This window comes from Patagioenas fasciata, chromosome 11 (genome assembly GCF_037038585.1).
Source record: "Patagioenas fasciata isolate bPatFas1 chromosome 11, bPatFas1.hap1, whole genome shotgun sequence".
NCBI classification, from domain to species: Eukaryota; Metazoa; Chordata; class Aves; order Columbiformes; family Columbidae; genus Patagioenas; species Patagioenas fasciata.
Window position 1 is genome coordinate 20462253 of NC_092530.1, and position 214800 is coordinate 20677052.

General features: G+C 45.2%; 5 protein-coding genes across 20 annotated transcripts in view; 2 read left to right on the forward strand and 3 right to left on the reverse strand.

The window, feature by feature from the left end:
• The window catches only part of IL13RA1 (interleukin 13 receptor subunit alpha 1), a 17534-nt gene extending 9085 nt beyond the window's left edge, over positions 1 to 8449 (forward strand). Inside the window, exons 5-10 of the mRNA XM_065846946.2 lie at positions 843 to 1027; positions 1378 to 1529; positions 2745 to 2877; positions 3390 to 3486; positions 4070 to 4154; positions 5719 to 8449. Of these exons, the coding sequence (XP_065703018.1) occupies positions 843 to 1027; positions 1378 to 1529; positions 2745 to 2877; positions 3390 to 3486; positions 4070 to 4154; positions 5719 to 5838 (772 nt within the window). The 3' untranslated portion in view covers positions 5839 to 8449. The remainder of the gene's footprint in view (positions 1 to 842; positions 1028 to 1377; positions 1530 to 2744; positions 2878 to 3389; positions 3487 to 4069; positions 4155 to 5718) is intronic.
• Positions 8450 to 29370: 20921 nt separating this feature from the next.
• Positions 29371 to 62359, forward strand: STK26 (serine/threonine kinase 26). 2 transcript variants are annotated; one of them, XM_065846237.2, is made up of 12 exons: positions 29371 to 29671; positions 29778 to 29896; positions 45667 to 45897; positions 52804 to 52860; positions 54496 to 54604; positions 54698 to 54855; positions 57330 to 57515; positions 58150 to 58298; positions 58972 to 59065; positions 59553 to 59615; positions 59706 to 59842; positions 60427 to 62359. In XM_065846237.2, the coding sequence occupies exons 2-12, from the start codon at positions 29855 to 29857 to the stop codon at positions 60449 to 60451; spliced, it is 1251 nt and encodes a 416-aa protein (XP_065702309.1). In that variant the 5' UTR covers positions 29371 to 29671; positions 29778 to 29854; the 3' UTR covers positions 60452 to 62359. The 2 variants fall into 2 exon arrangements, with proteins under 2 accessions (XP_065702309.1, XP_071669652.1); XM_071813551.1 differs by lacking the exon at positions 29371 to 29671 and having other exon boundaries at positions 29699 to 29896.
• A 3775-nt stretch (positions 62360 to 66134) lies between these two features.
• On the reverse strand, positions 66135 to 78056 carry FRMD7 (FERM domain containing 7). 2 transcript variants are annotated; one of them, XM_071813679.1, is made up of 12 exons: positions 77909 to 78056; positions 73204 to 73308; positions 72790 to 72832; positions 71387 to 71420; positions 70576 to 70673; positions 70346 to 70460; positions 69997 to 70144; positions 68391 to 68486; positions 67932 to 68095; positions 67615 to 67683; positions 67449 to 67524; positions 66135 to 67287 (listed from the first exon to the last, which is right to left on the reverse strand). In XM_071813679.1, exons 1-12 carry the CDS (start codon positions 77963 to 77965, stop codon positions 66253 to 66255), a joined length of 2040 nt encoding a protein of 679 aa, XP_071669780.1. In that variant the 5' UTR covers positions 77966 to 78056; the 3' UTR covers positions 66135 to 66252. The 2 variants fall into 2 exon arrangements, with proteins under 2 accessions (XP_071669780.1, XP_065702896.1); XM_065846824.2 differs by having other exon boundaries at positions 71387 to 71465.
• An 8694-nt stretch (positions 78057 to 86750) lies between these two features.
• RAP2C (RAP2C, member of RAS oncogene family) lies at positions 86751 to 96700 on the reverse strand. Its single transcript, XM_065846257.2, has 4 exons — positions 96554 to 96700; positions 96069 to 96481; positions 93998 to 94317; positions 86751 to 89288 (listed from the first exon to the last, which is right to left on the reverse strand). Exons 2-3 carry the CDS (start codon positions 96339 to 96341, stop codon positions 94039 to 94041), a joined length of 552 nt encoding a protein of 183 aa, XP_065702329.1. The 5' UTR covers positions 96342 to 96481; positions 96554 to 96700; the 3' UTR covers positions 86751 to 89288; positions 93998 to 94038.
• A 13179-nt stretch (positions 96701 to 109879) lies between these two features.
• On the reverse strand, positions 109880 to 202335 carry MBNL3 (muscleblind like splicing regulator 3). Of its 14 annotated transcripts, none has more exons than XM_071813554.1 (11): positions 202202 to 202335; positions 170018 to 171013; positions 143821 to 143985; positions 135413 to 135613; positions 133746 to 133982; positions 131372 to 131425; positions 125933 to 126083; positions 123606 to 123641; positions 121461 to 121555; positions 119960 to 120033; positions 109880 to 117366 (listed from the first exon to the last, which is right to left on the reverse strand). In XM_071813554.1, exons 2-10 carry the CDS (start codon positions 170189 to 170191, stop codon positions 119977 to 119979), a joined length of 1170 nt encoding a protein of 389 aa, XP_071669655.1. In that variant the 5' UTR covers positions 170192 to 171013; positions 202202 to 202335; the 3' UTR covers positions 109880 to 117366; positions 119960 to 119976. The 14 variants fall into 14 exon arrangements, 10 of the variants coding, with proteins under 10 accessions (XP_071669655.1, XP_071669653.1, XP_071669654.1 ...); XM_071813552.1 differs by having other exon boundaries at positions 109880 to 117369; XM_071813553.1 differs by lacking the exon at positions 202202 to 202335 and adding an exon at positions 201952 to 202084 and having other exon boundaries at positions 109880 to 117369.
• Between the last annotated feature and the right edge of the window lie 12465 nt (positions 202336 to 214800).

The following is a 214800-nucleotide window of genomic DNA, read 5'->3' on the forward strand; positions in this document are numbered from 1 at the left end:
GGCACGGTGCTGTCTGCTCCCAGCACCTCTGGCTCCATCAGCCCCAGGGTGGGGAGCTTGGAAGAGTGGATAAAAAAGGGTCTGTCCTGAAAACAGAACAGACAGCTGGGGCTTCCCCAGCCCCTATATATTGAGATATGAAGTAGGAGAATGTCAGTCCTATAGTGCTCCTAAGTAAAGCTCTGATTTACTCTCTATCACTCTTATGTAAATAAATAATCACTTTTCTTGGGAGGAAGAGCTACCAGCATATTTTCACTGGGACCTGGGGAACAAAGAGAAGAAAGGAAGAAGGTTGTCATAGCTTCTCTGTTGTTGGAAGTGAACATGGACATTTTGAAAAGCAAATACAGGCAATAGGTGAAACTCGACCATCTCAAGTAAGAGCTGCGATACCTGAGGCATTGCTGAAGGAGATCGGTCGGCTCATTCCATCACAGAAGTGAAATTCTGTTGACAGGAAGTGATCCAAATTAGTTTGCTTTCAAAACAGATCTTTTTTTTCCTTGAAATTGTTTTTCCATGTGGAAAATGTGAACTAAAGCTAAAAGCAGCTGTTATATTTGGTGCTTAGTTATAAAGCAAACCTGCTTCTCTTTCTGCTACTTGACACTCTTTAGAAAAATATTCTTTCTAAAGCTTGAGGTAAATGAGAAGCTTTTTACTTTGCATAGCTTTACTTTTATATAAGCTATAGCACAGCTTTACTTTTATATATGCTATAGCACAGCTTTAATGCAAGCTTAGTCTTTAGAATTTGTAAGAGGTTTAAAACCAAGCTTGCTCCTTGCTGTCCTGTTCTTTTAAAGTTTAAAAAAAAATATATATTTTTATTTCTATAGGTTTGATGGTTTGAAAAACCATAAGAAGTGCAGCAACTATTCTATGCACCAGGGAACGTTTGGATGCATTTTCAATTTTAGCTTCCCAAAACTCACCAATACTTACCCAGCCATAAGTATTTTGGTTAGAGATGATTCTGAAGAAATTAGGCCTGTGTGTGCAAGTAAAAATCCTACCACCCTTGGTAAGTTTAACATCACTTTATAAAAAATAATTTTTGAAAGAAATTGTGCTTGAGAATCTTGCATCTCATATGCAGTGGATGAGACAACATGATTAGATGTTCCCTTCTTCTATTGATCTTTGATTTGAGAATTATATAGAGAGGCATGGGGTTGAGGGGTGAGGGGGTGATTTTCCACTAATTTTTGCTCTCGTTCATTAGTTGTTTTTATTATTTCCTGGCTTTTTTGTGCTTTTTCCTTTTTCTTTTCCTAAACTGATATAAGTGTAATATGGCACAATGCAGGACTTGAACAATTTTTGTGAGCAGTGACATATACTTTCAACTGAATTTTTCATTTTGCATTTCAGTAAAACCTGCTACACCAAGATGGGTTAAGCTGTCAAAGATCGATGATGAAATATATTTAGAATGGAGTGAATCAGACACCTTTCCACAAAATTGTTTATTTTATGAAGTTGGATATCACAATGGTGATGTGGACAGCGCTCAGATAATTAAAGTAATTTTTCATTACTTACAGTTAACTTTTTTTTCCTATATATATCTTTTATAATTCATGTTGATATTCACAATAACTCAAGTGTTGGATGTTTAAAAATGAAGAGTCATGTAATCTGCATGTGAACAGGTCTGGTGCACTAGCTGGAAGTGTTGTGTGGACTTCAGATTTTTCTCCCATACAGTAGGTTTCTGATAGTAATATCTATACAGCACAATTCACATAAGTCTTGAATCCTCGCCCCATCATTTGTTATGGCAAAGCAGTAATGTGTCAGAACAGTCTAATATGTATACACTAAACTAAACAACACACATCAGGAAATGCACTGCAGTGCGTGTATCTGCTTCTCCGTGGATTTTGGTCTGTTGGTGTTGGTCTGTGCTTGGTCAGACGACTGCCTTGATCTTGAATGACCTGACTTGATTACCGTAAAGCAAAATTAATTGCTGGTGCACACAAGGACACGGAACGTTATACAGGAAAGCAAGGGGATAAAAAGGCTGAGGATGGGGTGAAGGAAAAAGTTGTGCGCACTTAGATAAAATGATTTTAATGTGCATGTGAAAAGCATTGACTTCAGTGTCTGGATGTGCTCATGCCTGTATCTGTATAGCCAAACTGACAACACTGTGTGATCAGAACGGTAAACAGTGTAATAAATTTAAAAGTGAGATGGCGGTTTTCTCCTGTGGAGCATATTTAGTTGTTTGTCCTACCCCAAATGTAGCAAACTTGAATAGTATCAACTTTCCTCAGGAAACCGGCGTTTTGGATCAAAAATAAAAGTTCAATCCCAGCCAGTGTGTGTGTGTGTGTGTGTGCCTCTCTGTAGAGGCATCACAGGAGACTTTGATATGGTCAAAGTTGGATCAGCCTTGCTGCCCTGACAGGGGAAGGCAGTGTAATTCATAAACATTTCTCAACAAAAGAAAAAGGGCATTGTTCCAGAGACTTAGTTTAATCGTTGGTGTCAAATGCTGTGTGATACATGTAGCAATGAATAAGATTAAATCTTAGCTTTGGAATCTCTATTTAGGCAGATTGTGCTGGTTAAATGCTACTGTGTCCTTTTTTATGAAGTTCAGTATTCACAAAGAGCTCTTCCATCAAAACATTCTGAATACATTAACTGCACAATGAAGATGGGCTTGTAAGTGACTGAGAATACATTGGTAGTTGAACAAACCAAATTACCTTTTCTTTTTACCTTAGGTCGAAACTAATTATACATCAATTCCTAGCGTTGATCCTAATAGCAAGTACATCTTCAAAGTGAGAGCAAAACCAAAGCCTGAGTGTTACAGCAGCAAACTCTACAGTGATTGGAGCGAAGAAAAGAGTATTGGTGAGAACAATTGTTACTGCAATTTATTGCATTCTATTATTCATCGTAAGGCATGTAATACCTTTTGTCTGCTAAGTGAACAGTAGTCAAAGATCATCTTCCCTATGTATCTATTTCATTTTAGGTGAAAAGAAGGCAAGAGAGTTCTAGTCCTTTAGCAGTGCCATCGATTACTGCCTGTACGGCTATATATGTTGAAGGGATTGCTGTGCAACACCTTTCAAGTGCTGCTAGTTCTTCAGCCCCAAGTCTTGCTGGTTTTCTTTTTTTAGATTTTATTTTATTTTTTTTTTTTTTTTTATTTTATTTATTTTCCTTTTTAAAGATAATTTTCATTGCCAAATGTATCTGTATTATAATATGCTTTGAAAAAGGAGTCCTCGCCTACAAAAGTGCTAGTGTATTTGAAGAATATTCTGCCTGTGAATTAGCTAGAGAATGAGTTAATTAATTGTAATTATTCCTAAAAAACCTTCCAAAACACCCCTAAGTTTCTAACTTTTGTTTTCCAGGTGAGAAGACAGATTCTACATTCTATTTTGTTTTAATAATCGCCATTCCAGCAATAGTAGCAGTGTCTACGATAATTCTACTAGTTTATCTAAAAAGGTAAATAACAATCATCTCCCTTTATTTATAACCCACTAATTCTGATTGGTCTTTGGCTTACGTTACAATTCATCGCTTTTCCAGGTAACTGTCCATGATGTGGCATGTTTCAATAGCATCCATTTTATCTGTAACATGCATTGCATAACAAAAATGGCACCACCATTGTGCCTCAGTCATTAGTATTAGATTTATCGTTCATCTACATGCTCTGTTTTCACCTGGGTAGCATCGGTTATGCATACTTACAGCTATTCCATCCCCTTTCTTTAAGCAATTAAGTCCGCATTTAAAATTAAGCTTATGTATAAAGTGTATTTTACCAGATTAAAAAAAAAAAAATCTGCTTTTGCTGCTGTCCTTGACAAAAGCAAAAGTTATTTAGAATCTGCTTGAATATTTCCATTTTCATTTGGGGAGTAAAAATGAGAACTGGGCTATAGTTACAGAGAATGAACGCTGGGCAGTGATGTTGAAACTGATGCCATAAATTTTCTTTGGCACACCCGAGTATCAAATTGAAATGGTGAGTCTTAAATTAATACATCTTTAATCTAAAGTTTTTCTTGTTCATCTTCTGAAGGCTGAAGATATTAATTCTACCACCAATTCCAGACCCGAGAGAAATTCTTAAGCGCATGTTTGGAGAGCAGAATGACGATTCCCAGGTTAGTAAGAAGCTGTTGGGTGAACTAATCTATTGAACTGGAATCTGTAAGCTTCTAGTTTTCTTTTTCCTAATACCTATGTTTATCTGAAAACCGACTCTATATAAATATACCATATGAAGACTAAGAATTCATAATAATAAGAGTTGTACAGAAGCAATTGCCCAAAGCTGAGAGGGATTTTATTTTTCCCTCAAATTGCATATACTTTTTTCTAGAAACATTAGTAGAATTGCATTATTCTGTTATTTCACAGACTGCTAGTCCCTTGAATGTGTTTTGGCTTGGTTTGGAGGTTGGGTTTTCTGGTTGTTGGGGTGGGTTTTTTTGTGGTATTCATGTTTGTTTGGTTTGTGGTTTTTTTGTTGTTTGGTTTGGGTTTGGTTTGGGTTTGGTCGTGGCTTTTTTTTCCCCTCAACTCCATAAAACGGCTTATACCGAACATTTAGGTCTTCCTCTGCTAATTGCTCATATTTATGATGTTGAATAAAGCTATTCATATTTGACTTCCAGCAACTTGTACTTTTAGCACTCTCACATTTATCACAACCTGTTAGCTATGAAGTAAATCAGGACATTTAGCTTCTCATTGGCATAAGAACAGAACTAACTACAGCTGCTTCAAGCTTTTGTTGATGAAAGACTTGCCATGAGCCCTGATTTCAGGAAAAATAAACATAGTACTGATTATGGAAACCCTTATTTCTAAACAAATCTAACTCAGTAGCTCTTTATAAAAATCCTAGGGGAAGTACACTGACAAGCTTTAAATCAAACCTGGACATGAAACAAAGTATGTCGTTCTCTGAACACAGTCCTTGTATGGAAGGGACCTTCTGACTCACTGTGGCATCTCAAAACTGATGTCACCTATGAAATGTTTGTAGAGGATAATAACTATCTGGCTGTCTGGTGCTGCACATGCATTGCATGTTCTCAGTTGAAAAGGAGTTGCAGGAATCTCTGAGTCTGAAAATAAATCTTTTGTGGCCTCCCAGTTGTAAATGGAGTCAGAGTCCAAAATCCAGTATTCCCATTTTCCACAGGGGTATTCTGAGTTCACCAAATAATAAACCAGAACTATCTGGAAAGCATGGATCTTGCTTCCTGGTTTATTACCTTTTAGATAAATATTTCAGCATAAGGACGATAAGCATGGTAGCTTTCGTCATGCTTCGAGAAGTGTTTTGTTACTGCCCCTAGTAATGCTACGTTCTTGCTTCTGAGTATTATCTTGATCTTCTCTATGTGCTCAGGGTCTCAGTGAAAACTCCACTAAGCATGTACATCCTCACTTCTCCATCCTCCTGCCCATTAGCTGTAGTCGGAAGCACTCTTAAAATGGGGACCAACCTTCAGTTCTTTCTCATCTCCAGAGAGGACAACTCTTCTGTCAACCACAGGCCTAAGCTATGTCCCTAAAAAGCACAATTTGTTGCCCAGCTACCGTGGCTTTTTCACCATAATACAGGCTGTATGTTGTGAAATGGATCTGTCCTGTCGGGTTGAAAAAACAATGCTCGCATGAAGAAGCGCTGTTAAAAATGTTGTTGTTCTCTTTCAGGGCTGTGCAAAGGATGATTCTGTGAATGCCCTTGACAGGTTTATTAAAGAAGAAGAGATTCATTCTTTAATTTTAACAGAAACTCCAGAGTGTACTAATTCTGAAAAAGAAAACCGATAAACTCTGCTTTACCAGTGAAAGATGAGCAAGCTTTCATTCCTGCTCAGGTGACAAAGTAGATGTGAAGAGGCCTGCAAGACATTCACCAACTTTCACCTTACTGAGTCCTTTCTAAGTGTTATTTCTCTGATATTCAGGAGATACATCACTAAGAGTGGCCATTCCTCCATCTCTGCTAGAAATACTCATCTTGGATCACTTGAGATGAGCTTGTACATAAATTTCATCTGACTACATTGCAGTATCTCTTGTTCTGGCTCCAGCCAGCTCTGCCTTGCTATTTGTCATTTGCTCTTGTGTTTGTGCCTCACATTAGACTGTAAAAGGGTTTTTTGGAGCAAGCACTGTGACTTCCCTGAAGTATTTGGCTCTGTTTTGCTGCAGATGAGATGAGGGTGTTTACAGTAGATGGCTCGTTAGTGCTACTACATGGAACTGCTGCCGGGTAGGATGCCAGAGCATGGACTATTAGTGGCATGGACCATTTGTGGATGGCCTTTCCAGAGGGCATTTACCGACTGACCATCTTATGCTTCTGGTTGATGTGCATCAACTGTGGCCTGCTCAAACCCCATGGAAGAGGGTTGTTTTTTCTTCAAAAGTGTTTATGAAAAAGCCTCTCTGCTTTCCAGCTGGTATTCATACTACTTACAAAAAAAGCTTGATTTTTTTTTAACCTTTCAAGTGCCTATCCTCAGACATCATGCCTTCATGGGCTTCTTGGGTTAATTTTGCTTTGTTTAAAATGATAAGTAGAATTTTTTACCTGTGCTGTGCAGTGGCACATAACTGTATTGAGTCTCAACCAGACTGTGATTCTACTTTGGCCATATTGGCCTGAAAACACCTGATTTTTGGAAGCTAAGTCATCCTGAATCTGTTCAGCAAAACTACCAGGATGGGTGCATGAGTCTAAGGAGCTTTAGTCAAATTGATTAGCAAGTGCTAAACCACTGAAACTGAATTAATTCAAAGACTTCAAGACCCATCCTTACTGCTGAGCTGATGGATTTGTGGAAAGAGGGGATGACAACCATCCCTTTCTAAGGGATAAGCTTTATTCTTTCTGTAGTGATAAGGCTGTGATTTGACCTTCCCCTCTAAGAGCTTAGCAATTTAACACAAGGTGCTGATTTGACTTTTTTTAAAAATAATTTCTTCTGTATTTTACTGCAGCAGCTTGATGACTTTTTTTTTGGTCATTGTTAATTCAAGAATTTTCTTGTTTGTTTTTTTATGGTTTTGTTTTGAGGTTGCTTTACCCAACAAAGCTCAACAGGTATTTTCTAGCACAACTGTGACATTGCTCTGAATTCGGAGCGTTAGTTTCTACCCTGTGCAGCAAGGGTGTTAACAGCAGTACCCTGATTGTGCTGGAGGCAGGGGAGAAAGGGCTCCGTGCAAGCTGTTTATGGTCAGTGTTCAGGAATTTCTTGCTCCCCCAAGATAAATGCAGACCCATTAGTCATTGATATAGTCAGTCTAAGCAGACTGAGAAGTTTGCTAGAACAAACTCTATAGTCATTAACCTTTTAAAGTTCAGCCATGTCCTCAAACCCTATTCAATCTAAAATCTGAAATGAAATGCTACATTTTTGGAACATATTGTTCTGTGAGAAGTAGAACTAACAGAGCTTTATTTTTAGTTACAGATTCACATCCTTCACCCTCTTACTTATTCCCTCTTCCTCAATAAACCAATCCCCCCTGAGCCATTCAAATACAAATTCCTCCACGTCTCTTATCTCCTTTCTACCACCAGTAACTTGAGGTAGAAATGTAGCAGAACTAACAGACCCAATATTAGCTTCAATCTTCTACTTACAATCAGGCTAACAACAACAACAGAAAATTGGTTAATGAGACAAAATGAGAATAAAGCCTCAGGTATTTCAGTGAGATAAAGCAAAACTCAGGTTATACAAAGTCAGCTAGCAGCACTATCTGATATTCCAGAGGTAAAGGAATAGTGTGGGTGAAAGGGTAACTGAATTCCTGTGCCAGCTGCGTTCCCTCTCCCCTGCAACACTTACATCATTACAGCAATATAAATATTTCTCAAATCTACCTCATCTAGAATGTTGCTCATCATAGACCACTAGACAAACAGAAATGTATGATTTCAAGATAAGTAAGCATAGCAGTGCAATATTGTGGCTTTCAGTATAGCCATCCAGGAAGATGATCTTCGGTACTTTACCATAAATTCTTTTGACTTTTGTTTTGGTGTTTATGGTAAAAAAAACAAAGCTTATTTGTTCAAATTCATGAACCCAAAGGAGTGGAAAAACCAGATGGTCTTATGCCAAAAGGAGGACTTAAATGCAGAGGATGGTTTAGATCATTATATAGAAATGTTTGGTGTAATTCTTTGTCTCCCAAATAATTGTAATTGACACACTTCCTAATGGATGGATTTCTTGAGCCTGTGTTCTGGCATGTAAAGTGTCTGAGTATATTTTTATCTTAAAAGTGTCTTGTTTATGGTTAGGGGTTTTTTTTAGCTTAAAATTTCCCATTTGCTATCATTTGTTTGTTCTTCATTGCAGTTACTTGATCTGTAAGTTTGTTTAAAGAATGAATAAATATGTCTGAATGTTTTTCAAAATAATTGGATGACACTTCGTCCTTGGGTTGAGAAGATAAACTGAGATGGAAAAGCGAAACTAAATTTGAGGCATGCAGAACCCAGAGAAGAAAAACCCAGTGTTGCTTTGCTCTCTTCCCTTTCAAGAGAGAACTTGGCCCATGCAATCAGTGGGGAATGCTACAGCTGCCTTGTTTTTGGTTAGAGTAACGAGATGGAGAGGGAACCATGCTCAAGACTTGTCCCCTCACCCTCTGTGTACCCAATGCCATGCTACTTTCTTACATTGGCATGTTTTTTCGTAACACTGTCGAGAGTTAATAAATTCTCATACTGGAATCTGGCTGAGGTTACTGTAGCCTTACCAAACGTAGCTCCAATATTTTATGTCTTTGTTAGCATCTGAAGTCATTAAAAATGCCAGGTTGCTAAACTGATGAAAGCCATTACCTAGTTGCTTAGACCTAAATGCCAAATAAACACATTAGCAATGGCTTCTTTGAAAGATTTGGGGAAAGCATACTTATCTCCCTTCAGGTCAGTGAACAGATCACTCAAAATTAACAAATAAACTGTGAAGTTATAAAATCCATTTGCATTTTTCTTTTCAAATTCTACAGTTTTTGTGGCAGTAATTATTTTAATCACTCCCCATAAGTGACCTTTTCCTATTTTGATACATTATGTTAAATAATTTAAGTTTCCTGTATTGGGCATGATGGGAAAAAATAAGTACTTAATCTGTTTTTTTGTGAACTTTAATTTATTTAAATTCAGGAATGCCATGATATAGGTGAATAGCTTTAAATGAGTCAATAGACGAACACAGTGAATTGTAAGCCATGGTGTTTCAATGCTCACTGGGCAGAACTATTCACAGATTAGGTATTTCCATTCACTGCAATACACTTAGTTCTGAATTGGCACTTCAAGTATTCAGAATTTCCCCTTGAAGGGAAACATTGATTTATTTTTCATTTAAAAAAAAATTACTTTCAGTTCTGCAGGGTTTTCCCCTCACCCAGGGCAGAGCAGGTGTAGGTGAATGGAAGCCCAGGCATGGTCAGGGCTCTGCAGGAACCTCCTTTCTTCTCACCCCAGCACCATGGCCGGGCAGCAGCTGAGCTCTTCGGGTCCAGGAACGGGTACAGTGGGGCTGGGAGGAGCAAATCTACCAGGGCTATAGAAGGTTCATCGAGGTGATTCTCAAATACTTCATGTTACACAATATTTGCAAAAAAACGTTTCATGGGAGCAACCCCCCCTCTGTAGTACTGCCAGCTGTAGAAATGTGGCTTCTAGATGATGCTTAAAATTCAAATGCAAAACTAGATTAAAATCTCTTGATTTGGATGAGGTAGCTGTGTTGAATCGTGGTGAAAGTAGGAGACTTGAGATCGCTTCGATGTAACTATATCCACGCAGTCACCACAGCAAAGAAATATGGGTTTGGGTGGGAGGAACTTTCTTTCAGGTCCGGAAACTCTGCCTCAGGTTTGTAGCATGTCAGAGCCTGAAAGGTTGTTGAGAACTTTGGGGTTTTTTTCTTTTTCTCTCTTTTCTCCAACTCTGTTGATTAGGTTGATGAAATATTTTCTCTTGTAGACCTTGCATTGTTTATCACTAAAGTAGCCCTTCTACAGTTTTACACTGATCATTGCCAAGTAAGTCTTGTGAAGGTAATAACTCAGCACAGAAAGGCGATCGCTGCTGTCACCACAAAGCTGGAAAACAACCAGTGTATTCTAGTAATACTCTCTGCTCCTTGTTTTGCTTTTGCTAAAGTACTGCAATTATTTTGATGACTCTTCTACAAAGCATCTACAAAAGATGCTTTCCAGTTAGCCCGTACTTCCAGTAATTGTGTGCTTATCTTATTACATTGAAGTTTTCCTCTATTTAATTTGGCTCAAGCTGCTAAAATGGACTTGGCTAAGAGCATGATGAGATTGAAAGCTTAGCAAGAAAGAGGTTTTGTTAAGCTTAGGCACTGTCACTATTTGGAACTTGGACAAAATTCACTAAGCTAGATCAAAAGTCAGGAGCAACTTGAACCAGGAGTTAAACTAATGTCTTGCTTTAGAATTAGAGCTGGCCCTGTATATTCTGTGCTAAAAAAACACCCTAATTGAATATGAGTTTTATGCTAGGAAAAAACTGGTGTGTGCAAGGGGCATCCTTTCTTGTTGATCTAATGAAAGATTGATTAGATCTCATGCTGTCAGCAATTGCAGTCTCAGAGCTCTCTGCATGTGTACGGTGTAATTCTGTGAAGTCTGAAATACCAGCAATGAGGCATTTTTAAGGCACTTAGCTCTGTCTTTGCTAGTTCTCTTGGAGTTGTTCAAATGTAGCAAGTTGAAACAAAACCCACTGGATTTTTGACAACGGCAGTGAGAGCATCAATATGACCTTATGTCTATCTGTTTTGCCTGTTGGAGTCTTTCTCCCTCCTGCACTTCAAAGCCTCTTAGCCTCACTAGTTTCCTTCCTTCATACAAAATGTCAGCATAGAAACTTCAAAAATACCGGCTAGGTACTCTCAAAAGTTGTGAAACTGCTCAGTACTTCAAATGTCAAATTTGACTACATGGAAATTTATTGAGTATGGCTATTTAATTTTAACTTCACATCCCATCATGTTCTGGGAGAATACTCAACTTTAGATACTCCTGATTAGATTGGCAGGTAATAAGCTGACATTTTTCCACAGTTGATTTTCATAGAGCTTTTATTGCCTTCAAGACTTGGTCTCTTGTTTTCCTACAGTGAATAAAAGGCAGGAAGCTGTTAACATAGCAGTTGGAAAGAAGGGCATCTGCCTTTCTGTATGTGGGACTTCAAGGGCTGTGTTTGCGATTGGCTTGGAGCAAAAATCCTGCAGCCTTTGAAACACTGGGACATTTTTATCAGGTGTGTAATGTTATTTTTGTTTATTTGTTTCTGGGGTGTGTGTAAAATGGTATTGATCATCCATTTATTAAAGCTTAGATAAGGCTGAAAGAGTTGACATGGTACCACCTGCCTTGTGCTCTTCTGCTGAGCAGTGCCAGGACAGAGAACTCTGGGTGAAGGTTTGTCCAACTTGTAAAAAAATCTCGTGAAAGAGTCTCCCAAATGTTCTGTCCCACTGTTTTATTCTCTTTAATTAGAAAACTCCCCCAGTAACTGACCTAAATTGATTTTGCTGCAAATTAAGTTGTCTTCTCTTTCATCGCATCACCAGGGACCATGGTTGTTTAGCATCTTGTTTGCCCTCTGATCACGTTGACATGAGTTCTGTCTCTGCTATTTTCTGCTTTGAAAAGAAAAAAACCACACAAACCCTGAATCTTTCAACTGTGTCTCCTAAGTTATGTTTTCTAAATAATTCATCGTTCCTGTTGTTCTTCTCCAGAGCTGAGCGTGTTGCTATCTAAGCCAGACTGCACCACCCCCAAGTCAGCACAGTTACCTTATTTGTCTCTCAGTCGTCTTTCCCCAAGTTCATCCAGAATTAGTAGCTTCTCCTTCTTTTTTGTGGCGACGGGTTGTTATAGCTGCTCCTCAGTTTCTGGCTTTCTACAATTTCTGAGCTTTTTTGCGGTGCTGCTGCCCTGTCAGTCACTCCTTACTGCAAAATTGACTACTTCTGCCTAAGAAGAATGCTTTTAACAATTTTTATAGGATTGCATTTTTATTGCCTGTGTTGCTGTGCCATTTGGAAAACTGCTGATTTTTTTTTCAACATATTATAATTGTGTCCCTGAACATCTTTCTAACCATTCCTCCTTTGATATAATCCTGGGAGTGCTTTCTTTACAGGATCAAATTGTTTAAAATGCTGAATAAAACTGCTAACCTGACATTCCTGTGAAATGGCAGCATTTGTTGTTCTTCTGGGTGGTCAAGTGCTCTTTAAGAGGTTTTTTTTTTAGCCAGTTGCATATCCATCTCAATAATTAACTGTTGTGTTTCCTCAAGCTAATTAGAAGGATGTTTCCTCATATGTTAGACCTATCAAAAAGGGAAGCTGGATTGGTTTGGCACAAACTGTTCTCAATGGCTGGTAAACAATGCAAAGAAGGAATTTAAAAAAATTGTTTATGTTATTCCAGAATTACCCTAGGGCTGAAAGTTGGACAAATGGATGGATAATTTCTTGGATGTTCCCTTTCTGAAGACAAACATGATGTTTGTCCTTCAGTTTTTAAAGACCTCTCCTGTTTGCTACAGGCCTCAAAGAGAACTGCCCGTGTTTGCAGCTTACATCAGTGTTTAGATCATTATGTGCTGTGGGATTAATGAGGCCCTGCCCACTTGAAGACATCCACTTATCTGAATGTTCTCCAGCCTGTTCATCTGGATGTAGGTTTGCTTGTTAAAGTTAATTTTCCCTGGCTATAGATAATCCTTTTCTGAAAGGCTAAAACAAAAGAAAAATCAACTGCACCAAGCTTCACTGCAGCTCGTTCTGATCTTTCCCATCGGGTCATGAGCCTGCACTTCATTTTCCTTTAGCTTGTAAGGTATCTAAAGGTTCTTTCCTTGTCTGTTTTGTCCCCTGTTAATCCAGGCTTGTTTTAGCCTGTTGCTTTTGTGCTCTCAGCCATGCTGGAAGCTGTGGTTCAGAGCCCCTTTCCCGGTGGGATGAGGGCTGGAGGGCAGAGGAAGGGCACGCTCAGGGCGAATGAGAGGCATCAGCGCTCACTGAGACAGTGACCACAAATAACAGCGTATATAAAACAGGCTTTATTATCTACTGCCTGCCAAGCCAGGCTTCTCCTTCTGGTCTTATGTCCTCATTACTCTACCAAATATGGTACAAGTGCCTGGTGGGAAGGGAGGGAGGCAGAGCCCTGCCGGTGTGCATGTCAGCCCCTTCTGACATGCAGCTTTCCCTTGCTCTGAGTGTCCTCAAAGATGGTTTGATGTTGCTCCTAAATAGCTTCCTGGCTTATTTTATTTACATGCCATGTATTCTTGCACATCGCCAATGGTAATTTAAAAAAAAAAAAAGTTTAAAAAATATTTGAAAGTGGATGCAATGCAAATTTTTGCTCTGTTGCTGTGCTGTTGAGGCAGAACAAAAGTGGGGAGAGTATTTTGAAAAACAGCAGCCAGAGTTTGGGGCTCTATTCTGCTTATATAAGATGCACTGTAAGTAGTAACAGATAATCAGCCTGCTAGGGCCCAACTTCATGATACTGCTCTTTAAATGGTCTTATTTACACCTTCAACCTTTCATTTTATATACAAGTGGGAAAGCTGTATAGTATCTTCTTAATGCATGTGAGGTTTTTGGTATTAATTTTATTTACTCAGACTTCCAGAGCTGCAAATTCACCATAACAACAGACTGTTGGATACATACGAGTCCATACACTGGGATTAGCTTGAATGTCTCCCTCCTGGGCGACAGAGGTGTAGTTTACACAACCCGGAGCTGATTTATCTATCGTACAGCTTTGCTTCTTGAAGAAGGTAGGGTAACACCCTACCTGGGATTGGGAAAGAGCAACTGGGAAGAGCAGCTGAGAGCTTTGTCCCTAGCGCAGAGCAGACCTTCGCTGAGCCGTTTTCCTTCCCACAGGCATGGGTGGGCAGACCAGAAGGAGGTGCAATGCCGGCTGGTTCCGAGCAGAAGTAGCGATAGCGTTCAGCCGAGGATCCAGCACGCATCCTGCTGCACTCAGCTGCGGCAGGTCCGGGAGCTGGAGGTGGATGGTCACCGCTTGCTGCAGCCCTGCAATTCCTCCCTGGGCGCCTCCTGGGGTGCTCTCCCCCGGGCACGGCTGCTCCCAGCCTTTCAGCTTTCACACCCGTCTGTGCTCACCCAGCTCTTGAACACCAGTGTGCAAGGGAGAAATTGTCCTCTGGTAGTGGGATTATAGTGTATATCCGGATGATCTGGAATATGATCGTGATTATTCATATTTAAATAACAGACATGACAACGCAAGGTTGTTTTCAGAATTATTTCATAAAAGTGCTTCTTCTTATATTGTCCTTCTATTACATTTATCTCCTGACTTGTCAGTTGTGTTTTCACTTCTATTCCTTGCTAGATCAGATAAGTGAAATAAGCTTGCAAAAGAAGTATTTCTTCAGCATGCACAGCTGGTGATACAACAGACTAGTTAGCAAATCCTTGTCCTGAGGCCCTGCCACTATTATAAATGAGTTGTGTGCGGCCTCTACAGGAATTGGTACAGAATTAATGCTTTTATTATACTGCTTAACTGTTATGAGATGCCTATGAATGAGTGATAGAGATAGTTAGGGGGACTTGCTGTTGTGTGTAAGATAAAACAATGCATTTTATTTTGTAGTTCTGTTTTGAATCCTGAGTAGCAGGAGTAAAACCTTCCACTTTGCCAGAAAAAGAAAAAGCTAAATCCAGATAAAATTGAATGCTTTAGCATGTTGTATCCCCACAAACACAGAATTCAAACTGACTGTTCAGGACTGATACAACGTAGATACAGATGGGTCACATCAGACCAACATGAGTTGTTTTTCCTGGCTTCTTTGCCTTTTTTAGTGCAATCAGGTCAGTTCCTGTCTCTCCCTTAATAATAAGGAAGGTTAAAGCTTTGCTTTATGGAAGAAGCTTTAGCCATTTGTCTCCAGGACATGGAGTTCTGGAAAAGTCAAACACTGTGAGATTCATGGGAAACCCTGATGTTACTTGCACCTCGTTTACAGTTACTCTGAGGCAATGCTATTGCCAGCTGCAACTTGGATGTCAGTCTGTAGTTATTCATGCTAGAGAATAACTAGCTCCTCAGGAGAGCCTGGGCTCCTGTTACGTTTTATTTTTGTAGCTCAGAGGATGGACAGGGAGAAAGGTGTCATACTTTCCATGCCAAAGAAAAAGGCTGTGAGCACTGAAGCAAATGAAGCCTTGATTCACGCAGGCTTGTACTGTGCACTCTCTGGCAACCCCTTGGCAGGTAGATGTGCTGTCATCCCTTGCCTGGACACAGTCTCAAGGTTCACCCCTCTCCCATCTTCACAAGTTGGTAGGAGCAGATCCATGAAGGAGCCCTTTCAGCTCTTTAATTGAGTCAGCTGAAGGTGGCCAGAAGGTCCAAAAGATCCTCTGGAGAGGAGGAGGAGCACTCAGCCCCCTGCTCCGCTTCTGAAAAGTCAGGTTTTGAGGGATTAACAGCACAGACTCTCAGCGCAGGTGAACCAAGAGACCCTTTATTTCCGCAAGGTGCTTACATTTATAGTTAGTAGCTGTTGTACACATGCTTAACTTTCTGTTTCAATTGGTTTATACCAGCTGTTCACGTGCTTAAAGTTATCTTGCGATTGGTTTACTTAATCTTGCATGCCCTCTGGCAGTTTGTCTAACACATTGTAAATATCTTTTCTCATACGAAAACATTCTGGTTTCTCATTCTATTCTGGTCAAGGCCGTTCCAGTAACTCAAGATGACTGTCTGTAAGATATTCCACAAGGTTTACACAAGAAGTGGAAATGTTGAATTTGAGTGCAGAGGTGACTAATGACCAGAGAGGGGCAGGACAGGCCTGGGATGAGGAGTGCCACTGGCACCAGCCATGAGACCAGAAGGCACGGCCAGCGTGGGGAGACAGAGCTAGTGCCATCTGCAGGGAGCTTGTCCTTGTCGTGCACACATTCAGGATGCTTCTACAGCTGTGGGTTTGGGCTTTTTGGAGATGTTGGGGGGGTTTATCTGTGTGTGTGTTTGGAGGTGGGTGTGCATTTTGGGGTTTGCATTTGTTTTGTTAAACCGATGTTTTTCTAAATGTTTTTAAGATGTTTGACTGCAAAACCAACGCGAAGCCAAGGCCAGGCCGGGAGGGCAGGGCTGGCGCTGTCCAGAGCCGACACCGGGGGGCAGGAGTCTCCCAAAAACCGCTCCTCCCGGGCTGCACTGTCCCTTCCCAGACCGGCACCTCTGGCACCAGCTGCCCCCTGTACGCCTCCCGCACACCCTGCACATGCCCAGGCACCCCTGTGCACACTCGGCCCCCCACCCCATGCGTGCCCAAGCACCCACCAGGGCTGGGTGTGCAGGTGTGCTCATGAACGTGCAAGAGTGTTCGGGGGGACGCAGCTGTTCTCCAAGGTGTACATACATACATACATACATACGTACGTACGTACTCCAAGGCATGGCCACAGTGGGACTAATGCAGGGCACCTGACTTGACAGGAGAGCAGAGGGACCGTGTTCTTCCAGCTAATTGAATAAACTGGGGGATGTCCAGCCATGAAGGATTAACAGCTCCAAGAACTTCTCGGAGCATGAGGACCTTCTGCCTGTGAACATCCCTGGTCTGCAGCCTGCCATCGACCTCCTGTTCTTGTGTGAGAGTCCTCCTGCTTCTCCACTCATGCACAGTCCTTGTCCCAGGCACTGAAGAGCACCCAGAGAGACTACAAGGGGCATTGGTCGAAGTGCAAAATACAGCCCAAGGGTGAGAGGGGAGCAGAGGGATGAATGGGGCCCTTGTGGTGTGCACCTGCTTGGAGCTGCCTACAGATCCACCTCCTGAAATTTATTTTGTTTTTAAGCACGAGGTGAGAGCTCTCATGGCTGCATTACCCAAGAGTTATCCCATGTTACCAGCAGGTCTCACATTCCCTTTTGCAGAGACACTACCCCTACTGCCTGGTAACAGCCAGCTTCTGATGTTTCAACAAAATCTGATATTCTTGCTTTAACTGAATCTGTGTTTTCTAACAAGCAGGACCAAGCAGCTGTGATCTGTGACCAGCCTCTTTCAGAGGTTTGACAATGTTCTACACCTTGCTTTAGGGCTCCCAGGACCAGAAGATGGGTGCTGCAGTCATGGTGCAGCACATGGTACCAATAAAGTGTGTACCTCTGCCACTACTCAGCACTCTGTGGTTGTCAGGTTACCTCCACACTGTGGGCTTCCCATGGGATCATGGGCATCCAGCACTGGTACCCAGAGGAGCATCCATCAACACAGCACAATGAAGATGTCTGCTCCTGCCAGATGAAGAGAAATTGGTGCAATGGGGCAAATAAATACGAAAGGATCCCGGTCTGCTCCACCAGGACAGCTCAAATCCATAAAGGTAAAGTATACTTGGAAAGTTCCTCAGGAGGGAGAGGGCAGAGTGTGTTGCCCAGACCCTGTTTTAAAGCTTGAGATCACAGGGAAGGGTGACATTTTATTAATAAGCCACTAATGACCACCTCTTTGGCATTTCCTGAAAACTTAGTGTGTTGGGGAGCACTCTGATGTCAGCAGTCAGAAATCCTGTTGAACCGGCCTGACTTGCAAATGAATGAAAGTCAGCTAATCTGCTGTCTTATCTCTCCTCCACCCCCAAGTCGCCATCCACTTCAGGCATCAGAGGGAAGCTAATTGACTATTGAGCTTCCTTTTCGTGCTCAGACACCTCCAGTGACTTGGTTATTTTTCTCATTTTTGTTTCCTAAACAAATTGGCTTCAAAGGCAGTGCTGGTGCAGGTGTCAGTGTTATGTGATAAGTATCTACTAAATAACTAGGGGAGAGGCTTTGCTTTACCAGGTGCTTGCTGCTGCTGTTGTAGTTGCTTGCATCTGTTGTAGATTTGGTGCCTCTCCCAGCTAACCATGGTGAGAGTTAGCACTGGACAAGGACATTGATTGCTGCTCCATTTCTCTCTTTTCCCTTAACCCCCAAAGGGGAAGAAAGTGGGGACTTTTGGGTGCCAAAGGCCAGCACAGAGTGGCTTTCCAAGGCATGTGACCTTTGCAGGGATACAGCACTGTTCCTCAGAGGGGATTTTCGAAGGAGAAGGGCAGATGTCTGTGGGAATGGTCCCCTAGTTGTGGGCTGGCCCAGAGCAGGAGGCTCCCATCTCCACCTTATCTGACCCAGAGTAAGGTCTGACCCTCATCCTCCTCCACCCTGCAGAGTGCTGGACCGGGCATGTGGCCAGGCTGTGTTTGCCTTTCCCAGGTTGGAGACAAAGTAGAAACTTGGAGAGAGGAGGGATATGCTGAGCTCTTGCCCTGGCATCAGCTGGGGCAAACCACTCATTCATCCATGCCATTTTGCCAGAGTGAGAAAATAGGAGAAGGTTACACGAGCTTTGGTGTAGTCATTTTCATGCCCGTGAAGTTGCAGGGAGCCCCGCTGGGAAGGAAGCTGTTGGCATGGGTGAGGATATGGGCCCAGCCAAGGACCAGCTAGCCGCTACCCACTGTCCCCAGCCGGAAAAGGCGTACCCAAATCTGCGCCAGCCAGCCATGGAGGCAGGTCTCAAAAGCCAGCCCATGAAAAAAGGTCACCTATGTTGGAATCCAGGGAACCACACAGGGTCTTTCTGTGCTGTGAGCAGCTCTTCACATCCCTCCCTGGGAAAAAAGCCTGGGCTGGGGTAATAACTGGGGCAAAACTGAAAGGCTGAGAAAGTTGTGCTGCCAGGGTGTTTATTGTGGTGATGGAAAGCAGGGGCTCCAGGCCATGCATGCATGTATTTGCATACATGTGCAGGAGTTTTGGTGTTTTGTTTTGATGGAGCACAGGCAATGATACCCCACTGGCATGAATTGCTCCAAAATTCAGGCACCCAAATGCCACAGGAGCACCAGTGTGGGCGTACCACAGGTGGAGGGAAACGAGGTGCTAGAGCTGATAGCAGAAGCATGTTCATCAAAGTGGGTTAAATGGGATCCACCTATATAGGAACCACCTGTACAAAGCACTTACAGAAACCACCGTGCAGAGCACTGGGGAAATCCAGGGGAAGCACTGCAGGTGAGGTTCGGAGTGGTCCCTGCCGCAGCATGGCAGCACTGGATGGTCAGGGCTCTGCAAAGCCGTGGTGGGGACAGGGAGGTGGGTGGGAAGCAGAATACACTGCAAGACCCTTACCTGCCCACCAAAACGTGCTGCACCAGATGGGTAAGTGCTGGGAGAGGCTTCCATCTACACCAGCTATAATTACCCAGGAGGTGAACACAACTGTATGGGCAAGGCAGCAGGAGCGCCGTGTCTGTCTACCCTGGATGTGACGAGTTCCTGGTGACACTGCCTGCGGCGGGAGCAGGTGGGGCAGGAGGACACTGGGACCGGACACAAGGAATTCTCAGCATCCTGGTGAGTGCAAACCCACAGCTCCTGCAAGACTGTGTCATGGTGTGATCCACTGCTGCTGCCATGTCCCTGCTCCCTCTACAGCTCTCCACCAGAGAAAAGGAGGTTTCCACCCTTTTTGCCCACTACATCAGGGAGAAGTGAAAGAAAGCACTACAGATCAAAACATAACCACAGTGGTTGCCAGTCTCTGCAGTAGTATGACCTTGCCAATAGCAGGCAGTTCAAAGTCTGCTCATTAGGCTGGGACAAGCCAAACAGGAGCCAACCGTGCATCCATGAGAGCAGCCATAAACCACCAAACTGCCGCATGGGACGGTGTGCCAGAGAAGATATCTAGAATGATAAACTGGCTAGATGGGACCTACCTAATCCATGGGAGCATCAGACTAAATATCTGATGTCTGGGCCTTTTTCTCAGGGCTTCATGCTCCTCCAAGCAGCTCATGGGCTGTGGAAAGGCTGTAAGAAGCAGCTGAAGAATAAACCTCCACAGAGTGGTACCATGTTGGGCCAGTCTGGGTATGTTACTTGTCCTTTCTGATCTTACACTTGCAGATTGGTGACCCATCTTCCTCCAGGAGCTGTCAGGGGATGGAAAGCACTTTGCAGGGCTTCCCCTCCTTGGCAGTGGGATGTAGGGCAGGGAGTACATTGGAGGGTGCCTGCTCACCCTGCCTGGCAGCACCCACAACAGTCCCGCATCCCCACGTCAGTCCCATGGGCACAGGCAGCGTGGGTGGACAGCAGTGACAGAGCTGAGATTCCACATGCACCTTGTTCTGCTCACTGGGCCCTGACACCCTGCCTAGTACCTCCTTCCACCATAAACATTTTTCTTGTTATTTAGCCTGCTTCTGAAAAATCACTTCATTTATTTGTTTGTTTTTGTTACATGTGCCTTTATGGGCCTAGGACAAATATTTCATCCTTTTGGCTTGTGCAAACCCTTCCAGGAGGCTGGCTTGTTCCTCTTATCTGTGAGTTGATGTTTAAGCAAGCCAAACGTTATTTTGTCATAATCTTTCTGCATTGGCACTGTTGCCCTTCCCTCTTCTCCTGATTCTTTCAGTCTGTCAGCATCTTCTTCAACTTGTCCTACCAAGAACACAGGCTTATCAAGGGGACGCTGTGCTTTGCATTCATCCTGTTTGGCTTGCACAAACTCCCAGAACACCTCTGGTCTTCTGTCCACATTGCGGTACGGGCAGAAAGTGGAAAGTTCTGCTAGAAAAGGCTCCCGCGCGATTCTATGCCTTTGCCACGTGATCCATAAGCTGCCACTGAAACTGTAGAACTGTATAGTCTTGCTTTCATGTGAGTGCAAAGAGGAGAGGACAGGTGCAGGAGAGGTGGAACAGAAAGTTAAGAGATGCCCTGTTGTGCTGCATGGGAGCAGTCAAATGGCACAGTGCAAAACTAAGGCATGTCAAATTTTCTTTAAATTGCAAAAAAAGAACATTTCTGCAAGAATGGTCAGCTCTGCTGGGTTCATTTCCTCCCTGGGCTTACAAAATCTGCTTCCAGGCCCCATGCAACAGTCTCAGCTGCAAAGGCAAAGCCTTGCTCTGATGGGCTGCTCTCATGGCAGGAGAGCTTTCAGGGAGTTTGCTATAACCTTATGAAGGAATGTGAACCCACCTTTTCACATCCTTACTGTGCATTTTGGTCCATAAAATCGGTTTGTGAAACAAGTTCAGTCACAGGACTTCCTGGCAAAGCAGCTCATAAACAAGCTTTCCTCACTTCCCTCTTATGAAAGTTCAGCTCTCCTCTGCTGCTCTGACTTCTTTGTTTCCCTCTTCTCCCACTTATCCCCTGACTCCCATTAGTATCTGAGTCAGCCTAGCAAACATTTACCCTGTGGCAGCCTCTCCAAACATAGCAGGAAGATCAGGCTCGGGAGTGTACTCTTGACACATCTCCCGGGGATCCTTTCCCACTGGCTGGTAGGTTATTTTGCTGTTGTTCCTCATTCACACGTTGAGAAAGAGGGAACCAATGGCCCATGTATTCAGCAGCTCGTTAGCAGTGAATGGTAATGGGGTCTCTGATGCTTCCTCTTCCCTTCTTCCCTTTCTCACTCACATCCTCCCCATACTTTGTACCTTTGTAGTGGCAGTTTCCTGGACTGAGTGTGATGTTCAACAGCTGCTGGTAGAAGGTGCTACTTAAACAAGTGTCACCATTATATATGCTTAACTGAAAAGTACACCCACTTTCCTGGATGCAAAGATGGTCAAGCACTAGCATACGTGAAGGAGGCACCAAACACTCTGTGTTTTATAGATGCAGCCTTCTAGTACACCGGTCGTGTTGTCACCATCATGGCATTTGCAGTCTCACTAGTAGCCTTGCTGGCCTTGATCCACATACTTATGTCTGACTTCCTTGTCAGCACAAGGGATAAGTGTATGTAGCAGTTGGACCAGATAGAGTAGAGCTCCCAAAGCAGCCACGAGAGATGTGAACTTATGAGTCATCTGTTCTTTGGTTGCTCCTAGTTGGCAGAAAAATGACTCTACACACTGGAAATTTCCTTTCCTTGCTGCAGCCTCTGTCGTTGAACACACTTAAACCCAGACAGCTCACCACACTGGTGTCTTGGCCTCACCCATTCACCCAGAGAGACCTTGGCCCTTGCATGGAGTTATATTTTACCTGCCATGTTCTGCCTGTAGTAATGTGATTGCAGAACTGGAGCTGAGAATTGTCAGCCCTGTCGTCATCCCATTTGCCCCCCGGCCAGTCACAGCCATGCCAGCAGCTGGGTTGGTTTGCAGTATTGCTTGAGGGTTCATTTACTGGAAACCAGAATCGTGAAGAGAGGACATTTTCCAGATGACCCTACTTATATATTCAAATGGAGGTGAAAACCTAAGAGGATATTCTGGTAGCGCTGTGTTTCATTTTCATTTCCGTTATGCTTTTACTCTGTCTTGCTGTAAAACCAGCAAAACTCTAAACTATCCTCACCACAGCCTCTCAGTGCCCTCCCTCTCCCTCTTACTGTCCTTTTTGAAGTCTCGAGCATCTTCTGATTTTCCCTACACAGAAGCCACCATCTGTGACATGTAGCAGCACACCCAAAGCCAGGCACTTGCTGTTCTTGTCAAGTGACAGCCCAACAGGGGCACAGATGTTGAGCCTCATTTCCCACAATCCAGTGGCTTCTGGACATTTTTCCAAGAGATTTGTTCCATTCTCTCCTCTTGCTCAAGTTCCTTTTTAACAACAAACTTGACTTAGTATGTCTTTCATGCAAACAGCCATTTCCTTTTGAAGCTCTCAGTGAAGGCTGTGTTTGTCACTTAGTGTTCTGGGAGGAATTTGGGTAAATTGAACCAGAGACAAGAATCTCTCTGTTCTCTCTCCCAGGAAGGTATCAGATTCCTGCATTTCATGTGCATTTCTACTCTGAGGAGAAGCTCAGTAACAGTGGTGTTATCAGGCTGTCCCTTCACACTGATTCCCAGCTCAACCACATCCAATTCACTCACTAAGACTTGTTGCCACCGTTACTAATTCCAGCTGAAGGCTCAGGTGGGTCTCCATGAGTCAAGTTGTGGTCCTCTCCTTACTAAGGCACCGTCATTAATAGCAAAGGGTAAACAAGACAAATAAGGCACTTGGGTCTGCCACTGGCTGTGACAGTAACACCATCCCAGTGGTCAGAGCCTTCTGCCCCAGTCACACTCAGCCCAACCTCGTGTCACAGTGCTGCTGCTGCAGAGATGCAGGAGTGCAAAGCTAGAAACAAAGAGCGGAGAGGTTTGCATTTAATGCCAGTTTGGCCTTGCAGAAGCTAGAGGCAAAGGCAATGGGTCTCTGCCTACCCTACCTGCTCCTCAGGGAATTGCATGTTAACTGAAAACCATCAAACACATCTCTCTCCTTGTATGGGCTTCAGGCACAAGTGCATTTCCACAGTTGCATCCCACTGCTTTATTCCTCTGCCTGAACTGGGGCAACTGGGAAGAAATTGTCCATGGGCTGGGGTGATGGCCACATGCCCCAGCTGCACAGAAGGACCCATGGTGCTGCTGTCTCTTCCTATCTGCCAGCATCACTGCAGGGGCCATGGATTTCTAAGCCATATTCCTCCAAGGGAACTATGAAGTTATTTCTAACTTTGACCCAAGTTTTCTGTTCCGAGCATCCCCGTCTGTGCTCCCTACCGTGCCGTGACCACTTTGCCAGCCTGTTTTCAGCAGGTATTGATAGCTGTGATGTGCCAGGAGCCCTTGGAGGGCTGCCTGTGCATTTTGTGAGCCCTGTTGCCACGATACTGAACGCAGAGCAGATGTTTATTTCAACAGAGATGGCTTTGATTCCTTTTCAACTTTTCTCTTGAGCTGCCATCGTGTGTGAATACTTCTTCCCGGGAGCCAAGCGCTGTCAGGGACCAACAGGCAGGCATTGCCACTGCAGCCAGCGTGCAGGGGAATGGGGTTGAGAGGCATGTGGCAGGATGGCACAAAGCAAGCTGATGGCTCTGGGGAGACTGGTTGAAAATGGGTGTGCATGTGTGTGCACATATGTGTTTTTGTGTGGCTCCGTTTTTGTGCTGAAAGCCTGGAGAGGTTGGGGAAAACCAGACTCCTGCTCGCAGCTTCCAGCACTTCAGTTTTTACTTTGTTTTCTCTCAGTTGCCTTAATTAAATTGTTGCTGCCTTGCTGCAGACCTGGACCAGCATAGCTTGGGGCTGAAGTGATGAGACCATCCTCTTCTTGAGAGCAAGAGAAGCCAGGCACCAAAAAAGACTGGAGATGTGGTAGAAAGAGATTATTTTCTTTCGAACAGTAATCCCAGGTGAGAACTACTGAGAAGAGATACCACTTCTTTCTGAATTTTTCTTTTTCCCTTTTCCTTTCCTCTTCCATTTCCTCCCTAGTTTTCATGTTTGAATCTTTTAAAAACTACCACTTACTTTTCTCGCTTTCCTCTAACCCATCTTGTCTCTCTTTCTTACCACCCTTTCCTTGGTGCTGGCAGAAGTGGGTGCTAAGAGCAGCATCCACCCTTCCTGGAGCCCTGCCCAGGGCTATCAGCCTGTGCCCCTTTGTAGTGGTGCTTAGTATAGGAATTCCACTAGAACTAACTTCTTGTTGCTGTTGCCTTACATAGACATGTTTTCAATTCTATAAATACTGTATGTATTTTATTAAAAAAAAAAAAAAAAAAAGCTTGTACAAGCTGTGCAAAGACACTGTGCTGCTGGGGCTGGCATTCTCTTTGCCCGCTGGCAGGGCCTCTCACTCACTTCCTTCACCCCTTCCACTGTTGTGGCCAAACTATTTTTGGTATTCCAAGAGCGTAAGCTTTGCTGAAATTTTGATTTCCTGCTAAGGGGGAAATTAGACCAGGGAAGAGTTATTGAAAAGAATAAAGTATATTTGCAAGCAGGGAGGAGAATATATGAGAACATTAATTTGAGAAGATCAGTGTCCTGTGATGTTAAACTACTGAATTGGATAGAATTACCTATAAATATAAACGTATGTGGTAGTTTATTTTACAGATAGAAGTGTAAGTAGAGTATATTTGTAATAAAGAGGTCAAAAAGACAGCACTAACCACTTCTCACTTATGTTGCAATCTTAGAAGCATAGGACTATCCTGTAGAGACTGTCTTCTTCAAGCCAATTACTATGTTGAAATAAAAAGTTCACCAGTACAAGGGTATTTTTGTCACAAAGGTGGAAAGTGCCCTTGAACTTGTGAACAGTTCATTCAGTTTATCGTAATCCTTAGTCAAGTAATGACTCACCATTCACCACAATGGTACAATACACATTCACTATTAGCTTAGTACCTGCATAAAGTCAATTTACAGATTTTTTTTTCCTGTTAAGGAAAACTAAAGATTCTGTCAAAGAAGATCTCCCAGGAAAGAAATGAAACTGTGCTACAGACTCATCTAGTGCCATGGGCACCATGTCTACTTGTTCTGTTAGCAAGTACCTCTGCCTACTATGGCAGGACAGTGCCTCCCATCTCAGCTGGGTACTGTCCGGCCAAATGTTAACCCTCCAGGTCGAAACTTCAACACAGGAACAGGCCAGTCGTGCCCGAGCAAAGCTCATCTACTATGGCAGCTCATCTCTGTCTGGTGCCAGTGGCAGGGACTTGGGGAGCTGCCTGAGAACGGAGCGAGCAGGGGCAACACTTGCCCTTGCCTGCGGGGATTTGCAGCTCATGTACTTCCTCCACCAGAGGTGCTAGTTATATAAACAGCATTTCCCAATGTTATTTTTTTTTTCCTTCCATTAAATTGTCCAGTCACTTTTGGCCCATAGCAAGGAGTTTGCCAGCTTAACTATATCCTGTGTGAAGAAGTGCCAACTTTTGTTTTGAACTTGGCACCTGCTTGTTTGATTTAATGATCCTTAGTTCTTGCATTGAAGGAGATGGTGAGCCAGCATTCCTCACACACCTTTTCCATCCTAGGTATTTACTTCAGCCTGATTATTTTTCTTAAAAGTGCAGGAAGTGTCAATTAAAAAATACTTCAACCATTTCTAAGAAGAAGATTGCAGGAAGATATATAATTCTGCCCTGCTAAGAAATATCATTTTGCCTTCTTGTCTTTGATGGAGGATGTGGAATGCAGTAAAGCCATCATCCTTGTGTCAAGGATGTGCCATTGTTGTCTCTTGGAGAAAATGCATGTTGACCATCTCACGTGAACATCTCCATTTGTGAACACTTAGCCCTTTTTTTTCCCAATCCTAGTAAACTTTTAACCTCCACAACATCTTTGACAGGATGTTTCAAATGTAAAAACAAGAAAGGCATTGAATTTCACCAGTTTGGGATTCTGTATTCTGCTTTTATGTGATGACCCATCAGCCGTGGTGCTGGGAGAAAGGTGTGAGGCAGATGCACTCCGTGGATGGTCACCACAGCCCAGGCGGGCACTGCACTGGCCAGCTGAACTTTGCAAAGGCACTAAAGGGTTTGCAATACCCAGATCCACCCTGACTTATAGAAACCGGGTATCACATTTACTAGACAGCTGTGTGAGTCTGATGGGGTCTTTCCTAATGGTGAATTTGCATCAGTTCTGCCAGAACCAGATCAGACACCAACTCCCGCCCTCACCCCAGCAAATCGCTGTGAGGAGTCCCTGGAGTTCACAGCTGTGAGATGCAGTATTTTTCTGTTTAGCAGTGTAAGTTATTTTGTTTTATTCATTTGCATTCGGAAGTTTGAGAGAAATTTCACCTATTTTTTGCGGTAGGTCTAAATCAGCTAACATGGTGCAGGCACTCTCAAAGAGCTCAGTGTTTTTACCAGCTCTCTGCAGTCTTCTGATGTAAAAACATTTTCACACCAGCAGCACAAAAATAGTAGTTAAACACACAAAACAGTAGAAGGTCTGACTTGGGTCACATCACTACTGTAAGGCCCTGTGAGTTGTCCTAAGAGAATTGTAGACCCATTTTAAGTCTTGGAAAACAGCAGCAACTTGTATTTACAGGGCGGGCTGGGAAGGGGCAGGGAACATCTTTCGTACAGCAATATCAGCAACTGACCACCTGACTTTCTTAATGCACAAATTAGAACTTGCTAATTACAGAGTGGCATACAATATTACAAGCCTTTTCTTAGATGTTATGGTGCCAGCCTACCTCACTTCACAGCCTGGCTGGATGACTCAGTTGTTACATGACTGGCTGATTACTTAAGATTCTCTGACAGATTTTCCTCCCTGGCTTCACTCACTGTATCATCCCAGGACTTTTGGAGTGAGCGTGGCATAAACAAGCGTTGCCTTTTTGCCAAACATTTTGCTTTGCGTTGTCACTGCAATTCTCTTGGTCATCCTGCCAGAGGCGGGAAATAACTATAGATATAATTACTGGGCAGAATACCTTATCACATCCATAGCAACTGTCCTGCCCTATTAAATACATTTGTTACAGTCCCTTTCATGTTATATTAACCTGCATGCAAGTCAGAAATGCATGAATGGCCAAAAATCTCACTATATGGCCCCAAAACAGGAAGGATTTGCAATTAGTACTCTCTCTGATATAAAGTAAACAGATGTCTTCTAGAGGAAATATCTGAAGAAAAGTATAAAATCCAGGCAAGGCTGAGATAATGAGTTAGTGGGATTCTGGGGAGAAAAATCAAGGTAATTAATGGATAGAAAAAGAAAAGCAAAGTTTTGGAGCCAGAAGAAGAACAGAGGGACAGTAATGTATTAGCAGCATGAAACAAAAATTCTCAGATTTCCCTTGTCAGGAGTTTTTTCAGGGGTCATGTTCTAAAGATCATTAAAAGGTAAGAGGAAAAGTAGTTTGTTTGAGCAGAATGAAGTAGGCAGGATTCACAAGTTCCATGAGCGAATGTTCATTCATTTATTTACTGAATTACTGTACATAATTAAGATGGCTTTTTCTCAGTAGAAAATCTTCTTTCTTCCCAAAGGTTTATTAATCAAAAACATTTTCAAATTTAAGTATCTGGTATAAACTTCCAGAAAATACTTACCTTGAATATTCCACCCTTTAAAATGAACTCCTTGTAGGCTCCTAGGTAGCTGCTGCATAGAAGCCTTTTAAAGCTATGTTATTTTCCTAAAGGTGCAGAAGAAAGTACATATTCTAATAACAGTAAAGGCTTAACAAACTGGCAAGTTGGAAACAAAAATATTCCAGCATGAGCCACCAGCCTGTCCTCAACTAACATCACTGTTTTCTTGGTTCGAACCACAGTGAGTTAAGGATGGAAAGACTGCCTAATGTTGAAATTCTTGGCATTAGCCTGCTTTAACACAACCTTACCTTGAACAGAGGTGTTTTGTGTTCCTTGCCACAGTGCAATATTTCTCTGAGTTGCAAGGGAGGGAGAACAGCTCCCTTCACATTCTTTCCAAAGGGACCCACCCTCTGAACAGGGTAGCTATGATATGGCCAACAGTCTAACACCTCCAGCTTATCTTATGTTTTCTTGGCTTTTAGACCTATGAACCTGTGAATTTGGGGGAAGTTCCCGCACACCCACGAGGATATTTTTGATGGGCCCATGTGATTTCTACGTTCTTGCTCAGAGGGGTGAGGGGAAGACGAGTGTCATAAAATATGTTTGGTTAGCTTTGCTTGAGTAACTGGCAAAAACTCTGGTGTACAAGAATGTGAATCACGAGCACGAATAGGTGAGTCACGTATGAACAGGAAAAATATCACCCCAAAACAGCTATTTTTTCCTCCCCAGGTCCCAGTAGAATGTGGGGGCAACCCACCTCACCAGGGAAGGAGAAGGCAGTTTGAGACAGAAGTGTGTGTTGGGAGGGGCTGGTGGAGACCCGGGGAATCCTCCTGGGGAGGCAAGAAAACCAGCTGCCCCAAATGGGGAGCTGAACCCCGCCAGTTTCATCAGACATGCCCATGGTACCTTCTCCAAGGCTGGCTGCAAGGAGAGAAGACACCACCTCTTTGTGTTGCGAAAAGCAAATAAAACCCATAAAACATTCACTTGGTGCAGGAGCCCAGGGTGCGGTGGTGGCAGTGTCTTTGGGGGTGCAAGGAGCAGAAGCCGTGCGTCTGGCGGTTCGGCCGCTGTGACAGTGTGTGTGGGAGTACAGAACCCTGTGACGGTGTGTCTGAGGGGGAAAGGACCCTGTGGCAGTGTGCCCGAGGGGTTCAGGTCGGTGTGACACCATATTCAGGAGCCCTGGCCAGTGCGACAGCGCTCGAGGGTTCCTGGGTGCCGCGCAACGCCGCGGGCGGCGCTGAAGGGACCCCCGCTGTGGGGACCCCCGCCGCCCCTCCCTCGCCCCCCGGTCCCTGCCCGCCCGAGGAGGCGGGGGCAGCTGACGCCGGGGCCCGTGCGGCGGCGGCGGTGGCGGCTCCGCCCCACGAGGCCGGGGCTGAGACGGAAGAAGCCGTCGCCGCCGCACAGCAGCCGCCGCTTCTTTGCCGGAGCCCGACATGGCGCTCTGAGCTCAGCCCCGGCAGTGCCAAGAGCCGCCACCCCGCGCGCCTCTCTGGGGGGCCCCGAGCAGCTGCCCCCGCGCTGGGACCGGGCAGCGGGGCATGGGCAGGGCGAGCGGCGCCAGCCGGCAGGGCCGCTGCTAGGAGCCCGGCGGGCATGGCAGAGCGGCGCTAGGACCCCCCTTGCCGTCGCGCAGCTCGGCCCCAGTCCCGCGGCCGTGAGGTGAGCCGGCGGCGGGCGGGGGCTGCCGGGCAGGGCGGGCCGCGGGGAGGGAAGGAGGGAGCGCGGCCCGCGCTGAAGCCGCCTCCCCGCCGCTTTGTCCTTCCAGGCCCCGCCGCCGCCGCCCAGGAGCAGGGAGGCCGAGAGAGGGGAGCAGCGGGCGGCGCCCGGCCGCCGCAGCCCGCCATGGCCCACTCGCCCGTGGCGGTGCAAGTGCCCGGCATGCAGGTGAGCTCCGCGCCGCGCCGGCCCCAAAATGGAGGCGACGGGCCCCGGGCTCGGCCCTGGCTCCGGAAGCGGCGCTTGTGGCCTCACCGGGCGGAGGCCGCTGCTGGGGCGACGGGTCTGGGGGACCGCGGGTGGGTGAAGCGGGGCGGGCGGCGCGGCCTGGCTGCCGAAAGGCCTCGCTTGGCCTAGGGAGAAACGCGGGCCGGAGCCCTCGACGGGCAAGGCGGGGAGGTGCCCGGAGGTGACGGGAGGCCCTGGAGGGGCCCCGCTCTCTCAGCGTGCCCCGGGGGTCGCGTACCTGCGCCAGCCCCTCGGAGGCGAAGGGTGTCCCCTCCCTCCCGCCCCTCTTTGTTCAGGGTTGGCCGCGACGCATCCAGAAGCGCGTCAGAGCTTCTAAAACTGATTAAAGGTGAAATGAAGTTAATCGCAGGGTGTGTGGGTGTGCTGTAAATGACATATCAAGCTCGCTGGCAGGCGTACCCTCCTGCAGGACTTCCCCACCAACAGGCACTTGGGCGCTGGGCCTGTAGCGGAGCTTCTCCCGGGACCTTCGGTTAATGGGAAGGTCCGTGCTAACCCGGCCACCTTGCTCCGGGAGCCGTCATCTGTCAGAAACCTGCACCTCTCTTCGGCCGGGAATGGGGAATGAGACCTGCTGTCGCTTCTCTGTGTTTGTGGTGTCCGCTTAGAAAATAAGCAAGCTTGTATGTTACTGATTTTAATAGGACAGGTGGAGTTTGTGACTCGTCACTGTTATTACACTGGACAGTGTAATACAAAATTATTCAGGGATCTTTATCAAACATAAAGGACCTGAGGACCAAACTGATTTTGGTGTTGATTTTTGATTTTCAGATGCCGGCAGCACAGTGAGTGTTTTGAGTTTTCTCTTATGAGATAGTCACAGCTGGATAATACTGGAGCTTTTTTCAGTTCAAATAACGTAGAAACTTTCTTTATACATATGTGAGACATGTACAATAAAGAGTTCAGGAGGTTTCAGAGCAGAAAGTTAAAATTTCTCTTGCTCAGGTATCTTCATTACTTTTAGAAAGTGTAGAATTGGTGTATGAAGAGTATTTATATATTGATTTGGGCCAGTTACAGTAGCAAGGTTTGGTTTACCTTTCTGATTTCAAATAATTTGCAGGCTTTTTGAAATCAGTTAAATTTTGGTCATCTACTGACTTTGTTGATACAAGAGGACATAAACCACATTTTCTCCACCTCCTTGTTCCATTAATATGTCAGGGTTACTGTTGTATTAGTACATCGTAAAGAAATTTTGTGATAAAAGATTTAGAAGCTTTAGCCAGAGCTGCTTTATTTATATACTTGGGGGGGGGGTGGGGGGTGGGGTGGTGGTGTTTGTTTTTTTAACGTTTGTATTTGGGAGACTTCTATTTCAAAATCCAAGTTTGTCAGTTTCTTATTTTTATATCTGCTTAATGTATTGCTCTCCTATTTTCCATAGCTGTCCTGTCACCACAAAAGGACCTTGAAATTATTTAAGGTCCTGTTTTCCATTGTTACACTAATAAACTTTATGTAATAGCATACTTAGTTCCACTAGTATTGTTGTTAGTTTAACCCAAATCCCTTAACATATATCTGTATGTTTAAAGCTTTTTTTTTTTTTAAACTGTTACATATGGTACAGCTACATAAAATTAAAATACTTATTTTCTTTTAAAATGAAGACTATTACACAAGTCCTGAAAGTCTTAGAATGCAAATAAATAGAATTCAGTGCAAAATTATACTGGTCACTCTTCTATTAGAAGGGTCTTGGTATTTTTTTAATTAAAAAAACCCCAAACCTGTTCTAGAAGAGTGTGGTAGTCTGAGGTGTAAGGGTTGCTTCATTTGTTAGTTTAACCTATCTTAACTATTGAGTCAGGATCATCCAAATGATGATAAAAGCATCTCTGCTCCTGCTCAGTGTTAAACTAAATGCATTGTGATCGATTGAAGAGGGAATAAACAGGTTCTTCTGTGATGGAAGAAGATCTGATGGTTGCATTAAAACTATCACTGTGGGAAAGTGCTTGTAATGTCAAACCTTTTGTTTTGTAGTCTGTGTTGAGGGAAGCATTTTATTGCATATAACAGTTGGAAACTGAATTTGCCAGAGAATGCATTACAGGTTTGAAGTTTTCAGTTTTATTGTAATCTTATACTTTCCCTCCTATTTCATTATACAAAAAAAAAAAATCAATAAAAATCTAGAAATAATGTGTAATTCTCATACTCCTAGAAGAAGACTTTGATAGTTTATCACTAGAGTATAACAGAAGCCTTCTTGGTTGTTTCAAGATCTTTCATCTTATGAAGATGCAGATTCCATTAAAAAAAAAAATATCCAAACATGGAAAATTACAGAAAGTCACACAGAGTTATTTTGGTGAACTGAGGGTCTGACTTCAGTACCCTGGCAACAATGTAAGACCCAGAGGTAGTATTATCTGTTGCCCTTATGAGTAGTTACAGAACCATTTGTTTATGTAGTGGTGCATTCTGTTTAACCTGTCCTGTCTCCCTAACAAAACCAAATTTTATACCTAACAATTCTTGCCTGCGCAGACAACTTCCTGAACACATTGATTTTCCTCACTGCTTTGGAAAGGCTTCACTTGATCCAATTGTATCATGTTAACTTACCTTGCTGCCAAACTTCTAAGCCCATTCAATAAAATCAAAGTACCCTGAGAATGTATGAAATGAGTACTCTAAAGCCAAGCATGATACCTCGAATTATGGCATTTTGCACAGAATCCAAGACAAGAGGGAAGAAACAAAGGTTGATTGAGCTATGTGAGTACAATTAAAGGTGTCCTGGTTACATGAAGCACAGTTTTCCCCAAGTTTGAATATCAGGTTGGAGTTTTTATTCAGTAATGTCCCTGTAAATTTGTTCCTTGGGATGAAAATATTCAAACTAGTTCTTAGTCTGGAATATTTTGAGATCTCACAGTGAGAAACTTCTCCACTGCTACTGTCTTCAAGGAGTCTAGTCAAACTGATACAAAGCGTTTCTAGATAGGCAAGAGAGATTTTAGAGCCTACCTGTGTCTTGACCAGATGATCCTTGTGGTCCCTTCCAACCTGGTATCCTATGATTTTATCAGTCCAGGGCCTGTACTGAAAACAGAGCTGGAGTGAAGGTCTTGGGCCCCTTACTCAGAGTCCTATGCTGCTGCTTTCTCTTGCCCAGCAAGTGGGATGTGTAGTTCAGAGGGTCATGTTTATTTCAAGTGATCTGAAAGTTTAAAGTATGTCAGTCCTTTCAGACTGATGCGTTTCTGATGCACTTGTATTTTTGGCAGCATTTCATAGAGTACTCTGAAACATCTTTACAAATGAAAGAGGCTGGAAACTGTTAACTTACAAGTGAGTAACAATTAACAAAGTGGAGAGTGAGGAAATTTTTCTGTCAGTCAGCATCCTGAATTTCCAAGCTAGTCTGAAAACCCGCAGTGGAGCATCACTCAATTAATAAATGCTTTTTTTAGCTGGTAGAGTTTTTATGTATACACTTTCCCTTTTCCTATTCTAATTTGCTGTGCAAATATTAATTCATTAACTGATGGAAATGTTGATTCTTCTCATTTGCGTTTCTTCTTGTCAATATGTGTGCCTTTGGAACCTGATTTGGGACTTTATTTCTCTTTATCTCTGCTATCCTAATAATCTGGACACTTTTTGTTTGCTTTGTCGTGGCTTTGTTGGTATCTCCTGATCCTGTATGGCAGTAGTCTTCAGTGCAGCCAGAAGGGTTGTTCAGACCTGATCTCCATCTGTTTTTACTGGCATTCAGACTGTAATGCAATAAAGAGCCTAACTTCCTCTAAAAGAGAAGGATGTGACCTGTCAGCCCGTGTACTCTGATTCACAATTGAAGGATTGCTTGATTAAACACAAACTTGGATGTAAAGGTGATCTTTGCTCTCTGTGCTGCTGGTTAACAGCCTGGCTGTAGGGTGCTGCTCACAGAACCACCTGAGCTGGCAGCTGCAGAGTCTCTCCCTGCAGAATGCTCAGAGGCACGTGAGTTAACATCTAGTTATTGGGTGGGGATAGAAAGATTAAAGGAGAGGTACTGTTTTATTTTGGAATTGGTCTTTTTCATAGAGCTAGAAAAAAATAGATTTTCTCTTAAAATTAGTGCACCTGTAAAAATGGGCTCTTCATGTGTGGTGCCTAAAGTTAGTCTGGAAGTGTGTCAGATTTCTAGTAAACCTTAGGCATTGTAATTACAAGAATATGACTTCTGTTAAGAGCAAGCAGTCTGTTACTGTCCAATACTTTAGAGGGTGGGCATTAAAAGAACTTAAACATTTGAAGAAAGATCCGTTCAAGGATCTGTTATTCCTCTCCTAGGAACTGAGCTGTATCCTGATGCTTCTACAGTAAATTTGAAAAGACTTTAAACTTGTATTATTTAGAGACATAACTTAAAGGGAACTGGAAAGCCTAGCATTTGTAGGACATCAGGAGACTTTGGCAGTGCCTATAAAACAGCGATTTCTTCTTATGGTTAAGCTAGGATGGACTCCAGTGTTTTGGTGATGAATACCTTGTCCAATTTCAGTTCCTTGATTTGTACTTTGAGCCGCAGTGCAGGCAGACTGCAGGAAGAGAGTATTTTAAGACCTGTGGAGAACATACCTCTTTGCTACTTGAAGCAGATATGTATCAAAATATTTGTGGAATTCAACACTGCGGTTGTTCCTTTCCTGGTCATGCTTGATGTACAAGCTGTATCATATCTAATAGCAGCCTGCTAACTCAGCTCGGGCTTTATTAGCTGAACTTGGTTCTTCCATCTCGTGCATTGTGATAAGTTACTCTGATGACAAAGAAAAGTAGGGCTCAGTCATACTTGTGCTGTCTTATGTTATCAAAGAAGGAAGATAGAGTGAGCTCTGGAACAGTTTGAATGCATGGTAGCTGTGTAGATATAATCACCTGGAATTCAGCAGATGCTTTTTCAGACTTAGAAGAAAAAATCCACAGCAGTCTTTATACTAATGGTTTTTGTGCAGATTTTACGGTTTTGTACACGCGGTAAGTGCACTGGCCTGGAATTCAGAGGCAAATCTGCTGAAGCTGCAGAGAGCACATAAAACAAACTCAACTCTTCTTACCTAAATCTCTCTGTTGTTCTGTACCATCAGATACTGTCAGTTTTGAGCGAAGTATAATTTCCCCCAAAAGATAAAAACTTTACGGCTGAAACTGGACTTTTAACTTAAAAAAAAAAAAAAAAAGTAATTGTTACTTTCTTCTATGGTATTTTTTCTTCTGTTTAATTCAACATTGAAAATTTTCATGCTGGCTGTTTTTGAACTCCAGTGTCTCAGCTGTACAAGTCCCGATGAAAGTTGTATTTTTCTTTTCTCCTTTTCTTCAAAAAGGAGACTATATAACAATAGTTCAGTAATATATTGCAATTTGCTGTTAAAAAGTGGAACAGAAGTTTTATTTAGATGCTTATTTTGAGCGGAAGATTTTTTCTTTATAGGTAGTAACTTTGTGGCACACCATGAAGAATGTGTGCGACTGAATGTGCCTCTGTAACAATATTCGTCCTGTGAGGCCTATGGAACATCTTAGTGAAGGCAGGCAAGCTTATTACCCTCAGTTTTCATTATTTTCAGTGTCCTGAAAATGCGGTTTTCAATCATCTCCAAAAGTGAAAGGATGAATTTTAAATCTGTTAGTTAAAGTATCACTTGTTTGCTCTTTGGTGATTACCTTCAGATTTAAGAAAGAGTCATGAACTCTGAAAAGTGATAAGCTCTTGTTTTGTCTTTCATTCATTCTTAGGGACTGAATTTAATAATTGACAGACAGGAGAGTTCAGTATTAGGCGGATGGGGTTGGAGATGAACACTACAGAGTTGGTTTTGAAATTCTTCTGTACAAATAACTTTCTGGTATGCTGTAATTAGTGGCTACCTGTATGTTATCTTTGAAGAAATTAAGAGTTGGTGAGGTATCTATCATGTCAGGAGTCACTGTTGCAAATCGTGCCTGTTTCTTTCTCACTTACAATAATTGAAAATCAAATTCCTTCCTATTACTGCCTCACCAGTTTTTTACTCTATTTAAAGAACTGTCATTTGTTCTTTAGATTTAAACTTCTAGCAGTTCTTCTAGAGCAAGTCTGTTCTGTTGATTAGATGAGGATCACTAAGCACACTCCTTAGCTCTGAAGGAGACACTTAAATCTCCTGGGAAGGGTGCCCATCGGCGATATTCACTGAAATCCATTCTGCCAGAGGAATTGCTGGCCAGATAAATCGGGCAAAATGAACTCAATCAGAGAAATGGTTGATAAAGGGTCTGACAAGGTAACAGTAGCTCACCAGTCTCATTCTTCCTCATATCTTGTGCATGTGGTTTTGCAGAGATAGCCTGTACTGATTAGGTCCATGACTTCAGTTTGCGTCTTTCTTTATGAAGGAAGCTTTGAAGAACTATGTAGAAGTGTGAAGTGTGAAGCCAAGTTTGTCTTGCCAAAATCTGTGTTTGAATGGTCTTGATTGAGGCACTGTATCTGGAAAAGCTTTGTGGCGTGATCTGTCTTGTTTCTGCGTGAATTCTGTATGCATAGATGAAGGAGAACAAGGAATGAGGAATGTTGGTTGTCTGCAGGTTTCACACTTGAGCTGTGGAAGGGGGTCTCAGAGCCCAGGGTGGCTTCACTGTTTTCATGAACCAGATGTGAAGAGCTGTGTGTTCGGTCCTGGAGGACGTTGTGTGTTTGTTTGTGTGGATTGGTGTGTTTGTTTGTTTTGGTGATGGTGTTGGTTTTCCTCCTTTTTTTTTTTTAAACATTCCTGTTCCCCCCCTGCTCCCCAAACTCTTGCAGACTTTCCTTTGAACTGGCTGCTGTTATATGTTCTGAATATTTTAATAATCTAGACTGGGGCGGAGGATCAGAGAGTGTCTGTGCCTTGCTAGACGTGAAGTTGTATTTCAATGCAGGCTTCTGTCTTGGGAGTGATTGCAGAATAATAAAAACACTCTAGAGCTTGAAATGACCGTAAGTGTTGTAAAGTGCCTAAAATGTAAAGCACTGAATTAAAAAGATTGATCTTCTACCGATGTAAATAAGTTAAAAACATATAGATAATTAGGAGAGGAGCAAGATGATTTTGCTGTTGATCCCTCACCTAGGAAGGTGTTATCTGGCAACCAGTCATAGCAAGAACATTTTTACATTCCTGCACAGCTTTATTCTAGCCTAGTTGGCAAGAATAATCTGATTTTTTTTTTTTCAGGGTGTTTCTCTTTCTACCCTCCCCGTCCCCCTCGCCTATTATGCAATGAAATGCTTTGCCATGCCATGAATGAGCTGCAAAGTAGTTGAAAAAGGAGTTTCCTGAAACGGGCAGGTTGATTCTGGCAGGGTAGGTTTCTTGCTTCCTTTGTAGCTCATTTTGGAGTTGTATTTCTGGTTTTTCATTATGTGCTTCTTGTAGCTTCAGGTCCAGTATGACTGATATGATCAAGGGCCAGTATTCAAGATAGTACGGCTTGCAAGCTTGTGGTCGTCTACTGTTGGGGAGAGGACAGAAATCTAGGATTCTAGTAGACTGGTGTGTTTGTCTTCCTTTCTTTAAACAGTCTCTACCAAAGCTAAAGGACTGGTGTGATGTACTCTAACCTGCTTGGGCTTTGTTGCAGATATCATTATGCCTGGAGATTTATCTGTGGTGAATACACTTGTGGCCTGCTCTTTAACCCACATTGTGTTTCAGAGCCATCCTTTTTCAACTAGTGTTTTTCTGCTTTGCTTTAATTTTAATTTTGTTTAGCCTGAAAATAGGTAATGACTACTTCAGTGGAGAGATATAACGAAGATACGTGTTAAACTTGAGGTCTAGTGGCTGCTTTCTCATGTATGCACTGACAAGTTAAAAAGCTGGATTTTGTTGTTATTTTTGCTCTAGCTGGATTATGGTATGAGTTTAAACTTGTTTGCAGGAGGAAAATCTGTGTATCAAGTTCTAACTTGCACAGAAAAGAATACTAAATGGCTTCTAAGATAGAGCAGTGAGGAGGCCTGCAAAATTTATGTAGCAGTTGCCATTTAGCTGTAGATACCAAACCTCTAGATACTGGGAAAATGATCCAGATGCTGTAATGATATGGTTTATAGCTGGCAGGGTTTTGATGTAGATGTTCCTTTAAATGGGTGTGGCAAAAATGAAAAAACTTGTGTACCGATAAGCAGGCTGCTTGCTGAAAGTTAAGGCGTACTGCTAAAAGCAGGCTGCAGTCCATAAATGGCTATTTTTTCATATTCCTATTAGATGTGGCTTTTGTAATCTCTCTGCAGATTACGTTTTTCAAAGCAGTTCATAAAATAGAGAGATTACAAATGTTCTTCAGCAATGAGAAATTGCAGTAGTCTTCTGGCTCCTGACATGCAGTTCAGGGGTGCAGGGAAGTAGTTCACTGAGATGGGTTAATTGCCCATTCACCACTCACTTGTCCTGCACTACTCAACAAGGGAGATGAAATGTGTTTTGAAAGATCAACTTGTTGAACTGTAATAAATGCAGAACAGAGTTTGAACACTTTGCAATACCAGGACCTGTTGATTTCTTGAGCTCACTTCTGTCTCCACCTAAGGATGTCCATCCTTCTAGTTATAGAGCATTCAGCTCTTATGTGTTTCTCAAATCATAGTAAAGACCTGGCCACATAATTTGTGTCCCCTTCCTCCTTAATTCCTCTGATTCTTTTGGCAGGCCACGCTCCTCAGAGGTGTGAGCAGACTGAAGGATATGTAGCTGTATGCAGCAGTTTGAGGATACTTTTTTTAAAGATACTAGATAGTTAGAAGGTACTGATAAATAGAATGGAAGCTAAGTGGGACTCCATTTGAAATGTAAGGACATTCAGTTACAGAGAAGCTCACTTGTAGGAGAAATTTCTCTTTGTGTTTCCTTGATGCAGAATACTCTTCATAAATAATTGGTGTCATTTTTTAAAATCACCTTTGTCAAAAAGCTCATCTTTGGAAGATGTGTTGTTATTCTTTCTTTTTACTTACTTATACTGTTTCCTAAGCTGCTTCATGTTGTGTTACCAAAGTGAAAGAATGGCTAAGAACAGAGGAAGTGAGTTCAGTGGTTTCCATTTTCGGCACAACATAAAATTGACAGCTTGCATCTGCCACAGGTCAGAGATACTTTGAAGATGAAAATTATTCTTTCCTTAAAAATCTGAGAATGGGTGGGTTTGAATGCTGATTTTAAAGTTCGATAGTCATTGAATTTTCAAGCAGCTCACCTTATGGCTGACTTCCTGAAAACCAAGCCACATGGGTTTTTGGTGCTTATTTTTGCTTGTGTTTTATATTGAAGTTCTCCACGTTCTCACTAAAAATGGCAGTGAGTCTTTTCAGATAAGGGAGATATTTCATAAAGGATGTAATAGAGGACAGATCTCATTTAAGGACAGCAAAGCTCAAATCTAGTTTTTGCTACCTACTGTGTGGATAAACTTGATAATGTAGAAGTTTGATACTGTATAAAATCAAAGTTGTTTTGTTGTTAAATGAATTTTTTTCTTCAACATGTATCATAAGGTTCCAGTAAATATAATGAAGTATCTATGATCCTGATGTTTGAGTCTTGAACAGGACTGCGGGGTAGCAATCTGAGATTAGTTACATGCAAAAGTCACTGAGAAGCAAGAGTGTGTGTACAAGACGGGAAAAAAAAGACATTTACAGGTACCACCCTTGTTTTGAATGTCTGCAGGTTCATTTTTTTTCCGATTCTTTATAAGTAATAATGGATCTGCACCTGTTCCTTCATTAACTTCAAACTATTTAAATTTTTATGTATATATATACACACACACCTATGGCACTGTTTGTGTTAATAATTTTAATTGTAATAGAATTTTAAAATAAAATTGGCAGGAGGAGGTGGAGAGGGGCTTCAGGAATTAAAATCTATCACTACCTGTGGTGGCTTTGTTGTAAAGAACTGAAATGTTCCTTATGCAGGTAAAATACGGAAATACATATAATGTATGTGCATATATATTGTTATATAATAGGTTATGCATGGTGTATGATTAATATATATATATATGCAATATCTGAGACAGAATGCAGATAGTGTATGGAAAGATATTCAACCAGATTTACCAGTCTTACTCCCTCTTAATTTCAATTTTTTGGGAATTCTGAAAAGAAGAAAAAACTTAGAAGTACTTCATTATCTGAGACCAGATAAATCCATGATTACAATGATTACTATGATTTCAATGTGTTGCACCCAGATGCAGTATTTTGTAAAAGTCAGAAAAATGCTGAGAATAGATGAAATGTCTTAACTTTTAGTCTTTCTTCTATTGACTTTCAAGTGTCTTTTAAACTCATTGTATTCCAGATATTCATTCTTAAGACAATAAAAGGTATCTTGGAGATTTTGCAGATAATAAACTAAGCCTCATAATTGCTCTTTAGTTTTATTATTAGCTGTAATTCAGCCAGTGGAACTTAAGAGAAATGGTGCGTTGCATGCTGGCTTCAGCAACAAAGTTGGCGTACAGTTCTATCTGGCATTTTAATACTGATGTAACTGTGAGGCTGCACAACAAATTAATTACTAGTGAGGTTTTTGGTTTAGTTTAGTTTTGGTTTAGATGTTTTGCCATAACATAACCTTATTCTTTTCCTCAACCTTTCTGCAATCTAGCTCTTCTTATTATAGTTTACCTCTGACTTCTCCCTGGCTATGAAGATCAGGTTTTACATGATCATTCTACTTTAGTGAGCAATTGCTTGAAATTACAGTCTTGTAAACACACAGATAATAGTGTTGGCTTCCGGAGATACCAGCATGTGTTCGGGTGCTATGGGAGTGTACAAGTAGACACTCTAGTCTTCTCTTACCAATCTTTTATAAAATCTTTGGAGCTAGTTATTGCATCTTCATCTAAGGGGTATTTGAGTGATGCCTCCCAGTGTAGGTGAGCTGTTCTGTAACACTGCTACAATTTTAAGGAAACTTCTGTCCCAAATAAAGCCTGGGAGATGCTTGAAAACCCAGATAGTATAAGAGCATCTCTGGATCAGATTTTAGAAATACTCTTAAGACAACAAGTTATGTGTTCTCACATTGACAGAAGAAATCTCACAAGACTATGTTAAATTTGGGAGACCTAGAGGATCCTAGTTTTGGTTTTGTTAGATACAAGACATTAGTTCAGTCTTTGGCCAAGATTCTTTGAAGCTTTGTTTTTTCATTCAGTTGTACTCAGTACCCTTTAATGAAATTCATTAACAAATCTTCTAAGCAGACCTGTTTCTGTGAAAGATCTGTCCTGTACTGACAGATCCTGAAGCGGTCTAACAGATTGTCTCGTCTGATTTGATGTATGTCATTAGATGTCTTCATAATCTTGGAAGTTAGATATTCAGTGTGCTTTAACTTCATTTCAAAGGAAGAACAATGTGGAGAACAGGTATGTGAAAGGGTTGGAGGTGGGTAGGTGAGTCAGCCAGTCAGTCTTGTAGCAGAATACAGCCAGGACACTGCTGTGTAGCTGTGTTTATTGGAATCAAAAGAAAATGCTTAAATAAGCCATAAGGGCAGAATACTTGATGCAGCTATTGCAAGTATGCTGGCAAAAATTATGCTGTAGTGTTTTTTATTTGGGGCTTCTCAGCAGATGGTTGGATGAGATGACCTCCTGAGGTCCCTTCCAAGCCGAATTATGCTATGATACTGTGACTCCATATGCGTACATATGTATGTGTACAAACACATACAGTAATGGCACATGGTTGGATAAGAGAGGAGAGATTTTACTGAACACTAGAGCAGGCTGTGCAGTGGTGCTGGACTGGTGACATGGGGACGTGCTACCAGGAGGGCTTGTGTTGTCTCGCTAGTGCTGGTGGTACTATTACTCACGCTGGCTGGATTGAAATTGCCATGTGAATGTGCCTGTGCTTGTTATACTTGTTGCTGCTCTTTTTCTTTTCCTCTGTAGAAACATGCTTAAGGAGGAGATGAGGAATAGATTCTTTTCCTGATTTGTCCACTTGTAGGTGTTATCTTCAGAGAGGTGATGACAGAGTCCATACACTGTCTATTGTGTTGTTACCATCTGCTGCCCAACAGACATGACTCCCCATAGAAACCAGTATTTATTTTTAAGAAAACAACGATTATTCATGCAGGCAACTTTCAAAACTTCTGAACAGTTTTCTCTTTCAATGAAAGATCTGTGAAAGAACAGGGAATAACAATTGGTTGTTTTGCTTAAGAGTGTTAATAGTGTTAGAAATTTTAATTTTTATCATATTAGAAGCTTATTTGGCAGCTGTGCTGCAAAAATTCATTGGTATATATTTGAGTATGTATACACACATTTATATAAAATATATATCCATCCTTTTCTATACCAGGAGAGGGAGAATAAGCATTACTGCATTATGTAAGTTTATGTTTGTTTAAAACCAGTCTTTTAAAGATTTTTGGTTTTTATTAGTTGTAGAAAAAACATTCCTGTAGAACAGGAGTCAGAAACACAAGGAAATTAAGAAACGTAAAGGCAAATTTGTTTCAAAATGCAGTCTTTGTTCTAAGGCCATATTTTAAGTTATGTAGCATTCTAAGTTTGAAACCTTTCCAAAGGACATTATCTCAGGATTAACCATAGTTGGTCAGAAATATTTGCTCTTATCCTGGAGTGTCCTACAGTCCCTTGTCAGCCTCGGTGGATAACAGAAGCTGTAAAGCTGGCTTTGCTCGCTGTGAGAGGGTTTTCTCAGGATAGAACGACGTGGCTCTTGCCTGTAGTAATGCCGCACAGTTTGTTCTCCTAGGATGCCCCCCTGTTCCCAGGGATGTACAGGGCGTTCTGCGGTGTCAGGAGGTCCAACCATGCCTGATCCAGCACTCCCATGGAATGGAGTTAGGAGCTGTTGGAACATTAAATAGCCTGTAAAGCTCTGATTCACCTGAGGTAGCTTGGGTGAGAGGGTTTGGAGGCCTGGCTTGTTTTGTTGGTGACCGTTAGGTGGGTGGATAGGATTGAACGATGTGCATTTCCACTGATGAGCCCAGAGGAATTTTCTGATTAAGGTTTCTCCCCAAGCAAAACCCAAGTGTTGCCCTTTGAGTTCATCAAACATTTGTGAAGGGTTGGATTAGCTGTGTCTGTGATTAAATTGCTTTTCTTTTGTCTCTCTGGAAGTGTTTAACAGGTTTCATCTCAAATCAACAATAGCTGTTAGTTAATATGAATGACTCCCAGAATCCCAGGCTCAAAGTGTGTCTCAAAATGAAGCTCTTATTTCTGAAGATGTTATTTTGAGTTAATGTAAAGTTTTGCTAATCCCCTCTCATAGTTGTTTCTTGGGAGGGTGGGGTGGTGGTGTTCTTTGTTTATTATCAATGGAGAATTATCAGTTAATTATACCTTATTGCAAGTAATGCTGTAGTTCAGGAACGTGTTACGTTGCTAGATAAATGACAGTTGTGCAGCTTAACTAGCAGCAGGGAAAGGCTGGGTGGCAGTTGCTGCTGCTTCTGTCATACCTGTCCCTAAAATTGATTATTTGAAATGCATCTGAAAATAGATTTTTAAATTCAGGTTTTAATTTTTTATTATTATTATTTTAGTCTTAGTGATTAAAAGATGGCAGGAACTGATGCAGTAGTGTATGGTAATATGGCTATCTTTGGACATTTTAAAGAGTTACGGTTTGTTTGGGTTTGGTGGTTTTTTTGTCTAACTAAAAGCTTTATGAATACCTGAAGCCTTCAGTAATTTTCTTTCCCAATTTTACATTAGCTGTCCCAGATTTAAGACCAAATAGTACTCATCTTTTCTCATTTGCTTTGATATAGGTTTGTTAATATTTTAGTTTTTCCACTCGCTCTATCAACAGAAGAAAATACAAAATTTTTTGCTTAATTATTTCTCTGAAGGTGTTGGGTGTGTTTGTTTTTAGTGGAGCAGAATAGCAGGGAGCCCATTCTAGACAAAGGGGAAATTCCTTTTTCTTATTGCTTTAATGTGCTGCTCAGGAACAGCAGTGTTTCTTGTATATTTGTGCAGTCTAAAAATGCAACTCCACAGATCAGCATGAATCTGCTGTACTACCTCATGTTCCCTCCTCATCTGATAGCACAAATGACAGCCTGGTATATGTGAGCAGTGAACTGATTTCACTGAAAATAAGCCTGACAAATCATATGGTTAACTCTTAGCTAAATCTGTTTCCTGATTCATCTCATCATATTGTGGAATAAATGGAATACAGTTGGACTCAATGATCCTGAGGGTCTCTTCCAGCCGAAAGGATTCTATGAAATTTTGGTTGTGGTAGAAGAAGCGACAATAAGGGCCCTGTAAGGAAATGAGACTGTCCATTTTGGACTAGGTTCAAGTAGTAATGTGGGGTTTTTTTCACAGTACAGATTTTTGCATCCATTTGCAAAAACACCAGTGTAAAGATGTTTTCTGGAGCTTCATGTTAATACCTGAGTATTTTGTTACATAGAGTAATCTGTGCCTTGGGTTGCATGTCTGCTTTTGTCACTTTTGCTGTTTCTGAGTTTTGGAGTGCGAGAAAGATCTAAAGCAGAGCATCTCTTTCATATTATAAGTTGCTATGGGGTCAGAGGGCTTTTTGGAGCAGATGTACAATGAGTTGCCCAGTTCTGGCAGCAGTAATGTGTTTAATTCTGTTGTTCTGCAAAGCATGGGCTGTTCCCTTAGCAAGTCTGTCTTACCTCTTAAAACCACTTTTCTGTAAACTTTCTTACTGTGGTCTGAAATTTTGTGTTCTTAAACTGTGGGGCAAGTCATCTGTATCCTTCAGAAGTCCTTGCTGTGGTTTTTGGATACACGAGGTTCTCTAAGCAGCCATGTAGCATGCTTTATCTTGAAGGGAAAATAAGAGTTTACTTCCTTTTTGTTTCTCGCATGGCTACTTGAGTGGAGCTGAGAAATTCAAAACATTTGTGTAATAATCAGTCTGCTGATTTTAAGAGTAGTTAATCAACAGAGATTCCAAGCCAGGTGTCCTCAGCAGTGCTCTGCTCCGCTTTTTAAGACATGCTTGCGTAACACCAGCCAGTTCTGATCAGTACCCCCATTTCAGGACCCTGCTCCAACCTTCTTACTTCTCCTTTGACCATCCCTCAGTCCTTTTTGCTCTACTTTCTGTCAACACTCTTAGTTGAAGACACTGATCTTATCAGATCTCAGCATCTGATGGCAAATACCGGGTAGTGTGGTCCTCTCACAACCAATTCCACACTTGGTAGGATGCTTCGTCTGCCAAGGCTGTTGGCCAGGTGGCAGGCGCAGCCTTTTCTTTCTGCCTGGGTGGTGATGTGAGTGCTTCTGTTCCGGTAGTTGCATTCCTCACCCTGCTGAATTACTGCACAGATAGCATTAATTTTAAGAACAGCTCTGTTATTTCATTTTAAAAAGGTTGTTATGTCGGGAAGTGAAGTGAGGTTTGTACCCGACTTCTTCCCTGGTGAGGCTCATTCACGTTTGACACAACTGCGTAATGCATGTTCTGTAACTAATAGCTGAATTAGAAGTTAGCGTGCAGGAAATAAATTTATCTGATGCGAGCCTTGTAGTGATGAGGAATCTGGATTGTGTGCTTCTTGGGAAGTAATGAGGGCTGACAACTTGGAGGTTATTAAGTAACTCGTATCTTTTTTTGGTTTTGTTTTTTTCTTCTTCTTTTCTTTTTTTTCTAGAACCACAGAGCAGACCCAGAAGAGCTATTCACAAAACTGGAACGCATTGGGAAAGGCTCCTTTGGTGAAGTCTTTAAAGGAATTGATAATCGGACACAGCAAGTGGTTGCTATAAAAATCATAGACCTTGAGGAAGCAGAAGATGAAATAGAAGATATACAGCAAGAGATAACTGTTTTAAGTCAGTGTGATAGTCCTTACGTAACAAAATACTACGGATCATATTTAAAGGTAATGTATAGTATTGCACCAACATTTGCTAGCGCTCAGTTATTTTGAATGCTACTAGGAAAAAATTCTAAAACCGAGGAAGATTTATCGTGCCAACTTGACCGTTTTCAGTAGGTTTTGGGTTGTTTTTTTTTGAGCAGAGCTTTTTACTTTGTTTTCCTCCTTTTGCTGCTTGCTCTTTGAGGCTGGAATTTTCACAAAATGGCTAGAGAATGAATGGAGTTGACAGAGGATTCCTTTTGATGTTGCTGTTGGGACCTGGTTTTCTCTCCTCCCTCCACAATCCCTAGCACAATCTTGTGTCCTTCGTGGGGAAGAAGAAAATACCTTCATAGCTATACAAACATAAACCTTTCCCTGGTATGGGAAGAAATGCTGCACCGTGTAGAGATGTGTTAGTAATTATGCAGCATATCAGGCCTGAGACAAAGTAAAATTGACACAAGCAGAGTTATGTAACCACCCTCTGAAATGTTATCTAAGGCATAATTTAAAAACAAACAAACAGAAACGAAAACCTACAGAAATCCAAAGTGTTGAGTAAGTCTTTTGAACTTGCAGAGCTGTCCAGGTATAGTCACCTTAAATATTGCTTAAATGATCTGCAGTGCGTACATGTTTTGGATGATTTTTAAAAAAACTAAAATCTGAATGAAAGCTGAAGTGTTAACCATGGTTAGAGCTATCTTAAATGTCTGAGGTTTTTTGTTTGCTTGTGGGGTTTTTTTGTTCGGTTGGTTTTGGTTTTTGTTCGTCGTTGTGTTGGGTTTTGGTTTGTTTGTTTCTGACTCCTTAAGACATAGTGGGGGTTTTGACATTATTCTAAAGACAGATCTCTGAGAAACATTCCTGTATCACACTTGTATCTTTCAGTGATACTACAGATTATTTGCAGAATTTATTTAGTACTGTTCTTTGTAGATTTCGCTTCTTTCATCTTTAAATTGCCAAAGTATTCAATTTTTTTATATTTTAATGCTAAGTGGGTTAGTTAATTTTTTGTACTCTAAATATGAATTCTCATTTTGGCCAAGACAAGACAGCTATGGTGGCTTTGCTATTTGCTTAGTTACTCGATACTCTGTGGGTTCTTCTTCTGAAGTGATCATACAAGTTGTCACTAGTGTCCCATCTTTCCTTCTCTTTACTGGGCTCCATCAGTGGGAGATTTTTGTTTGTTTCTTGTTGAGTGATAATGCTCAGAGGTGTAGTAGAATTTACTTTCCTGTACCATAGTATATTACAACAAGCTGGTTCTTCTCCAGATAACTTTGAATTCAGCTAGAAATGTTCCCCTGGAGCCGTGCACAAGTGGTACTGCAGATCCAGACACGATCAGTCTTTTTTATGGTCCTTTATTTGTGATGAGCTCAGTCCTAAGTATTATCCTCCTGGGTATCATCATTTTAACTTCGTGTTGTAAAAGCCCAATCGTTTGCCCTTAAGTACAAACAGGTCAATGTAAATCTTGGAAGGTGTTTTTGCCTGGAAGTGTTTTTGCTTGGAAAAGTGTTTTATTAAATTTGAAAACTAAACAGCAATTTCAGCAGCTTTTAATGGGGAAATGGAACTTTTGATTTGCTGGGGGGGTTGTTTTGTTTGTTTTTGTTTGAGTTTTTGTTTCTTTGTTGTTTTTTTGAGGGGTGGCTGGAAAAAGCTTTTATAGGTCATGGACTGAACAAGAAAATAGTATTTTCTTGATTTACAGCAACATAGGTACTGAAAGCAAAAAGGGTATTGTAAACCTGCACCACAGCAGTTTGTCTTTGGCCTTGTTGTGCAAGTCTTCACTTTTTACCCCTTTTCTTAGATTTGTAAATGTAGTTATTCTATCAGTGCTATAAAACTTTCAACTTCTGATTAGATTTTTTTTTTCTTTTAAAAAATTCCTGCCAAATCCAGGATCATATTAATGCTGCAGTGCTCTCCTCATCTCCTCACCACTGTTTTGAGTTCTTTCCATTTCTATTCTACATGGATAAATTTTGAAAGATTAATGCTGATCTCCTGTTTACTTTTCACACTTGTAATATTTTGGGGGAAGGAAAATTTCTGTGTGTAGAGCTTGGGAGGTGTTTGTGGAATTTTGGTTATTTTCCCATTCCTTTAAGAAATCCTTAAAACAACCAACCAACCAACCAAACAAAAAAACCCGACCTAAAATATGGTTCACAGGAATGTTTTCCATCCTAGACTAGCGTGATAGGTAGTTATGCTGATTGCTGTTCCCCAAGCAAATTAGTAAAAATGTTCACAAATAAAGGATAACTTTTAGTTCTGTAGTTAAAAATAAATAAAATTACTGTGTAAGTAGTATCTACATTATTTTTAGGCTAGATTTATTCTAGATACTGATACTAGATCTTTCAGCTTCAGATTCCTTAGGTGAAAGATTGTATTAGCCTTAGGAAATGTGCAAAAAATCTTTTATGCTGCCTTTTCATTTTACTAATAACAGGTATTTTGAGGGTTCTGTCTGCTCTTTTTTTTTTTTACTTAATTGTTATAGCTTTTAACTTTTTCTTAGCTGTTACTCTGAGAATGGCTGTCAGCCTAAGTATTTAGCTGTGCAGGATTTCATTCAGGATTTATTTTCTCTCTGTACTGTAGACGTCTCTTGGAAGTGGTGAAGTAGGTACGGTTGTATACCGCATGACTGTGTAATTAAAGGTTAAAGAACACTGAGGTAAATTGTGAAAATAAAGACATCTTATTTCTTACAAAGCCAAGTCCTAGGCTGCAGAGATAAATAGCAGTTTTCTATGAATATGACTGGTAGAAAAATCACATTAAAAGTGGTCCCATAGGTTTGTTGGTGCATACTTAATTTTATATATAACGGTCACTGAAAATATTCCTGGAAATACCTTTTAAGGTAGTAGCTAAAAAGAGCATAAACATATAGTAGATAGAAGGTATTTCATAGTTTAAGAGAGTTTTCTTTTTCCCTTGGCATCTTCATTTACAGGAAAACAAAACTTTTGAGTAAGTCTGCCATATTTCATATCATGCCTATGGAATAGAAATAATTTGCTAACATATATTAATCATACATGCAGTTTTCTCTGAAGCTCTAGGAATGGCATTAGAAATGTTTTTGAGTTTTGCACAGTTTTAATCAAAGAGACTTAATATTTTCCTGACGGTAACAAAGCAAACCCTCAGTGCAAAGTCATTCAGGTTGCCTGTAACGCTTTATTGATATTTTTTCAGTTGAGTAATCTAGATTTGGTTTGAATCTTTAAATGGTAGAAAATTTGATAGTTTTTCATTTGAATTTGATAGTTTTTACTTCAGAGAAACTGCAGCTGTGACCATGTGTTGGCTTCAGGTTTTTCGTGTGCACCTGAGTTCATCCAGTTGAACTGTAATGGAACATCTTCTGTTGTAACTTGGTTTTTTAACCAATTTTAAGTACACTTTGCATAAGCAGATTGTTCTTGTCATCAGTATGTAGTTTGGTTTTTACTCTGGTAAGATAACATATTTGATAATTAAAAGTTGTTTGTGACTAAAACACGAAATAAGATACATTAACTGTGGGGGCTTTCTAGTTGCAAGCATTTCTGATGAGAGATTTTATTTTAGTGCAGTCTGTTCCTGTTCCGCAGCTTTCCCGTTTCCTGGTGCTACGGGATGTGAATCCAGCCCCACGGCCCAGGCCGGGAGCAGCTCCGTGCAGGCTCCCCCTGAAGCTCCTGCTGCTGAAAAGGAGACGGGAACAGTGTCTTTATTTCAATTACTTGACTTACTGATTTGTAACTTAGCTCAGCTGATGCCATGTAAGATACTCTTCTGTTCCACAGCCTAGCTGTTCATTGGCTACAGCTTGTTCATCTGACTTGTAAATGTCCCTTAATATGTTTTACCTAGCAGCGCAGTGTTATTTGTCTGTTATCAGATAATTTATGCTTTAAAAACCTCATCATTGATACAAAATGTTGAGGTTCTTGAGATAGAGCTGATGCCAGCTTTTAGTTATTGTGACACACAAAAATGTAAAACCCCCATATCTTTGTAATTTAGAGTACCTGTATGTCTTGAATTTTGGAGTCTGAATTGGAGTTTCAAATTGAATTAATCTTAGAGTTTAGGTGTTAGTAGCTCTTTTTCTTAAATTTTAATTTGGTATCTGGCAAGATCAGTAGTGTTTTCTGAATGTATTGGTAGGTGATGTACAAGCATCTATATAGTCAAAGAATGCACCATCATAAACACGTCTGTGTACAGTAGTAAAATGTTTTACCTTTATATCGTGTCTTTCACAAATGCATGTCGAATTGTGTAGTACAGTCTTACAGCTGTATTAATGAAACTTCTGTAGCTGTTAGACAACTTAAATCCTGATGCACATGTCTGTAGATCTTTGTATTTGTGGTACGTCAGGATCTAAATTTGTCTCCCCATCCCGTATTGCACTTTGATTGCAATTAACATCACATCTCAATAAATAAAACATTGGTTGGGGAGAGTACCCTTGAAAGTGATAGTGCAGAGCAACACAGCAGCCTGAGTTGCATTAGAAAGCGAAAATGAGTGTTTTCCTCAAGCCTACTGGCTTGTCACAATGTATTACGACCTTATCAGTCCAGGTAAGAAAAAGATTAAAGGTATTAAAAATCACTATCATTCTGCCATGTTTCTGTTATGCAAATTTGTGAAGCTTGATGAAATAATTGAGCTGAACTTTCCGTCTGATCCCACAGAGATACACCTACTCTTGGTGACTGAAATTTTGTGATTGTTTTCCCTATTTGTGCCATCTAGCTGCAGAGGTTAAATATCTATCCTTGTAACTACTGCAGCCACCTGGGCTTGCTCTTTTCTTTTGCAAATCAAAGCAAACCTGAAGTTATTATCAGTTTTTCAGCTTTGAATGTGGAGAACTTCTACAGTAGCATCCAGGGACTTCCATCAAAATTGTACAGCACTTTGTGCAGCAAAGCTTTGAGGCTATCTACAGATACTGCTTGTTCTACGTTGTCTATTTATACTTGGTTGACCTAAAATAGCTAGGAAAAAGGTTGTTCATGCCTGGCAAGAAAATATCCACACCCGGTTACAGTGGATAGTAGCAATTTCTTTGAGACATTATTTCAGAAACACGGTACTTATTCATTTTCACCCTATGCTGTTTTCAAGTAATAGTCAAATCCTCCAGACGTGTCCGGTAACCACAATGTTTGCCTTAAACTGGAGTTCCTTGCAGGTCTTCTTAGCTGACAACGTTGGGCTTTATAAAAACCGCTAAAATTAGCCAGTCCTTCCCTGCTGATCTCATAATATTGGAATAGACTCTCATAAATGATGTGTTTTTTAAATTCAGTATAAATCTAATAGAGCACACTTTGTTAAGGTAATTGGATGTGGTGCCTTCAGAAACTGCACCTTTATTTGCTTGTTGAGTTTTCTTTAGATTTCTGTCAGTAGTCAGGCAAGAGGGTAGGCAAGCGTACAATGTGGAATGCAAGAGGCTGTGAAAAGTACTTCTGCCATAAGCTTATGCTCTCTATAAGGAACTAGCACTGGTAAATATTTGCTGGAGACTTAAATAGCTTACATGGTATTTCACCAGGTCTGGTTCACTTTAGTATTTTTAATGTCTGCTTTTTTGTTTTAAATAAAGAAATGTTTTTATTCGCAGAATTCCTTAGATTAGTAGCCCATAGGTTAATATTTGTGTTTATTCTGAAAAGTGAGGGGACTCTGACAAGTAAATAGCAGAAGATCCAAGTTTTGAAATGTGCAGTCTGTAGATCTGATATTAAATCTTTCCGATTTTGTTTATACGAACCAGCCACGTTTTGTAGCTACATACCAAGGGCAAAGTCAGCATCTAGAAGTCAGTGTTAGAAGCATTTGTCAGGTCTAGTATTCTGGTAGTTGAGACATCTCCATAAAGCAAGCACAGAAACTCATATATTCCCAGGGGTTGACTTCAAATAGCATATAGTGAAGGAATATTGTGAACTTCCAATTTTACTAGAAAGGATAAAACCTCACAACCTAAGATAGATGCTTTAAGACATACTTGAAATTGAACTATATTGCTCCTGTCTTTGACCTTTTAATGGCCAACTTCGAACCTCTGATCTGAAAACTTCAGAAGCCGGAACGTTTTTGTAGGATTCCAAGTGTGGCAGTGCCATTTCTCCAGGCTGGTGATTGTACCTCGAAACAGGAGCTGCCCCTGTGGCAGCAGGGACATGTTCTGGTAGGATGCGAATCCTTGGGTACAAGCATATTCAAGGGCTGTCAGTTCTCCCTTTTTGCTGGATCTGACAACTTAAGTTGGAGCTTGTGGACTTGTTAGATACACGCTTGGCACGGTTACCATGTAGGTGAAGAGACACCTGGCAGCTACCTCCATTAGGCTTTAAATTTCTATTGTCTTTGAAGTGTGTTCATGCTCACTCTCTCACTCAGAAGTAATTTAAGTTCTGAGTATTTTCCTCAGATGAAAAGCATGGTAGACATTACAAGAAAGTTTCCTGCTGAAATTGTAATGCTTATATATCACAAATGGCTGGAATTAATAATTCTAGTGCAAAGACAGTCTTGTAAGAACTACAACCTTACATTAAAACACTTAGTTTAAACTTAAACCGTCATCAAATCTCTTTTTTCTCCAAGTTCCATTCCTTTAGGTGGAATCATTTTAGTGGAAAATAATTAGTGGTGGGGGAGTTTTTTGTTGCTTTTTTAAATATGGAAGTCAAACTTCCATTGAAGTTTAGATATCTTGCACAGGGACTGTGTGATCATTCTGCAAGAAGTAATTACATGTAACTTGGTGGTTAATGGGACTCTGCATTTGCATTCTCCTAACAGTATGCTGGTAGTCTGTTGCAATACTTTTTTTTATGGCAGCCTTGGACTTCTAACGACTCATGCTTTCCTTTACAGGGCACAAAACTATGGATAATAATGGAATACTTGGGTGGAGGGTCAGCTTTGGATCTTGTAAGTATATGGTTGGGTTTTTTATAAGTACTGGGGAGCCTTATTTCACTGCACTTTCATATCTCTTTATAAAATACGGAGACAGCTGATGCTGCATCGCTGCTACATTGGAATGCTCAAAAAAATGCAAATTTGAATGGTAGTTCTGTTATATTCTGTTGATATTGGTTTGTTTGTTTCTTTTTACTGTTTATCTGTAAGCATCAGGAAGCATCCATTTATTCTCAGGCAAATGTAAGGCAATTTTTTGTAGTATGTGGAGAAGTATTGTTTTTACCATACATGGTGGGGTTTTTTGGGTTTTGGGTCATCTGTCTGTCCCCTCTCTCCCCAGTAAAATATTCATTAAACTTGAATTAAAAAAATGTTTCCTTTGGGATTGGGTCTTTGAATGATTGAAGTGTGTGCCCACAGAGAACAGTTAATTTTAACTGGTTAAAAGATGTTGGGTTTTCCATTTTCAGTTAAGCATGAAAGTGTGTTTTACTCAAGATGGGGTATGATTCATGAAGGCTGTAGGTTAGAGAGTACAAGAGCACTGTCCCCTGGATGTGGATGTGGTTTCCCCACACATTCAGTACAGCTCAGAGACCCACCCTTTCCTGTCAGATAACTCAGGCTTTGTTTGTGTCATTCTGAAGGAAAAACATCATGTCTTCAGTATTACAGAATGATGCTGGTTATATATTGGCTAACAGTGGTCCTGCCTGCAAGAGCTGAAGTATATTCACAAATCTATTTAAACTTCTGTATGAAATTACATCACATCAACGCAGCTACAGGAATGCCAAAGCATAGTAATTATGTGTAGCATATAGTAGTTTGTAGCTGTGGAACTCGGTCCTTTTGAGAAAGGAGCTGTGAGATACTTACTCTTTAACATTTTTGAGTAATTGATAGTCTTCTGTGGAGTGCCAGAAAGAGCGAAATAGCTTTTACTAGTGACAATTGAAACCACTGACCTTTAGAAGAAAAAAATTCAAGATTTGCCTCATTTTACCATACCAAAATTTTGGGATGTTCTCTGTTTCGGTGCTGTGTTCTTGTTTTTTTTGTTTTTGTTTTTAATAGCAGAATCACCTGTCTTAATTGCTTCTGTTTTATTTACATAGCTTTCTAATGTACAAAGTTTACAGTTATTGCATACTAGCAGCTTTATAGTAGCGTTTTATGTTCTTGATGCAAAAGCAAGCGTGAAATCAAAAATACTGTACCAAGAAAAAAATTACATCATTAAATTTTAAAAACAGAGTAATAGAGTAGATTAAGAAACTCAGTTTATTTCAAAATAAGTTAAAGTGCAAAATTCAGTCTGCTATGTTTGCTGTCTATAGGAAACTAAATTTGTGGAATGTTAGTTGTAGCTTTGCATTGTGTGCCGAGGGGAGTGCATACTGTATACATTAGAGTAGAAAGGTAACAGCATTTTCAGTCTTCTATCAGTAGAGAAGATGTGAAGATGATCATTCCAATGGCACCTATTTCTGATAAAATGTTGACACACTTTGTTGAATATTTCATTAATTTTATTAGTTCTTTAACAAAATGTTTCAAGTTTAAGATTTAATTAAATGAAAAACAAGGTAAAAATTAATTTGAAGACTGAAGTTATTTTAATGTGTCTTTTCTCTAAAGCTCCGTGCCGGCCCATTTGATGAGTTCCAGATTGCAACCATGCTAAAGGAAATCTTGAAAGGTCTTGACTACCTGCACTCAGAGAAGAAAATTCACAGGGATATAAAAGGTGCATAACATTTTAAATGCTACTTTGTTAAAGCCTTTAAAAATCATAAGAGCAGCATTCTAATTTAGGTGTTATGTTATTTCCCCTTGGCAGCTGCCAATGTCTTGTTGTCAGAACAAGGCGATGTTAAGCTTGCTGATTTTGGAGTTGCTGGGCAGCTGACAGACACACAAATTAAGAGGAATACCTTTGTTGGAACTCCATTTTGGATGGCCCCTGAAGTTATTCAGCAGTCAGCGTACGATTCAAAAGTAAGTATGAGAGCAGAATACCTTTTCTTTGTATCTGTAGATCCAATGGAAATGACTTTGATTTTTCTCCTTTTGTCTCATATCAGTATGGAGAAAAAAACAGTAAATTTCAAATTACAGGGCTTCAAATAATAAAATTAAAACTACGATGCAATTGTTGTACAGCAGTTACATGTCACTGTACTCTCATGCAAAACCTATGCAAACTCACCTAGTAGACTAAAGCTTTCATGTTAAGATTCTTTCAGAGAAACTCCCTGGATGCTTTCAGTGTTCTGGGTTCATTGGTTCATTTGTTTTTAATTTCAATTCCATGTTTTGCATTTAATTCAAACAGTAACAAAGCTCTCACAAATTAGAATACCAGCAGGACTTATCAGTTTGTTTTCTCAGAATTTTATAAACAGCTCTGGATATAATTTCTTTAATGGTATTTCTCAGGACCCTGTGTCATACTGAAGATTTTAGCACAGGTGACTGACTTTGAGGAGGAAAAAAGTAACTTGAACTACAGCTGTGGTAACATTATGGTACCTTGCGTGTTTCTTTGCCGTGGGAGCTGTTGATGGATGACTAATTGCAAAGGAGAGTTTCCTTCTGTGAACTAGCCATAGAAAAGCAGATCTCCTTCGCGCTTTTCTGAGAGTTGGGAACTGCTGCTAGAAATGATAAGGAGGGAGCCGTCCCCTCTTTTCCCATGTCTCTACCCACCAGCCAACCTAGAGCATGTGCTTACTGAAATGGCAGTGTGCTTTGGTGCTGGCATTGGACTTTCTGCACTCTGTGACCTTAAATAGGAGTAAGAAATCTAAAAACCTTGATATATGCAGAGTAATACTTTCCTGCTGGTTCTTCTCAAATAGTAAACATGCCACTATACTTGTGATGTGCACATAAATGAAAGACTGTTGAATATCTGAGATGTCCTGAAGATATTCACGCTCCAGGAGACTTTCCCGGGATCATTCAGGCTTGAAGAAACTTGTGTACATGTCACAAGGGTTCTGGCTAATAAAAAGGAGTATGTTGTAGTTCTCAGGTTTAGGGTTTCAGTGATGCAACTCTAATGTACTCCCTAGGGCATTTTAGAAAAGCACTCTACCCTGCTTTAAAAATGTGTGCCATCCAGTTGAAGAGAGAGTAATTCCTCTTCTTTCTGTGTATAAATCCAGCTGTGTCACACCTTCATTTACGTTCTCCCACCAACCTGATCTTTTGCCTTCCATATCTCCTCAATATGTTGCAAGAGCAACGCGCTTTCTCTTTTCTATGCCAAAAGTGTGGTGGGAAAGCAAAGAAGATGCAGGCCTTTGGTAGGACAGATGAAGGGGTTTGGACAAGATGGACTTCAATTTCTAGGCTATTACTGATGAATATTTTGGCTTCTGGACTGAATTTTAGCCTTGCTCCCTCTATCCTACTTCAAAATGACTGAAAATAAGATAGAAATACATACATTTTTGTAGTGGCAGAGATTTACAAGTCACATCTCTTCTTTCAAATTTTGCTCCAATATACAATTGTTGGTTGTGATGTTTCAGTAATAAACAATGAGCTAGTTTAGTTCTTCAATATTAAATACAAATATTAATTCTTACAAATAGGAGAAGAATAATGGAGAGATGCAAATTGTAACCCTTGTTTACTCTGTAGGCAACTTCAGTTTATGACTTCTGTGCCAAGTGTAGTCAACTATTCCAACCATTTTTTGAGAAACGCCTTTAGTGACCTTAAAAACTATTGTAACTCATCTAAAAAGATGCAAGTAATGTATATTTTACTTGGGAAAAATCACTAAATCAGAAAAGAATTCTCTAGTTCATAAGATATTTTGATGCAAATAATTTGTTTACAGTGCTTACCTTTAGCTAAAATAAATGCCACTTCATTATTCTTCAGAAACTTCAACTGTGAACTTGGTGTTTCAGGTCTAACTACTTGTTGATAGTTTTGTAGCTAAATTGATCAAACAGTCTGTTGAGAAAGAAATTAAGGGATCACCTGCTGGATTTGATTGAAGTCTCTGCCTTTTTTCTTCAGAGTGAGGTGTCAGACAAGGTTCAACACCTCAATGCATCTACAGCTTAAAAAGTAACATCAGCAGCAGTTCTGCTGTCTAAACAAAATCTGAATTAGACATAGGAGATTTGTGGTGGTTTGTCATTCATTATATAGAAAAAAAAAATCAAAGGAAGAGCAATATTTCTGAAGCTTTTTCCAAAAGCATGTGTATTCAGGTGCACGTTTAACTAGCTGACAGTGTGCAACCGAAGTGATGTAGATATTTGTCATTAAAGACTGAGTAAGTTAGGTCTTTGGGAATTATAGCCTTCATGTATTAGAAAGGAATCTTTGTGCACAATCTGCTTAGACCCAAATTAGTTTTATTATATAGATGCAGTATATGTCAAGATTTCAGTTATTAAATACTTAGCCCTTAATTTTGTACTAAGAGCAACTTTTTCCTTTTTCAGGCTGACATCTGGTCACTGGGAATCACTGCTATTGAACTAGCCAAAGGGGAGCCTCCCAACTCTGATATGCATCCGATGAGAGTTCTGTTTCTCATTCCGAAAAACAATCCTCCGACTTTATTAGGAGAATTCAGCAAACCTTTTAAAGAATTCATTGATGCTTGTCTGAACAAGGACCCAACATTTGTGAGTAGATATGTGTGTGTGTATATGGATGTTTTAGTTTTGTTTTTTACTCTCTCTCATGCTTGCAAACCATTTTGCTGGTGTAGTGCACCATAACTGTTTGAAATCATTTTAGAGACCATACTTTCCATTGTTAATAGTAGCGGTGTTTTTAATAGCTATGTCTCCGTCATAGTCCCTTTTGTTCAAAATACTGAAAGGGAGAGGGGGAATGCTGAAAGAAGTGATGGTGCTGGAGGCAGCTTCTTAAAATGCATTCAAGCCCAGGATAATGCCAGAGAGAAGCTTTGACAGAAGACAGAATCTTACATCTTTTTCTCTAGCAGAACTCTCGCTGTCTGTCTGAATTCTGCTTAGAAGGAAATGTTGCATTGGAGAATTTTGATTAGTCATTTTCCTGGGTGTGTACCTTCTAGCATACAAGGACAAGCAGTATAGTCTTTGTGTGACTTGGTCATATTTTTAGAGCGCTCGTAAATGTGGATTACTGGCTTTTCTTGACTTCCTGTTTCACTAATTTCCTGATACTATATGAGTTAGCTCTACAAGTCAGTTGTCTTACTAAATCTCCCCTATTAACATTTAAAATCATGAAACATTAGCATAACATTAAATATTTACGTGTTTCTTACAGCGCCCTACTGCAAAAGAACTTCTGAAGCACAAATTCATTATGAAAAATGCCAAGAAGACATCCTATCTGACAGAACTGATTGACAGATTTAAGAGATGGAAAGCAGAGGGACATAGTAGTGATGAAAGTGATTCTGATGCCTCCGATTCGTAAGTTTATTTTCAGTTTAGTCTCTTTTGGGCTTTTTTTTTAATGTTATTGAAGTAGGTTTGTTGCAGTTTCTCTATGTAATTAACTCCTCTTCTGTGTATATGTCTTTGATCCATATGTTTTCCATTCAAGAAAGCCCCTTGTATAAACCTAAAGACTAATGCATAAGTCAGCTATGCGCTCATTATGGCTTTACCCTTTCTCTGTCTGAACTCAATTTCAGTTCTGTTTAAGTGCTGTGTATTTCCTAGTCTAGGGCTAGTGGTTGTACCAAAAACAATGAATCACAATTAGAAAAATTGCAGAGAAAGGTTGAGGTGTATGAAGAAGTTGGCACAGTGCCTGTGGAACAGCATACGTTCTGTAAGTCTCTTGCTTTTCTGGATATCACGTGTCTGTTTTAAATGGGATGCCATGGAGAAGGTAAGATTTATGGGTAGATAACATCTTCCATTTGCTTTCATCGTATTTCAGTTTATTCAGCCTCTGAAGTTGTGGGGTTTTTTGTTTTCGTTTTTTTAAAGAGTGGTTAATGTTTCAATACACATTTTTCTTCTTATTTTAAGGACTACAAAACTAATCCGTGTATATTTATTATGTATTTGGGTTACCTATGCTTGCTTAGTGTTATGTTGTGGCTAGTATTATGTACATCGTATCCTTTTTCTTCAGGGAGTCCAGTAACAAAGAAAATAACTCCCATCCTGAGTGGAGCTTTACTACAGTTCGAAAGAAGCCAGATGCGAAGAAGCTGCAGAATGGGACGGTGTGTACTCTCTGAAGATTTCTTCTTTCTAAGTGCTGGTTTTGAAGCCAGTTAAAGGCAGATAGTGACAAAACTTAGTAATGACTCACTTTTCACAAGAACTGATGGTGTTTTTATAGTTCAAGAGATGATGCTTGTTAGTGATATTTCCTATGCCCATGTCAGCCTTAAGTGCAACAGATACCGCATATGAATAGATCAGTATCTGTTCATAGAAGTGTGAATTTTAAAGACTCATATAATATTAGAAGGGAAAAACTGAACTGCTTTTCTGACGATATATGACATCGTTTCAGATGCATCGTCAAGCATCAGTTTCCACATCGCATAACATTTGTTGATGTGCTGTACCTTCATTATTTTTGTAATGTATTTCAAGCATTTTGTTGAATTCAACTGAACTGTCAAAATCACACGTGCTGTGTTAAATGCAGCTTATGCGTTATATGGGAATATGCTAATGCAATCCTTATTTGTTAACTTTTAGGATCAGGATCTTGTTAAAACACTGAGTTGTTTAACTATGATAATCACCCCTGTGTTTGCTGAGGTAAGTCTTGACTTTAAGAACTTCTTTGAAAATTATTACCCAAGTGTCTGATAAGTATTATAACTTTTATCTCTTTTATCTGCTACTCAGCTCAAACAGCAGGACACAAATAACGCTAGCAGAAAGAAAGCAATTGAGGAACTTGAGAAAAGCATCAATATGGCAGAAGCAACGTGTCCAGGGATCACAGATAAGATGGTGAAGAAACTTATGGAAAAATTTCAAAAGTAAGTTAAGAATTTTTTTTGTATGCATTGTAATTTAAAAAAAAAAAAAAAAAAAAAACCAACCAAAAAACAAATAATAAAGTTTTATTTTAAAAGAAGAAATTTACACTAAGTACTTACGCACAGGAAAGGTGCATGAGACAGACAGTCACTGAGCTTCGTATGTTGGGTAAACTTAAACGATCAGTGAAAGATCTGATCCAGTGCTTTAAACTTTTAGCTTTGGTAGTTAGACGTAACACATCTGTTTGAGACTAAAACTAACAGTAACAATTACTACATCTGTTTGGTCGTATAGTGCTGCAATCCTACTGTAGTTTTTAAACCTTGCTTGCTTTAAGTTAGCCTGCAATCTTGTCATAAGCATATTTGTAGCAAGTAAGGGAACAGGAGAATCTTCAACTTATCTTTTTAGGGAGTATTTCATTGAGAATGTTGCTTCTGGGTTTTTTTTGTTTGTTTTTCCTCTGTACTGTTGAGATGAAGGCATGTGCTACTTTAGTGATGCAAAAATAGTTATGGGCTGTTTGCCAAGCTGGAACAATATAATTAACATAATTCTAACTTGTATTTTTTATCCATAGATTTTCTGTTAATGACTCATCCTAAGAAACTTCACATAATTGACTGCTGTTTCGTATGGACCCAGTGAAACCCACCAAAACTACTTCAAGCTTGGCAGTGCTTAGCTCATGAGCTCCTTGTGCCTTTTGGATCTTTGCAACATATTGATGGTGATTGAGGATTTGAAAGAACCTACTCAACTATTTTGTGGCAGTGCACATGGTTTTATATTTTCAGGAAATTATTTTGTAAAGAACAACTTTTAATATTGTAGTTTCACCTGTTTAATCTGATAAATGTTGAGGTGCAGTTTTGCTTTTAGAAATAACCATTACTTTAGTTAATAGAAAGTGCAAGTACAGTATGTTCTGATGCTATTTTGTTCCTGTACATGGAGATGTGCAGGTCTTTTGTATTCATGAGTTAAACTTTTGTAAATCACTAATGAGCTTCAGAGAAAATAGCTTTTTCACAAGCGTATTCAAAACATGTAATGTAGTGGCAAGGGTATTGCTGTAGCACCTGCTTCAACCAGCATATATTTATCATGCCCTGAAAAATAAACCTGCAACAGTATCTATTATAATTCTAAATTGGTACAGTATTTTAGGCAGCTCTATGATTAAATATATTTGAGAGCAATATGTCAATAGTTTGCAGGTGATATGTAGCAACAGGTATATCCTGATGTACAGTATATGTATTACCTTTTAGAACAGGTTTTGAAGTAGTGATTCAATCTCATATCGTCACGATAGGAAAATTTAAAGCAATACAGTTGAGGGGGTGGGGCTTTTGGCAATAATGGACAAAACCTGAAGTCCAATTTAACTTAATTTAATTTTCTTCCTCTGAGTATACATGCCTGGGTGGAAGGGAGCCAGAGAAGCCGAGCGTCACATGCTACATACCTCACAAGCAGGTATCGGTGTAACACCAGCGTTCTGTGTGGTGGTGTTGTTTCTCCTGTAAGATATTTATACACGATTTTGTTCTTAAATACATTAAATACAGTACATCAACATAATTTGTTTATAATTTTCTGAAAGTGTATTTTAAATATGTATTTACCAGTTAATATGCAAATAACTGAGTTATAGATATTCTTTCACAAAAAGGTAGTACTGTGCAGTACGGAGTGAATTTTTTTGCATAAATGTAGGTAAGACTATAAAGTTGCTTTCAGTTATATATTTATGGTACTGCTAGGTGGGTAATATCTTCTGTTTTGTTTTGGTTTTTTGGTTTTGTTTTTCCCTTTTTCAACCCAGTATGTATATTATGCTGAAGTTTTGAACTGGGGTTGTTTTTCAGTACTTAGCTGTGGAACTGTTGGTGTAAATTTATTTTTGATAAAGGCTGGGTATGTTTATTTTATGGTTCAGACCTGCACATTTTGTTTTTGCACAAAAGTAATTTTAAAGAATCTGAAATATATCTGCCAAATATTGAAAAAGTAATGGTGTGCAAGTAAATACCGCATTTTTAGTCAAATGTTGCCATTACATCGTTTTTTATAAAGGACACTTGTGAGAGATGGTGGTTAGATATGCCAAGGACAATTATTTTCAATGGTGCCTACACTGTAAAAAAAATTACTTTTAACTCCTTGTTTTAATTTTAAAGAAAATGTTTCTGTTTAAGACTTTCATCTACTATATAACTGAAATTCAATTAGAATTTATATCTGAGAAAAAAGTCTGGAAATAGTTTTTGAAAACAATAATGTTATGGATTAAATAAATATTTTTATAAATGTAAAAGCAGCAAAAGTTGTAAATACAGTTGATCTGAAGCTTTACAAAATAACTGCATCACAGAAACAAATTCTAGTGCTCCTCTAGCTTCTGTAGTTGTTAGTCTTGTAAATCTGTTTATAGATGAAGCTTATTTCAATGTTTGGGGGGGGTTTAAATGGTTTAAAAATAAATATTTAAGTTCTGTAAACTTTCATGAGCTTGTTCTGTTGTGCGTTTTATTCTGGATTGAGGCAGACGTGCAGAGGTGTGGACGTACCTCTTACAACCCGATGTTCTAGTCCAAGAACGGTGTTCCTCGCACAGAGTTGCACGGTTGCTTTGGAAAGGTTTGGGTCCCCCGGTGCTTTTCTTGTCTGGAGGACACCTGCCACTGCTGCGCCACAGGGAACGCTGTAGATCTGGTTTGATTCCGGTCCTAAAGAGGAGTCGTCAGGATCTGTGTGCTCAGATGAACGTGCGCAGCCTGTGACAACGTGGTAGAGATGTCGAAACGCTCTGGCTTCGTTGCGAACTCAGCGTTGTGGAGTGAAGGTACGCAAAGGCCTGTGCCACTGTTACCTCGGCTCTCACTTCAGCAGTCTCACCCCAAATCTCTTTTTAAAGAGCTCCATATAAATTTCTCAGTTAAAAACATGTATTTACTTCCATGTCGCTTCCCCTTAAGGTGTTCTTTCTATGTGGGAGACCCAGGGGAAACATGATGAGAATTCCTCCCAAATTTTGTAACTGGTGGCTCTACCCTGTTGGCATCAGGTCTTTAATCTATGCAACTCTGTAAACAATTCTGGTTGGTAGAGTTAGTGAACTAAGGGGGAAATTGGAACCTGCCCTATTTGTGACACGACTGTAACAAAGTCCTGAACTATGTTGCCTCTTCTTTTCCTGTGCATGGGTGGGATGTGTACCTACCTCGTAGGACAGCGTGGGGAAAAAACTCATACATCCAAGTGTGTACAATGCAGCCTTGTTCTCTTCAAGTCAACTCAACAAGTTTCTTTTATTGTACTGCATATGGCATTTCTGCGCCTTACATCTCAGTGCATCATGAGACTATGATTTAACTAAAGAATGGATGTCTGTATTGTACTGGTTTCCAGGGAATGGTTGTCTTTTTCCCTACTACGTGTAATTAATAGTTACCGATGACCTGTGTAACTTAATCAGCAGTATTCTGTTGCTGGCAGGTAGCTATTGGAAAGATATATATCAAAATACTCATGCAGGAATGGTCTTGCCTGTTTGGTTTGTAGGCTTCCCACTGTAGATTGGGAAGAATTGATACTCAAGTAGTTTTATCAAAGTAGTCGGAATCTCAGAATAGGGAGATATATTTGTTCTTGGGCAATGAGTCCTTTCTCAATGTAACCATTCTTACAACCCTCCATCTCTGACTCTAGAACACTTCTGTACAGTCAGCATGTAGTATCATAAACACCTGTTCTTGCATTCAGTTGAATGTCTGTAGCTGAATAGGAGAGTACATAGGTTCTTAATGTGTTTGCACAAAGTTTAGCAGTTGTTAAAGGTTTGATTTTTATTACACTGTTTTATGACTTAACACTGGAATAAAATTATTTTCCTCTTTGCAAAGTTCTAGTGCTATGTATGTTGGCTTGCCTTATTTCACATTTTACTGATAAATTAAGTTACACTTAATACAGAGATAAGGTGAATACACTGAAACCTGTTGTAGTGTTTCTCCAAACCAAAGTTCTTTGTGCACTGTGTACATTTGGTGTTTGTTTGGTTTTTTTTTATATCTGAACATAAACACCTACACCTAAAAGTTGCTGAACATTTTAAGATGAGCTTCATCTGTAAGTGATAGATTTTGTATGAACCCAAATTACTTCAGTACAACTGCACCAAGTACTTCAGTGTTCTGACAGTGTGATGCTGCTGTCCCACCTCCCCCTGGAACAGTCCTTGCTGGCAAAGTGCTATAAAAGTTCACACTGTCAGCAAACCAAATAATTTCTTGTTGTCTTGCCATCCTTTTTTTCCTTCCCTAATGAAACAGGATCGCTTCAATAGATTTTTTCTGGCCTCTTCTGGGTGAAGTGGGCTGAGCAGGGACTGTGGGGAAGGGCTTACCAGTTATTTCAGTTGTACCTTGACATGTGAGCTATTGTTCCCAAGTCCTTGTTTCTCCCTCTCAATGCTGATTTCCCAGCATAGTCCTGAATGCCAGACCTGGCAGCTCCTGGAGCTTTGGGCAGTGTGGATGGATGTTGATCCCTCTTGGTGAGACTGTGTGTCTGTTCTGGGTCATGCTGAGGCACAGCTGACCTGTACCTGTATCTCCACTTGCTTTCAGGAGCTAATACTGTGTCCTCAAGGTCTCTTTAAGGGACAGTCTCTGAGGGCTAATAGAACATATGCCAGAAAAGCATGTGAGGGTCCCTGTAGTTCACAGCTTCTGCAGCACAGGGTAAGCAGGAGCAAAAGCAAACCTTACAGTGTGCTCTTTCGTTGATCTACTGCATTTCCTTGGGCAACCAACCAAGAATGTGGTTGTTTTCAGCAGCATTCAGGGACCTGGGCGAGTCTCCCCAGTCACTGAGACAGTGAAGGCACAGAGGGAATCAGTAAGAAGCTGCAAGAGACAAAAACCAACCCAGCAGCTCCAAGGAGCAGTGAGGGCTGTGCAGGAGCTGGTGGAGCAGGGGGGGGAGTTGCAGATTTGACAGGGCAGAAGGAAGAACCCAAAACTTTGACATGAACAACTCATTTTTATTGTCCAGCTTCTAAAACAAAGGACAATGATGTGCAGATGGTGTGGTACTCCCTAAACCCTGTTCCTTTTACAAGTTAACCCATTTTCTGTCTTTGCCCCAGCTGCCTGATTTCTGACAGCTATTCTAGGAGGTTACAGTGATATCTTAACTGAATTTACTGGGATTTACAGTCACACAGAGTTACATTTAAAATCACCAAGATCCTTCCCTGAAAAGGCTTACAGTGATGTCATCATTCTCCAGTTTTCTGAGCAGATTTCATGTAGGTTTAGGGTAATAATAAGTTTTTTTGTAATTAAAAAAATATTTCCAGGAAGCATTTTTATACCTTTTACCTTGCACAGGGCAATGGTTGCCAACCCATGGATGGTGAGAAGTCCCATCACCTGCTCCTTCTTTATAGCCAGAAACAAGCCCTGGTAAAAATAACATCACACTCCTCATGTAGCCAACAGAAACATTTTGAATCAGCAAGGCCAAACAAGGTTGCAAAGGGCAAACACCAGCTGCCTGTTTCTTTCCTACCCCTTCCTGAGATCTTTTTCCCCATGCTGCTTAACTAATGCCCAATTTGGAGGACCAAAGGACCCCCTGCCTTATATGCCTTATTCCTCCAGATTTAAGCAGAGCACAGAGGTGCCCATGCATGACAGCTAACGGGCCTAAGAAAAGCAAAGCTGTGCAGTATCAGTCATTAAACCATCTCCCAGCTCACTGTGGGATGCTGCCAAATGATTTACAAGCACAGCTGAGATGTTTCTTGGGGAAGGATAATGTTTCGAACTGGCCAGGGAGAAGACAGAACAGTTTGCTTCGTCTCTGGCTCAAAGCATCCCAAGGAGCACCCCACATATGCTCCCTTGTCCTGGAGGGAGGAGAGGCAGGATGGATGGCCTCAAACACTTTTCCCGTCACTATGCTTCCCTGTACCTGTGAAAAATAGATGCTTACGCTCTTCTGTGAGATGTTTCTGTTTTCCTTTTTTTTTTTTTCTTTCCTCCCTGATGAAGGCTCCAGCAACTGAGCTTCAAATGTAGCCAGCAGCCACCACTGTGGGTGGGACACAAGGGCTTTACAGGGCTTTAGGAGAGCCCTGGTTCCTCTGGCTGGAGCGGGACTCCCACGTGTGGCAGCAGAGACACACCGGCTTCCAAATGTGGAGCAGAGCTTGAGTACTTCTGAACACTCTCCTGTTGTCCTTCAGCATATCCTCTATAGCTAAGAGCACTCACAAAACACAAGCCCATCACAATGTTTCACAAGCCATACACAGCCCTGTAGGCATCACCCTTCTATGTCCCCAGGTCAGTGCTGGCCACCTGTGCTCCCTCCAACTGCTGTGAGGCACCTAAGTGAAATACCTGGAGGTCCCCATGGAAGTCGTCTCTTCGGCGGTGCCTGTGACGAAGGACACCTCCTCATCCTCTTCATCCAGCTGGAGGCTGCCAGAGGACAGCCGGACCCGAGCCATGGGTGACTGCAGCACACGGCCGTACAGGGAGCAGTAGTCAGCGGCCAGCAGGTCGGAGTCGGAGTCGCTGGACTCGGTGCTGCTGCCCACGTAGCGCTCAGCTGAACGTCGCAGCCCCAGGCCTTGCTGGGCTGGCATGTGCCGAAAGATATTCATTTTCCGACTGCTGAGAGTGGGACATGGCCCCAGGGGCCTGAACTCTGAGCCGTAGGGGAAGCGGATGGTTTTCATGTCCGACTGGCTCCAAGACCGCTTAGGAGGCTGCTCCTGAAGCCCATAATCAAAGGAGCGAGCCAGCAATCTGCTCTCCCCAGTGGGAGTCACACTAATGCCCGCTGCCATGCACATGGCTTCACGATCAAACTCCCCGGCCCGGGTCCCACTCAGGCTCCGCCGGGGGGGTTTTGCAGCTGCAGGGCCACATCCACCAGCTGGTCCTACTACGTCCTCACTGGGTGCTGGTGTGTGGCACGGGGGGTGTGGGGGCCTGTCCAGGTAGAAAAGGACCTGCGGGGCTGGGGCGACCAGGGGTGGGGGACACGGCACGTCCATGTACACCAGTGGCCGGGTGCTCACCTCCCGCATGTTGCCCACCGAGGTGCTCTTATTGTTCCCGGTGAACTGGTGGTGGGGCCGAAAGGACGTCAAGGGGTTCCTGGCACTGAAGAGGTCAGAGGGCTCCCATGCTCGCTCCAGCTCCAGCTCAGCGTAGAGCAGCGGGAAGGCAGATGAGCTTTTGGAGTGAGGCAGGAAGGTGGGGGATGCTTCTGGCTTGGAGCGCTCCAGCTCGGTAGCAAACGTCACCTCCACGGCAGAGCCACAGCGGCGGCTGTCCAGGGTGGGCTCGGAGGTGTGGACCCCGTTGGCATGGTAGGGACCCCGGCTGCCGTAGGCCAGGCGCAGCTCCTCCACCTGCACAGGGGCAGAGGGTGGGTGGGTACCCAGACCCCTGGCTGGGGAGAGGGGCAAAGGAGCCAGCAGCAAGTACCCAGAGCCCAGCTGAGCTCCACCAGCTGTGTTGCCAAGACCCTCTCAGCCCTAGTGCTACCTCTCATGGACACCAAGGGGCATACCTGCTTGGAGACGTCTGTCAGGAGGTCCGGGGAGGAGCGGCACTGCCTCTCATCGTAGTGGGATGCATAGTGCTTTCTGCAGGGCCAAGAGCATGGGTGGGTGTGCGGCCAGGAGGATCCCATTGCCCACAACCACCCAGGCATTGCCCCCCACACACCCCAGTACCTCTCAAAGGGAAGGCTCTTCATCTTTGCCTTCCTTCCATGCTCCAGCAGCTGCCTCTGTGTCCTCCCACTGCAGCAATGGGGAAAAGGCATGAAGACCACTGTCAGCCCCAGCCCTGGGCACACCCACATCCCAGGGGAGGAGAAGGGATGCAGCAGGACCCAAGCAGTGATCTCTCTGGGAAAAGCAGCTGTCAAGCATCATCCCTTGCATCAAGCCGGGTCCAACATAAAGGCGGGGGGGGTGGGGGGGTGGGCTCAGAGCCCTCCTCACACCCTCCCTGATCCCAGCAGTTTGGTTTTGCCCCAGCACTTTACCTGTAGCGGAAACTGGAGCCTTTGCTGCACAGAAGGGCTTTGGGCTTTGACTTGGGCTCTTCAGACAGCCTGAAGAAGGCATGGTACTCCACACATGTCTTCCAGAAAGCCTTGCAGGCATCGCGGCTCGCCATGGTGAACTCCAGCGTGTCCTTGCACAGCGCCTGTGAAGCCAGAGACAGAGTGTCAGGGCCATGGTGTTGGGCTCTGCTGTTTGCCCTCCTGACCCCCCCCAAAAACATCACACTGGGTTGCCAGTGACTCTGGGCTGTGCAGTGTCATCCTGCTGGGGACATGGGGTTGGCACATGCCACGCTCGAGGTAGCAGTGGGGGAAGGAGAATCACCCATGAGTGACAGAAACGGATTTTTAGTCAGAATCGGGGACTTTGTGTGACTGATCCTCGGTCCACAGTTACCTACTGCTGAGCCTGGCAGCTGCCTGCAGTGCGGTACTTACAGAGAGGTTTGCATGGAGCTTGATGAGAAAATGCTTCCTCTTGAAACTCAGCTTGCGAATTTTGGACCAGTTGAATGTGTTGATCTTTGTATTTCCCTGGAAGGACAGACACAGCAGTTAAGCCATGCCTGGGCAATTCAGAATAGCCCAAGTATGATGGGCCAGATCCTGAGCTTGCAGGACACTGCATGAGACCCCAACACAGCTCTCAGTGCTGCTGGGGTCTGAGGAAGGGGAGCCAGGATTTGCTGGTTGACCCTCTTCTCCATCAGCTGGTCCCAAAAATGGGAATTGAGATTCAGGGCTTAACTTTGCTGGCTGAAGCTATTTGTAAACTCCAGGATCTCAAGATAAACCTCATAGAGCTAAAGGCAGAACATGCCATCCATCCTAGCTCAAGAAGCAAATGAGTTAATGCAATATCAGGCCCCCAAAATAAAAAAGACCCTTCTCTCCTTTTCTGGGAAGCATAGCAGAGTCCATCTCACTCTCATGCCTTTAGACTCAGCTTAAGCAAGCCTGCAAGCACACCTTACCCTTCATTATCATTATGCATCAATTTGGAGGCAGCTGCACAACACTGGTGTCAGGGCAGGACCAGCTAAAATTGCGTTACCCGATGCTGTGGCATCAAGACCCTCTCAGATTTCTGGGAGAGCCCAGATTTTAATAGGTTCACAGATACTCTAATCATGCGTGAGGGGTGTTTATGGAGCCATAAATAATAAATAACCGGGTCTGGCAGTGCTAATTATGAACAGCATACCCATGGTTAAGGGCCTGTTGTTTTGGTGGGTTTTTTTTCTGCTCTGGCAAGATGTTCCCAGATTGAAATTGGGTGGTGTGGGAGGCAAGCACTGCTTCACGCCGGCTGCGGGGAAGTCTGTATTTACTCTGCAGCTACACCGTGATTACAGCGTTATGTAATTGCACAGACGTGAGGTGCCTATTTTTGATGGAAGATTATATGGTGAATACATGTGATGCAGCCATGCAACCTGTGGTGTTTACACGGGGGCGGGCACGGCGGCGCTCAGCCGGCACGGATGGAGGTGGTGGAGCTGAGCCCTGTAGCAATGCATAACCTCTGTGCCTTAGGCCTGCTGGGGTGCACTCTCTCTTGTAGGATTTGGGAGGGTTTGGAGCACATGGAGAGGAGAAAGGTCCCCCACCAACTAGAGGCGATGTCACAGGATCATAGAATGGTTGGGGTTGGAAGAGACCTCTGATCGCCTAGTCCAACCCACCTGCTAAAGCAGGTTCACACAGGAATGTGTCCAGGCAGGTTTGGAATATCTCCAGAGAAGGAGAGTCCACAACCTCTCTGGGCAGCCTGTTCCAGGGCTCTGGCACCCCCAAAGTAAATAAGTTTCTCCTCATATGCAGATGGAACCTGCTGCGCTTCAGTCTGTGCTTGTTGCCTCTCATCCTGTCATGGACACCACTGAAAAGACTCGGTCCTACCCTCTAGACACCCATCCTTGAGATATTTACAAGCATAAATAAGATCCCCGCTCAGCCTTTTCTCATAAGATGCTCCAGACCCCTCGTCATCTTTATAGCTCTGTCCCTGGGATAGGCCACCCATACTGAGCCCCGGGCTCACCCGCAGGACCAGCACCCCCATGTGCGCCACAGCCAGGTTGATCTGTGTCCCCTCGCCATCGCTGGCGGGGTGCGGGCGAATCCCATACATCTCCAGCTTCCTGGCCACATCCAGCAGCTGAACATCTGACTCAGACGGTGTCTTCCCACTGGAGAGACAAAGGCACCAGAAAGTGACAAGAGTGAGAAGGCAGCTGCTGAAATGGGCTGAAAAAAGAGCCATTTTGGATATGCACACACTGGCATCACACTGACCCTGCAGATGGCCCTGCCTGCTGATGGGGACAGCCCCCTCGGCAGGTGCCCGTTGGGTGCTTTGGGTATGCAACCGTGTGTGGAGCAGCCCTTACCTGTGTCTCCGGTGGTAGTGCATGATCTTGTTGTCCAGATACTCCTGGTTGGGAAGATACCTGTGGGTCGCCAGGTGCTGCTGGTCCATCTCCTCATGGAAGTCACCCAGCTCGGCTGTGGGGGATATGAGGAAAGTGTGGGCGATGCTGTGAGGGGTCACTGGCAAAGCCCAGTTGTCCCCCTACCCGGGGAAGGGGCACTGTGTCTGCAGGCTCTCGCCTGCCCTTACACTGCAGCAGGTGGGAGACGAGCAGCGCCGCGCTCTTGTCGCTGCAGGGCAGCCGCCCCAGTGCCAGGTCCTTCTTGATCTGGAGGGTGAAGAGGTACCTGTGGAGGGGGACAGGAGCTTACCCTGGTGGGAGATGGGCTCAGCAGAGAGACGGGTGCCAGGCTGAGGCACGAGGGCCCTGCTGCAGGGACCTGACTGGCCCCGCACCTCTCCCTGCACTTGCCTATGGGATGCAGGTTCATGAGGTCACGAGAGGAGCACACAACCTCTGCAGAATGCTGCATTTGGGCACTACCACAACCAGTGCATCCCTGCCACTGAAATGGCCATTAATGGGTTTCAGAGTTAACATTCCTTTATGCTTTGGCATGCATTTGCATCTCTACTGTTCTGCAGAAGCACTGTCTTAGTTCTATTCTTAGTTCCTGCTTGCAATGCTTTCTCTAAAACATAAGAGCTAACAATGCCATTTTTAAAAATAAAATTCAAGTGCTTCATTCAGAACACAGCTTGAGGCAGGAGCTAGACTGAGCAGAGTCAGACTCGATGCCCAACTGCTAAAGCATTTGGCAGTAAACAAATTTCAGCTTCTTAAGATGGCTGATCCTTCAAGTGGATTTTGTTCAAAAACAGAGGATCAAGAGAAGATACTCAGTTTTTGTTTTGTAAAGTACAGAGCTCTTCCAGTACTTAGGATAACCACTGCTCACAGACAGGTTCAGGTAGATGAAGATAAGGAATTAAACACATACATCACAGTTGTAAAAATACAGAACTGTGCAGTAAGAAAGTAACAGAACAAGTACGGTACCTTGTCAGCTCTTCTCTCAGATGGCCGGGGTCCACTGGGAAAAATTTCACCATAAATTTGAAAAGAACCTCCTTAGGATCTTAAAACACAACATCTTCATAAGTTTTCTTTTACATGTCTATTGAGAACATTTACAACTCTCTTCACACATGCTGTCTCCTTACAGAGTAAATTACTCTGGACCCTTACAAATCAGAGCTGGAAACTCTAAACATTAGGGACTCCAACCTGCTCTCAAAAACCAGCCTGCCCAGATCCCCAGTGTTACCAGTGGAAGCAAACATGGAGCTGGACAACGAAATAATACTAAAGAGAAAATGCCCCAGCAATTCTTTAAATTGCAAAGACCCCCTACCAGGACAGGGGGTTCCATGGGGTAGTGCCAGGGATGCTGGCCTGGAGCATGGCCAGAGCCCCAGTGTAATTACCATCAGCGGGGCTGTACATTTAACTCAGCCCTCCAATCACTTGGGATGCAACAGCTCCATAGGAGGCTGTTTGGACAAAGCTTTTTCACAGGATGAGGGAGAGCAAGTGGCCAAGACCAAGGCAGAGAGAGTGGAGGGAGCGAGGGAGGGAGGCAATTTTGTAAGCACTGACCGTCCCATGGCACCATGTGATGGCTCAGAGGCCCCTGGAGGAACAAGACCTTACAAGCGCAGGACAGAAGGGGCGTGGAAGAAGAAATTGGTGCCTGAAATAGTCCTGCTTCTGGTGCAGTCAGAAAGGGGAGGTTCTTTATCAGGCTTTCCTCTTACAAGAAAATTAATGCAAACACTGTACTGCAATCTCCCCGTGACAAATACTGAGGTTGTGGCCTCATGCTTTTGACCACCTCCTGGTCATCATGTATTTGGGGAAAAATATAATTTGGTTCACTGCAGGAGTGGAAGCAGTCATAGGCTGAAAGTGGCACAGCGTTAACATTGGCTGTGGCTGCATCAAGGGATGCTGAACCTGAATTCACAGCATGATTTGCAGCATCTCCAAGCCTGTGAGGCACAGGGCAAACCGTGCTCCACACAGAGTTCACACCACACAGACATCTGGGCTGCCAAGAGCTACGAAGGGGCAAGGAGGGTGAGCAGGGAGCGATGCTGCTGCCTTGCCGTCTCAAACACACACACACACACAGCCCCGCTGCTCTGCCAAGCTGGCAGGTTGTTAACAGCTCCAGCCTAAACTGGTGCAGATACCAGATTGCAAAGGCAGCAGTGTTTCTACAGGATTTTATATGGACTGGGGTGTCTTTGCAAATAGTTCTGTCCAGCCTCATGCTACAAAACGAGCTCAAGCAAATGCTGGAAACCCAGCTCCCATTCCCAAGCAATAAAAGCTGCAGTAGTCTGCACTAGTCTGTCACTGGCAGTGATTTAGAATAATTTTATTCTTGAAATACTTACTTTTTACTTGCTTTGTTATGGGTTTTAGAGGCTCCAACCAGACCTGAAAAAAAGCAAGGAAGAACTGGGTAAATAAGCAGCACAAGTGACAGGGGGAATAAAAGCAGCATTATCATGCTAGAGTGCAACACAAAAATGTTGGCCAGCTCTGACAAGCAGTCCTGCTTATGGCTACAGATAAAACATCGCTATCACTGTGGCTTTGCCAAACAGCTTGTGGCTCCCCTCCTAACCCCTACTTTCAAGGGGTTTTTGGCATTGTGGCAAATCCTTCTGTGGCAATTTCCCATCTGGTAGTTCAGGGAGGTGCTAGCAAGCCCTCAGCCATGCAGGTGGTTGCTGTGAGGATGGGGTCACAGCACAGCAGGACAGCACGGTGCAGCACCAGGAGCCCACGCTGCAACCTGCACTCACGTGGTTCCCAGCCTGGCTGCAAAACTCCAGCCCGAAGTACTCCTTCTCCACAAGGTTGAGGTGGCTGCAGGCGAGGTTGAACAGCCCTTTCCCGCAGGATTTTTGCTAGCAAAAAGCACACCATAGAAACAGCAAGTTAGGCAATGCTGACAGCAACGGTGATGGGATTTTGGTGAGATGGGGAGAAGTTTTAGCTCCTTGCCTTCACCCTGAGAGGAACTGTGGGGTTTTCCTTGTTCCCAAAACCTTACTCAATAAATATTGCTGGTTTCAGCATGTGGGAAAGGACGAGTGCATTCTGCTTTCCCCTTGCCTCTGCTCTTGGAAATCAGATTCCTTCTCATCGCTTCTATCCTTTTTAGTAAACCGAAAAGGAAAGAAATCTTGCTTTTGACTGATCTTTTGCAACCATCACTGTCCAGGCAGCTTTATCTCTGGCAAACCAGTGAGTGATCCCTAGGATGAGCATCTGCCTGACCCAGGGATGGCCATGGCAAACGCGCTCTGTTAAGAGCAAAGGGGAGCACAACTCAAACCTGCACAGTCAGTCCATGTGCCCCAACAGCCGGGGACCGAATTGCTGGGGACAAACTATTATTATAGTTAATAGTAATTAACAGCAAGAGGACCCTGCAGAGATCCTGTGCTTTGGGCCCTAGGTCATCCATGCATTTTGGCAATATTAATTAAGTGGCACTACATGCTGGTAAAGGAGGCCAGGCTGTAGTTATTCCCAGTAAACAGAAACACTCAGAGGGTGTTTTGCTTGACTTGTTGCCGTGCTGTATGACACAGCTGGAGAACAACCCAGGGGGCCTCTGACTTTGGAAAATGCTCCAGAAAGCACCAGAAATGAACCTGGGAGTGACCCACCCCAGCAAAAACCCTGCTACTCCTTTACCAGCTTGTGAAAATCAGACCGAAAATGAGCGTGGGTTAGCACAAAAGCAAGCCAGAGCAGAGAGGTCAGGTTAGACAGCTGCTAAATTCTGGCATTTCGGGTGATGGAGCTGAAGGCAGGCTGCAGCTCCCCATGCCAGCGGCTGCTCCCAGCTGGAGCAGAGGGACCCCGGCTGCCGGCGGTGATGCACACTAATAACCACCTTTCACAGCTGCTTCTGGGATGAAATTGCTGGCTCCGTGCTGAAAGGCCGCTGAGAAGTGACAGCGTAATAACAGTATTTGCTCTGCAGCACTCCCGGTTCTCCTCAAAATTACTAGAGCACAAGAGTAATTAAAACAATTATAAACGTTGATTTCCAAGCTAGAATTTTCTAGCATGAAAGGCCTTGGCCTTTGTCAGGCAGCCAGGCAAGACAAGCATTTCTTACCAGGTTATTACCCACCACGACTGCTGGCAGTGACCCGCTCTCCTCCAAACTCAGCATTGCCCAGGGCAGTGGAGGCGAATGGCTCCTTCCCCGGGGAAAACCTGCTCACCGGGGAGACGCAGCCCTGTGATGCAGGGGTAGTTTAAAAACAGTGGCTTTCCCCTTGCAGAGCTGTGCTTGCACGTGCCCCATCCCAGGTTTGTGGGGTACCAAGGCCCCAGCCCACACTACTGCAAGCACCAGGCTGCGGTTGTGCTGGGGACAGCATCAGGCGAGAGCAGGGGATTGTGACAGAGGAGCACAGTGCAAGGCAGGAGCATGATGTGGGGCTGGGCACTCCACATCCAACCCTAAATGTGCCTTTGATGATGTCGCAGGGCCAAGTTAGCACCCACAGGCAGAAAGCCCCACGCAGAAGACGGTTGGAAGGAGATGCTGCACTCACCCCTCCTCTCCATGGTGGGAACAGCTGGGACTGTAAGCAAGGTAAGAAAGCAAGAGGGACATCCAGAGGGAGACAACAACCTGTGTGACATGCAGGGACACGCACACCCATCCCCAAAGGACAGCCTGACAGCGCTTGTGCTCCAACGGCACAGCCACATTTCTGCAGCATTCCCCATAGCACCGTCTGCTGCAGCTGGGTTTGTGGCTTTGGGGGCAGTGACAGTTCATGGTGTGATCTTTCCCCACTACCTCAGGCACTGGCCCCCAGCCACTGCCTTCCGTGTAGCTGACGTGCAATGCCATGCACCAAAAGCCACCAGTCCCAACACTCCCCATGCCCTTGCTGGACCAGCTTGCGTGCAGCCAGCTCTGCACCCCTCCTGTCCATGAATTCCCACCTTTATTCATCATAATGGGTGTGAGATCATGGGAGACTTTGTCCTTCCCTCAGCCCCAGCAAATAGTTCTTCTGGGCTTGTTTGCTTTGCCTTTTCTTTCTTTTTTTCCCTTCCTCCTCAATCTTGCCCTGTAGCCAATTCCACCAGCCCAGGCTTTGTCTGTCCAAGCTGCAAAGTGGTTCATCCTTGCTGTGATGCTCTCGAGGGCTCCCAAGGCTACCCAGACTCAGGGCTGTCTTGTTTAGACCCTTTCCAGAGATAAGAGCGACTCCACGGGCAAGAGCACATGCCAGGTCACAGCTCTAGGTATGTGGGGAGGAAGGATGAAGGGAGGCAGCTTTGTGATATCTCTTCTTTGAGACTTTTTAGAAGGGCATGTTATGACAGGACAAGGGGCAATGGTTTTGAACTAGAAGATGGGAGATTCAGGTTAGACATGAGTAAGAAATTTTGTACAATGAGGGTGGTGAAACACTGGCCCAGGTTGCCCAGAGAGGTGGTGGATGTCCTATCCCTGGAGACATCCCAGGCCAGGTTGGATAGGGTTCTGAGCAACCTGAGCTGGTGAAGATGTCCCTGCTTTTGGTAGGGGGTTTGACTAGATGAGCTTTGAAGGTCCCTTCCAACCCAAACTATTCAGTGATTCTATGATTCTCAGTGTGAGACAGCATCACAGGCGCACCTGTGGTCGGACACTGAGGCCAGGAATCCCAGTGTTCTCCCAGTACAAGATGTTGGGCTCACTGGCATGGCCAGTAGTGTCGCACAGAGGCCCCATCCGTGCCGTGGCTCAGCCCTGGGGAGCTCAGCGGGGAGGGTGCAAGGGGGGACATGCAGAGATGTGCCAGGCTCACCCCCCCCGCCCTGCATTCCCATGCAAAACCAGACCTTGCTGCTCGTGCCAGCAGCGGCCATCCCCACGTGAGGCAGGTATAGATACATACACCAAGCGCGAGACGCAGGGGGAATCAGGCCCAGGGTGTTTTCTCTCTTTTGTCTTTTTCCCTCCCATTATACTGAAGTATCGCACATTGAAAAGAGCTTTCCAAAGTCAGGAAAGGTTTAGGAAGAGTTGCTTGAAATATCTGCTCAAAACTTAGCCCAAAGCAGTCCTTTTGTAATGAAGTCGCTAATTCAGCTACTCATTTATAGTATCCATATAGCATATCAAATGCATGAAATGCCTAAAAGGGGTTTCCAATAGTGTTCCATGCTAAAAAAAGCAATGACCAGGAGTTCCTCTAATGGAAGCTATTTGCTGCAATAACATGTCATGCAGAACTATAGTGCTGTAAGTGTTTTGGGCAAATAAGAAAGCAGAGATGGAAAAAAAAAGCAGCAATATTGTACCAGCAGCATCTTTCAAATTGTCTCTCACTATGGCCTGATCTAATCAATAAGGAAAAAGAAATAAAATTACTAGTCTCATTTTTAAGCTGACTCTAGGTCTAGGATACACTAATTTAACTAAATCAAACAACTTCCATGCTGTGCCAAGTGATGGAATTGCTTCACAATCGTCTTTTGTGCAAAATTGCTGTAGCAAAGAAACCAAGCAGTATGTCTGAGATCAAGCAGTTCTCAGGCTGTGCTATAAATCAGAGGCAGGACTGTCTAAGAAATGCAGTAGAACTTGAAAAAACAAAAATTATACAGAACTCTCTGGTCCCATAGGAGACAGTAAACACCAGGACAGATCTCCTTGAATTAGCTAATTCAGTTTCCTACTGTGATTATCAAATCCTAACCAACAGTAAATGCTCAATCACACTTGTAAGAAGATGTGTTCTTAACACGGTCAAGATATATCTAGTTTCAGTTATCTGTATACATATATATATATATATATATATATCTCTAACACCACAGTTATTAACACTCAACATTTAAAACCTATTTCAGCAGTCAGTATTAAGAGCTATGATTGAGTAAATATGAGTTATTAATGACAGTGTGTTGTGGGATACTATCACGCAGAAAATAAGATTGAGTTTTTTCCTCTGCTATTCTCAAAACCACAGAGTTTTCTTTTCCAGTTGAATGTTCAGGAAGGGATGCACACAGATGTTTCTCACCAGGGGTGGTTTGGTTAAATATCCTATTTTTATTCTGTTCCCAGACTTTTCTTCCTTGATGAATGCTTATGCTGGCAGTCAGATAAACGACAGAAGAACTCAACACTTGTCAAGAACATCAGCTCATATTAGCCAATTTCCAAAAGACGACACCACATAAATAAAAGCCATTCCTCCTTTGTTATAAACAATGTTAATAAGAGAGGAGAGTGTTGATGCTGAAAGACACTTGGCAATTAGCATTGTAACCTCTTGTTTTGGAGTTGGGGTTCTTTTGCCTTTTTTTTTGTTTTGTTTCTTAAAAACTGAAAACTATAACCTATCAAGGACCGTGTAATCATTCAGAGCAGCAATTCCTTCAATAATTAGCACCAAAAAAACCCCCAAACCCTAAAACAACAAAACAACACACAAACCCACAATAAAACCCAATAAGAATATGATAGCCACTTACATCCACTACAAAGATCTTCTGGGAGTCATCCAGAAACTGGACTTTCAGGTGCAGCATCCTCGAGCATGTGGCTGAGCGTGCGGTGGGCACGGGAGTGCTAGCGATGTGCACAGTGTGCCGGGAAGGCAGCCCTGACTCCTCTTGCACACATAATTTCCCTCTCAGCCGGATGGAGAAGGCTGCAGTCGCAGATGTGGAGTGGAGGTTGGAGCGAAGGAACTGAATGCCTAAAAAGCAATTTAAAACAACAACAACACAAAAAACAACCAACAACACGATACGTCCCCTGGTTTAAATATCACCGCTGTATTAAAGAATATTTCCCTCCTGTGAATTATGGGTCTATTAATAGGGCGAAAGGCTGTGCAGCAGCTCTGCAAGAGTGGCACTAACGGGGCTGAGAAAAATATTGAGCTTTTTCAGCTGGTGGTGAGCAACGCGAGGGCAAAGAAAACCCACATTTTGGACCGCGGGGCTGGTGGGGAAGAGCTGAGTGACTCTGCCGCTGAAGTCGCCCAGCAGCTGGTGTTGCCCGTTCTCTGCTCTGGTTATGTGCACTTACAGAGCAGCTGTGCTCGCTCTGAGTGGCGGGCAGATAAGGTCCGGTCTGCTGAGCAGTTGAGTGCAGGCTGGCAGACAGGCTGAGGTACTTCACGGGACACTCGGAAGTGTTCCCAACTGAACTCGAAACCAGGTGGAAGTCCTTCCCGTGGAGATAGAGGAGGACCTGTTGCTCGTTCTCGGCTGGCACCCTGGTCTGGCAGCTTAGTGATGCCTCACAAACTTTTGAGACAACCTGGCTCTTGGTTCACACCTGAAAAGCCCCACATCTCCACCCACCAGCTCATCCTCCAAGTGCCAGAGCCAGTTGCCCACCCTCAAAATCCCCTGGGGTTCAGCCCAGGATGGGCTGGGTGGTGGGTGCTTGGGGCTGACACTCACCTGGCGTCCCTGCCCCGGCTACTGCAGGGCCATGATGAGCTGCCTCACCTCTCCAGCTGCTCTTGTCTAGCACAGCTTCCCCTCCCTGAGCATCTGGATGAAGGCAGCATTTGGGCAGGAGCCTCCACTTGCAGAAATAAACACACTGAGTAGTGCAAAAAGGCAGGTGCTGGACTGTCATAGCGAATCGTTACTGCTGCTGGAAAAAGTCACAACTACACATGTTCCTGTAGGACCCAGAACGATAAAAATGCATTTCAGCAAACCAAAAAAGCCACACTGAGTGCTGCGGAGATTATGCCCGTTTCTCCCTTTCCAGTTTCCACTGAAACATGCACTGTAAGTCACTCCAGGCCACTTGCTCCGGTCCCTCTTACACTTCCAAAATATTCCCGGGGATATCAGAACAGAGCCCGTCAGGGCATGCACATAGCTTGCCATCTGGAGTTTTTTAGTTACAGAAAAACTTGTTAGTCTTCTACTAACTGGGGTGAAAAAGCAGCATAAAAGTTAAGGCAAATCTGCTTTTCCATGTGAAAATACTCCACAAAGCAGCTGAGCTCATCTTCTGCCAATGGCCAGGAGGGGCTGGATGGACCCAGAGTGCAGGTGTTGCTGCCGAGGACCAAATCTCCAGAGCTGCCCTTGGCCCAGGGTCTGAGCTCTTTGTGTCACGGGAGAAGGGCAGCGTCACACACAAACCATCCGGAGGGGCTGAGTGCACTTTCTCTCTGCAGTTCTACATGTTTGCGCCGTCACATATCGGCGGAGGAGAGAGCAGCACTCTGGTGAGCAGCTCACACGTCGCAGGCACGGCTCTGCCACAGCTGCACCGGACCAGCAGGGAGGGTGTATGGGGATGCGATGGAAGAGCCCTCAAACCCCAGAAGAGACCAAACCTTGCTACAGGCTTTTCTGACGTGCTGGGGGCACCAACCCTGTGGTCCATGGATGTTATTAGAAGCTGAGCACCAGCCAGCTGGGTTGTGGGTGGAAGAAAAGGGTTTTTTTTCACTACTGTGGCATGGAGAAAGGGGACTGTTTGGGGTTTATCAGGGCCTCTAGCTACCCTATAGAGGCACTGATGCAGAGAACGTGAATCCAGCAGAGGCAAACAAGGTAAATGAGGACTTTTTCAGAGCAGGAAAGTAAGGGAAGGCCCGAAGAGATGTGACCTGGGGATTGTTGCTGAGATCAGGTGAGATCCACCAGATAAGACACCCATTTTACCCCCATCCATCTCCTTCCTTCTTCTGGAGGGGACTTCGGGGTCAGACAGAGCAGGACACATGAGGAGCACCAGCAATCCTGGCTCCAGGTCAGTGCTGATCTCCAGCCGGGCACGTGTGTCCTCCTTATCCACAGGGGCAGGGAATAATGTGAAAATGGTGCAAGAAAGCATGGAAAAGGTGAAGGGCGAACGCAGTTGTACCAGCAGGCAGAGAGGAGATACCGAGCAGCAGCAAGAACTGCTCCAGAGCTGTTTGCTCAGCCAGCTTGACCCTTGGATTTTTAATACTCTGGACCCTGCTGCCACAGAAGATGACATTATGAAGCAACATTTTTTCTCCAGTTTGTCCCAATCCTACCCAACAACATCCCACCATGGTGCCTCCTCATCCCACTAACATTCCCACCGAGAGCTGTACTTACGGCAAGGCAACATGACAAATATTATTCACTCGCTGAAAGCAACTCCACAAACACCTCAGTGCTCATCAGCACTAATAACTCGTCTGCAAAACAGGATGAGACCAACGGGAGGGGAGCAGCTTCTGTGCACAAACGCTGGCAGGAGCGAAGGTGAACACCCATAGCATTAGACTGTAGATTAAGACAAGTTTAAAGAAGAATTGCACTGTCTGGCGGTCTCCCACCAGGTGATTCCGGTGCAGCTGATGACACAGCTACATGCTCGCTGCATATTCAGCTGGTGAGGATTACGTGACAAACAGAGACAGAGGTTTTGGGAGAGGCCTGGCTGCTGTGCAGGCAGGTGTCCCAGCAGAACCAGCAGGCAGTACAGTCAGTACAACTTGCAGGCACGTGTGTGGGAGCAGAGCAGGACCCCGAGGTGGTGAGGAGCATCGCGGCGTTTCAGCTGCTGGATCCGGATGCAATAATAACAAAAGAAGAAATAAATTTAGCTGTGTTTAAGCACTAAGCCAAATTAAAAGTCAGTCGGGTTTATCTCATGTTTTGGGGTTTTTTGTTTGTTTGTTTAGGAGGTTTTTGGTGCTCAAGGAAGCAGAACTATATCAAATTTATTCTTGTGATTATGTTCTTCTTTCAGCTTCAGCAGCTGAGGTAAATGGCTCTTTATACCTACCTGTAATAACAGAGTAGGGAATCATAAACAACCTTGATTATGCACAAAAGTCTCCAAATACAATTGCAATTCCAGACACCCCATAGACAAACTAACTGTAAGTGCAAAACTTTCTTTAAAATCCTATTAATATATGCTCACATGGTCCTACCGAAGCCCTGAAATATAAATTTATTTCCATTTCTCTTCTGTTTCCAACCTGTGCAGAACCGTGCGCACATTGCAGAGCACAGCCCCATTGCCAGGGCAAACCAGATCCTTGCTTCCCGGCTCCCTCTCGTGGTGCTTGTGCCCAACGACGAATACAGGTAGCAATTCAGTTCGCAGGGGTGAGCTATTCAGCACAGTAATAAATAACACAATCTAGTGTTCACCGATGTATATGGTTGACTTTTCTTCCTTTTTCAGATTTATATGCTCTGTGAAACTATTACGAGACACTGAAGCAGCTTCCTGTAAGCAAATGCAAATGATAGCACAAGCTACAGAAGAAACCAAATAACAGCCTGACTCTGGTGTTATTGAGAACACATTATCTCATTTTTTTAATAAGCTAGTTGCGTTCTGTTGTTGGCACGGCTATATGAAAAGCACTCTGTGATGTTTAATTCAAACAGATCACTTCCAAGACACGAGAAAGCCATTTATCCAGAAAAAAGAAAGCTGCATGGTTGTATTGAGTCACAGGAGTGCTGATGCCTCTGGACTCAGGCACCTCCTGGCATTTGGTCATTTCCAGGTAGAGAGATGCACCTCACTACATCTATGTAGCAGTGCGAAGCACAGGACACGTATCTGCTGTCCTTAATTCATTCCAAGCACAAACTGTTCCTGCTCTGCTTGCACATCCCCACACTAACAAGCCGAAAGCAGCGTAAGCTCACCTGCAACCCCACAGTCCTGCCAAGAGGTCTCCATGTGCCCAGGATTTCTGTCCTCACCAGCACTGTCGGGAATTCAAACCAATCTACCCCCTCCCCAAGGCTCTCCATGAGCCACGTGCAGATATTTCCTAGGTTCTGCCTCAACGGGGAAATAAAGAATCACAGACCCCCATGTACCACACTGCAGAAATCTGACCTGACAGGTGGGCAGCGTCTGCTCTTCTGCTCACACAGCTCTGGCAACAGGGAGTTACAAGACTGGAGGCAGCAGCAGCTCTTCAGAAGCGAATTAAAGGCCAGGATGGTGAAAACCTTTGCTGAGCATCATCGGGAAGGGTCATACGGCCAAAGGCTTCATCTGAGGAAGCTGCCAAATTGAGTCCGTAATGCTGGGTGAAGAGATCAAATCCTAGCGGGAAGGATGGAGTTCTAAGGAACTGTATTGCTCATTTTCATGACCGATATGGCTTCCCTCTTGGCTCAAGACAACTAGCTCTGGTTGAGTAAGCCTTGATTACATCTAGGCAAAGAAATGCACGTGTTTTCCAAGTGCCTCCAGGCCAATGGATCAGACCCATCTCACCATATGGATCTTGATCCTGAGTTTCATTAAGTTTCCCTCCCAGGTAGACTTTCTTCCCCCACTCCCTTCTTTTCCTTTTATTCTTCCTCAAAAGACCCTTATCACACTTCAGTCCTACCAAAGCCTGTCAAATTCCAGGCATATAGCTCAAAGCAGAGCTAAAGTTGTGTCAGAGCCATTCTTCAGAGCAGGCAGTGGAGGACAGAGCAGCAACCACCTGAAGCTGGGAGCCTGGTACTTTTGTAGCCAAAGGTAACCCCTGTCTCACGGTTCCTCTTCCAGGGCCCTCTGGCAGATGGTGATAGCTATGAGATGACAGACGTGTTTCAAAGAACAGGCAACATTCCTACATCGTGACTGTCTTAAGGTTTCAGAAGTACCTTCATAAAACATTTCTAAATTATTAATATGGGCCTCAAAATGGGACAATTCAGATGGCCTGAGATATTGTGCTGACAATAGAGAAACAGCATAGCCAGCTGAAAAGAAAGGAACACACCTGGGTTCCAAAGTGCTTCTAACCACTGACACTGGACAGACCCCAAAGCTAAAAATCTTTCTTCTAACCTGTTAAAAATACACTTGCATTACTGAGGTTAGACATAGGACATTTGGCAAGTCTACACTAATTCCTGGAACAATGCATGGAAACCAATGCCAGGATCAGCAACGTGACACAGGGCTGTAAGTGACTTCAGGAGATGACACACGAGAACCCAGCGCACGGAGACAGGAACTATCCAGAGCACACACGCACCTTCCTCCAGCAGCGGTCATCCCGCGTCAGCTTTGAACATCTCCACCACCTGCACAGAACCGCTTGCTCCAGCACTTAGCCAAGCTCTGCGAGCAGCTCGCTCTCTTTTCCAACATAAATCAGCTTTGCTGAAAATTCAGTTTATCTCTGCTTGTTTTCCCCTAGCAGCCATGCTGTTGCTGATTACATGATCATTATTAATTTGCTTTTAAGAAAAAAGGTCTAAGGTTTAATAGAACAGTAGGATGAATCCCAAACTGATGATTAATCATCCTATCTACCAGTTCCCAAAAAGACAAGTAGCCCGTAAGGAATGTCACAAAAAGCAAATATATTTTCTCTTTTATGGGCTGACCAGATAATTTAAATCTGATGTCAAGGCAGATCTTCTAGGGATATAAAACTGGATGAACTAGTCAGCCTAGAGGCAGGAAAAAAACAAACAAAACCAAAAAACGTAGTGCCAGAAATTGCCCAGAAAACTGATCATTTGGTTTACTGAGTTACAGTGATTTATCAATTATACCTTTCAGTAAAAGCATAAGAAGTGTAAGTCTGAATCAGTTACATTTTAGTTTCAGAGATGTATGAAAGATACTAATGCTTTTAATAAATCTAATAAATTTTTAACTTTGTGTTTTAGGTTCTAGACCACTTATTTATTTACATGCAAGAAGTCCAATTTCAGAATTATTCTACAACGCTGGTGCATCTGATTCCAGGTAAGTCCAAGCCCCTCCCCATCTCTAACACAGCCTCCCACATCATGCCCTCAGGAGGCAAGTGCTACAATTACCATTTTTCTTCTGAGGCAGGAACAATTGAGGTCATCCAGTAACAGGCAGCATCCTGGTGTCTCAAATCCCACGCAAGCCTGATCACTAGAAAGATGATTTGGAGGAAGTAAGTCAGTGTTAAGAAAGCTGTCACAGCACACGCGGGCAGAACCAGCAAACACCGAGGAGCACAGATACAACACAAACCAACCGAATAGCAAAGCCTGCCTATGGGTGAACATTTTGCAGGTTCCTGCAACACCGGAGACTGTTCCCCACCAATTTTTGCAATTATTGCAATTACTGCTCCAGACTTTTTTGGGGGGACTTGAATGGAACCTCAGCTTCCAAAGCCAGAATCAAAGGCAAGTGAGTTGATTCCATACTACTTTGCTTCCACGGAGAACAAGACAGTTGCATCCCCTGTAATCTTGTAATGCCAACTGCATCACCACTGCCAGCCAAGCTATTGGAAGCTCAATGCTGCCCTCAGCAGAGCCAACAAACTACTACACGCAGGATCTGACCCCTGAATCGAGCACTGTTGCCGATTTACAGACGAAAGTCCGTCTCCGCTCCTCGCAGCTGTATTGACAAGCCAGAGATAAAAGTGGCTAATTAAAAAAAGTTGCATTATTTCACTTTCAGAGAGTGCAGAGCACAGGGCCATCTCCTGTGCTGGGGAGCTCACCCGCAGCTCCAGTAGCTCTGCAAACGCTTCCTCCTGCTGCCGAGCAAGCGAGCGGTGACTCACCAAACCGAAGCGCCTACCAGCAAACCAAGCTGCCCGGACTGCTGACTTTTCAGCAGAGATAACTCAAACAAGTCAACGTGTATTGTTTTAGAATCCATATCTCATTTTAATTAAGACTAGACACTTCCACCTAGCTTCAAACTGTAATCACAGCCAAGCCTATTAGGGCAGACAGCAGCGCACTGCTCGCACGAGGTGTGGCGGGCGGCTCTCCTCCACCCACGCAGGGACCTGTGTCTCCTGCACCTCCTGCCAGGGCTGTCCCCGCTGTGGGTTTGTGCCCAAGTGTAGCCGGCCAGGCTGCAAGGCCCGGATCTGCCCTCATTAGTGACTCATTTACGTGTCACCCGTGCTGGGCAGGGGAGAAGAATCCTCTGGTTTGTGGTTAGCTCCTGCCCTCCAAACACACTGGAAGACTTACCCGTCCTCTGGCTGCACAGGGGAAATGGGAACAGCAGAGCTTTCTGGAGGGCCTGTGCAGTTTTGCAGAAGAGCTGTTACACCAGAGAAAAAGCTGCCTATGAAACTCCATCTATACAGCCCCCCAAAACAGCCACCCCAGATTTAAAGCAATGTGATGCTGTCACACCTATCTTATGAAGAACATCACTCAACTACTCGGACAGTGTCAGCTGAGGTCACCCTCAGCACCAAGACTTTCGAAAGATAATGGCCTTAAACACAAATCTTGCGTATCTCCTTAAAACTACCAACCGAGTTGTGCAAAGTCACAGGCACTTACTGGCTGTACTTGCATTCACTTCCCAGGCTCTGAGAAGGAACAGGAAGCAACTCGCTGAGTTGCACCAAGTGCCACAAGGAATCAGGATTATTATTGCTCAATTACAACTTCTTTTAAACCGCATGAGAAATCAGACTCTGTGACCAACCCACTTGTCACCTCTTGGAGCAGACCGGTCCTAACGTGTTGGTTGCCTGTCAGAGCAGGGTGTGCTTCACCCCCATCCCCTTGGCAAGGTTAAAGGAAGCACACATTTCATCCAATAGCACTTGGAAGAATACTCTGCCCTTCTTCTCTGTCATTTTCCTCTCAAGACAGAAACTACTCCTCCACCACAGTGAAGGAAGTGTGAGCAGGAAGAAGAAACAGCATTGCAACCTACCTTCAAGATAAGATGAAGGCTGTTTTAGCCGGAGGAGGGGTGGTGAGCATGCTAGGTGGTTTTGCCTGTTGACACATCACTGAGGACTGCAAGTACTAAGGTAGCAAGTTTTTCTAAAGTTTAAATCACATTCTACATTAACACACGGTTTTAGTTACAAATGCAATATTAAAGGTCAGTACCACGACTGTAAGTGGTAAGGAAGATGCGCTTTTTGTTACAGGGCCCAGATGACAATCAGTGACTTGGCAAACCCAAGGCTTTTCCTGAGCATTTAATTGTTATCAAGTTGCTCTGGGCACTCTCCGCTGGAAGGTTTTCTAGAAAAATCTTCTGCTTCTCCTGAGGCAGAGCTCCAAGAGCACTCACTCTGCTAGAATGGTGGAAAGATGCCAGTTCTGGATTATTATGGTAGAGAGCAGCTACAGAAACACCGCAAGGTGCTGTCAGGACTCACAGCTGTGTTCACACACACAGCCTGTAGGAAAAATAAGAACATTGAAGACTTGGACAAGACAAACGCAGGTATTTCTTTTGAACAAAACTTATCACACTGGCCTGTGAGGAGGGGCACCACCACTGCTCTGATGTTACTGTGGTTAAAATAACCAGTACCTCAGGAAAATAAAATAAATAGCAGATTGTCACTTTAGCCCACTTTAGAAGAAACTGAACACAGACTACTCACCCCAGTTTGGTAATACAGGTATCTATTTTATTAAAAAAGTTACAAACAGGTGGACTGTAGGGTTGTCTTACAAAATGACAAGAATGAATTCTACTGGAAAAAACTTTTTACAAAGCATTATAGGTAATTGTTCCATTTTTGCACTTGTTATTCCAGATTTCACCTATCACTGATAAAGATACAGTACATTAGATACATGATGTTAGGTTACATTTTTATTTGTAGAGCCCTACTGCAGTGATTTGAACAACTCCTAAACAGATGCCATAGTAAAGACAATACATATTGCATTTATTATTAGCCTCTTACTCTAATAAGCAACTTCACATGCAATCTATTGAGGAAGCCTAAAATAACTTTTGGTCCCTTTTTCCCCCCACAGTGTGCTGAAGAAACCATCTCTCATTTTCCCAGTCCTGTCACTCTAAGCTAGTTCAAGTTTTTTAAGCTTTTTTTTCTTTTTCTTTTTTTTTGTTTTGTCTTTTTTTTTGTTGTTTTGTTTTGTTTTTTCGTGCTGAGGTCAATGAAAATGAACACTGATTTGATAACTACCCATAGGAATGAACCACTGATTCATATTAACCAACTTTTCCCCCCCCTTAGACAAAGGAAAACTAAGATCTTTTATGAATTACTTTTATTTCCTATTACTTCCTTACAACCTACGAAAAAGATCAACAACCACCACTTAAAAAGAAAAATCTACTTTGAATGCAAGGTTTGGTTTAATTCTGAGATTAAAGTGCAAACCTAAGTATTAGCCTCAGCCTGCTTATAAAGTTTGTACAAACAAGGCGGGGGGGGGGTGGAATTCAAGTAACCCCACAGGGAAGGAAAAAACTTAAAATAAAAATCAGGTGTTTCGCTACCCAAGCAGAAAACCTGGTGTCCTCTTCTTTTAAGGATTCAAATTCAACACTGAATATAGACTCAGAATCTTTATTTCTGCTAACACTGTAAAGTCAGCCTGCATTATTAACAATAAAACACATTAATGTTGAGATACTGTACCGGTGATCTTTTATTGTTTAGAATGCCATCATCCACAATACAATTCATAAGTTCGAAACTGCTTAACCTCATATATCCATCACTGCTTTTACTGGAGCTTTTCTCAAAGTTATTTAGCTATTACAGGGAAAGAATGTACAATTCTAGAAGCATGTTCAAATGACTAAAGCTGGGCTCCTAAAAACCTAGAACTTTGGTGCAGTAGGTGAGCTGCAGTTATTAAATTTCTGCAAAAAAAATTACACATTTTAAACCACTGCTAGAAAAATCTCTCATGTATGCAACATGTTAATAAAACTGAACAAAAAGATTTCATCTGTTCTTTGTACATTTTCATTCTGCTCTTTATACCTGTGTTATTGTTAAAATTTTCAAGTATTCAGAGAAAATGTCGATCAGGTAAACAATAAGGAAGGCAATGGCTGTTTAAAGCACACTTGCAGTTAGTATCACTGAAACCTGGTGCTTTTCCCCTTGTTACACCAACTTGTCTCTAATATTAAACTTGTTTATCGGGAAAAAAAATAACTAAAAAGCAATTTGTGACAGTGCAAGAAAAACTTTAACAAATATTGCTTTAAAATATTATTCAGAAAGACAAACATTAGGAAGTATAAAATGTAAAGTGATCTTATTTGCATTAGATTTACATGTGCAGAGGTCTACTAGATGTCTCTTAATGTGCCAGGCAAAGCTGAGCTGACTGACGAGGCATACAGCCCATTTTGAAGGATAAATTATCCCTTTTCAAGGCATAAAGAAGCTATTTGTAAACAAGCAAGTTTAGAAACTCAGTAGAAGGAAAAGTGTGCTGCCATTTTTCAATGCTACAATTGTAATTCTTGATTAAATGAGTTTAAGAAACCCATGATTGCAATAAAAGAAACATCAGCCGGAGACTTCACATCCCATTCCAAGTAATCCCTATTGCCAAATCAGACCAGTTACAAACCCAATATCACAGCTGCATTTGCCAAGAAAAGGGATACTACATCCATACAACAGAGGTGCCTTCAGTATCTTTTCATGACACTGTCACACGTAAACAAAAAGTCTCAAAGAATGTCCAAGTACATTGTAGGAGAAAACTTTGCAAACAGAAATAAGCACTGATGCGAGGTAATATACAGAAGTAACCATTTGTTTAAGGCTCAATTTATTCTCCATTAAAACTCTCTTCTTTTAAAAGGCATTGAGTAGGTAATACTGAGTTTAAGTATTTAATAAATACAAGTTCAGAAATTGATTAAAGAAATCAATTAAAATATTAAAAATGAACTCTTGCATATTAGCCATTATATGAACTTAGAAAGCTATAAAAGGACTGATAGATAAAGAACAGATTTTTAAACTTATGGTAAACATGCTAAGCATTCTGATTAAGGTGTGTGGATCCTGGAGGCCACCAACCTTATGCACTTAGATGTATGGCAATGTGCTGTAATAGAGACAGGTTTACCAAGGCTCAGCTCTGCAACCTGGGCTGAAAGTTCTCCAAAGCAGCATCTGTGCACGTTTCCTCTGAGTTTTATCTGCAATTCAAACAAAATAACTAATGAAAGCCATGTTCAACACACATTCAAAGCGAACTCAGCTTCTCCCATAGCATGGAACAGCTGGTTTTCCATAGTGAGCTCCAAAGCCCCACTCCAAAGCAGCATTGTTGAAGTTGTTCTCCTCTAATTCTGGTGATACAAGAGGTAAGCAGGTAACAACTTATTGCTATGAACTTTGTAACACCTGCCCCCGTGGGATATCGAATTGCTTCTGAAGATATGAAATACTTAGAGACACATACACTAGGCTTTGCATTGGTGGTGAGCAGGCACTATAGCACCCACTAACACGAAGCGATGGCCTTTTGCACAAGTTCTGGGAACAGGCAGGTGAGCCAAGTAATTCAGTTCTGATATCTGAGTTCTCAGCATCCAGATCCTCTAAGTTACTACTAAAAAAACCCCTTAGCATTCATCAGATTTAGCCCAGCAGGGACAGAACTGTAAGCCTCTGTACTCAGTCAAGCACACAAATATAAGTAGTAACTAATGTGACAAACACATCCTGTGAAGCGCAAGCAAGTTATCTGAAATATGAAGATTTATGTGCAGATATATCCTAAAAACCTCTGTCGAAGCTCAGCCTGTAGAAGTCTGTCCTTCATACACATATGCTTGCACTTCATTGAAGCTTGACACTTGGCCTTTCAGGGATTTTGATGAGTCTTCTCAATTCTTGAAGTAACTCCTTCATAGGAGTCAGGTCCTTACATTACCTACTGCACCATTTCTTTTCAGCTGTTGATTTGCTCTCAATTAACAGTTTGTCACTACAGAGTGCTCCAACAGCCAGGGTTTCCCTTCTTGCCTAACGAGTCACCCCCAACATTTGGGAGCAGTACTCCTGTACTGACAAGAGCCAATAGCCAGGTTTTGCTTGCCTGTTTGTTTCCCAGCTAACGGTAGTTCTCACCCAGCCTGGTGAGCATATATCCCACCACACAGCATTTTAAACGGGATGCGTTCCTGCCCTGTCCAAACAGCAAACAACTTTTAACAGGGATGGATCAGACCCACTTAAGAGGTGTTTTGTTTTTGATTAGAGCACAGAAAAGGCAAACCATTTACAGTGCAGCTCCTCATCCTGCACAAGCTGGATGGATCCCAAAACTTCACCTAAATCCAGCATCCAGTGCTGTGGCCAGCAAAGAATTGCTGGGGACAGTAAGAACAGAGAAAGCAAGTCATGGTATTTTCCTCCACGTTTTTTCAGTGTCCTTGTACTTGCAGGCTACGGACCTCTTGATTCAGATTTGTAGTCTTTCCATTTAACTTGTGCTTAGTTACTACAATTAGCACCATATAGTACCTTATCTGGTTTTGCCTGCCCATGAAATTTCTATAGCACTCTCTAACTCTATTCTCTTCTGTGAGTAGGCAGGAAAGAGGGGGGTGTTAAACAATCTAGTGTGATAAATTTCGTTGTGTTGCATAGCCACACAGACCAGAAGACAACATACTTTCAGTTTTTATCCCTAAAGCAGAGTACGCTTCCTTCAAAGTGTGCTTATACCAGTCGTTCGTGAATGAAGGGGATAGAAATCACTAATCAGCATGGGCCTTTTGCCCCAATAGTAAGGTGTTCCCACTGTGATTAGTACATCTGCAGAAAATCTTTAACACACCAGCAATGTAACAGGTGCCATATTTTAAAGAAGATTTAAAATACAAACCACTGTCATGTTGAGAATTCAAGAGAAATACTAGAGTGAGGAACAGAGAGCAGTTACGGGAAATCTTGCATCCCTGAATGCAATAATGAGGTGACAGGAGCTCACTGCAGAAGCAGGAAAGGGAAGGGGGGGAAACAGGATGCAAGAACAACGCACATTTTTAAAAGGAACTATGGGGTATCCTGGTTATGTAGTTATGTTCCATCCTTCATTTCACCCAAGGTGGCTGACTGGAACAGTAATTTAAGCAAGTGCTGCTAAAACATGTCATGAAAGACCCAACACAACATCATACTTGACAGATAGGTTGAGGTGTCAGTACCAAAAAAGAGGTAAGTGGTACTTGTTAGTTAAAACTGGCACTGAAACAGCCTTAGATAAAACCAGGTCCAGCATATCATATACCTCCCCCATGGGTTTCTTCATCAGAACTGTAGAGACACAAACTGCTCTACCTAATTCATTCTGAACCAACTAACCTAAAGACTCCTGCTGGACATGGACTGGTCACAGAACTCAGAGATGGTGAAGATCATGCCAGGACAGAGCTATAGTTTAAGCTCACTTCCTACACGCAACTTTTCAGACAGTTGGTTCCACTTCCTCAGTTTCACTTTACCTGGGTGGGGTCACTGCTAAAGCAGATATTTGAGAAGCAGCAATTGTTCCTGGATCACAGATAAGCAGAAGAATTACAAAGCTGGTTAAAGCTATCACAGGAGACCATCAGCAGGTCTCCTACACTAGAGCACATCAGACAGAAATTATCAAGCAGTAAAGGCTTATCATAACATTAATGAGAACCTAAACCTACTCAATCAAAGAACAAGAATAAAATGGGAGCAAGGAAGAAGAAAAGATCCCAAAAGTGTGAGGCTGAAATGAAAGATATGGAGGACGAAGGCTGTGAAGAGCAAGAACCAAAAATAAGATGAGATGTTCCAGACATGGTGAGACCTGGGCTGAACAGGAAGCTGCTTACGAAGGAAAGTTTGGCACAGATGATGAGACTGCACTGTGCAGAAGCAGCATCTCCTAGAAGCAAGGAAGTATTTTGCTGCTAGAAGCTTGATGTGACACTATGAGCTAGGTAGAATGAAGGAGATGAAATCTATATTACCTCAATTTCACCTTTAAGATTAAACTTGATATTTAATGCTAAATCCAGAAGCAGACAGGTTACAAAAAAGGCTCCCTTAGAAATACCCCCTTCCGAATGTATACATTTTATGGATAGAAGGCCTGATTTTGTCAGAGTGGAAAACAGCAACCTGCACAAGATGAACCACTAGTAACCCAGGGGACAGCCACAAGCTTTGGCATGATACCTCAAGTCCACGTTCTTGTTTGTGAAGCTGCCTTAGAAACAGCTGAAACATTACATTGCTACACTATATAATTCAAGCTATTAACCCTGCATTGTTCCATTAAAAAAGCAGTAATTCCTTTGGTCTGCTCCTTCCTACAATCTTAAAAGGCTCTGCATGTGTTAGGGATTAGTGTATGAGGAAGGACTTTGTGTATTTTTCTCTGCTCCAATACAAGCAGTTTGCTCACCTTTCAGCAAGCACACACCTCTTACATGGTGACAACCACCTTTCCTTATTTCACAGAACTGGAGATGAAAACATTGTGTATTATCTTCAGTATGACAGTGCTAGGGTCATGAGTATCCACAATTTTACATTCACAAAGCACTTGATAACAATATCAAAGACAAGCTTTGAGACTTCACTCTCTGACCTTGCACTCAAGATTAAAGAGGTAACATGGTCCAAAGCTTCCGGTAATAACCTATTTTCCCTCTAGTCACTCAGACACAAAAAGCTCCTTTGACTCGAGCAAGAGCTACTAATGTGGCAGTTGGAGCCAAAGCCTCAATCAGTGCAGCTCTCAAGAGTTCCTTCCCCCAAATTTCCATGTCCTCCCTCATCCCTGCACTTGCCCTCCGAGATCACATCGAGCTGTTCGCCAAGAGAGGTCCAACAAACAACTGAAGGTCTGACGGACCAGCTGCCTGCACACAGAGCATACATAGAGGAGCCCTTGTCTTGGATTCAAGCCGATGGTAAAACCAGACCTGCAACGGCTACAGGCAAAAACAAGAGCAGAGGGGTCCAGAACCGCCTTGCACAGGAATGACAGCGCTGCTGCGCGAAAGGGAGGAGCAGATGCATTTACACCATCAGGTGAAAAAGGTACTGACAACAACCACCAAGCGTGCAAAGGGCCAAGAGCAGCTATCCTTGCGGAAAAAAATAAAAACCAAAGCAATGCCCAAGACAGGGGAAGGTTTATAGATGCCCCTCTGAACATTCCACTCTTGCCACACCTCTGATGAGTCACAGGGAGAGGAAAGAGTTGGGCACTGGGATGTCATTTTATAGTGTGTTCTCTGGTCTGGAGATTTCACTTGAAAAGCACTTTGCACATGCCCTTGACTAGTACACAAGGGCTTCCAGCCACTCCTCACAACTCAGGGTGGTTCTCTTTTAAATTTCTTCCACTGAATCGTACTGGAAGTACATTCAGTTTCTGTACCATAGATTTTTTTTGTTCTGTTTTTAATATAAGCTCAAAGTCTTCTTAGCGAAACTATTAGGAAACTTGGTCACAATAATCCCATTGAACTCCAAGGTAATTCCCATTACTTGAAAATAATTCAGATAGCAACTACAACCAAAAATGAAACCCACTGCAACATCACAAAACATTATTAAGGATAATGCAATGTCATATATAGCAATGACACTCAAAACAGGTGCCGATGAGATAACCTGTCTCATAAAATTGCTGCAAGTAAATGTAGCGTTCCCTGACTAACCCTACTGAAGTAATGTGACAAATCCATTTGACTAGAGTAATCATGTGCAACCAAATGCACAAGTTTCTATCTCTTTTGGAGGAAGGCTACCTCCAGGTTAGACTCCTTAATTTCAGACTCCCTGTCACGCTTTATCTGCTTAATTAAACAGCACGATTATGCACCTCAGTTATGACTGCTCCACCAACCTGCTCTGTATGGCCATGATTGAGGTTTTTCTTAATTTCTCTCACTGGACGATGCAAGTTGTACAACACTGATCTTGTTTTTCAGGCAGGGAGGCATAGTTCATTTGCCTGACGATCTCCGCAAACAGTTCATCCACCATTGTTTTGCTCTTGGCTGATGTCTCCATGAAGGGACAGCCCCACTCCTGAGCCAGGGCTCTGCCTTCTGCAGATAAGACCTCCCTCTCCGACTCCAGATCCACTTTATTCCCCACTAGGATCAGGGGAACTTTCTCATATCTCTTCACCCGGACAATCTGGTCCCTCATCGGCTTGATGTCCTGATCAAACAATCCAATCGGTTAGTATGGGTAAATAATCACATGAAATTACTACATTACCACATTTTAATAACCCTCATATGCAACTGAACATTCAAAATACAACAGAAGCCTTCTTAAATTCATGCAGATCTAGAACTCAGAGGAAGTTCACTATTCATTTTTAACAACAGGGTTTTTTTTATTTGATATAAATGCATACACATTTTATAAAATGTATGCATATATACAAAGAGAAAGTGACTTCTGTATTCTAAGAGAGAGTTTTGCTTCAGCTAGAGAAAGACACAGCAGAGCTGCTTTGAAAGTTGATTGCAGTTTTCTGAAAAAAAAATTATCTGAAGTCGAATGACCTATACCATTACACAATCATTTAGGAAGCTTGTGTTTAGTTTACAGCTTGAGAAAGCTTGCAATTTAAATGAAGTCTTCTCACTTCTGGAATGCTTAGAATAATTCATTGTGAAGACATTTAATCACATGTAAGTAATCAAATTAGATGCTGTAAAGAGATTTTATTACCTAGAGATGCATTTATTCAAGTCTGAGCTAACACTGGGAGTTTACACTTGGAAGTCTGAGTCAGCCTCCTCTGCCCCCTGACTGTTTTCAGTTACTATCAGCACTACTAAGTTCTACAAATTCTTGCACAGTCTGAGACAAAGCAAATTAAGCATTTGAAGTTACCACTGTGTAAAAGAACTGCAGAGAGTTGTTTACACCTACAAGCTGCAGAGTAAACATGCTATGGACAGACAAAAATCATTAAATATTAACAGGATGGACTACTGACTGTATGTCCATTCCTTGGGTAATGGGGGCTTGCTGGTCCCCAAAATAAGTGAGAACAAGGGGAGAGGCACCCCAATGTCATTGCTGTTGTTTTTCAAAGAAAGTACGTCTTCAGCTTGCACAAGGGCTATTTCGAGGCCTCTGCTCAGATAAAGCTTAGCCTTCAGTAGAAGCAAACATACTGCTTCAGTGGGGGCGTGCAAGGTTTTGCCAAGTAGCTGGAATACAACCAACTCAGCAACTGAAGCCAAAGTAGTTGCTGCAAATCCCTGCGCTGCATGCAGTGCTGCTAAATCCACTTATTCCCCATAAATAAAGCCTCATTCCTAGAGGCATCTTGGAGGAGTTACTGGCTAAGATATTTCCAATTTTTGGAGAGTTTTAATAGTAGAAATGAAATCCAGACCGACAAATTATCACATATGACTTGCTTTTTCTCTCCAGTACACCACCTTCTCTGTGAAAACATCGAGCTTATGCTGGACAGGAATATATCTGAGGGGAAGGGGCTGCAAAATAGCAGCTTACTTAACAAGTCACAACTGCAGAACAATAAGACTCTCTTCAAGACCAACTGAAGAAATAGGCCTTTCAAGAAGGGAGGGGGGATGGGGAAGGAAAAAAAAAAAAAGAGGAAGTCTCGGTTTTAATATCTAGTGATTTCTTCATAAAATGGGATTGCCAAAAGATTTCTAAGCGGGAAATGTGAGTGGGTCATTGTTTTCCAACACTGCATGGGATTTAACATGGTGGTACCTTAACAAGTACCAGCAAAGCAAGGAGCTTCCCCCTGGGCTGGTAAATGTGCCTTCGAGCAGGGCATTTTCCCTTTGGCCCCTTCAGAGATAGAGTGCTTACACTCACACATGGCTGACCCTAAACCTTCCTCCTCGGCCCAACGCCTTCCCCAGGACAGGAAGGGCTGTGAGGAGGGTCCAGCCGCCTCCCCGCCGGGTTACCTGGAAGGACTGCTGGTTGACCAGGCTGTAGACGAGGATGAAGCCTTGGCCGTTTTTGATGTAGAGATCGCGCATGGAGGCGAACTGTTCGGTCCCCGCCGTGTCCAGGATCTCCAGCACCGACGGGGACGAGTCCACCTCGATCTCCTTGCGGTAGAAGTCCTCGATGGTGGGGTCGTACTTCTCGATGAAGGTCCCGGTGACGAACTGCACCGTCAGGGCGGACTTCCCCACCCCCCCGCTGCCCAGCACCACCACCTTGTACTCCCGCATCGGGCCCCGCAGCCGCTCGCCGCTCCCCCGCCGGGCCCACCGCCGCCGCGGCCCGGGCCTAGGGCAGGCGGCAGCGCGGCCCTCGCATAGCCCCGGCCCGCCTGAGGAGAAGGGCGAGGCCCCGCTGCTCCCGCGCCGGCCTGAGAGGGAGAGACAGCCGTTAGGGCCCAGACAGCCCCGGCCCCGCCGCCGCCCGCCGCCCCGCTCCTTACCGCCGCGCCTCACTCCATCCCGCCGCGCCTCCGCCGCGGGAACCGCCCGGCAGCGGCCGCCCCCGCCCGGAAGGGTTACGCTGCGGCACCCGGAGGCGCGCCCCTCCCTGCCGCGCTCCCCGGTCCCTTCCGGCGCGGAGCTCCGGCCGGGCCCCGCCCCGCGGCGTGCTGCGTCACCGCCCTGCGCAGATGGGGGGACGGGTTTGAGTGAAGCACCGGCACGGCCTCGCCGTCTCCGGCATGGGGACGGCTTTTCGCGTGGCACCTGCCCGGCCGCGAACGGGACCCGCCCCAACATGGCGGCCGCGGCGCCGGGCGGGTCCCCGTGCTGCGCGGCCCCGCAGGGTATCCCCTCCCGCCAGCGCAGGCCGGTCGGGCCCGGTCCCGCCGCCGCCTGTGAGGCCGAGCTGCCCCCAGCGTTTAAATCATTCTTAGTCACAGCAGAAGTTCTATTTAAAAGGTGGTTTTCATCGAGGAGAGCGGTGGCCGACTCCTGCTCGGTGCTCATTAGAAGCTGATTTTGGGGCCCCGCCGGGGTGGCTGCTGGTGATACCGTAAAATCGGCAAAAACTCTTAAAACCACGGGTTTGGGATTTAAAAGTAGTATTTCTTAATCAGCGCCGGGGCCGGACCGGGGGTGTCCCTCCATACCTTCGCCACCCACCAGTTGCTCATACATAGTTTATATTGACAGAAGAATTACATATTCATTACAATTCTTAACAACCATTAACATATTCCACGTCTATTCTAACACAAGCTAAATGTTAAACAATGCTAAGTAACATTCGTATGTTTCTCAGTTACCTGTTTTAAAAGAACATGTCGTAAATCTTTGTCAATTTTAAGAACAGGGTATGATTACCCAGTGCAAATGTTCTATGGTTACGAAGTCTGCTTACACGAAGATTCTATGGTTACAGGGTTGGTTGCTACCTTAATATTCCTCTAAATTATGACTTCTATAATTCCTTAAAATACAGTCTAATAATCAGAAATACAGGTCGCTGGTGCGGGCGCCCGGGCGGTGGCACTGGCGGTCACCGGCGGGGACAGGGGACACGGTCACGGTGATTTACACGTCTGGAAGTGCGCTGGGGATAAAGCGGACCGATAAAAGATGTTCCCTCTACTTACAGGCTTTGTCCTGTCACGGCTGCAGCGAAAGGCACCAGATGTCGCAGCTCGGCTGCACGAAAAGCCTCCCAGAACCGGCACCAGCTCTCCCAATAAACCAGTGAGGTGGCTCCGGGGTGCTCGGTCACTCGGGCGGCTTCGTGACTCCAGCAGCAGGTGTCAGCAAGGGACCGGGCACAGCAGCCACCGGAGTTCTCTCCTGTGCGGCGGCTGCCGTGAGCCAGACGCATCCCCTAGCACCCCTATTACCCCAGTAGTTCCCCCATCAAGCAATTTTCCCCCGTTGTTAAAAGGAAGTAACTAGAAAAAAACCAAACAGCTGTTTTCTTTTGAAGAGAAGCTGCTAAATTAAAGTATGCTGGGATTAAGTTACAAAAGATTACCCATGATTAACCAATTGACACCATGTTTTCTAACCACCTGCAAAACAACGGGATATTTTTCGAGTTTTAGATCCTTCTGCGTGACAAGAGGGAGACAGAAGATTAAGTAATACAATGTTTAGAAGCAGAATGCTTAGCTTATATTTGACTAATAATTAATAAGTGTATCGTAAGTAAGAAACAAAACAATTATAACTAACTTCATACATTATTTCTTAGTACAGATGTATTGTATGTTAAAAAAAAATCCAAAAATTGTAACGAATATGTAATAATTGTGTGAATATAAGCAACACAAGAGCATCCAGTCGTTGGAGCACTTATGGAGAATAATTCCCCAGCGCTGTCAATAAAGAATGCCTACTTAACAGTATAATTGACTCCGCTGTCAAGTTTATTTCTCCGTTTCACTTTCTAAAATAAAAGTCCCCAGTCACTTCAGACCCACCCCGATTGTTTGCATGAAGCATTCCCACCCATAGGAGAAGCTGCCCCCTAGTACAACTAAGTTTGTTTCTGGGCACCAGGTTGCTGCTTCTGGTTCCGCTGCAGAATTTCAGCAGACACGTGTGAGACGCAGGATTTGTCCCTTTCCCCATGTGTCACCTGTTTGGTTGCAAGTCTGAGCCAGGCACCGCTGTCTGTCCACAATGTCCACCCCGCGCTGCCAGCGGGCCCTGGAGAGGTGTCTGGTCAAGGTTTAGCAGCACCTGAAGACGCAGGTAAGGCACTGTGAGGTGGCCCTGCTAGTGGCTACTTTTGCAAATAGCATTATTTTATTCACTTTATTGCCATAAAGAGAATATGTCCATTATGGGGAAAGTTCAGTGAGGACTTTTAGCCACCAGAACAAATCTTACGTAAGTTACACCAAATTTCAGTCACTCTTCTTCATTACGTGTAAGTAATAGCCACTCTCCTTCCTTTGCCATTGCCTCCCAGATTGTTTTGTCAAGTGAACTGCTGACATGAGGCAGATGTGCCTGGATGGAAGATGATATTCATGAGGCTGGTGAATCAGCTCAAAATTGTAAAAAGGTGAGCATTAAACCAGGCTGCCTCCCACTTCAACCCTATTATAAATCATGAGTAGTTCCAAAGTACCTAATGCACTCAAGGTCCTCAGGATAAAGGAAAGATGCAGTCTCTCACAGAGGAGCTTCCCGTCTAATTTTCACCATGACACAATCAGTGACAGTGACAAATGGGGAGGAGGGAGAAAGGGGGCAAGGGAGGATGAGGGTGACAATAATAAGATTACACGGTCACTTAGGTTCATTATGTGCATGTCCTTGTGGCACTGCTGGTCCATTATGTTTGTGATGGGTGAGGAATGACTAAGGAAGAATTGGGGCAAAGAGCACAGCCATGGGGCAAGCAAAAGAAAAAAACAAATACATTTTGATCCAGTTTAACTTCACCAGTGATGCCTCAGTCCTGGGCTGAGTGGACAGCCCAACCAGGTGGGTGTGGGATTGGAAACCTGGACTTTTTTTTCTTCTCCAGGTCCTTGGTGTATAATCAGCATTCCTTTGGATTCCTGGAGATTTATTTCCCAACTCACAGCACTTTATACTTGGCCTTAGATGTTGACAGCTGAAAAAAAATAGCCTGATCTCAAAGTGCACCAGACTCTTCATTACCCTTCAGGCGAGTTGTTCCCTTCATTAAACACTTTGCACAGCTACTTCACCACCTTGTAGGCTACTACATAGTTGGAGCCACAAAAATAGCTGGTGATGTAGAAGGTTTCGAAACTCCGGATGGGAATATCTGTTTCTGCCATAAATGGCCAAGCCCGGAGCTGGCCACGCAAGTCACCTCCTGCAATACGGCTGCTCCGCCACTCCCTCGCCTCTGAGATGCGGCACATCCTGGCTCAAAGTCCTGATTTAATGTCTGCTGCCACTTTCTCTCTGGCTCCTGCCAAGGAGAAAGGTGCAGGCCTCAGCACTGCCCCAGGAGGGTTTGCCCTCTCTCAGCAAAACAAACCTCCCAAATGAGCATCTCAGCAGGATTTGATTGCTGCCAGAGCAGCTCTGTGCTCTTGATGGACTCAGCTGCTCTATGCCATGCCTGCAGTCAGCAACAATAAAGCAGGGTCTTATTAAATTAACCTGCTAAGACACAGATCCTGCAGGGATTGTTCAGGAAACAGACAGATGGCACAAGCAAGAGCCAGGAATAACTGCAATCCCCAATGTGAGAGACAGATCCTGCCTGGTGCTGTGTCCAGCAGGGAGGTGGGAGGGAGGGCAGGCAGCACCCTGTTCTGCAGAGCCAGGCTGAGGAGGTGGCAGAGGAGCAGCCCCAAGCTCTGGAAGGACTGAGAAGTCTGGAGCAACCTAGTGTGGGACCGCACTACCTCCCCACCCTGGTGTGGATGCTGCCTGGCTGCTGCTGCTGCCTCTTGCAGGGTGTCCACGCTGTAATCATCAGCCAGCTCGCTGCTGTGACTCACTGTGTCTGCCCGAGCTATAAACCGGGTTTTTCCCACCAAGAAGCCCGCATCGGGCTGCAAGCAAAAGCAGCTGAGTAGATCCGCAGCAGGGATAGCCTGGATTTCACCTCTGGCTGGGCACATCATTTGCGTAAATACATGCAAAACCAGCTTAAAACCCAGTGTCATTTCTTCTCCGCCCCTTCCAGCAGTTTTGCTAATCCACTTATTGTGCTTTATGGTGTTCAGCCTGTAAGCTGCAGGGTAGGGAGTGACTCCTTGGGGCTCGTACGGCTGCCGGAGCACTGGGGGCTGCTCTCACATGCGGCTCTTTCAAGGAGGTCCTGTTGTACCAGTCACATAGACATAATGACAGCTTTCGATTTTGGCTCTGTCAGATGACAGTGAAATATGTCTTAGGGGTTGGATGTGTTCACCTGGCCCAGACTTCTAATTCTGGGCTGTTTCAGGCAGTACGGCCTGCAGAGATACTTTTCTTCTTCACCAGCTTTTCCTGCCAATGTAGAGATGACTCAGAGGCAAATTCTGAGGCCTTTTCTCAGAAATTTCTTATTTCTGTCATTTGTCAGCTTTTAGCCATTACTTTAGTAGCACCAAAAGGCATGCTGGCTCTTAAAATAGTTAAAGGACATTTTCCAAAGCAATTATTGATTCTGGGGTAGAAGTGGGACTCACAAAACAAGGAGGTTATTTGGATTTCTGGGAGGAGAAGCATCCCTCTTTGCTCCCCAGCCACGGTACCACATCACCAACTGCTTAGAAAACCTTGTCCCAGGAGATGGTTGTTGCTGATGAGCACGGGAAGATGCTGCTGCTACACCCTGCTGTGCTCCCCAGGCAAAGCTTGTGGCTGTGATTGCAGTTTCCGAGTCACCGGAGTGCCTGGGCAGCAATGAGTCCCTGCTCCGCACAAGGATGCTGGTGATGCAGTGAGAAAGCTGGTTTCACGGGTCGCTCCTCTTCCTATTTTCTCCAGAGATGGAGTTGTCTCCTCATTGCCCTTCACGGTCTGAGCTGATATAATCTGTTCTGCAGTGCCCAGGAATTGTCTCCAGCAGTCGCTCACCATATTCATGTTGGGCTTGCGCTGAGCCACAGCTTGATGGTTCCCAAAAAGCAGCCCGTCCTCCATGTGCACGACATGATGCCAGCACAGCACGTTCTCCTTGGGCTTCTGAGAATTCCCTCAAAGGTGATGGGACAGGCCTGTCCTCAGACTCATCCTTGTCAAATCACCAACACATGTGACAGCCTCTCCCTAGAAATATATATACATGCATATTATAAAGTTTTTAACCAACATTGTTGCAGAGTAAAACTGAAAATACAGCTCCTTAAGGCTCAAAAGCCAGACCTGTTGCTTTAAACCGCAGATGAAAATAAAGGAGGGGTGAAGGTAAATACACTGTCAAGATGTATTTTTAAGATTTGTGAAAATAAAGCAATTTTAAACTGATGTCTAACAGAAGAGTTCCCATTCACTTTAAAAATTTCATGGGTTTCCCCCTTTTTATTATATTCCTGCAGTATTTGCAATTCAAGTGCTACAGAAATGTGCAAACCTGTACATGAAATGTGCTAGCAAAATGAAGCAGCCAACAATTAATTAGAGTGAGAATCTCTGGTTTATTCCCATGGCAGAGAAAAAGAAAACATAAAATTCAGCCCAAACGGGGAATGGAGAAAATACTTTAATATGATGTTGATCTTAATAAGCAAAAACATTTCTTCTTTCTAATAAATTAGTTTTCACTTGACAATTTTCTCGTAGCAAGGTGACAAGTATTATCCCAAATTGTTAATTCCTCGGTGCAGACTCCAGCGCTGAGCTCATTAAAGCGTGCTGAATCCCCAGGCGGAGCTGCCAGGTTGTGCGATGACCTGAGACCATTACAACCACGGTGCGGTGTCATCCCCAGCCCTGGGACAAACAGTGTCACTGAGATGGCTGAGCACCTTGTCAATTCAGTGACATGGGGACATTTCTGCTGAAATACTGGTGCTTCTTTCCTGGGACAACCCGGTGCATCCCTCCTGGCTGGGATGGGATGCGCACACACACAAGTCAGGTCCTGGCAGAGCTCATGGCATGTGGAAGCTGTTTGCCAGGTAGGCAATGTCACTGTCACCAGCTGCTGGAGGGTGGCACATCCATGTGGCATGGCCTCACTCACCCATGGATGGCACTCGCTTTCCCACCCATTGCTTTTCCCCAGTACTGCTGAGGACACAGACACAGCACAGAATCACAGAATCACAAAATGGTTGGGGCTGGAACGGACCTCCAGAGATCATCTAGTCCAATCCACCTGCTAAAGCAGGTTCACCCAGAGCAAATCACACAGAAATGTGTCCAGCAATGTCACCGGAGAGTCCCCATGCCAGGCACACATCCTCAGACGTGGGTCTCATGAGGGTCGAGGCAGGTCAAAGGCTGAGGTGCTTCTGGAGGAGATCAACCTGAGGCTGGAGAAAAGGCTTTCCAGACAAGTGCGTCAGCAGAGCTGTGAGCAATGGCCAGCCAGGCAGCGCTTCTCCCCAGACTGCATTTACAACAAGCAAATAAAACTGTCTGCGATGCGAGAACACAGCGAGCTCATTACAAGACACTTTATCAGCCTTCTTGGCAAAGGAGGCTGATGGTGCAAAGCTGTGTGTCCTCCATGCCAGAGCCTGTCAGCTCCCCTGGAGATGACACCTGGCTGCTTGGATGCAATCCAGGCACCAGCGGGGTGAACAATATTCAAGAAACTTTTGGACAACTCGTGGGGTGAATTTTGGGGTTGTCATATGCAGGGGCAGGAGTTGGACTCGATGATCCTTGTGGGTCCCTTCCAACTCAGAACATTCTATGAGGGACTTCACAACACCCCAGGAAGGTGCAGCCTGGATAACATGTGGCATCTGTCACCATCACCCGAGGGAGCTGAACCAGCAGACTTCAGAGGCCGGCTGCTCCAGGAGCCCAGCACGGGAGCCACAGGGTTAAAGTGCTTGGCCGGGGAAGGTCCTTGGAGGAGAAAAACACTGAAACTGCTTAATTAGAGTATTCAAATTGGAGGAGGTTGCACCACAGTTAATTTCTCAACTTGAAAAAAACCCAGAATTAATATTTGCCAGCCAGCCAGGACCAGAAGCAGCGGGGGCTGTCAACAGCCTTGCTGGGGCTCCCTGTGCTGGGGAGGACTCCAGAGATCTCTGCCGGAATTGCCCGCAGTCTTTAGTATTTTCTTCTGCAGTTTAAGAATTTGCTCAAATTCATTTTGTGGATAAAAGCCGGTGATCCAAACCCCAACTATATCTCTGCCTTCAGCAGCAAGGGGCTGCTGGCTGGTTTGGTTTTGCAGAGCAACGCTTTGGTATTTCAAAGAATTTCCTAATTTGTGCAGTCTGGAGAGCATCAAACCCCTGGCTGGTGACAGCGAGCGTGGCTCTGACAGGGCCAAGACTCCACTGCCTCCTTCATCCATGGCTGTAGGTGTCTCGGCATCAGCAGCCCCGGCGAGCCCAGCGCGGCTGGTGCTGGGGAGAGGATGCTCTTTGCTCTGCCTGTGCCGTGGCAGAGCTGGAGGAAGGTCCGGTGTGGGGCTGTGGACCCAGGATACTGTGGGAAAAGTGCTGAGGCTCGTCCCTGGGCTTGTCCTCATCCGTGGGCTGGCAGCTCTCCTTGATCTGGTCCATCTGCCTCATCCCTTAGGCTTTTCTCATCTCCTGCTTTTTGCTTTTCTAATCTTTCCACCAATATTTAATCCCATGCCAAATTCTTCCCCATCCTCTTAAAATTCTGCAAGTATCTTTTTTTTTTCTTTATTTTTAGCTTGTCTGTGTAATTGCAAAGCATCTTGAATCCCTCTGTGTTTAATCTTCATACCTTGTACCATCACTATGTTCTGATCACTTAAACATAAGGTCTTCGTGTATTATGCCTGGTGACACAAATTTGTGCATGTTCCCTAGAAAGAAACTCATCCTCCATTAGCCAGTGCTTTGCAGTGAGTGAATAGGGATGGCACTGCAGGAGCAGAGGCAGCAGCTGAGGGTCCCCACCCTGTGCTACACCTCAGTGTGATGCTGGTGGCTGAGCTGAGCTGGGGTTTCTTTCCTGGCAAGATCCAGTTGCTCCTCAATGCCCGCGAGCAAAAGGCTCTGACATCCTCCATCAACGCTGCACCAGGTGAGGGCTGGCGTGCGGCTGGGCTGCTCGGCTCTGCGGGTCCCTGCTGCCCTCCCACTGGCCAGGCGGCTGCCACTGTCCCTGGTGTCACCAGCCAAGTCTGAGCATGATGGCAAACGGGAGAAAAAAGCCGCTTCCTCATGCACAGAAAGGTTGCGCCAAGAGCAGAGAAAACTGATCTCTGGCTGCTGAGCCTTTCTAGCACTTTGTGCTGCTGAAAGGAATAATCAAGCCCAGCCCTGGAGAAGACTAAGATGGAAAGGAAATAAAAGCTTTCCCCTTCAGGATGATTTCTGCCAGGGATTTGGGCCTTCCCTTGGGACCCCAGTGGGGGTTTTGGGAGAGGATTTGCTGGGGCTACTCTTGTTGCTGGGGCTGCTTCAGCAGCAGCTCCCATGAGGGATCCATGAGGATCCTGCAACACCACCAGCAGTTTGAAATCTGGATCTAACACTCCATTTTCTCAATGATTATCAGACAAAACACACACCAAAAAGGAGTCTGCAGTGGCTCCTCCTGCTCCCGGCAGCACAGCCTGAGCTGGCCCAGCCCCAGCTTCAGCTACTTGCAGTCCAGGGGACACACATTTTGGCAGGCAGCCCCTGGCCCCATCCTTGCCAAGCTACCCCACAGTGGTGGGCAGAGCTGTGGCACTGCTGGGCACCTGTGAGCAGGGGTACAGGGGGACAACCGTGTCCCCACGCTGGATCAGGGGAGTGGAGTTGTCACCCCAGCCCCAGGCGAGCACTGCTGGAAGGATGCTCCATCATTCGGTGTCCTGTAGAAGATGCAGGTCGATGAGGCTGGAGGTGGGGAGAGGCAGAGGAGGAGCGATGCAGCTCGGGCTGGAGCAGCTCTTCCCTCCCCGCTCCTGCCTGTGTGCTGCAGCCCTGAGCTAGGACCGCCGGGCTGGCTGGCTGGTAGTGGGCGTTCGTGACTCATTATCCCTGATCACCATCCGATGACACATTTACTGCCAGCAGGACGGGCCTCCTGCCAGCACAGCAGCCCCGGAGCCTGGCAGGAGGGTGTCTGGGCTCTGCCAGCAGCCATGCTGATAGAGACAGGCTGGGAGGTCCCCAGCTGCAGCCCTGGATGCACAACCCCATGTGTGTCCTGCTGGGTGGGTGATGGGGCAGACCAGGTCCCTCTGTCCTGGCTGCATGTGCCTCAATACTCAGGGTGCAAGCACAGGGCTGGTTGCAGGTGCTGGACCCATGCAGGCAGCACCTGGCAGGAACGGGCAGGTTGGGGAGCCAGCCCAGCATCCTCACCTCCCACAGCACCCACCCCGCTCGTCCCAGCATCCTGGCTCATGGTGCTGGGCCCACAATGACAAAATGCCTTTAAAACACTCTTTATTAAGCAAGAAATGTGACTCTGCTCCCCATGCCAAGCCCTAATACAGTGCAGACCTAAATAGAGCACTAATGCGAAAGCTTAAAGGATTTCCCATAATTGAGCGAAGCTGGCCGAGGGGCAAGAGCCTGGCGGGGGAACTGCAGCCCACCTCCCTCCCCAGCACGGGCCAGCCTCTGCCCAACACTGCTGGTCCAAATCCAGCTGCAGCTCCCACCCATGGACTGCGTGATGTGAGGAATTAAAAAGTCTCCCAAGACCTCATCCTGCCCAGCCTAGAGCCCCAATTCACGCTTGTTACCCTGTCCAAAATCCCCTTGATTAATGCAATAGCAGAAGTTGGATTGCCATGTGTGAATTCCCGCCTCCCAAAGTCACCCCCATCTGGTGCAGGACCGGGCACACCCAGCTCCCAGAGCCCAAAGGATGCTCAGAGCAGGGGAGCTGCTGAGCCAGCACCCGCTCCCCCAGCACACCCCGACATCCAGGGCTGAGGAGGCCGCCAGCACCACATACCCCAGCAAATACACAGATTTATCTCTGCCTTACTCCTGCCTTGGTGCTGCTGTGCATCGGCTCTGAGAACAGCGCTGGTTTAGTGTGCTGTGTCCCATGTCTCCTCACCAGCGCGGCAGAGTGTGACCCTCAGGCAGGCCCACCTCGCAGGTGGCCGGTGGCATTGACCAAGGCTTGTGTTTCTGCAGGGGAAATCAAACAGTATTTTTCTTCAATGGGAGTTTTTCAGAGGCTTTGCAAAGTACCTGCGAGCACCTTTGTTTTGGCGCAGGCACATGCGCACTGAAACACCCCCCAGCACCCCTCCGCACCCAGATGTGATCGCTGGGAGCTGCTCCCAGAGCCCTTCCAAGCACTGCAGGTGTGGGGGCAAAACAGAGCACTGGTGGGGCTGCAGGGTGAGCAGGGACGCCAGCGGGGACACCAGCGGGGACACAGCCACAAAGCCCTCTGCCAGCTGCTGCGGTGAGTGAAGGACCTACAGGAGCTGCAGCAGAAACACCGCCATGGAGATCAGCTGAATTACGGTGGAGCAAAGCATTAAAGCAGAAGCGGCATCGATTACAAACACAGGCTTCGAGCGTGCGAGGGCTGCAGAGGGGAGGAAGGCAGCAGCTCCCTTGGGAAGGCGCAGATAACATTTACGAGCAAATAATTTACATGCACTGTGCAGCAAAGCAAAAATACCTCTGCGCAACCCAGCTGCAGCTCCAAAGAGATGAACAGTGCAGCAGCATCGGACCTGAGATCCTCGCTGCGGCAGCTGGCGCGGGTGTCGCAGTGCTGTCACCTCGGGGCTGGATTTACACCTGCTGATCCGGGGCAGTGGGAACAGCCAGGGAGAGGACAGAGCGAGCTGCTGCTAAACGGACTGGCATGGCAGAGCCTCCCTGAAAAAGACAAAATGAGGAGGAAAGGGTAAAGGCATTTGCAGCAAACATCTTCCAGCTGGCCCAAGCCTGTCCAGGACTCTGTCACAGCCGGCTTGCTGGACACTTGCTCCTCCAAGCCCATCCCCATGACCTTCAGGTCTTTCCACCTCTGTGCAGGTCCTCTTGCCTGCAGACATCCCAGAGAACTTCCAGGCCCTCCACAGGGATCATTTTTTTAGGATGTGCTGCCATTTTGGAGATGCACTGGAGGCAGGGTCACCCCTGGACTGGAAGGGGGACATTGGTCCGTAATCTGCAACAAGAGGAAACAGGCTGTTCCTCATGCTGCCCCACATGCTAACATGGCCCCTCCTGGGAAAGGTTAACCCGCTGCTAGTGTTGGAGAGGGTATTTTAGATCCAACTCATCAGGGATTAGCCAAACATTTATTTCTCCAGTCTCCTTTTTCTCATAATAAATAGATCTACTTAGCAACACTAAGTCCAGATTGAATAAAAACTGGCTTTGGACCACAGAGGCCCATCTGAATATGGAACAAGCCTCGAAAAGCAGATTTCCCCCCCCCCCATGTTTCCCACTCAAGCTTCAACAGATGAAGAGCTAAATGGAGATTCTTATTAAACTTGGCTTTCATGCACAAACGTGCCCCAGTGGAGAGGAAGATAAGCTAGGTGCTATAATCCAAACGACACATGCCATAAATACAGTATTCTGCATAGTTCACTCAGATTCTTTAATCCAACTTCACCTATGAAGCCGTTTGCAGCAGCTCCTCCTGTGGCTTCTGCAAAGGGGCCCCAGGTGAAATCCCACATCCCTGGCCCAGGGATGCTGTTCAGCCTTGAAACACAATTTAAAGTTTCTTCTTAACGGGCCACCCTTGAATTTCAGCATTAGTGCGGGACTCCCATCCCCACGTGAGACGCTTCTCCTGAGTGGAGCTGGTGTCTCCAAGCAGCCAAGGCTCAGCCCTTCCCACGGCTCCGAGGAAAGCATCCCCAGCAAGCCCCGGCCCCTTCCCGCAGAGAAAGCGAACCAGAGGAAAGGTGGCGATAAGAACTTGTGACTAACGATTCAGGAAGGATCCCATCCTTCCACAACATGCAATGCTTAGAAAACTTTCAGTTCTCCCTCCTTTTTTTGGCTTTAAAAACAATTCAGACCTTTAATTGTGCCATCAGATGAGGCAGGAGTCATTTATAGAAAAAAGCCCTAAGTGGCCTTGACACACAAATGGAGTCAATTAACCTACAAGTCAGGGAAAGAGGTTGATGAAAAAGGAGCAGTTATATAATTTGTTCTGGGCTTGTTCTGTCTTTTCTCAAAGTCAAGGGCTTGTCCTACTAAGGGCGATGGGGAAGAGCAGTGTCTGCAAAGCCTCTTGCCGCACCACTCCTGACGCCGAGCCGTGCTAGCGGACCTGCATCCCCCGAAATACTTCAATTTTAGAACTCCTAATCTCCCCCCCCGGGGTCAGATTCTCAAACTCTTTTGGGAAAACATCCGATGATCCCTCTTGTGCTGTGCTCCTCTCCTGCGTGTTGGCATCAAACCCCTCGTTGCACCATCTGGGCTCACCCTTGGTGTCCCCTGTGCGACGGCAGCCTGGGTGCCGAGGCCAGATCACCACGCAGATGTTGGCAGGGTTAAGTTACTCACATCTTCAGGGGCTTCCCAACGTCGTCTTTTGCTGCCCATGAGATGAGCGACGCTGCAGCCTGGCATGGCCACACTGCCCGTCCTACAAAAACCAGGCTCCCCATCTTCATGCCTCCAGCTGGACCCAGCATGTGTGGAGACCAGCCAGCACAAGCTAAAGCTTTCAGGGAGCAAGCGCTGATCTCAAGCCAGTTTAGGGGTAGAAGCCTCCTTTTACGGCAAAGCTGTTGGTGCGCAGGCAGTGACCGACGCAACATCGCTACCGAGCAATTTTCTTACCTCTAAATCTATCCAACATTAAAGAAAGGACAAATAAACTGAGCAAGAAGCAATTTTCTCTTGCAGAAGTCTAGACCAAGCTTAGCTGTGGTTGCTCTGGGCTGCGGTGAGAGGCGTCCCCAGCAAAGCAGCCCAGGGATAAGCTGGGCTTGGAGAGCTGGGGAATCCGGGCGCTGCCAAAGGAGCTTACTGGTGTATTACTGCAGCGGGAGGTTCAAAACGGTATCTGACACAAATGCTGAAAGAGAAAAATTAACACACACATCACTGTGCTACAAAAGCTGCAGGCCTTTGAACGATATTCAATTTATTCTTCATGGTTATCTGCAAATGCACAGCTCTGATCTCCTCTCTAATCACATCACAGACAGGGTCAGAAAGGAGGCATGGAAAATTACAAACCAAGCAAACCACAGCACGTGTGTCTCCGAAGGTCTAAGGCACAAGAGAGACCAAAAGGCAGCATCTGGAAAGTTTTACTTTTTATTTTTCTAAAATACAAATGTCTTTCTTGTGTTAGTAACTTTAATATGACAGGCCAAATGCATCCAGTAAAAAGGAAGCACTGGCTACAGAATTCAAAATACTGAAGGTACTTTCTGGAAAGAAATTTATTCTGTTGTTCTACACTTTAGATATAACATGGAATCAGATTCATTAGTTATTATTTTTTACATCAGAACCTTTAAAGATCAGGACTAATGAATTGGAACTTGAAAAGTTTTGAAAGTAAACTCCTATTAATGTGGAGATATGGATCCATAAAAAACATAACCAAGAATTTTATACACTTTATTAAAAGATCAAAAAATAAACAATAACAATATAGAAGTAACATACTAAAATGAGTCGCATTATGCACATTTCTAAAGCACATACAAGCACTACAGCAATATAACGTGGCAAAAAGAAAAATAAATTCAAAGCGTACACCCTGTTGGTAGCAGTTGAGGGAATGAACTATCGTGTTATGGAACTGAAATACTGCATTAGCCTACGCCTGTCTGGATCCAATGGTATTTGAATTTCTTACAATTCCACATGGCTAACTGTAATTGTTTGTATTTATTTCCTAAACTAAACCATTAAATTGATATCTAATGTTTCCCTTACTTTGTTTTACCAGAGATGCCTATGAAAAGAATGTGCTTCAAAAATCTACTTTACACAGTACAGTATATATGCTTTTAGATATTTAAATTAAAAATTAACAATTTAGGAGAACATTCTCTCTTTGATTTTAGTGATCGACTAAAATACAATTCTCTATTCATTTAAAAAAAAATAGTGATCTGTTGTCAGGTGATATAATAAGGAGTGTGGGGAGTGTCGGTTTGTGTTCATGATTCAAAATAAAAATACAATTAAAACAAAGTTAATTGAAAAGAAAAAAAACCCAAACGTAATCCGATCTAAGAATGGTCTTATCATCCCCTCATCTGCTAGGATACAAAAGCCATGGCAACAAAATCATTTGGCTTCCACCACTATCAAATAGCATCTGTGTACAGTAATAAAGAACTGGAACCTTGTAATTCGGTGTCAGGTAATTCTCTCTGTTGTGTGTTTGGAAAAAATAACTGAATTTTATTTAATAGTTGTGTTATTTTTGCATGTTTAAATATCTCATTTGAGAGCCATCTAGAGTTATTTTTCATGATAGAGGATGTCAGTAAAGATCACTAGCAAAGATTTTAGCCGTGTTGTCATGACCATGCTCAGAACCCAACAAAAAGAAGTTTGACCGGCTACAATTCATTTCACATAGTGCAAAGTATTTTCTCCCATAATCCTATAAATGAGAAAGAGCTTGATTACAAAAACTGATTAGGGCACAGGGAAGCCTTAATAGCACGGTGGCTAGAATTAACTGATCATTTTGTACTAAAATCCAGGTTATTGTCACACTCACAAAGACAGGGAGCATCTGATTTTTCCCAGTTTTTAAAGATACTGGGACTGCACGATTCAGCAAAGCACCTGCTTAAACAAACCCCGTGGTGCACCAAGGGCTGGCGGGGCACTTGCTGGCACCACAAGGAGATGGAACCCTGCGAGATGCCAGCAGTGGTGCCTGAAGGGCAGGTGGCGGTGACACTTCAGCTGCCAACCCCAGAACGGGCAGGAAAGGGAGACAGTGACACCAGGTGCCACCACCCACCGCTTCTGCTCTGGGGTGCAGCTGGGACCAGCCTTGCAAAATCAGTGATTTTTCCAAACTAAATCTGGGTCTTAGGTTTTGAAAAACAAAACGAGCAGCAAAAAACCAAAACACCACCGCAGTAACTTGTTCCAATCAAAAATAAATAGGTCAGCACAGGCACTTCAGCTTCTCCAAACTCGCTGGTACTGCTGAGCCCTGGCAGTGTCACCAGCGCTGTGGGGAGGGACATGAGAGGCTGGGGGACCACAGCTGTGCTCTCCTTTGATGGCAGCTCCATGGGGCTTGTTAACCCCAGTGAGAGGCACCACACTGCTGCCATCAGCCTCCACCTCCCTGCCACAGCCTCTGGCCCTCTCCAATGACCACCACAGCTGTCGCACAGCAGAAGAAATAAGCCTAAACCAACCCAACACCAACCCCATCCATCCACTGCTTGCCAGCCCCTTCCATTTTGCTACCTTGCCCCAAAAGCGTAAAACAAAATTTACAAAATCAGCAAGCTGTGACATTTCAAATTCCCTCTGGGATCTCAAACACTCGCTGCAGTGACAGTCACCTCCAACAGATAAACGCTTCCAGCTAGAAACAGGATTAGGTGCTATGAAAAATGTGTGTACGTTGCCATGGACCTCTGGGTCCTAATAGGATTCACCGAGAACACAACCTATCAGAAATGTGACCTAGGGCATGTTTGAAGATGTAGGCCGATTAAAAAAAGAAAGAAAAGCAATTCAAATCTTTGCTAGTGACCTTACTAATTAATTAAGCACTGTTTCCCATTTCTCCGTGCTGCAGGTTGGAGCTGACCTGTTCTCAGTCTGCTGTATAAGAAGCTATGGCAAACTACAAAGCTTTTACAACAGCAAAGCAACATCATGCTTTCAGATAAGTTTTATAGCAAAAAACTCCTCCTTTTCAAAGCCTTAGTAATACCTATCTCTTTTACAAACTTTTCCTGTATTATTACAGACTTTTTATATTCAAAATAAGTTCCAAGGATTTCTTTCGTGGACTATGTACATAAGTGCAAAAAAGGTGTGTCTCACACATTCGTACACTAACTGAATCAGTTTAACTGCAGCATATTTGTATCTTCAACACTGTTACGGGGTCATTCCACAATATTTTTTTTTCTTATGTACAGTTTTTGCTAATATAAATTAGTATTAAAATAGTTCTATGCTTAATTATTTAGCCCTGATCAAAATGTAACTGCGTGAGTGCTCGATTTCTGGAGAAAATTGCAGGCAGAGCTACAGTACTGAAACGGCTTAGTTCTGAATTCCCACCGTGTGAATAAATGTGAAATGAAAGCAAGACCGGTCGCTATGTCGTAAATACAGGCTGTTGTGTTTTCGGAATGAAAATACTGTGGAATAACCCTTGCCACACAACAATTTCTACAAGCTATAAAACCTGACTCTAAATCCATGTGTTGTAAACTTCTTGACTGAAAAAGTGACGTTAAAGACACAAATTCAGCGTTCACATGGGACTTTGGGATTTTAAAAATATTCAATCATATCTTTATCTGACAGTATCGAACTGTACCTTTAACAAGCTCATACTGTTACACATCACTTTTAATTTACATGTGAAAATTTCACAAATAATGTATACAAAGGTAGCCATGTTGTAGTTTTGTTGCCATAGCAACAACAACTTAATATAATTAGTTAACAATGAATCTATCATTGTAGGAGTTACAAAGTTAATTTGTTCTTAAACTGTAAACTATACAAACTAGTTATGGACTGTATTCTATACCTTACCATGCTTCAGTGTTGGCTTAGAATATAACTAAATGGGCTGAATACATGTATTAAAAACTTTCTCTAACTCTCCTTCAAAATTAAATTCATTAGTTACTAAAGATATCAAAAAAAGCAATAATGAAAACCTTAAAAACTAATGGTAGAGAAATGAAAATATATGACATGAATTAATGTGTTGTAGCCTAGGAACAATGCGTTGTAGCTATATTTACATTTGGATTAGGCTATCAACTTTTTTTTTTTAAAAGTTATTACAGTCTTTAACATACAGTATATACTCTAAGGCCTTCAACAGGCACATGGTAAAATCAGGTCAATATCAAACTAAATCCATTCAACAGGAATGGGAAATTAAGATTTTCCTCATAAATTTCACCTTTTGTTTGTTTTTCCTCCTCAGTTTTCATGTCTGTGAAATGTACAAGGGATAAACAAAACGAGGACTCCAGTTTCTCAATCCGTCTGTACCGCCCGTCCTCTCCCGTCCGGCCACATCCACCGGCCGCGTCCCCGTCTCCATCGTCACCTCCAGCGCGGGTCCGGTCCAGCCCGGGCGGGATGCGGCAGGATCCCCCCGCGGGATCCTGGTGCGGTTGGGGACACTCCAAGTGCAGCGCGAGACGGATGGGGGTGGCAGAGAGCAAAAAACCAACCCAAAACAACCAAAAAAAGCAGCGCTTTGGGGTGCTGGGGAAGAGGCTGGCGTGGGCTGCCCAGGGGGGCAACGGTTTCCAGAACGTCGCGATGCAAAAATACAGTCAAAAAAACACATCGGCTAGAAATCTCCAACTAAAAACCACGGCTGATTGCGAAATCATGTTCCAAATTACTAAAACCACTGTATTTAACAAAAATAATCTTAATAGTTTTACGAATCCATTTTATTTTAAATCCCTCTTTTATTGTCTGCTTATGTTACAGTTTAGTAGTAGTACTTTTTATTGAAACTACTAACAACCTTTTTTTGTGAAAATGATCAATCTCAGCTTTCATTTTCCCTCTGCATGACCCGTTTTATCCAAGTTTCAGCATTTCTTGCATATTGTTTGCATAAGGCTGAGAGAAATGGACAAAGAGAAATAACTTTGGATAAATAAAAAATATAGGTTCATGGAAAGTCGGAAGCTTATAAAAATGTCACTAAAATTATATTGATTTAAACAAACTTACATACATCTCTTGTCAAATAAAGGATGATATTCATGCTTTTATGACATTTGTTTAGAGTCACTAACTAGCTTGGTGACTTTGTAATATTCTATTTAGGAAATTTATAGTCTGGCGACTGTTTTTTTTTTTCTTTCTTGAACAAAGAAAATTCGAGCAAGTCATTGCACAACTAGTTTAAATAGTGCTACCTCAAAATGGCATTTTTGCCAAGATTGTTTTGAATTTGGTGAAGTTTAGTGCTTCAAGCTTTTCTTTCCTTAAATGCATTTACAAATTAACTCTAAATTTGCCAGCAATATAAAAACTGTTGTGGCACCTAATATAACTACCCTGAACATCCCTCATTGGACCTCTTTAATAAAAAATAATCCTTAAATGCTTTGTATTTTTTCAGTGCTTTAAATGTGACATGAAAACAGCTGTATTCTAGGTTTACATTCTATGCACATCTATGCCAGATGTTTAAGTCGATAAATAAAATAGGAGGTTACATCAAAGTGTCAAGATATACAAAAATCCATTTAGCACTGAAAAAATTCCAACCTCCTTGAACTCATAAAGCCATACAAGCTTGAATGCATCCTTTCTGGCTTAAGAAGATCAGCTCTGTTCTTTGTTGAGGCACTGGCACAGGTTGTGCAAAACCCATTTTTTGATACACAAATAATTTCAAACAGGAAGTACTCAAATCCACTTTTTCCACTAACAACGTTATGGTTTTGGGAAACAGAAACTCAGTGGTGAAAAAAGAAAAACAGGTATGTGGTTGCCAATATAAATGAGAGTCACTGATTTCAGGCAACGCTGCTGCTTGTGAACACCGACGGCTGGGAAACATCTATGGATGCGACTGGGGGCTCATAAAGGAGGGTCTTGGGGCGGAGATGTTTTTTCGCCCTCTCTCAGGGTTTGGTTCAAAGCCTGCTGAAATGAATGGAGAGATCCTTCGGGCTCAAGGTCTTTTTAAGCTGGGCTCTACAAAGGTTCTTGTTACGAATGAGTTTCCACGGGCAGATGGTCAGAGCGTGCGCTGGGACACACCAGTTGTGCCCTAACATGCCCCTCCATCACTTCTCGTCCATGGAGAAACACATCTAGCAAACTATCTGTGCTCACACTAGAGGAGAGGGGGCAAGGAGAGCCTTGAACCAAGACAAGGGACTTGGAAAACTAAATACAATCTGGTTATCAAAATTTGGCACCCTACAGGAACACCGTGAGCTCGGGGCAGCCAGCTCTTCCAACACCAGGAGCTGGCCTCTTGCTCTCTTCTGTAACGCCAATGACATTGTAAAGCTATGACAGGGATGAATTTGGTTGTGTCCTCAACCAAGATGCATTCTGCAGCCAGGTTGTTCAGCAATGCAGCGTAATGACAGGCTGGGCTCTCCAGGGTGCACAGGCTGGAAATGGTTTTATTCGTGCGTATGAAAAGGAGGTATCGAGAACTAGCCCTTGTTGCGTGGCAAACATTACTCTTGATCAAGTAGAAGGTGCCAAAATATATCCACTGACCTACAGGAGCTCCGTGAAGATGAATGTTTATCTACGGTAGAAAGCTTATGCTGAGTTTCTCCTGCTGTGTCACTGCTATGTTTGCTTTAAAGGGCCAGAGATCACAGGGAAAAAAGAAATCATCCACTTCTGGAAAATGGTAATTAAATAATCAGTGCACACTGACAAAATTTCAAGAAGAGCCACATAATGTTTCAAGCCAAAATGTTTCAGCGTGCTTAGTGTGGACAAGCCCCCAGACATGGCGTTACCCAACTTGGGCTAAGTCACACTATGGGCCCCCTCTGGCTACCGGTGCCATTTGCTCCTCTCCAGCACAAGGAGACTTTGCCCAGCTGAAGCTGTCTCACTTTACCACCTTTCTTCTCTCTGTTTGACTGCACCATGAGAACAGCCAGAGACTGTGCGCCGTTTGCAGCTGAAAATGCACTTCAACGGCCAACAGAACTGCAGAAATCCCTTGACGCTTACTGCCGTCTGAGCAAAGCGTTCCTGCCCCTGACTGAGCCTGGGCTTTTGCGGTATTGTGGGTTTTTTTCCAAAAATTTCCAGAATTGAAAGAAATACCCTGAACTGGACTAAAATGATGGCTGTCCTTTCATAGCACACTATAGGAGATACTATCTGAAGGCAAATTTCAAATGATAAAAGGAGCATTTAACACAAGCAACTTTAGCTGACATTAACAGCAAAATCCAGCAAAGGGCAGAACATTCCTGTGTCGTGTTTTTCAAGCACATAATTCCTGTTTCCCACAATAACATTTTTAGTAAAAAACAAACAAAACCCCATAAAACCTACAGTATATGAAAACTTAAGACATAACAATAATGAAAAAATGGTATTGAGTATACTTGATAATGATGTACACTTTAAAATCAATAGACTATGATGTAAACAAAACAGTAAGATAACACTTTAAAAACAAGACAAACATTTATCCATCGATAGTATACAGTAAACCAACAGTCCGCTGTGCAGATGCACTTATCAGGATGGTAGTCATAAAATGATTAAGTGTGTTAAAGTAAGGTGTTATAAAAGTCTATTATAATTTTCTACTTGTATATCTCATATAACAGAGCGCTGTTTGTTAATTGTTTCTATAGTGCTTTTTTTTTTTTCCTTTTTTTTTTTCTTTTTTTTTTTTTTTTTTTGACATTCCCATTGATCAGTTTTTGGTTAACATGTAGGCTGCAACAGGCTTACTGTAGAGGTGGTAGAGAACGATAGAGGGAAGAGGGGATATATACAGAAAGGCCATGCGCAGCTTCCCACCAAGAAGTCCTGGTGCTCCATGATTTTACTGTTCAGAATTTCAACATAGTCTGCTGCAGGCAAAAGAAAAAACAAACAAACAAAGTGAGAAGTTCAAGAAATATCTATATCCCAATAAACGTCATTACAATAAGATAAATTTGAATCCTCACTGCGTTGGCCAAGAGGTTGACATTAGTATGTTGCAAAGAGAAAACACGGTATTCCCTTAATTTTCTGATGTAGGGTAAAATTGCTAATAACACATGTGGCATCCTGTTTAATCTGCACTTAGGGCTTTCCATTTCCAATGTGCTTCACACACACTGACAAGACAATTAGTGAATGAGGGAGGTGGGCAAAAATCAGTCATTTTTGAAACAGGACAGCAGGTGGAGTGACTAAGCAGAGGGTCAAAGAAATATCTGACCATGATGGTTAGCTCATGTTTCCTTTGGAGAGGGGCACAGATAGTCACTTTAAAATCTGATCCTAAAGGGGCCACGAGCCAAAGACAAAGCGGGTGCAGAGACAGAACACAGAGGCAGAAATCCTGCGCTCAGGGAACCCTCTTCTGGGAGCAAACTGCCTCTCTTGGGATATACTTGTGAAAATCCTCCCCTGAAGGACCCAAGACTTGTCTCCTGCAGAGCCATTAACAGCCTGGCTACCAGGACCTCATCAACCACGGAGGAAAAGAAAAACACCTGCCAGAGCAGCAAGGGTTTCAGTTACCCAAGTCCCACTCAGGGCATCTGTGGGAACTGTCCCTCAGGTCCCCCAAGGACCTTGTTGGGCAGAGCAACCGAGCACACGCACAATTTCACGTGCTTGAGCAGCAGCATGAAACCCTGTGTCCTCAAGAGATCTGCTGGCCTTAAGTTTATACGCAGACAGAGAGCGTAACAACCCTGGAACGGGATCAAAACACATGTGCTGCTACATGGAAATGGTCACCGGTCTGTGAGCACTGGGGACGCTGGGGGACAATGCTGCCCTTTTCTGCCAGTCTCCAGAGGTGGTTTATGTCCTGCGGTTGTGAGGTGTTAAGAGGACAAGCAGCAGAGCGGTGGCTCACACACGGGCTCACGCTGCCCTCATGAAGAACAGGCTTTGTGTCTGACCCAGACCCCTCCCATGCCGAGCAACCTGATCCCCAGGAAATCCCATCAAGTTCAATATGCTGACCTTCTTCCAAGCAAAGTTTTTCATGGTCCTTAACAGCAAGGCCAGTGCTTTTTTTGGACAGACTGTACTGTGCTCCCTACTTGCCAAATAAATATATTGCATGGAAGTTCCTTGCTTAGCCTTAATCAATAGCTATAAACAGTGTGAGTTTAGGCACGAGCACATGTAAGTAAAAAGAATTCAGAAAAAAATAAGTTTCCTGAAATAAATGCTGAAAACAATCTCAAAGAGGTCAAGATTGAGGCTCTTCCCATACAAATAATCTTCTTATCGGAAGGAACAGACTGTTTCAAATGTGTTCTGGAAACGGGTTAACATGTCAGGTGTCACGTCTGTCTGTTGTTTGGGAGAGCAGTACGCTGTGTAACCCGCATTTTCACTAACAGAGACAGCTCAGTGTTCACCCCTGGACTAACAGGGGTCCACGGTCACAGTCAGCGGGACATTTATACACACAGTAGTTTATTTAGGTGAGCAGAGATAAGGGCCACCACCAATATGAATAGCTTCTGTTCGTTGCTAAAGATGTAATTAGAGAATTGCTTGCCAAATTAATTTCAAGCATTTCAGTACTTGCCTGTCATACGTGACCAAAGGGAGAAACAGGTTGCATGTCTCTGTATGCTAAATGGCCTGTACTGGGAAAATCTAGTGACCTCATGTTAAATTGGCTGAACAGCTCTTTGCTCTCTTGGGGCACATAATACACTAATGAACTGACACCCTCAAGGGATTTTCTCTCATGAACATCAGCTAACATTCACAAATAAAAGCAAGAGAAAAATGACACTGCTGCTATAGCTGTGAAATAACACTCTAAGTCAAAGAAAAGGACAAACTCCTCCATCATTCCCACTGAGAGAAACCCAGCAGCCTAGGGAAGTCCAGGATCTGCAGGCAGGGTGAAGGATACGTTGTTTGTGGTGTTAATCCTGGTCTCAAACACATACAAGGACCTCTGAAGAAATCCACCACGAGCCAAGCCCCCACTGCAGCTGAACAGCAGATCTCTGCTCAGACTGCAGCAGCCTTGCAGATGCACAGCAGCTGACAACAACCCAATCCTGCTTACTCCAGAAAGGAAACAATGCCACTAACAGCAAGCGAGAAGTTGCATCTTTTCAGCTGACTCGCTACCAGAGCGGTCTTTGTCATCGATAGCGCAAATCCCTGAGGCATCTGCAGGCAGCTGGGAACCGTGCAGAGCAAGAGTAACCTGTAAACAGACCCAGGGGAACGCAAGAAGGGAGGCTATGCACATTGTAAACCACATTTTTTTAGACGCAAGGAAGCATTTGTTGTAAGCCAGAGGGTTGGTCTGTATCTGTGCTGAATTTCTTTTGAGCTGGCAGAGCATGAAGCCACTGGGGTGCTGCAGGCCTGGTCCCTCTGCCCAAGCCAGCCCCCCTTTTGAGGGACACAGTGCACTTGTACAAAGCAATCCGCTGTAAAGAGAAATACCGAAAATGAACTTACTGTTCTATTGGGAACTTCTACATCTGTGAAACAAACATGCTGCTACTCAGTTCATCTACTGATAACTGGGATATCTACAGAGAGAAAAAATAAAATAAAAAAAAAAAAAAGAAGAACACGACACATTAAAATATTGTCTTGAAATCAGGCTGCTCATTCTGTCTTCAGTATCAGTGTCTTATAAAACAGGAGCCATTCCCAAGAGGTCTTGTTTTGCCACACATGGAGTATGACATAGCTGCATCAATACTGATGCCTTGTGGAGTACATGGTGGTAGTACTGGGATTTTAACTCCATAGACTACAAGTAAGACAGAAATGCCCTGACACTATCTGGCTGAAACAGGACTCATACAGCCACAGAGCAACGCCGCACAGGAATTTCTGCTTTTTTTCTCCTGATCAATACGAGTATGAGTAAGACCTGCTCTACCTGAAAATAACAACAAAGCACAGAAAAAGACTAGCAATCCCTACTGGGAGCAGTAAAACTCTGCCTACGACTTATGCAGGCAAAACTTCTACTGAAAGCCTCATGACCTCATACTACATAAGACCAGAGGATGCCCCCCTGAGATACTACTGACATTTGGCATGGCTAGCAGCCTCCTAAAGAACAAAGTGACACCCCATTTTCTTCCCGATAGCTCTAAATCTGAGAGCACGACAAGTTAAAATGCTAAAATTAGTACTAAGGAAAAAACAAAAAAGTGTTCGAAATATCTCTGGTCTAACTGGGAAAAGTTGCGGCACACCAAATTATCAGGAAGCATCACTAGGACAGGTTGTGCATATACAGTTCAGGACTGGTGCGGAAGCAGCCATCACAACTCAATATTTTCAGAGGAAAGTTTTGAAGAGAATTATGGCTCGGCAGACATGCATGAAATCCTGTACACTTACGGCAGTGCTACAACAGCACGTACTGCACATCCAGAGTCATTTCTGTAGGGATGGGTGACATGCTACTCATGTAAATAAGCTTCAGACTTCATAATGTTGCCCCCCGATTTTCTGGGTTTTGATTGGTTTTTGGGGTTTTGTTTTGTTTTTTAGAGTCCAATCTTGCAACGATGGGAGGCTGCTGTTTTCACTTCCACTTTCCAGCCCAGAGAGGACATGCCAAAATACCACGGGGAAGGATGCTCAGGGTGGTATTTCTGCTTGAGACTGAAAGCAGAAGTGCTGCAGGTCTTGCGCAACGGTGTGGTTGGGAGTTTTACAGCCTGGTTTTTCAGGATCTTGGGGGGATGTTATTTTTGGAGAAGCACCTGCACCCCTGCTAATCGCCCATCCCTACGCTCCGGCCAGGCTCGCTGCCCATCCCGCACACGGCAGGACCAGCCGGTGCCCCCTCACCGATCCCCAGACACACACACACACACTGCCTCCTGCACCGAGCCGAGCAGGTCGGGAAGGCGCTCGGCCCCGTGCAGGATCCGGCCCTCGCCCGGTCCTCGAGATCAGAACACGTGAAAGAAAGCCATTGAAAGGGCCAAACCTGATTGGCGGTAGCTGTTGCAGCGAAGGGGACGCTGGTGGCAGGAGTTGTTGCTGCAGACACAGTGGTGGGCGTAGCACCGTGCATCATGGGCACTTTCGGAAGGGAACCATGGAAGCGACATACGGGAGGGTGGAGCGTATATATATATATTTTGTTTGTTTGTTTGTTTGTATTTTTAATGTAACCATGGCAACATGTGGTGGATTTGGGGGCGTGGCAGGAATCACAGCAACAAGCCATGTGACATCATCATGAAGGACACATCGGGGCGCAGCATGCAATCACAGTGCAAAGCAAGACAGCGTTGGGAAAAAAATAAACAAGAGAGAAGGGGAAAAGCCAATTACAATTATAATTAAGGAAAAAACCAAAACATTCTCAACACTTAGTACATTTATAAGCAGAACAATGATGTATTAGACTCTGAGGGCCAAATTTCCAAAGGGGGGAGAGGGTGGGTGTGCTAGCAAAAGCCCACGTCAGCTCGCACCCATGGGGAGTTAGACACAGCCAGTGCACGTTCCTTTGGGTGGGGACATTTTGGCAAGCGCACCCTCCCGCCCGCCTGGGAAAGCTTGTCCCCTTCCCTCCCCACCCCGTCCTCGCCAGCAACCAGAGGTACATGATGCACTTTGCAGTGGCCACTGTGGCCCTTTCACTGGGTTTTTTTGCCTCTCTCTAGAGGGGCCGATGTTTTGGCATGGGACAGAGCTGGAGGCATGGCAAACAAGCGGCTGGCAGCCCGAGCTCTCTACGTACAAATTCAGCGTGCTTCCTTTCCACCCTAATTCTAGAGGATTTGGCAAAATTCCCCTCCTGTGGGGTGGGGGGGATGGAGAGTGGAGGGGGCTGAGAGGGAAAAATACATGAATGCATCCAAACAGCTACAATTTGCAGGAAGAGCATCCGAAAGGACAACATGGCAGCAGGGAGCTCGGCAGCCTCCTGAAGCTGTGCGTTCCGCAGAGCACAGCGCTGGAGGGGATGCTCTGTGGTGCACATGGGCATCCCTCAAACCCAGGGAGTTTGCAGGACCAGGAAGCGATGGAAAGGCCTGGCCATCCCTGCAAACATGCCGTGGGGAAGCAGACTTGCCTTCCCTTCCACCCCAGCAAACAGGGGCAGCCCCAGCGGGGAGCACATGTTCCTGCAGCCTGAGCACGCTCCAGGACACTGGAGCATGTGGGTTGGGGTTTCCTACAGGCAGACGTGTGTTTGAAGGGCTAAGCTCCCTATCAAGCAAGCAGCGTGTCCTCCCTGCACTACAGGGATGGGGAGGTTCGAGAGCAGAGTGCTCAGCCACTCCTGCCAAAGCTTTCAGATCTGCTCTCCAAAAGCCTTGCACCCTCCCCGGGGCTCCTGCCTCTCTCCCTCTGGTTGAAGCAGGCACCCACCTGAATGCTGGCAGTCTTGTCTAACCTTGGTTGGAGGATGAAAGCTCAGTTTTCAGCCACCCTGCTGTGCTCAAAGACCTGCACAGGTTCCCAGTAAGACCCAGACTCTGAGCCTGAACGTACTGGATGCCTGCAGCAGCAGCGATCGTGTACTCATCCCTGTCCCCTCACTGTACCCCAGGAACACCAGCAGCAGCATCTCCCTACAGTTCCTGGTACCTGCACAGCTGACACTCCACTAAAGAGATCTTCAGCCTGCCCACAGTTTCAGCCCTGCTTCTCTCACTGTACAAGAACCGGTCTGCTCTGGCAGAAGGGCTGACCCCACCTGCACCCCTCCTTAGTGTCTTTATTCAACCACTCTCCTAAAAATATCCTCGGAAGGAAAATGAAAAATCCAAACTCTAATCCACCTGATGCCTGACACACAAAAAAATAAATCAACAGGATCTTCCCCTTGGTATTTCCTTTTGTTGCATGACTTTAATGGCTTGTAAAAACATTTAAAGTGACAAATCTTTGTCTCTGCAGCGGAACTAAATAGGGGTGGGAACACATCACATTGGATTCTCTTATTAGTCACATGAAACACTGCACAGAAATTAAAAGGGATGCAACCATTTAAGCCTCAGAGAAGACAGCGGATAGACAGTCACACCACTCAGCCACCCAGGTTCTCACTGACACATACTAACTTGCTGTCTCTTTCAGATTCGGAAAAGTTGAGAAGTTGTGTAGAAAAACCTACCAACGCTTGCAGTGGGTGTCATGCACAGAACTGACCCTGCACACCATGCATTGAAGCGTGGAAAGATGAACAAAAGGGATATTTCATTAGTGAAGCTTCAGTGTTAGAAATCACTTTAACTAAAAAGCAGGTATTCTCTTTGCAGCATTTAGTATTTAAGCACATGCAAACAGATTCCGCGTACTGGTACATAAGTTGTTTAAAATCAGTTTTAAGAGATCATAGCAAACCAAATTAATTCTTGAATTCTTGGGTAGTAGAGAATATATTCCTTCTCCCACCCTGGCATTAAATTATACGATCTATCCTTGAAATCAAGGTTGTTAGGGTTATTTTTTTTGGTATCAGTTGTGTTGATTTCTTTCTGATTGTGTCAGCGGAAAACAAATTGCCCTTAGAGAAACATCACACTCATGTTAAAACCGGCTTTCCAAAAGCAATTTACTCCTGCAAGCAGGGACTGGGATTCAAAGTCTCTAGTTTAAGCTGAAAGAGGCAGGTTTTTTTCCTGGACTTTAAACAATTGCAGTGATGATGATGTTTTCAATAGCCACCCTGACTTTCCCCACCACAGCAACCCACGTTGCTGATCTCTCAATAACTGAACCCGAGAAACTAAGAACAGCACCAGCTCGCTTTCCCTCCCCACGGCGAGAGCTGCTCCGTGCCACTTCGCTTCGCCTGCCACAGTGCTGCGAAGCCCGAGACCAGATCTGCAGTCTGGCGCATAAGGGAAAATGAGGATGCGTAAAGTAAATTAATCAGAGATCTGTCCTCTGACTGGAACTTTGCTGCTCTGCCCAGCATTAATGTCCTCAGATGAGAGCAGCTGCCAGCAAATAGACCTGTTACGCATCATCTCTGCGCGTAATTTCATTGCCAGGAGACAGGGCACAGCAGCCCAGCGAGAGTGTTGGGTAAAAGCTAATTTATGGTGCTGACATCAGAAATGCATGTCCTTATGTCAACTGTGGCAACCTCGACCTCGAGGAAGAGGAGCATGAAGCCAGCTCAGGGCCTTGGCATTGACAAAGGTGTCAGCGTTTCCTGCAGAAGCATTTTGCTTGGCACCGAACAGAGAGCCTAAGTTCTGCTCAGCCCATCCCCTCCAGGAGCACTTTGTAGAGCACACAGGGGGAGGCTCCTACCCGAGTCCTCCCTCCCTCCAGACTCCACTTCCCTGGAAGAACATCTTGGCAGCTGCTGAGCTCCGAGTGTCTCCGAGTGCTCTCAGAGCATGAAAGCCAAAGGAGCACAGGGTTTGGGTCTCAGCTCTCTGGAGCTCACACCTGAGACACGATTTGGTTTCAGTATGGGACACTCTCAATCTTTTCCCCTGACCCCAAGGGATGGCGAGACCAAGGTGCAGGTCCACTACGTGTTCACCTGGCAGGGCCACCCTAGAGAAACACCATCTGTATTTTTGTAAATATCATCTGGCAAGTGAACACAGCATTAAACATTAAAAACATTGGGCATTCACTTTCTTTTAACGCTCTGCAATGATAATAATGACACTAAAAAACAAGCTATCAACTTCAGAATATTTCTATTTCAGCCACTTACGACACTAAGCAGGTTTTGTTTTTCCTTTGGCTGCAGTGAATAGAGGTTAATTGGCTAGTCAGCACTCACATCTGCCACGTCAATATTTTGAGTCCTGTATGAATTACTGAACTGCATCTTTCAATTTTATTCTGAGACTTTAAAGGTACAATAAAAGCTGTGAGCTAAATTGCTTTTAAAAAGCTTAGGCTATCATCCTGCTCAAAAGACAAGCAAGAGGGAAATGTATGCCTTTAAAGAGGATTATGTAATTTGTATTTACTAAATATGAACCATTCCCTCTATCAACATCATGGCTGCTGGAATATGTAGGTCACTGACCTAGAAGCTCAGAAAGATACCTGCAGCTTCAAGTGAGCACGCACAGAGGTCCATAAGACATTTTAACATGAGTCCATAAGAGTGCTACGCAAGAGTCAAAGAATTAATTTGGGATTAACCAGTTGAAACATAAGGAGGAGAAAGTATGAATTCAAGAAACATGCAGACATTTTTCTTAGTTCAACCACTTAAAAAAAAAAAAAAACCCAAACCAAACAAAAAAGGCTAAGAAGGGATCTTTACAAGTGAAAACCTCTGAACTATAGTGGGTGAAGGAAAAAAAAAGTCAAACAACAAAACATTAACTTTTCATCCATTTTTAACATGGAACTAAACACTGATACTCTTCGCTAAGGACTTCTACAAATCTGCTCATTAGCTCAATGCCTAGGTCATAAAACAGACAACTACGATGGTGGGAAAAGGAAGGAGACACTTACCTGTAGGGATGAATGTAGGCTGTTGCAACTGCATGTTGGCTAGAGCCTGTTGGTAGTGGAAAACGCTTGGGTTAAAGACTGTGGTGGCACCATTGTTTTTTTCAAGTGCTGGCCTCTTTGGTAAAGGTTGAAGTGCACCAGGCGGCAGGGCCTGTGGATAAGGGAGTCATTAAAGACAAGTGGAGTGAAAAAAAATAGGGGCCCAGATGTAGATCAAGCATGCAATAAATAATATGGGGGTCTTGGCTGCAAATCACCTGCCACTGTGTCAACTGAGGGTGATAAGAAAGGGAGGAGCAGCTAAATCACAGGAGTAGATGAAACCACAACATCACCAGGTAAGCTGTTAGTAAATGCACCAGAAGGGGCAGAGCGGAACAGGAGGAGGGATGCTACGGGAGCTTTTCAGCAGGACTGACTTGGACACAGAAAAAAAGAAGCACAAGGGGGAAAAAGGGGAGAAGCGACCACCTGGACAGCAGGCTATGAAGAGCAGTTGCAGGCAACACACATTTAAAAAAAAAAATACCAGCTAAGAGAAACATAGTAGATGTCTATTTAAAAACGACAAAATTAGCATAAGCAACAAATGCCATGGGAAAAAAAGGAAAGGGATGCTTGCCTCTGGCTGTTTCAACACCTGCCCACATGTATGTGCGGAAGCGCGGACGTGTGCTGACCCATGTGTCTAGGTGCTAAAGCAGTAGCTGTTGCCAGTTACACGCATAATGTTACGTTCACAGAAAAGTGCATTTCCATTTGATTGTAGAGAGGCTGAGCAACATGGTGAAGGACAGGCCTGATTCTCACAGCTCACCACCTGCAGATGTGGACCTGCTCCCAAGCTCTAGAAGGCCTCCAACAGTTAAATACTGCTTGCTCATTATTAACAGTGGAAAAAGCCATTGACAAATCTGGTGTTCGAAGATTTGGGTGGGCCCTGCGATCAGGTAAATCCTCTCTTTTTGTTTTATCACACCACCGAGCTTTTTCCAGCCCGTCAAACCTGTTTCATGATCAGACTTGGTAAAAAGTATTAGCCCAACTCAGGAACTTGTCTCAGTGAGTTACTCATCATTCACCCAAGCATGTCTCAACAGCAAAGTAGTATGTCAGGTTCTTAAGAGACAGGAATGTTTCCAATAATTTACAGCTCTTCATTGTACCCAAGTAGAAACCACATTTTTTTCTCCACATTGTGATAGAAAAGGGTCCTTTTTAATTATGCCCTGCAGTCCTTTTGCACGTAACACTCCCATTGACGTCAATGAGATTTACGCACGTGGAAGTCATGCAGAATCAGGTCATTTCTGCCTAGTTGTGTTAGTCCATATCATGTAGCAAAGCAATAACTGAAAAATAGGGTTAGCACTCCTATTTTTTTTTTTGAATAGGTGACAGTGAAGTGTCAGTAATGGAGGAGATTTAGCTAATGAAGGGTTACTGCTACAAACAGTGCTTGGAAGAAAGGAAACAAGTGATTTTTAAAGCGTTATGAAGACCAACACACAACAGAATATAAGTGAAAGTTCGCAACAGTTTGTCACCATCTAGAAACAGGTTTCACTTTGATTTGCTATAGGAGACTGCTCATCTGAGAAATGTTAAGGAAGATACTTCCAGGCAAAACATTATTCCATCCTATCTCTATTCATATGGTGGCTTTTAGGTGGTTTTATTATTAAAAAAAAAAGGAAAATTAGAAGAAGAAATTGCATTTGAAAAACTGCCCTGAGACATGCACACATCCTTTTCTATTGCTAGCAGTGATTCATTGCCAGCACTAGGACTTCATCTTTCCAGATTTCTTCTGGCTAGAACCAAAAGACAGCAGTCAAACACCGGACAACATTCTCAGACACAGACACCAAAACCTTCTGCTCAAGGTCTGTATTTTAGGATGATGTATATTAGGTAAAGATCTAAGACTTTCCATTTCTAGGAGAGCACTCATTGCTATCTACATTAAATCTGGCTATATCTACATCTCCACTATTTAATGACAGCTACATGAATGTTCCTCCAGGCATGGGACAGATCTGCAGCTTGTAGAGACTGGAGTAGCTCCACTTGCACTGGAGTTGTTATACAGATTTACAGCGACTGAAGCACTTGCTGCTTAAATTCACTCTCCTTACTGTGCCTGATTACAAAACATTCTTTTTCAGATGCTTCCAAAATCTGCCTCAGAAAAAAAAAAAATTACTAATTATAGTAAAGCAACTATGCCAGAGACATAATGGACTTTTGACTCCTTGCTTTGTGGCCAAAGGCTGTCACCACCCCTAAAAGCCCATTATCCCATAATGGCAGTGCCAAAAGCAGAACAGCTGAAGGCTTTGGGACCTTGCCATGATGTCCTGGCTCTTTACACGTGGGACAATTCCTGAGCCCAGCACTGCAGTCACAGGGAGCACACAAACATCAACAGGCCATGGGGACATCAAGGCAGACTAACCCATCAGCTCTCCAACATCACCCTTTGTCCTACGCTGCTATAGCCCCTTGGGAGAAAGGAGAGAAAGGAGCTGCAGTAGCCTCGCTACTGCTCCCTGAAAGCACCTTCAGGAAATGTCTGAGTGGAGAAGACCAAATAAATGCAACATTTCCAGAGTCTTCTAAAGAAACAAGCCCATTGCAGCAGCTGCTGCACAGCCTAAAGGTCAGCTCTGCCACCTGGGCTCTGTAGGCACCAGAGCCAGGAGCCTGTCCTGGTTTGTGTCTGGTTTGACACAGCCTCAGGGTCACCTCTCCCCTCCCAGCAGCTGGGGGAGCATCCATACAGGAGCATGCCCTGAAGATTGTGCTCCTCCTCTTGCCAACCTAACTTACTCTCAATATTCAGGTGCAGGAAGGCCCAGGGGGACTGACTTCACCATTTCTCCAGCCCTTGTGTTGAGGTAAGAGCCCCAAACCAGGAGCACACTCACTGGAAGGTCTATCTCCAAATGTGCACGAGAGGTGTCTAAAATTGCACACGATGAAGTTGGGTCAATACAGCTCCTGCACAGGGGTCCGACAGGGACACAGAAGCAAACAAACGTGTTTCATTTCAAAGGGGCAAGAAATTTTGTATCAGTCTCCAGATCTGCTCGTAGAGATACAACACTTCTGTCTTGCACCACGTCTTGGCTGTGAAGAAATTCCCCAAGCGTGTCCTGTAGCACCTACAAAAGGCAATGGGAAACTCCTCACCATATTTTCACCTTACTGAATTCTGTAGCTAGTGCCTCTCTGCTGCAGGACAGGAGCCAGACTAAACCCTTGCAGCAAAGAACTTGGTGAGTTTACCTCATCCTGCTGCTTGTGATTTCCCTCTGGACAAGCTCTGACTATCCCAGGTGCAGCAAGCAGCCTTTGACAGTACCTTCTTCCAAATTTCTTTCTTTGCCTGTGTGTTTTTGTGCACATGGGTATGCAACTTAATACAACACGATCAGACCATGTGCACTGGTGAAAGGGTTAATTCAGTTCAGTATCCATGTAACAGTCCACACTGATCCCGGTGAACAATTCCCACTAAAAAAATGCCAGGCAGCTTCCCGTTTTTGGGCTGGGAAAGTCACATTCCTGCTGGAACATGAGCATCTGAACAAAGAGGTTTGTGGCACTTCTCTGCAAGGCATGGAAAACAATCTTTCAGCGTGACTGACAGATAAAAAAACCTGCACTGCATGCCAAAGTAAAAATTTCCCACATGCTGGTAAATAACCCTCTCGTTATATTTTGCCAGACAAGAACTGGATTAAATCTTCACAACAAACAATTTAATTGCATCTCAAAGTTCCCCTCAGATCTCTGTCTCCTGGGAGCAGATCACACTTTCACCCCCTTGCACTTTGCAAAGAGGGGCTGGGTCTGTATCTGGATTGCTGCTTCAGTCTGAGGCACAACAAATACAAAATGATCTGAGCGAGGGCAGAGGTAGCGCCCATTGCCTGGAAAGCAGCAGAAGCAATCTGAGCAGTTTCCTCTGAAGATTACACGTGCTCTTATCATCACCGTGAATCCTTCTCTGGCGTAGCCCTCCCAAAGGTTTCAGAGGAGGTGACATATTCCAACAACGTGGTTGCGAACCTTCAGATGTTTCATAGCAGGAAGACCATTAAAAATAACTTCACCGATGGGGGTTTGTTCAGCAAGGGACATCAGGAGGGCAGGGGAGTTCAAGGGCTTTCCCATTCTTTGCCAGACAGAGTCTTGTAGAGGTGGCTCTTGCCGAGGGCAGCGAGGCACCGTGCGGCTCGCTGCCTGCGCTGGCTCTGGGCTGCGTTTGTGCCAGCGTGAGCAGCGGGGAGAGAGAGGCTGTTATGTCATTTACAGCCTAATTCCACAACTGCTGGTGGAAGCTGGTCCTTAGCAAGGTTTCCTAGTGCTGCTGTCTAAACCTCTGATAAGGAAGCCTCCGGACTACTTAAAAAAAAAAAACCCAAACCCAAGTCTTCAGAGGTGAAGGGCAACGGATCAGACTCTGCTTCTTTGCTTTGGGAATGAGAAGCAATAACACCATTAAGGTTTCAGGACTCCTCTGTGTCCACTCTTCCCTTTTCCCCTATAGCTGGGCACCAGGAACTGCTCCTTTTTCAGGATGTATTGCATTCCATGTTATTTGGGATGAGCAGGACAGAGCTGTCTTCTACAGAGCCAGGACTGACAGCAGACCGGGAGGATGGCTTTTGCCTTATTATGAGCATCATGAAAACAGGTAAAAATATTTAAGACTCAGAAAATAATCAAAAGTAGCTTTTATGAAGAGAGCTTGCAGGCAGAAGCCTGGGGAGCAGATCCTGTGCCTGGGACTGAACGAAAAAGCACCCAGAGCGAGGTCCCTTTGCTGACACTGTCCCACTGGGTATGGAGCAAGGAACCAGAGCTGGAGCTGCAGCCACCTCCCCAGCTTACTGAACACCCAACCGAAGTCCTGACCTGCATCTGCTTCAGTTCCCAGCACAGATCTCTGAGGGTGCTGCACCCATTGCACACAACACCCTTCTGCAGGTGAGTACCAGCCTGACACTGCCCAGGCAAGGCTGTGCTGCTGGGCACACCACAAAAAGTTGCTGGATCTGTCCTGCACCACCCAGTCCTCTGGCATATCCAGCACACTGCAGACCTAATGAGTTAAATTCTCACTGAAACATCATGTCTCACGACTCCAAAGCTACTACTGTCTGGAAAAACACTTCAAAACCCAGAGCTGTCTCCTCCCCAAGAATATTCACTGCCTCCAAAACACATCCAGGCTTCAGGAGGCAAAGCTCAGACGGTTAATGGATGGTGCATGAGGCACAGGATCAGCATGTCTGAACACACACTACAACATTTCTGGTCAGGATGGGCAGTCTCCCCAGGCACTAACACAACAGACCAAGTGCGGAAGGCTTTCATGCAGACTAAGATGGTTACGTGCAAAAGCGAGAAGGTGAAAGGTCCAAGTACCAGGTCAAAGGTGGCCTCGAGCGGTCGCTTCAGCGATCTGACAGCCGGCTGAGTCTTAATTAGCAGGCAGCGAGCACATGATGGCAATGGGCCGGGAAGGGGGGGGTCAAGCACGGTAACAAAAACAGCAAGCAGAAGTGTGTCAAGAGAAAGCAACACTTTGGGGAGGTGAAGAGAAAAAAAAAAAGAATGCATTATACAATATATTAAAAAGACGAGGCATGCACAACATGGGGTGGCTGAGTAATTACCTGGCCTAGCGGCTAGTCAGCTATTTTGCCTCGGTAAGTTTTAAAAGTAAAGAAACGTCATTGTGGGACACGTGCGTTAGAGCATCTTCACTGGGGCTGGCACAGCGGGTCAGGAGCGCTCAGGGATTCGCACCCGCAAGCGGCCTTGCCCTGGGCTTCAGCGCTCATTCTGCAGCCACACACCATGCAGAGCTCAGCGGGAGCGCTGGGGGCAGGAGCACCGGCACAGCAAAGAGGTTCAAGCACATGCTGAAGTGACACCCTGAACTGGGGACCGAGCCTGCCCCAGTTCATCGGACTGTGCTGCACCCACTTCAGCCAAGCAGGAGTAGAGCTGCTACTTGTGCATGTCAAGTAAGCGCAGGATTGGGTCTCTCACAGAAATATCTTCTGGATTTAGATTTGAAGCCATTCCAAATCTAGTTTAGAAGATGTGCCCATTTGTCTGGCAGATATTTTTTTGATCTGAGAAAACTGGGCACCATTCTTCCCTTTATTAAAGTCTTATTCCTCAACAGGTACAGTAAATGCACCAAACCTTGAAAACTCAATGAATAATGTAAGCTGTTTTGGTCGCAGGGGTGATGCAACAAGCCATCAATAAATATTTTAAAGATTCTAGTTAACAGCATACAAATAAGGTTAATTACGTTTTTAAGAGAAGCCAGTAGCATGAATAAAACATGCACTGGCTTTGGTTAAATAGCAGTGTCCTAGATAATTAGTGAAAAAGCAAAGAGTCAGTTGTAAAAAACACAAGAGTTTCATTTCAGAAGGTTCTTTTTCAACAGACCTGGGCTGTCGTGTCAACAATAATAAAAATAGTAAGAAATCTAATAAACAAACTCTGCAAGACAAATAAATACTGCAGTATAAATTGGTTCTTCAAATTACATTCAAGGGAATACGAATACTACAAGGATGCCAGATGTTTAATTTCTAGAATCATCCCAGTTTTGCATTACATTTAACACAGAATGAAAGCAACTTACTTTACTGTCTTAAAAATTAAAAAAAGGCATTTAGAAAAAATTTAGTAGTCTTACTCGTAAATCAAAAAGGAAGCAAGAACATTTTTTATTATTATTTATTAAAAAAATAAATAAATCACAGAATGGATGAGGTTGGAAGTGACCTCTGGAGATCACCCTGCTCACAGCAGGGTCAGCTGAAGCAGCTTCTGAGTATCTCCAAGCAACCTGTTGCAGTGTTTGATCACCCTCATAGTAAACAAGTTTTTCTTATGTTTAAATGGAATTTCCTATATTTCACTTCGTGCCCACTGCCTCTTGTTCTTTCACTGTGCACCACAGAGAAGAATTTGCCTCCATCGTCTTTACTTCCCCCATCAGGAATTTATACACACAGGTAAGACCTCCCTGAGCCTTTTCTTCTCTCCCCAGGCTGGACAACCCAGCTCTCTCATCTCCAGAATAAATAGGTGCCATTAAATCAAATTCAACAGAATGGCAAACATTTACTCCAGCAAGGAATTTGATCTGGTAAGTCTTCCTTGACTCATTCATAGAATGAGAAGTCATAATTCAAATTAAAATGCAGGTGGGACCATTTTTACCAGGCCCGAAGTATCAAACAGGTCAGGGCGTCATCCTTGGTTTGAGTCTTGTCTAAGCCTTGACAAAAGGTATCAGGCACAAGTTTGCTAAGCCTGAACAACCAGTATCTTGTCTACTTTTAAGTCAGTGGAAATTTTGCTACTGACTTCAACAGGGCAGCATCTCCTTGCAAAGGATGTATTATGGGATGGGCAGTCTCTGTTTTCGTTGTGTACTGAGGAAGATACACTGTCACCTACGACTTAGCCAGGGAAGGTGTTGGTTCCAGGTGCTGCTGTACTTGCATTCATGTGACCTCATGATGCCATGTCAGAAAAATCACAGGGTTTGCCACCATGTCCCTAACGGGCAAGACGGACTGTCCCGCTCAGGGCTTCATGCTACAGCGAGCACAAGACAGGATGGAGAGATGGGATTCGTATTGCACATGCTCTCAGCTCTCTAGTCAGCCATTTACAAAGCACTCCACTTTTCCACAATTGATGCATATGACACAAATGAAATCTCTTAGCAATGGGAATACAGCTTGGTAAGAGCTCTACTTACCATCGCAGCTGCAGCTGTCTGGTTCACCTGGTGTTGAGCTGCCTTGATTTTGGCTTGCAGGTGTGCAGGGGGATGAAAGTACTTGCATTTCTCCCTAGAGCATCGACCTTTGATGTAATCCATGCAAACTGTAACAGTATTTTCATTTGTGTCTATCATTGCAATATCTATAGGGTGAGCATAGCGGCAATCATTCTCACCACGTGTGCAATTTCCACGCTGAAACTCTCGACAAACCTTAAAAGAAAGTCACATTATTAAGCAGAACATCAGGTTACTCTTCCTTCAGTACTTTCAACATAGAATTATCAGTTCATTTGGCCACACCAAACTACATGTACTCTAAATCCATGCTCATCTTGGGTAGCACATATAGCCACAGTCACAGGGGCAACTGGTGCTATTCACAACCGGTTCAGGGTATGAAAAACACACGTTACCAAGGCCAATTGCCAAATGCATGGGAAGTACATAATTTGTGCAAAATGGAATGCGACTTCAGGAAGTTAACATCCTTTTACCAAAACTTTTGGAGCTCAGGATTCCTCCTCTGCCTCTAAAGCTTAAATGTTAATAACTCTGCCCTTTATGTCTCAGCTGGATATGGAACGTTCTCTAGGGCAGGACATCTTAATTCTAAATGTTGCATGCTGCTGTTATTTACAACAAGTACTTTGCCTTTAATATGAAGAACCTCTTTCACATCAATAGTCTTAGTGCCCTCCACAACAAAACTCTGACCCTGGGGTTACATGACAGTGTGTTTGATTACACTGCAACGTGTTCATAAGGTGTTACCAAAATTGCCAGCTTTAAGAAGATCTTGCTGATCCTTGTAAGTTATGAACACTGAAGCATCAAAGGTAGGGAAAAAGGTTTCACAAAATGGTTCTGCAAGGTTTCCTTGTGTGATGAACTAAGAGAAATTGTTGAAGACTATAGCTGGTAGTATAGATCACATACCAGTGGGGAAAGTTGAGACATAGTGCAAGAACGGAATCAATCAGCAAGGCAATATAACATACATAACACAAAACTATATGTTTTTAAATAACACCCTTCTCTACTGCCTTCCTGTGCTATAATTTACAGCTGCAGGGGCCTCTGAATTCAAGTCCTCAGCCCTTATCTCCTGCAGAGCCTCTGCTTAGGGTTTGAAAGACACTTACAGCTCCTCCAACACTAAGCCCCAGCACGCCCGGCCAACAGGGAGAGAGGGACATGTCTTTCCAGTGCCCCGTATCCAGCATTCCCAAGAGTGTAATGCTTAAAACTTTCTGTAAAAACTCAATAAACCTATCTATCTCCAGACAAGGGAAGTGTCTGTTACTTCCAAAGCATGTCCCACTCAACTCAGAGAAATGGTAAACCACCCATTTGCATTTCTTTAAGCGTGGCAGATCACAGACATAAACCAACCATTCCAGCCCTGCTCTAACACACACTGAAATCAGAAGAGTGACTGCTTCCAAATTTCCAGTGCCTTCCAAGGTTTTGGGATCAGGTCCTGCATGAGTCTGCTAAGCAGAGAGCAGCAGCCCCCGGCAGAAAAGCTGCACGTTACATTTTGTGCTGTGCCGCATCAGGTCATTCTAGCAGAGAGCAACAGCTGGGCCCACATGCCCTGTTCTTTCCCATCAGCAGTATCGTATCAGACGTCCAAATACCTCCAGTTTATCCGTACGCATCAGTTTCTGCCCAGCAGAGCCTCCCGGTACTGTAACAGTAGGATTTCCAGAAACCAGGACAGGAGTATTTGGTAAAAGCTCTGCAGGAACCAAGCCCATCCCAGGAGAAACGTGACTCAGGTAAGGACTAAATGCCATTGTGGGGCTCGTTGCAAGCGATGGAGTCACAGGAAACGTTGTCTGTGTATAGAAAGAGAAAAAATAAACTATGAGTTAAAAACTCCTATCTTGGATTACCCACGAAAGCCTTGCAACACTTAAATCCTTTTAGATAATTTCATTAGGAACATCAAAATGCTGTGCTCTCCAATCTCTTCATTTATCGCCATTTTCTCGTGATCCACTCCTTTCTCCTGACTCACAGATTTGTGACTCATCCTGAACAGAAGGCACCTTTATTTGCCAGATCAAAGCATATTGATGATCTTTATAGTTTAATGACACAATTAAGGATTTCATACCATCAATTAGGGCAGGCCCAAATTAAACAGATTCCTCATCCCCAAATAAATGTCTCAGCTTCCGTATATCTACACAGCAATGCTGTACAGATACCTCAAGGTAACCAGTACCTTGAGGACCTTGCAGCACGCAGCCATTAGCTACATGGTTGAACGCACTTTCAGCATGCACTGAGCTCCATGTTATCATGGCCAGTATAACTCAGGTAGACAAATAACATCATTCAGAGTTGGGTGAAGCATCTCTGCTACAGAACACATGGAAGTTTAGCATTCTGCACATCTGGGGTTCATTTCAGACTGTCAACAGCCTCCAGGCAAAAGCAATTTTGCAGGAGTACCCTGAGCCTATGCTCTATGGGAAGGGCAGCAAGCTGACACCAAAATCTCCAGCATTACAAAGCGCCAGACCCCATGACTTCAGCAAGAGCAGGTGGGCTGTGGGCTTGGAAGAGTCATGGACAGAGTGTACCAGGTGATATGGCCCAGGTGGACCAGCACAAGGTCCAGGACTCCAGTTATGCTGTGAGGAGCGATGTCTCCTTGAGGAGATAGAAAAGCCAATAAAGATCTCAACTGTTTCTAATCTCCAAAATGGCATTCAGCAGGCCCTGCAAGCATGGCAGAGCTTCACTGCCGGTGGCCAGAGCAGCTCGAGCAGCTCTGGGCAAGGAGCTGCCATCCTGACAGGTGGTAGAGATCACACAAAGCTTCTAAGCAGGTGATCAGTTTAAAGTCTGTGAATAACCCCTACAGTCAGGGAGTCCATAAGACTTTAAAGCACCAGATCCGAGGTGTGTTTGGAACAAAATCAATTCCAGCTAATGAAAAGTCCCCCCTGCCCGCCCCAAGGACCAGAGCCCGCAAGGCAGCACTCCTGCTCCTGTAGCAGGGGCTTGAGCAGCCCCCAGGGACAGGAGCCTGTGACTTGCAGCTACTTCTATTTTCCCCTCTGGTAACTGCTCCACTGTGAACTCTGGGTTACAGTTAAAGCTTCTCACATTGGCAGGTGTACGTGATGCCGTCCTTGGTAGCTTGAGCCTCTACTCAGCAATAAATGCAAGTGTGCTTACCAAATGTCCTGTGGTGGCTTGTTGGCCACACACATTATTCCCTCCTTGCTTTTATTTTTGTACCTCTAGTCCTGTGGGTTTCTAAAAGAAATCACACATGGACAGTGTGTTTCTTGACAACATCTTCCTCCCAGTACTTTCACAAACTAAAAAACACTTTGCTTATTGGAATCAGGAAAAAGCTAGTGCACAGTAACACCAGCCAAGCTGTCCTAACCTATATTTAGCTTAATAATGACCCCTTTCTAAGGTCAGAGGGACAGCAAGCAGCTCCTGAGATGATGGGAAAGGGGATGGCAGGTCACTGCCAGTATACGTCCCACTTTCTCCTCCAGAAGGAGCCATGGCCTCCTGAATCAGCCACGCTGGGTGCTTTAAGTGTAGTGGAACCCAATAATCCTCTCTGGGAAGGATTTCCAATTTTCTATCTTTTGAGTCAAAGTCAAGCCCTGCTTCAGCTGATGGAAGACTTTAACCATTAAATCCAGAGATCCTGCAGTCTACAGCTCTTTATTAAATCATTTTCTTCTCTCTTTCAGTTCTCTGTGGCTCCCAGACATTTTATACCTTTTGCTGCTGAAAAAGCTCTTTAAGGATCTTCAAACACTGTGACTCCCTGAACACTTTAGTGAGGAGGCAGCATCCATTAGATGTTTTCTTTGTGTGAACACTAGTAATTACAGTGGCACCTGCTGAACTTCTGCCACCATTTGCACTGTAAATGCCATTTTAAGGAGTTTCTCCAGCCTGGCCAGTCTGCACAGGGTTATGTTGGGGCCCAACACACATTGTCAGCACTTGTTTTGTGTACCCATAGTAGCTCAAATCTTGCAGCACCTGTGGCTTGCACAAATACGTGAGCAAATCTACAATACAGCAAGAGTCCTGGGTGTCTGGACAGAGCAGGCATAGCACTGACATTGCTCTAAAATTTCAGGAGATCCTTCTAAAGCAGGCTTCCCCTGTCTGGGCTTGAACAAAACCAGCAGCCAGCCCGAGGACATAGCTGGTTTCCGAGATGGGGGAGAGATGCTCCTCCCACTGCTCAGAGGATGCTGGGGCATTTGTGCAGCCAGGGAGAACGGCTGGGGGTCTGCAATGCCTCACACTGAGTGAATTCACCAGAAACCGGTGGGAAGGGGTGTGAAGCATTTGTGAAGAAGTGATATACCAGCCCCTCCACCAAAGCCACTTAAAAATGGAGGGGCAGGTCCTTCTCCCTGTAACACACAGTCCCCATCTCCAAGGCTGTTCCCTCAAGAGCAGCCCCTCTCCTCCCTGGGAACAACTGGCAAAGGCTAAGGGATCTGAACCCAAGCTGAAGAGAGCGGAGGAAGAGCAACTGAAAATCTACCCATGATCCTGGAGACCTGCAGAACAGCACATGACACAGCATGATGGGTTTTTATCACTACCACTGGTTGCTCACCCATTTCCATGCCCTGTCACATCTGCTGCCACGTTCTCGAGGTTTCACAGCCGCTTCTTCTGCCCAACTGAACTGCGTGCCCGGAGCCACTGACCGACAGCCAGAGCTCTGCTCTGCATCCTGCCCACGAGCAGGGACCTCACACCTGCAGGCATTTTCATCGGATGTACAGCCAGAGAACAAGCAGACATCGCTCAACACATTACACCCAGAAGCACTGGGGGTTTTAAGTCTGAAGTGTGCAAAGTGCACTGAAAACTGCTCCTTTGTAAGCTGGCATCAAGGAGCTCTGTATTTATTGTGGCTGGTAAGAGGAAAAGATGGGCTGCGCTCATTGCCAGCCCCAACTGCCTGTCTTGGATTGGGAAATCCAATCTGGCTTATGCACTAGTACCAGTAATAAAGATGTTACAGCCAAATCCCTCCTCCCTTTACGTCTGTGCAGGTCCCCTGTGCCAGGCCCGGCCTGAGGGAATTTGAGTGAGTTTCCTTCTTGCAGCCAGAACCCTACTATAACTCTTACTCCAAACAGCACTGTTCTCCTCAACATGCCTCCCATCCACCTCTTGTGATTGAACCCAGCCAGGAGACCTGCCAGATCAATATTATGACTGTATACTCTCAGCCTAGTTGCTGGTGTGCTCTACGGCAAAAGAGCCAGATTGGAAGTATCAACACTTACCCCTGCTGCCACCCTTAAAGCTCTTGCAAATTCAGGAAATACAGGGGCAGGTTTTCTCGCAAACTTTTATTAACCATAACACATGTAGCACTACCAGTAACTCCTGAGCAGAAACAGGTTACAGTGCAGTGGCAGATGGGTCCACACCAGTAACAGCTCACAAGACTGGTTTACTCAGTATTAAAATGCTTGCAAGAATTAAGAAAAAAGAAAAAGTTGCAATGGCTGTTGTGAACACACATCTTGAGGGGAGGGCTGCCAAAGACTCCAACAGCTCTGATCTCCTCACAGACCCCATGCATGGGAGCCATTGGGTTGAAGGCGTCAGCAGAGAGAAGTGACCGTCTCAGAGCGGGACATTCAAAACCGCTGGTGGTAAACAGAACCTGGAACAGCTGATTTTGTTAACAAACTAGAAGTTGCATTCAATTTGCCTAGCAGAAATCGTGCTAGAGCTAGAGAAGAAACACAGAGTGGGTGTGAAGAGGAAGGCAGAGGAGCGGCTGGTGTTTTGTGGAACAGAAGCGCTGTCTCAGCTGGGAAGTGTTGATTCTGAATTACCTCAGACCCTAAAAGGGGAAAGCCTAAAAATGAGAGAGCCAGTATAAATGAAGAGGTGTTGATGGCCTGAATGGGGGTGGGGAGACAGGTTGCTGCTAAACAGCTACACATGGAAAACACACAAAAAACGGCAGCAGCTTTTATTACAGCCTGGTGATATAAACACAGAAGATAAAGGTCTCATACCAACAAGGCTGAAGACCCTGATATTGGAAACACAATTGATGCTGTTCAGAAAAAGCAAAACCCTGTGTTCCCCTCCAATGCAACTGCATGGGGCTGGCTGTAAAACCACCCCTCTAATACGAAGGCTGAACGTGCTGGACTGAACCCAACTGGCCAAAAGATCTGGCTACCTACCACCACAGATGCTCATTTCCCCAGCCTGACCTCAAAGACATGCTCCTAGCTCAAAGGACAGCTCACTTGTGGGCTGCTGTAATGTAAAAGTCAGGTGTTGGCGTCCCACAGCACTGCCCCTGAGCAGACACCAGCTCCCTGGTGGTCCAGGGCACATGTCTTTATAATTCCTAGTGTGCCTTTGACTAGAAGCTGAGATACAGATCAGATTTTTGCTGCAGAGAACAAATGCATGCCCAAAACACCTGTTGAAATCTGCTCCAGCACTTGTTCCAAGCTTCACTGGCCAAGAGAGTTGGCCACTTTGTGCATTAACCCCTCCATCAGCACCAAGGGGAGGCATGAGGGTCACACGGCCCCAGGAGGGGACACAGGGCTGCGTTAAAAGTCTGGGTTGTCTTCAGAGGCATGGGTGACTCAGAGCTGTCAAGATAGTGCTGGCTACAGAGAGTTAGACAGGAAGAAAAGATGAAGAGCTTGAAAACAGAGCTCAGAGAGGGGACACAACTCCCCAGGGCAGCAGCAGAGGCAGTGGCTCCATCCGGCTGCCTGTGCAGACACAGCTAACAGGGCAGCACCACCCAAACCACTGCCCTACTCCACCAGCTCAACTCAGAGCTGGCGCTACAGCACCTCGGTGGCCAGCTCCAGAAGCCTGTCCCGCACCACAGCAAAGGGATAGAGCAGAATGGAGAGGGCAGGGATCAGGCCTAGGGTGCAGTGCTTTCTGGGGGGGCCTTGCTTTGGTGCAAACACAGCTCAAACCAGCCATATTTCAGAAACCAGACAAAGTGTAGAACAAAATGCTTCTCTGTATCGATGCTAGAGTCCAGCTCTATCCATCTTCAATCTGACTTTCACACAGTCTAACAGAAACAGAGGCACAATACCAGCCCAGAGAACTTCCAGCACAAGTCAAACAGAGCCAGAAGTCAAGGTGAATTCAGACTTTGAAAAGTCAAAACTTTACTAGCTTTCCTACTTGGCACCTACATGGTCTCTCCAAGGTCTCTCCCAGACAAATACAGGATGCTGAGCAAATACTCTGCTTTGTGTCCTTGCTTGACTCATTTTAAAATGCTATACAAAGCAGTCTGGTTAAAACTGCATCACAGGCACCAAACATTCACGTGATTCTCAGCTCTGCATGGACAGTTAGCAGAAACATCAGAGACTTCAGAGAAATAAGCTCACACTAGCAACCATTAATTCACACCTAGTAGGCTTCCGTGAGCTGCGTGCAGCAGGCAGTCCACCTGGGACACGGTTCTTTTCCAAGCAGCACCTCCATTAAACAGCCATCATCAGGGTCCTGGCTCCTGGTCCAGCAGGAAGATTAGCTCTTGCTGGATGTCAGTGGCGGTGCAAGAGGATCTGGCTGCAAATGTGTAGATGTAAGCTCATAGACACATTCAGTGTCATTTCAGGAAAAAAAAAATGGTGAAAAGCTATGTCAAGTGCTGTTTGGTGGTGTTTCATTCATTTATTTTACACAGTAGCTTTTCTGGTGAAAATGCACTTTAATATGTCTAAAGCATTCAGCTATTGTTTGGAACTATTAAGCATACTGTTCCAAATCTTGTCTCTGGCAAGCATCCCAATTAAGCAGGCATCCCGTTGATCAGCTTTCTGATCACATGGGATTTGTTCTGCTGCTGCATCTGATACAATACTTCCTGCTTTGAAAATTTCATGTGTAGCCAGAAGGAGGCCCAACCCTTCTCATTTAGAGAGAAAAAACATTCTCAAAACCTGCTTCCACTGGCAGCATCTTCAGGAAATCAAAGGCAGGTGAAAGAGCAATCTCTTGTTTGTCCTGAAATTGGTGTGAAGCAAGTTGGGCAGCAGGAATTAGTCCCAGAGCTCGTTTACTATGAGCAAAGTGTGGGAAAGCTGGAAGGGAGCAGTTGTTGCAGAAGAAATTTTTATTTTTCTTCTTTGCCCACGTCTCCTTCATGGCACAATTTAGAAACCAGGGACCTTTCTCATCAGATAAGGTTACCTCTGAAAGGAGAACACTAACCAGACAAACCAACAGATTCAGTCTCAGAGACAATTTAAAAGGCAGGAGTCAAATTGCAGGAGTGAACTGGAGCTGCAAGATTGCAAAATGGGAAGACGGGAACTTTCCAAAGAGGAAATCCCAAAGGTGTTTTGAATAGCCAGCCAAAGAGCATCCACTGTGAACGCCCCACAGAGGAAAACCCCAAACAGGAAAGGTTTGCTTGTGGTACAGGGCTAGGAAACCAGTGCTACCATTCAGTGGGAACTGAGGACTTCCTTCTGATGTGCACATACTTTCAAACTCCACAAAGAGAGGTGTAAAGATTACAGCAGATTAGAGCTTAAGGCACAGAGCGACTAAAGGCTTTTTCTGTAGCCCATTTTTTCTTCTGCCTCACTTTTCCATCTTCAAAGTAGGAAGAACAAACAGTATTTTCCTAGTTTAGACAGTCCGGTGAAGATAAAGCTGCTGACACACACAGGATAACCAGAGCGAGGATGAATGTGAAAAAGCCTTCACAAGACAGGAGGAACATGCCAGACTGGGGAAATGCTCTGGTATGGTGACAGAGCACTATCATGAAAGGACACTGGCCAGCTTTCCCTGTGGAAACACAGCTCCATCACAAGCCCTTACACTAAACAGCACAAAGCTTCCACCAAGGAAAAACCCTACCCTGGTCTCTTGTGAGAATAAACCAGACACACCTCAGCTTTTCAAAGCCAGGGTGACAGATGCTGACTCTGAAGCCTCATCTGGGCAGAGAAGCCAGGTGCTGTAGGCTGGAGACCAGGAGGCCGAGTGCAGTCTGGTTCACAGACTCGTACATCTTCAGGCTGGAAGAGTCTGTCCTGGGGATCCAGCCAGGCACAGCCCAGAGAACCTCACTCAACAACCGCATGTTGCCCCAAGAAAGACAGCCCCAGCTTCAAATGGAGAATTCCTAATTAGGCTCTCAGTTAAAAATGTGCAGCTTGTTTATGTCAGCACTGAAGAGCTGCTTCAAGACCTCTGACATTTCTTAAAATACACATAGCAACAGAATCAAACTCAGTTGACAAATGTCACCCACTCACAGATAAACCAACCAACAGACACAAGCCATCCTCTCTCTGGTGTAAAAGGATTCTCCAGCCTGAAAACCTGTTTTAACTGATAGGCTACAGCAGGGACAAGCTTCTCTGAACCACCTCATCTGCAAACACCTATTTCCCACAGGCTCCCCTCCCTACCCGAAAAGAAGCATTTCTTTCCTGCTGTTAGTATAAAACAGCATTACTGTGAAAAACAAGTGACAAGGCTGTGACATTAACACAACTCTCTGCTAGGACAATGGTAATGAAAGCAGACTTCACTCCCAGGTATAAAAGTTTTACAGTCTGGATAAGATTCATCTTCCCCAATTTGAGCCCACCAGTGCAATGCACCTAGTCCAAGGGGAGCCAGTTGTCCTCTTGCCACAGCATAGAACTCCAGCATCCTCACCCCAGCGTAAACCAGCTATTCAAAATAAGATCCATTTGAATCAAGCTACTTGGGACTTCTGGGATGTGCATGAATTACCTGGTCAAAAGTCTAGCTGGTGCTACCCTTACATTTGACACCCCGAATCTCACAGCTCCTTAGTTATCAGAGGAAAGGGGAGCTGCAGTTTGCAAGAAGATACAAAGGTAGCGTCAGACACCCCTACGAAGATGCTGCCCAACTCCATGCAGCATAAACGATCACCTGAGCAAAAGCACAGGGCTGGTGCCTCTGTAAGCAAACACGAAAGAAACGTGGAGCAGCGTGAACCCGATTTATTGCTGCGACTTACAATGGGTTGTAGTTGCGCGCCTGGTAGCATGAACTGCATTTGCTGAGCAAACATGGCTGCGGCTGTCTTCTGCTGGATCAGGTTGTTGCGTCCATTTATTTCAAGCTGTGTTTTTAAGTGTGGGGGAGGGTGGAGATATTTGCAGTTCTCTCGGGTACACCGGCCCTAAAAAACATAATGAAACAGCATTTCAGTGAATGTAATACTCAGGGCAGCCAGGGAAATTTAATTAAGGATTGTTTGGGTTACTGTAACAACACAACCGTCTAGGCAGAGGCAGTTTGGTAGCTACTGTACCTCTTTTGTGATTTTTTCCATAGCAGTGCAATACTTACATGAAGAGAAGAGCAACATGACTTCTCCCGCAGTAACACTAACCGAATACTATCAAGCTAAACCCAAAAGTTAGGCTTCCTGATGTTAAAATGATTGTTGTAAAAAATGATAAAATAATGTAATGCAAATACTAGTATTTTCAGAAGCTAGTAGCAACGGTTCCAGAAACAACAACAACGATTTCCCATTTTCTCTTGTGGGTTGTTTTTCCCCTCCCTCCCCATACCACACCACTTAATCGGCCTTGACAACCAGACAGGGAGAAACAAAACAGTCTCCATCACTTGCCCAGCTGTGCTGGGTAAAACATGAAGAGGGAGCTCTGCAAAGCAGCACCTCTGATCTGCAGCGTGCAGGTACTGAGATGCTGAGAACTGGTAGTCATGGGAAGATGAAAAAGTTTCCTCTTCTTGTTTTTATTTGTTAAAAGTCACAGTATGGTGCACCACTGACTACTTCTCCCAAATAAACATAAGCACTAGGGAAGTCAGTGGCTCCTAAAAAGCAAAGGATCACTAATGTTACGGATCACCTCAAATCAACCAAGACCATCGCTTTAAAAGGTATCCATAAACTATGCCTTGTTTTAATAGTGTTTGCAAGTAGACATGGGGACATAAATACTAATAGTCCACTGAACGCAGAAAACGAGTAACAAGTTTTGTCATTAAGATGAAATAATTCTTGCAAAATAGTTTTTTCTTCCTCCCTCTTTCTCTGCACACTCCTTCCTTGAGAAACCAAGGCATGCAGAATACAAAGAAAACCATTTCATGCATACATTTTATAAGTAAATTATGGTGTATTTTTTGAGGAAGTAATACTTTTGTAGCTATTCAGAGCCTAATAAAACAAGGCCAGGCCTGGGGACTATCAAGCTGTTGCATGACAGATAACTAATAACTGCTCCTGCAGCCAGCAAAGGAGCAGGACCACCCATTACCCAGCCTGGCTCTGGTGCTCTCATCAAGGGCTGGACACCACATTCTCAGTCTCAGTTTGCTTTCAAAAAAAGGGGCACATGGGGTGACTCCACATACCTGCTCCTGTCAGCAGGACCATAGGCAGCACAGCCATAACTCCATACCCAGGTCCACCAACATAACTCCATCACTCACCACCGCACCCAGGGCACAGACTGGGGGAAACCCCCTGGGATGGGGCCTGCCTGCATCCCAGATGCTCCCCTGGAGATTTTTAGGACATGTCTCTGTCTGTACAAATGTATAGGTGGAATCACTGGACAGTCTGGGGACCATTGCACAAAAAAGTCAACACCATGACCCACTGCAGGGGCTGCTTTTGAAGCCCCAGCCAGGCTCCTTGGCAGGTCACTGGAGAGCAGACAGATCTGCAAGCTGATCTGTGCTATGAAATGGGCTGCATGATAGAGTATCGTAAGAAACAGTCTTCTCTTCTATCTGCTTCAAGGGTATCAGAGTTACACAAAACTCCTGGCTTCCTGTTGTTATTTAGAGGAAAATAATTAAATGCAAGAAGCAATGGGTTAAACCCATTGGGACAGGAAAAAACCACTCCCAAACTTCAGCAGCCTGCCTTTGCAGAGTGAGATTCTCTGCCCTGCTCCTAGGAGAGCCCAGTGGCTCTCAACAACACAAATGAAAAAGAAAGAGGCTTTTTAATGCTATTGTTTTGGCTTCTCAGCAATGCAACAGCCCCACATCCCCAGCAGCAAGTTCACTGTTCACAAGCCCTGAGGACCTGAATCTTCAGCATCAGACACTTTCTTACATCTGTGTCAAGTGAGGATAAAATGGCACCACACAGCTGGCTGGTGCTCAGTCAACCCAGCACTACCACAAGGTAAGTAACTGCATTAATCTGGAAGGAGGAGGAGACTCATCAGCACTAGGTAGGTTTGGGTCATCTTTCCAGCTCCATGGGATCAGGCTCCTCCACAGCCCTTCTCATCACCTGGGACCCAACAAGAGTCCAGGTATTCAGGCTCAGAGCACATCTGCAGCATCCCACCTCCACAACCTCTGTGGGGCTCACCAGGTGGCTGCAGATCAGGAGAAGACCCCACAGAGCAGGAGGTTGTCAATGGCCAGGCAGCTGCTCTGTTCTAAGCTCCAGCCTTCAAGGGCTTCGAAACTTATCAGCCTTAGAAATTCCTCCTGGTTCATACTTGGCACAAGTGCTTCGGGTTGAGAAAACACTTAATTTCAACCAAATTTGGAATAAATCTGTGTAGATGTTTCTACACTGCAGGAATGGAGAAGATGAAAAAAACTACAATTTTTTGTAAACAATACATACAGGGCCTTCTTCAACTCAAAAGGACTTTGCTATTCCAACTGAAACTTTGCGTGTCATTGATACCAGCCACCCCAGTTTGGTGTGAAGCTTTGTTCTGCTTTTCTCTCAAAACAGAGTTTGTTTAATTCCAACAGGGGGTTCTACAAACAACGTTTTTATTACCAACAACAAAAAACACCCATACAGCACGAAGCCTTGATCCTGCAGACAGAGCTGCGAGCAGAAACTAGTGCCCACACAGAGCGCTACTGGTTTGGATGAGGACACGTATTTACAAAGAACTGAGCGCAGAGCAGATGCTGCTGCAGAGCGAAGGCTGCGAAGGGCAGCACGGCTGTCAGCCCAGCCTTCGAGGGCTTTGGGAGGACTAAATGAATCACTGCCGCACTCAGATTCAAAACCACACCTTCCTTCTGGCTCCTCCTCGCTATCATTTTCATCTTGAGCATCATCAGTCCCTGCATGTCACCAGTTTCAGAAGCTACAGCTGAGTCAAGTTGCCCTCTCTGACACCACAGTAGGTTCTTCATCTCTCAGACAATGAATTTTAGGAACTGATGATGTGACTCATAATGACACAAAGTGTTCCCACTTTAGATATCCAGCTATAAAAGAACTTTAAAGATGTCTCACTCTAAAGTGATGGGCACCTCTAGTATCCTCTGAAATCCAACACTGGTATGGGTGATTCCTTCTAACATTTCCATCACAACACACCCACAGTTCTCAGTACTTCCCAGCAACACATACACTCTTCAAGATCCATTTCAGCTCTCCGAAAGCTGCCAGAAGGACGAAGGGACTGCCATTATTCACTTCTCAGTACCAGCTACAACACAGCAGGGAAAACAACAGGGAACTGGTAGCAAATCTGCTGTGTGGATACCAGGCTGGGGACAAATAAGGACAACTCCATTTTGTACCTGGATGGCCTAAGAACACAATATGATAAAATACAACAGGAGTCAGGTCCCTAACTTTTACATTAGCATCTTTAAGCTAAAAAAGCACAGTTTTGCTGCAGTGACTAGCTGTGGCTCCATCAAGTGCTCAGCACAAGGCACAGGACAGTGCCTGGCACAGAGACCTGCTGAGATGCTCTTCAAGCTGAGCATTGCTCCAAAAAGCACCATCCTAGCACCTGGAGTGGGTCGCTGCATGTGTCGGGAAGGGACACAATGCTCCGAGACCGACCCGTGTCAGCAAGCGGTGTGCTGAGCCTGCTGGGACCAGTGCAGCCATCCTGTTGTAAGTGGAAGAGTTTGTTGCTGTTAATTTAGCATGAGTATTGACTCCACAGAAGGCACATTCCCACCCTGTCCCTGGTGGCACACAAGCCTGCAGCCAGGGAATCACCACCCAGCAACAGACTCTGCTGCTGGCCTTGGTAACATGCTAAATATAGCTGTATTTTCTGGCTCCTCATAAAATGGAAGGTGTCTGAAGGACCATATTTGCCAGCTTCTTTGCCAACTACAGCCAGGAGGGAAAAGCATATGGACTGCTCTTCCCGAGGCTTGAAAAATAGATATTAAAAATAAATCATCAGAAGATTTTATAAGAGTATCTTTTCTCCCTTTCTTCCCACACACCCCCCACCCTTACAGTAGGCTGCTGGCATGTGATCGACTCTGTCTTGCCAACCTAAGTCATGCTGTGATGGCACATACTGTAAATGGCTGGCATCTGACACCAGCTAACGTGACAGCAGCTTGCAGTGCAACAAAGCCGGCCATTTCAAATGCAGCACTGATGGCAACACACTTAAATCCAGTAGAAAAACCTGCATTACACCTGGCTGTTTGGAGTCTGCTGGGCTGCACCTTGTCATTTGCATCCTAGCTCGAAGGGATGCAAATAAGAGCACGCTGGGTACTGTACCAGGCTGGATGAACCCACCTTAAGAACGCTGCACAAATTCTCTTCTTGTTGGCTGCTGAAGGGAGCTGAACTGGGCTGCAGCAGCAAGGCTTCCAGCATAAACCCAAGGCTTGCTCACATTTACATCAGTAATGCAGTTTGTTATGCTCCTTTTAATCCTGGACAGCAGTGAGAGGTTCTAGAGCAGAGACATGCTTCTGGTTTTAATGACTGCACTGTATGTCACATCAATCACCAGTAGTTCTCATGTGAAAATATTTAAGCTAATGCTGCTTTTCACACACAGGAGGCTGCAGTAGGCTTGTGCCCTTGCCTGTGCTGTCTCTTCCAGAGACACTGATGACATGTGCAATGACTGACAGCAAAAAGAATGAAAAGAGACCAGGCAAGAAAGGATTTCCATGTTTTGCACAAATACAGGCACCAAAACACAGCTTGTCTGCATAACTTTTCCCTGCATGAAGCAGCAGATTTCCACCCCCCCAGAAGAACTCAGTGGGGAGGCACATTCAGAGATGTGCTGGCTCTGCTTACTCAGCGCCTGCCGCTTCAGCGTGGAGGCACAAAACACTCTCTGCTTTCCATCCCACTCTGCACAACACACAAACAGGCCTTCTCCTGGCCAGGGATCCTCACTCCTGCCAAGGCCTTGCATGGCTTCACACATGCAATACAACCTCAGGCAGCATGGGGTCTGCCCCTGCATCCGGAGGGCAGGCAGAGACCAGGCTGCAGAACTGCCCACAGAGCATGAATTGTCATGCAAGAGGGGGAGGCAGAAAGGGGGGAGCTCTGGGCTTCATCCCTGCAGCACAGCTGAGAATACATATCAAGCAGCACATGCTGCTCCAGGTCTAGCCCTACTGCTATCTGTTCTCTAAGAGAGATACTAGAAGACAGACTTGATACCTGGTAAATAAAACCCAAGCTCCAAGTTCTTCATCCACTCTTGCAGCTTCAAAGTTACCCTCCCAAGAAAGCAAACCACCAAGGTCTTGGGAACACCATCCATCCACCGCTCTAACAAATGCTTCATGCTTGTCATGGTTTGTCCCTAAGCAATTTGCTCCAGGGCTGAGCAACTGGCACGTTGGCTGCATTGCATGGCTCATCCTGCCATCGTCTCCAATGCATCGCGTGGCTCATCCTGCCATCTCCAATGCATTGCTCCACACTCCTCTTCCCGTGCAGGTAGAGAGCTGTGCTGGAGGGAGGGAGATGACTGCACATCTCACTGCTGGAGCAAACACCTTCTGCTCAGCAAAAAACATCAAGTGGCATAGAAATAGCATGTTTTCAACTGGAAAACAAAGGAGGCTGGAGCAGACAAGTTGCCTGATCATTAGCAAGAGTGATGTCTCATGGATAAGTGTTCATGCAGCCAAGCTGTCACTCGCTACAGTTCAAAGCCTAGCTTTGTACAAACCTTATCTGCAATTCCTTTCTACATGCTAATGAAATGTTAGAAGTTATGCTGCCAACCAAGTCAGTGAAAAGTACAATGTTACAACCTCTCTTGAACATTGACCCTGGCACAGTACACCAGATAACTTCTGCTTAATAGCAATGCTTTTCTCCTTGCAGTGTTGGAGCAGCTCAGTTTCAGAGAGGTTTTAAAACGTAAATGTGCACAAGCACTCCTTGAACGTGTTCTCATGGAGGGCTGTTAGCCCACCTACAAGAATCCTAGAAAGCAGGTCTAGAAGCATGTAGAGAAACGACACATCAACTCCACCTATTTTCTTTGTACCTATTTCTTGTGTATATCCCAGAGCTCCCCAGCACTCCCCCTGCAGCTGTAAAGCCCCTCCTGATTCTCAATTGCAGCTTTGCTCCTCCTGCAACCAAAGCCTAAAATTTTACTTACCCCAGAGGGCCAGAACAGGAATTATTCCCTTCCACTTCGAGGAAGGGCACATACTTACAGGCTGCAGTCACATCTATCCCCCTTCCTCAAACCTCTCTGCTCTGGACTATGCAAACCATCCTCTTTCAACTTGGTGAGCATGTTCTCCAAGCCTTTTATCAGGCTGCTTCCCCAGTCAACATTTGTACGTGCACAGGGCCCCATGTTCCAACTGAACCCTTAGTAGTGTTGTGCACATGTCCTGCAGACTACACTGCCTCTTATACATCCCTGCGTGGTGTTTTCTTGCCTTTTAACAGTGGAACATTCTTCATTCACTCTCAACAAGCCTTTTCCAGAACTAATGCCAACCCTGCCATGTTGCATCCTGTATCATGCAGCTGACTTCCTCAAATGCAATATTTCGTACTGCTTTTATAGAACTTGCACCCTTTTTCTACAGACTGTTTTTCTGACCTGTCAAGATTATCTGTAACTCCAGAGCTGGTTCTCCGTAGTTCCTCCCAGCTCAGAGAATTCTACAAGTTTAACAAACATAGTCTCTATTCCATCATTCAAGTCACCAGAACAAAACAAAACTGAAGTCTCACCAAGCACATCCTTCCAGATCGACACTGAACTCAGCTTTCTAAGCAGTTGCAGGCTGTCACATAGAAGTTTTTCCTATGCTTTGTTCCCTGGCTTGCTTGGAAACAGATGCATGCCATGTAAAAGACTCCCAAATCTATGCTCCATCATCCACATCTCTCTGAAATAATCCCTCTCAAAGGCTTTCCAGTTCTACTGCTTTGTCTGCTCCTCTCTGGACATCTGTAGGGATGCTGGAGAATTAGTGCCCTGCACCTCTCCTGTGCCAGCGCTCCTATTGCCATCAAGCACACATTTGCACACAATGTTCGGTACAAAGGAGCTGGTGGTCTGAAGTTACTTGTAACAGCAATAAAAAACAAAGTACAGCACAGCTAGCTGCCGATGTTTTTCAAACGCAAGTGTAACACTCATTTACAGAGAGCCCAAAGACTGCTGTTATGGTATGGATCCTACTGTGAAGAGACTGTAGCTGGAAAGAAAAAAGCAAAATGTGTCTTCTAGTTAGCATTACCAGATGGCAATGAGCCTTGAAGGGAAGGGAAGCAATGTATGCTTCCTATCATACAGAAGTTTCAAAGTGTCTGGATAAATGCTAGAGTTAAGGTTAATCTGGTAGCTTCCAGGTACAGATGATACAGACCCTGTGAAATGCATGTTCTAGCCAGGAACGAGCATGGTTCATGAATACATAATTTGCTGGAAACAGGATTCAAGCAAGCCATAAAAAGTGCAATCACAGTTTTGCTACATCTCCAGGATGAGCTTTGCCTGCCTTCTTTGAACATCACAACTCCAGGGTCCAAAGAGTCACCTCCCTGAGCCTGCGCAGACAGATGAGAAAACAGCTAAAAATACCCCACCTGTTCATTTGGCCTAACTCAGCGTCCCTGCAGTCACTAGAGAAACCTCCTCAGATTTTATGCTGTTCTGAACGATGCTCTAAGCTGTGGCAGCAGCGTGTCACCTCCGACCAGGGCTGCTCAGGTGAAGAGGGACATGTCTTTTGTCAGGGAACAGAGGACAAGAGTCAGACCTGCCTTTCCACACAGCTTCAGTGGAAAAACCTGAATATCTATCGCAAGCTCCCAGGGCTCCTGACGCTCCCAGCACTCTCAAGGCAGCTCCAGCTTGCCGCTGAAACAGCGACTGAAATTTCATGGCTTCAATGAATGTCAGGTCAAGCCCTTTCCGAGCAAGTCTAGACTTGATTTTGACTGAAATGAGTGAACCCTGATGTTTTGCATGATTTCAAATGAAAGCAGGTGACATTCAGCAGCCACGACAAGGGTTTTGGGTTCTTTTGAACTGAAAGCTCAAAGCAAAGCTCAGTGGCATGTGCAAGTGCAAGGCAGCTCTAAAGCCCTTAGAGCAAACCGAGCAAACGTGCTGTTTGCCCCACTGAAGCGAGTCTGGTGCATTTTGCACAGTCCCAGTCTGTCCAGTTCTCCTTACTGCTGCGGGGCAGAGCCCTGGGAGGCTAACAAGGATGTAAGAAAATAACTGTAGGGGTTTAAGCTTTAAAAGAATTCTATTCCTCTGCAGCCTTAAAAACACCAGGTTGTACTAACGCAGCTACCTCAGTCCAGGTAGGGTCTTCACATCCAGCAAGTTAGACAAACGCAAAAGGAATGGGAAGCAGAGACAAAAATCCCTGGCACATTGGTACCTCTCTTCAGCATCCCCATCTCACCCCTGTGACTGCCCAGCTAGGATATTTTTGCTTTGCAGGGAGATGGAATGAAGGACAGGAAGAAGAAAAACATCATCATTTTTTTGCAAATGTATTTGAGTCCAGACACAAGCTGCCAACAGCCAGCTGCGGGCACGGCTGAACAAACACTGCTAGGGACCTCTAACACCTCCGTCTCCCTGTTATCCCAGCCTTTGCCTGTGAAAGCCAACCTCTACCACAGACACACAGCAGGGCAGCTCCTCCACCACAGCACTGGAAAGCAAACTGTCCCTTGCCACCAGGCGCACCCACTGTGACACACATCCAAGCTGATGGGGCTTTGGGCATCTACCTACCCTACAACAGGACAGGTGTCCATCAATGGGCGTTACGTGAGGAACAGCAGCACTTTGCCTAAGCAGGGGATGTGCTTCCCATCGTGTAGCAGAAACAGTTTAGCAGCTGAACCATTTCACCAAGGTAAAAAAAGAAAAGTAATATACTGTGCACATAACATTACTTCATTTGCACAAAGGTAAGAGACAGTCATGAGATGCAAAAATGCTGGGAGCAAAGAGGTGCACAGCATGGACAAATCCTACTGCAGACGCCAATCCTTTCAAATAGTGTGTATAAAACTGCAAAGCACTTGGACAGGGGGTTTCTCAAGATCAGATTCTCTCTGCTGGGATTCAAACATGTTTATCTAGGACTCTTTTACAAAGTCTGCAGCCTCAAAATGTTTGTCAAGCTTGGTTTTGTCACACAGCTCGAACCAGAGCAGGAGAAAAAAACAAAAGTAGAGACAGCAGCATTTCTACATCCTTGTTTCCCTTTTTGGTATCACCTTAACCAGTGACAGGTACTCACAGCTACTGCCAAGAACTTCAAACCCCTGAACTCAGCAGGCAAATCCAGCTCCATACAGAAAGGATGGCTCGTTAGCATGGAGCTCAAGCATTTAAACAAGTACCATCACCCCACCATTTTTTAAAAATTTTAATTAGAAACAGGGGGGTACATGAAACTACTGTATTCCAGTAAGCTCTAAGCAGCCACAGGCACAAGCCTAAACACCCAAGTCCTCATTCACCTGGCAATTAGGGAAGCCAAGAGCTGCTGTGAGTGAAGCTTTACTTTTGCACATTGCTGAATACAGCAATGTTCTGCTGAATTTCCCCAGGACAGCACAAAGAGGTCATGGCTGTCCTGCTTTCACGCAGGATTTTCATTCCAAGCTGTTTGTTAACTTGAAGGTTCTTACAATCTCGAAGCAGTTATTTTGTTGGGGAAAAGCCCTGTAGCTCCTTCATTATATTTTTACATCTTGACAACTCTTTCCAGCTCTGTTCTCCTGCCAAGTTCTCTTAATTTGGGCCAATGGTATGCTCTGTTATGCTCAATGAAAAACGTGTATTGATTTTAACTTTTTTTGTTTGTGGAACATTTTTGCTTGCTCCAAGCAATGGACGGTGTTTACCAAGTCTAAGAAATACATATTAAAAGAGTACAGCACTGTCTAAGTATATTTTTTTATAAGCTGTAGAGCCACAGAGCAAAAAAACATGTTTATCTGAGAGATTACTACTTGCAATGAACAGCAACCTCATTCCACAAAAGAGAGAAATAAAGACTTCATCGAGTTCTTTTGTATCTGCCAATACATTTTGATTAGGCTATGTTTTGTGAACCGTATCAGCCTGTTACCACCACATCTCTGAAATGAGGTCAAAACAGAAGCATCGTCAATTTAGAGCTCTGAACTGATCATTTTTAATGTCTCCAAGTATTATTCCACTGCTCTCCCAGGCTCAGGAACATTAAAAGCACAATAAAATAGGTTTCTGTAATACAGTATCAAATACATGCTCTCTGCAAGCAAAATAAGCTTTTACAGCCATCCCTGGCCACAGACCCGCTCTAGCAACTGATCAATAACAATTACCAAGAAAGGCATTTAGCACCCGGTAAAGAGAGCATCTTTAGAAGCGCTTGTATTTAGCCCTGGGACCACTGCTTGTATTTAGAGTAGGAGACGAAGCAGGTGACATCCTGCAACGTTAATATTCCTGTGGGTGAGCGTTTCAGTGTGGGACTATTTTATAAGTGAAGAAATCAATTCTACCTGGAAGATATAAACACTGGCATGTCATTGATTTTTTCTTCTGTAATAAATTACAAAAAAACATACCAGTCTCTGGAACAATATTGCACAAGTACTGTATTAAAAACAAACCAACAAAGAAAAACCCAACACAAAACCTGACAGAAAAACAAAATAAAGCTTCTAATATGTCTTCTATCTCCCTCAGTTCTGTCCCTCCCTATTGCTATTACACCATTTTGAAAATGCCAAGTGTAGTTTCTTTTGTCCCTTAAACCACTTTTTCTTTGCAAATCCCATAATCCAATTCTACAACTTTCACCGGCTGATTGAATCTGTCAAGGTCATATGGAAAGCTGATGCTTCTGACCTTCCTCTACCTACGGTGTCTGTTGAATATTACAATTGCAGCAGGCAAACCACACGTAGACAGAACCAAGCAAAGTACATTAAAGCCCAGGAGAATAAATGTTAAAGCACTGTGTTCATGAATACAAATATGGGACGCGTGACCACCTCCAGCGGCCTCGCTCCTTGAGTTTACACAAGGGAGAAGACAAACAGTGAAGTGCAGAGATTGATAACTAAGTGTCTGACCCCAACCCTCTCTCCTGTCCTTCAGAGGGCAAAACCATGCTCAGAAAACCTCATTCTCACTGTGTTTCAGAGAGCACAATGAAACTGCATTTTTTCAGGTGGCTGGGTAGTTTTCTGTATATGTTGGTTTTTGTGTTTCTTCAATTTTTTTTTTTTTTGTGAGGGGTGTGTTTGGTTTATTGTTTGTTTTTTGGGTTTTTTTTTAGAACTTGGCAGAATATAGCAATTTACCAACTGAGGATTAGCCCAATTTTTGTTTGTGTTGTTGCTTTGCTCAGAAAGCAACAGCTTAATGGGCATAAACAGATTCCTGTTTTTCAAACAATAATGAAAAACTTCGAAAAAAAATTAATTCCATCTGGACTGACAATTCCCAGGGAGAATCTTCGGCCCAGAAAAAATAACTCTGCAGGATGTGCTTCAGCGTCAGCTACTTGGGGGCTGCCGGGGGGTAATGCAGCAGCACCCTGAGCTGGGAAAGATGCTGGCTGGGCTCTGCTAAGCATGATGATGACTTCTGCTGGGGCACACAATAGCACTGCCACCCCAGCTTTCTGCCCTTCGGTTGGAAACACCAAGAGATGTCACAAGAGGACATGACAGTCCCTCTGTGTGTTAGCTTAAGTCACTGAAGGAGGTGACTACAGGCAAGTAGGCAGATCCAGCAGAAGATGATGCCCTTGGTTGCCACTGAAGGCCAAGATTTGCTCCCAGATGTCCATCAGAGCCCAAAGGTCTGATGGTCCATGGCAGAGGACACCTTCCTGCTCTTGGCTGAGACGTGTCCAGCAGCAGAGGCCAGCTCCCCTGGCCCCTCACCCTGATGGTTGCCCACCCGTGTCCCCAGCTCCTCTCCTACTCTCATTCCTCTCTGTCCCATTGCTTGGCTCCCTTTATTGCCTCCCACTCATCTCTTCCCTGCTGTACATCCAAGCCCACCACTCCAGTTACAGCAGTGTCTCTCTGGCTACAGGGAGGTCCACCAGAGCTGTGGCCTCATCCTCCTGTTTCAGCCAGACATGCTGCCCAGGTTTGTGCACAGCACCCAACCTCCCCTTTGCTCCAGCTTAGAGAAGAAGCCACCAGACCACCAGGAAAAGGGCTGACCACATGCCACCAACTCTACATGCTCTCAGCTCATCTCCAAGCAAGGATCCCAAATCTTTCCTGTCTATGCCAGGCCTCAGATTTCACATCCATGGTGTAATGAACTTGCTGCTGGTCAGAGAATTAAAGGTGCAGATACAAAAATCACCATCAAGACAGTTCTTGCAGCCTGTTAAGCACCGCAGACCATGACCACATATCTCACACAGGTCCTTGCTTCCAAAAAGGGCATCCAGGCCAAGCAACATTGAATCACAGACCTCCTTCATCTAGGAGGCAGCAAGGCTTGAAGAGAAAGGAAGAAAAAGAAAGGAAGAAGAAGAAAAAAAAAAGCAAGCCTGCCTTGCCCTAGGCAAATATTCCACCTCGGTTAGCTTCTGCAGACTGATCTATTTTGGCGTGCTGTTTATTACAGCCAGTAACATATGCACATTTAAGTCACAGAGGGGATTTTTCTTTTAAGAAAACACCTTCAGAAGTGCTCTTTAAGAAGTGCCTGGCACTAGAAAGCAGATCTGTGACCAGTCTTTGCTACCATCTCAAGTGAACAGGAGGTTTAAGGCAGTGTAAATGTCTGTTAGGACTTGAGCCCGTGGAACAGTGCAGTAAGTCGCGGTGGCAACAGGACAGGCCTTTTTCTGTGGAGGTAAACACGGTGGGCTTGCAATATCAAAGATAACGCACTGCCATCTCTGTGGGCAAAAGGAGAATTTTGCAGTAACACAGTTCTGGGCTAAACTGCAAGCAGTGGGACCCATTTAACTGCAGTTCACCTGTGCCAGTCACAGGTACCACACAGGCAGCCAGCCTTAAGGGACAGGATGCCGAATTCTGTGCCAGTATCTGAAAATCTGTTAATTTATTATGGATTTATTAAAACAGCCTCAGATAGAGCAAACCTTCTACCTGCCCTAGTAACACTCCTTGCAGACCCATTTCCCCAGTCTGTTAGAGTCTCATCAGGGTCTGCAGATTCACATTCCCTACCTCGCTCAGCCAAAGGGTGATCTTGTTTCTAACCATGCATGGTCAAGTAGTAAACCCTTTCTTAGGACTTAAGTCAACATGGAGGCTGCAAGGCAGCCTGCTCAAGATTTTCTGTTCACCCTGTACTCCACACTGACCTATGGACCCAGAATTCAGAGTCACTATGTGATACAGAGCCCAAAGACTCCAAAAATCCAGAGAGAGAGAGTTCTGTTTTCTCCACACCATGCCAGGAATTAACATAGAACGCATTTTGTAGAAACCACGATTTCAGACAACGAAAGGTTAATTCCATGTAGCCACTGATTAGATCTGTTCCCTCACCTGTAACAAGAGCTGTAGTACAGGACACTAAAAAGGTTGTACGGCTTTACTGGGTGGATGTATCCACTTTCTCCTGAAGGATGCAACTTTCACTCTGCCAGAAATCCTGACCTAAATTCTCCTCTGAGTGGCACTGGTGTAAGTGCCAGAACAGCTCAGAAAGGAATGTATCGCGTGTGTCCACGCATTTATGTCCATTTGTCTGTCTGTCCCAGCAGACCAACAGGAATGGAACTGATCAGGGCTTTTGTTTCATTTGCTTGGGTTTTTGGAGCTTGTGTTTTTAATAACTGCCAGATTCACTTACTTATGTTTGAGAGTACAAGAGAAAAGCTGTGGCAGAAAGAAGCAACTAAAGCATGCCCATGCAGACACGTTTGCTTATTCGGGCTTCAGTCACAAAAGGCAAACCGATCAAATTACTGTGGGGTTTTTCTGCCCTTTCCATGTCACTGCTCTGCTCTCCAAACTCCTGCCCTCAACTTCTGCTCTGAGCTGCTTATCCTTGTCCTGGTCACTGGTGCAGTACAGGCCGCATGATGCTCAACCGTTTGTAGATGACAAGGAATGCAAGGATTAGCTTTTAAAGGCTGTTTTCTATTAGAAAGCAATCTCAACAACATGACTTCCTCAGGCAGGCACCTGACCTCATGTATTCTGCTTCTGCCACTGACAAGAGATACCTTCAAACACAGCACAATCCTAAAAGGGCAACAAGAAAGACCTTTCACTACCCTGATCATGCACAGCTGGATGAGCCAGCTGCCATGCAAATGTTCATTTACTTCTAGGTGTGATGGGCCCATACTGAACCGTGTTGAGGGTTTTTTTTCCTGCAAGGAAGAGTGACCTTTCCTGAGGACATCTGCAGCCTCTTGGGCCACGTGAGAGGAGTAGCTGCAAAGAAGCTCCAGTGTCATTAGCGAGTCTGGAATGCAGCACGACGGGTGCAGACGTCAGCGAACACCCGTCTGGAAAAAATGCTCTCACTTGCTTAAACCGAGATAGATGGATTTCTGATAGGGCCCCAGTGGAAATGCCTGCACAAACTTTTGTGCAAGTACTTCTGATACAGAGAACAAAGGAATATTAAGAAAAGCACTAGCATTTTCATCTGGCTGGGCTAAGCTTTGAAAGCTTAAAATCATGCTCTGAGAATTAGCACAATCAAAACAATCAGTGGTGCTTCTGTCCTAGCTAATGTGAACTCCATTCTGAGTAAATACTTCTAAAGATTTTACATTACTATGGACTCTTCGAAAAACCCATGCAGAGAAACACAAAACAAAACAATGAAAACCCTCTTAATTCAATCTCCCAAGGCCACAGCAGGGGATTTTTGGCTGTGGGAATACAAATACTCATCAATGCTACAGCTCAGGGTCCTGCTCCTATTACTACCCAAACACAGAATGAGACAGTCCCAGCCTGAAGAGTTTTTAGTGTAAATACACCAGGACTTGGTGTAAAAACCCCAGGTGGCTACAGGAAGCCACATCAACACCGAGACCACACGACGCCAGCGGCTCAGTGCTGGACTGCTGCGGCTGCAATGCCCTTGATGCTTTCTGGGCTCCTGCCTCCCGGCAGCAGCCAGCCTGCCCTTCCCACCTCTGCATCACTAGCTAAAAGCCACCCAACCCATTTGCCTCTCAGCCCCTAAGGGACTTTTTCCTCCCCTAAACTCTCCCAGCTGTGGCACAGGAGCAGTTTGAGTGGGCTCTGATGACAGAAGCATGATGCAGAGTTGGGAAGGAGGCTGTGCTGGTGCTGCAGGATAATCCACCAGCAGATGCTGATAAAGCCGACAGTGATGGGTGGTAGAGGTCGTTGCTGCATCCCCAAGCTCACCTGTCCTGCAGGAGAGTGTTCCGGGGAGCTGCTCTGCTCCTCCTTGGAGTCAACCCCACCTCCTTCCCTCATGGTCCATCTCTCGCAGCTTGGTGAAGCTTTCAGGCATCTCTGTCCTGCTTTTATCCACCCTGATGGCTCTCCTGCTCTGAGTGCCTCTGAGTCACTCAGCCTGCTTGCCTTGCTCCAGTTCCCACCCTGCAGCACACCATGGAGGCTTTACAGGCAACACAACTGACACAGCAGGGAGCCAAAGTCTGCGAGGAGATAACCATAATGATTACTACTTCATCTGCAAGTGCACCAGATGCACCAAGATATAAATATGATTGCTGAAGCAACAGGAGAGGCAGAGGGCAAGAGACTTCCCGGGCTGTCTTGTTCGGTCCTTGCAGACACTGCACCTAACAACAGCAACAGAATGCACTGCAGAGCTGCGGGAGGACTCAGGGACAAATAAACCCAGAGGCGAGGAGGAAACTGAGCAGAAACAAGAAATGGGACACTAGAATAAGGCCGTAAGTTTTGCGCCATGGGAGTAAGATTAGGGCGGGCTCCTGCAGAAAGCAGCAGGAGTGTCTTTAACACCTTCCCCTATAGCGTTTGGGAAGGAGCGACATCCCCTCCAAAGACAACTCTGTCTTGGAAATCTGCTGTTCTATGAAACAAGATTCCTTCACAGGGAGTAAAGCACTTTCCTTCCTACCACTGACCTCAAACATCATCACCTCTGCCACACCTGGATGACCATCCAAGCCCTCTCTATCTGGCTTTCAACTCCCCACTGCCCCAGCTACAGAATGGGCTGAAATACCCAACCCTGCGAGGCTCTTGCGTCCTCCTGCCAAACTCATCCAGTGCCTGGTGTCTGCAGCACCATGTGGAAGGGACACCACATGAAATGACTACACAGGCCCAGGCATCACTGAGTGGCAAGACAGCAAGTTTTACTCACGCTCTGATCCTTCAGGAGCTGACAGCAAGAGGAAGAAACACTGGTCAGCGGGATCGAGCAGCGCGGTTGGGATTACCCGCTGAGGTTTTGTTTTCAAACTTTGCTCAGTTGTGGCTTTAAAGACCTAATCTCCGTGTGACTGTTCCCAGCACCAGCCGTGCCCCTGTGGATAATAAGGACTTAGGGAAGCACTGTCTAATGACGGCTGAGCTTTCAGGCAGGCTGGCTGCAGCTACACTGTCTCTGTGCTACCCCTGGCCACCTCCTCCACCCCAGCTGGATACTCCATGCTTTTCCAACTGCCCCCCTATTTGAGAGCTCTTTTCTCTCAACAAGCACTCAGAGCTGCTCACAGCAACCCAGAGCTACTCACTCAAAGCAAAAACCAAGAGACAAACAGAGTTAAAGCAGCACAGTTCGGGCTAACAGCTTAAATCTCATCAGAACCTGGTGCAGGTACTGCTGGGCAGAGATGTGGGCATCACTAATGCAACTCAGCTGATGCCAACACTCCTGTCTGCAGCGACTGTTTTAGGGCTTTTTTTTCAGACCTGCATAGGAGAGATCAGCTAAAAGCAAGTGCTCTGTTAACGCAGAGTATGCTGAGGGGCATGACAAAACTCAGTGCACATCGCTCAGTCATCTGACCGGGCAACACCTTGTGATACCATGCTCAGTCTGCAGGACTGGTTAAACTGCTGCTGCTTCCCATTCACAGGACCGTTAAAGCAAATTTTCTCTGCACTTTTTAATAGTGCTCTGCACACCCACCTCAGTGATAGGTGGGGCCAGCAGAGTCTCCAGCATCCCCGCAGCAGGCGCACTGGGCTGGGCAGTGGGTCTTTCTACTGGGCAGCCACATTAGTTTTAAACACTGACATTCCAGTACAGTGAGAGAAAACTTATCCCCCAGAGCACAGCCTGTCACCTTTCAAACAAGGTCAGACGCCAACCTCCTCCCCCACCACCAATGACCTTATTAGCACCGATCACGGTTCTAATAATATCCCACACTGTAAGCAGGCCATCTGCTGTAACATTTCACTATAAACTTAGGGAATTGCTTCGTGTGAGTATGCTCATGCCTCAGCAAGCCAGTTGTCCCCTCTCAGCAATATGCACCTTCCTCACAGCTTTAAGCTAGATGTTGAAGGAAGGCACCTCCAGTTTGGAGCTCAATTGCAGAGAACAGCACAGAGCCATGCCCAGGTGCTGGCTTCACACAGAGCAGGTAAAAAAGCAGAGTTAGAGGTTAAAAATCCATCACTCCAGTATCAACAGCCTCCACCTCCTCTGACAGTGGGGACAGTAAGTAACTACGTCACTGAAACCCAAAACCAAGGCCAAACATTAACCAGATGTTCAGAGAGTCAGAAGTAAAGCGCCAAGGCTGCCAAGAGCAGAAGCCAGCGTTACTTTTGTGCCGTGTACTTTCTACTGTGTGGACAGCAGAAGGATTTTTATTATCCTAACACATTAGCTATAGTTAAGCTGAATATTTTCACTGCTGTTACAGGAGAGAGGACTTTCATAACAGACAGGTAAACCTGTGGAAGAACTAACCATGATAACTATCCATTTAGAAGGAGCCAGGATTTGAAATGCTCACTCAGTTAGGACATCCGTTTAAAACACCCAGAGCCTTGTTACTACAGTAGCTCAGCTCTACTCAGTCTTCAAAGACATTTTCTTTGTATTGCTCCTGTGAGGTGAAAAAGTGCAATTAGGCAGGGAGAGTGACATTACAACACTTTAAAGCAGCCTGCATCATGACAAGCCTTTGAAAGCTGGCTTTCCAAATCCTTGGCCTTTCCTCTAATCAAAAGGTCATCATGAGACATGGCACAAGAGGCTACATGGGGCAAAGAAGGGGGTGAGTGCCTGGTTCTCTGCTGTTTTATGAACAGCAATTAAAAAGATAAATTAATAAGCCATAGGTAAAACTGTGCCTGTATGGGGCAACACTCACCCAAGTGCCTCAAAGCATTTGTTTTAATACCAGCATAACAATATTTATAGGGGCAGATTTTCAGAGAGCTCAGCTCCTCACTCGGTAATCTAACCACTTATTTAAATGCTCTGTGGGAGATGTCAGCTGATGGGCTCTCCGGAAAGCCTGGCACATCTTGTTTACATTTGTTTTAAAGCTTCCAAACAGCTCAATTACATAAATGCATGTTACTGCACCCTCCTTCAGATGGGTGAACTGAGTGGCAGAAAGCTATTGTCAGCAGAGGGATTACATCAAACCGATGCTACGCTGCTGAAGAAATCCACCAACCCCACATGCTTGTTCAGAGTCATTCTCCTCAAAGGCATCTTCCACTGCCTTTCCCTCGGTTGGCTTCGCTGGGCTAATGCAAGCGAAGTAGCTTGGTAGCATCACTGACACAACAGTAAGGCAGGACACCACGGCCAAGTGTGGCTCCATGTTCACAAGGATCCTCTTTGCCCAAACTCTTCTCCAGGGACAGGGACTTGCAGGTTTGGGGCATCTATTCGAATCCCAGTGTTAGCTACTGCTACAGATCAGGGCTGGAAGATGTAAAGATTGAACATCCTTCCCCATGCAGATCTGGCAGTGACACGGCTTGTAGCACAGCGCCCGCTGAGGTGCCAGAGCTTAATGTACAACACAGAACACTCCGTGCTCCCTTGGCCAACTCCTGACTCACAGCCACGCAAGAGTAAACGCAAGAGCTGCCGCAGCTTGTTCGCTGGGCTTCGGCACGCCATCGCCCTCCTTGCAGCGCAGAGGAAACCCCTGGGGCTTGCAGAGCACCGCATTGCATTTGTGCTGGGTCACAGGCACAGAGCTTGTGCTCGCACATCCAAGCAGACTTGGCAGGGTTGCAAGCCCCAGGTGCGTGTGCTGAGCATGTGCAAAGAAACTCTCCCAAGCTGGAAAGCCAAAGGTGGCAGGGTAGATGACCACAGGCAGTTCTCGTGCTTCAGAGAATGGCTGAGGACCGTTTTCCTCTCTCAAAACCTGATGCAACAGCTCACTTCAGCGCAAGGAGCTCTTTGCTGCCCACAGGAATTCTACTGTGCTTAAAATCAGGCTTAAGTATTTCACAGAACTGGAACCTCAGTCTGGAGGGCTCTGGCATTTACAAAAAAAAAAAAAAAGGCAAGTAAGCCTCAGGAGCAGGAGATGGCATGCCATGGCCCGCGCAACGCTGCAATATGCCCATAAAAGGTTTCAAAATGTATCTGCCTAAGCACACGCAGCAGCTCAGAAGGGTTTAGAGTCACATCCCAAAAGAATTTCTCTTCTGCTTTTTTAGGCAAGTGTGGGCAGCAGTCAGCACTTTACCATCATCTTCCCAACCAAAAAACCAAGGTTACTCTTGGCTGATATTAATAATGTAAATGCTACTGGCTTTGTCCTTTGGGGATGGCGGTTTGCTTACGCCACAGGGAGAAGACGGGGCCAGTGTGAGCTGCAGACAGGAGTGGAGGCCAGGGCTGGCTGCTGGAGAGGAGAGGCTGGCAGGAAAACACCACCACTGAATTTCCTTGGCCTGCCTCCCTGAAGAGGCTGGCCTCCAAAGTGTGGTCTCGGGACAAATTTGTGGCCACCACTTTGCTTTCCAGCACCTTCAAGGGAAAATGCAGACAAGTCTGAGGCCCAAGGAAAAGCTGTAATAAATTAATCCATATCTGCAGGAAGAAAGAAAAGAAGGACAGTGGTCCAGTGCCTGCCCCTTAAACCAAGAACACCTCCTAATTATCCAACCTACACCCACACCTCTTCCAGCCTTTCTGAACCTGACGCAGGGACACCCCGCATGCAAACGGTACCACTGTTCTTCCAGTAATGAGCTAATAAGGAAGCACTCCTCCAGGGTGGCACCGAAACCAGACTATGCACCAGAAAACCTATGGACATCCCATCTTCCTTGCTATGTCACCCCTGTACAACACCAGAAGGACCTAACGGACATACAGACACGGCCAACCTCTTCTGCCTCTACAGCACACCTCAAAAATCACCTCTTGCTTTAAAGTACAGACAAGGAGCTCCTGCCATGGATTCTGCCTCACATCTTTGCAAACAGCTGCAATGAATAGCTGCCCTTTGCTGGCTATTGCCATCCCCTGCAGCAGTGTCACCAGGTAACACCAGCCTGTTGTCAGTTACATGTATTCCTCACCCAGCACCTCCACACAGAGCCAGGACCAAGGGTATTTCAGCTCAGCTGGACTTCATGTTCAACATCTAAGGCACTCCACCCTGCCGCCAACCCTGCCATAGAGGCAGGAACCTGCCACAGAGAAGCAAAAGGACAGCTCAGGGCAGCAACCTTTTAAACCACGATGGCAAGATTTACCAGTGCTCATCTGTCATGGTTCAGCTGTCAAAAAGTCACAGATACATGAAATGAGACTGCTGGGACATCAGAGAAACCTATGGATAATGCTAAACAAATCAAACATGCTCCGCCCAGAGCTACATCCTACATAAAGAACAGGTAGGCAGCACAAGGTGTATCTGTCCCTGGAAATTTGAACATGCCTGGGGAGGTCACACCCCATCCAAGTAGCCAGCCTGAGCCCCACAGAGAGCACCTGCAGCCCAGACACCGGGGCAGGCTTGGGAGCTGCTCAGCCACAGGTGAGCTCCTCCACCAGTGGTCTCCATCACACAGCTGTGCCAAAAACCTTCTGGAGACACCGCCAAGTACACACAGCATGTGTGCCAATTAAATTACGCTGTGAAAACATGGAGCTTGCCGTAACCCATACGCAAGAAGAGATCAGATCTAAATACTGTTTTTCCATTTAAGCTCTCTTATTCTCCTCAAAGTACCACTCTACTTTAAGAGAAATACAATAGCAACAGTTCTTATAAGCCTAAATACATTTTTCCCTGCTTTTAGAGGTTTGATTCAGTAGTTATAAAAAGCACTTATGATGTGCCGCAAAACACCTGAGCATCCAGACAAGACAAAGCTGCTGCAAATCTACTTCTCATCACCAAATGCTGTCGCTAGGCAGGTAAGTGCCTTAATGACAGATGGAAAGTGAAGGTTTCTCACAAAGGCGACTTGGCTCAATTACTGTTCATCTGGTTTATTTGCATCTCCATTACACTGAGCTGAGACATGCAGTCAGAGTGTCTCCAAAAATATCTCTATAGCTTTGTTTGCTTTCTTCTTCCTCTGTAAAAGCATAACCATATGCTAAGTTTAGTGGGTGTTTTTAATTGTTTCCCAGTTTGCAGTTTATTTAAATTAAAAAAAAAAATTGATTGCAAACCAGTAACAGTCAGAAATCATTCTAGTGAAGTCAGCATAAAACAGGTACATATTAGCATGAAAACTATAAGGAACAGCCTCAGGTACACCAGTTTCAAGATCATATGGTACGTTTATTGCCCAAGTTCAGTGAACTTTTTAGATTGCCATGGGATTGTGAATATTATTACCAGATAATAACAGTTCTTTTAGAAAACAGACAACTTAGACAAAACTGTGCTTTCAACTCCTGATTTTATGCCTGTTCACAGACAACTCACCCTTTTTTTATACATAGAGGAAAACTGCTTTGAAACACGCAAGAGCTTCATGTGTTTTAAATGGGATATCCCAAAGTAAAAATTCATACTCCTGAAATTTTCACTACACTGTTTTCTGTCTTTCAAAATTCTCTTCAAAACTTTGATTTGCATATGGAAACATCTACATTCATAAAGAAAATTTTTAAAAAAGGCAAACAAAAACCCCACCACATGTCCCCCACAAAACTGGGCTTGTCATTTTTCTTTTTTAAACCATGAGTCCATAGTGCAGATACGCAAACTGTGAGCATCATAAATCAAAGCCTCTGTGAACACCTGGTGTGCATTACCTGCATATTTTTATATAATACATCACTACCTCCTAATACCCACCTCTCAGCTTACTGCTCAATTAGGGTCTCCAGTGACCAATAAAGGTGTTGGTTTTTTTTCCCTCCCTGACATCTTTACAAACCAAAGATCACCACAATTTGCTGGTCAGGGAATTAAGAGGCTCATACCATGTTCGCCTGATCCAGCCTGAATAGAAAGGTTAATGACTTGATGAGTACTTGCAGACAGCCCACCGAAGAGCCGCCACAAGCCCTTGTACAAATTGCCACCAGCCAGCAAACCGTGTCCTGACCCTTGCAAAAAGCACCAGCCACGCAAGGGACGGTGAACAGCAAGACTGGGAGAGAAGCTGATGAATGAACCAAAGGCCATGTGGGTTTCCAGCGATGACAGTGCACTTCTCTCCTTTGCTCAAAAGGTCTCAGAGGCGCCATGGGACCTGCCCAGCAGGTACTGCAGAGCTTTGGCCACTACCCAGCAGCCCTCATGGTCGCTTCTGGAAGGAGAGTGGCCCAGCGGTGGCTGGCTCTGGCGCCTCTGGGCTGCCCTCCACCAACCACTGCAGCTTGCCCTTCCATTCACACAAATTAATTCAGACAACACTGTTCTTCTAGAATAACAAGGGGGGAAGAAAGAGTAGAGAGTGTGAGCTCTCTTGGCATCCAATTCAAATCCACGAACAGCTTCTCACAAGGAACTATTTTTAAGTTTCGTATCTATCTGCATGAGAAAGGTTCCTTCTGCTGCGTACGAATGTGCAAACTCCCCCTTCTAAGAACCACAGCTCAGGACAGCAAGATCCAGGCCTGCACTTCCAACCTAATCAAGACCCAATATTTCATCACCAAAGCGCTGCACAACCACACAACGTGTGCCCTGGTGAATCCCACCTGAGCATCAATGAAGCCTCCCCATTACCTTCAGGAGTCCTGTGTGTTCTTAAGAGCTTACAGGTAGAACACTCATCCATTAAACAACCCACACTGAAGCAGCCTGACTACTTCTGGAAGCATTACTGCTTTTACCACTGCAAGAGAGGCAGAACCACTATGAGATTAAGAAAAAAAAAAAAAGGCAGCGGGGGGAGGGTTGCAGTAAGCGTATAAATGCTGCGTGTGACCTGACCAGCGAGGTGAATCTATTGTATGCTGGGTTATCAGAAGTTCCTGTATGAAGGCATTGTTCAGCCTTAAAAGGTCTGTGAGGAAAAAAAAAAACAAGCAACAGCACTACACAATGGATGCAGACAAGCAACCTCTGAACAAAGCCCTGGGCAACTGCAAGACAACGGGAAAACTTATTAGCTGCAAGCATCCTATATCCTGTCTCCAATAAAGCAACACAGATGTTCTGCTTATGCAGGGTGTGAAAAGATGAAAAGAACACTAAGCAGCTATCCAGCCTTCTGCAGGAGACTGGGTTGGTGTTCAACAGCTGTCAGAGGGGAGCTGCGGCTCAGCACAAAGATGTCCACAGGATGGGCATTAAAAGCCGCTTCTTAACACGTCTGAGAATGTACCATCTCGTGTCACCAGTAACGGAGGTTGCTGTTATGACCAGGAGTCCCTCGATACCATTGCAAACAGGGCTTTGCAAGCCGAGCTCCAGCCCAAGAACAGAAAGACCATTGTTGGCAGGTTTAGTCACCAGGGCTGTTATCTCTGCTGGGAGATGCATGGTGTGCACACACAGAGGTTGTGGTCGCAGGGACTGCACCCCTCCATGGCACTGCAGAGCTGGGGCTCTGGCAGAGGCAGCTACCAGAGCCACAGGGCTGGAGGAACAAAGTGCTCTGAGACCCACTTCTTGCTTGAGAAGTGGGGTGCAGAAACAGCCCCATCATCAGGCCTTGGCCAAGTGCTCTGCACAGTCTGACCTCTACTCCAGGTGTACTTCCCAAAGACAGAGTTGTCCACCCTCCACGAGGCCTTTTACAGAAAATCTGTTCCCTGGAAAACTCAGGCCACGTAACTAGCACATACTGGGCATCTGCTACTGTGGCAAGAGGAAATTGCAAGAAGAACATTGTTCAACATCCATGGGAAACACACAAAGCTGTAGAAGCTCATAGTCTACCTCCTTTGGCTTTTTCTTTTGCTTTCTCAACATGGTGTTCCCCATCCCATTCCCCACCGCTGAAGCAGGAGAAGCCCAACCAGCACCCACAGGAAGGTATAACCCATCAGCTGACACAGGAAGACAGCACAGTCCATTGCCAAGCCAAGCTGGGTGGCTGCACAAGGGACATCTCCCTGGGACACTGCAAACATCAGGGAAGCTCTGCAAGGGGCACAGTACTACCCTGCACAGCACAACAGCACTGCTTTCAATTCACAAGTAAATGCTGTAAAATGTAAACATATTAACCTCTTCATTCATTTGTAGCCACTGGCTACAAATTGAAGTTTCAAGGGCATAAAGAACATTACTTTTTTCTCCTCTGATAAAAATATTTTTGTCTCTGTCAGCAAACCAGCAATGTAAATGAACATTTGAAAGTCACTGTGTAACTAAGAATCATTGCATATAATCAGATTAAGAACAGCCAAACCAAATGCAAATAGGAAGCTTGAGCTTCTTGGTAAAAGCAACAGAAGTGAAAATATGAAGAAGCCACAAACAGTGAATAAACTGCATAAACCCATGTTAGACCAGATCCAGTCCTGGTCTAAACCTGTGCATACACAATTCCACCAGATCTGTTACTCATCATGTTCATAAAAATAACCCCAAATCTGCTCAAGCAACAGCTGGAAGTTAAAGGAAAAACTTTTAAACTTGTAAAATTTATCGATTCCTTCTACAACCATATAAACAGGTTAATGACTCTGATCAAAACATTAAACACAATATCAAGAGTTCTTAAAAAGAAATCAGTTATCCATACTGCCTCAGGGTTTTTACCATCATATTAGAACACTTTTGAGGAGCCACACCTTTGGGAAAACAAAGGAAAAAAGTAGATGTTCTCTTCCTGAGAACCATGGTGAAGAGACTGCAGGGATGCTCACCTTCCCTGCTGTGAGCCCCCACCACCCACCTCCACTTGGATCCCGGTATCTGGTAAACTGTCAAAGTCCCTCCTGGAACTCCAGCAGTGACAAGTAACCAAGAGCCATCTACTGCCTGCAAAATCAACTCTGCAAAGATGAGCACTGGCCAAACAGCTCAGCTGTAACTCGGACAGGCCTAGCAGAGCCATCATGCTTGAGTGTCCCTTGCAGAAAGCATTTTCCCAACACCCATTTTTCTGGGAGTGCTGCTCTCCAAATATTTTGGCTGCTCCTCATCTACAGGACAGCATTAGAGTGCATTTGTAACTCTTGTCTGCAGGAAATACACAGAAAGCTGATTCATTATCTTAAAATGCTGCTTTCATTTCTGCTCATTAAAAGCACATTTTGGATCCCTGGGCCGAACGTGCAGCCAATGTGCTCTGGACACAAATTAAAGCACTGGGTTTCAATTCTCTGCTTTTTGCATTTCAGTTTCATTTGTTGCCCACAACGCGGGCTCTCCATTCCGAGGACAGCTATATCAGACCTGAGCTACCATCGGAAAACGCTCTGGATGAAATCCTCTCTCTCCCTGTGATGCCTGGCACTCCAGGCAATTGCACTTGATGTTAGACTCAACTTAGATTTCAGGAGCTACATCCTGCACCAGCAGCATCCTCCCTGCAGAAACAGAGCAATAAACAGTCGTTCTGCACATCCCACACCCCAGCACACCGAGGAGAAGGAAAAGCAAGTGAGCTTAGGTAATGAACGCGTTAAGACAGTCCTCACCTTTAGGGAGTCAAAGCAGGCAATAACTCGACCATTTTCCACATGGCAACTCCGTGACGGATGGGCGAACTTGCACTCTGCATCAGACCGAGAACAAGTACCTCTCTGAAACTCTCGACACACTTCTAACGTCAGCCATTTTGTATCACGAACCAGGGAAACGTTTACAGCCATATTAAAAACAAAAATTAAAATGCAAGCAATCGCACCCTTCTTTAGGGCAATGTTTACTGATTTTTTTTCTTCTTTTTTTTTTTTAAAAAAAGGATAAAAAAGTGAATTCAAGTTAAATGTGAAGAAATAACTAACTCGTTGCTTTGGTAGAACTCCTATTCATCAGCACTTAGGTTTTCATTTAAGTCAAATTGTGTTTGTTTAAAACAAGAATTAAACATAAAGCCAATCATAAAATAGAAATCTTATCAGAACAACTGAAAATCAAATTAGAGGCCAGCTCCTAAAAGTGCAATTGTAGAAGTTAAAATATAAGTGTTATATTTTGTGCCACTGCCGAAGTTACTTGCAAATAACTGGCAGACTTTCAAAAGAATTCTGTGCTCTCCAGTTAATGGTTTCAATTATTCTTGCAAAAAGCATATGCTGCTGGCAGCACTTCAGCTTGTGGAATGGTCTCGGTCCTTGGGGATAAAACTTCGGGTTGTTTTGTCTTTTTTTTTTTCCTTCTATTTCTTGCTTCTAAAAATTACGGTTCACGAGCATCAAAACGAGCAAAAGGACGTTTCAATTTTTCTTTCTTTCTTTCTTTCTTTTAAATATTTGCTACATACTCGGGCAAGGGAAAAAAATAAAATGGCTGAGCAAATTGCGTGTAAATGAGGAGCGAAAAAAAAATGGGCAAGGCTGGAGGAGTTGCCGTCAGGGCACGAACCGCAAGCAACGCCGAATTAAAAAGAGAGGAGGGCGAGGGGCAGAGAGAGGCAGCCCTAGACAGAAATCCAAGCAGCGGTGGCTTCAGGAAAGGCACTTTTCAGCAACCTGCAGGAAAAAGAGAAATAGAATCAGCCAGGAGCCGAGGCCGCCCCCGCTCAGGCGGGCGCGGGGCTGCCCGGCCCCCGGCGGTGCTGCGCGACCCCGGCAGCCATTGTCGGTACCGGGGGCATTTCCCGCACCAAGCTGCGCATGGGAGGAGGAAGCGACCAATGGCGTTTACCGTTGCAGCAGCAGACTCTGGCAGCCGACCAATAAAAGAGAGCGTATCATAGCTGCCCAGGCTGGTAGGCGCTGGGGTTTGTGCCCGCTGCACGGAAAAAGCGCCTCAGCCCCACGGCCTGGCCTGCGGCGCGACACAAGGCCCGGGGGCCCGCGCCCAGCCCCGCAGCGCCCGGGTGGGCATGGGCCCAGCAAAGCCTCTGCCCGGCCTCGGAGCGGCAATGCCCCGGCCACCCCGGCAAGGCGTCCCTCAGGGCTGGCAGCGTGGGGTGGGCTGCATCCACCAAGCAGCCCTCCCTACGGAAGGATATTTTGCTCTTTCGTGGGGTTTGTTTGTTTTTTTCCCTCCTCTCATTAACACGCCCTCCCCCTTGTCTGTAGGAAACGTTCAGGCAGGAAGAGCAGCCAGTGGCTTTCTCGTATACCAAGCAGAAAGAGTGGCTACAGTTCAGTCCTACAACCACATTTTTAAGGTGTTTTTATTTAACCCATCACTGGCTGCAAAGCTGTTCCAGCAACAACCTGGGGTGGCACATGAAGACAAACGACTGGTTCACAGTTGCTCCTCTATGGATTCAGAGCCTACAAATCTAAAAGCAAACTCAACAGGGAAACCTAAGCCACACACACAAGGAAAATATTAACTCATTGCTCACAGCTGTAGTTTTCCACCAGACTAAAGGCAACTCAAATTACTCCAACTCCAGCAACTCGTGTTATACAACAAGCAACTTTCAATGCATTCCTATTCAAGGCTTCCTTGGCATCCACTAAAATGCTAAGCTGTCCCTAGAGTTTCCCATTCTAATATTAGCTGCGCCAATGCCGCCTGATAGGATTGGGCTGTATCCAAGTTCCCAAAATCCAGCCCTTTATCTTCCTAAAGTATGGCCACCCAGTTCTGCAAACACTTGACAGGCGCAGGATGTTGCTCGTGTGACTGTTATTAAGACTTCAAGCTTTCGCAGGAGAAGAGCCTTCAACTACAAGAAAAGGAAGCTTGAATTCCTCTTTTATTATTGGTATGTTATTGCAATTACACTGATCAGTAACTGAAACCTACTGGAGCTGGAACAGTCAAACAATGCTACCAAGGAAGAAGTGTGGGAAGAAGCTGTCAGCAGCAGCAGGGGGTGGGGACACAGAGGCTGTTTGATTCACAGATCAAATTATTTCACATTAAAAAAACAACATTCGTTAAACCTACTTGCAAGTATTTTCTAGGCTACTTAGAGTCAAGTTCATAACAAAAACTCTCCAGATCCTTGCAATCCAGCTTGCAGTATCAGCACAAAGGTTAGTCTGACCCATGCTTCTGGAAGGACCTTCGCATTTTTTGCACATCAGGTGGGGAGCAGGGACTGCAAACATCATGTTTGCTAAACGTGTTTTAAACTTCAAGTTTGCTAAGCATGTTTTAAACTTCAAAGCGAAGGGAAAAAAGCACATCTAGCCATGCTCATATGTCTTCTGGGTCTCATAAGAAACAGAGATGCTCTAAATCAATTACAATTTTGCAAACAGGGCACATTTATACAGGAATCCCATTCACTGATGTGCGGGCTCCCTGTCCAAATGAGCTCAGCAAGCAGGAAAAGACGTGCAGAAACCTTCTGCAGGGAGCTAGGGAATGGCTGGGCGCAGCGCTTAAAAACGAGCTAGAACAGGTCAGATACGGGTGGGGATTTGAAAGAATGCTCTCTCAGAAGCTGCTCTGAGCAGACTGAAATACAACCATCTTGTGGATTAAGTGCATATTCCACAGCTTCAGACTCCCAGGGAAGCAAGAGTCTGTTAACGCCAGGGCCCGAATATGATGGGCCTAAACTTAATACACAGTTACACCAAGAGTTATAAACAGTGTACTAATATCTGCCACTTCCCAGCCCTTCTACTTTGCAAAATCCCAAAGACTGTAACAAACCAAATGTTCATCTTGCTCTCGCCCATGTAGCTCAGGAGCACACTCAGACACTCCGGTACGTGCCTGCACCAAGCTGCTTGGTCCTCAAAATGAAGTGAATCATGTTAATGGAAGATAAGTCAAATGAATCTTACAAAACATTAAGACATTCAGATACATGTAACATAGTTGATTTTTTTTTTTCTTTTAAAACTCTCAACGAGAAAAAAAACAACAGAAAACTCTGAAGAAATACTAACATTTGCCAATGTCCTGCTGACGGCAACTGAGGCCCCTTGCCCCATACCCTGCACACTCATCTGTTCAACATGCGAGAGTGAGACACAAGGAATAGTCTGTGCTACAGAAACAACCCACCTTCCTGCAGGACAGACTATCATCTCAGATCCTGCAACTAGGGCTCCTGTACTGGAGGGAGCCAAATAAATGAATAAAATTTTAATACCGGGGGCCTCAATTCTGCAGCCTCCATGCTAAACAGCAGACCATGGCAACAGCACACACTGCTCCCATCGCGTGTTTGCTTTGCACTCAGGAGAGCACTTAAGCACATGCTTAACTTTGAGCATGCCGACAATCTTACTGGAAAGAAGAAAACGCGAAGCAGGTACTTAAGTGCTTTGCTGAATCAGGGCCTAAATAAATGAATCTGCTTCACAGGTTTATCAGGGCTGGGAGGCCAGTAAGTACAGGCAGCAGTCAGCGCTTTTTGGCTTACGTGATCCCAGCCCAGAGGAGCAGGAGTTCGGCTTTTCTTCAAGTCAACAAATACAGTTCTGTCAGTGTTTGGATTGCTGCAAATTCCCTCATTATGCGGCCACAGGAAAAGCCAACAATGCGTGCACACAGGGCTGACACGGCACTGAGCGTGGCTCCAGCACACACTGCCAAAGGGTAACACACGTTGGACAGGAACACGCCACTGACACTATAAACCTTCGGTTTTCTGTGTCAGTTCCTAGCAGCAAACAGCTGTAACTGTTCTCAACACGATCCACCCTTACAATTCCTTTGTATTATCCATTTTTGGGGGGTGGGGGAAACTGGAATTTTATTCACTTTATTCTCTCGCTTATTTCAAATGGAATAAAAGCATCCATGCCAAAACAAACATACAAGGAGGATAAAAAGTAGCTCCATAAAACACAGACTTACTTAGTACACAGGAAATAAAACAAAGGGTAGGTGCTGCCTTCTGAACCCTTCCCAGCAAGCCAGATCTGTCTGGCAGAGCTCATCTCCTCTGCTACCAGATGGGCCAATCTTGTTTCAACAGCAGCGGCATCAAACCTGGAGAAAGCAGTGGAGCAGAGAGAAAAGCCTGTGGCCTTTATCTCTCTAAGGAAACCATAGCCCTGAAGCCCCTGCTCCAGGGCCACTTGCTGGGCCAGGCTCTAATTGCCTGAGATGCAGGAGGACGGGGCTTGCTCCAGATGTCAGACCCAGCCTCGCAGCTACCGAAGAGAAAGCGAACGAGGGCAGTCTGAGGAGCAAAGGTCACACCAGGGCTCACCTCTGGCGGGACTGAGATGCCCTCGCCGCTTGAGGTAACATGAGGACAAGCGTATTCACTTGACACTTGAATTCCTCCTGCTCCCCACGAAACAAATCCCCTTCCACTGACACCCCCCATGGATGTCAACTCGTGCGGATGCTTCCTGACAGCCAAGTTTGGAGATGGTAATTTATGTGACAGCGTGGATTCAAGCAGCTCCCAAGTGTAAATGATGGCTATTTAAAAGAGTTGTGTTTTTTTTAAAGAAAAAAATGGCTCAGTAGAAGTGGCAAGGTGGGTTCCTTATTTATTCTTCCTCAAGGATTTTTTGGGTCACGACTACACAGGTGAGCAAGAACAGCAGCTATTCTCCTTCACCTCAAGTGGAACAGGCACAGTGCGGACAGTGAGGGGACACCGGAGCCTTCCCAAAGCCAAGTTTCAGCCATGCCCTTTCTCCAGTATTTGTGATGCTGTCCATGCTCCTCTCCTCAGCACGAACCACCAGCACATGACAGAGGAACCAAGGACCTGCTCTCCTGTGTCCAAGCTCAGCCCTACGCTGCCAGGTTGCAGCATGCTTCACCCAATTTTGCAAGTTATGGTCAATGAAAGCTCAGATCCAGCCAGCCTGGATGGATGGAACTAAGAGAAACTGCTCTTAATCTTGAAGAATTCAGACCTCAAATCTTTCACCAATTCCACTTTGAGTTACATCCCACTCCTGAACTATTAATGTTCTGAGCATCTAGATATTATCAGAGCCAAAGATGACTACTTTTTTTTTTTTAATGGTCTTTCCTCAACACACTAAATTCAGCTGCCAAGACAAATGACACTCACTCATCAGTCCTTGCACCTTCGAGGTGACTCTGCAGCCTCAGCTTTTCATTGCGTCTTAATGGGTACGGAAGACCTTGGTGCACCCAGCACCTCCCTCCCCAATTAGCCAGAATAGAGGAACTCCTGACTCTAACAGCAGTGAGATGTTTCCGCTGTCGAAAAACCTTCCAAATAAATGCTGTGTTCCTGGAAGCACTGCGTGGCAAAGAGGAATGGGAACAATGAAAATAGCACATTGAACTGTTTTGTTCTGAAAGAGAAAAATATTTAGGAGAATACCATCATCCATCCAACTGCATTTTCACATCCCCATGGAAAACCAAGCCTAAGCATCTTCCCCAGTCCTTTCTTTCTCCTCCACTTTCATAGCAGTAATAAAGAACACCACATGAAGCTGCATCCTTGCTCTTCAAAGGAATGAAAAAGTCAAGGGCAAGATTTTACTGGGTAGTGTTATACTGGTATATTTATTGGCAGCAATGCATGACAACAGACAACCTACATTTGTGGGGACTTTTCAGTCAAGGGTAGGGGGAAGAAGGAAATCAACTAGGACCCACTGAGCCAAGAACATGATGACATTAGTTCAGTTGGCTGACACTAGAGAAGCTCATTTTGGGCCTCACAAAAGCTCATGGCAAGTTAGGTGCTGCCATGATGGAATCACGGGGCAGCACTGCTTCCTTTGCGACTAGTTCAAAAGTGGAACTAAGCAAGACTGTCCAATGGCAAAAGAAACCATCAAAATAACACCTGTAAGGGTCAAGGTGTGCATCCTCCACTGAAGGCCTGATTAGCAAGACACTTACCCTGTGTCACGTAAAACCCAGCAGCACTCAGATTCCTATAGATTCCAATTCCTCTGCTGTCACGATGCTGACAGTTTGCACACAGCGGGGCTGCCTCCAACGTGGGCTGGATCCCACGGGCTGTGCACTTGGGACTGGAGCCATCTCTGCAAACGGCAGCTTCTCCACAGCTTCTCATCGCCTGTGCACTTAATGGGCTGCAGTATCAAGCCCAAAGGAGGACAATTTATTTTCTGCTACCTGCAAGAGGTATTTTTCTCTTTCAAATTAGAAAAGAATACTCTATTTTTCCACTCTGGCCCTCATACTTTAAAGCAAACACTTCAGGGACTCAGCAGACACTTTGAATATTTCCTTTGTGAACATTCTGTACCTGGACGCTTTCTCCCTCAGGGAACAGTTTACTTAATTTAAGGTAAACCTTTACAGCTAGAATAAAATAAACCTTTTGTTCTTCTACCAGTTACTCAGAAAAGGAGCAGATTTCCTCTACCATGGCCACGCATGAGAAGTTTCTGTTCAAGGTCTAGTTGCAGATGTTGGGGGCCCGGGATCACACCACACGCCAAAGAGTCAACTCAGCCCCGAGTGCTGTCTGTTCAGAAGAGGACAGCAGAGCCTAAATAAAACCACCCCCTGATGCTGCTGCAATGGAAAAGTCTTGCTGGCAGGACACAAACCCACTACAGAAGTGACTGTGAGCACAAGGCGGATGTTTGGGCATGCAAATACCACACATCTTTGTGCAGAAGGAGCCACTAACGTTTGTCCTTCTTCCCCCACACTCGTTCCTGCTGACGGCTTAGGGCGACTTTGCAGAGTGTGCGTTACTGGTTGTGACCTCTATCGAAAGAACAACAAGAAAATTCCTCCCATTCCTCACTGGGAAAGCTGGAGTTGCACATATTGTGTCCCACCTCTGAGGAACCTCATCAGCCTTGCTAAAACTCCTGGATTTATGGCACCCCAGAAGGCAGCTGTGCTGCCATATCCATACGTGGAGGATATAGGTGTTCCTGGGGGATGCTCTGCTGATCAGGCAGCCAAGCGGGAGTTGTACTTGAGCCAGGCTCCAGCACAGTGCCCATCGCTCCCCAGCCACAGATACATGGAAAAGGATGGTTCCCTCGTTAGGACCTGCTTAGCTAATCCCTTCTAACCTCACAAGGGAGGCAGCTTCCCAGTGCTGCATTAGAGTGGGGTGGTTAACGCGAAAGAAGCATTTCTTCGGTGGTACAGAAGCAGCTACCACGCTGCTGTGAAGCAGTGTTAAAATCCCCTCCAGTGCCAGCACCACTTGGAAGGGGTTAGGACCACAATTACACCAGCTGCAAACACAAAAGAAAAGGGAAAAAAAAAAAGTTGGCAGGGATCTCTAGAGGTCAGCTAATCCAAACCCCAGCTCAAAGCACAGCCAGCTTCAGAGGTGGATGCTTCCACCTCCAACACAAAGAGAGCTGTCTCGCACAAAGAGAGCTCAATTGAGTCAAACAAATTTACAGGGGAGACAGGAAAGGCCAAGGCTCATTAAGGCTTGTTCCCTACCACGTAATCGTAAGAAATAGGATCAAGCAGATGTATCCCACAATATATCTGATTATCCTGCTCACTGTTCAAGAAACCCCCAAGGTCCTTGCCAATCAGATAAGTATCCACGCGTGTTTGGGCAGGCTGGTGGGCACAGCTGAGGGGTGGGAATGCCTTTATCCAACCGCCCTTTGTGGGATTCTGCTGGCAAGGACAACCTACAGGCCTCTCCTAAGCTCCAAGCATGGCCCTCGAGCCAGGCAATGTGCTCTGTTAAGCAGGTGAAACACTGAAAAAGGAGCCCAGCTCAGCCATTTACCATGCTGCAGAGGAGGCTTTTGGGAGGTATCACATGCAGAGGAGACCTGCCTGGGTCTGGTGCTTCGTAGGTTCCTCTGCCACGTGCACGTATTTGTGCCTGGAAAATTCGCACTCCAGACTTCTCAATCACACAAAGCCTGCTGCTCAAGGAGGGACATTTTCTCTGAGAGGAAGGCATTTTCCATTCAGGTCCTGTACTGCATCTCCTCAAAGCACAGATGTGCTCCTACACACACACATACTATGGTTTCACACGGTTTTAGCTGTCCTACCTGGTGACCACAGCCTGCAGAAAGAGGAGAGACAGCCGTTTGGACAGTGGTCTGAATTCTTTCTCAGCTGGAATAATTCACAGAAAACAAAAATAGTTTTTCTTTTAACACTCTTTGTACTGAGCGCTCGGATAAGTAACTTGGCAGCAAACCAGTTTGGTACAAACACACAACACCAGAACACAATGCAGTCATCACAAAGCCATCGCTCTGGGCCAGACAGTAATTTTCCCCTTTGCACAGGGCAGGTCTCCAAAGCCTTTATGCTACTATACTCAAGTCCATCTGAATTACATGATGTGTTCAAAATCAGGACTCATGCACACAAACGAAAACACCTCTCATTTCTGGGCTAGGCAGGAGGGCATACCGTGCACAAAAGTACTAAAGAAACATTTGTGAAATGATTCAAGACTTGGGAAAAGGGAAGCCTTGACTTATTCCTCAACTCAAACCTCTAACAGCATCCTCAGGTTGCAAATCAAATATGTGAGGACAGAAGGAGACAGAAAGACCAGGAAGAAAAGTATCCAGTGTATTTAGGATAACTTCTGCCAGGATTTAAAAAAATAAAAATAAAAATGAAAGACATTAGAATGCGCAGGAAATCGGGAAAAGCAAACATAGCAAACTGAGAGCATATTTTCCACTTCCATACAACAGTGAAAATCCAGAGCAGCCTAGTCCCAAACCCCAAAGGCATTATCTTCACCCAAGTCACCACTCTGACAGGAAAGATGCTCTTGTCTGTAAGTTCCAGGCTGGGACCCTGGATTCAGGGGCTCAAACCCTGCTGCAGCCACAGACGCCTCAAGCGGTAAATCGCCTAATCCCTCTGCAAATAAGGGCTGTTGCTTTCTTTTCAGTGATGTTTGGCAGATAAAACCCAGGAACAGCCATCAGGTGTTAAGAAACTACTATGGTAAAGGCTGTACAAGCACTATGTGAATAGATCTGTCTCAGATCCTGCAGTCATTACAGTACAAAACAGGATGCAGGAGGGGGAGCAGAGCGCACACACACACATATACATCTGCCCCATTAATCCAGAAGGCTCTATCAGGATGAAAGGCACATCCAACAACTCCAATCTTGCTTGCGCAGCAACAAGCAGCCTCCCAGCATGGCAGGGAGGCACGGCTGTAGTACATGCCAGGGAGCGCCCAAGAGGCACCTGGAAGGTCTAAGTGCCAGTTCTGGCAGTGTATGTTGGCACTAAGTGCCACCCACTCAGCTAGTGGCTGGGAGCTGTCTGCCCGGTGCCCCTGTGGGACACAGAGGGGTTGGGGATGCAGTGGAGAGGAGCCCTGCACAAGGCAAGGGGAAGTCAAAGCCCTCGAGGCACTTCCCAACCCATTCCGAGTTTGTGTGTTGGCTTCTCCTGCCATCCACACACCCCAAAATCTGTTACTCATTGCTCTTCCTTTCACTGCCAGGTAGATGAGTCAACTTTTCAGCAACTGAACATCCTCTGTTCTCTCTGAGACACCCAAGTCACGGACACCAACTGAAGTCCTCAGATCTTCAATTCGCTCCATACCTTCCGGCACCTGTAACATAACAGCAGTCTCCAGCTTCCCTCCCCTGTGGAAGTCCTAGTGACCTGAATGACTTCCAATTTCTCAATGCCCGTGGCAAGCTTTTCTTCTGGATAGCATCTGACTCAGGATGAAATTATCGAGTCAAAACCAGCAGCCCAAGAAGGTGGACTCCAGCTCGCCAGGGCAGATGTACAGATGCACAGTGTGTTCCACGTGCCCTGTCCTTCCTGCCACCACTCCACAGCTCCCAGCCACTCACGGCCAGCAACATGCAAACACACAAGCACCTACCCCTGCCTGGCTGGGTATCTGTCCGAGCTGACTCTTCAAGCAGCAGTCAAAAAAACAAAGTAGGGATACATTCCCCCAAATCTGGAGCATGCACTCGGAACCACCATCCATCAATGCACTTATTTGCCCACAGAGCCCTCCTGCCAAGGGAAGGAGCTTGGGTGATGGCAGAGGGAGGAGGGGATAGATGGCAAGTGGAGTCTTTGTTTTAATTGGCTGCCGTTAAGAACATTAGAAGGATGTTTGAAGGAGAATGATTATGGGCAGAGTGCAGAGGAGGTAATCAAAGGTGTCCGACAAACTGAATTTATGATGTGGCTTAGCAATCCATCACCTGGCTATCATTCCTATGTACATGCACATACATAAGCCTCAAAATATATTTAGCTTGAGGGGGGTGTCTGGAAAAAAGCAGCTGTTCTTGCAGCCCTTTGCTCCTTATTAAGGAGCAATTTTTCAAATTGGGGAAGGAAATTACTTCAGATATAAAAGATAAATTGTTTCAAATTCTTGTAAGTGTGAAGACAACTTTGTTTACTAAATGCATACGAGGCAACATATGCGTACAGCACAAACCCAGCAGTGGAAATTTGGCTCCCTGCAATTCCCTGTGATATAGATGCATTTTTTCCAGAGGAAGTCCAATGGTCTTGTTTTCAGCACTAATAGAGGAGCTCAATGAAATTTTCTATTGGGAAAGTCTAATGAGGTCAGAATAACAGAACAGAGTAACTAGGAAGGAATGTCCTTGCATTTTATTTTTAGAATAAGGATAAAGGTGGGGCTTGCAAGAGGAAGGCGATGGGCCCGCTTTGGCTGGAATGTTTGGTCCTGTGAGCTTCAGAGTGTTTCAAGTTTACTCTTTCAACAGCGATCCCCTTTGCTTAAATCAGCAACAAGCAAGCGGAAGGGTCTGGCTGGGCAAAGAGCAGAGCGATGCCTGGGGACACACCAGCAGCAGGGCAGCAGCCCTGGGGACCCATCGCAGCTGGGGGGTTCTCAGCCACGCTCCCCTTCTCAACCTGTATCCCCTTCCTGACTGGGAAGATGAGCACCTTCAGCAGCACCACTGAGCTGGAGACCTCTCCACTTTTGCACGTTAAAGGGAATCCAAGTTACAACAGGCTAAGCGTTGTGGGGGGAATCAAGAGCAAGAACAGCCCGACACAGCAGCACGGGGGGAGCAGATGGTGCTGCAAAAGGAGCAGCCAGTAGTATGACAGGGAACAGGATTTACCCTGTGTTAAGGCTGGAGGTCAAAATCCAGCGAGAGACAGCCTCAGGGAGAGAAGAGATGGGCCAGAGTAAGGCTGTGAAAATGAAAAGGCAGGAACAAAGCTAAATAAAAGAATCGAGGCGGAGCGGGAAGTGGCTTGACTGGGATAAACAGGTAAGGAGGAAAAAGAGTGCATTCAAGAGCAAGCAGGCCTTGGTCTGTTTCCTGGCACCAGCTAATCTGATTGGCACAGAGATACAAGAAACAGAGGCTTAAATAGCTCATGGGAGCAGATCTTCAGCTGGAGAGAGCTATCGTCACTCAGCAATTAACTCCCTCACAGGCTCTGCCCCTAAACCCAAAGCGCAGAGCTGACTCTGCCGAGCACAGCAAATGCAGAAAAACAGAGAACAAGACGAAGGGTCTTTGTAAGGGTTAACAGACAGCAGAGAACAAGCTGTTCCATGCATTCAGGTCAGGAAAAACAGGACTAGGACTTGACACAGGCACCATGTGCGTGTTGCTTTACCAGGATCACCACAGCTCAACCAAAGGAACAGCCAACTCTGCCTGCTGGGAATGAGACTGCAAGGAGCTTCACCTTAAAAATCTGTAGGACAGAGTTAACCCAGGGGAGCATCAGATGAGGGTATAGTTAGGGAGCATCAAGGCATACAACAAGACCAGTGGCTAGTATCTCTGCTCTGCTCCTTCATAATCTCTCTAGCAACGGAGTAAGGAAAGGCTAAGTAGGGGGAAAGCGTGCAGGACAAGGTGCAAGGCACCCTTTCACCCCTCCCGTGCTGCCCAGAGCTGCAGGTCTCCTATCTGTGCTGAAGACAAGGTGGAAACAACCCGGCAGACTGTAACAAGAACCATAGATGCCCAAGAGTAACAGCAAGGCAGATATGCACCATCTCCCACCCTGATGCTCTCCAGCATCCCACTATTTCCAGCTCTGAGGACTCCCTGAGCCTGCTGTGGTTCCCTGCTCACTAATCCCCAACCAACTCCTCACTTAGTACTTGTGCAAGCCGCTAGTGTGCCCACAACACCTTTTGGCAAGGACCTCCACGGTTCCACTATGCCTCATGTGAAGAAGAAAGATCTCCTTTGGAGTCCTCAGCCACAATCATGCCCTTGCCTTGCTGCATTGCCCCAGATGGTTTTATGATATGCCATAGACTGAACATCAGTCTTTACCCAGAGACAGATCCTTTTAAGGACTTCTAGTATCAGTGACGGAGTTAAAATCTATCTATGGCAGTTTACAAAGTGTATTTTCCTCTTCGATAAAGGGGAGGGTCAGGGTGACAGAGAGTAATCATGGGATAAAATGCCACAATTTCCAACCATTTCTGGGAGCCTGACGCAGCAAGTCTCATTTGCAACCCCAGACTTGGGAGAAAACTTGCAATTAAAAAAATTAACAGTGACCTTGACTTCAAGGGCTACAATTTAACTAACCTGCATTCAGGTTTTGTTAATAACGAAGCTCTTCTCTAGGCTACAGCACAAAGGCACTTTTCCAAATATCAAGTTACCTCTGCCCAGCTATGCCACAATGGAAATTTTAGAGACCTTTCTATAAAAGCTCCAAGAGATTGTTCCTCTGCAGACACCTCCCTGCCAGCTCTTCACCCTCCACTCTGCAAGGAGTAAGGTGAGCTCCAGCCTGGCTCAATCCAAGGGTAAGACAGGGCTTGCAATTAAGCAATAACGATCACAATCACACGGCATTTTAAAGGGACTGATGACCAACTGGGTGGGGTTACGTTACAATCCATTAACCTAATCAGCATTTAAACCTCAGGAACTACAGGCAGAGGCTGCCACCAAGATTATAAAACTAAATGAGAACATACTCTTAAAACATGTGTCTTTCAAGGCTCTGGAGAGCCTTACAGCTACATCTTCACAGCTAATCATATCACAGGTACAGAACAAGGTTAGAAAATAAGTGCCCAGAGCTAATGAGACAGTTTATTTGTTTTTCCCCTCCATCCCATAGTAATGTTACCTTGACAGGTGCAGTGCCTGCAGTAAATACTATGTCTGTCCCATATTCTGAATTATCCTTTTAGGGATGGGAGCAGAGATACATATTTGGGGCATGGATGCTTCCTACAGCCTGCTGCACAGCTCACAGCATCAGAAAATAAAGCTGACTGGAAGAGCAAAGGTTGATGCTGCCCCTGAAGCAGAACTCGTTCAGTATCATTACTCAAAGGCCAGTTAAACTAGGGAGTTGCTACTCTGGAGCCTTTTCTGCTTATTTCTGATTATAGGGCAAGGGAAAAACACAAACTCCAAAGAAATGTCCTGGAAATGCCACATGCCCTAGGACACCCCATCTATCCCAGTGGCAGTAGCGCTGAGCCTAACTTTACCCTCTTCTTAATTGTTACCCTACCTCTGAACAAAACATCACCTGCATGCCTTTGCTCATATGGACTAGCTGGGATATCACTGAAACATGGTGGCAATTAGTAATTAGTAGTTTTAACTCTTGGGAAGTCTTCTGTATGGCAGTACTTCTTGCTGGGGTGGGTTTTAACATGCTGTCCTCATTCCTCTGGAAGGCTGATTCACCAAGAGGACCTCATTCTAGATTTCTGTGCACATGCATGGACCAAGGTCTTAGATGTGCTATCAGACTTCAAGGGAGCTATCAGGTCCAAATGGTCTCATCTCCATCCAGGCAGATGTTCAGCACTGCAGCACGGATTTTTCCAGTTTTCCCATCGTTCTCCTCTTTTTATGGTTTTAGTCGCTAGCTCAGTACATGCCCCAAGCTCCACACCGTTTCTGCCCAGCCAAGGGCTCTGCCTGCAGACAGGAAGGTTCTTTTTGTCTGGTTCCTTGTTCTTTCAACATCATCTAAATATCACTCCCTTAACACCTGATTTAATATTTCAACCCCTTTAATTACACACAGTGAAGATTTTATCGGAAATCTGATTATTCTTTGAAAGTCTAAGCATTTCATCCCAGCCTCGGAATTGATCTAGCGACTGCTTTTAAATCTCCCATTTTAATTTAACATTTAACACTTTATGCCCCCATTAATTACACTTCTCGTGATCAATATCAACAAACACCATCTCTGGCCTTCTCTTGATAGAGAGACCTTGTTCTGCCAAAACACCCACGATAGCCTTGCTCTTGAACACAGGCATTTATGGGGCTGATATTTCCAGTGGGAGAGGAAGAGAAAGAAAAACCCACAAAAAACAGCAGTACCAAATAAGCAGCAAGGTTTAGTAACCAACACCACTGGCAGAGCTGCACAGACCTGGCCCTGGTGGTGGCAGGGGACTGGCCTGGCCCCAGGACGTGGGGAGCAGAGACTCCAGTCAGCTTGCCATCCATCTGTCCCACCCCCGTCTCAGATGGAGGGGACCGGGCTCTGATGCAGGGACCCACCACGTACGGGCTTCATCGTAACTCCTGCCCACGCCAAGCAGCAGGTGAGTTGGGCTTGGTCTGTCCAAGAGCTGCACACAAGCACTGGGGCATGGGAAACGCTGACGGGTCTACCAGGGAAAGCAAAGCTTTACCAGCTCAGTATCTCCCAGCATTTAAGCAGCCTGAAGGTCTACATCCCTTTGCTCGCCTCACTGCAGCATAACGTGGAGAGCAAAGCGCTTCTCTGATCCCTGAGTCTAGCAGATCTCTTATTAGCAGACACTGCATGAGCTAATTAAGGAAGCTACCCATCACACTGCCTTTATATCCAGCCACTGCCAGGTCTCAAAGGTGGCTGCATGGGAAGGGTCCATCTTCTCCAGGAGCACAGTACCAGATTTCCTTCTCCAGGCCATGGGAGGCAGAACTGGAACTTCTTGAAGGGGCTTGGTTGCTCCTCTTATCCCGTCTGCAATACACTTAGGTTTCTGTGTTGCAACTGGAGATGGAAGAAAATAGCATCCCCAGCACCACAGAAAACAGGAATAATTTCTCTAGTATATTAAGCACGAGTCATTCTTATGCAAAGGCTGCCCTGTACAGCTGCCAAGGTCAGTAAGACCTTGCTTTATTTGCTGCATAAGGGCTGGTTGTGCAAGTTTTACCTTGTACATATTTTTTCCTTGCATTCTCATCTTGGATTTCCCTTCTGCTATTGCCTCTGCATCTCGCTGTCTGCTCAGGAGGTCATGCTGCCTTCTCTGGCTCTTGATAATGACTACCCAATATTCAGTCCTTCAGAACAGTCAAAATTCCAGCAAACCGACTCTTACAGTATGTTTAATTCAAAAGACACCAAGGACAATATTGAATAACAATTTTCAAGGAAAACATGCTTCACAGCTTTTGCTAACAACATCAATATGTTTTTATTTTCAGGGGGTCTTGACCTGCCATCCACTCACACAGCCATCACTGTTCACATTCTAGTATTTACATACAGATGATCTTTAGTGCAAGGATCGCATCCAACCAAATGGCACTGCCTGCACACACAAGCTCTGGATTACAACATCAGTAAGTGTAGATTTCAGGAAGCAGTCAAGTACTGAACAGTCTGGATCTAAATAGATTACAAGGTCTGAAAATAAGGCCCTACGCTTTTTAAACTTCACACACATTCTTACAGACTAGAGTCAATGGCTGCACCTAGACTAAAAACTGTCCCTTTCCCTTGTTTACTACATCCTATGAAATTATGGGTGCAGTCAAATTTAGATATTTGCACAAGGAAGAAAAACAGGATTTTGAAACTACACAACATCATGCTACTGCAAAGGACTCAGATTTGAAGAAACTTTAACCCAAGCAGTCCGTTTGCAGAAGAACAGATTTAAGTGACCTACCTGAGGCCAGTGGCCAGGTAGGAAAGCTTCACAACAGCCTAGCCTGCTGAGGAATGACGCTGCCTTGCCCCAGCCTCTAAACTCAAATCAATGGAGAGATGGCAAGGAAAAATGTCCATAACCTGCTCTGATCTGCCAGGAACAGCAGAGTCCCCCAGTGACAGCAGGTCTTTCTTGCAGGTTTATTTCAAGCTGCACCTCACCACATCTAATCCACCATAGCAGCATTTAGTTCCAAGCTCCTGCTTATCAGTGTCTGATGCCACCAAGCTTCCAGCCAGTGAGGAGATCTGGTGTGGTAGGAACAGCAAGCCAGGACTCCAGACAAGGGCTCACACATCCTCCTTCCATCCCAGAAATCAAGTGGTTTTGGCCACCTCATTTTGCCCCTCTGACATTGCTTTGAACTTCATTCACAAGTTACAATTAATAACAGTTATGTCACATCCCCCTAAGTATTTGCCCTCAGGGGTAGAAACCCTCTCCCCCTTTATTCTGCAGACTCTGACCCTGGCAGGACCCCACAGCTACTGTCGTAACACAAACCATCATTCAAGCTTAAAACACCTACTGGTGCCAGAGGTCTCTTAACTGGAGACAGGCAGCATTACAATGGGGCTGCGCAGGGGGGTCAAGAAGCACCACTGCAAAGGGACGCAAACAAGGGCTTCAGGCTCTGAGCTGGCACACTTGGCCATACAGGCAGCTCAAAAGGTTAGCAGCACTTGTGAGCAAGAACTGTCTGGCTGAACGTACTGCCTTTGTTAACTGAGAACAGCAACATGATGGAGTGGGCTAATTAACCGCATTTTACTTTTGGGGACCCGGGCTTAAATCCTGGCTCTTGTCACAGCTGAAAATGAACGTAGGGACTACAATGAGAGCCAAGATAATTTATTTTCTACAAAATCATCAAATAATTGCCAGTCTCCTGACAGAGAGGCCCAGAACTCTACGCAAGGGCACTAGTGCGTATGCTGTTATTTCTCTGATTATAAAAGTTATTAATGGATTGATGTGAGTGGTCATCACAGCCACCACTGCTACTTAGCTGGACTTATCATCTGAATGCAAAGAACCTCAACATGTAACATGATGCAGCACCGTGCAGGTTGCAGGTCCTACAGGGAGGGAGCCTGTGCCTTGCAGGATTTAAAATGAAGTTTTCATATGGATTCATATATCCCTTAAACTCAGAGGGCCGAAGCACAGCCCTTCTGTAACTCTAGTTCTTCACTGGAAAACCACCAGGGCTGGTCATGGTCCAAAGGAACTGAGGGTAATTTCCCCACTTCCTCACAGCTGAAACCGCCCAGCAGAGACAGTAGGGAAGTGAGTACTTTCCCCATAAAGTAATTCTCTATTTTTATCTTGCTAAGAAGTTTTTCATTTAGAAACTAAAACTCCTGCTTCAGGGAGAAGCCAAGCACCCTTTTCCTTTCAGATTTTTACCACAGTTTTAATCTAATCAAATCAGCCATTTTTCCACTGAAAGGAATCATCGTGGAAAAATCAGAACAGCAGACCAGCCCCTCAAGGTCTCCACGCAAGAAGTACAAATGAATTGCATTCTTGACTCTGACAGCAGCATGCTCTTTCATACTACTGTTTGCAATGTCACCCCACACCTCTGGACCCCAGGTTACCCATCCCAAATGACTGGGATCCTTGGTGTCAAAACAATTCTGAGAGCAATGTGCTCAACAGGTAAGTCAAGCAGCAGCTAGTGATCATGAACCACAGTTCTGGACACAATATGCTGCTCTACTAAAGCACAGTGCCATAGATCCTACTCTTTCCTCCTGTCTCAGTAAAGAGCCTCCAGAATCCTCAGCCACCCACACAACTGAAGGTGGGCAGGAAGACACAAGAGAGGTCAAAAGGAGCACAGAAGCGTTTTCTGAAGCAGCCTCCAGCACAGCTCAGCAATACAGCACCTGTCATCTGTACCAAGCAAGAGACCCAGACATAACCCTGTAACACAACAAAGCGAGCAGTGGGTGTTGTCTTCACAGTAGGGTTTTACAGCAAGCCAAAGACTTGTGTGCCTTCCCTTGAACAGCAGAAGAGGAAGGCTTAAGTCAGACTTCTACCCAAAAAGTCAGACTTGGGGGGAAGGGATCAGTCAGGAGACATCCATGAACTGGGGAAGAAGGGAGCAGCAGCCACAGTGCTCTGGGGCTAATGAAGAACCCAGGGACCAGGTTTTCCCTACTCCCAGGCAGGGCAAGATTGCCAAGGCCAAACCAAACTCTGCAAGGAAGGGCCACACATCTCTCCCCACTGTTATCTTTAAATACTCTTTACTCCATGGAGTTATTCTCCACCCTCCTTCCGTTTTAATCAGGCCTGACCTACAGATGTCAGCCCCATTTCAGCAAAGTCAACACAACTGCCACATCTAGGATACTGTCACAGGAAAAACCTTACTTACACTCTTGGCTGGATTCCAGAGTCTACTTCTTGGTCTAGACTTGACCTTGTTCCTCTCTGCAAGCTTAATCCTTTACCTTAAGAACACAGCAAACACAAAGGGACTCCCAATGTGGGCCTGTCTATGCTCAGTCTCCCTTTCAGCCTGCAGAGCCAGGAGACTCTTGATCACGCTGCACAAACACAAAATTACTGACAGGAGGCTCTCTCAGAACCGCATGTTCTTCAGAAACACACATATGCTCAAGAGCCAAAAAGTAAACAGAAAAAGCACCTTTATGTTCTGCAAGGTAAACCCCTACTCTAGAGCTCACCCAACAGGATGTGAACCTTCAACCAACAGTTCCCAAAGTTTTCTCAGGTGCAGCTCTGGCCTTGCACCAAAAACATAGACACATCTGATACATCCAGCTTCATCTAAAGGCTAGAACAGATTAGTTTGGGTCAGAAGGGACCTTAAAAATCATCTAGGTCTAACCCCGCTGTCATGGGTAGGAATGTCTTCCACTAGTTCAGGTTGCTCAAAGCCTCATCCAGTCTGACCTTGAGCACTTATTCATCCTTCAGCAGAAACACAAAATATCAATGTAAGATGCTAATTGAAGATGAGGGTCTTCAATCGGCTGCCATGCCATCCTCCAACAGTACCTTACCAGGCAGAGCCCAGCGACTTGCTGCAATGGTACAGTGACAGTAAGAACTCCCATACAGCTCTTCCAGTATGTCACACTTGGGACGTTACTTGATGTCCCTGCCCCGCGTGGTCAACACGCAAGAAGACACAGGCTGGAGGCAGATGGACAACAGCTTCTCCTGTCTTGACCAAACATCCTATAAACAGGGTGTCAAGACTGAGCAGGATCTGGTTCAGGTACTCTACCTTGTGACCCAAAAACCTTGACCCCAGTCACATATCAAGAGCAGTAGTGAAAATATCAACCTGCAAATGAGATATTAGCAACTAATCCGTTACCAGCTTATTCCAAGAAAGCAGCTAGCTGTGGATTCAACCTTCAGGCAACACCACAGTGTTTCCTGGCTCTCTAAGACATTTGCGCAGTGTTTTCTTTAAGTGTTTGTGGGGGATGTTCAAAACCTCAATTATCTGTATCTGACACTATGCTGAACCAACACTCTCCTGGTTCACAGGAGCTGTAAAAACAAAATCCCACCAAGGCCAGGAGGAGCCTTCAGATCAAATTCTCAGAGCTCGGTCCTTGAATGTGTGCTGCAAGAAATCCTGCACACCAATACACCTTTCATATCACAGGAGGAGGAGGAGGGGTGGGAGAATAAAAGACATGAAAAACAAGATAAAAGCCAGATCCTCAGGTAACAGAAAAATCAGAGATGCTCCCTCAGTTTACACTACCACAGATTTGAGCCAAAGGCGCTTTCAAAGTCCTTTTATGAAATATTTTAATCTGTCTTTCTATCTGCTATGAGTGCAAGCTAGGTAGTGCTTTTCAGAGAAATTATTTATTCAGTTTTACAGTGGCTAACCTGAATTTCCAGACTGCTTCAAAAGAAAAATTGAAACATCTCTTTACAAAAGGCAAGGAGCATTAGGCTTCTTCCCACTTGTTTTTCCTTTTCTTTTTTCCTGCACCCCTCACCTTATCTAATAAATAAAGAAACTATGTATCTTCCCACTGAGAAAAATGCTCTTCCCTTCACCTCCATGCCAAAAATGTGCTGACAATTTTTTAAGGTTTTTTTTTTCTGAAGCCACCCAAAGTGGAATAAATTCCTGTTCTTTTTTAAAAAATTGATTTTTCAGTTAAGTCATCTACTTGAAAAAAATTGCTGGCTGCACCCTTACAACCCAGAACAAACCCAAAAAAAGCTGCAAGTGTGGCATTACCACTGGTTTGCAATTAGTGGGGCACCCTACAAAAAACACCCATGCTCAAAAGCAAATCACAGCTCAGTGGAAGTAGCCACACTGTTGCATGGACCACCTCAAGGTTACTTCCTAGATTAGAGAACAGAAAGTAGCAGCACAAAGCTTAAATTAAATAAAACTGAAGCTCTAATCCAAATCCATCAAAATAAGGCCCAGTTCCAGAAGATCTGGACTCACCAGGACGCGCTTCCAGGGGAGGTGTCCTGGGGACAGGGAGCTCTGGTGGCACACAGCGACCCGCACCAAGATGTCTCCTATGTGCCCGCTGCGGGGCAAGCAATGTCACACACAGCGAGTCCGGTTTATGGCAAGGTTTAAGGCCCTTACAGCTACGTTTCATCACAAGTAAGCTCTAATTCTGGAATGCAGAGGGCAGACGTGCATTTTCTTATGTGGAGATGCCCTCTACTCAACCCAGCTTCACTTACGCGAGGCTGTGATTAGGGGATTCAGGTCATGAGCAAGCAGATCTCACGCTTTAATTCTCTCTCTCTCGGTTGCCTGAATCTCCAGGATGAGCAACATCACATTCTTCCAGAAACATAAGCAAACTTGCGTGCGGCAGGTCTCTCCCTCAGAACAGGGAGATGCATGAAGTCGATCGTGACAGCCTCCCACCCAATGGAGCTGGAGGCTGCTGCTGTGCCTTGCCACTCTCTCCCCATGTTAAAGGCTCAAACAACAATCCTAAAGCCAGTCTTACCTCTTTGTCTCCACAAACCAGCTAAAATTACTACATCAAGTGTACCAAAACTGTTGCATTTTTATCCCCTCTCCAGTACCCCTAGCTGAAGATGTACATTCAAAAATACAGCAGCCTGCACACCCTCTCATTCTCCTAGCTGGCCGGCTTCCCCCCAAGCTCACCCTGCTGAGAACCACTTTGGCAACATACAGGTTTAAGACCATCCTAAATACACCCACGTACCCAGCACCAGGCTGTAGCCCCAGTTTCATCCTCCTGTAAGCATCACACAGGGTCAGATCCCTGCTAAGCGATCTGAGACTGCAGTAACACAATTCTCACACTGCTATTTATTTGTGGCAGCTTTCACTACATGCAGATGCTGTCCAAAACTATACAAAAAAAACCAAAAACGAAAAAAAATTGTGCTCTTAGAAGCTTACAGTCTAAAAGCAGAGGTCAGGAGAAACACTGTTCTTATTAATGCAGTTCTATCAGAAGCAGATTATGGCTAATAACACAAAGATTACTGACATCAAATGAATTTTTTACCTTCTTCCCAGTATCACGCCTATTTGTAGTCAGCTTTACTTTCTGCCTATCACAAAGATTGTTATATTGGGACTATAATCACCATCATGGACTTTCCCCCTGCAGTTTTGTTGTACTGGGTATCTTAAAAAAAAAAAAAAAAAAGAAAAGAAAAATAAAAGAAAAATAAAAGGCATTTGTAGTGTTATTTTAACAACCATCCTACATCCTAGCTTTTTTTTTTTTTTTCAAGGTAATTGCTGCATAACTCTGTGAACAAGTTTTGCAAATGCTGGTCAGCCCAGGGCTCTGCTGGGCAGAGGGGACCCAACAGTGCTCCCCAGCCTGGGCACGTCACAGCATCAGTGATCAGTGCACGTCACGGGCAAAACGGACCAGCAAACATCTGTCACTAGTGATCAAAATTCAATTTTAAACTTGGGTTGCTCCTCGCAAACATTCAGACTCAAACTGAAGAAAGAGCTCTGCACTACCTCTCTAGGAATTAAATGTTTTTAAAGTAGCACTAGCAAACTGAAGGTGGAGCACAGTAACAGGAGCAAAGTCAGCCACATATCCACTCTCAGGAAGAAAAACTCCTTCTGAAACTAGAAAGTTCCAGTTCAGCTGTAGGATCCCTCTCTCCAAACATCCTACGGACAAAGCCATCAGTTAAGCAAATCACCAGCCACGGTTTGCTAGTGAACATCATGAATGTTGCCGCTAAAAGCTTCTCACACATTTGCATGTACGTTTTACTGAAAGAAAAAACTCCACCACAAACTGAGAATTCTTGCCTGTCAGCCCTAAACCTGCAGTGCTTGGCTGGGCTGCATCTCCAAGCTCCAGCCTTCCCAGTTTGTTCTCTTGGTCCTTGCATCGAGAAGACAAGCCAACATATCCCCAAGCCTACAGAGCAGGTATCAGCAGGCAGTTATTTGAAATAAGTTTGGGGTGAATTACCATAGCACAGGATCAGCCCATCTCAACTGTCCAGTCCTCCTGTTTCAAAAATGGAGTTACTGCTGGTGAAAGGCACCTGCTTTAGCTCACAGCCTTATGCAATCGCTGTATTAAGCATTACTTTTATTAATCAGTACATAACTATAATAGTTAGCATTTTATTGAATTAAAAAACCTCAGCACCTTGGCAAACGGCCTTCAGTGATGGGCTGAGCCCCACCTATGCAGACGCTCTTCTGCAGGCCTGGGCATCCTCCAGCTCCGATTTCACCATTTCCAGCTGACCCAAGCAGAGGCTGGATCGGCCAGGGCAGCTCTGCCCTCTGCCTCGGCCAGGACAAGCATTCACAAGATCAAGCACAAGGCAGAGGAATGAGGACAGCAGTAGGGAGGGAAGAGAGTGTACCTTTCAGTGCCAAAACCCATGTGAAGGGCATGAAACTGGAGGCTTAACTCCTAATGGCACCCATGGAGGTCAAGGGCACTTGGCACAGCCCACAAGCCTGAGCAGCCAAGGGCTCTGCCTCAGCAATGTCCCTCTCTCAAGAGGCTTCCACAATTCCCCCAAATACACAGGTTCCCCACCAGTCTGCACTAAAAGTCATATACATTAGAAACACACAGGAAGAACTGGGTGCAGATCCTATTATAGGGATGAATCCCACAGCATCGTGCAACCAAACACTCTTCCCATCCAGAAGTTGCCAGGTTCTGTATCCCCTAGGTTGGCTGAGCAGGTGGAGATGCTCCTAGACCTGGAGGACAAACTGCTTCTCATGTAATCTGGCATGCAAAATGATGTAATCACTAAGGACATCTAGGACACACTCTACAGTTGGGCTGAATTTACAAATAACAATATCACTAGAGGAACACAATGGTGGCACCATACAGAAAATAAATCTGTTGTTAGATGCACCAGAAACTTCCCTGTACTTTATGAATGGATCTCAGGGGCTTGTCAGAAGGACAACTTTCCACCTAACATAGGACACAGAATTAAATTGCCTTTCAGCAGCAGCATTCTCATTCCAACCTTGGTATCTGAGCACCAACTACTGAATGAGTCATATTACAACACAGTCACCAGAACTGGAAAGTCCCCAACCCAGCAGGTCTCCCGCTTCAGCAAAGCTGATATAACCTCATGCAGAATCTGCCCTATATGCCCTCCTCATCTCCTCAGTCTCAGAAGAAACGTGAATCATAACTACTCAACTGACTTCCTCGGTCAGATACAACACCAGCATCTGGAGGATTCAGAGAAAGAAGAACAGGCCACCTGTAACCCTACCGATGGCTCCATGCTACTGTTTCTTTTTTGTACCTCAAAAATAACTTTACTGAAATGTATCTGAAGATGTAACACAAGCCCCCTGAGCCAGCGCTGCTCATTACAATTTATTTAAAAACAATCCCATTGATACCTGCTGTGGCTATAAAAAGATCTATCCATCCTGACTTGCTGACCGCAGACAGGGTAGAAGATCCTACAACTGAGCGATTCGATGAAGAAGAACGAACAGCACCAATGAATTTTAACCAGGTTTTGGGGAGAGAAACCTGACGCCCTTTTCATGCTCAGCCCAGCCAGGGAAGAGCCCAACCCTCTCTCCTCCATCGGTTTTGCATCTTATGGCCCACAGTAACACTTTTGCATGCTGTGGACTAACCCAGCGCTCTGGAGACCAACTCCCAGCAGCCAGCCGTGGCTCAGCACAGGTGATGCTCTTTTGCAGGAGCCAGTTTTCCTTTATGGGGCAGGTTTTCCCATCAGCAAGCCAGGGGCATTTGGCAGCTTGCCACTCCAGCCTTTAGGACCAATTTAAGGACCAGTCCATCAACCCACACAACATCCCCTCCTGGCATCACAGCCCTGCGCAGCACAACCACCACTACCTCTCCACGCAGGCCCAGGACCTTCCACCAAAAGATCACCAAACATTAATAAACTAAGTCTCAGCATCATCCCCTGGTCACCAAGGACTGCAGAAGCAGACTCAGGTGTCCCCATCTCCCTGTGAGCTTGCAGAGGAACCAGCCAAGGCAGCCAGGCCTGCCAGCTCCCTCCCCCTGCTCAGCCACAGGCCTGCCACCTATTTCAAGGGCTTATTCCAAAACAGAAAGAAAAACAAACATAAAAAATAAATAAATAAAGGCATCACACCAAAATCCAGCACAACTTTCTGTTTTCCCTGAAAAGCAGGTCTGTGCAACAAAAAAGGTACTAATAAAGGTTTCACCATCCAAATTAAAAGTCAAAGGCAGCAACAAAGTCTCTGAAATATAAGAAAGATGTTGTGCACAGAGTGAAATTTATTGCTGCCTTGCAGAATGTAGCCAAACATCTTAATATGGAAAAACACCGCTACTTTTGACCCAAATAGATTGGGAACAGGAAGTAAAAGCAAATTACCCATCTGCGGCCTCCCCATGCTACGAGCAGCAGCAGCAAAAACAGTGTTTCCTGCCCACACTCGCCCCGTCCACGGCCACCTGAGTCCGCACGCTGTTTGCCCAGGGTCAGCCCCACCTGAACCAGTCAAAGTTTGTTATTAGAGCTCTCGAAGGCAAGATCAAACCTTTATCAAAGGGGAATCAGCTGGGGAGAGCCAGGGAAACAGACTGTAGGAACCACCCCAAAATGCTGCAGCCATTTGCAAACCCTACAGGGCCAAGCTCCCCTGCAAGGGGATTCCCCCTGTCTGTGGCTCTCTTGATCTTCACCAGCCAAATTCCTGAGTCAGGACAGGCATATTTCAGGAGTTAATTCTGGGCTTACTCCATCACAACTAGCAAACCCTGAAAAATTAAGTCAAGCCTCAATTGCCTTAAAACATAATTGCATTTCTTTTAAATAATAGTTTTGCATTACTTCATTTTTTGTTTATGTTTTGAGCTTCTGCATATTATAGCCCAATTGTATTTTCAAGCTTTCATTCGCAGCTACAGGAATAACCCAAAAGACATACAGATGAGCTAATTTTCAAATCATCACTTGGGTAAGGAGCTGGAGATTTTTAAAAAGTGACTGATAGACCAAGGGACCAGCAAGACCAAAAAAACCCAAATAAAACAAAACACATGAAAAACTGACAGCCCAGCATCTCTTTTGCTAAAACTGGTAACTCAGTGCCAGAGAGAACGGCTTTAAGACCCTAGCAGAGCAAACACTGAATATCACACATGTGACACAAAATGTTTTTTACATAAACACTATACACTAAATAGCAGCTCGGAAATAGATATTTTCATTAAAACTTTGCTTTCATAAAATCCTATAAGCATCATTTTTACTAGCTTGAGCAGATTCTTCCTACAAGATTTTAAAAGTTTACATGCCAGGTATAAAATACTTCATAAAGCAGAATAAGATTTTTGACTTGCATTAATTCTTTAAAAAAAAAAAAAAAAGGCAAATTACAGCCATTAGTACAACATTGCCTTCACAGCAGATTAATGCCAGCATTACCGAAAGCAAAATAGCAACATTTCACTCAACAACACTTCTGGGTAATACAGACATCTGCAGAACCAAGGGAAAAAAAAAAGGCACATAAACATGCACAGCCACACATTTTGTGCATTACCATCCAAGACTTTTACAAGGACGGATGTTTTGTGCCACTGTTTTGCAAGAAAATGCTGTGAGCGTGCTCACAAATTCGCTCTCCTGCATGCAGCAAGCTCCAGTCCTACCTCATATTCTTTTAAATCCGTCACCTTCATGCTCCTAAATGCTGCTTTGGCAGAGGGGTTGCACTGTGAGGAAGGAAACCCCGCCCTGCACCCCCATAATCATGCTGCACGAAAACCTCCCTCTGCCCCAGAAAAAAAAAAATCCAAGTTTATCACGCCGAGGAAAAAACAATAAGTGGGAGTCCTAAAAGGCAGTCAGAAGTGCCGCCAAAAAATCAGAGCTCTTTCCCAAAAAAAGGCCCTCCCTTAGGAACCCTGCCAGTCAAACCCGATCACGAGGCTGTTTTCCGAGGGTGAATAGAGTTCTTATTGACACAGCTTATGTCTGCAGCATGCAGCCCTCCGCAAGGCTTTCAAGAGCCGATCGGATTACACAGACACATTCTCTCGGATTTTATGCATTCAGAAGCCCTCAGACATAAAAAACTCGGCTCCAAAGGCCCCTGTTTTTTCAGCTTACTATTGGCCTACGTGGTTTTATGAAAAAAGTATATATATACATATATATATACACACACATTAAAAGGGCAGGGAAAGAGATCCTGGCACCTTTATTTGGGCTTCAGAGGACCTCACCCTTGCTGAGCAGGGCCATATAATTTGGAGGCCAAGCCACAGATTTGCTCCATGTGAGTAATAGGAGACAACTCATTCCCATGGTGGGTACTTAGCATCGGGATGGGAGAAGGGAAAAAATAAATATCTGCTGACACCACTTAAAATGGGGGAAGATAACATTGCTCTAGGTAGACAATCCTTCCTGGAAGATGGCACAGAAAAAGGGGAGGATACACACCTTTTAAAAGAACACGCACTGCCGTAGCTTAGCAGGAAAGAGGTGCCCAAATGCAAAAGCATCGCAAGCACAGATTCAGGCAAATCATACACAGGAACCTAGAGAGAAAACAAGCTAAAAGGATCCATTTATACCATTTCTATATTTAGCAAGCACAAGGAGGAACTCCATTCCAGAAGCAGACACATGTACAAAGTCAGAGGTATCTGTGATGCTGCATTAAAGGTGAAGAGAAAATTACAAAATGTTTTGTTATTATAAACGCTCCAGCTTAAAGACTGCACTTCAGTAAGAGAAACATGTCTGTGCTTCCACTGTAGGACAAATGAGGACCTGAACGTTGCCCTAGAGAAGGATGTGTGCACTGCCCAGAGGTCTGGAATACACTGATTAAAAAGAAACTCACAGAACAGTCTAACAAGCAAACCAGTGCATTATGCATGAGTAACTGGTTCCCCGTCACCTCAAAGGAAACAACTCCTGCATCAACTCATCCATGCTGAATTGAAACTTCTCACTGAAATATTACATACAGCAAATAGCAAATCGAGCAAGCTTGAGCTTCAGAGCTTTTAAGGGATTTTAAGAGCAAACACACACAGCTCAATACAGACATCCTCTCCCCGCTGCTTCCAGGCTCAGATCACTCCCCATTTAAGTGTTTCTATCATGTTGCAAAAGGGTTTTTTTTTCCACATTTGCTTGGAGGATAGACCTTGGTAACCCAAATGTGGGGTGCCATGGCTGTCTGCAGAGACAGTTCTCCTTTGGTTGGACATTTACACTGTGTTTTTAGAGCACAGTTCCTATGATTGCCTTTAGAAACTGAGATCTAAGCAAACTCCACTTTTTAATGCACAGCCTCCCTCTCAGCGCGCAGCCTCATGTTTCTAGTACTCATTTGTGTTTCCACACGTGATTTCTAGTATGTTCATGGTCAGAAAAGCCTGCTCCTATGAAGGGTGTGCACTCTTTCCCAACACGCCTGAGTCACACCATGGTTTGCTCCACTGCGAAAGCCAAGCTCTCACCACCAGCACGGCAGGGTGTCCTGCTGCAGGCATCAGTCACCAAATCCTGACGGCAGATTCATTATCATCATCACCTGTGTCTGCACTAGCCACAAAGAAAAATCATCATTTGCTTTCAGGCTCCTGACTAAGCTGCGGGCACTGGTGACTAGGAAAGCCACAGTTTGACTTGGGCATGAAGAAAGATAAATTTGCAACACATTAGCAACGCAGTTTTGCTGTCAGTTTAGCTCAGCATAACCCAGTGCTGCTAATAAAATCAGCAACTCGGCCTCATCCTGCCCTGCCTGTGCACCCCAAGTCCTTGTGCCAACACAACTGTCTCTGTGGCCACATGGAGAAGCAAACCAAGGAAGCAGTGGTGGCTAAAATGAGCATTGCTTTATTTCTTGTTATTCTACAAGGTTACTCTTAATCCAAAAAGACTGTGCAGAGATTGGATCAAAGGACTAAAAACAGTACCACTTTTTCCACCATAGTACAAGCTTCAAAACTGATTTGCAAGCTATACTGTCAAAGGTAAGAAAGCCAACCTCCCCCACTTTGCAGTCACTAGTTTTTAAGTCCCACTCTGAGATTCCCTTAATCACACAGAACAGCCTCTCAAAACATCACTTCTAGTGGCAACACAAGTGTAAAACTCTAAGGTCCACATATTCATCTCGCCAAGGCAAGCCAAAGCCCAGGAGAAAACTTCTAGGCCTGTGAAAATCCAAGAACAACATTTAAGCCTCATGCTAACCATTCCCCAACACAGAAAGAGGCAGCAGAGGAGGCCACTGCTGCTCACAAACTGGAATTGGGCACAAAAAACATTTGAAAATCCTATACATGGATGCAACGCCCCACCTACATCACTGCCCAGCACCCCTTCTCATCAGTGACCTCCCTGCAGCACATGGACCAGTACCAGGAGGGAGGAATGGCAGCCCAGGTCCACTCCCGCAATCTCTGTGGGGATCCCTCACTGCCCCATGGCAGTGGAAAGGATGCGGCACCCTGACTTTTCCCGACCTGGCCAGATGCTGCAGCAGGCTGAGCAGCACAGAGGTTACAGCACCAAGGGGCTAACTGCCTCACTGACCACCAGGTCTGCTTTGCACCCTTGTTAGTACAACCCAAACCACGCAGAAGATTGCACCAGACCCACTAACAGACATACAGCTGTACAGAGGCTGAACCAGGTGCATATGTAAAAATCAACTGCTTCTGGCTGACTGCGCCCAAGAGCAGACTGCACCTTCTCCTGCTGTAAGTGCATCCCATAATACCTAGAAGGTTCTGCACAGTCCATTGTCTTTCAAAGAGAAACACTCAAATGCTGAAATAGCTCTCAAACTTTTCTGGGCCATCACTACTTTAAAATGACTTCATTTAAATATGTACCATGCCTATATATATGCACACGCATACGCCAAGGGAAATTAGCATCCGTGAGGAGGGCTGGTGCCCACACACCGTACCTCGGCACAGCCTCCCCGCTCTGCCTGGGCACGACAGAACCACCACAGCCCTGCACCAGAACAACCCTACGGCAAACCAGAGCTGCTCCAGGATCCTGCCCCACTGGCAGGAGCACTGGAAAGACCACAGCCTGCGGGCTTTCTACCAGACCACTTGCTAACACACATCTTCTTGGGGTATAGAAAGCAGTGGGGGCAGGGAAGTTTTAAGACCAAATTACAGAGTCCTTTTAAATCCTTCAGTTCTGCACAAAACTGAACCTCTAAGTCCTTCCTTCAGGAGTTTCCCCCCAGCCCCAGGGCTGAGATGCACATTTTGGACCTTCATTAGCAAATAACACTCCAAGGAGCAGGACTGTGCCATGTAAGGTATTTCTTCAACCTGGAGAGCAGCACCATTGCAGCCTCCACATACTACCTTAAAAGCAAAATACCCGTAAGGAGGACCCATAGGGGGAAAATGCCTCTGCAGCCCCATGGAAGCTGCTGTATGGAAATTTTAACTGCATTACTTCTGCTTCTGCATAATCCCAGGAGAACTACCTTAATTGAGACTGCTCCAACTCAGACACTCGATAGTTTCAACATGGTATAGACTATTACCTCGCTCTAATTACAGGATCACGTTACATGTCCAACAACTGCTGCAATTTAGTCTTGCCTGATACATCCCAGCTCAAAATTGCTCACCCCATCTCTCCCATACTTTTTGGCATCCTTTGAATAAAGGCAGGGATACCTAGCAACATTTCAGCATCTGACACATATGCAACCCAAGCCCCCAAAAAGTAGTCATTATTTCCTGGCGATAACAAAAGCAACTACTTTCAAAATGCAAACAAACTAGCTTTAGGCAAATAGCACAGACACAACACTACTGCTCACACACTTGTCTGTGCAAACGCATTACAGGGTTACTGCTAACAACCACCACTGCACAATACCACGGATTCGCACGATGCTCCCCGAGCTAGGTGTTGATCTTGCACAGAGCCCATCCATGCAGGAAAGGGCTTTTCAGAGAATCAGAAGCTGCAGGATTAGGCCCTCAGAGTTTCACTGCCTCAAAGGCAGGGGACGTTCCTTACAGCAGTGCACATCTTGCCTTTGAGCTCAAAACGGCATTCACAGCTCCCGCTGCCATGAAAGGGAAAGGTTTTCTCCCTGCAACCGTTTCCCTGCGCCTGAGCCGAATGCTAACAGGTCTCTTACTTGCATCTCACCCCACCACCACCGCCTCATGCTCTACAGGGGAGTATTTTGTTCCCCGAGCGGACAAGCTGTCCGGTCATCACTCCACGATGATTCAGCAAGGGGGTGGCTCCCCGTTGGAAGGCACACCTACTGCAAACTGTCATACCACGGGGCTGGCTGAAAATGGGAGAAGTTGCTCTATCTATCATGGCTGCACTTTCCGAAATGCATAGACCTGGCCTGGTAGGGTCGAGGGGAGCAAGGCTGGAAGGGGGGTGTTCCATCTGCAGGCACATGGGAATAATTCAAGAAATATCTCAAGGTTTCTAACTACGGCACAAATACATAAGGAGAAAAAAAAAAAAGCCAGACAGTTTCGGAGCCAGCATCAACTTCGCCAGGCTGTGTTCTTTGTTTCTAGGCAGACTCCAGTGCGGTGGCAAGAACGAACAAATGCGCATGTCTTCATAAGAGTCCAAAAAAAAAAAAAAAAAAAAAGAAGAAAAATGCCCCCTCCCCTGTGACCGCGGTAGCGTTAGGGGAGTCCTGCAGACACTTCGTGCCGCTTTTTTCACAAGTCAGGTCCGCTTCCACCCTGTCCTGAGCAGGCGTTTCGCTACGCTACGGGGCGTTCGCGGGTAAGACAGCGCCTGGAACACTTTCGCTGCAAACATTAGTTCTGGTGCGGGTTTGGTTTTTTCTAAAGAACGAAACGACACCCCGGCAATGCACCGCGACGCGCCGGGCCCCCTCCGCTAGACGCTCCCTCAGCCGGCGGAGCGGAGCGGGGCCGCGGCCAGCCCGCCGCTGGCAGACAAAGGAGCCGCGCCGGCACCCCCGGCCGGCCCGCCGCCTCTCCCGGGACACCCGCCAGCGGCCGCCGAGCTCCCGGCCCCGGGATGTGCCCCCGCCGCCGCCACACACACGCCCCCGTCCCCCCTCCCCGGGGCGCGCCGGACCCGTCCCCGCTCGCCCCGCGGCTCGGCGGGGGCAGCCGGGCCCGGCCTTACCTCAGCAGCAGCGGCGCTCGCAGCAGCGGGCGGCCGCACCGTGCCACGCGCCGCACGGGGCGAGCCACGGGGGCCGGTTTAGCGCGGGGGCCGGCTGCGCGCCGCCATTTTAACGCCTCCCGCCCGCCCTCCGCCCCCTACGCGCCCTCCTCCCCCCCCCGCTTCCCCGCGGCTGGCCGCCACGCGTGGCGTGGAAATGCCACTCAGTGTCCCCCTCCCCCCCCTTCCTCCGCCCCGCCGCCGCCGTTACATTGACGCAGCAGCTCCCGGTCGCCGGGCGCGCCGTGGCGGAGCTAGCAGGGCAGCAGCAGCCGCCGCTGTCGTGGCCCCTCCGCCGCCGCCTCCCGCCGCCGGGCGCACATGGTACGCTCCGGGGCCGCGCCGCGCCCCGCCGGCCGCGCGCGCCGCCGCGCCGCCTGGCTGCTGCCATGGCAACCGGCCGGCCGCGCCGAGCGGGCTCGACCCGGCGCCCGCCCGCCCGCTCCGCCAGGCCCGGCGTACCCGCCGCCGGTGCGGGGCGAGCGGCGGCCCACCCGTGCAGCGGCGCTCCCGGGCCCCGCGGGAGGGTCTCCTGATGGGTGTCGCCTCTTCGGGCTCCCGGACAGCTTCTCCCGCAGCTGCGGGGTTGACGCCGCCGCCCGCGCCGGCGCGACACGGGCACCGGCCGGCGCACCGGAGGGGAAACCGGGCCCAGCACCCGCACCTCTTCCCGGCCGCAGGACCCCAAAGCTACCGCTGCACCTTCCCCGCTCCCCCCGTGGCCACCCTGTCCCCAAAGCCACCACCGCAGCCACGTGCTGAGGGCCTGTATCCCCGCTGTCCTCAAAGACACCATCACACCTCCTCGCTGTGTCCCCACTGTCCCCAAAACGACCGTCACATCCCCCCAGCTGTGCCCACCCTAATCTCCAAAGCCATCATCGCATCCCCTCACTGAAGGGCCGTGTCCCCTCTGTCCCCCAAGAGCAGCCATCACATCCCCCCAATCACATCTCATCTGTCCTCAAAGCCACCATCGTACCCCCCTGCTGTGTCTCCGCTGTCCCCAAAGCTGTTGTCGTTCTCCCCCACAGAGGGACAGTGTCCCTGTCAGGCTTGGCCACCCTTACCTGGGCAGAGGCACAGCTCTTCCGTGCTGCAGTGCTCATTTTCACCCCTGTTTTGCAACAGAAAAATTGCGTACGCCGGGACAGTCATCAGGGAAAAAAAGCACGACGTGAAGCAGATGAGAGAGTAAATCATAAAGCCGTCGTACATGTTCTGCATACTGCAAACGGGGAGCTAATTTCCTGGCAGCCGTCTTCAGGATGCTTCAAGTCAGTCTGCTCCAATGTGGCCCTTAAAAACCTCGCAGCAACCCCACTCATTTCTGACTTTAGCATCTAATTCCCACAAATACAGATATTTTAATTATGCATTTTGTCAGGGTGAGCTGAAAACAACCAGCAGCTACCAGATCACTGAAGAAAACAAAGTCAATCATATATTTCTTCTAAAAAATCAGCTTTTTATGGAGTTCAGTGATGTTTGCTATGTTTTGTCAAGCATGAGCTCGTCCAGAAGCAGAAAGAAGCAGCCGAGGGTTGTTTATGGCACACAGAGTGGCCCTTCCTGACAGCAGCACTAATGGAAATGACTATAATAAAACCACCAGTGTTTGTGGTCTGAGCAGAAAAGCAGGAGCCCTGATTTCTGCCCCCTGTTCTGACAACCACTTTCCAGTGATGAGGAGCAGATCACTTCTCCCCTCTTCCTAGTTACCACCACTGTTTTGTAGTTGAGATCAATTAGTTAATGTTTGAAAAGTCAGTTGAAGATGAAAAAGCATTTACATACTGCTAATAAAACCATAATGATCCCACTGTTAAACATTAAACACACGATGATGTGTAAAAAAAAAAAAAATCACTTTAATGGAAAATTCCTCTTGCTGCAAAGTCAAAGGATTAGCTCCTAAAAAAAGGAAGGACGAGCTCAAGATTGCATCATAGGGCTGTCTCAGGGGTCTGGCTTCTGTTTAGGTCTCTGCCACTGACTATTTGCGTGGCTATGGTCATATCACTTGGGCAGTTGCTGAAGCGGCTGGTGGGCCGACCCACCTGAAAGTGGCAAGTTAATCCAGAGCTAGCCAAAAATCATCAGATGTGTCTGGAAAATGCTGGTCTTTGTCATTTTGTGTGTCTGCTTCCCCATCTGCTAAACACGATGAGGATTGCAGCTGCGTAGCCTGATTTTTCTAGGCAAGATAACCCAGCAGCAAGCAAACCCTGGCACCGGGGTCCTTAAAATCCAGGAGAGCTGTGCTGCTTGCAAGACACTTGTATCACACTGCAGTGTGTGGAATAAAAGCAGGTGTGTGGAACTTTCTAGAGATTTTTCTTGGCGATGAGTCTCTCTTTAGATGTAAAACCGGTAGCTGTGCCACTGGTAGGGCTCCGGGTCGCCATATGTAGAGCAATGCATGTCTGATGCTCTGACCTACAGGCAAGAAAGAGGAGAGGAACCAGGAAAACCACATTTGCACCTTTGAGCCTGCACAGCGCCATATTCATGGTGATGAGCCACCGGTGTTTCTGGCAGGGCAGAAGCCATGAGTGGGATTTGCACAATAGGAGCTCCAGGCAGTTCAGGGCTTGGCACAGTGATCTCAGAGAGGAGAACTCCTCTCCAAAAAGAGCAGCCCTTTGACAAGGTAACCCTCATTTCCTCAGTCCAACTGCCCTTCGCAAGGAGCATCCCAGAGCTGCAACAGCCTTTTACATCTTCCTCCTGAAATCTGACGCTACCCTGCTTTGATGGTGATCAGTTGTTGACTGCAGAAAGCTGAATCATGAAACAGAGGTTATAAACAAGGTTATTTTTAATGAAGGAAAGAAATTCCACATCATGCAGAAGTCAGAGCAAGTAACTGGCAGATAGAGCTCGCAGGTCTCACTCCTGCCCTGATACTCTCCATGTCCTGAAGCAAATTACAATGTCTCTAACCTTTAATTTACCTGCTTGTAACATGGACAAAGCAGCAGACTCCAGTTGTGCTTTCTTTGTACAAGCAAAGCTCCTGGTGTGACAGTAAAGCGGTACTGGGAGCTGCGCAATGCCTGGGGCTGGCTTTCACTGTCACCCAGCACCTTGCAGAGCTATTTTCAGCCATGCAAAATGATCATGCACAGTATTTCAGCAATGTTCATAGACGTTTTGAAGGCAGAGAGAGTCTACCCAGTCTGATTCCACGATCCCATATTTCACAGTCTTACATTTCAGTTCCCACATGCTGGAATTCCCACATGCCCGGTTACTTCTGCTTCATTTTGCACACTGAAAACTCAAAACAGACAAATTTTGTAGCCCAGAGTCTCCTATTACATCCTTCAGGCACCGGCGTGCTGCAGGGTGTGTGTTGTAGATACCCAGCTCAGAAGAAGGGAAAGCGAGTCTGGTACACCTACAGCTAACTAAGAAATTTCCTGCTTATGCCACTTCTTATCTCTCACACTTAAATTATTTCCAGAAAAGCATATTTCATTTTCCTTAGGAAAGACGCCTCAACTCAGGGAAGCAGGGGACTGAGGCTGCGACTGGCCAGGCTTCCATGCGCTGCCCGAGGAATATGAACAACCTCACGTACAGATCCTTGCAAACCTGTCTTCTGTGCTCCATGCCCATTAACGAGCATTTTGGGTGCATCTCCAACTTTACATACATAACTACTAAGGTTAAAGAACTCTAGCTTTTTTGAAAAGATTTCATAAGTGTATGTATTTTTATATATATATATATAAACACACATACATAAACTTACAAAAACTTCAGGAGACTGGAAACTTTCCTGCCGTACTTTATCTACAACCCTGCTAGTGCTCTTTGCTGCTAGAGGGGCTTACCTTTCTTGCTCAAGTTTTCTCCAACCTAAATATTGATTTCCACATAGAAAATATCAAAAAAAACCATGGCATTGATGGATCTGATCCAGAGTGGGCTCCGCTCCTGCTGTTCATTCACTGGTGCAAAGCCCTGGCCCATCTTCACCTGCCTGCTGTGGGAACAGACACCAAACCAGCACACACTGGGAACAAACTCCAGTACCTTGGCACAGGTGCCTGGGTACCTCCAGTGCGGCTGTGAGAAGTGGAATAGGACCAGCCTTGCAAGCCAGTTCTCTCTTGCAGGTGCCTGCAAGGACACGTGGCCATGTGCCAGTGAATGGAATAACCATCACCCCGCGCTAGTTATGGGGCAGGGATGCTGCAAGGCTGCGTTAATTAGTGCTTGAGATGCCTGTGATCTGTAGATGAAAGGTGATTTACAGCTGCAAATTATTGCTCTTCGTCATGTGAAGTCATTATTTTCTGGTGTCACTCATTTTGACTTATGCCACATCCCATATTTGGTGTGGGCCAGGCTCTTCTCTGTGGGCAGATATATAGGTGGTATACATCTCCAGACAGCTTCATGCTGTAGAAGTGTGTGATCTGCTCACATCACCCATTCAAGGGAGCCTGGCTGTGCCCACGCTTGGGTAACTTGGGCTGGGATTTACACAAAACTGCAGCATTTAGCAGATTGCTCAGCTGGTGGGTTTGGAGGGCTTGTCTTTGAGGCTGGATGCTCAGCTGGGTTGTGCACTCAGATTCATGAACAGGCAGAGAACGAGTTGGGTGAACCTTAAATCCTGCTGCAGAAAGAAGAAACAGGAATATCCTGAGCCTCTGTGCTTGGGGCTGCCCCAGGGAAGGGGAAGAATCCAGAGAGGACCAGACTGGGGCCTTTCAGTTTACAGCTTCTCATCTGCATCCCAAACCTCCTGGGCAGGAATTACAAAGCAGGAGGGGTTCATGTCTTTGTCTGGCATCTGGAGAGAAGGGATATTTGGGTGGTTTTTTGAACAGCCCATGGATAGCAGAAGGAACAGGTAGATTCAGTGTCCTTCCAGCATTAAGCATCATGGCACGCACTCCCCATCAGGCTGTAGAGAGCAAGTGGCCTTTTGCTCTTTACTACTAAATAAACCAGCAGAAAGTAGCACATGGTGTAAGGTAGTTGTAACGATGGAGGAAGAAATATCCCTGATACTCCACACTGCGCAGGGCTGCCAAGCATGCACATGCAGGAGGGCAGGACTGGCAACACCGGCCAGGCACGGCTCTCCAGGCACAGGATAAATTAGCATCTGCAAACACTGTGACCCAGAGCAATTACAGCATGGAGTGGGATTTCCTTCCACTGCAATCACTGTGCAGCTTTCCACCTGGGAAGTAAATGACCACTCACACAAGACAGCACAAGGCAGTCAGGAACTTTTACGATAGGAAGACATCTCCTAGTTCCTGCCTAGCCCACATCAGTTTACCCCTTCTTCCCCCAAGGTCCATGGGATTTTAAGTCCCTCCAAGTGACAACATTCCCAAGTAGCCTCACATATCAGTGAACAAAGAGGACTAGATGGAGCCTCCAGTCTCATTGGAGCTCTCTCTCCATCACCCTGTCCACCTGGCTCCACCAAACCCTCCCGGAAGCTGTTTGCCTACACAGTGAGTTGGTCTGGGGCTGCCGTTGCCCTCCCCACAGACACAACAGTCATGCTCTAATTCCAGCTTGGCTTGCTCCCAACAAACCCATTTGGGTCCCATTTTCACAAGCACAGAAGGGCACCTGCTGCATCCCCCGCACTGGCAGCTGTGCTCCTGCGCTTCCTGAAATGCAGACTGCTGCCAGCTCTCACCTGTCCCTGCTGTCTCCTTGGGGACCAGCCATGGCAATGGCCCTGCTCGTCCCCTGGAAAATCCCTGCTAACCTGCACATGGGCTGCCTGCGGGTGTGTAAGGCGAACATGTGCTGAGCAGAAACAAGGCTGCAGAGCTGCACCCCAGAGGTGATGTTTATACAGACAGAAAGACTATTTCAGAAGCGCTTGGGCCAAAAGGGCTAAGGAAGGCTGCAGCTGTTCTCTGGGGCAGCGTCACCTTCACACCTGCTTGCAGATCCCTTTGCAGGTAGCCACGAGACCCGTGGCTTTTGCATCCCACACTGGAGGAACCTAGTGCTTTTGGGCTGATGCTGTGACCCCTGTTTCATGTTCTCATGGTACTGTGAATCCCCTGAGATACTAAGAAAGCTACAAACACGCCTGTGGGGAGCACCAGGAAGATAATTCATTAGAGCTCCCATCCCTTCTGTGACCAGCCCCAGAAAAAACACAGGAAGACAGACCCACACCATACAGCCTTGCCCCGGTCTCTGACCTGCTGTTGTGTCACATTTTCTCACTGCAAAGTTTTCTTCAGAAGGTTTTATCCTGAATTCCTCAATGTGCTGGGCTGGGGGGGCTCCAGGTCTGCTGATGCTCTGCACATTGCTCACACTCACAGCAGCGAAACCCAGCGTTTGCTGTGAGAGGGTCCTGCACGGTATTCCTGCACTTCTCTGCTAAAAATGAGTCTTCAAAACCTAACTCCACTCAAACAGAAGCTACTTTTAATGGCCACTGCTGAATATTAACCTCACCTGTGTTACCAAGAGGTAAGCAGGCCACGAGCACCACTTAGAAAACTGCATCTTACATAAAAGGCCAACAAGCCAGGCTCAGTTTGACACCTTCAAGGAGAGAAATCCTGGTAGAGTATTAGAAACATTTTATTTTTAGGATCTGAATGCTTACAAATAACAGTTTTTAATAACCATGAATGACAATATCAAACTGCCACACCCCAAACTGAAATCATCGCTCACTTCTGACAGGTGGGGAGGGATTTCTGAGCTTTTTCTCCTCTTTTTAAACAACTGCTGCAGCAAGAAAACACTAAAAGGTGGAAAAAACACACAATCTCATGTGGTGGTGACATTGACAGATGTGATGGCGCGGGCTGTACATGACGTTGTGATTTTTTATTAATAACACTGCACTGCGGAGCTCAGTTAGGAAAAGAAGGAGAGCCTGAGCGTGTGGGGAGGACGGCTTTGTTCTTTGGATTTGCAAAAGAAGGAACGTAACACGGAAAGTAAAGACACTGGAGGAGAACAAGGACTCACAAGGGAGGTGATGTGCTGTGGGTGGTTATGAGCAACAGGTACATGCACAAGAAAGACTTCAGCTATCAGGTAGTCAGGCTTTTAAATGAGATTATTTGGACCAGCAAAGAGAGGATAGGAAAAGATCATAGAACAATGGAACAGTTTGCGTTGGAAGGGACCTTCGAAGCTCATCTAGTCCAATGGCCCTGTGATGAGCTGGCACATCTTCAGCTTTGCCCTGACCCAGGAGCAGGACCTTGCACTTGGCCTTCTTGAACCTCATGAGGTTTGCATGGGCCTCAAAATATGGAACACTTCATGAAAGATGCTTTCAGTTCATTTGTGGGGGCAGATAAGGAAGGCCCAGGTGTATTAAACTTAAGGGTTTGGGAGTTTTTCTTTGCCAAGCAATGCGGTGGGATACCCAGAGGACAATGGCTGGTCCCTTCCCCTGGCCAAAGAGTGCTCCTGCCCCGCTGTCCCACACAGGTCACCCACACAGTGATGTCCAGAGCCAGGCAAGAAGGCAAAGGAGGATGCGCTCTTTCTCTGCAGCTTGCAGTCAGACACAGCTGCCCCGTGCACCCCTCTCAAACCAGGCACAGAGGAGCCACTTTGCAGGGCAGGACGCGGGCGGCTGTAGAAGCAGCCAGACACAGCCCTGCAGAGAGAGGAGCTCGCCGTCCCCAGGCACGTCCCCGAAACGCCGAGGGGAAGGAAACCCAGCTTCAAAGGGAGGGGAGGCAGGAGAGGCCGGAGTTTCCGAGGGCAGCTGCTCTGCAGTGTTTGTCATCATCTGAGGGAAGAGTGAAAGTTTTTGCTCATGGGATAATTTTTAAAGACATTTGGGTTTTGCTTTCACATGCCCTCCCCTTCTTTTTTTTTTTTTTAAAGAACTGTAAACCCCATCCTGTTAAACAGGGATCTGCAGAACTGAAGCTTGTATAAACATAGTGATTTATGTTTCTCTGGAAGTGAACTGGTATTTCTGAGGAGCCCCACCCAAGCCTCGCAAATACCGAGGGAGCGCAATGACTCACTGGCCACTGGCATCCGCTCCTCTCCCTCGATGGCCAATTTGAGCACAGGCAAGATGGTCGTGATAAACGAACCCCAGTCCCCAGCGTCACTGCCTTATGCCAGAGAAGTACCTGCCAAAACCTCCGGCTCCCAGGAGAGGTTCAGATGGGAAGAGCGGCAGCACTATGAGGCTGAGTTAAGCTGGGAACTGGGGTGTTGGCACAACCTCTGCCTCCAGCAAGGGTTAATAACCCCCACCAACTCACAAGCCTCCAAGTTACCCTAAGGCAGAAGAGAGCCCTGCAGAACAGCCTGCCTGGCAAACTGTGGTAGAAGCCCCTTTGCTTTGCTGCACAAGAGCAGCTGGGAGGGTAGAGGAGCTTGCAGAAGCTCTTAAAAAATCCAGTGCTCACTGCAGAAGGCTCAGCCGAGGAAGAAATCACCCCCTGAACACCTGACACAGGGCAGTCCAGTTACAGAAATCAGTTCAGCCATTTGCAGGTGTGAGCTTAGGTTTGGTTTTTGTTGTTTTTGTTTGTTTGTGGGGTTTTTTTAAGTGTTTCCACGTTGTTGAAATGGCCTCGGCTTGCTCAGCTGTTTGCTCCTTTGCATTAATGCAGTTGCATTTGATTACTTGAGGGAAAACAGTCCCTTTTGATTGCAGGGCTACTGCCAGCTGTGCAGAGCCAGCCTCACAAGCTGGTTCTCACCCAGCCCTCCCCACACTTGCACACATTCTGTATACACACATACATATACAATACATGTATACGTGAAGCTTCCATGGGACCACCAGCTGACCAACACCCCCGCCTGCACGCTCTGCCCCTAAGAAGATCTCTCCCTTCCCACATATCTGGAGACAGCAGCATCGTCCGTGGGGGCGCCTGGGTGATGTTTACCTGGAAGAGCATGTGCTGAGCTCCTGCAGTTCCCAAACACTGAAAAGCCAACCAGCTGGGCTGGTCTTTCCCTGCTTTTTTTTTTTTCACTAGTTCCCCATCCAATATCTGCTGCAATAAAAAACGGTAAATCAAAAAAAACAATGAGTTCTGTTTGTGTGTTGTGAACTGGGAGAACAACTGCTATTCCTGGGCAAAATGGGAAGCCTTGCCAAGAGAGCCATAAGAAGCAGAGTTTCCACTTTGAGTCGCTGCATTATTTGCAAAGAGCAGCTTCTGCCAGCCTTGCTGCTTTTTTTCTAACTGAAGTAGGTACAGTAGCGGGGAACGACACACAGGACACAACTGTGTCCGTCAGTGCTCTGCTGTGACTTCACAGAGCCTGAGATGCATCCAAGAAGGAGAAAAATTGTTTCCTAACGATGCCCAGCATGCAGGGGAACCCAAATATACACTGTCCCTTGTGTGTCCCCTCCAAATCACAGCATCACCTCTGAACACAACCAGCTCCATCCCTCCTGGAGACCTTTCCCTGCAGATCACAGCATCTCGTGTGCATTTCAGATCACATTGGAATAATGTCCATCTGCAATTTAAATAAACCTTTCTGGGTCATCAGTGGACTCAGGATGTGACTGATGCTGAGGAGGCATCTCCTTTTCCCAAATCGGTCTCCATTTCTTCCTCTGGTGTCACTGCTCCAAGCAGAAGCATGTGCCAGGCTTCACCAGAAGCTAAACACTGCCCTAAATTTGATCTTGGGCCAGCCTGCACATTCCCCACCACACCAAAACACACAGATGTTTTGTTTAAGCATTACTCAGCTATTTTTTTTCCCTGTGATTTTCAAAAGATGGCCTAATCACTGTGGGAGAGCAGCAGAGGCCGGGAAGGGTTGCTGCTCCTTGCATCACCACACCTTACACACGTGATCCTCAAAATGCGACCGTGTGCGTATCCCACCCGCTGAGCTGTGCATCCGCTGCTGTGTCACGGCTCGGCTGAAACCCTGGAAAGCCTTCCCGGCTGGTTAGCTGGTGTCTGCTTCTCTCTCCCAGCGGTTGCTGGATTTCTTTATCCCCGATGACAGGTCTTTTGGGGAACTGCATTGTCAGACCTAGAGCTCCTTTGAAACTTTGCACAGCTGGGGGCACAAAAAAAAGCACAGGACCATGGGGAAACAAATAAATAGGAGATGTCTGCTCTTTGCTGAGAATAACCACGCTTGAGGGGAGAAAACTTTTGTCTTATTTTCTATTTTATCAGTGGAACAGCACTTGACAAGACCACTGCTCGGCTCTTCTTTTCTTGTTGTTCAGAGGGAAATATTTCTGCCTTAACAGAGACGATGTTTCCTAACAGACAGCAAAGCAGCCCTTGCCCGAGCTGCAGCACAGACAGCTCATCAAAGCTGTAACAAAGCTGCTGTTGTACTGTCACACAGCAAAGCAAACAGCCCGCGCCTGTTATCATTCACGCCTCACATATGCAGCGCTGTAACGACCATTAATAACAGCATGGGCCCAATTCTCATACCCCTGCACTAATTTCAGCCTTGTTCTAGTAACAGTCCCGCTCTTTTCCACAAAGCCATAAGTACAAGTCGTCACTACAATGATACAGCCCTTGGAGCAGCTGCATGGCATCGCAGCGCGTTAACCTCCTCCAGGCTCCATCGGTGCGTGGGGGTTATATCACCATTCCCTAATATTAGCTCCCAGAGGAGATTAAAAAAAATATATTATCTGCATTTCTGTCATCATAAATCAGCCTTTATAAACAAGCGTCATTCAGCTGAGGAAAACGGGGGCCCAGGAGGAGGTTGGAAGCTGGAACTTGGCTGGTGAGCTGGGAAATCCCATTCCCTGTTTCCCAACATAAAGAAGGATCAGGCAGAAGAAAAGCGAAGGAGCTCCCCCAATGACTCCTCTCCGTGGGAAGCTGAAGATACTGGGAGATATTTTAAGAAGAGATCAGGCAAATTTGTGGGTGATGAGCAGGCAGGGACCACTGCAGTCCATTCCTGCTCCTGCACTGGAAAGCAAAGATACTGGAAGCAGGAGAAAAAGCTGGAATTTCAGACAAAACAAGGCTGAAAATATAATTTCCAGTCCCCTGAGACATTTTTATTGGGTCCTCGATACCTTTAACAGTGGCAATTTGTTGTGCTGAGAGCATATACCCTGTAAAAGCATTTCCCGGCCACATCCACAATGTTTTCGTGTGGAGCAGGAATACAGGGCAAACATCCAAAAGGACCAACATCACCTAACCAGGGGCATTCCCAAAATTCAGCATTTTGACCCAATTGAAACAGAAGCCTTTTTTTTTTTCCCACCTCAAAATGTGACAAACTTCAGCATATTCACAGAATCATAGAATAGTTTGCTTTGGAAGGGACCTTTAAAGGTCACGTAGTCCAATCCCCCTGCAATGAGTGTAAGCAAGAAACACGCTTTAGTTTCAACAAAACTGCTCCTCAAATAGCTTTGTTTTGGGATTTGCTCCTCAAAGACCCGCATTTTCCCCGGGAGCGGCAGGGATCGGGGAGGAAGGAAGGGAGGAAGGGCAGGAGCCTGGCAGCAGCCCGGCCTTTGGTTTTCCCGTAGCTCCCTCTAGTGTGTACAGCCTAAAATGTGATTTGACACACAACAGGCGCTTAAAACATATCTACAGGGAAAATATTTGCTCCAGTAGAAATCGTGTCATTTTGCACAGAACAACAGCTATTGGGGCTGCACTTCACATGCTCAGAGACTCTGATTTCCCTTGCTGTTGAACCAAAAATTAAAAGGTCAGAAAGACTCTTCTGTAATAGCAGCTCTGGCCTATTTTTCACCTATCACTTTTACATTTATTCATATCTTCCTCAGGGACTAATTTACGTATTAGAATAATAGGGTTATTTTCTGAGTCTCATCTAAGAAAATAAATTAAAAATTCTAAACCTTTTATTAGATCTGAGAGAGACAGAATTTCTCGGTCAAGGAGAGCCAAGACACTCAGGAATATATGTCCAGCAAATAACATTTATTAATTATGCATATTCATGCCCACAGCCATGGATGGCAGGTGGCCTCCACAAGAATACATGTAGAAGGCTGCCTGCAAACTAATGTGTTAAGTAAATAGCTCTTTTATTGGTCTAAGTAGTCACATAGTAAAGGAGCTCACATTTCCAAGTATCCATGGAGCAAAATAACAGAAAAGCTATTAAAATCCAAAGAAAGATAGATTGCATTATATTGCCTAAATTAAAGCCTAAATTGGTACGGATGTAAACATTTAGTTTCCAGCTTTCTTCCAGTTCTCAATACCAAGCAGAACTTGGCCAGCACACATAAATCTTTTCAATAAATGGTTTTTATTGTTGTTGTTGTTTTGTTTTTCCCCCCCCTTGCAATGTTTTTTGTTCTTGTTTTTGATCTTTGCATTTATTTTTAGGCCAAAAACGTGACTGTACTGTAAAGAGTGCGTCCATTATGGCTTTAAGTCAATAACGTAGGAGTGACAGCTCACCCTCTCCACTGCTGCCAGCCATGGTGGCTGAAGGACCTCACGTCTGATGCTCAGCACCTCTGAGCTCAGCCCTCCACCCTGGAGCTCACATGGTGCAGGGGACAGAGACTTTGTCCCCAAGGGCAGAGGTCCTGGCTAGTGCCCGTGGGGGAAGAGCAGGCTGGTATCTGCTGCTTGACAGGTGAAGGGAGCATCAAATATTCAATCCCATGATCAGCAGCAAACTCTTCCTCACACAACAGCCCATGGCAGGGGCATCCTTGGCTTTGAGGGCCCAAGAAATGGGCTCTTCTCTGAGGTCTCACCAAGCAAATCACCCAGGAGACATGCTAGATGTGTCCCCTCTCATCCTGGCTGCATCTTCTTTGCCCCCACCCTGTCCCTGGGCTGAGTCCTCCCT

Excerpts from the sequence above, each read along its gene's own strand:
- RAP2C (XM_065846257.2), bottom strand. The coding sequence starts at position 96,341 with ATGCGGGAGTACAAGGTGGTGGTGCTGGGCAGCGGGGGGGTGGGGAAG. Across the intron at positions 94,318-96,068 it reads TCAACCAGCAGTCCTTCCAG|GACATCAAGCCGATGAGGGA; the intron begins GTAACCCGGCGG and ends TTGTTTGATCAG.
- FRMD7 (XM_065846824.2), bottom strand. The coding sequence starts at position 77,965 with ATGCTGCACCTGAAAGTCCAGTTTCTGGATGACTCCCAGAAGATCTTT. Across the intron at positions 68,096-68,390 it reads AGCTCCATGCAAACCTCTCT|GCGCTGTGCAAGGACACGCT; the intron begins GTAAGTACCGCA and ends CTGGCTTCACAG. Across the intron at positions 67,684-67,931 it reads GGCTCCAGTTTCCGCTACAG|TGGGAGGACACAGAGGCAGC; the intron begins GTAAAGTGCTGG and ends CCATTGCTGCAG.
- MBNL3 (XM_071813554.1), bottom strand. The coding sequence starts at position 170,191 with ATGGCTGTAAACGTTTCCCTGGTTCGTGATACAAAATGGCTGACGTTA. Across the intron at positions 143,986-170,017 it reads CCTGCTTTGACTCCCTAAAG|GGCCGGTGTACCCGAGAGAA; the intron begins GTGAGGACTGTC and ends TATGTTTTTTAG. Across the intron at positions 123,642-125,932 it reads GCCTACATTCATCCCTACAG|GGTCAGTTCTGTGCATGACA; the intron begins GTAAGTGTCTCC and ends CATGGTGTGCAG.
- STK26 (XM_065846237.2), top strand. The coding sequence starts at position 29,855 with ATGGCCCACTCGCCCGTGGCGGTGCAAGTGCCCGGCATGCAG. Across the intron at positions 45,898-52,803 it reads ACTACGGATCATATTTAAAG|GGCACAAAACTATGGATAAT; the intron begins GTAATGTATAGT and ends TTTCCTTTACAG. Across the intron at positions 54,605-54,697 it reads AATTCACAGGGATATAAAAG|CTGCCAATGTCTTGTTGTCA; the intron begins GTGCATAACATT and ends TCCCCTTGGCAG.